At 43.7% G+C, this 288,358-nt stretch overlaps 9 protein-coding genes across 14 annotated transcripts; 4 read left to right on the top strand and 5 right to left on the bottom strand.

Moving 5' to 3' along the window:
• Nucleotides 1-4,027: 4,027 nt before the first annotated feature.
• On the top strand, nucleotides 4,028-77,432 carry myo16 (myosin XVI). The gene is made up of 35 exons (XM_041950764.1): nucleotides 4,028-4,055; nucleotides 9,100-9,366; nucleotides 18,547-18,617; nucleotides 19,240-19,383; nucleotides 24,322-24,430; nucleotides 26,315-26,439; nucleotides 26,923-27,048; nucleotides 30,332-30,407; nucleotides 31,925-32,075; nucleotides 32,251-32,401; nucleotides 32,969-33,079; nucleotides 35,206-35,271; nucleotides 37,179-37,306; nucleotides 39,324-39,429; nucleotides 40,745-40,862; nucleotides 41,351-41,498; nucleotides 42,284-42,401; nucleotides 44,509-44,626; nucleotides 45,352-45,423; nucleotides 45,642-45,783; nucleotides 46,441-46,513; nucleotides 49,391-49,543; nucleotides 50,120-50,320; nucleotides 51,314-51,389; nucleotides 52,401-52,597; nucleotides 53,699-53,779; nucleotides 55,197-55,402; nucleotides 61,972-62,074; nucleotides 62,736-62,832; nucleotides 62,937-63,210; nucleotides 64,920-65,302; nucleotides 65,422-66,675; nucleotides 69,246-69,398; nucleotides 70,126-70,211; nucleotides 77,228-77,432. The coding sequence occupies exons 1-35, from the start codon at nucleotides 4,028-4,030 to the stop codon at nucleotides 77,396-77,398; spliced, it is 5,883 nt and encodes a 1,960-aa protein (XP_041806698.1). The 3' UTR covers nucleotides 77,399-77,432.
• Nucleotides 77,433-106,428: 28,996 nt separating this feature from the next.
• Nucleotides 106,429-119,107, bottom strand: irs2b (insulin receptor substrate 2b). Its single transcript, XM_041950867.1, has 2 exons — nucleotides 115,550-119,107; nucleotides 106,429-108,482 (listed from the first exon to the last, which is right to left on the bottom strand). The coding sequence occupies exons 1-2, from the start codon at nucleotides 118,923-118,925 to the stop codon at nucleotides 108,478-108,480; spliced, it is 3,381 nt and encodes a 1,126-aa protein (XP_041806801.1). The 5' UTR covers nucleotides 118,926-119,107; the 3' UTR covers nucleotides 106,429-108,477.
• Nucleotides 119,108-144,431: 25,324 nt separating this feature from the next.
• col4a1 (collagen, type IV, alpha 1) lies at nucleotides 144,432-180,375 on the bottom strand. The gene is made up of 52 exons (XM_041950440.1): nucleotides 180,161-180,375; nucleotides 162,168-162,221; nucleotides 160,155-160,244; nucleotides 160,027-160,071; nucleotides 159,858-159,902; nucleotides 159,680-159,742; nucleotides 159,497-159,550; nucleotides 159,134-159,160; nucleotides 158,941-159,015; nucleotides 158,718-158,780; nucleotides 158,474-158,509; nucleotides 158,344-158,382; nucleotides 158,010-158,102; nucleotides 157,867-157,902; nucleotides 157,692-157,751; nucleotides 157,431-157,466; nucleotides 157,287-157,331; nucleotides 157,137-157,169; nucleotides 156,228-156,288; nucleotides 156,048-156,083; nucleotides 155,798-155,944; nucleotides 155,566-155,649; nucleotides 155,313-155,396; nucleotides 155,031-155,101; nucleotides 154,733-154,924; nucleotides 154,403-154,571; nucleotides 154,188-154,280; nucleotides 153,826-153,930; nucleotides 153,602-153,699; nucleotides 153,213-153,363; nucleotides 152,980-153,093; nucleotides 152,598-152,765; nucleotides 152,220-152,309; nucleotides 151,982-152,134; nucleotides 151,750-151,848; nucleotides 151,498-151,587; nucleotides 151,238-151,377; nucleotides 150,430-150,556; nucleotides 150,236-150,316; nucleotides 149,950-150,048; nucleotides 149,532-149,582; nucleotides 149,255-149,440; nucleotides 149,008-149,141; nucleotides 148,728-148,800; nucleotides 148,458-148,529; nucleotides 148,151-148,279; nucleotides 147,939-148,037; nucleotides 147,641-147,853; nucleotides 147,341-147,518; nucleotides 147,123-147,237; nucleotides 146,821-146,993; nucleotides 144,432-146,074 (listed from the first exon to the last, which is right to left on the bottom strand). Exons 1-52 carry the CDS (start codon nucleotides 180,230-180,232, stop codon nucleotides 145,993-145,995), a joined length of 4,923 nt encoding a protein of 1,640 aa, XP_041806374.1. The 5' UTR covers nucleotides 180,233-180,375; the 3' UTR covers nucleotides 144,432-145,992.
• Nucleotides 180,230-240,265, top strand: col4a2 (collagen, type IV, alpha 2). 2 transcript variants are annotated; one of them, XM_041950438.1, is made up of 48 exons: nucleotides 180,231-180,687; nucleotides 180,942-181,057; nucleotides 181,150-181,201; nucleotides 202,028-202,108; nucleotides 221,751-221,885; nucleotides 221,973-222,017; nucleotides 222,107-222,223; nucleotides 222,318-222,386; nucleotides 222,480-222,515; nucleotides 222,677-222,730; nucleotides 222,958-222,993; nucleotides 223,133-223,174; nucleotides 224,018-224,089; nucleotides 224,236-224,280; nucleotides 224,393-224,440; nucleotides 224,530-224,565; nucleotides 224,662-224,706; nucleotides 226,350-226,413; nucleotides 226,540-226,653; nucleotides 228,030-228,179; nucleotides 228,304-228,375; nucleotides 228,519-228,670; nucleotides 228,753-228,825; nucleotides 228,977-229,083; nucleotides 229,234-229,417; nucleotides 229,824-229,868; nucleotides 230,135-230,209; nucleotides 230,300-230,398; nucleotides 230,488-230,709; nucleotides 230,880-231,041; nucleotides 231,139-231,309; nucleotides 231,428-231,571; nucleotides 231,660-231,785; nucleotides 231,887-232,068; nucleotides 232,780-232,843; nucleotides 232,952-233,026; nucleotides 233,129-233,236; nucleotides 233,357-233,464; nucleotides 233,563-233,634; nucleotides 233,825-233,950; nucleotides 234,085-234,201; nucleotides 234,957-235,118; nucleotides 235,398-235,496; nucleotides 235,601-235,747; nucleotides 236,366-236,482; nucleotides 236,834-237,025; nucleotides 238,295-238,581; nucleotides 238,990-240,265. In XM_041950438.1, the coding sequence occupies exons 2-48, from the start codon at nucleotides 181,008-181,010 to the stop codon at nucleotides 239,242-239,244; spliced, it is 5,034 nt and encodes a 1,677-aa protein (XP_041806372.1). In that variant the 5' UTR covers nucleotides 180,231-180,687; nucleotides 180,942-181,007; the 3' UTR covers nucleotides 239,245-240,265. The 2 variants fall into 2 exon arrangements, with proteins under 2 accessions (XP_041806373.1, XP_041806372.1); XM_041950439.1 differs by lacking the exon at nucleotides 229,824-229,868 and having other exon boundaries at nucleotides 180,230-180,687.
• A 56-nt stretch (nucleotides 240,266-240,321) lies between these two features.
• rab20 (RAB20, member RAS oncogene family) lies at nucleotides 240,322-245,257 on the bottom strand. The gene is made up of 2 exons (XM_041950444.1): nucleotides 244,856-245,257; nucleotides 240,322-241,527 (listed from the first exon to the last, which is right to left on the bottom strand). Exons 1-2 carry the CDS (start codon nucleotides 245,043-245,045, stop codon nucleotides 240,926-240,928), a joined length of 792 nt encoding a protein of 263 aa, XP_041806378.1. The 5' UTR covers nucleotides 245,046-245,257; the 3' UTR covers nucleotides 240,322-240,925.
• Nucleotides 245,258-247,087: 1,830 nt separating this feature from the next.
• On the top strand, nucleotides 247,088-253,569 carry naxd (NAD(P)HX dehydratase). 3 transcript variants are annotated; one of them, XM_041950441.1, is made up of 11 exons: nucleotides 247,462-248,591; nucleotides 248,723-249,169; nucleotides 249,466-249,616; nucleotides 249,734-249,779; nucleotides 249,867-249,955; nucleotides 251,404-251,512; nucleotides 252,062-252,112; nucleotides 252,228-252,332; nucleotides 252,436-252,556; nucleotides 252,714-252,837; nucleotides 253,380-253,569. In XM_041950441.1, exons 1-11 carry the CDS (start codon nucleotides 248,078-248,080, stop codon nucleotides 253,528-253,530), a joined length of 1,908 nt encoding a protein of 635 aa, XP_041806375.1. In that variant the 5' UTR covers nucleotides 247,462-248,077; the 3' UTR covers nucleotides 253,531-253,569. The 3 variants fall into 3 exon arrangements, with proteins under 3 accessions (XP_041806377.1, XP_041806376.1, XP_041806375.1); XM_041950443.1 differs by lacking the exons at nucleotides 247,462-248,591; nucleotides 248,723-249,169 and adding an exon at nucleotides 247,088-247,269; XM_041950442.1 differs by lacking the exons at nucleotides 247,462-248,591; nucleotides 248,723-249,169 and adding an exon at nucleotides 247,276-247,450.
• A 451-nt stretch (nucleotides 253,570-254,020) lies between these two features.
• Nucleotides 254,021-258,754, top strand: ing1 (inhibitor of growth family, member 1). 2 transcript variants are annotated; one of them, XM_041950869.1, is made up of 4 exons: nucleotides 254,021-254,086; nucleotides 255,498-255,677; nucleotides 256,457-256,605; nucleotides 257,471-258,754. In XM_041950869.1, the coding sequence occupies exons 2-4, from the start codon at nucleotides 255,539-255,541 to the stop codon at nucleotides 258,107-258,109; spliced, it is 927 nt and encodes a 308-aa protein (XP_041806803.1). In that variant the 5' UTR covers nucleotides 254,021-254,086; nucleotides 255,498-255,538; the 3' UTR covers nucleotides 258,110-258,754. The 2 variants fall into 2 exon arrangements, with proteins under 2 accessions (XP_041806803.1, XP_041806802.1); XM_041950868.1 differs by having other exon boundaries at nucleotides 254,027-254,373; nucleotides 257,471-258,752.
• A 770-nt stretch (nucleotides 258,755-259,524) lies between these two features.
• ube2al (ubiquitin conjugating enzyme E2 A, like) lies at nucleotides 259,525-264,134 on the bottom strand. The gene is made up of 6 exons (XM_041950514.1): nucleotides 263,942-264,134; nucleotides 262,527-262,607; nucleotides 262,376-262,401; nucleotides 261,128-261,217; nucleotides 260,965-261,053; nucleotides 259,525-260,331 (listed from the first exon to the last, which is right to left on the bottom strand). Exons 1-6 carry the CDS (start codon nucleotides 263,983-263,985, stop codon nucleotides 260,203-260,205), a joined length of 459 nt encoding a protein of 152 aa, XP_041806448.1. The 5' UTR covers nucleotides 263,986-264,134; the 3' UTR covers nucleotides 259,525-260,202.
• Nucleotides 264,135-265,076: 942 nt separating this feature from the next.
• ankrd10b (ankyrin repeat domain 10b) lies at nucleotides 265,077-280,244 on the bottom strand. Of its 2 annotated transcripts, none has more exons than XM_041950376.1 (6): nucleotides 279,887-280,244; nucleotides 278,604-278,756; nucleotides 277,452-277,543; nucleotides 268,678-268,943; nucleotides 267,936-268,043; nucleotides 265,077-265,671 (listed from the first exon to the last, which is right to left on the bottom strand). In XM_041950376.1, exons 1-6 carry the CDS (start codon nucleotides 280,082-280,084, stop codon nucleotides 265,445-265,447), a joined length of 1,044 nt encoding a protein of 347 aa, XP_041806310.1. In that variant the 5' UTR covers nucleotides 280,085-280,244; the 3' UTR covers nucleotides 265,077-265,444. The 2 variants fall into 2 exon arrangements, with proteins under 2 accessions (XP_041806310.1, XP_041806311.1); XM_041950377.1 differs by having other exon boundaries at nucleotides 265,077-265,665.
• Between the last annotated feature and the right edge of the window lie 8,114 nt (nucleotides 280,245-288,358).

The following is a 288,358-nucleotide window of genomic DNA, read 5'->3' as shown; positions in this document are numbered from 1 at the left end:
ATATTCTGACATATGTTTGAACTAATCCTGCAAAACAACCATCATGTGGATGAAAATGTCGTAAAACAAATGCTGACAATGCTTATTTGTTTATTAAGGTAGGCTTACAGAAGGAACAGGCCATAATAACAATTGAAAATACTCAGCTCAGGTGTCAAAAATAATCTGAAATGACTCAGAACATTCAGTTTGATACCATCTGTGATGGCAGAGTTATGCAGTGCATTGCCTGTAGAGGTCCAGTTAGTGAAAACCTAATAAATATTGTATATCTCACATAAAGCTTCATACAGGAGCACTTAAAAATAAACCATAAACCATTTCAGAGTGTTGCATCAGTAGCATAATTAACAAAAGCAAGAGTTCTTGGCCATGTAACAATGAAATCCGATGTAGTGACGAAAACACAAGCTGTCACCTTAGCTTAACAACCATATCACTGTCTATTGCAGCAGATTTTTAACAATACACATAGTAAATTATCAAATTCGCCTTAGGACCCTGTGGGGAACAACATGATACAATAGACGGTGGTGTTGTGCCCCTTAAATCAACAAACTAATTTTAAATGCTGCTGGGAAATAGCTGCAGGACAATCAAGTTACTTTGACCATGCAGGTATAAAGGGGAGGGGTTAAGATAAAAAGGGGCAAGGCAGATAGGCAATCTAGTGTATAGAGAGGTGCTGGATTAAGATGAAAGGTGGTTTGTGTGTGTGTGTGGGAGAGAGAGAGTAGAGGAGAGAAAGTTTTCCATTGTAATCACATAGTCTAGTGGTCCATCGGGGCTTGAGGGATTCTTGTTCCTGGTAAAAGCACTATTGCTTCCTGAGAAAGCTTTATTGTGTGTGTGTGCCAGCCAGTACGCAAGGTCTTTATCTGAAGGCAACATTAAGCTATCCATAGTAGCTGCAAAAATATATTCAGGATTTTCATTTTGGCTGCTAAAATAAATATTTATTTGTGTAAATATATCATATATGCTGAATAATTAATCCAAAGAGATCTCTTTTCATATATAATGCATCACCCCCAAACTCACCGAGTGCCTTTGGCTTTGCCGTAATTGGAAACATTTCCTGCATCAGACATCCTGCATTATTAGTGTCAGATCGCATGCAGACATATGCACACACTCCAGGGTGGGAACATGGTGGGAAAACACTGATAGTATTGATTGACACCTGAGGGTGATGATGGCAGAATGACAGCCATGTCAAGGAGAATGAAATTTGTCAGCTCCTGTGGGAGAAAAGCCGTTATAATGAGAATTTGTCATCGTTGTCATTATTTTGACCAAACCAGAGTTGATTGTGATTGTTGGAACAGTGAAAGATGAACCAAGAAGGTTTTGGTGAGTTTTGTTTTGTTTCTGTTGCATTTGACTGTGATTTGTAACAAAAAGGTCTATTTCAGTACAGATCCTTTCCATAATGTTGTCAGACATCTAGAATAACAATCTGAGCCTCAGAGTCAGTGGAAAGAACAAGTGGACGTACAGTGATGGTTTGCGAACACCTGGAGGGATTACATTGTAGCCTGTTTCACAGCTGGCGACTGCAGCACTCTAAAACTTCCAAACATATTGTCTTCATTAGTCATTTGGACAAAAAAAACATGGGAAAATAGGGTCCATAATCACATAGTATGTGACCGCAATTTCTGTCCTTTGTCCTCTTGTCATTTGTCAAATGTCATTTTCGCCCAGTTTTGTCAGTCCTACTACATCTGTGTTCTCCCTGTACCTTGCTGCTCAGGTGCTTGACCTAATTGCCGCTGTAGCGAGGCAGAAACTATTACGATGCGACTCCACCAGTGATGAGTTGACTTGCCTTCTACCAGGATGTCTCATATTGAGACCTCGTGTTACCTTTTCTCCCAATGTTCCAGTTCACCACCGCTGTCTGATGCGACATGCTTCGTGTCTATCGCTGCGGGCGCAGATTGCAGGATTTTGCACGAGCCATTAAGGCTTCGTGGCATTCTGATGGAAAAACATGACATTTTCCTGTCACATCTACTGGTGTGAGGTCTGCATGTCGTGGGTGAAGTGTTACTAGGGTTGTCATTGTGTTGTCCTCGACCAAAAATACGACACTGCCCAGCTAGCGAGGGCAGCAGAGGTGTGAAAGTGCCTGTTGTCTGTGTGTGCGTGTGACTTATTTAGTAGACCGTGTAGTTCATCAATATAGCATGCATACGCACACACGCATGCAAACCTGGCGTCTTGTTTTACTCAGGTGGATGTTGGAGTAGTTGCTCTGGCAGTGTGTTGAAGAAGATGCAGTTCCTTCTGTGACCTGATTTCCTATGACAGGAATTACTCGAGCATTCAGTCTGGCACACACACACACACACATGCACACATCCGTCTCCCAGTCTCTGCCTTCCTCTCGTTCTCTTTCAAGCTCGCTCCGCTGCGCCTCTCTGTTCAGCGCCCTCACAGAACGAACCTCACCTGCTTCTCACGTTCTTTTATCCCACCTACAGATGCCCATGTTTGACAGCAATGCGAGAGAACGGCTCTAAACCCCCCACAGGAAATGCAGCACGCTATATAACCTGCAGAAGTGGGAGCACCGTGGCACAGATTTTGAAAATGTGTGTCACAATCCTGCTTTAGTCATACACTACAGTACGCACCCCGCTAAGCTGTTCTTCACCCATCCATATTTTGTGGTCTGTATGTGCACTTTTTCCCCTCCTCTTTACTCTGCTGTTTTTTTTCCCCGCTTCTCTCTGGCATCTCTTTCTTTCCCTCTCCCCCTCTCTCACTCATCCACACATTCTCACCCCCCTCGTGTAAAATCCTCTTTTTAATGCAAAGCTCAGGTATTCACACAATATGCAAATCAGCCCTGAAGCACAAAGTCACAGAGACTGCCCCACAGACACACTGACACTGCAAGCACATAGGGCATGTTGCGTCACTTAACACTCTGCGTGTGTGTTGCAGCATGATAAACACATCATAGAGTGTGCATTAATGTACTAGTCTGAAGCCCTACCATTCTAGTAAACTGTACTTATCTGTTGTTAATTTGTGGCCAGCTTAAGACCCTTGATGAGCATTTAACCTGTCACCGAACCAAAAGCCGCACTGCAGCAGCTTCTCTTTTCCTTTCTCTCTCTCTCTCGCTCTTTAGCTGTCCTTCTCTCCAATTTATGCTCCCCCTCATGCCATCTCTTGCTTATTTTTCTTTCTCTTGCTCCCCCTGCTGTATATTCACTTCCTCCATTTTCCATTCCTATCTACATCCTTCTGTTTTATCCAATGACCTCCCTTGCTCTCTCTCTTTATCTCTCTCTCACCATGTTATATCTATATTATAGGGAGGCGCAATTAATCCCCCCCACCACCACCCCCGTTTCTTTTTTCTTCATTTGGCTTAGAAGGTAGAGGATAGTCCACAGAGGTGTGCATCCTTATGAGTCACTGCGTGTGTGTGTGTGTGTTTGTGATAGAAGGAGACCGGGAGGGGAGTGTGTAAGGAGGTGAAGAGCATTGCGTCATCGGGGGTGTGTTGAACGGGAGGTGGGCTGAGCCGGCTGTCAGTCAGTGACGCGAGTGGAGCACGTGCGTCGGTCATGGCTGAGAAGACGTTGTGCGGCGGTTATCTGGCTGAAGGCGAGGAGAGCTAGAAACAGCCGCAGCTCCCCTTGCAAAGGGGTTGATCGAGGGAGTGAATGTCTTGTGTGTGTGTGTGTGTGTGTGTGAGTGTGTGTGTGCGAGTGTGTGAGGGTACGCGAGCCTGCGCCTGTGTGCATGTAGATGCTGCATGGGCTGCAACCGGAGCTGCTGCTGCTGGTGAATAATGCAGACAGGGGAACAGAGTTTAGATAGCATGCAGGGAGCCAGATTAATAATGCACCCTGCCAGGTTACGAGCTCTGCATTAGTTAGTTTTGCTGGAACCTGTAGCTGCCTGCTGTCTGCCTGCCTGCCTGACTCGCTGACTCCCTGCCTACATCTCTGACTGCCTGCCAGCCGTTCTATCTGATTGACGGACTGTCTGACTTACTTAGAAAATGTCTCACTACCATTTCATCAAATGCTGTAAGTAGCCATTCATCATCTCTTTATGTCTGCATGCAAGTGTGTGTGCAAGTGTATATGTGTATGCCTCATACATGGGTGTGTGCCTGTTGTATTAGCACTTGTTATTAATGCAGGGTGTCATATACTGTATGAGTTTCCATGCTTAAGAATTCTGGTCCCCAGCTGGATACAGCAGCACAATCTAAACTTCAAATGGGTCTTTTTGTCCCTGTGTGTGTGTGTGTGTGCGTGCAGTAAGTGGGTGTGTGAGCTTGCTGCAGAGAGCTGCTGCAGATGTGTGAAGTTGACCGGTGAATGCGGCAGGTATAGCGGCAGAGGGAAAGAAAAGCTGAAGTAGAGCCACAAAGATGCAGATCCCATGAGCGTCTGGCATATTCATAACACAGAGACAGACTGACAGAGAGAGGAAGTCATTTCAGAGAGAGAAGGACAGATGGAGAGAAACTGAGGGTGATTTGGAGGAGTGTTGGGAGAGAGGGAGGGAATGGCAGGACTGAGGAATGGAAAGGAGGTGAGGACGGGATGAGTGACATATGAAAAATGCGGCCAAGTGCTGCGAAGAATGATGAGCAGACGTGGGGAGGAATGAGGGAGAGTGATGCTGGTATTTGAGAGGTAATGACAAGGACAGAAGGAAAGAGGAATGAAAGAGGAGAACCAAGTGAATTCTGTGATAGTGTGGAGGTGATGCAGGCGGTCGTAAAGTCTCTCCTTGATTCTGAGAACCCTACCTGTCTCACCCTCAGATCTCTCCCTATATATCTATCTACATCCTGTACATTTATGGTGTCTGCAGTTTGCAGCCTGTATATGTATGTGTGTGTGTGTTTGTGTGCTATTTTCTAATTTACAAGCTCCTGCAGTGCTGTCAGTGTTATTAGCTGGAGCCTGCATGGGATATTCCACAGTCAATCAATAACTGATAGCCTGGAGATGGGATGGCAGGAGAAGAAAGCTCCTGCTTTTTATCCTCATCTCTCTCTTCCTGTCTCTGACTCCACCGACTCCATCGCTCTCAGATTCATTCAGCCCTGTTTACCATTAGACTCCAGTGTTTCTCACAGGATTTTGGGAGACTGTGGCGGGCAGTCCCCGGACCCTCTAGGGGGGTCCGGGGCTATGCTCGCCTGGGAGAAAATTTTGAGTTAAATGCATTGATCTGGTGCACTTTGCACTTTGTGTGTATATGAACGGTAATGAGACAACAAAAAGGTCGTACTCACAAAGCCTGACAAACAAGTTTCCATGACTTACTTACTATGCTGACAATAGATTCATTGTGAGAACCAATGATGATAGATAATTACCTAATATTAGCTTGCTGGACATGACATTACATATGTTATACATCGGGAGTAGCTGTCAGATATATCAGTCGACATAACGTTGTTAGCTAAGGTTAATATTACCTAACTTAGCTAACATTAGAATAAATCAATGATAACTAACGCAAGGTTTGTGTATGTGTGAGAGCAGTGGTGGTGGTGGTGGTGGTGGTGGTGGGGGGGTGCTGACTGACTGAGAATGAGAAATGCTTTGCAGTGGCAATGCTGCAAAGCTCAGCGCTGTTTGTTATGAGAAGTGGAAAAATATTTTCCGTTCATTATGAAACTGTGGTGGGACGAGTTAAACTGTGGCGGGTCACCGCAGTGTAGATAAGTAATGGTAAACATTGGACTCCCACTCTCACTCACATTCTGTCAGACTGTTCAGAGCCATTCGTCACACAGCAGCTAACGCCTGTTATTTTTCTTTTACTGTTCAGAACAGATCAGTATTTCAAAAGTTTTCATCTATTAATAAAAACAGCGGTGCACATCAGTATTAATATTAATTTGCATCCTGTTTTCCTGTGAAAATGGAATTTATTGATCAAGGTAGAATTCTTATTGATCTTTGCTGTCAGTGCTGACCATATTTGATTTTTTCATTTAAAAACAAGACAAAGAAATGCTCCTGGGGATGTTCTGATACACCAATAATGACATAATAAGACATTCAGCCACATTACATACAGCAACATACAGCAGGTTATGCCAAGTCATGAGGTTCAGATTTTAGAGTCGAACATGTCACAACACATAGAGCCCTGTGTGAACTGCTGTGCTGATTAAAGTGAACCTTTTAGCTCACTGAAAATGTACATCATTATTTATTTAGAGGAACATTTGTATCATTTTATGTAAATATCCACGAGAAAATGTTATTTTACTTGACATATTCAGCTGAATCTAATGGATATCCATCTACTCCCAAATGTATATACCTCAGGACGAGTGTATGTGTACGTTATGTGATATTGAGCTTGTGTGCTGGGAGTGCATGGGCTGATGTGACTGTAGCCTGGAATCGCCTGGAATGTTCAATAGACGATATGTGAGGATGACTCAGAATGTGAAACATATGGCCAAACCAAGGCGGAGATGGAGACAGCGTTCACCACACACACAAACTGACTGCCAGTGTGCTTTATGATCTCCGCTTGCTGTTGCTCATACTACTGTCAAAGTATTATCGAATAAGAAGACAGAAAAAAGAATCAAATCTGCAGTCTCAGTGATTTTTCGTGGTGTGGCAAATCTGTCTCCCATCCTCGTCCTCTCACAGTTTACCACGAAACCTTCAACCAAGACAAATCTGAAAAAAAATGTGTGACAATTTCTCATCCCTGTGCTAGGAGCCCTTCCAGTGCCAGTTTTCCCTTCATTAAGGCTTCTGTTTAGACCAAAAATAATTAGTTGATATAATTAATTACTCAGTCATAGAAATATAATCACCTGCTATTATTTTGATGATCACTTTATCATTTTATAAGCCAAAATGTGAGCTTTGGCACATTTTAAGTTTTTAGACTCTTAGACAAAACAAGCAACATGAACATATGACATAGAAAAGAAAATCTGATGAGAATTTTCTGACATTTTTGGACTGAAAGTAATCAGTAGTTCCAGCCCCAGTTCCACCTACTGAGCCTTGCACTCAAAATATATTCACCTCTGGCTGTTAGACCAGTCGTCTGGGGCGGATGTGTATTACTCATGTTGTGGGGACATTAATCTATTTACACGCGTGGAGACAAGTTCGGCTCTCGATGCTCCATATTTTTTTGGTCCTGCAGTGAACTGTGTCAGCATAGATCAGGGCCACTAACTGTATATCAGTGCAGTCCAGTCTTATAGGCGTCTGCTACGGACACAGACCGAGCACACGCCGCAACTACTGCTGCAGCAAGTCACGTCAGTAAGTCACATATCAAAATGTGCTGGGCAGAGGAGAAGCTGAGGGGGAGAAATATGTGAGAGGAGAAGAAATATGGAGGCAGTAACATAGGACTGAGGAAGTAAGACTGTGGAGAGATGGAGTGGCATGGTATTTGAAAAGGCAGTAGGTTTGGGTGTGTTTTGTTTGTGTGTGTGTGTGTGTGTGTGTGTGTGTGTGTGTGTGTGTGTGTGTGTGTGTTTGCTCGACCTGCAGCCAAGTTCCTAAAAGAAATACAGTTGAAGCAGACACCTGGCATGAACAGTATAATAATGACCCCCCTTGTCTGAGACCTGAATACAAAAGAACTGTTTTTACATCAAACCAGAGCAGATGGCACTGGTGTATTGTGCAGGAGGTGTGTGTGTGTGTGTGTGTGTATGTGTGTGTTGGCAAATGGGGGTGGAGGGGGCAGGTGTTGAAATAAATGTGTAGATGTATATCAAACAAAAAAAAAAGCACATAGAGATGCTGCAGCTCCATTTGTCCGCCAGGACGCCTTTGTCTCGACACGATAAAGATCTAGTCCAAACACACCTCGGCCCCTACAGATGAGAGGCAGCTCTTTACTGTATGAAGTAGACACAAAGTAGCAACAGTCCACTCATGGACGCCTGTCTAGGCCATCTTTTATTTTTGTTGCTTTTCCCTCCTGGATTTTGGTGCTGTTCAAAGAATAGTGCATGTCACTCTGTGGATATGATGAGGGATGATAAGGCAGTGAGGAAGAGAGACAGGGTTGTGCGAAACACGGGGACAACATGTAGTACATCAAAGGTGTCCCACTAGCAATACTTTCCACCTCACGAACAGACTGATGTGTGCTCTGTCACCCAAAAAGAGGATGGAAATGTGGAAATCAATGGAGAGACAACGTTGCTCCAAGGAGGGGATACTGAAAACAAAATGGGCACGAAAGGACGAGAATAACAAAGGCACAGCTGAGTTGAGTTTGACAAAAGGAGGAATGAGATAAAGAGACAGCAGGGGCCAAAGAGGGATGAGTTGGTGAGTCAGACAGAAAGCCGCACACTATTTCTGCAAAGACATTTGCCTCTTCATATTTTACTTGTCCTCTGGGGTGGCTATGACCTGAATTTGTCGAATTATCAATGCTATCACTGCCAGATTGATGTACATACTTGTACTTGAAACCTAAACCGTGTGTGTCCCTTGATTTTCACCTGAGCACACTGAGTGAATCTCGTTGTGAGCCCACCCACTGTACCGACGCTGTACATCCTAATCAGCCAAGCGGACCTTAATAAGTTTAGCAGCTGCCTCGTGACGAGATCTGTTTGGCTAAGTTCCACCAAGAGGCAGCGAGATTATGCAGAGTGGGGAGAATCACAGCACAGCGTTGGGACGGGAGAGACAGATCACAAAATGCTGCAACACCGCTCCCAACTAACCCCGCGGCTAAACAGATGTGGCAAATATCCTTTACAATAGAAGTGCTAAATGATTTCCCACATACGAGTTGGAAAACTGCAGACATGAAAGCAAACATGCATGCACATAAAACAATAACAGATTTAAACACAGCTCTGCCTGGAGATGAAAGCGTCTGTGTTGGTGTGGTTTATAGCCTGAGCCTTGTCTCATTAGCTCATAATCGAACTGTATCAGAGTAAAGACTATGGACTGCAGTGTTTTCACTGATTCGCCAGGCTGTCGTCCTCACTGTTAGCGGAGACAGCTTGCTATCAGAGCTGAATGAAAACAAATAATGCATACATAAATGACATTTGCATTAAACACCCCCATTCTTTTTTCTCACCAGGTTGTTTCCAGCTATGTAATGTCTTTCGTCAGAACATGGAGATAGACCAGTGTCTGCTGGAGTCTCTCCCCATTGGCCAGCGCCAGCGGCTGGTCAGGAGGATGCGCTGTGACCAAATCAGGGCGTACTACGAGAGGGAAAAGAGCCTTCAGCGCCAGCAAGGCGCCAAGGTTCGAGCTCCGCCCGCCCACCGCAAGAAGCACCGCGTCCACTTCGGCCTGGCCGATGTCATACAGGATGCCATCATTCGCCATGACGACAAAGAGGGTATGTGTGTGGGTGCACGTAGTGTGTGTGAATGTGTTCACAGTAAACTTTTAAGGGTGAGGACTGGCTACTGGATTTGCAGTGTTGGGTCGCTTATATTGATCTGTCACAAAACACCAAAGTGGGCCAAAACAGTGCCGCTGACTGCGAGTTACATGATTTGTTGAGCTGGAAGCTGTCCACTTGAGCGAGGAGAGCAGAGCGATGCTTTTATCCTGATCCAAACAGCTCTCAAGGACAAAAACACCTCAGCTGAGATGATGATGTCTGCTGTCGAGAGCAAACTAATTCCACACAGTGGCAATGTCACTTTTTCTGAACTCTGGCTAAAAGAAACCCATTCGCTTTTGCTGTCCATCGCCTGCACTGCCCAGTGGCGAGAGGGTTTGAAATATTCTCCCAAGATAACAAAAATGGCAAGAGTAACAAGGGAGCGAATGACACAGCCTCGTGCCTGGTTGCTACCTGAATAGTAGGTAGTTTGCAGCTTTGACATTGCATTGTTTGGGACTTATGTGCGTTGTCACATTAGGAACAATACAATACTGGGCATTGTTTCAACCATTAAGTCATTTGTTTCAAACAAAGGGGAGCTTGCTAACACTGCGTGTACTTGAATAATTCTATCAATTCAGATAAAATTAAAGATAATGATAAAAAAAAATCCAAGAATTAAAGAGATAAAGATTTGCTGAACCTTCCGTATGACTTTGTTGCGCCTCTCTGTGTGTCTGAGAATGTTTGCTTGTGTCTGTCAGTGTGTGCATGTGCAGCGTGGGTTTGTGCATTTTTTCACACAGTAAATCACACCCAGCCTGGGGTCCGAGCAGGACTGCAGTCTGTGTGACTCCCAGTGAAGAGACAAGCAGGTACTCAGACAGTTTTTGTGAGAGGTCCTCGCGCTGTCCTCTAAAGGACGAGTTGGGAACACGGACATCTATTTTTTTTTTGTCCAGCCTCGTCGTTCTTCTTTTTGTCGATGCCAGTCATTTGCCAGTTCTTTACTCAGCTGTCCGGGGGTATCTGTGTCAGACCTACAAGCAGTCTTTGCAGGTCACTGTGTTAATCTCTGCTCTCTGGCTGCCAATCAGGTTCAGCTGGGGTCTGTGGGAGCAGCTGGTGTACTATTGCAAACAGCCAGACTGAAACCAGGGTTCCTTGGCTTGGCATGAATCAGATCTGTTACCCCTCTGCCTAATGCCTACCTACCACCGTGGTTGTGCCTACCGTGGCACTCAGCCGGTCCCAGACTACCTTTTGTTTTGCTATGAGAAGGCCCCCTGGCCCTCTAATGGTCTTAATGGCATGAAACTGGACCTAGATTAAACAAAATAGTAGACTCACGTGCAGCAGTCCCCACATGAGAATCAGATTAGCTTCTAACAGTAGCACCTCTGTTAATCTGTGTTGGCCTGTCTTGTTCTCATGTCTGTATTGCTTTGACTGTCTCTTTGGGGTGACACTTGGTTGGGTGGATCAGCACTTGCTTCATAAGTATTTTACGAGAAGAAGGATAGTTTAAACACACTCATTAGAATGAAAGCCCAGGGGTTCACCTAGTGGATAAGTTAATGAATAAAGGATTTGACTCACTGACGATGCCAAGATAGCCTAGTATTTGCCTGGAAAACAGAACTCAACATCAAAATGAAATATCAAACGCGATATGTGAGTGCTGACTTCCTCTTGATGATGCAAGTAGTTCATCATATCTACATCCGATATGCCTACCAGAAAAAATATGACAATTTCTTGATTATTTTATGCTCTCAGTATTATCGTTAAAGGGATCCACGAGATGAAGGTTGAAGTGTGAAATGAGACTGATGGACTGTGTCAAAACTTCATAAGACGCCAACCAAAACGATCAGCTGTTAGCTGATAGACAATGATATTGTTAACATAATCTTAAACGAACTGTGTGTGTCTCAACCTCAGTTTTCAAGCACTTTGTCCCCCAGATGGCGATGATTAATGAGAAAAGTGGCTCTAAGATGTTTTGATGGCTCGTTGTTTTTAAGAACTTAAAAAAGCGAGGGTGCAAGAGAGAAGGAGAACAGTTAGTCAGAGACTCAGAGAAGTAACGGTGAAAGAAACGCTGAGGCTGAGAGGGAAATGAGAGACACAGGCAAGGACATAACCCTTGTTATGTCCTAATTAAAACCTCTTTTTCAGTGAGCTGGCTTGAGAATTATATTCATAGATGTTAGATGCTCATAGATGGATGTGAAACTCTGCTGACAAGGCAGCCAGGTAACCAGAGATATCACACACGCACACACACACACACACACACACACACACACACACACTGTCACACAAGGATTTATTTTCTTATCCTTTGTCTTGTGTGGGAAATAAGATAAAGGGGGATAAGATAAAGAGAAGCAGGGTGGAGAAAAGATGAAAGGGTGGGAAAATGGAAAATTGGAAAGCAAAAGAAATTGAAAGGCAGCAGGAAAGAAGCATGGGCTTTGGGAGGATGTCGTAGGGTTAAGGTGCAAGAAAAGGTTGGATAGGAGCAAACTCTAGCTCATCTCCATTCTCCATTCCCATCTGTCATATGCAAACATCTTGCTAACCTGCGATTTGACATTTGGTGAAATTGCTTTTCCCAAACCAATCTCTGAACTTTATCAAAGCAAGACACGAGTGGAGCTGCAGCAGCTGTTACCCTTGTTGCCATGGAACCTCCGATCATTTTTTATAATGTCTCTCTCTTTCAACACAATCATGATATCAAAGATGAGATTTTAATGTCTGTGGTTATTACTGATGACTGTTCCTGGCAAAAAAACAATGTGAGAGATGTTCAGAGTTTATATACATTTTTCCTAAATTTTAAAAATGTGAGCAGCAGTTCAGGTTATTTGATTTGATTTAAACAGCTGTTAGTAAAAGTCAAAAGGGGACCGTACATCAAATCATCTGGGAATTTGCTGTGATGCCTCTATGGTTAAAAACATTGAAACCTCATGTGCTCTGGTGTTGCAGCCAGCTTGAATTTGCACATTTTAGATGGACTGACATGTCTGTTATATCACCTGACATTCTCAAGCTTGTTTAGTTTAAGTGTCACAGTGGTGAACTTGCTGTGTTGTCGTGTATGCATATGTGATTTGCATTTTCTTTAAACTACACTTGGCGATTTGGCTCTAGAGCATCTGTCACATCTATAATACAACACTTAATAAAAAAAATGCCTGGTCCCCAAAAGAATGAATCCTCATGTCTTTGTTGGTCCCCTGACTTTTTATCTCATACAGTCCTCAGGTCCAACGCCAAATCCTTCCCCACTGGTGCTTAAGATCATCTCATCTCATGTCCCACCTGCAAACACTTCCAATTGTTTTTAGTGGGGATGGCAAACCAAGCCAGAAGCAGTGCTGGAGTGCGCCCAGTTCTCTGCTTTAATGGACCAGTGCTTGTCCCCCGTGCCAGTGTTGTGTGTCTTTCGTTTGTCTTTGTGTGTGAAAGCGTGTGCGCATCAAGAGGTTGAGATACTTAACTGTACACGTGGTACATTTGCTGCATGTGCGCATACACATACACAGAGTCGCCTGAATAGCTGTGACCGTTATTGATTGTGTGATTGTGCGTATGGATCCACCCGGCAGCCGCGGCACAGGGGCTCGCAGACTCCAGTCAGTTCTCGACAGCGAGGAAGTGAAGCGGGCGGAGGAAACAGTAATAGCTTTCGGTCTTGTGTGGGGTTTTGGAGCACTGCTATGTGCCGGTGTTATACAACGTTCAGCCATTTGTGTTGATGCAGTCCCCGCCTCCAGATCAGTGCAGCAAAGCTTCTTAACAAACAGAGCAGCCAATTTTCTGGAAGTTTAAACAGGCCTTTGTCCCGGTGATTACAATGCTTATAGACCATCTTACTGTCGTCCTACTATTGAACCCGGGTCAATATTGAAATGATCATGCATCTCCAGACAGCTGTTGTAGGTTTAATGGATGTGCTGTATGGCACTGCAGCTGAAGTTGAAAATCAATGTACCACTCAGTATTAGTGATGTCCTGTGCTATGGTGGGTGGTGGGTATCTCCAGACATGAAGCCTTCTAGTCTTTTATTTATCAGTCAGCTCTCCATCACCACCTCACATCGATCCAAAACTCTGGTGTCTATATATATATATATATATATATATATATATATATATATATATATATATATATATATATGTGTGTGTGTGTGTGTGTGTGTGTGCATGTGTATCCCAGAGAGGGAGATGGAGGAATAGGTGAATATGAATGTTTGAGGAATACATTGATATTTCTCAGCAATGGAGCATGCCTGGATTAAAGGCATGTCAAACACATGTCATGTTTTTGACAGAACGGGGCCTGGGCCCACAGAGAAGAGAAAAAATGTCATGATATCTTTTACTGGAATCCAATTTAAAACCTCCTGACTCTCGCTCTGATATAGCAGGGATCCCTTTAATGCCAACTGCATCACCAGGCAGCATATTGAAACTTTTCACTGGCAGTGGTGTTTATCTGGGCTTCTAATATTAAACCTTTGGTTCACTTGATGACTCATCAGTTTTCCTTTAGAGGTTTGGCAGCGCAGATTAATATGAGACGTAGCAAGGGATGTAAGAGAGCACGAAAAAATACAAGCATTTCTGAACTAATTTTCTCACTCTAGCCTGCACTGTTCTGTCTGAAGCTCAAATTCAATTTAGATAGTTTTCCTTCTACGTTTGAGCATTTCAATTAACGTTAAAACCAAGAGGGAAGAAGAGAAGTGTGTAATTACACGTATTTTCCAAATATGGCCAGCACAGAAAATGGATTAAAACACATTCACTTATTTGCAATCCCTGGAGTGTTTTCTACTGCTCACAAACAAGCAATGGATTTTCCCACTCACTCTGCACGCCAGATTTCCTGAGGAGACTTGACAAGTAAAAAAAAAAAAGTGTGTGTCATTCCAGCAATGAGATATCCACCTGGATACACAATGATTGTTAGCCTGAGATACCAGCTCCATCTTACAGAACTCATCATACGATAATCTACATTTAGAGTCAGCCATTATTGGAAAAACGGTGCAGTACGTCTTATCATTGGGATCGAAACAGAGGGAAAATGTCAAAGCTCATTTCAGAAACATAGGGCAGCAAGGTGAGACGCTGCCTCCCGCGATTCTGACTGCGTGATAAGGAGCGAAGAGGCCGAAGCATTTACAAGAGTGAGGGATTTGAACAGAATCTCATATGGGGCTGCCAAGGAATGATGCTGTGCATGGGGAGAATACGTTAGATGAAGAAAAATTGGCAATACTGCCGTAAGTGGTATATTATGGAGGATGCATTACAGGGATTTTATGAAATTCATGGAATATCATGGTCCAGTAAGATAAGAGCCAGAGAACCAAATGCAGTGCTGAAGAGAAGTACTTTTAATCTTGTATCAGCAGAACATGCGCGTTCAGCATTTGCATTGTATCTGCCTCGACAAAGAATAATATGGTTATCACTCACATCGATTACTGTGGAGGTCTGTGATATTATTTGTGTAGGTGAAAAGCATATCTAAATGCCCTTTTCAGGAGCGGAGAAGTGCTGATTTTTTTTTTTAACTGTCAAGTGTACTTACTCAGTGATTTTCTGTGTAGGCAAGAGTTCCTGAAGAGCCTGTATTCAGGTCTCACACAAACCCAAAGACAGGTTAAGGACAGAGTCTCTGTCAGGCTGAATGACAGCACAGGTTTCGAGGCGAGCAGGTGAGTCGTCGAAGTCGTCGGAGCACCAATTAACTTGTTGTCCGCGGTCTTAGCAGCGCTTCGGCTGCAGTTCCTGACGCGCGCCGTTTCGTCGATCTATACCTTATTTCGGTTTCTCCCTCTCGTCCGCTCCTCCTCTCTCTCTTTCTCTCTCTTTTCTGCTTTTGCTACCAGTTCCTATCTGGTTGCCATGGAAACTCCACATATGTCTCAAACAGCTGTTTTGCAGTTTTCCACAAAATGACAGCCAGCTTTGCTTCATGCCCACTCTCCATTACTGTATCAGCAGCACACACACACACACACACACACACACACACACGTATAGCTGTTCTACTGTATGTAAATCACAGATATAAATCTCTTTGATGAACAGTGTTCATTTTCTCTTTCGGCTCCATCACAGCGGAGAGGAACATTGTTGTTCTTTACTGTGAACCTGCAAGACCTCCGAAATAATTAGATCGGTGCTATTTGTGGGTGTTCTTGCGTAATGTTACCTTTTCTAGATTATCACTGAATAAAAATTAAACTGTATCATATGACGAGACATTTTTAAGTATAGAGATGCCGCAGCAGCTGATTCTTTCTTGGTAGTATTTATTAGCCACAGCTGGATTTTACCTTAAGCCAGTACGATTGGTTTCCTTTTCCAGCAGCTTTAGAGCTTTAAGACAAGAAAGTCACTAGTTTCCACCCTGGTGTTGGCTTGACACAATGGCTTTCTCTCTCTGTCCCTTTGCCTAACACACTTTCTGCAGAGTTCTGGATTTATTGAGAACTGATTTGCACTGTCGGCCCATGAGTTAAGTGGTAGATTTACATCTTTTCCGTCCTCTCTTTAAACAATACTCACATGTCCATGAGTACAAGTGTTTCTGCTGTAATCATTACTCCTGTTCTCAGTGGCCTTTAAGAGATGGAGGACAAATTGATTTGTCTAACTCAGACTGCTGAAGCCTCATATTAGCTTCGGATGAATTTAGGAATATATTTTTCAGAAGAAGCACCATGGATTTCGTCCTCCATCTCTTCCAGTGGAAGTGCTTTAGGAAGCGATCCCATGACAGCCAGCGTTAATAGAAGAAAACCTGTTGGTCATCGGCACCTGACTATTGCTTTAAGACAGACATGGAAAATATGTGAGCCAACCCTTCACGTTACAGTAATCTTTTGTGAAAGATTCAGATGTTTACCTGATGTTGCCTCCACTGTCAGTGGATGTGTGGTCTTGTTGTACCATCGATTCCTAATTGCCATAATGCCAGACAAACACTTTCCCTCTTTAACTGCCTGGGGGTCAATATGTAGCTCGTCACCTTCGACCTCTCTTTAGACACATTCAATAATGTGCCATAAATCTCTGGCAGGCTCTTGTATCAAAGACAACACCAAGTTCCTCTAACAGATGGGAAGTTTTACAGACCAGAGTTTATTTTCATAAAAGAAGAAAATCGTGTGATACCTCGCATGCTTACAAATCGCTGCTCCACATTCCCTAATTAACAGACCTGTGATCTACTGTTTGATAGACAGGAAGGCAAGAACATTATCTATTCCCTAGTAACGACTCAAGCGCTAGATGAGCTTTAATTGGTGGTTTGCTGTCTTGAGCCCCTACAATATGTTGAGGAGGCGGGAGATAATTGTGCTGATTGACTCTATGGCTGTTTCTCATCAACCATTTGAAGTCCGTCAAGCTCTGAAGGCCATTAGAAGAGTGGGAAAATGTCTGTGGACGGTATGTGTCCGGCCTGTTTAGTATGTGTAAATGTGCCTCTGAAATGATGTTTCAGCTGGCAGAAAATCAGATGATGTCATTATTGATTATTGACGTGATTTCTCATATTAAAATCCTAATCCTAAAATCTTTCATAGGATTTTCACGATACTTAATATTGTTAATGAGGTTTCTTCTTAAAATTAAGCAATTAACTGTGTCATCTATAAAATGTCAGGAAATAGTAATAAATCATCACAGTTTCCCAGAGCCCAAGCTGTAAGATTAGGTTCAAACCCAAACCCATTATACAATGACTACCATGTAAAAGAGAAAACCATGTCCTCACATTTGAGAAACTTAAATCAGCAAATATGTGGAATGTTGTCTTGCTTAATAACTTAAACAAATAATTGATTATCAAAATTTGTCTATACTAGTGTAAAAATAAGTAATTTGTAGACCACATTTGTCTCTGCTAACTGATGATGAATATTTATTTTTGATATTTCTCTGAAGTGTCAATAATTCACTTGAAAAAAAAAGCATAAATTAATCTATAATATATATACATGTATATATATATATCTGTAAATCAGACAGAAGCAGATACTTTGGTGTTTGATCTGTAGGGAGAACAGCTGTACGGTAGCGTGTTAATGAAGGTCAACGAGTCAAATAGAGATGCACATGTTCAGATATTATTCAGACCGTGTCTAACGAGTGTTGGTTTAAATATATGCTGGTTTATGGGAAAGTATGGCAACACTCACGATGAAAATGAACGGTCTTCCACTACACCTATTTATTAGTCGTGGGATTATGCTCTGATAAGCAGATTATTTCCCTAAATGGACTGCATGCTCGCTGTATGTGTGTGTGTTATTTAAACATGACTGTCAAGACTGTGACCCTTTAAGTGAAATGACCTCAAGGCGGGCATCAACAGGGTTCATTAGTTGGAATCATCACCACCATAACTAACAGGGTAACTGCTCTCTGAGCCACTGGCTTTGGTGAAAGACGAGTGTTTGCGTGTGTGTTGTGTGTGTTTGGGCAGGATTGCGTGACAGTGGTGGTTGTTTTGCTGGTATAAGGTCTTTCAGGGTTTCGGCAGCATCCATCTAGTGTTGTCAGTGTCAGTGAAATCACGTATGTCCAAACCACAGCAACCTCTACCTCTCTCTCCTGTTTCTCCTGCTCTATTTATCTGTCACACAGTCCAGCTCTCCCTCCCTCCCTCTCTCTCTCTCTCTCTCTCTCTCTCTCTCTGTTGAATAAAAGATGTATCAGTACTACAGTAAAATCACTATGACCTTGTTTTGCTTACTACTGTCTGCTCATTTGTTCACGGCTGGCTGCGTGAACTTGTTAGCCGTGGTTTGTGTTTTCCTTCAGTAGATCTGTGTCAGTGTGTGAGCGCTGACGGCTCACTGGAGCTCACAGTGTGTGATGTGAATGTGTGTAACCCAGAGGCTCTCTGACCTGCTGCTGCGACAGGGAGCCACCGAACACGCATGCAGGAGAAACACACACTGACGTGTCGGGGACAGTCAGAGGACACTTGACACATATTGGTTTTGGTAGTGAGTGGCGGGGATGTGTGTGTGTGTGTGTGTGTGTGTGTGTGTGTGTGTGTGTGTTTGTGTCTGTCATGCCCTAAGCACCCTGTCTGTCTTCACACGTGCAGGTGTTAACACAAGGATGTTTGCTGTGTTACAGTGTTGCGTCTCCTGAAGGAGGGAGCAGACCCCAATACTCCTATTTCTTCTGGGGGGTCCTTGCTACATCTGGTAAGATCCAAGCACGCACGCACACACACACACACACACACACACGCACACACACACTCACAGGTTTTTGACCTACCACTGTTGTACGTTACCAACTGTCTGTGCAAGCAACCCTATAGATCCTGGGCTGTTTGTTCTGAATCTTCCTCCCTCTGATTGATCAAAACTGCAAAAGGTTGAACTAGAAAATACCAATTTCTAAGAGGGAACGATGCTGCAAAAACTCTGGGCTGATTACAGATGATGATCATTGAATTTAAGGAAGTAGCTCTAGTTCGTGTGTGTGTGCGCATGTGTGAGTGAGTGTGTCAAAACAAAATGAAGTAAACACCTATTATTTTGCTCTGGCATGTTATGCTACAGATGATTTAGACATATCAGAAAGGAGGAGGTGAAGGTGAGGTTCTCCATTGTCCATGCCTTCATCATTAACATTGTACAAATTCTTGCACACAAGTTAGCCCTGTAGCAGGACAAGAATGGCTCTACTGTACATTTTCACATACATGAATCATGATGCAGTGAACCGATTATGCGTAGCGTTTATAGTCAGCAGTGCTTCAGGAAATATACATTTCTCCAAGCGAATAATGACGAAATGTGCTGTCCTTGCACTCTGCAGTGCGCTCGGCAAGACAACGTGTTTGCGGCGGAACTTCTCATTGAGCGAGGCCTGAATGTCAACCTGCAGGATGAAGACCTGTGGACAGCCCTGCATGTAGCGTGCGTGTGCGACCATGCAGATGTGGTGCTGCTGCTGCTGCTGGTAAGAAGCACACACACACACACACACACACACACACAGATATGCATGGACACGCATTTTGGCTGTAGCTTTAGTAATTTTCCTGTTGATCCCTGCAATTCCAAGCGTGTCAAGTACAAATTAGATTAGTGTTTTGGAATGGGACGGCATACTGGCTCCATGTTACGAATTAGCTTTGAACCAGTGGCTGTATTCACATTAGTTATCCCAAATTTTTCTCACCAACTGAAGCGTCTTCCATTGATGAGGGGTTTTGGGTTACCGAGGGTCTGAAACACGACTTTCCTTTCTCTGAAAAATCCAGCTGAATCACTGAGAGTAAGAATATTTAGAAATTGGGCATGAGCATGATATCAAAGAGAGAGCCTGTTTTGTGGGGGATGTTTCTAGCTCTTGTACTGATTAGGTCCATGACGAGAGCAGGGCCAGCTGCAGGGGAGGGCATGCACATCCAGCCCAGTCACTCAGTGGGCTGGGTCTGATCTGCTGGTGTTGATTAGACCCGGGGAGGGTTAACTGCAGTCTGGAGCTCAGTAGAATCCAGTACAGCCGGGTTCTGCTGATTGGGTCCTGAGTGATTGCCGACTGCCTGTGAGCGGGGCAGGAAAGAGACGTTCCTGAGAGGCGTGGATATGTTTGAAGAGGTGCCAGGCAATGGGAGTGCAGAGTGGATCTGTCAGCCGGTAGCGACTGCATGACTGTTGGTTCCTGTGTTTGTGTATTTGCATGCTTTTAATTTCCCTCAAGACAGAGGTTCACAGCGGGGTGTGATATAGACAGACCAAATGCAATTTATGCAGTGAATTATGCTTTCATGATAGGCAATAGCATGAGAGAGAGGGAGACAGAGAGACTGACAGAGAGAGATTTACAGCTCCCTGAGAGGCAGTAACTAAATGCCTCCCATTCACTACCAGGACAGAGCGAGTTTCTCGTAAATGAGGTCATATTTACAGAGAAGTCAGCCGTCTTGGTGGAGAGCAGGGGCCAAAGAAAGAAACAGGAAGAAAATTCAGATTCGACAGTGTGAAAAGTTCAAACCTTTCTCCAGCTTACTCTAGCACCACCACAACATTTTTCAGCTTTCACAGCCTGAATGTCCTTTGACACTCAGTGCTTATTTGTTTGACTGTATCTTCTGCAGCTCACGGGGGGTGCATTGTCACTCTCTGTCCGGATTGGCAGCAATGTTAATTCTCTTATCTCCTGCCTCCAAACAGCAGGAGAGGGAGTAAGCCATTTCTTAACTATGTCGTTCCCAACCCATTTCCAAATACATTCCTAAACCTATTCCCAGCTCCAGCTCTGGCTAATGTTCGTCACTGAGACCCTGGCAGGATTGTCTGGCAGTTCAGTGTCACAGTGGATTGTCTCTTAGCAAACGAAAACATGACAAGGTGTGTAGTTTTAATGAGTGATTCCACAAAAAAACATTACAGTGTTAGTGTAATATTCAATGGTGAAAACAGTCTGATTATTGAACCAGACTAAAGTCCTATCGTTTCTTTGTAGTTCAACACAGTCCAGTTCTTAATCAGACTCGGCTCACATGCATCAGAATCTGTTGGCTGACCTTCTCTTCCAAGCCACAGCCCACAAGATACTTATCAAATCTTCTTCTAGTGGTTCAATTATGTCTTCCTAATTTCATTTTTTTTATGAAACTCTGAACAGAAAAGTGACTGAACTCTGGCTGAGAAGATGTGGTAAGTGATTAGAGTTAATTGCAGACTTGCCCTAATTCTGCCTCGCTGTCTCCCTGAGAGAAAGCTGTGTTGAAAGTATGGAATCTGGAAGAACATAGAAATGAGTTTGACTGTCTGCTCTTCAGCTGATTTAAGAAATAGAATTTGCCTTGATCTGCCTGACCGTAATTCTCTGTGAGACGTTGGCTTTCAGTCTCTAAACGTAGCAGGGGGAGATGTAGCGATGCAATCATGTGATCCATGGCAGAGAGGTTCTGTTCCAAAATGCTACATCTCACAGCTCAAAACCCAGCAGGGCTACAGTTGTAGGATTGACCCACTTTTCCGTGCTTGTAAATGATGAATTTGAAACTTCTGAACTCTGAGTCGCTTGAAGTCAAACGATTAACAGCAAGCCCCTAGCTGCACCGAACTCCGTTTAACACCAGTTGAATTTTTTGATGGTTTTCTGATAGTGTAGCCTTGCCTCCTCTAAACATGATTCGGTTCATCAAGCAATTGTTGCACATGTCTATGGTTGATGTAGTGCTTTTAATCGAAGTCCAAATCCTTCAGAGTCTGGAAATTTTATGAAAATAATGGACATTTTTTGTTGATTTTTTTTTTTACATTTTTACATATTTGAGCTCTTTGTTGATTTTAATGCACATGTGAGTAAATATGTCGTGTTATGGTGAAAATTATCCTATCTGCACATGCTTTACAGTGATTGAGAACGATTGGGTCATTGCTCAGATGCCTCTGGTGCATTTTCACAACTCTTCTATTATTTAAGAGACTAAGAAAAGATAAATTATGATTATCTTTGTATTTTATTGGGATTTTTTTTTTTTGCGAAAATCATGCGATTTTAGAGAGGTGAGTTAAATAATCCACCTTGAATCAAAAAACAAAAGAGTGTGGAAACTCTCTGCTTTGGCTGATCGCTGAGCTGTGACAGTCCTGCTCAGCCCCGGGGACAGCTTTCAGCACACAGTGGTTATTGATTCTCTGGCGGTCGCTGCATGCAACAACTTCCATTATGAACCTCAGCCAGCGTGGTATTAACACACTTCCATCTCCGTGACGTCCGGGGCGGATTCATCGTACTGCGGCGGGGAGCGTGTCGGGGGTTAGGAGTCAACTTGTTAACCCCTCGCGGCCCGCGAGACTGCCAGCCTGCGCCAACTCGTTTATATCTGTCAGGATCATGTGAGCTCAGGCTCCAGATCGATGGCCCACGCGTCATGCTTCCTTCGCCATAATCTGCGTCTGGTGATCTTCGAGCTTTTTGTTCCATAACAGGAACATAAATTATTTCTGTAGTGACTATTGTCAGCTTGTTTACAACTACTGTAGGCTCAGAAGGGCAAGTATCACATTTTTCCCATTAATTTCTCACAGTGAACAATGTTATGTTGTTTACTGTGTTGTGAACAGTTTCACTCTCGGATGATGTCAGTCTGTCGCAGGATAAAGTCTCGGTGTGGAAGTGTTCAGCTGTCTTCTCAAAGCACCCCGTACACTTCAAGGGTTTTCCAGCTGTTTTTGTCGTACAGCTGTGAGTGAAGATGGCCACAGTGACCTCCTGACACATACAGTAAGATGTATCTGTCTATCAGCTAATAACTTCTTTCAGCCAGACCCCTCTTGACTTTAACTGGACCTTGAAGTGAATTGTCTTGGTTAGCACACCGCTTTAGTACCCTCTGTGCAGTACACAGACTCACACATGCGCACAAACAATAACACACACATACACTCACTCGTTAGCGGAGGCACCCTGAGTGGTGCTGTCAGGTTTATTAGGAAGTTGATCAATGGTTGGGAGCAAAGCAGGAATCCAAGGAATATTGACGGAGCAGTCCAAATTTGACGTCAGAGGGCAAGGGAGGGGTGGGGGATGGGGGGTGTGTGTCTCTCCGACTCACTCATTATTTCATCTGGTGCCCTTCAAGCTGTGCTTCACGTTGCGATAAGGTTTCGTGTTTTCTCATGAATAGTCAGCAGCTGATAGTTGTTAATGTTAATTAATTCCCTTTGTCAACCCCTAACTAACCCTCATAAGAGAGCGAAAACAGCTCCCACTAGACAACACAGATGGGTGCACAATAAAACCGCAAAGCTCACCAGAACAGTTTCTCTGATAGCTGGAATCGACAGCATTGTGCTGCCTTTATCGCACTGTAATTGCTTGGCATTTCTTGGATGAAGAACCTTTCCTCGGAATATCTGCAAAACCTTTTTCATAATTGATAACAGAAAACTGTTGTCTGATTTTAAAATCAATTAAGAAGTGCATGGTTGCTCAGTCTCCTTGTGGTTTTGGCTTTGCGGTTTCCAGAGCACTAAGGTTAACAGCTCTTGTGTTGCTCTGTCAGCTGCCTCGCTCCCTCAGCCCTGTTCCTCCCATTTTTCGTTTCCCACCCCTTTCTCTCTCTGCCTGCCTAAGGACTAGGTCGTAAATCTCTTTGCCGCACTGCAACTGGGTCGTTAGAATTCTATTAGCTGTAAATATTCAATAAGGATCCTCACTTATAGTCCCATGTCCGCGTTATCAGACCTGGTCCAGCCAGGATCGTTACACCGGCTTGTCTTTTATGGTTTAGTCAAACAACAGGAAGCGTTTTTATGGCTGGATGCTGACAATCACCACTAGAAAGGATGTATGTTACTTTTAGTACCTAACCCCAAAGACGGGATGATAAAATGAAAAGGACAGAAGTAAAAGTCCACATAAATGCATTTTGCCTGGCTTGCAAGCCTTTCTGCTCTCCTGGTTAAGCTACGTTTTCACAAATAATGAGTGCAGTTGAGTTCCTCCAAAGAGAAGCAATCAATCATAACCATATTGTGACCAACGACTGTGCTGTCGTCAGAGTAACAGTCATTAACGCCGCCCGAGGGAAGGTCTCCTATGTTATCTCATGCTATAACAGAAGACTGCTCTGGCAGGGTCCTTGTTGAGTAAACACACATTAATCTTGTCGAACGCACTCACATGCTCACCACAGTGATCCCAGGTAACGGTAACCAACGCCCTCCCTCTTCACTGCCCCACCCCCACAAGCCAGCTTTTTAATGAGTTCTTTAATTCACTGTATTGTCTGTTAATGTCTCCATGGTTCTTCTCAGGTACACGCCTCTGGGAAGCTAAGATAATGGGGCCCAATTTATCATCAGTTCAAGTCTGATTAATGGCACCGGCTAAAACTCAGTTTGTTTGTGTCTCCTCTGCTTTCTCGCCTGGAAGGCCGGGGTGAACGTTCTGCTGCAAGATGTCAACGGAAACATCCCTCTGGACTACGCCTCCGAGGGGACTGAGACCAGCTATATCCTCCGAAAACACTTGGAGGAAAATGGTAAAGCTCTGCACACCTCTTGTTTGTTTTGCCCAGCAAAGGGAGAGACAGACGGAGAGGTAACTCCACCACTTCACATTTCACTCATCATAAGCTCTATTACTACCATTACTAATGTTTCCTTCATTTAGGAACTATTGGGGTCATGTGAAATGTTAAATACGGCATACCTGCAGTTAAACAGGAGGTGTGGGTGTGTGTGTGTGTGAGAGAGAGAGAGAGAGAGAGGGAGAGAGAGAAGGTGAAGCACACCCTCAGGCCTGATGATGGTGAAGTTTGATTGGGGGACCCGTCTCCTGCAGAGAGAGGGGAAGGTCAACACAGGAGCTGTGAATAACAGAGATAAAGGCAGCGGAGTGCTGGAGCAGAAGTGCCAGAGAAATACAGAGAGACACGCAGATCGAGGGGGACGGGAGTCGTGCTGACAAAGCTAGACAGAAACAGATATAGACAGTGATGGGGGGTCTCCCCTGATCCATCTGTTATTGGCCATGGGATCACATGACAAATGTACACGTCTGACTGCAGACAGCTAACTCATCAAAGCCCAGACACACACACACATACACTGGCTTGCTCTCCAACTTTACTTTGCTTCTCTCTGCCAGCCCCCATAGTGATCTCTTCCCTCCTGCCTACCTTCAGCTCCCCTGATACTCCCCCATCGCGCTGGGCTCTGCCACCATGAAACACACTCTCACTCATACAGGCTCACTCTGCCTCTGTTGCTATAGCAACTTGCCTGCATGCTCTCCATCCCCATCAACTTTGTGTGGTTGTGGGAAAAAGACAGACTGTCCATGTGTCTCTGCATCAGGGAGAAACAGAAATTCTGTTTCTCTTCGCATTGTCCGAGCTGAGTCGCTTGTGTTTCGTGTATTGGTGGATTCCCACAAGCACTGCAGTGAATAAGAATTCTTTTCTGTTAAGTTAATGTTCCTATGAGCTCATCTCAAAAAGATACACACCCTGTTTCTCTCATTTGCTTGCAAACAAACTTATCGATTAGCTAATCCAACCAGTCTACTTGGAAAAGTCCCATTAGTTAGTGGCCTAGAGCTTGTCCGAGTGGAGTATAGATTAATTGATAATCAATTCACACTATTACAGCAAGGACCACCGTGTGTATATGATTATGGAGCAGTGCACTAGTCTTCATTGGGTTTGGGTTAGGTGCCCTTGTAGACCTCTGTCAGGAGACGAGCTACAGTGGACCTGAATCGTTCAGGTCAGGGACTGGAGCTCTGTGTGATTATTGGATGTTTGTCATCAACTTTAGGATCACTTTTGGGCATCGATAAAGCTGCCAGGCTGTATTTTTAGCACAGGAGGGTTTCCTTTTGTCCTCAGTTTGTGGGAGTTATCACTGTCAGTGCTGCACACAGCCTGTATCATAAAATTGCATATTGTAGCTGTGGTGTAGCTCAGCACTGACACTGCACAGTGTGCGGTGTATCAGAAAACACTGTGCTGAAGAAAAAAAAATGTAATTTAACTCAAATCCTTTTGAGAAATTGAGTTGTGCAAAAGCTGTGGACCCTTTAAATACACAACATGTCAGAACCCTGTACTTGAATACAACTCATCCCTACCTGTTGCAGAAGACAGTTAACCACCTAATTTGTTCTAAAGAGTTGAATCTAAGGTTTAAAGGGATAGTTCTGCATTATAAGACATTGTTGTGCTTTCTCACTGCAGTTATAATAAGAAGGCTGATACCAGGAAGTCGCTGCTTGATTTTTAATGCACAGATATGTGACTGATACCAGTATTCTTATATAATTCTTGGCAAGAATGTGAATAAGTGTAGCTATTACTTGTGTGATAGTGTGTGATAACTAAAGCCAATGCAAGGTGTGTCTTAATCATGATTGTGTTCTTTAGGTGTGGATGTGTCGTCCATGCATAGCATGAAGACGCAGAGACCCAACACGATGTTGTCTGATGTTAGACAGCTTGTAGCCACGGGGGGAGGCCTCAACCAGCCCAACGGTGATGGGGTCACTCTGGTAAGTAAGGTCATGTGTTCTCAGCGTAGTAACACTGCATGAACAGGGACTTTTTATTTCTCTACTATGACAGCAAACACAATATACAGCCTTTCAGTTACGATTGTGCTTATCTAGCCACATAACCGCTGACTAACGTGACCTAACTACCCCTCACAGCATGCCCTTTTCTCTGTCACTTTGCACAGCAAACCTGCTAGTCTTCGTCAGTCACATATTAGGGTCAGGTTACCCTCAAGATCACCTTCCTTAGATGGGGGCTGGTGGCTGTTGTTGTAAAGTACACTTTTGCCATCTAGTGTCTCTTGGACCATATAGCCTAAATGTAAATGGCGGCTTTCAGTACAACTTGTCACAAATCAAGACCCAATTGTCTAAAAATGTACAAATCGGGTCGAATGACGTTAAAATCGATGGCTCATGGATTTGGAGAATTGTGACATCCTTAATCATGACTGTACCTTTGCTTCTCTCTCTCTGAAGCTCCACATAGCGGCTGCCAGTGGTTATAGAGAGGTGGTATCTGTGTTATTGGAGAGTGGCGCAGACCCTCATCCTGCTGACAACAACTTTTGGACCCCTCTCCACCTGGCTGCTAAATATGGACAGGTAATTTACAGCTGCTCGACAAAATTTCCGACTGCTCTTGACTTTAATGAAGTAGTCTTAATGTGAACTCAGCTGGCTGCATTGAGCCGATGTGATTGGAGTCATTCATGAACTGAATGGAAAAATCAGCGAGTCATTGATGGATTGTTGCTCTGAGGAAGCTGCCTCCGGGTCCTCTGCACACACTCTGATAAACTGCTCATTTTTGGCCAATTGATCAGAAACAGTCAAACCGCTGGCACAGAACGGAAAACATTTCAGGTTAGCAGTCTAACGGTCTCTCTTAGAGTAAAGGAGATTGATTTCCAAATGGGGAGGAGGTGAGCTGTTAGAGTGATGAGATCTGGTGGCTTGGAAGGGCTCCAACGATGAAGGAAGGGACGTGATCACTTCCAGATCTTGCTGACCCAACTAGATATTTAATTACATTTCTGGGCTGTGTGCTCGGCTGCTGACAAAGAGAATTTATTCAGTCGGTATTTAGAGTCGCTCTCCACATCTTTGGTTCATCTACCCACGAGGCATGTTTTTTTTGTGAGTGTGTTTTAAAAATCTTTTCTTCCTCACTGTTAACTCGCACCCTTTCTCTATTTCATTCATGAAGATCTTCTGCCTTTCTTTTCTTCCTGTTTTCTTCATTCTGTGTGTGTGTGTGTGTGTGTGTGTGTGTGTGTGTGTGTGTGCGTGTGTGTGATGCATACAGTAAGTGCATCTGACTTAAGAGTGGCAGTCTAGAGGATTGAAGAATTGATTAGGCTGCCCTCACAGCGCTAAATCACCTCAGCCATCGGCTCTTTACTGGTGCCAGTGCTTTGCCTCCTGCATACCAACTACGAGCCTTCTTAACACTCACTTCCTGTCGCCATTCCCTTATAGCTGGTCTGACAGTGATGTGTCAGTGCTGCGGGACATTATGGGTTCAAGATGCGTGTTTGTATCGGGCAAAGTAAATCACTGGTCCCACTAAGAGGTTTTTTCAGATATGAGGCACAAGCAAACAGTTGCCTGGTAACACTTGCTGGCAACTGTAACTCTAGCTGGTACATTGAAGCCAAAGATCCCTTCTGCAGTGTCCCATACATACTAGAATGACCCTTTAAGGAGATGTATGACCCTATTACCGCAGCTAATTAAGCTTCCCTCTCTCACTCTTGTGATAAGTTAGACTCTGGATCTTGGCTTCCTTGGTTAGAGTCAAGGCTTTTCAGGTTGTGCTCTCCTGAGGAAAGAATTTTAAATAGTTTAGTGTTGGAGTTCCAAACAAAGATAATGGACCGTTAAAATACAACCCCACTGGGATTGGATTTATTCATTTGCTGTTATAATAAAGGCAATACAGCCACTACCTGATTTACACCGAAGTGCTTTAATGTTAATCTCAAGGTTAATTCTCAAGACTGACAAAAATTATTACAGGGACATTTGGGCCCGAACCAAAAACTGTTCTGTTTATCTGAATCTGCATGAGGTTGCTTTCCCTGCACTGATCTCCATGTACTGGTGACCTTTTCCTGGTTTGACTTGCTGAAGAGTTCAGATCCTGTGGTGCCACTGACGTGTTGTCAGTATTTATAGGGTGTGAGTGCAGCTGACAGGGTCTGTGGGCAGGAGAGATGCTGTAGACTCACAGCCGACAGCTGTTGACATTGGTCATAGCCAGTCTGCTGAATGTGCTGAGTCACTCTCGTCCATACTGCACACAATGTCGTACGACCCTGCAATGGCACAAAGACTTCTGCTACTGAAAGAGCTGTGCCTCAAAATTTGGTTGACTCACAGGAGTCATATTGAAAAGACAATGTTAGTAGAATTGCAGCTAAATGTATGAGCCTGTAACAACTGAACATTAGGAGGGGATGTACTGGGTTCATCATCGTGCCTCCATGCCGCTGACAGCGTGGCCAGAGACAGTATGTTTTCAGGTTGTCCATCTGTCCGTCCATCAGTCTGCTTGTATGTCCGACCCATTCTCGTGAACACAATATCTCACCTTGAGGGACACAGAACACATTTTTGGCCAAATATTATTATATTATTTCACACTAATGTCTCATAGGATAAAATGAAGAAGTGATGACATTTTAGATCCAAAAGGTCAAAGGTCAACTTCACTGTGACATCATAATGTTCTGCAGAAACACTTTTCTGTCCATTTTTCACCGCCATAACTCAGGAGCAGAAGGGCAGATGGTGGCAGGGTTGAAGGTGTGTGTGAGGCATCCATGTTTTACAATCTGTAGCTTCTTTGCAGCAACATCCATATTTGAAGCACTGAAGTCCACCACAAGCTCATTGATTCTGCTGATACTGAGCTTCAGGTGGTTGTGGTTGCACCATGTGATGAAGCTCTCTGTCAGTCATCTGTACTCCTCTATAAAAACAGTCCCTAGGTGAAGACGCCATGTTTTTCACTGGAAATTATTCACCTGAATCATACATGACAATATAGTGATAACCTCCATTTCACCAAAAAATACACTAAATGCCTTTTATGAAATTCCCCCAAAGTCTTCACTACATATATGTTATATAAGTCTGGACAGACATGGATGTAAACTGCAACTTGACTGATTGGCATAGAACCACAAGGTGGTAATTTTAGTTCTCCTAGAATGTCTTCCTAAAATGTGCTCTGGTTGAGTATTTAATTATCAGCCGTTCTCATTTTGATTTTGAAACGCTGCTTTTGATATTTATCAAACTGCTGACAGTTTCTGGGTCATGCCATCTTTCCTTCAGTACCACGAAATGATGAAGAAGATCCTTGTCTGTTATCACTAAATTGAGTCACGCTGCAGATACTTGGTATCTCTGTGAGCTTTGTCTCAAAGAAAAACCCAGACAGAATAGAGGACGGAGGTGACAGCCATCACATGTCACTGTGTGTAGAAATGGCGGTAGGCGACTATGGGGTTCTTCCATTGTGACATTTGATGGAAGACTCATTATTAAAGGATCTCCTCAGTCAGGTCACGCAAGAACAGACCTGACATGAGTGACATACACTGTATATATCATCTGCTCAGTGTTTGAATTCTAGATATCTGTCACAGTATGTCCTACATTTACATATCTGCATCTACGCTGTAGCAATAAATGTGGGAATAACCACCACGTCTCCTATGACCTTAACAGGAGGATCTTCAATAAACATTAGAAATGTGCTATGAAACTGTTGTTGCATTGATGGTTTGAAAGAAGATGCAGTTAACCGTGCCCTAGAAATGATTTTTTTCTAGGATCTAATGAAAATGGATGCGGGTGCTTCTCCCATCTCTTACAGACAAGCATCGTTAGCCAGCTCCTGAGGCACGGAGCCAACCCCACTCTGTTGAACTGCAACCAAGACAAACCCTCAGGTAAGCATTCACACAAATATTCACATTTTGCTGCTGAAAATGGGTGAACGTGTTTTAGCAAACAAGAGATAATGAAGCAAAGAAGCGGAGGGATGAATTTTGAATTATTCAGCTGAGCCTGTTCAAATGCAATGACGATCACTGTTATCATATAAAACACAGGGTCATACGCAGGAACACGGTGTCTGTACACACCTGAGTGCATCTGCATGAGGGAACCCATTTATTAATGAAAGAAAACATTAACACCTGACTCATGCGTGCTGCACACTCACACACATGCACTGATTACATTAGGACGTTGGCAGTAATCATGAGGGGCTGGTGTGATTAATTTGCTAATGGGCATAAAGGTGTCATATCATTATCCAGGGACATATAGTGCTTTTTCAAATCGTACAAGATCAGCAGAGGAGGTCTTCAAAGCGGTCTTGCAGAGCAATGTTTTGCTCTTACTGTATGAAGGGTGATGGGAACCGAGGGTGGGGCGATGCAGACTCATTTCATCTACTCTCAGCTGCTTTGTGAAGTGCTCTGTCTCTCTGTTGGTGTCACAGTTTAATTTACATATTTATTTTAGTTTCAATGGTGTTAATGTTGGAGCTTAAAGCCATTATTGGCTGATGATCCCGATCAGTCTTGCAAATCCCCTCCGACACACACACACACATGCATGCACACGCACACACACACACTGCTGGGGTAGAACTCCCTGCATCTCAAACCTGAACAGATCCATTATAAAACCGTCCATTGAACCAGGCTGCTGATGAATGTGAAGTCATTATACATGTAAGCGTCTCTTGTGTGATCGTGATGAAGTGTGTCACACTGAGGGGCTTTGGGCTGCTAACCTCTCCATTGTGAGATAGACTATCATGGTTGCCTCTAACCATTTACCCCCATGGCTTCATCACACCTCCGACCGCCTCACTCCAGCCTTAATCAATAGCCCCTTCCAGCGTGTAGGCTTAGAAAAGATGTGAGGCAAGCCCTCTGAGACTGAGACGATCCCCTTCTTTTTCACTTGAAGCCCCCACACCCCTCCCTCGGCAGCCACATGACGAAAGACAGCCAGAGCAAGAGATGGGAGTGTAGGGGGGTTGTCACTCACACAGAAATAAAAAGACAGGATGAAGTCATCCCCTTCCCCTGTGCCCTGTTAGACCTCATTACAGACAGGGGGGATCTTAACTCCCCCTCCCTCTTAAGCACAGTTGGATTGATTCACAGTGGGGTTTTCATTCTGCACCAGTGCACGCCCATCCACATGGATTGTGAAGGAGGGTTGGCATGGTGAAAGACAAGAGAACAGAAAGGTGTACCTGGTTGTTTAAGAGCATAGAGTATTATGGTCTTTAGCTAACAATATCACCACACTCTCAGCTTCTTATCACCAGTGGCACAGAATGGTGACGAAACCCATTCTGAAGCTTATAAATATGACATTTTGAGCTTTTCAAGTTTCACAATAAATAGCTGTGCTGATTAGCCTGTCTTGCGTGTCATGTCACCAGACATTGGTGCGTCACAGCCCATCGTTGACATGCTGCTGAATGCAGAGGAGAGCTGGCTGCAGAGACTGTCGGACCCCCGTGTTCCTCTGCCCTCCACTGACCAACGCTATGATGGCGGTTCACACGACCTCAACACTCCGGTCAAGAACTTGTAGGTTAACATTTTCATTAGCACGATTGTTGTCTTATGGTTACCCCACAGATTGTAAGTCATGTTGGGTTTGTCCCCTTTTTTCTCCACTTTGCCCCAAAACTGCTTCCTGCCCCTCTATCTGCTGTATCTACTGTGTCTTTTCCAACTCCTTCACTATCCACCTATCACGCAGGAACCCCCTTGGTATCCCTATCTCTAAGCGGGACAGTCTGCTGGAGAAGTGTGCCATGTTCAGAGAGGCAGGTGGGGCGCTGAGCCGACAGCCCTCCCAGGACAATGGCCTCGATGGCCCCTTTAGCTCTGGACCTGGCAAACTGGAGCAGGTACCTTGTCCTCAGCTAAAGAAACTTTTTTTTTTCTATTCTAAATGAAACGTGTCTGTGAATTTCAGAAAAAATCACTCTGCTGATTAGCCCATCTTGTGTGTCATGCTATCAGATGGTTATTTAAACATTTTATGCGAGTGAGAGATTGCATATCACATCTGCTTCGTCATCATCAGTCTCACTTGTCCTTGTTTTTACCTTGAGCATCGCACACTGTGTAATTACTTCGGATTGGTTCTCATAGACGTTCCTCCACAGGCAGAGAGGCAGGGAATCTGACAAAAGAAATCAAATTGGAATCATAAACTTGTAATTCAGCAACGATGACTGATAAATAATCAGGTATATACAGTACTTGTTAAGCAATATGTGCTGTAGATCTCTCCAATAAAGCATTAGAGACCCAAGAGAACTGCAGATGCTCACAGTGTAGTGTCCCTGTCTCAAATGGAAGTGTGATAGGAACAAAATCCTGGTTGTCCCAGACTGAAGATTTATCATGTGAAAGCTGCAGATCTCAGTGCCTGTATGTTAATTTTGAGTCTCACCTCGCATTTTCCTCAGGTCAAGCTGATGCCTCCGGCTCCCAATGACGACCTGGCATCCCTCAGTGAGCTGACCGACAGCAGCCTGCTCTACGAGATGCAGAAGCGCTTTGGCAACGACCAAATCTACGTAAGGCTGTCCCCGCACCACTAAACAAGGAATCCCACTCAACATTAAACATGCACTAAACCCTAAAGCACACACACACAGCACAGAGAAATGCAAACACACACACGCTCTCTCGGGCATAACTGGGTCACCATGGTTGTTTATTTGTAGTGGAGTGCTGGGCTGTTTGCGGTCTGGGAATTTCAGATTGCGATGTTTGGATCACATCACATGTTCTTTACACATACGAGCACTGCGGTGTGTTTCCCTCCAGTGTGTGTATGTACGTGTAGTGTTTCTCAAGTATAAACATCACTGTGCCTCCTCTCCTGATTACGATTGTGCAGATGATATTTGCTGTGTAATTGTCACCTGACTGCCAAAGACTGTTGGTCTTTATCAGTCTCAGTAGTCTGTACACCAGGTTGTGTTCATGAGCTGAATCCCTTCCCCCTCTCTGTTTCGGCCTCTTGACCTGTGTAAGTATAGTACCTCATTTTAATACACACACGCACACCCACATACTTACTCTGGTGACAATTGCAAAATCAATACCATTTAGATCGACTGGAAAGATAAATCCTTAACTACATTCAGGAGTCAAATGCCTTCATCTCCAACAATTGGTCCATTTTATATTCCTGTCATTTTCTCCTTCCCTTTAAAACTGTAGCCTGGCCCATACTTCTCCACGGGGACTGAGCTATAAAGACTGGAACCAGATCAATGTGGAGCTATCCTGTGCACCCTCTTCTCTGTGAAGAGGCAGTAATAGTGTGTTATTAACCCAGATGGGCGACAGACAGTAGGGTTAGCCACAGCAGGGGACACAGATAAGGGGATGACAATAAACGGCTGTAGATTGGTGGATGAAGAAGAGAGAAATTGTTAGAACTCAGAATAATGAGGGCTGGATCGGAGGTAAAGTCCATTTGGAAGAAGACGTGGTGAAAAGAAAGGACAGTTAGTGGACAAAGAGCTATCATGGGGACATCTAAGCATGTCTGATCTGACATAACTCCTCTGTAATGGATTTACTCATGGTACAGTCACACTCCATTCTGTTTGTAACAAAGATATTCCAAAATAATAAGCAAATAATCGCTTCACATGTAACAACAAAGTTAATATCCATCTTCTTTAAAAGACCAAAAACAGCTCACACTTCTCATTTCAGCAAATAAATTAATTTATTGGCATTTCTGCCCTTCTTCACATTCTTGTTTCTTCACTTACGGTACCTGACCTTATGTATATAACAGAGGGTGTTTCAAGAAAGTGGTGAACAGAGCAGAGATGTGGCGAAGGACAGGAAAAGGGGGGAGGACAAAGGCAGCGAATGCTCCATATGTTCCCAGCAGGGTGGTCAGAGATGGGGCTTTGATGAGTGGTCCGCTGCCTTCTGCCAGGATAGAAGGAGGAGAGGAACTGAGGAAGGACGCCGATGAAGGCTGGATTATTGACAAGCATGTCACGAGATTGTCGGGAAGTCCGCACCGTTCTCAAGACAAGTTTTACTTAAAAATGCGAAACTTGTAGTGCGAATTTTGCTGGTAGCAATTTGTTCAAGCCATTAACCTTGAGCCAGGGTCTAAGGACGGAGCAGCATGTTACAGAGTGTTAGCGATGTCTGCACCCCCCCCCAGGGGACGGAGCGCCGGCTTTCAAACAGCCTCCGGGACGCTTTGTGAGAAACAGAGGGTTCGCAGTTTAGTGGAGGGGGTCAGAAATTGGAAGTTGGTTATTTTTATCTAAACAGCCTTGGGGGTTTGTGTGTACTCTGCGTAGGAGGGCAGATTTGTTTTTATTGGAGAAAGGAGAAATTACTGAGGTTATCATTGGAGGCCCCTTCCTGACCTTTCTCTGCCATGAGATTACCATAATCTTATGGTAATAGAAATTGTCACCACCATGAATACTGATGCTAAGGAGCAAAGAGTGGGACAGCACTTCGATTCGCTTTGGCTTTAGGCGGTCTGTAAGTAATTAGAACCCAACTTCACCCTGTTCATGTGCCAATCGAAGCAGAGCTGTGCGACTTCACACCCAAAAGATAAATGTTTTACATTACTGGTTTCACTTCTTGTTCTCACCAGAGTTACAAAGTAAAAGATCAGTCATGTTGTTTTTTTTCTCTTCTTTTGTAGACTTACATTGGACACATCCTTCTGCTGGTCAATCCAAACAAAGAGCTGCCCATCTACTCCACTTTGGTGAGCAGGCATTTAAGTTACCTCTATTTCACACAAGCTTACAGAACACACCGTGCTTAGCCCTCTTGAATTTGCAGATCTCTGGACTATGATCCATGCTCGTGCCAGATATGCATTTTACATGCAAAATCATAATGTAAGAAGGCATGACGTGAACATGGGAAATGGATCTTGTGGTTGATAAATAATGCAGTCTTCCTGTTAGTGATACACAGCGCAAGGCTGACTCTACATCGGCTAGAGGAGAGGGATCCTGTTTAGCTCACACTCACAACACACCATGGAAAGCCATCGCTGGACACATAGACTTACATTCATTTCCTGAGGACTTACCGTAACCACTGCTTGCCTTACCCTCACCTTAGTCTTCACCCTAAAATATAATTCTTTAAGTTATGGGGACTTGCATTTTGTCCCTGTAAATGTGACACACACACACACACACACACACACACACACACACACACACACACAGTCCACTAAAAATTCATTTTAAAAATACTATCTCTATTGGTGAATAACGACATATTTAAGGTATGCAACAGCAAGAGGAGAATGACTCAGTGTATGACTAACAGGTGTGTGTGTGTGTGTGTGTGTGTGTGTGTGTGCGTCACCTTATTTTAAAATAGTGGATAACTCATTTTGAAATAGCTGAATTAATTCCAGCTTAGCACTTGCCCGTGTGGACCCAGGAGGGGTTGGGCGGAGGAGGAGACATCCTCTCCTGCCATGACAGAACGAAGCCAAGCCCCCTCTGGCTGTCCCATTCCTGCCTGCGTCTGGAATCACTCCAGGCATCTGCGCCCAACTGAGAGAGTGTGTGGAGGAGCAGGGAGGAGCCAGTGTGTGAAGGACATATGTCACAACATGTGTGATCTGCTGGCCGTCTGTCACCCCCACTGTCCTGGTGGGCCACAGCCCATCATCCCTCCCTGTTCCAAAACCGCTAATACAGCACTGGCACACATCTGCTGGGAGGGTTACAGATAGGGGTTCAGTATGTTAGACAATTGAGGGTTCACTGTCTGATACACATGTTTTTAACAAATTTGCAGCTGTGACCATTCAAAATTCACTATTTATTCCTCCTCAGGCATACGTTGTGCAGCTACAACTACTATTGACCTTTTTTATAAGGAGATCTTTATCTCTCTGAGACATAAAAATGTCTAGATAAGAATCTGCTTACAAATAAAAAGAATGAATATCTGAACTTTGTAAGAGTAACATTCACCAAACACCTCAGTTGGTCAAATTACACAAATGGATTTGAGGTCTGGGCTGAAAGCTTGTCAACATTTTCAGGCCGCTGCTGCGAGCTCTAACTGTTCAAAGTTATGATGGATATTTGGAAATGTGGGTCCCCAGATATAATTCAGCTTTTCAATACAAGAAGTACAGAGTGTCTCACTAAACAAGCATGATATTTTATGTGTGCACACAAAAACTGTAACACTTTTTAGCTCTGTGTTTGTGTTTCACACTTTTGTGCTGCGGTACATTATGCCACAATATAGCAAGTGAGCAACATGACAGTAACATGGCCTGGAACTGAACTCTTGTGCTTTTGCTTGCTAGTCGGTTGTTATTTTAAAGTGAACTAGTCAGAATGAGCGTCAGCTTAAGCATGCGTGTTTAAATTGATGACAGCTTTCATTCAACACCTCGTTGATATCTTAGCTACTTTGGGTTGGATTACATGTTTAGGCTGAGTGGTAAACCACACCTTCTCAGTGAGGCGGACACATACAAACTCACACAGGCATGGAAAGTAATACCCTGCATGGTTTCACTGTTTTGCTGAAACCTTATCCTCTGTGTTGCTCGGCCCGCGTGCGCGCATCCACGTTACATAAGGTTGTGGTCCAGTGTCGTGACGGACTCCATCTATTTTTCTCTCTCAGGTGAGTCAGCTGTATCTGAGCTCCACGGGTCGCCTGTGCTCGTCTCTGCCACCTCACATCTTCTCTTCAGCGGAGAGAGCGTACCACATGATGCTGCAGGAGAAGCGCCCGCAGTGTTTCATCTTGAGGTATGCACTCCTCCTCAACGCAGCCCTGAACTCTGTGCCTCCACATCATGAGACAAAGATGTCAGCAGAGGTGGCTCATAGCGGGATGGCGGAAGTCATTGTGAAGTTCACCTGGTCACCTGGTTTGTCTGCACCTCTCCACCACACACCTGGTAAACACTCCCTGAGAGGTGAAGAGCTCTCAGCCTGGGTTGAGCTGTAGAGCTCTTCGGTGCTCACACAGAGCTCGAAGTTTGCTGCGCCTTGTCCTCGGCTGGATGGAGGCAGCTCCCCGATTGCAATTAAATCCTGTTCCGGCTCTCCAGCGACATTCCCGCTGAGTTGTAACCAATCTGGCAGAGAGTTAATGCGCCCTGGCCACAGGCTATCCATCTAACTCGCTCACACACACACAAACACACTCACATGCAAGGACATCGTACTGTTCGCTGTCACGTACGCGCGCTCCCTCGCGTTTCCTTCATTTTTCTTTCTCACCTGTCCAAGCTTCCTGTTTCGCTCACACGTGCACGAAAGCACGCGCACACTCTCCTACATGTTTACAGGCAATCAGCGGCCATGATCCCCCCGAGGCCAGTGCTCTAACAAAATGCCCTTGAAATCTAATAAAATCTGGTAAATGAAAAGACAGTGGAAAGGCCTTTGGACTTCACACTCAGCAGGGCCATTAGGAGGAAATATAGCAACACACATACACCAACGAACAGCACACCACAGCACACTGCGGTCGTTAGTAAGGGCTTCTGACCTTCTGAAGCCATCTGTTTGGTGTTGCTACGCCGGTCTCAACTCTCTGCATGTTGGTGAGTGTCGGAGCATGTACTGTAGAGGTACCTTATGTCAGATTTAATATCCACTAAACTCCAAATTAAAAACAGGCCTCCAGTGCCAGATAAGTTTTAACAGCGCATGGAAAGTGTTGATCAATGGAGCAACGGTATTTGTGTTAGAGAGAAGGAATAGATTGTGAATTGATTGGGAGGGGTTCCCTGAGGGGGTGGTGTCAAGTGGGTGGAGGCGTGTAACTGTGGTGACAGATGTGGGAAACCCCCCCGATGACAAATGCTTAACACACGTTCTTCCTAGACACGTTTGGAGAAGTGAAACACACACACTGTTATGTTTGGCTTCTACTGTAGATGTCTAGCTTTCATTAATAGCATTTTAATTTGTATTGTTTTTGCATGCATCTATTCACTTCTTAAATGTTTCTAAAATCATGTTGAAAAGACAATTTAAAACATGCTTATTGTGATTATGTCAGAAAATGCTAAAGCATGACAGTTACAGAAATCTAATAACAATTTAAATAAATGTGTAGTGATGAGTATTACTTGGGTAACAATAGTGTTATCTGCATAATGTCTGTAAGATTCAGCCATCCAGGTCATTGTTACTCAAGGAGGCTAACCATGATTCAAGCCTCTACAGATATCTGCATAATGCAAGGTTATTGTGTCCTCTGCTGATATCTAATCATATGCAACCAGGAGAGTGCACTCAGTAGAGTTCAGGTCTCCAGCAGGTGTGTCAGGGGGCAAACTGAAGCAGTTGTTGATCGCTTGTGGCCCCTACCGACCGGCTAAGAGGAGTGAGTGAGAATCAAATGCACGGCCTGGAGGGCATAGCAACGCAGAAACTCCCTTCACAAAACAACACGCCACAGCACATGTTTATTGTTCGTCATAGTGGAAAATGTGTGACTACATCTCAGCAATATAAGACACTGCAACATTAAAGGATAAGTTCAAAATGTTTCAAGTCTGTCTTAGAACAATTGTCAGGTGCCCGTATGAACGTTGCAAAAAGGTTTTGCTCTCTATAATCAACCTTGAGTGAGACAAAATCTTCCAAAGGTTAGCAAAACCTCTTCCAGTCTTCATATGAGCTGTTGTTGTTAAACTCATGAGCCTGTCCATTAAGACATGAAACATTAGAGACAATTACAACATGTAAAACAATAATAACATCAATTAAGGCTTGACTGACATCATATCTGCATTTTCTGTCTCTCTAGTGGTGAAAGTGGTTCTGGGAAAACGGAGGCCTGCAAGCACATAGTGAGACACCTGACAGCACGTTCCAGCCCCAAAGGCTTTGCACTGGAGCCCAGAATGAAACACGTAAGTCTTGGCAGTCATCGCTGCAGGCCCGTATTGTTAAGGATCATGTCATGTCCCGGGCATGAGTCTTGAATCCTTTGTAGCTGTCATGACCTTATTTCTTCACTTTGAGTTTGCAAAAAAAAAAAAGCGAAACGCTAAAAACAATCTTATCGTAGACATCTGTGCCGTTCTCCATTTCAGTTCCCATGCTCTGCACAACCAGTGAATATTTGTGTGTTCTTCAAAGCAGGGCAATGACTGAAACTTACATCCTGTCTCCCAGTGCTTATGTCTTACTGTTCCTTCACCCATGTCATCTCTGCGATCAAAAATCAGGTAGCACGCAGCGTAGGGAGGCAGTGTTCATCGCTCTGTAAATGTACCCCACTGTTCCTCTGTTGCCGCGATGGGAGAGAGAATACATGTTCAGATTAGTGTATCAGAGTACGAGCTTATTGCTAGTCTTCCCTGCTTGGTAGTTGCTCATTTGTCAAAGATTTGAGGCACTCAGACACTGGTGTTTGATTGTATCATCGAAATTCCCATTAGGATGGCTTTATCTCATATGGAACTGTTTCTTTAGGACAGAACTATTTGCAAAAGAGAAAAATGTTTGGCCGTTATTCATATGAGCATTTTCTTATACTTTACAGCCTAATGAGGAAGAATCGATAGCAGAGTACAATAGAACAACATATACCCATTTCCTTTCTATGGCACATGTTCCATTAAATCAGGAGAGGTATCAGTCATAGGATAGATAATTAGAAAATTTGTGTAGATACATGCTGTATATGGACAAATGTTGATTTTAAAAAATGTAGTAAGTATCCTCCCTTGTTTTGTGTACTGTATGAAAAAACAGAAAAATCTGTCATTTCGGTCAACACTTGCATGACTGCTTCTGGTCGTTTTCCCTGTTGTGTAGTTGTGGTTCAGATTACGACATGTTCACGGTGTTTAACACGATTCACATGCTCTGCGCTCAGTCTGCCAGTTGGGTAACACAGCCGTGTGTAGCCTGGGAGTGTGTTCTGAAATCATGAAGTCATCGTTATGTAGTCGATAACTGGGTCAGCTCGCTCTCTGATCATCGTGGGACATGAAAAATGTCGAGTGTCCACATACTGGATGCATATTGACACCTAGTGGTTGAAAATGGAATGGCAGCAGAATAGTTTTTGTGTCGAAATCTGTGTGAGAGAGTTGCTGTGCAAGTTGATTTTATTATTATGGAGAGGAAAGGTACACATACTCTGCAGTGAAAGCCATTTTAAAGGATAATGCAGATCATTAGTAACAAATCCTTCCTTTGGTTCCGTCAAACATGCAGGTTAACTGTATTCTGGAGGCCTTCGGTCATGCAAAGACTCTGAGGAACAACAACTCAACCCGCTTCATCAAGCTGTTGACCATCCAATACTGTGACAAGAGGAGGACACTGCTCAGAGGTAGCTTACGTTTCTGTCAATGTCGCACTCAATGTGAAATGATTGTTAGTTACTATGCTGTACTGTCATTTTCTCAAAGTGTTGTCTTCATTTCACTTGAGTCTATATAAAATGTCTATAGTCTGGAATAATATTCATGAAAAGAAATCGTTGGATTTGAGTATTCATTATTTTCACGCCTGGATCACAAAGTTTATGAGACCATAGAGACCATACAAGATTCTCAATATGAGATTTCACCACAAGATCAGGTGCACAGTCTTGAAGCACCAGCAGGGGGCAGTAAAAGCCTGTTAATGTTGTTTCTGCGTGTGCTCCATCTGTGCAGCTGTGCTCACCTTATTTTACCCCAGTTAATTTGATGACTGAGCACTGGCCGTTGAACGCTGGCCACAGATCGAATTTTCACTTTTTTTAGTAGCATCAGCACTGTTGAAATGTAATTTACACACATGTTATTGAAGTATAAAATGCATCTGATGTTTAAGCCCGTGTGTACGCCTACATGCTGGAGAAGTCTCGTCTGGTCCACCTTCGTCCTCACCAACACAGCTTCAGCATCTTCTATCTGATGGCTGAAGGCCTGTCGCCTGAGGAGAACAGCGCACTTTACCTCAACAATGTCCTGGCTCACAGGTACGTGGCTGTCAGCTGATGTGTGTATGATATTATATGTAGAGTGGTAGATTATAAAATCACTGGTGAAAGTTGATTACAGATGTGTACATGCTGCTAGAAAGCTGCAGATCTTACAATATACAGTTCAATCCAACACTGACAATATAATGCATGCATACAGTATGCATTCAACACAGCCTTACAGTATGTGTTTCTGTGTGCATGGCTTTATGTGCACATTTTTCTGAACATGCATTTCTTACTTTTATCAGATTTTTGTTTGTGTTGAACATCTGTACTCATGCGTGTTCTTGCTTGTAATGTGACAGTGTGATTGTGAGTTACACTAACTCCACTGTTATCCACTGTAGGCCATCAGCGTGATAACCGCTGACCTGAATCGCTTTGTTTTGGAGCTTGAGAGGCACACTAGTCCTTCTGGCATCACACCAACCCGTTGTGCTTGTGTGTGCGCCTCTGCTGGGTGTGTGTGATCCAGTTCTGCAGATTTAATATCCTGTTTGCCTGCTCTCCTCTCTCCCAAGCACAACTCTCTCCATAGTGTGACAGGGACTATATGTAAATCAACACAGAACTACCTCGTAAATCTTTTGCTTCTAGGTCTCTCTCATCTGAAAATATGCACATAAATTCCTGCCGAGCACACGGGTGCATGTTCGGAACAAGTGCACCTGTCGTTGTACACTGATCGCAGGACTCACCTTGTCCTCTGTGGTTATGTTGTTTTTATGGTTGTTCAAAATCTTGGTCCACATTGCTTTGTCTTTCCGTCTTTGCTGCAGGTATCTTAGTGGATGCCTTCCAGGGGAGAACCCTCCAGTAGCTACAGCCTCTGCACAGAGCAGGGAACGACTCGCCGCAGTCAAACAGGCCCTGCGAGCCCTGGGCTTCAACAAGCAGGTATTGATGGCCACTTCTGTCGGGCCTGTTTATTCAAAGGCTATTGATAGCAGGGATCATTTAAAGTGTTGATGTCACAGACCCTTAAATAGCCACTTATGGGGTCATTAATGGGATTTATTTTTGCTAGCCAGGGTCTTTAAGTGTGTAAGAGTCCAGGAGCTGGATCGTCGATAGGATGCTGCACAAAGAAATGTCTCTTTTAAAGACTACAAGCTGAACCTTCCCCTTGTCCAAACTCTAACCTCACAGAGGGCACTTTGGAAAGTCAAATATTTCAAATTGTGGCACCAGAATGCTGTCCCAGTGTTACCTGGTAAATAACAACACAGTCACATCATGTAGCAAGTAAGTAGATACTGAAGGCTGCAAAGGACACAGTAATTAAGGCACAAGAAGCGAGAAGGGCATCATCAGCCTGTTATGACATATTCCAACTAGATGTGTGGATTTGATTGTCTATTTAAAGACTGTATGGAATGTGTGACCAAACTCAGAAGACAAGACTTTGATATGCATACTGCGTGCATGTACATAGTGTGCCTCAGTGTGTGGTACAGTCCGTCCCGAGCACCACCCGCCGTGTTCCCGGCCCATTATCGGTTCTATTCTTAGATTCCCAGTCAGCATCTGTCAGCAGTGAGTGACCACCATCTCACCTTTTAATCCAGCAGCAGTCAGTACACGCAGGCAAGGCCTAAGGGACAGAGAAGTAGCACGATAGATAGTGGTATTATCAGAGGGGACCAGTGTCCACTGCAGAAGAGAGAGCGAGTCCAAGGGACAGAAGAAGGAGTGGGGGAGCAGGAGTGGAAGTGATAGACCACCCATTGGTCTCTGTCTAAGTATAATCAGGATAATCGGGGGACGACTCCCAGTCCAGACCCAAAGGTCAATCGTCATTAACACTCCCTTCTCTCCCTCGCTCCCTTTCTTCTCCTTCCCAAGCGGGGGGGTGGAGTCCAACTGTGTATAGAGTGTCAGACAGAGACTAATGCTCGTGTTTATCTCCCAGATATCGTCTCCAATATCCTGCCTTTAGAGAGTGCACACGCAGACATATTCACACACACAAGCGCACACCTTCAGTCTCAAACGTCCCCCTCTCAGAGATCCAGAGCAGTGGGTAAGGGGGTATTCCATTAAGTGTCCTCTGTTCAAGGGCAGAGAGGAAGTGAGGGTAGGATGGAGGAAGAGGAGCGTGTGAATGAAGAAAGGAGGATGACACGTCGACATTCTTTGCATTTTGCAGTACATTTAGTTTTAAGGCTGGTTATTCTATTTTTATTTTATTGTCACGAAATTCCATGAAATTTCTAAAACCAGCAGTGCATAAGTCCGTCTCTCTCAGTGTGTCAGTGTGTTATCAAATGCTACGAAAACAGAAGTAGCTAGAGTATTTGTGGGGGACTGTTTGGAGCTGGGGATTGATGCACATTTGATGTGGCAGTGAGTGTTTTTGCCAACAGCACACTGAAAAAACTCTAGGGGCGTGGTAATAAAAGAACTTGCCACTTGTGTAAAAGCGTGCCTCATTTATGTGTTTTTGAATCAATGATGGCACAGAGGGATGAGCGATATCAAGCTTTGTCCACACAGGCAATACTTGTTAGTCGAATAAGTTGGTCAGTAATGGGATTCGTTTTTGGTAACATTAAGAAATATAGGTTATCAATAGTCTTGTCCTTTAAATGTGGTTTCATGAATAATGTGAAAAATGTGCTCAGCATTTCATGTAGTGCAAGTCTGAAATGGAAAAGAAAAATGGAAATCCAGGTTTGAGATTTTTTGCCTCTCTGACTCCCCGTCTGTCTCTCTCTACCTCTCTGACTCCCCCTCTCTCTCTCTCTACCTCTCTGACTCCCCCCTCTCTCTCTCTACCTCTCTGACTCCCCCTCTCTCTCTCTCCCACTCTCTCTCTCTCTCTATTTCTCTCTCTCTCTCACTCCCTCTCTCCCTCTCTGACTCCCCCTCTCCCTCTCTCTCCCTCTGTCTCTCTCTCACTCCCTCTCTCTCCCTCTCTCTCCACCTCTCCCTCTCTCTCCCCCCCTCTCCCCCTCTCCCTCTCTCTCTCCCTCTCCCTCTCTCTCCTCTCTCTCTCTTCTAGGAGGTTGACTCAGTGTTTACGCTGCTATCCGCTGTGCTCCATATTGGGGACCTGCGTTTTACGGCATTGACAGATGCCGATACAGCCTTCCCTTCTGACCTGCAGCTGCTGGAGAGAGGTCAGTGCCCCCGTCACATGACCTCTGTCACATGTGTGGAGGTGGGATGGGATGAGGAGGAGGAGGAGTGCAAAACAACCACTCATCTTGTTTACCTCGTCGTCATCGCTCCTCCCTATCTCTCCCCCTTGGAGTTCTGCTTGGCAGCTCGCCAGAGCAAACTAAAGGCCAGACAGTCACCTGTGTGGTGGCCAAAACGTAACCATGGTGAGGAGAGATCGCTGTTATACACACACTTCCCTGCTATTGGGGTCGGTGTTTTCTCCCCTTCTCTGCCTCGCTCCCTCATTATGCAACCGCTCCATGTGCTCCTGTGACCCCTGACCTCAGCTAGACGGTAAACAAATGACATCAGCGCCGGAACGGGAAAGAGCAAAGTCGTTGTCAGGGAGATGTGATGTCATGGCTTGTGATGTCAGCAAAGGGATTCTGGGTCGCTGTCACCTGTTTCTGCTGCTTGTTTGTGGGTTCTGCTCAGAAATCCACTGATGACTAATTGCTGCGCGCTCCACCGATGCTGTAAGTGGGAATGAGCAGTAGCAGGAGCTCATCTTGTTGCGCTGGCAGCGTGATATCATCATCAGAGCAGGTTCTGGAACGCCGTCAGTGCTGACATCCTCACAGTAATGTTCAATGCTGTTATTCTGTTATGTCTTTCATCCTGTCATCATGTCACTGTCATTTATTCCGCCTCCTTCTCTCTCTCGCCGTTTTCCTCTGCACAGTTTCTGGAATGTTGCAGGTGTGCTCCAGTGACTTAAGCACTGCCCTCACCTCTGACGTCCAGTACTTCAAAGGTATCCGCTCATCAGCCTTCACCATCACTTGGCCCTAACTGCTCCTCACACATAAGCAGAAAAACTCTGACACAAAGCTTATCGATTGATTAAATGTTACTCCAAAGACAAGTTAGAATTACAGATTTTAATCAGGTGCACTAGCTTACCTAAAATCTCAGTGAAATTAGTTCCTTTTGAAGAAATCTGAGTATCTTTTGATGATGATTTTGTGTCAGGTGATGTGATCACTCGGTGCCACACAGTGGAGATGTCAGAGCAGTACAGAGATCAGCTCGCGAAGGCCATCTATGGACGCCTCTTCAGCTATCTGGTCAACAGCAGCAACGACTACCTACAGGGACAGGATGACAGCATCGGGTATAGCAGTGTGTGTGTGTGTGTGTGTGTGTGTGTGTGTGTTTATGTGGTTTTTTGCAGTGTAAACCACCAGAACAATTCCTTTGGATAACTGTTGTCACGAACACCACCAATGTAGTGTATCTGTCATCGCACAACAGCAATCACTCATTCATGGCCTCCGTAGTGACAACACTGATATTCTAACTTGACGCATAGTTTAGAGTGGAGGTTTGGAATTGTTTCCATTGCATGAAATGCACAAATGGGCTTGTGTACTGAAAGGGAAAATAGTGACAAACAGGGTAGAAATGAGGGCACACCCAAGGTTCATGTGGAGGTCTCACAAAGCACACACACTTAGGTGGAGGCCATAGCATCCTTGGTGTTGTTGATGTTGTGAAGTCTTATCACACCGATAACCAAATAACCCGGGTTCCAACTTCTGGAATGTGTTTGTGCTTTGCCTTGTTTACACACCAACCACAGACTGCAATAAATTTGTCAACAGCACTGCTCACGGCACACACCCTGCAGATGCGTGTATGTGACACAAACACACACACACACATAAACATGATAACTCTTGCCAAAGTGATGCAATCCTGATCCTTGAGTTAAAGTCTTGCAGTATAATCAATGTAATAGATATGCTCTATATTTGTTCATGTGTTTCAGTGATCCTGCATTGGAAATTGGGATCTTGGACGTCTTTGGGTTTGAAGAATTCCAGAGGAATGGATTTGAGCAGGTGGGACAATTCTTACACAAGGCTTACTACCCCCATCCCCCAATAAATAAAAAAAAAAACATAAATAAAAATGCATCTGTTTTGTCTTCTTCCTTCCTTTCCCCAATTCATTTGATCTTAATCAAATTGCCGAAATATTTCGTTATCTATTTCCCAGCCCGGACATTTTAGTCTGTAATTGTAATGAATGAGGTGAGGTCTGCGGCTGACTGTGGCGTGATTTTCAGCTGTCCTCAGATGAACTGGCCGCTGACACAATGGCTGCCTGTGTGTGAGATGTCAGAGTAACAGGCAGCTTCAAACCAGCGTGTCTCTGCTCGTGTGTGCGTGTTCTTGCATGAAGAAATGTGAACGTCCGTCTCAAGGCTGCATTGTTCACATTATTGAATAGAATGACCAGCAGCAATAGCAGTTACCTAAATGATTTCACATTTTTAAAAAGAAAGTTGATTCCTTAAAATGTTCTTTGTCGGTGTTGTGGTCATACAGTAAGCTCAGCCTCCGGTTGTGTTTAGCATTCAGCAGTCTGGCTAAAAATATGAATAAATCCTTCCTGTACTAGCGCTCTGTGCACAATAGTGGGAGCCTGAAAATAGCACAGCGATAGCTCCTTTTTCTTAGAGAGGTTATTAAATCCTGCATCCAGTGAACATCAGAGAGGTTGACGTAGTTGTTCCTTCTCTGTGGCAGCATATGACTGCAGTAGTACTAGTAGTGTTTAGACAGGAAGTAATGGCACTTTAAACATACAAGAATAGATTTTTCAAATGTGGGGATTTAAATTGATTCACAAAGAATAGGAATCTTATTTTTTTTGTCAGTTGGCTTTTCCCTCCTTATGTGTAACTGTTCATGTGCTTTACTGAGTGTGTGCTTTTGCGTGTGCTCTGTACACGGGTGGATCAGCATGTCTGCGATGCTCGGCTGTTTGGTTGTTTTCAGTATGGCCGAGATTACATTGCACAGTGTGCAGAGTACAACGTGTGCAGCTTTAAACAGCTCACCTGTTATGGGCTGTAAATCTGTCATGTGCTCATCAAGAATGCACTGTTAATAGACTACCCCATAGTAAGAGCAGCAGGGAGCAGGCAGACAAGTCTGTATATCACAATCTGTGTGTGTGTGTGTGCGAGGTGTCTTAGGGTGTAATTCATAGTGCTCAAGAGGCTCAAGTGCTTATTCGTGTTACTCAGAGTTTACGTTCCCTCCCTGTGGAACTCCCAGTCTCCCACTCTTTTATTAAATCCGCTGTGTGTGTTTGGATTTGCTCTTGTACATGCGTGTGGCAGGTTTTCGTGTACATGTGTGGCACTAAGATGTCAGTGGCCTTCCTCCTCCTCTGGATGATCTCTAATCCAAGTGGAAGCGAGGGATTGCGTGACCTTTCCTCTTAAGGTCATGGAGAGAGCAAGAGCCAGAAGGGAAGAGAGGGGAGGAGGCTAACAAAACAAGAGAGCTAGGAAAAAAAAAACAACAGACTGTGCTGTACCTCTGACAGACAGCGCCGTTGCCCGCCTCTTTCCCTCAGACATCTTCTCCATTGTTGCCGCTGAGCTGCATATTAATATCAGCTTTCTTCAAATCGCAGAGTCAAGTCTGGATTCACAAGCACGATCATCTCTTCCAATAGATGTGGCACATCAGTGACAATCAAGCCCTCACACTCTGACGTGTTTGTACACACGCACACACACCCGTGCAGACACATACGCAGGCGGGCTTCACACGCGCAGCATGATCAGGGTCATTAGTGCTCGTTAATTAGAGCTGTGTTTGTCAGGGGTGTGTTGTACCTGCTCAGCACTTTGCTAATGAGCTAACTCAATCAACCACCTGCTGGGACTAAGCCTTTAATGTACTCGACTAGCTTGTAGACAAACAAGGATGAAAGAAAAACAGCACCGCAGCTGCCTGCACCGCAGAACAACACACCTCCAGATCAGCACTTTTCAACCCGCGGGCCACGACACAAAATTTGGGTCACGGCAGTCGCATAATGACACCCGAAAAAGAAACAATCAGACCTCTTTATTGATGATTTTCACACTTTTAGCAAGTGAACAGTCAGTGTGGCAGTGACTGGATAAATACGCAGCAGGGATTTTGTTGAGCACCAAATAAAATATCAATATATTCATTTTGCTTCATTTTTTAACTGCTCATAATCCCCACTCAGCCACTCATTGCTTGCATGCCTTGCTCGCTCTGGCATCTATTTTCACGGTGGATGCAAAATCTGAATTTAGAGTAAAAGGGATAGACGCATCAGATCTTGGGTTGAAAAGAGGGACACCTCACTCAAGTACAAGTGTGACAAATCAAGATACTAGACTACAGCAGCGTAAGAACTATTTTGCGCCCGCTTTGTGACACATTTGGGTTCAGGAGAAGTTTAAATGGGCCTGCTGCTGCAGTCTGCCGTTCCACTTCATGTTCCACGTTCCCTCTCATTACATCAATGTGACAAGTCACACTTCAGCCTGCCCTCCAGTGCTCCACACACTCACGCCAGACAAACGTTTGCCTCCTCGTGCTGTGATTGGCCAACTGCTGGGTTAGGAAGAGTTCACGTGTCCCAGCAGGAACACTTAATCCATATTATACTGGCATAGAAAAAAGGCCCGACATCGGGACATCCATTACTGTGTGCATTATGCATGTGGTGTCCCTGTAAACAGTTCAGTGTGTTAAACGAGTAATCAGTTAATTTATGAACCATTGACTTCCCTGTTGGTGTCACAGCAAGTTCAAGTGTTTGAGCTGCTATTGGTGCATTTGTGTGTCTTAAAAACAAACACACACCACCGTGTCGCTGAGGAGGAACTTCATGCCGTGCGCAAAAGTGTGTGTTTACTGTGTGTGTTGTGTGCGTTCCAGCTGTGCGTGAACATGACCAACGAGCGGCTGAGGCACTACGTCTCCGAGGTGCTGTTCCAGCAGGAGCAGGCGGAGTGTCTGCAGGAGGGCATCGCCATGGAGACCCCATGCTCCCCCGGCAACCGGCCAGCCGTTCTGGACTTCTTTCTTCAGGTATTGTATGTTACTGGTTGAGACCAGTCCAGTCCAGTTTGGTGTCTCATGGTGTGATTCAACATCAGAGGCCTACGCAGAGACTTTGAAAAAAGCTTTAAACTCACACAGCTGAAGTCAAATGCATCACTTTAGAAAGTTGATTTTAGATTTTCTCTTTTTTTCCTTATTGAAGTTTCATTTCAAAGTGGGACATCGAACAGAAATGTGACATGTACTGGTTGGTTGTAAAAAAACTGGAATATGTTTGTAGGACTGGTGATAGCCCAGTGTTTTCAGATGCCAAGACCATTTAATTGAAATCCTTAGAATTCTTGATTTATTACCCTTTCACCTCATGTTTCCGATCTGTCTTTACTATCTGTAATATTAATGGCCGAAATGCCCCAAAAATCTAAAGCAAGGGCAAATAACTGAAGTTATTTGATTATGGTCACTGATCATAGGGACAACGCTACCCTCTGGCATCAATAAAAGTGTCATAATGAACGTAATTTATTAGTACTACCATCAAGGGTGCTTTGTAAACATGACTGACATGAGTAACATGTGAGCATCTGTTTGTTCCTCCTCCAGAGGCCTCAGGGACTGCTGTGCGTGTTAGATGAGGAGAGCCAGAGCCTGAGGCCAGCAGAGCAGACCCTGTACAAGAGGCTGTCGACCCAGCTGGACTCCAATCCGACTCACGGCCTGTCTCTCACAACCAAGGACGGCAACGGAAACCCCCCGCCCAAAGACCAGGGCCCAGCCTTCACTGTCAGCCACTATGCTGCACAGGTCTGTCTGTATTTTAGAAAAATGTATTTAGAGGTGGTAAGGCTGGGGAGCATACCATGTCATCTATCATGACTACGTATCATTGCAGTAGACCTCTCAACTCCTTGCGCTGAATGAGGAAAATATTATATTAACTATAGGTAGCATCTATTTAACATATTTCTCTCCTAGTCTTTGGTTGCTAAAGCAAAAACTCCAGTGAGATAAGCTCTGTTTCACAACTCCGGCAACTATCAAAATGATATTATGGATGGATTTGAATAACATGTTGATGCCTCATGTTATCTCATTCCATCTGTAGCAAACACCAGACTGCTGTATCTGGAAATACTCTTGTCATTTTTCTGTTTTCAAAGGTCAACTTCACTGTGACACCGCAATGTTCTACAAAAACATTTTTCTGGCCATTATTCAACATCATAACTCAGAAACACAGACGGGGAGATTGTGACCATTTTTCTCATTCACATACTAAACCGTGTGCTCTGCTTCAGCCTCCTATCTGCCGGTTAACTGCAATATCATAAAATATATTCACTCCAGTAATACAATCAAAACTTACCTGAAATCATGCAGTCCTTTGGCTCAGGCAGTGCAGCGGTGTTTGCAGAAGCGTGGGCTGCACATGTGATCGGGGAAGGCATTGTGCATGCAGAGGGTTGCAATTTTACTGAATTCCTATTTAATGGCATGCTGGCAAATTATCAGTACATGTGACGGAGGAGTGCACTGCTGAATGCTGCACATGGTTACCTTTCAGTTATTGGTGAATGGGAATACATTTGACCAAAATATGCCATAAGACCTAGTGTTGCTCTTTTATGTTTGCACTCCCTTGGAGGCATGTGTCTCTGCATTGTCAACGTCTTCAATTTAAAGCCAATTCTGTTTCAGCTTCCAGTGGTGCTTTTACAAAGATGTAAATTGCTATAGTGTATTCAAGCTATTTATTTTGCATGAGAATGAACGTACTGTGTATGTGAATGTCCGCAGATTTCATACGACCTCACGGGATCACTCACAAGAAACAAGGACTCCCTTCCTCAGAATCTCTTGCTTACGATGAAGTGTAAGTACCCAATGAAAAACACGCATATGAGCACAGTGTGGCGTCAGAGCACGCTTGATGACAAAGATGCACTCTTGTCTAAATCAACAGCACACAAAACCGCTCTCTGTCTAAGTGTGGTTGTGTTTGTGTGTGTGTTTCATCACATATGCAGCAGACAGCACAGTCTGTGTGTATATTGTCTATAGAAGGTGCCAGATGTGGGGTGTTGTGGTTAGAGGGACACAGGCAGTCGTTGTGTAACTGCCAGGCTGGCCTTACGTCCAGCAGCCTAATTGCTATAATTCCCATGATGAGGCTAATCTTCTAAAGGCTAGCCTTTAACTCACACTTGGCTGTTGTCCCTCCGTCTGACCGAGTCGATGCATCACTGCCATTCATTTGCACACACTGACATACGTACGTTATGTGGTTTCTGCTTATGGACGTCATCCCCTCTCCACTTCAAGTTAATCCTTAAAGCCAAGAGGACAGCAGAGTAAGTCTATGTTCAGGTGGTGGTAATGATTGCTTTAAATTAAAAGACAATTACCCTTGTAGCTGGGTGTAATTAAGTCCTCAAATGAGACCAGGACTCATGTTTGTTTTTCTTTGCTTAGTACGCCTACCTGCCATCATCCTGCCCCCCCCCCTCTCTCTCAGCCTTTCAGATGAGAGCCACACGCCCACGTTCACACACATGTTGTTTGGCTTTCTGAATGAGCTCATTGTTGTTGTGGACCGCTCCACGTATTGTCGAGTGGCACGGTCCACCCCCTCTTGTTGCCTGACTGATTGTTTACATGGAGCCCAACTTTATGCCTCCTCCCTACCCTCACTCCTCCTCCGATGCTTCCTTCCTTCCTTGTTTACATCCTCCTCACTATTCCCTCTTTTCTCTCCTTCTGTCTGTTCATCCCACCTCTCCTCATTCTCCTCCACCCCCTTATTTCCACCAATGCTGTTGCTTCTTTTCATCCTTATTTTCCTCCCTCTCTGTCTCTCCCTGTGTATGTGCTTTGTGCCCGGCAGCCAGTGAGAGTGTGTTACTGCAGCAGCTCTTCCAGTCCAAGCTGACTCAGACTGGTTCTCTGGTGCCAGCAGCCCAGGGCCGTGCAGGGCTGAGAGGGCCTAAAGCTGCCCTGTTGCTCCACAGGATGCCGTCAGCTTCCCTTGTTACTGCCAACACTGTCCCCCAACAGCCCCGGAGGTACCATGACCTTACCAAGGTACAGTACACTGTTCACAGAGTGGTGAGTGCAGGACTTCACATAAATCATGCATGCAGCAAATCTGTTGTTGCACTGAAGCTACAGTCATCTATAAAATGCACTGGAGCATCAAAGTTGTTGAAGGCCTCATTAGTTTTGTATATTTTTGGAAATCAGATTTGAGGTAAACATTGATTTAAAAGGTGCATCGCTCGTATTACCTTTTGAAAGTAGTTAATGAAATATAGGAATTGTTGAAGTTGAAGGAACACAGTCAGAGACAGAGTAAGCCAGAAACTCTGCTGCAGTGCAGATCAATGGAAAAACAGGCGTAGTATTTTTGGAAAAAAAACACAACACTCTAATTTAAGCTACTTCCCACCACGGGGCTATATATAAACCTCTGGGAATTGGATTTGTTTGAGATAGAAACTCCACAAGCATGCATAAACATGCACACACAGTCATGTGACTTTACACTTTTCTCATGACATACAATCATAAAAACACAAATCAAGTGCCTCGTAAATATATTCTCAATATTCCAAGTCTCTTTTTTTTCAGTCCACCCTCCCGCTCTCTGCATCTCTGTCTCCATTTTGATCTTTTTGAATGTTTTGGAAAGTATATTGTACTGGTGCACGTGTGTGACTGAAAAGTCTCGCTGGTTGTGTAACCTCTGCCTGCTGTCTCTGTGGCTCATTAGCCATCTAGAGAACAGGCTTACATAAGACTTCTTTCACCTCCCTGATCTGTCCCAGCAGCCTTATACGGTAACATTAGGTAATATTGTACTACACTGGGTGCAAGACGATAAATAAGACAATAAATGCCATGGGCCAAACTGGACGGTAAAGCGATTAAAAACAGAATAATTGGGACTGACAGAAACGTGGTCTAACAGAGCTGTTTGGTTTGCATTGCAAACATCCTGCACAGCACCAAAGAAAGGATTTTTAGGTGACATGTTCTGATCTCTAGTCCAAGCCACGCAGCCTAACATGATGTTAATATGTGATGATTATGTTGTAATGAATCCATATTCCTCAGTGGCCACTTGATGTGAGAAGCATCGCTATCTCACTTTTTTTTCTCTCGATTATCTCTTTCCATTGTCAGATGTTGAAGAAGAAAGGCTCGAGCTCCTTCCTGCAACGGCTCGAGCGCTGTGGGCCCATCACAGTGGCTGTCCAGCTGAGGGTAAGAACCGTTCCCCTCCACCCACCTCACATTTGTAGTTTTTATAAGACAAGACAAGGCCAGGCCTAATTCAAAAGGAGGTCTCTGAGTCATAAACCATGATGCTGGGCTTCTATTCCATAATGGCCGTTAATGAGCGTGCTGACTCACTGGTTAGCACATATGCCTCACAGCAAGAAGGTCAGAGTTTGCATGTACTCTGCATGGGTTTTCTCGCGCGCTAGTTTCCTCCTGCAGTCCAAAGGCGTGCAAGTCAGGTGACTGATTAGGTGACTCTCTATTGTGCAGGGATAACAACATGTTTGTCTGTACGTGTTAGCATCCAGCCCACAGTGTTCTACCTTTTTTTTTTTTTACCTTTGATTTATTTTAGTACTCAGATCTCAAATTATTGCATTCATTTATGAAACATGAGGTTTTGGGTGAATCTAGTCCTATTCTCAAGAAACATCTGTAGTTTATGCATCCTTGTCGTCGCACACCCAGTCCTCAAAACACTGAACATTATTCTCACTTGCATATCATATCACATATCATTTGCAACAGTGCAGCCCTGAGACCTATCCCGAGAAGGATACTGTGATTTCACAGTGCTATATATAAAACTATATATAAAGCAAGAGCAATATTCAGTTAGAGGGACACAGTTCAGTGTCTGCTGATGACGCAAGCAGGCTGAAATGTGGCCCAGAGAAGCAGTACCTTTGGTTTGAATGAAGCCAGTGTGTTGCACAATCAGAGTTGTGGGCTTGTGGTCGATGAGTCCCTCAGGGAATGGCAGGGAAGGAGAGAGTGGGCTGAAGAATGATGCTGTACCAAGCCAAGCATGAAGCCCTCCACATGAATGAATGAACAATGAACAACCACCACTGTGTGCCGTGCGCATGCATTTCGCGCGTGTTCCGAGGGACGACGACAATGCGAGCGCTGGTAGTGACGTTCAAAGATGAGGGGAGAGGTGCTGATCATTGTGCTGAAAGGTATGCGGAGCGCGGACTGACGTCGGCCCGAGGAGTGGCAACGGCGCAGATGTGAGTATTTACGCGCGTTTGGATGCGCGCGCATTCGCGTGACCTTGGACGCAGCATCTGTGAATACAGGGCTTGAAGCAAAGCTCTCGCACACCCTCAGAAAGAGAAAAGAGCTCTTTGTGTTTTTGCTTCCTCCTGAAGCAAAACACACCCCCAGAAATCAGGCCACTTTGTCTCACACCAGTCGCTGTGGCTTGGAAATCAAGTTACAACATCAAAGGAAGAGGACAGAGGGCCCTTCCTTCCCTTCCATAGCACTTACTGTACAAGAGAACCAAAACACAAATAAATCTGCTCATTCAGACCACATTTTGCTCATTCTGTTATGATTGTAAATCACCGGCGAGTGCCTTCGTCTGTATCTCCTCTCCTTTGCTTTCTTTCAGAACTCGCTGTCAGAGGTGATAAGTAAGCTGCAGGCTTGCACTCCTCACTTCGTGGAGTGCGTGCGTCCCAACGCCAGCGGTCAGCCGGACAGTTTTGACAGCTTCCATGTATCTACCCAGCTGCAGTACATCGGGGTGCTTGAGATGGTGCGCATGATCCGTTATGGATACCCTGTCCGCCTGTCCTTTCCAGGCTTCCTCAGCAGGTCAGTGCCAGAGCATGTTGTGTAATAGTGCTGCGACTGTCATAACTCTGAAGCCATTGTCCGATTTCTGTCTGCTGATTTGTTCACCTCGCAGCCTCCTCTTCAGCTCCTTATTAAAAGGAAAGCTCGTAAAGATGGTGGATTGCGCTTCTTCTTCTCTGTATCTGCCTCACTGATCTCAGTTGTTCAGATACATTACGCTCCCTGCAGGTCACTGTGATCTCTGCCTGTTTATATTCGACAGGGCAAGCAGTTCAAAGTAAACCGAAAGTTTGACAGCATATGGCTTCACTGCACCTGCTGTACGGGATCTCGTGCTCACATGCAGCCTGTCACATTAGCACTGACGAGTCAGAGCAACCTTTACTGTTGGAAGCACAAAATGACCTTGAATGGCGTTTTTAGAGGAGTCTGTTGCAGCTGATGAATGCCACTATCACATTTCCCATGTCAGCCTGACACACGCACACATTAACCAGTCAGTTGTGTGTAAAGGTCTCCGTGTCCCACACTTGAATTTTTGTCAGTATGTCCCCCCATTACCTCTTTTCTTAGCTCTTTCACTATATTCCCAGCTTTCCTTTTCTCTCACTTTAGCGGTTTCTCTCAATCTTTCTCTTCCTGTTCCTCTGATTCTGAGAACCGATGGAATACTGAGAGGATTTAGCTCTAAGTCTGTCTTTCTTTCTCTCTCTCTCCCTCCCATCCTCAGTCTGTCTCCCAGCCTCTCTCTCTCCCCCCCTCTCTCTTTTTTTTTGAGGATAAAGGGATTAACATGAACATTCCTGCCAGATAATAAGAGAGGACAAAGCTGGTCACATGACCCCCCCAAAAGTTTCCACTACCCTGCTGTAAACATCATCACATTGCCACACGCGCACACACACACACACACACACACACACGTGCGCACACACACACACACTGTAGGTGCCTGTCTCAAACTTTAAACTTTAATTAAGAGAACATTAAATGACTCAAGATCTGGTTTATTATTGTTATTCATATCATAATTCCATTAGGCCATGGCTCACACTCTTATTTGGTAAACTTAAGGATTTCTGGTCGGATTTCTTATCCTGACTTAATTTTGTAGACGACTGGTAAAAAGCACTTAACCAGCAAAGGGATGCATGATAAAGAACAGAGACAGCAGTTCCCAGGCCTGTGCAGTATTGTGCAAATGGACGAAGTGTGCTGCATTTATTCTAGGTGCAGTCTGACATTTAATATTTCTGGTCAAACATGCACCAAGTGAAATGGATAAGTGAAACTCACATAATAGGTTTTCATGTGGGAAAGCCGGAACCGGGAATTGAATCTGGAGAACCACGCCTGTGTAAAGATGATGAAGTGAATCCAATATAGATTTCTCCCCCAGCTCCTTTGTGTTTTTGATGGATATACCTTAGAGAGCCAACATTGTCATCGTTCAAGCTGTAATTGAAAGATTCCTGATGAGGGCTTCCTGAAAGCTGTTTGTGAAGCCATATGCGTGTGTGAGAGCATGCGAGTGAGCGTCCTATAGTGTTAGGCAGCCATGTGTTGTATGATAACACTGTGTTAGCAATGGATGTGACCAGCAGATAACTGAGCATCACAAGGGCCAGCTGGTCGCCAGAAAAGGAGGAACATAATCGTAGCAGGGCTGGGTATAAACCAAAGTGTGTGAGGGAAATAGTGTGTTTAAGATTGCAGCCTGGTTTCTAAGACTTTTGTTGTAGGTTCGCATTGTACAGTTTAAGCTGTTTGCGATTGCATCAGCGTGGCCGTCGCTACCTGTCGGCAGCGCCAGTGCATGTATGGATGTATGGATAGAGCTTATTGTCAGTGGAGGATGTGACACATCCACTTTCAGGATAAAAGGGTGAGAAGTGTCCGGATGAGTTTAAAACCCAAGCAACAGTGTGGCATCGCCTCTGTTATTTTTTCAAAGCTGGGTTCACCTCAGCTTAACCAGCAGAAGCAGGAGGATGGGGAGAAATTCACACTTTTCAGGCTTGGGAAACATATTATTTTGGGAGACAGATGTGCCACTGATTTTTTTTTCCTCTTTTTATTTTTAAGGTAGTTTGTTGCCATTTTCACCTTTATTGGAGAGAGCATTATAGAGGCAGGCAGGAAAGACAGAGAGGAGATGACATGCGACACAGGTTGAACCATGGGCACTGTAGTTAGGACACATAGTAACCATTCAGCTATAAAGACACCCCACAAAGATGTGATTTTGCAGAGCAAGACACAGTTTTGTCAAGACTAAAGGAAACACCAAATCAGTCATCAAGAGCATGAATAATTATTTACTTTTGAGTCACCTGAATTCCAAGCATTTCATGTCATGGGAATGGTAACCTGCCAGTATAAATGCAGGAAAGCAGAATACTGGTGCATGTGAATCACATGCAGTTTTAGAATGGGATACAGGTGAGGTAAATGGGGGAAAGTGGACTCCTAAACAACTGGGCAATCTTCATAGGCTCACCCACATCTAAGAGACTTATGGGGAAGGAGAGCAGGCCAGTATCTGAGGGTAGAATAGTGAATTAAGTCTTTGTCTGTCAGGAAGTTAATTGTTGATATTTATGAGCAAACACTCCAACTCCTCCAGATCTGGACTGGATGGTCTGGTTGGAATGATGTCACTGTATATGAATATAGGTGACATCTGTAAGGAAACAAGAGAGACCACACCAGTAAACAGAGATAAACTTGGTGATCTGTTGGTTGACTTACAGAGAGATCTGGAACATTGTACAGTGTATTCATGTGAGCAAATGATAATAATGGCCTAAAGAAGTAAGATAAACTATTGGCCATCAGGTCAACTCTAGCGGGAGTCTGACTCAGGACCAGGATCGGCACTCTAGAGATATTTACTGACCATCAACAGCTAGCTGTTAATAGCTTCAGTTAATAGTTCTTGCTCTGGTCCCTGTGTTGAACTAACATGGCCCAAGACCAGTCTGCTCACTGAATGCACAGAGAGGAAACCAGTATAACACTCCCATCCACTTACTGGTAAAACAACACACAAGCTGAATCCTAAAAACGATGAGGTAACCTAACATACTGGGATTAAAAACTGGGGTTTACGTACTGAATTTCAAACTGAAATCCTCCTCGTCGCAGGAAAAGGAATGAAGGTACCGTTGTTCTTCGCACAGTATTGCGTTACTGCCCGCCACTGCTTTGTGTGCGCTGTGTATGAGTGTTTTTTTGTGTTCTGCGTTCATACAAATGGATCTTTTGAATGCGCCTTTGTCTGATGTTTGTCCCCGTTCTGCTGTTTATACATTAAGGCTGTGGTTAATTTAAGTGGCTGCCACTCACAAAGACACCAGTCAGCGCAGCCCAAGTGCCATTCATATCTCTCTCTCTGTCTCTCGCTCTCCCCCTGCCTCCCTCCTCCACTGGGTTCAGACAGAGCCAATGAATGAACACAGCCTTGGCCAAGGAGGGAGCTGCTGCAGAGTGGGGGTGGACTACACTGCTGTCTTCACAGAGCTCTTTCTCACACTATTCCTCATCCTTCCCTCACATTCTCTCTCATCTGAAGCACCATTTTCTTTTTTTTTTTATTTCATCTTCCCGCCTCTTCTTTCTTCCTGATCCCGACACGTTTTGTTTCTTTCTTCCTCTCCGTTCAGTCTTGATCTCTCCTTTGTTCTCTGCCTGTTTCTCTCATGTGCACACACACACACACACACACTATCTCAATTTTATCCAGTTTCTTACTCATTTTTCTCTTTCTATTTGTCACTCTTTCAAAACAGACCTCTACCCTTGACTAATCAAAATGACAAGCCAATGAATCAGCCATTAATCTTCAGGTTGCTTGTGAACAAACACATTAGTGTGTGCACACGAACACACACTTGCACAGTGGAACCACGCAGACCACTTCACTAAGTCATAGTGGCCGCCCGAAGCAAATGACATTAGCTTCCTGGTAACCAGAGTGATTTATGAGGAAATCTATTTTACTGTTGCTTTTATTTGTCTTTTATGATACGCTATGCGTTTTGTGGCCAGGTTTATTTTCTGCCAATGTGTAAGGTCAAATGCTGCCACTTGAACCTTGTTTCTGTAAGTCCCAGACCTCCATTTGTGTTGGTTTCCTCAGTTCCACATTATTAAAAAACGGATGAGAAAGAAACATCAGTATTCATCAAGCATGTGACAAATGCGGCTCACAAACACAGCGGTCCTGTTTTCCTCCAAGTGGGTCCTCATTATCTCCCACTGATGGATAAATGCACACATTTGTTGGTTATTAAATTACCTACAAAAGAGTATGTATCATTCAGACTGACCACTGGGGTGAAAGTCCATGACTAAACAAAGCCGATAGGCTTTGAGGATGTGACAACTGACGGTTTGTCTGAGGGAAATCAGCTTCCGAGAGGAAGCGAGTGGTTTAAATTGCAGCTGCGTAGCCTTTACCACCGTAGTGATGCTCAGTAATAGTATTCACTGATGGCCCTTTGGTCATGGAAGCACATTAGTGCCTTGTAGCCCCCCATTTAAACTCTTATCAAAGGGGTTATCTCACTTCTGTGACTCCACATGAAGTCCCCTTGGGTCTTGTAAAAGTGGGGACCATCGATGGGTTTCATATGCTCATAGGAGAGGTCATGGGTTTGCAGAGTTCCTTTGTGTTTTATGGGCCCAGTGGGACAGCGTGTGCTGTCTGTAGGACTGGTATTACCATGCAGAGAGAGGGTTAGGGAGAGTTCAGACAGACCCCACTCCTCCAAATGAAACACATCCCGCATTCACATGCCCTCACTTACTCACTATTGACAACACAAGTGGTTTATGCTTCCAGCCATCTGCTTCTTATATTTTCCTCATCAGATATGTGACATCATCAGTTGGCTCTGCCTCTCATTGATAACAGAAGATTTGCTTGGCTGGCCCATTTCATTCTGTAAATATCAGATTTAATGATTTGTTTGTGCACATACAGTATACACTCCTACATACCCCTTAATACATTTCAAGACATGTCTGACAGATTATACTCTAGTTACAATGCAGTGTGGTAAAGATAAAAAGTGGAGCTACCTAAAACGATTGATCTGTGTGGGTCACCCCTCTACTAACCATGTCAGCTACTGAAATCATGAGCCTCCTCACAGTTTAATATAGCTTTGTCTGTGATTTATAAAATGTTAGGGTGAGATCCATCAGTTTCCAGATAAACAAATCATATATACCTGCAGCTCCTGGACAGAAATACAAGGGTAAACTCTCAATCTGTTGTCCTCAAAATAAGGAATTGCGTCTCCTGCGCTGTTAACCAAGAATTCATATCTACAACCCAGATTCCAAGAAAGTTGGGATGCTGTAAAAACTTAAAATAAAAACAGAATGCAGTCATTTACAAAATAACTGTGTTTACGGACAATGGTTTTCTGAAGTGTTCCTGAGTACATGTATTACATTTTTCTTACTTTTATACAATCATGTGTTCACAAAGTGTTGAACCTCACTCCATCCCTGCTTGTAACGACTGAGCCTTTCCAGGATCCTTCTTTCATACCCAATCATGATACTATCACCTGTCACCAATCAACCTGTTTACCTGTGGAATGATCCAAACAGGTGTTTTTGGAGCGTTCCACAACTTTCCCAGTCTGTTGTTGCTCCTGTCCCAACTTGTTTGAAACGTGTTGCTGCATCAAATTCAGAATAAACAGATATTTACAAAAACCAATGAAGATGATGAGCTAAAACATTAAATATATATATTATATAATATAATTGCCAGTTGTCTGTCACAGGTGATAATGCTCTGTTCAAAGCTGAACAGTTCAGATGGAATGAGGGAACACCCTCATCATTAGCACCACACCCAGCGTGGGCAAGTGGAAGATTTAGCAAGAATTAGCAGTCACTGTTGTACATTTGGCAGCCATTTACACCAAAATGTAATAAAGATTTACAACATTTTCACTTCATCTTCAGTACAGTTATCTTTATACCTCCAAACTGTGTTGCGGCTGACTCCTCCTGCAGCAGGTGAAGAGAGATTCTGAAGGGCCCCTCAGAAGAAACTGCCCACTGAAGTGGAGGCTGTTTTGTTTTTATTCCAGTCACATTTTTTCTGTCTGTCCAGGCATTCAAACTGGCAAGCCTGCCTTCATAAGCCGTTTTTCTGTCCCTCACACTCTCAGTCATTCATTCATTCACATCCACACATTCAGAATTCACACCACATATAAAAACATCCACAGCTATTTACTAAAGAGGAGATATAGATTTTATGTTACTGAATTCTCTGTCAACGTTCCTCCTGCTCACTTTCCCTTTCACCCCCACCGTCCCAGGCACAAACAAACCACTGTCTCCATCCAGCTGACCATTCATAGCAACGGTTGCCCGGGGCAACACCAATAGGAACAGATGCTGTTTGGCTGTTCTGCTGTATGACCCCGCTGACATTTGAACCGATTGTTTTTGAAAAGAAGGGGTGCCACTATTCTCTTCTAAATGTTTAAGTTCAGCACTTCTCCTCTTTTGTCTCTGCAGCTCTGATGTTTCCTGTTTTCATTTGTGTGTCTCAGATATAAAGACCTCGTCATCCCAACTTTGGGAGACAAGAAGAAATTGTCACCAGAGGAGAGATGTCGCTCAGTTCTGCAGCAGTCCAAACTCCAGGGATGGCAGGTGTGTGTGTGTGTGTGTGTGCATGTGCGTGTGTGTGTCTTGCCTCTTTTTCTCCGTCTCCATCAGTAACAAAAGATTTGCCAAATGACTTAATCCCTGACCCTCTATGTGAAAGATCCCATGGAATCTTTGACAACTCGTTCCAGCTGTCCCACCTCATCATCAGTCTTCTCACACACACACACACGCACACACACACAGCAGCAGCATGGACCACTCCACCCCCCTCTCTGTCCTGTCTGCCAGACTGCTGTTGTGTCTGAGCGTGTGACCCTACAGGTCACATCAGCTCCCGCCTCGCACACGCATACACACTCCTCCACAATGGCCAGCAGACACCTTTTCATACAGCCCTGCTTTACTCACACACACACATACACACACACACACACAAACACTACTCCTACAAGTAGCGTGTGTTGGAATGAATAGTGTCTGTCACTGGAAGTATGTCAGCCCCGTAGTTCTGTGCACCTGGTATAGAGTGACCTCTGTCACCCTCCCAAATGCCCCCTAAGCCCAGGAAATGAATGCAGTGTTAACATGCAAACCCCATCCCCACACTCCACACCCACCTATTATCATACATCATTGCTACATCACTGCTCTCCCATCTCTCAACTAGCAAGTCACACTCTTTTGATTGCTGTTGTGTGTGTAGATGGGCAGCAGTAAAGTGTTTCTGAGGTACTGGCAGGCAGACCAGCTCAACGACCGCTGCTACCAGATTTATAAAAAGATCATCACCTGTCAGAAAGGTAACGCACCAACAACCCATGTTGTTCTTTTCAGGTTCATCGGTCTTTCTGTCACTGACAGCTCTGATCTCTTTGTCTTCCTCCTCCTCTTCTTCATGTCTCAGTGGTACGTGGCTGGCTGGCCAGGCAGAGCATTCATCGCAGGCTGTCATTACAGCAGAAAGAGGAGTGCAGTGTGCAGCGTTTCCTGCAGGGGGCAGAGGACATGGGGCTGCGAACCTACGACCAGCTGGTCATCCAAAATGCGTCCGACATCGCTCGAGAGAGCGACCGCCTGCGCTGCCAAGGCAACAGCCTTGTCAACACCCTTGGCAGCAGCCCGCCGCTTGGTGAGAGGCCTGAGCCGGTGGGCAAGGAGGAGGATCAGCCCACCAGGAGGTAAAGGAGCAAACACCTTCACAACTCACATGCCTTCATTCAGATCTTAAGACAAAGAGATGGAAATATTCCAGAAAAGCAGAAGTGCAGTTATTCATTTCGATGTTATATTATCCCCATTCTCACCAAATATTCATTTCATCAAAAAGTTATATAATATAAACTATAGTATAGTATAATTTTACTGATTACTTCACACCAATGTAACCAAGACTATATATGAGGCTGTTATTACTTATGATATAGGTCATAATACTACATGTGATGGCCTCATATTGACTGTAGAATTATTTAGCCTGGAAAATAAACAGTCTGCAGTTACTGTCATTCACAGGATTAATGACCGTATGAAGGAATCATTTGCTTTTAGAAATGTGTGTGTGTGTGTTTCTGAATGTGTGTCTGTGCCGCGTGTGTTTTGTGATTAATGATGTCATTGTATCCCTGTGCGCTGTAGGCTTTTAATTGTATGTTTCATGATGGATCGTCAGATAATGAGCTGTGTTATCAGATTGTGTTAGTATTGTGTTGCGCCTGCAGAACGTTATCCTTATCTCCACATCACCTTATTCTAACATATAACATATCATGCCTGAAGAAACGGGAATAACCCTGGAGGACTGAGATAGAAAGGGTTTAAAAAAAAAAGGTAATGAGAAGCTTTTTAGAGCCCCGTTAAATGAACGACCTTTTGATTGACCCAATTTGATTAGTCACTTCCCTAATCTTTGAATAACGCCAGCCTTGTTTATGGTACTACCTTATGCTAATAAGGCTATTTGACAAAATGACAAAATATGTGTGTTTATGTAAATTTTATGGAAATTTGTTGCATAAATTTGCTTTGCTTCCAAACTTAATCTTAGATTAACGTAAAGCTTTAAAGCGCCTGAAAGAGTAAAGTCAGTAGAGTGTAAAATGACCCACTATAAGACATTATTTTCATGCAAAATGGCCGCAATTGAAACACAAAAATTGAAAAAATCAGCAAAATGAACTGACTGCCAGCAATTTTTAATACTTTTTGATATATTTTAATGATTTAATGGATTTAATGGAGTTTTAACATTAGGTTAAAGTAATACATACTGAAATATGAAAAGAAACATACACATACATGATTTCCGTGTCCTCAGTTTGTCCTTGTGCCTGTAACATTTCGCGGCGAGGACAGGAGCACCGGGAGGCTTCGAACAGGAGGAGGGGTGTCAGTAGGCGGGATTGTAGAGGGGATTAACAGGAACATACACACTTCTGCACACTTACACACAAATACACTGACATGCACACAGTTACCCAATCTCACCTAATTTCTCTGCAGGCTTTTAAAATGCGTCCCCCCACCCATCACCTACACACATGCACCCTAACCCCCCCCCCCCCCCCCCCCCCCCCCATGCCTCACACAGATTAGCAAAGGAAATATCAAACTGGATGTTATCAAATTACTGCAAGGAGATTAGGTTTATAATCTCTTTGGTCTTTATCCTCCAATTGGCCTCCTTAGCTCATATTTGTGGCGTGACAGTTGAAGCAGTCATACATTGAGTTTGAGTTTACAGATGATCTAAATGACATAATTAACTCAATCTGGATCAGAAAATTATCGGATGGGAAAAAGTTGTGCCTGTAGCTAAGGCTTGAATCAAGCACAGGTGATGACAGTACAAATGCTCTGAATAAAATTTGGTTATTCCTCCCATTTTTAGGGCTCTGGAGAAAAGTGGGAAAGCCTATGAGGGCTCTGTCAGCGGGGGCAGTCGAGTTATTCGCCACTTTCGATCTAGCTCAGTGCCCACCCCCCTTGCCATGGAGAACTTGGTCCATTGCTCTGCCAGTCCACCCATCAAACCGGCCCTGCAGCAGATAGTTCATACCAATGAGGACGGAGCAGGTGGGGGAGGTCTTTCCTCTCCGCGTAAGCAACCTCCTCCCAAACCAAAGAGGGACCCCAACACTCGTCTGAGTGCATCTTATGAAGCAGTTAGTGCAGGGTTGATGATGGCAGCCAAAGAGAGCCCCACTCCAGAGGGATATGGTTCACCAGCTGGAAGCCCTCCTAAGTCCCAGCTGTCACCCACAGACCCTGCAGGTACATCACCTCCACTGGTCTTTAGTAGATACAACAGATGGTGTTTTTTGTGCCTCAGTGCTGTTACCTAATGCCTTGACTTTCATTGGATTTAATTGCTTCTTTTATAATTTCCTCAGCTTTGTCCAAGCCCCGTCCCCACAGTGATGACTACACGACCATGAGGAAAGTGCCACCTCCCAAACCTAAGCGCAGTCCGAACACTAAACTGACAGGCTCATATGAGGAGATCAACGCTGTAGCACCCTACATCCACCAGCTGCGGCCTGCTGATGTAAAGCTGGCCTTGTTGTCCCGTGCTGGGGGATTTGGAGGGTTTGGTGGTTTGATGCAGAAAGCGGCCTCTTTAGATGCGCCACAAGGGGTAGGACTGAGTCTGTACCAGGGCCAAGATGAGGAAGATGTGTACATAGAGATGTTGGGTTCCCAGCCACGTGCTAGGAGCCTCCAGGAGCCCCCTGACAGCCCAGAGCAGGCTGACTCAGAGGCCGTCTACGAGGAGATGAAGTATTTCCCCCCAGAAGAAGGTGGAACTCCTGCCACTGTGGTTACCAAGGCAGCCAAACTGGAGGCTCTAGGCCTGGGCCTGGTTGGATTAGGGACATCTCCTCCTCAGAGTGGGGACAACAAACGGGGGGCAGGGGTGACGGCTGCCATGGACATCACTCACTCACAGAGCACGTTCAACAGTGCAACTCCCAAAACTCCACATGGCAAAGATGGCAGCTGTGACATCCCTCCTCCCTTCCCCAACTTGCTTCCCCACCGTCCACCTCTCCTGGTGTTCCCCCCCTCCCCTGTCACCTGCTCTCCAGCTTCAGATGAGTCGCCCCTCACCCCACTGGAGGTAAAGAAGCTGCCTGTGTTTGAGACGAACCTGAACTATGCCACTGGCCCAGACAGCCCCCTGTCCCCACAGTATGCCCGCCAGAGGGCTGACTCCTCCCCTAGCCTCACTGTCCTCATGCCCGAAAAGAAGTCCACACCCCCACTCACCCCTCCACCTCCACCTCCTCCCCCCAATGTCCCACCTCCCCCATACAGACCTCCTTCACACTTTCCCTTCCCTCCTGAGGCCAACTTCCTGGCTCTGACACGGGCAGCATCTGTCACGGGGAGCACGGACTCCCCCAAAACATCTTCCTCTCAAAGGGCAAATGGGGAACCACTGGGGAAGCCACCTCCCTACTCCCCGGTGAAGATGTCTCGCCCTGAGCCTCGGAGAGCACACTCGTGCTCCTCCTCTCCCCTGCTGTTCAACCCAGCCAATGGCAGACCCTTGACCAGCCCCCTGGATGAGCTCAACACTCTGTTCAGCTCTGGGCGCAGCCTGCTGAGGAAGTCCACATCTGGACGCAAGATGAGAGATGGAGGTTTGTCAGTAATGCTCACACACACATGCGCACCCACACTCACAGTTATACAAATCTAAAACATGAGCAAAGTCAAGATCACCCCCCGGGTTTTTAAATAGATTTAGATTCAAGGTTGAATGGTCCATTTGCAGTTGGGAGGATTTAGGTCAGGTTAGGCCAATCCACCTATGTATGAACCTGTTGTGTGGGTGCATGTGTAGGAGGTAGGGAGTTAACCTTTGCTTTTTTACACTGCGTCCAATTTACCCCATCTGAATGTGGATGTGTTGTGTGTGTGTGTGTGTCTGTGTGTGTGTGTGTGTGTGTGTGTGTGTGTGTGTGTGTGTGTACGCACGAATGCATTTGTGCAGGAGTGCACGTGTCCATTATGTGTTCTATCTGCGATGATGAGTTCATGATCAAAGTGTTAGCCTGCTCAGTGCCACATGATTTATGGGGTACTGGGTGATTACCCTCTATACGGCAGGAGTAGTGTGGGGTTGTAGGTAAGTAATAACCTCCTGTGTCTGTGTGTGGTTAGGCGTCTGTGTGCAAGTGGGCGTACACACATGCTCTGTGGTAGGGCGGTGAGATGCACCAGCACCCAACAGCCTTTCTCATAAATCCCCCTACTCTACATTTAGAAACTCCTCACATTGATTCAGGTGTTGTAGCCAGCCACCCTCTTTGGCCCACTTGAGGCAGCCCATTTGTTACAGTCTCCAGTGCAGTGCCCTTTGGCTGCAGCAGCTGCCTTATAACATGTTACCTAATGAGCTAGCTGGTGCAGCACACTTAGCATCACTGCACTTTAACTATGATCTAGCTGGGTTGGCGTTTGTTCAGTTCACTACATGCAGAGCACATATAGGCTCTGTGACACTGATGCAAGGGTTGACCTTTGCAAAATGAGGCCAAACGTATTTGTCACACCTGGTGAATAAAAAGGGAGGGTCCTCAGGTCAGAGGTTTCAAATCCACAAAGAGATTACTTTGTGGTGCTTTGATGAAAGTGAATTTTTCCCATCAGTGTGAGAAAGCACAGGCATACGAGAGAAGGTAGAAGCCGTTCTGTCCCACTGTGCTTTTATCTGAGTCTCTCTTCCCTCCAAGTGTATTAGTTGTGGCTGATTTAATAATACATGAGCAGTAGAATGATGAGGATGGGTATCAAATATTTAACAGCTCACTCATGTTCTACTGAAGGCAGTCTAACTGCCCAGCAGCAGCGAACAGGACATTCAGAAAAGTTAGAAAAATTACAATCAAATCAAAGTATTAGCTGCTGGTGGGTCATCTCGCTAGAGGCGCATATTATTCTGGAGTTGCTTTATTTGTTTAAGACCCAGTTGTGTCATACTTCTATAACTGTTACTAGTTCAAGGGTTAGGAAGCTGAAGTCCTTATAAGAGACGGTATGAGAGCAAGTGCACAGGGTGACGCATATGCCTCACATGACGTCTTGCACTTGACTCTTCGTCAGCAGCTGGACCTGCGCAGGAAAAGCGCTGGCGTCATGGAAACAGTGTCGGTGTGTGCGACAGGGGGGAACCTGGCACTGGGGTTCACAACCTTGCTGTTATTTTGAGTAGGCAAAGCAAGGCGGGCCGCTTAGATCAGAGCGTGGAGGGATGCCGATGGGCTTAACAGGATGGCCTACTTCCGTTCCCTCTCGGCTGTTAAATGACAGAGTGTGATACCTGACGCTGTGGGAGTGGCCAGGGGTTACAGCTGCTATCCCAGACATCTCTGTGAAGAGCAGCTGCCCCTTTTTTCCTCCAACTCCTCCCCCTCCCCTTCTTCATCCTCAGGGAATGAGAAAACCACAGGAATGCCAGGGGAAGAGGGCAGGTGGTCTTGGCAGGCTTCAGGAAATCACTGTCATAAGACACCTAGCGCCTTAAAAGCAACATACAGATTTCTCAAAATTGGATAAAAGTCCAATTCTGCCTCATTATAGTTTTCATTGTACAAATCCAAATATTCACAGTGACTCATCTCTTTACAAGCATGCAGCCCTCACATGGACTCCCTCCCTCTACCTGGCCTTTTGTCCCTCAGAAGCATGCACCTTCCCCATGGGACCTATAGTAGAGTTTGCTAAGTTTATATTTAGGCATCTTGTGACCACCATGGGGGGACCACAAGGCACGCATTCTCAGTGTGGGACGGCAGCTGACGAATTCCCATTCACACTCCCATACGCATATCTAGCCACAGCGGCTTGCTCATTCAGTGTGTGAGAGCATGTGAGCCCAGAGGAGCAGCAGCAGGGGCAGGGGCAGGTCATGTGGAGTCACCTTCCTAGCAGAAAGAGCGGATGAATATGACTGGGGGACTGATTGGAGAAAAGATCCTGGAATTTAACACATGATTAATTGAATATTAAAATTGTAAAAAATCAGCAAAATTCTTGAGCAGAATTTTTCAACATTACCGGTTAAAACATCAGACTCCCTGCACTGTCTTGGAGTTTGCTGTACACCACGAATACTTTGATGATATTATGCATCTATGTTTTTACTGTATCTACTGTCGACTCTTTATGACATGCAAAGTGTGTTTTCCTTTGGCTATGTTCTTCCCAGGATTCAATTCTAATATCAATCTGCCAGGGAGAGAAGAATGTGGCTCCGCCCCCACCTCACCATCTCTGCAGCTTCAGGACAAGAACGCCAACAACCACTCTCCTCACTCCCCGAGCCCTGCCCCCGTAGAGAACGGCAACCAGATCGCCAATGGTAGCGTTAACGTCGATAATTGAAATCACATCATTTCTCATATACCTCTTTCATCGGGTTGTCCTGTTGGATAGACGAAGAGGTAGAAACAGATAAACAAGCCGATTCACCCTGTGGAGGGAAAAAAGAGAAACAGTAAAAAAAAAAAAAATATAGAATAGGAAATCCAAGAATGCACACATGTACAGATGTGAAAAAAATGTCAAGTGCAGGTGCACCTGATTGATATCACGCTACTTATACTTTTGCATTTGCCAGAAAGCTGCTAAGCGGCCTAAATAAAGACTATTCCTGTGCAACAAAGAGGCTAACCCCACCGACTCAGCCTGTGGAGTGAAGAAAGTAATCTGGCAGGCCACACTAAGCTGTAACTCTCCTTTTACCCCTTTGCCCACGTCACGGGAGATGCCTGGAATAAAAGCACTGCACAGGCACTGAAGGAGCGGAGGGCAATTACATGACATAATGAGCAAATTAAAGAAAGGAGACCGCAGACCTCATAAAAGAGGACCCCAATTTTTTAGTTGCAGCCAGAGCGTGATTACAGTATTCCTTAAATGCTCAGAGAGGTTGACAGCCACACAGTCTTTCTGCATGACAAACACTTTTTCAGCCCCTATGCATTTGAACGATGAGGTATCCTTCAGTCTGTACCTGTCGGCGTGTGGGTTGACTTCCAGTCAGATGTTTCATGCTTTCTAATGTGCCTCTGATATTGTGCGTCCAGGGTCGCTGGAGGATGAGAGCCACGGCAAGTCAAACTCCTCCAGCTCCACCTCTCTACACAGACACATGGACAGCCATCATACTCAGGTACACACAGACAGCTGCACATGCCAACATACATTATGTGAGTTATTGTCAGATGCATCACTGATGGCACCAGGTGTTGTTTCTTTCTGTCGTTTTGTTACTTTAAAACGCCTTACGTAACACACGGACCTGTACACGCATGTACATATGCATACACACTTACACCCACGGCAACACACACACAACAACTACACAACTCTATCAGGCCCGTGTTTTGTTTTGGGTTTGTTGACATTTTGAGTGGACAGGAAAGTGGCCTCCTTTGAACAACACGTATCACTCATGACATGTGAGCTTTCTCTCGCTCTGTAGACAGGTGTACAGTTACAGGATTGAATTTAACGTCCTGCATGCTTGCACGCAAGCTCGTATACACATGCTCTCATGCAGAAATGCACACACACACACACACACACACACGCAGCCTCTGATATATGCAATTGATAAAACTCTGATGATAAAGTGGAAACCATCTGTGAGTGAAAGGACCTTTTAAAAGCTCAGACACGCCACAAACTAACCAACACTTGATCACTGTCACGTGAACAATGCAGCACGCAAGACCTCCATGGGGACAGCCAGTCACAACGCGGCGGCACAAAGCTCTCGTGACGGGCATCCTGTACCGGAGCAGCTTGCATCTCTGAAACATGAAATTCGCTCGTAAATGTCCATAAATGTACCCTGTAACGGGCAATTCACTCAAATGGATTTTTAATGACGCCTCTGTCATCTGTTCTTGACTTTGTCGGCACACGTATGCATCAACGCTAGTTTTTCATGTTTTTCATTCAGGAGTCATTTTCTGTTCCTGCTGTCAGACAGCATTCATACCAAGCTGCTGATAAACAGCATCAGACAAAATAAACAGGAGTTCAGGTTAACGACAGCAACTTCTGCGTCACTGCATTGTGTATTCTGGGATGCAGCTGTTTCCTCCCGGTCCGCACTCATACAGACAGTTTCACCACTCGGAGACTGATTCAGATTCATCACAGACGGCGTCAGACGGTGATTGAGTGTCACTGTCAGTGGTGCATGAAGCACAAGAATGAGGAAGCGCGGCCGCCTTTCAGAGAAGCTGAGGACACACCATTCATAAGACACTTGAGATGTGAAGGCCCGCCGTGTGCTCACTTCATAATCCTCAGACTGACTAAATGTTAGGGCTGAACTCTTCCTGTTACTTTCACTCCCTCCTTTATCTTCCAGAGGGGTCATCTCAACTTTTCTCCGTTCGGTGCGGGGGCCGCCCTCTAAAACAGCAGGGGGGGGGCAGGGGGCTCACTGGAAGCCCTGTACACATGTAGGGATGTGGTGAGTGTATGTCATTCCTCGCTGCTCTCCACCCTTTATAGCAGTGTTTTTCATAGATCCAGTGTGGGAACAGGACAATAACAATTCTTATTTTGTGAAAAAAAAAAAACAACCTCGAGTTTGAATAGTAAGTTGTAGTAATACTCCACCCCAAGTCTATTTTTGGAGTATGAATGACTCCTGTAGACATGAAAGGTGGCTTTAAATCATTTTTAGTTTCCTCCTTCATGGAGAACAGAGGCTGTGTTCATCTTGAATTCATTGCAGTTACAATGGATTACAAGAATAACCAGTGCATGTGGCAGCAAACAACAAAGTTTTGATCAAAAATTCTGGTAGTTTTGATTCACATATTCAATCTTCTGTAAATGTGGGGGGAAAATCTTGAAAACCACTGCTTTTTCAGGCCATCATTTCGCTTTACCTGCTCCCGTTTTTTACCGTGCTCTTTGTCCTTTCAACACTGGTCTGGAATCAGATTAGCTCTCTGCCCTTTCTCCTGTCAGGGGGAAAAGTCTGATCCTAGAATCGGTGAAACTGCTGCTCGTTTTTCCCCTTCTTTTTTTTATCCCGCATTGCTGAAAGGAAACTGCAGCTCTTGAATTCAGGTAGACTCTCTGCATCTGCATACCTGCACACTATCACTGTCAAAACTAAATATATTCTAATCACACTGTAAGATATTATAATGACGCTGTTCACATTTGAGGCTAACAGCATTGTCTGTTGTTCAGTGAGATGATTTGTAAGATGCTAAATTCAGAAAGTCTATATGGTCAGTTTAGCTCTATTCAGGGATTTTCTTGTTTAAGTGTGCTTTCATGTATTTTAACTACAATTTAGTAACAGTGACAGCAGCTATTCAATTTAGAGGAAGTTAAGACCTCCTTTTCGGTGAATTTGTATGGACCTCTGCTTGCGAGGGAGCAGATTTCTCCTATTTGATTCATTTTGCATGAAATATTTTTCAGTTGAGGCAGCAGCGTGTCAGTCAGCATCTTACAGGAAACATTTCAAGGTTGCACATGCTGTTGGAAAAAAATGCAGGAAACAACACAGGAGTTTTGAAAATGTTCCACCAATATTTTTTTTACATTTGAGTTGAAGTTGCCTCTGTTAAAATGAAATGACTGTGGAAAATATAGTTTATTGGATATTGGTAAAAAAAAAAAAAAAAAAAAAAGTCAATATTGTGCATCTCTAACCACGAGAGGTGATCAGTGTTGATCAGTGTTAATGTAAATGTAAAGTGTAATGTAAAGTCCAAGTAAATGTATCTTGTAGTGGAAAATAGCATCTTTGCTTTCTTTGACACCACCCTTGGATTATTATAGGCAAATGAGCAAGCACACCAACACTGATATACAAGACTTTTACTGCTAACAGACACTTAAACTTCGAATATGTCTGTTCACCAAATGAGAGCTGCAGTTTTTATTGCTGTTTATTCATCTGCTGGATTTTATGTTGAATTCATCACATGACCCCTTTTCGTAAAATCTTTCTCCGGATTCTCTGCTGTCACTGGTTTTACATCTAACTCATCATACTTGTTGTGTAACCTTTGAAGTGATTGCAGATCTTCATCCTCGTGTGTCTGATATTTTCTCTTTGTGACGACTGGTCAGTGAAAATGTGACTACTCATCGTTACCACTGAAAGGTGGAAAAAGAGACACTTTCTTTGTTTCTTACTTCACTAATCTGGCGTGTTGTCTGGAACAGGTTCATTATCATGAGTTCATTCAAGAGATGGGAACAACGCTGCGACCCAGAATGCCTTTCAATTAGCTGAATTCCAGACTGTGTTTGTATAGGATTAGCAGATCTAATGGGATAAATGAAAGGGAAAGGATGAAGGAAGAACAGGGGGGTGGATAACTGAGTTAGGCATGAATGGACTGGCTTGTTTTGGTTCCTGTAGTTAGTAGTCAACAGCAGTCTAGACTAATTATATCAAAAATAAATGGACTGTCTGTTGTGTCAGCTATACTTTTGGATGGTACAGAGATTCATATTTTTTGTTTTTTCCTTTAGACAAAGTCTAGGCAGGAGTAATGACATTCAAAGTGGAAGAGTGACTCTGCCACATGTTTGGTATTCAGAATAGCAACACGTTGAGGATGAGAGTGACAGACAGAAACAGAGCGCCTTGGTGTCTCTGTATGAATCCCCTGTTGCCAGCGTTAAAGCGCACAGTATGTGCGAGTAAAAGTATCATGCTATTTTCCCTGAAATCCCCCCGTCACCTAACTTATCCAGCGCAGCTTCCAGGAAAGAGCTCGCACACAGGCCATCAGCGACCACTAACATCTTCCCCTCAAATCAGTCCCTCTTGTTTTCCACCCGTTGTGCTCTCTCCTCCCATCAGCCAGTCTGGGGAAAATGGTTCTAGCTATTTAGTGACCTCTCTGCTTCAGCGTCTTCGAAAAAAGTCTAGAACAAGCATTGATTTTTCTTCCTTGTGTCAGTGCTACCGTGAAAACTGTAGCACTTTGTTTATCAGAGGCACCAATATGTTGCAGTTTATATATATTCTGTGCCGAGGTTGTGTATGCAGTGTACACACAGTATTGAACAGGATCAAGCAGAAAACAGGGTTTTGCCCACCGGACATGTATCAGTCTGTGTGTACGTGTGTGCACAGAGTAGCTTGCGTAGCTGTTTGGCAGTAAAATGTGTGTGTTTTATGAGGAGAAGCTCAGAGGCTATTATCACACTCTGTGGCCTCAGGACAGTCTGTCAGAGTTCGGAATGACGACTAGTCCTCCTCACCGTAACATGACCGACCCATTGACATATTGGTTTGGACATTGGCTCTCTCCTCCCTGCCCTTGTGAGGGAATAGATGTAACATGCAAGGGGCTGCATTAGTAGGAATGAGTATTTTCAGGTACTGGTGAGACATATAAATGAAATCAAGGACAGATTCTGGAGTTTTTCTTCTTATCAGACAAGAAAATACAACAAATAACGTATGAGGAATGTGCCCTTGCACATTTTTGACTGGCCAACGCAGCGACTTGCAGAATGACGTTGCATTGCATTCCATGGAGAGTTGAGCCAGTATCAACTTGTTTTGCCGGACGACCTTGCATTGTTTTTCCTGGAGCCCTGTGCATTGGCACCCCCACACTGTCAACATAGTGGTCCCTTTCAAATAAATAAGGGGGCTTCATTTTTTTATGCAGTGCTGTTCTCTCTTTGAACATGACGCTATTCTGCCAACTCAACCCAAACTGTGATGGCTTTCTCTCCAGAAGCTACAGAAACATTCACACAGAGACCCTTTGTGAATTGTAAACTAGCTCCTGTCCTGCTTTAACATGAAAATCCCCCCATGCAGAAAGTGAGGTCCATAAAGAAATGTTGTTGTTATTCTTACTTGACTGGCCTGATTCAAGCTCTTGCGGCTGAATGAGAGCAAAATATCCTGCAGCCAGGTTCCAAAAGAGTGAAAGTTGTTTTAGCAGCACATTATTGCCCGTGGGTTTGTAATAAGATGTTCAACAGTCACACATAAGTGCAATGTTCGAGTGTCCACATACTTGAGAGAAGAGAGAGTTTTAAGCATGAGGTAAATTCAGTACAGCAAACCCGTCTTACCCTCATGCTGTGCTGACACTTTAAAGATGACTATTAACATGATTTATATTTTCAGGCATCATGGCCAAAAACTATGAATCTCTCAGAAAGTTCTTCTCTTAGAATTACTGGATTGTCAGAACTGCGTCTGATGTTCATTGCATTCAGTTTTGTGTGCGTGTGTCCATGTACAGTCATGCATTGCAGGAGGACACGGTGTTCCTACTTGTCTACTGTTCCAGTAGCTGGTGTTCCTGGCTGGCGCCAATGCAGAGAATAGCCTGGCAAGGAGGTGTAAATTATGGATTAGGTCACTGAGTATTGTGCTTGTGCAGGCAATCAATCTGTGTGTGTGTGTGTGTGTGTGTGTGTGTGTGTGTGTGTTTGTGTGCATGTACATATGGACACTCACAGGTGTGTGGTTCTCCAGAAATGTGCACATGATCCTGGTAATGTATGTATGTCAACGTGTGTAATGTATGCAATGTACATTTATTTGCGTGTGTGTGTGCATGCCTGTGACTATGTGGCAGTGTCTGTGTGTAATGCATCACTGAATGCAGCTTGGCAGTATGCAGAGAAAATGTTGCATTAAAAGAGCTGATGATTGATTGATTTAGCTCACAGCTCCAACTCAAGCAGAGATTAATAACAGTGAGGTTGAGGGAACAACTGTTGCAGGAAACAGATTCTGAGAGAGACTGCGATTACATCTGAAAATCAAGTTTGACTCTCTAATTATGAGAATGTTGGGCTGTCAACATATTTTCTAATGTTTTCTTATTGCCAATAAATGCCATGAAAGGACCAAAACCAACAACGAAACAAGAATATGAACGAGTCTTGCCTGTCCAGCTAAAGCCTGATACAGCCATAGAGGAGTTGATCAAAAACCATTAAGAAACACAACATTGAACCATACTCTGTGAACTGCACTTGGCCACCAAATGTATATAAATCCACAGTAGAAACTAGTCCCCAGCAGATGCACTTTCTCATCCTGTTCGAGTGGCACTTTCCATGTGTTTTTGGTCTTTTTTATATTGAAACTAAGAGTGTATTTGCTGTTTTTAAAGATGGACGTCTTCAGCAGGAACCAGTAGGCTCCCTGCTGAGTGCTATGGCAGGGCAGGAAAGTCAGAAAACACTGTGACACAGAATAACACGTTTCTGTTTTGGTGTTTTCATGGGATTTTGTTGACCGTATAGAAAAAAATAACTGTGTATAGTTATGCCAGCCTCATCCTTTAAATGTCATCTCTGACCACGAGGAAACATTTTTCTGCCCTTTAACAGAACTGCGTCATTATAACCTCCAGTTCCTAATCTGGTCTGGATCACCAGGGCTCCATCCTGCAGCTGGTATTACCGACTGAGGGAGATTGGAGTTCCTATCTGATTGATTTACCCGGGTATTGACCGGCAGATGACTGATGATGTGCTCCATACAGAATGATGCGTGCGCGTGTGCACTTTTGTGCATTTGACCCGAGTGTCTGTGTGAAAGAACAAGGGGTGCCCCAACTGTAATTCACAAGATCTGCTTTAAGGTGATGTATGGAGGGTCCAGAGACAGAATATGGAAATGAGTCGAGCTGTTGAAGCCGTCGGTCGGAGAAGGGATCGCCCCCACCGCTTCCCTCACTATCAGCTGTCTCATGAGATGGCTCAGTTCCAGCCGCAGATTCATCTCTGTGTTGTTTATTTGAATGATTCATGAGAGAAACCTCTAAGAAACTTACTTTTCGAGGAGAAACCAGCCTGATGATCACTGGTGATTCCTCTCAAGATGCTGGATCAGACAAAACTGTCGTGTTTTTCTCGCTCTCTAGGTGGTAATCTCTATGGAGTCCTGATTAGAAGATGATATTTGAATTGCTTCTGGCCATTGTAGGGCGCTTTTACGATGCCAGTGTGATACAGTAGATGTTTTGTTTTATTTTTTCCTTTTCATAAAAGCCCTGCTTGTCATTCACACTCCCCTCTCCCTTTCACCTCCACCAGCCTGGTCATTTCAGCTTCCTGTCGCCTCCGTGTCGATCCGTTCAGGAGAAGGTCATTATTCAGAGTGTGATTTGAATGTAAACGTGCTCTCCTCCTCCCTCTCTGCTCCAGGTGTTCCAGCGGTTACGTCTGTCCAACGGGGATGAGAGTGTCGCCCTTGGGGAGCTCCTGCGATGGAGGCGAGCGCAGTGTGAGGGGAGGGGTGACTGGAAGCACCGTCCACCTCAGTCCCCACCCTTGCCCCCCACACTGCTCTGGACCAACAGGAAGGCCTCTCCGTGACGGAGGTTGTGTGATGCAGTCACATGTATCGGCTATCTCTTTCTCCCCCTCCACACTCACACATGCTTTTTTTTTTCATGTCAACCAAGTAAGCTCAGTGCCCAGGGGCTAGGTCAAAGCTCCCAGCCCCGGAGCGTGAGCCTCGTCCCTGGGCTGAAGGTCTTGCCTCAGCACCTCGACTGTGGAGGATTCCCCAATTTACATGCTCTTTTGTTTTTTGTGATCAATTGATTGTTATTTATTTTCAGTTTCTGCTGCAACATATACAGCGTCCATCAACGGGAGGCTGGTTTAAAGAGCAGACTAGCAGTGTTTTCATAGTCAGATATTCAATGCCCCCCTTTAGTCCACCTGTATCCTAGCCTAAAATGTTGTTCTGCAACACACAAAGGAGCTCCACCGCAAACATGGTGCTGATTATACTTGACGTGCTGCCCTGTGATGTTCCCATGAACGCTTGTGTGTGAACCCCCAGAGTGTCAGACCTTTCTGAAGTTTACAAGTCAGCCAACGCCTTTGGACACCTCCAGTTTTTAGCACTGTACTGGCTTAGAAATGGGACCTTTTCAGGTACACAGCTCTCACTTAGCCTCTCACGTTTGAGCTCTAAGTGCTACTGCAGCCCTGGCAACGAGCGACCAGGGGTCAGGGTAACCTCACTATATAATCTCCCAAGGTGCACTTCTCTTCCCCATTGTTACCACCAGCCTTTGAGGAACAAAAACCTCCGGCCAAAATGCAAACTGCTGCACTTACCTTTACAGGGAAAAGGGGATCCAACGAGAAACCTGCTTTGGTGTAAGGTATAAAGGTAAAGCTATAATAACTTTAGCTGACAGGTATGTAGTTCATGTTGTGAACATGACACTCTGTGCCAAAGTGACACAACTTGTGAAACATATGTCTAAACAAACAAGTATAGCTCTAAAAACTGTACGCTGTAGTTCCACATACTCTGACATGAATGACCAAATCAAAGCTGTTAGTGCGGTTCAGTGGTGACTCAGTGGACTGTTTCCAACACGTCAAATGGAGGAAAAACAAACCAACAGCCTAAACTTGAAAAGTAGCGACTTCACTCTCATTGTGTCTCATCAGCACGTGGACAGTTTGACGTGTTCAGTGTTGTCCAGGAGACTGTGCAGAGCTCAGGAACTCGCACAGATGAACTCGACTCTTGTACAGATTCCTCCAGCGTGGATGTGTCCACACGGGCGGCCATTACCTTCCCCGCCTCCTCCCCTCATCTCCTCTCCTCACTTGACCCAAACAAACAGACCCGTTTCCCCCACTTGGTCTCTGACCCTACCCTCACCCTCCTAATGGATCAAACCGGCTCTACGGGTGTCTCCATGGTAACCGCTCTGTAAATAGTGACCAGTGTTGTATGTTCTAGCTTTTACTCCAGCAGAGAAGCACACAGATTGAACTGAAAGATGAGAAAGAGATGAGATAATACTGTCTATGATGGTAAAACTGAGATTTAAGAATGTCTTGGGTTAGATGCAATGAGGTAAAGAGAAGAGGTTTATTTTAAAATGTGAATATGTTTTTTTCAGAATGATTGTCTATGGCTATGAAATTCTTTATACTCTATTTAATATTGTTTGTTTTTTTCCCCCTCTTGATCCTGTTGTTCTTTTCCTATGATGCAAGGCAGATGTTTTCATTGTATATGGATGTTTTATTGCACAATATTTATGTGGTGTCGTGTTGACTTCTGTAATGGGCTGGGTGTGTCTCGACGAGCTGTTTGATCTTTGACGATCGGTCTGAATTGTTAGAGCCGTGAAGTATCAATAGCTCTAATTGAGTTCTCATTCCCACTGATCACCCACAATGTGTCTGATTGATTCGGCCTTACGAATTAGCAGCGCCATCACAGGATCGATCTCAGCTGCTGTCGGTGTGTGGATGTGCACGATTATCCAAGAGGAATTAGAGGAGGCCACTTGATATTCACAACAGAGCTGGCCAATCAGCTGAGCTGCATTTTTGACTGACTGGCTGAATGTATAAATGCAAAATTTTCTTTCGCTGCCTGTGCACATCAATGAAACCCTGCGTATCTTATTACTGGAACACGCACCTGTATCTAAACAGTGTACCTGACTGCTTAATGTGATTTTTGTCGTCAGAAGTTATGTAAGCGGTCCACTTTTTTGATGCAAATGAATAACGCCGCAGCATTTCTGCTAAGGTATTGATTTGCTCCGTGGTTCACACCTGCTGTGATTGAGGTTGCATGAGTAACGCTGCACTGCAGAACTATGTCAGACATTTTCATCATAGTATGATTCAGCTTGTTCAAACGAGGATTTCAACGTATCTGTGATCAAAGAAATAGAGAGGAACCAAGATCAAGCTATAGTCAGCCATGCCAATGCCAATGAAAGAGAGTTTATAGGCTCTGTATTGGTCCTTCATTATGATCAGGGTTGTGGTTAGTCCTGTGCGTTATGGTTTTGTGTAATACCATGTTTACTGGAATTATGAAAAGAGGAGATTCTGTTGTTTTTTATTGTCTTTTAAAGCATATCAGTGCTTTTTACCTTGCATGACCACATGTTGGGCCTGGCCCCCTATAACGTGCTCATGCTGAAAAGATAAAAATGGCTGTCTAATGTGAAGAACTGCTTCCCACTGCACTGTGAATCACTGCACTGTCCCCCTGTCACTCATCTAAACACTCACCACACATTTACATCCACCTTCAAGCGGACCGACCCGCGCACATCCATCAGCTCCGTCAGACGCAATCCCTGATGACCTAGCTCCGTCTGTCGTAAGCGTTACCAAGCTCTGGCGGCCAGGCTACTGCCAGTCATCGTTGTTAGTCAGGAATCTAAAAATCATCTGCTCTGAGATCAGCTCTCTGGTGCTACAGCCAGTGCAGAATGGCCATTTTACTGTCCCCAGTCCATGTATAGTTGTCCAGAGAGACACAATATTTTAGCACCCGAACAGGGGTATCTCACTGCCTTTCATAGTGCTGTTTTTTTATCGTAGTCTTTCTTTTGTACATGACATACAGTATATTTTAACCTGCATACATATGTGTTTGTGGAAAGAAAAAAGATTGTATGTGATATTTCATAAGTATTACCTTCCCAATGTTTTATAAGTACTGTACCTGTACAGCAATAAAGCACAATTGTGTCAATGCCAGTCTGTGTGTGTGTGTGTGTGTGTGTGTGTGTGTGTGTGTGTGTGTGTGTGCGTGTGCATGCACATATGTGAATAGTACATGGCACTTCCAGGACTCGCATGCCGTAACTGAAGTGTGGCTCCCTGTTAGTGGTGTATATCATATTATCTTAGCAGCATTTTGATGATGTAGCTGACAAAGGTGACATGTTATTGGGTAGCTTATATCAATGCATCACATTCAGAAAATTATCATAAAACACAATATAATATAATAATAATGAGTAAGTAAGTAGTCATGTAAATATAGTGCAGTAAGTGCAACATTTTCTACTGATATGCAGTGGAGTAAAAGTATAAAGTGGCATAAAATGTAAATACTCAAGAAAAAAACCTCAGAATTACAATACCTGAGTTGCAAACCACCACTGGCTTGATGTAAGTGTGTGTGTCACTTTTAAATGTGTCTGTATTTGCACAGCACAAAGCAGCCACACAGTCATAGCCATGAATGTTTCATGACAGTGAGAGGCAGATCATCATGGCAGAACACAGTAACACAGGTGCTGTGTGTAAATCCTCGCTGCCTTGATAGATTGTTCTCATTTCATTTGTTCAGCCTTTGGATGCCTGTCTATTAGATTTCTCCAGTGCAGTGGAGGTGAATTCAATTTCTCCATTCCCCGAGAAGTAAGTGAGAAAATATGTTTTGATGTCATTTCGGTGAACCAACCCTTTAAGAGGTTTAATTTGTTTGCAATGCCCAATATAATGCCAATGTGAAGTGACATTTCCCAGGATGAGAGGCTGCCCTTGCAGGTATTTACTAACCTGCGGCGGTTTCTGTTCAGAATCAGGTCAAGACAAGCACAAGTCATGTCAGCTGGAACAACTGAACATTGTCTTCCCACATTAATAATCTGCTATAGTAACTTGGAGGAATGTTTCCCCAAGCAGTAGCCCTCACCTCGGTGTGGGAGCGTGTGCTTGAAGTCAGTGTGTGTCACAGTAAACAGCTTCTACCAGAGCGTGCTGACTCATACGCAGCCAGGTGTGAACAGTATTAACTCTGAGATTGCAAAAACAAACTACGACAGAATTTAGCTGGAAAGGCAGTTTGCTAAACCATCAAGTTAACTGATGACGGAGACTGATGGACGTGTTTATTTTACAAAGAGAGATGAGAAGATTGCTAATTCCAGCTTTCAATACATTTCTCATGACAAGACTCGAATCAAGAGGTCACAAACAGTCTTGGAAACCAAAAGCGGCACAACATGAGAGTGCCAGGAGGATGTTTTTTAGATTTTTAGAGTCACTTTGTTAAGGGCACCCAGCAGGAATGAAGCCTGTCACAATTCACTTGAAGCAAGGTTGCACATTCTTCAAGAAGACACCTGATTCACATAGAAAATTTGGCACATTGACTATAATAACAAAACTTGATGGTTTGAATAAGGTTTAGGGAGATATTTATTTTCCTATGATTCAATTTGCATTAAATTTAAACAACATGTGCAACTCATGTGCTACACAGTTGTAATTTTAAAAGGTGACAGACTCTCATTTACCTTTATATAATTATAATATAATATTATAGTACCTTTACATCTTCTAGTATCTTTGGGGATTGTTGTTGATGTGCCAGTGTTTAATGGCCTGTTTTCATGCAAAAGATACTTTGAGAATTTATTGAAATGTGCACCTGCCATGGTCCTGATAAACCATGTTATTACAGATGATCTATATGTAGCTTTTCTATTTTTTTTTCATACAACATCATCGCAATGACTAGTAATCTACCAGGATATCAAATGTTCTACATTCATTCATATTCATTCATTCATACACACACTGATTTTTTTTTTATCAAATGTAGTGTGTGACATATCGGGACACCAAAAATAAAAGAGGGAAAGAAAACTGCCATCCCTTTTGACCATACTGTTTCCTTTTCACTGTTAGCATGATTCTGCAGTGTGAGCTGGGGGTGGTTGTGGGGAGGCCTCTCCTCCTTGGAGTCGGGGTTGTAATGAAATAACCTTGGTTAAGGTGTTTGAGTATTTCAGCCCTTTTACTACTTTTTTTTCCCACTGTACCGTGCTACCGTGTCGCGTTAAAGCTCAGACACTGATGGTTTTGCCTCACATTTGTTGACCTTCCAAACCACCACTGCAGGACCACCAGAAGTGGCGACAGGGCCATTCTGTCATTTATTCTGGGTTGAAAAGGTCCACCATTGCACAGGAGGGGGTAAATGGCCAAGAGGTAATTTGGACCAAGCTGCCCCCTGACGCTACAGCAATAAGCCCTGCATCAAACACGCAGACCTTTCCTCTCAGTCTTCCATTTAGGGCACCGGCTGTGGTCACCTTTGTCATATATCCTCAGTTTCTCCTGATTCTCTTTGGTCTCCAACGCTCCCTCAGGGCTACTTTAGGGAGCAGTTTGGACCCAGGTGTGTACCGTGTCTATAAATAGCATTTTATATGTTTTAAGGTTGGATGGTCAAGAACATAGCTATTAAAAGCTGAAGAAGATGGTGCAGAAGGTGGCCGGGCCGACAACCTGACACCTTTCAGTACAGCGGCAGCAGGGAACATAAAGCACCATTCTTTAAACTGACCATGCACTAAACCCTTGGCAAGCCTATGAGCTGGAAACGTCTTTTCACATTGTCTCCAAACAGGAAACAGGTCACGTAGCTTTAGCCTAGCACGCTACATTATCACGTCCGGTGCATATTTAAGACTGCTTTGCAGGATTCTTGGATTAAAATGAGTCAGCCAGAGACAACTTTTTCAAAGTTGAGTTAAAGCTAAGATGGCTTGAGCTGATAAAATCTGCTAGCAGATGTTATCTTAGTCAGCAAATTCGACCGTTGCTGGTGAGAAGTCACAAGCTTGCTTTTGTCTACTTCTTTCCGAAATGAAAGACCGACTGTTTAAATCAATGACTGTGAATTTTGAGCAGCGTCGCTGTGAGCTGCACATGCACCGTGCTAACAGCAACTAAGAGGAGTGAGGCTTCGTTAAAAGTCAATATGTCGATAATGTTCTCTGCTGTCTTTTACCATTAGACGGGTGTTTCTTTTAGCCGCAACAAACATGTGCCAAACACAAAGTTCCCATTCAAAGAGTCGAATGAATGCTCCCACTCTGACAGACAAAAAACTGATGTATTCACTCGGTATTTGCATAAAATGTTTTCACCATCTCGTGCCAGATCAAACCCGATTGTTATTGTTCCTAAGAAGAATGGTTGCTCAACAGGGTGGGTGGGGGTGTTGGGAAAGAGAGAAGCACTGTATGTGGCTTGCACAATGAGAAGGAAGAGGCCAGGTATTGATCATGTGTGCTTGTTGTGGCCTACAAACCACCTTTACAAACTCACCAGAGACAGACTGACATACAGCGCCTGGGTCTATATGTTTGTTTGTGACAAAGAGAGAACAGCGAGAGAGAGAGAGCGAGCGAGGAAGCAGATGAGAGATTTCAAAGGCCATGAAACAGAGGAGTAAACACGGTTCCTACCTCTATTGATTATTTGAGCGCTGGTTGGAGGGTTTGTAGGTTTATGTTGACTTATAAACAGTCTGGGGACTGGCTTGCTCCAGTCTGATCGATGCTGCAAAGAAAAGGCACAGGTTAGAAGGGTTGTTCCCTTTGCTGTGAGCCTCCGCCGGTTTTATGATAGCCTAAGGTTTAGGGTTATGCTTCTAACATATATGAAGCTGCAAAAGATGGTGGCTGTAGCTCTTTAAAGGCCCCATAATGTTCATCTTTCAACCCCACTTTACTGCCTACCCTAACCTCGCGATCCCCCTCTGCCCTCTCTGCTCTTCCTCCCCCATCCCGTCTTCTCTATCCTCCTTTGACCCCACGGCTCTTCCCCGCCTCACCTCTCCACCCGTCTCTCGCGATGGCACGAACTTGCGTATACCGCACGCTGAGAGTGTGAAAATCAATAACAGCATCTCAACACTGCCTCAATTTTCAATTAACGACGATGAGGCCCGTCTCCCCAGACGCATCCATCACATCAGATCGGCCTTCATCAAGCATCAGATTACACACAAGCTCTCAGGAACACAGACTGTTGCACTCATTCACCCAACACCTATGTGCTAAACCGGTGGGATAAAAACACTCGAATCTTGTTCTTAGACTATGAATATTTTATATACAAACGCTGGGTCGAGACTATTGTAATACGAAATGGGTTGCTAGTAGTGGCTAAAAGAGAATCCAACTCTGCAGAGCCTCCCGGCCTCTCTAAGTGTCCTTATCAGTTCGGTTTTGTTCTCATCATCCTCGTTTCCAGCCACAGCCGGCCCATGTTTTCAGCGGAAAAAGCCGTGATAAAACCAAGCGAGCGCTACCTGCCCAGCGGACCGCAGCAGGCAAAGTTAGCAACAAACTGGTAAACATAGTGGAGCAATTAGCAGCTAAACAGCCAGCTATTTTTCTCGGGAGTTATTAGAGAGATGTGCCAGGTGGCCACAAACAACTCCAAATAAATGCTAATGTTGTCTGCTGGATGCACAAACAGGCGAGCGCTTTTGTCGTAAAAATGTTATAAGGTGGTAATATGACGCAGCTGTGTTTTCGGCTTGCTCCGCTGCCTTCGAGCTGCCAAAAACCAAAGAAAACAAACAAAAGAGCAATTAATGCAGCTTTAAGTGGAAAGTGATAATCTAATCGAAATGCTCAATGAAAAGTGTTGCATTCAAGTGTACTTGAAAAAGCAATTAAAGTAAGCATCAGTAGATAGATAGATAGATAGATAGATAGATAGATAGATAGATAGATAGATAGATAGATTTTGCCTTACAAAATCGTAAATATAATCCAATTTTATCGTAATGACTCTTTCCTTAAGTGGTATTTCACTACGTAAACTTTCCATGCACTATCAACACTCATCAGGCCCCACGCAGAGGGAAGCATTGTGTTAATAGCTCCACAAACATATGCACTCTCAGCATACCCTGTCTGGAAATTCTTTCCCCCATCTGAACTTGATAAACAACCAGTAGACTCTGGAGCTATCAGCGTCTTGATGTAGAACCACAATGGTCCCATGCTCATATGTTTTAGAAAAGGAAAACAAAGTGATAAATCATTGACAGCAGATCAGTAACAGAGGATGAATCCTGTCTGCTCCACCCTCCCTGAATCCAGACGGCAGCCACTGAAATCGTCCTCCATCCATTCCCCTTTTACCCAGCAGTCAGCAGATCGGCAGACGCAGAGGCGGTCTGTAATGGTAAAGCTAATTAACATGGCAATTAACAAGGCTCTATATTGCTGACGAGGTCAGACGGACTGAAGCACACTTTTGTGCTCATTTAGACAGGGGGACATGCACATGTACACATAATATCTGTCAGGTGAGGTACTCATAGGGACTCAAGGGGAAACAGTAATTAGGTGTAATTGTGTCTGTAAGGTGGGTGCAGACCTGTGCAGTGCAGATAAAAGATAAAAGAAAAAACGTGCCTCTGCAGCCAAGACGATGCCTCACATACTCTATGTTATCATGTTAAAAGGGGATGAATGTAGCATCAGGTGCTCTTTCTGCCGGTCCCTCTACAATAGAGGCATCAAGGAAATGGACGAAATTATGTAAATGCAGGATTCCTGGGAATCTGGGAAAATTCAATAGCCACTGTATCGTTTCCATGGCAACGGGAGGCCTTGTCAGTGCAGCGTAACCATTGTGCTCCCTCGGGCCGCCTCTCCAAGGATCTCTCTTTGCTGCATGTCATGTTTACGTTAACAAACCACGCCACTCCCAAAAGCAAACATATGGCACTCCATGCCGTGGTCCATGCCCCCGTGTAGAGGGCTGGAGGAGGAAATTCCACCGGCCACTCTGGCTCGCACGTGTGCTCAGTGGGGGTTTGTGAAAAAGGCGATCGACTCAATGGATCTGTGCGTTTGAACATGAGATTAATGTTGCATCCGATGAACTCGGAAGAGAGGCGCTTATGCAGGTAGAAACTAAGGAACGAGCAACTGCTCTGCAAGCAACGCAGCTTGGTCAAGAGGGAAAATGTCAGATGTTTCTGGGCTGCGTCCCGTGGGCCTCGCCTTTGTGTGGTGGCCAAGCTTTCTTCCTCCATTTATCTCCGCTGTCAGCAGTAAAATGAAAGATTAGAGAAAACCCCAGACAATTTATACACTTAACATCTGAGGGAGACACAGTGACAAATGCAGAGGGGAAAACGCCCGACCATTTTCTTTTGATCCTACGTATATACATAGACCTGTGTTTATTTTAAAAGCTCTGACTTCCCCCCATGCCTACCCTCCCCCAAGTGTGAATGACAATCAGCACTGCATAGTGCTGCAGCACTTTTTTAATCAAGCATTGGTTAACTATCTAATCAACCATTCGCCAACCAATTAAATCTCATAATTGCCCTACTTAAGAGGTGTAAGTAATTTAATTAGCATGGCTGACTCCTCTTTGTGGGTGAAAGAGGAGGTGCTACAATGGGCGGCTTAGTCCATCCTAATTTTCTCTTGAGTCACCTACAGGACATCTGCATTTATTATCTGTCGGGAAAATTGAGGTTTAAGACCTGAAAAGCACACAATGACACACCTGTACACACCCACACATAGACATAAATCAGTAGTGTTTGGAGTGCTGTGCAGCTCTCAACAAGCTGCACAAATATGGAACATTTCGGTGACATGGTTCAGATAATAGAGCATTAGGATTACACATGCGTGCTGGATTTGCTGTATTATCAACATATAACAACTGTTACAAAACACAACGCAAAGGGGGCTGAATCCACTGGTGCTGAGCATTAATCAGTGTGCACTCTCCACAGAGGTCCGACCCATCTGGTAGGGATACAAGATGGGAGGCTGGGGGAGGAATAAAGCACATTTCAGATCTACAGTAAATGTGCATCATTTTACGACCTTTGAGACGCTTGAGACTCCAGTTGATTTGGAAATTTTCATATCTGCAGCCTAGAGGCTCATGTGTGAAATAGCTCAGAAAGCGACAATAAAATAACTGTTAAACATCACAGTTGGCAGTTGTGTGCATCCTCACTTACAATGGAAATTAGCATGAGTGTCTCTTTGTTTCTAGCTATTGAAAGCCAGACATTTTGACAACTTCATCAGTGCACAAGAGAGCATATCAAACAAGATTTCTAATCCAACTAAGGACTCAATCAACTGCTATGACTTGCCTACTTGTGCTTTGCCGTAGTCAAGTGTTGAGTGGCGAGAACAGCACCGCCCTTGGGCGTCAGGGAGCCTAAACTGTGCAAGTAGCAGATGGCCACAATTTCACTTTATGCTGTTCCTCTTTTCAACATGGAGGCACAATCAGTCCTACAAAATAAATGGCAGAATAACCAAAACAACCTATATGAGCATTTTCTGATTTTACATCACTATCGTTGGGACAACATCGTCTGTGTGCCTAAAAAAAAAAAAATGAAAAAGAAAAAGTTTTCTGATCTGCTGTAGATAAGGTTTAGTTCAGGTTCAGTTCAGGTTCAGGCACAAAATCTCTTTGGTTCATGTTATTAATGAGCATCCAAATAGAATATTTGGATTTATATATAGAATATATTAATATTGAGGACATTTTTGATCATGCTGATATTGACTGATATTAGGGCCTGTGACACCACACTTATCCCAGGGCTAAAAGCCTTCTTAGAAGCTTTCACACTGACACAATCCTGGCACATTCCAGATTGGGCTAACGCAGACTTTAGCCTCTGGCTCACAGGCCCTGCTCTGAAGCTTGGTTAGCCCTGAGTTTGATGTATTATCCCCTAGAAATCAGCCAAACACAGGCTAACAGCTCCCTTAGCCTGGGGCTAAAAATGTCCTAAATATGCTTTCAGCCCTGGGCTAAGAGAGCATCAAACATCATTCTGGGTGTAAACATTAGACGCATGTTCCAGTGGACATTTAATCCAGGTAGTCGTACTGGTAGAAGTGCAGTGTGAATCACACAGCCCTGATCTTAAGTTAATGTTGGGTTAACAATCAATTGACAATGGATCAATAGCTACGAGCTAAGAGGGCTCTGAAAAGCCCAACTCGGAAAAAGTCGTGTGCATTAGAATTTTTGCTGTTTGCGTTGCTGCAGAATGTGCGTCCAAACACCACATAGCTGATATGAGGAAAGGGTTTAAAGAGGAAACCCACACTTTTTTTATTTTTTCGTGCCACACAACTAAAAAACACAAAATATTAACTGCTTCTCAGTTCAGCTGGTCACCATTCGGTTCTGTTGCTCCTCTCAAACTGGGACAGAAAAGGTGAAACTTCAAGCTCTGTTTCACATGCGAGCTGCTGCACCAACGCTGGCTAACCTTAGCCGCAGCGTGTCACGCATAGCTGCTGGTTGTGCTAGCAAGCCTGATAAGCACCAGCAGAGAAACACTTGTAATGAATGAGATTTATTCCTCTGCAGTGACAGTAAACGCAACACATGGGCCCTCGGATAATGCTACATTCAGACTTTAACAAGAAGATGAACAACAAGGTTAGCTATGGTGCGCAGCTTCTATCTACTGACACTCTCCCACACACACAAACACCAGTGAGCCTCTTGTTGCAGGACCAGCACTCGAGCTACAACACAGGTCCCCCACACAGCGGCTGTAAAAGGGCCATAAAAAGAGAAGAGTTCAAGCTGAATTTGAGGGTCTAGTTATCCTTTAACGAGTAGCACGCATGTGAACACACATGAAAAGAAATCTCATGGGTTCGGAGGACTTCTGTGTGATACTGACTTTTTGTAAGGTTTGTTTCCTTGGTTTGCATAATGTGCATTCAGGACTGTAAGGCTTGCAGAGTACAGCCTGTCTTCTCTTGGTTGCCAGGTTTTCCTTCAGTCCTTCATCAAGGGTCGGCTGTTTTGACTTGAGTCTGTAAATCGTCAAGGTTTTCCAGACAGACGAAAGTTTTCCATCCAGCTTTCAATTAGCTGTGGTGGTGAGAAAGGGTGATGTTGGGTAGGGGTGTTTTATGTCCAAATTATAGTATGTTTCTATTGTGTCTGTCACACACATACACACACACACACACACCTGATGGTCTTCTCTGTGTTTTTCTTGCAGTCATCGCCACTTTTCTGCTCGTCAAACCCGCAGGCTACAGCACATGCTGCCTTAATTTGGATGTCCATATTCTTGCTAATGTCAAACAGATTGCAAGTCCAACATGCTCAAGTGATCACCTGTTGCCTATGAAACTGTTTACCTGTGGAATGCTCCAAACAGGTGTTTTTGGAGGGATTCACAACTTTCCCAGTCTCTAGTTGCTCCTGTCCCAACTTGTTTCAAACGTGTTGCTGTCATCAAATTCAGAATTAGCAGAAATTTACAAAAATCAATGAAGCTGATGAGGTCAAACTTTAAATATATTGTCTTTGTGTTGTTTTAAATTGAGTATATGTCAGAAAGGATTAGCAACTTATCTCATTTAACTTTTTGACCTCGTAAATTCCTTCCCCATTGGTTGGACTGTCATCTCCAGACCCCCTCCAGTCAGGTCTCGTCTCGTCCTCTCGTCTATCCCACGTCTCCAGCCTAGTTCACCACTTCAGAGTCACACAGGAGTGGTAAGGGTCATCCAGATCCGACAGCATGTGCATATTTGTTCACATTAACTACTTTGCTGTATAGTTGACCTTGTTGTTCGCTTCGACTTTGAATGTGTTTAAAGGTTTGAAACATGTAGAGGCACTTATTTAGCGGCTTTGGGATGGGGCAGGGCTGAGTTTGTACACCCACACTTAGTCACTGGTTGTCTAACATCACAAAGTGAATGGATGTTTTTAACTAAACCACTGAAGCCTCTACATCCACAGCCACATGTCTGCATTAATAGCATCTGCAAACAAACACGTGCTTCAGAGACGTGTGGTTTTATTGTCCAGTTACAAGAAATGAGTGGACACCTGCCCGTCATTCGGCATTGAGAAGCCTTAGTGGTCGTATCAAATCACTTCCTGTCCCGGAGGCTTCAAGGTGAGCATGGAGAGAGAATGACAGGCGGACAGCGTGGTGTTGAGCTCAGTGTTTGCTGGCTCCTGACTGACTCCAGTGCAGTGTGTGCACAGCGCTAATAGCAGAGCGCCGCCACTCATTCAGCAGCTCCTCCACCTTCGACTGCATAACCCTCAAGTTCATAACAGGCTGAACTGCCATGTGCTCTGAAAACATCATTTCTGGGCCCATGGCCACATTCCTAAAAGCATTAAGATGTTTGCTGTGTCTGCATGCAGGACACTGTTTATGTATAGCCCCTCTCAGACATGCACTTCATTACGTAAATGTGCTGGCAATTGTTCAGGCCCGTCTCGTGTTTGAATAAACGTCTGAGTAACTTCTCCATAAATGTCACAATGGCAGTCAGCTCGGACATAATGAAAACTCACTTTCAGAACAGGTGGAGCCCAAACTGAATGCCATCACATAAAGGAACAGTTTTATATGCTTTCCTTTCTCAGAGTTAGCTGAGTAGATTGATGCCTCTCTCATGACCAAGCAGCTAGCCTGGCTCTGCAAAGTTCAGCTTTACATGGGCCGGCTAGTAATCAGCAAAAGGCGAGCGTCAGTCTGAAATAATATCTGAATCCTGCAATCAGGATGTGAGAAGGACTTAAAAAAACGTGTGTTTGCTCATCACCGACAGATAATTGAATTCAGTATCTTCATGAGCCACAAACCATAGAAATAAATAACACGTCCCAGGTGTGTCGGGCGTGCTCCTCACTTCTTAGTGTCCCCTGGATACCTCCCTTGTTTCCCGGTTGTGTTATGCATGACACACATTTTTTTGGTTTTGCAGCATGTTTCTGTATTTTATTGTGTTTTCTGGTTTTGCTGCATGTTTCTGTATTTGCTCATGTTTTCTCAGTTTGCAGTGACAGTGTTATGTTTGCATAAAGCTATTACAGAACATTTACATAACAGACACGTTTGAAAGCCGCAAAGACATTATTTTAACAGACAGAGGAATCCGGCAGTGTTGCACATTCCTGAGAATGGCTTGCTTTTCTCTGTTTGTTTCTCCATCTCTGTATCTGCGTCTGCATCCTCCAGGTGAGTAGCAACAGTCTTAGCATTCACAAGGAGGAAGTCATTCTCTCAGTTCTTCTCGCTGCACACGCGGCTGACATGAAACTAGCAGGTCACCTTGCTCTGCTTGGATTAGGTGTTGAGAAGCACTCAGTCTTGTGTTTGCCACTGTGCCAGGGGGCTCATCGTTCCCGGGCTGGGAACAGAACGCTGCGCAGCTGAAGGCGGGTTTAATTTGGACTGCTTAGCACCCTGCGTTCCCCAGAGCTGTCACAGCAGCATAGAGAACACACCTTTCTCTCAGTCAGCCGAAGTGCATGGAGTGCAAAGCATTAGCCACACACACACACACACACACACACACACACACACACACACACACACACAGAGAGAGAGAGAGAAAGATTAAACATAAAGGAAGACAGAGTGTTCCTCCTTCAGAGAAAATGCCGGTTCATGATTGACAGGAAAGTTTCTGCTGATAATTGACGAGATTTTTCTTACACACACACTGACTGATGACTTTTTCGAGTCGACTGTGAGCTCAGCGATAAGTCCAGCAAGTGTGCGTCTGCATCAATGCCCTCTTTTTTTTTCTTTCTCCTCTTCAAGAATTCTCCTCATGCAGCGGGTGACGCTGCCGCTGTGTACACATACACACACAAACCAGCCGCGCTACGATACTTGGTCATGCGCTTTCCAGAGTGATAACGCACAACCTTATCTGTAACCATGACAACACGCTGGATCCACTGTGGGCCCTCTGACGCCTGTTCTGAATCTGCAAAGTGTTGTGAATGGTGTTCAGATAGGAGCGAAAGCCTGCTGCTGTGGGAAAACTGCGAGATAGCAGGGCCTTTGATAATTCAGGAGATAACGCGGTGAAATACAGAGGGATTCTGGGTGCACTTTATGTTCTGATGACCTTGGATTGGATTGTTCCTACTGACCTCAACAGCTTCTACTCAGTTGAAAGCCAAAAATAATGATTGCCGATTGACGACTGATGCCGAGATGCAGGGCTGTTTGAGATCTAGAGTAACGTGCTGTCCAGGATGAAGTAGAACCAACTGTGGCTGACTGATATTGCTGGTAGTTTTTCATCCAGCAGTCGATGTTTGGACCCAAAACAGGCTGTTCTTTACTCGAGTTAGCCATAACAGCACCCAACCCCCTACTGTCTGCCGTCCTCGACAGACAGAAAGGTCAGCCGGAGAGCACCATAAAGAGGAGCAGAGCGTGGTCATTGAGTTCCTCTAAAGTTCAATCAGATTCAGTGGAGGCCCACCTCTCTCCCTCTGCTCTGCCTCTCCTCTTGTGTGTGAGTGAGTGAGGGGGGGGGCAAAAGACACTGAGATTTTAAGATGGTGTTTAATAAGCAAAGGGGGAACTACACTGACCCTGAGGCGGACTGAACCCAGGGTCAAAACAACAGGAAGGAAGTCATGTGACCCATTCAGACTCACAGAGAGTAGGGGGTCGAGGACAAACACAGAGGGAGACGCAGAGAGAGTGAGGGAGTAGAGGGTTGAAAGGGCGGGATCTGTTCTTTTCACTCTTGTTTTTCCTCCGTCGGTCTGACGCAGGTGTCTGCAGACATGCCTGGCGCCCGTCCAGGTGTGGATTACAACATCAAGACCACTGCAGGGAAAACAAGAAGAAGCGTGAGACAGAAGGGGAGCGAGCGAGAGAGACAGACGCAGAAAGAGACAGAAAGAGAAAGACACGATTTACTACCTTCTGCGTAACGCGGCATATTCTGTGGTCGTCGCTATGAAGTATGTGATACAGAGACAAGCATCAGTACAAATGAAGAGATGAAGCTGCCTAGCAACATGTAGTCTACTGTCAACTAACGTGTGTGTGTGTGTGAGAGGGTTGAAGGTTGGTCATTGGCTTGAACAGTAAAGAAAGGGGGCAAACGGATGGGGCTCTCTTTTTTTTCCTCCTCTTTTACGAGAGCTGTCCAGGTCAAGGGGCGGGATAAGCAGCGGTCATTAATGACAGAAGTTATTGGTCCCTCACGTCCTAACAGAGTGGTCGTGTGATACTGGGTCATATGAAAGTGGGCTGTAAGAACTGCTTGTTTATTGGTGGGTTGTTAAACTTTGGCCTTTCGATGTTTCCTGTGTGGGATATCTCTGTGAGATCACTGACAATTGGACGAGGGTAGTGGTCTTGCTTTTCTTACACTGAAGTCTTTATCATAAACAAATAGGTCACAGGCTGCAGTGGAAGTGAGGAGTTACACTGACTCTTCTTACTGACACAGAACATGCTTTTCTGTGTATGTTTTACTTTTAAGCAGCAGTAAATTTACTTTAAGTGGCTCTTTAATTTGTAAATTGCTACATTTCAAGTCATGATAATCCTGTTGAGAATGAAGCAAAGGAGTCATCAAGCCAGCAGGCGCAGCAGAGAAGAAGCTGCTGGAGCGTCTGCAGCCGCAGGAGGGCAGAGCTCCACGAGGAGGCTCGAAGTGTTTACGTCCACTGGTGGGGGATCAAACAGGACCGAGCAGCTCGTACAGCAGAGCGACAGAATCAGGACTCAGGTCACTGTGGGTGAAGTCTGCAGTGACGGAGAAAGTTACCTCTTCTTTTATTAGTCACTGATTTAACGACCCATCAAGAGGGCGCAAGAGGGACTGGTTATAGTGGGACAGAGGGACTGAGTGGACTGGTTATACTGGGACAGAGAGGCTGGGTGGACTGGTTATAGTGGGACAGAGGGACTGAGTGGACTGGTTATAGTGGGACAGAGAGGATGAGTGGACTGGTTATAGTGGGACAGAGGAGCTGAGTGGACTGGTTGTAGTGGGACAGAGACTCTGGGTGGACTGGTTGTAGTGGGACAGAGAGTCTGGGTGGACTGGTTGTAGTTAGACACAGTGTCTGGATGGACTGGTTATAGTGGGACAGAGAGTCTGGGTGGACTGGTTATGTTATGTTTAGAGGATGAATGAACAGAGAAGTAGAATGTAAAAGTCATGGAGGACTTTGCAGTTCACGAGGTTCACAGATTGATGTTCATGTGACAGTAAACTCACTGACAGATATAACTCAGTCTGCAGAGGAGGACGTCAACAATCACGGTGTTGCCTGGCAACATAGGATCGTGCGTGTGTGCGTTGCACGTTGTGCAAAAACCGTTCAGCTCTGCTTCTGCTTTAATATGTGTGTTTGCAGGGTGAAGCCATTTTGGAATTTGTGGTTTTTATGGATGTTTTATTCTGCTGTTAACTTGGATGCACTGATTCACTTTCTTTCAGTTCCATACGTCTATCTGCCAATACTGAACACCTGTCCGATAATGGTGTTTATTAAATAAGCTGTATCCCTGTGATGGAGAGACTGGGATCAGGCTTGACTTAAACATTTGCATAACAAAATGTTACAAATAAAAACATATATATAGATTTACTGAATTCTTATTTATTATTAAAATAATAATATTTTTTTACCAAAAAAATCTTTCAAATTAAAATTCTAGTATAAAAAAATTAAATTGCATCAAAGGAGAAGTCACAAAGTAGTGCAAACCTGATTAATTTAATCAAACATGTAACTTTCAAGCATTCAAAATAAAGAGAAATCAAAAATCTTGCTTTTATTTCCTATCTTTTTTTTTTTTAATCGCCTGAGTTTTGTCGTCCTTTCTGGTTAATTCTTGTAAGGCTACACTGAGGGAGACGTTTACATATTCCTAACTGATCATGAGTTGTGCGCTCAAGTTGCAGAGCACCGTCTATATAGAGATTTATTGTTGGTTTGGAGATAAGGGCTCTGTGGTGTCACGTGGGCTCCATTACAGACATGCACACACACACACCAACACACACATGTTAATGCATTTCATTTTGTATTCTAAATGTAGTCATTAATCTAAATGATCTATCATTTCATTTAACATCATCATCATGCACATATTTTTTCTTTACCCTCCGCCCACCGTCCCCTCTTTAATAATGTAATGCAGTGATGTTTACCCCGAGAACTTTTTTAATGACCTGCTCTTTGCTTTTCTCCAAATACATTTTTACACACGTTTTACTTTTATTTGAGTAAAATATTCTAGAAGTCTGGTCTCAACTGCAGATTGAAGAAGTCTACGAAATCTCCTAAAGCTGCCGGGGGCAAGCTGCATAAAAACCATGCAAAATCCCATTTCCCACACATAAACTGGTATTTATAATAAAACATGTTCACTGACGATGGAGTGTGTACTTCAGACGTGGTGCAGGAACAGTTTTCTAAAGCAGCTCAGGAGCGATATGAAAAGGTGGAGAGGCAAACGTAAGTCAAGTGGTGGACTCAAGTCATAAAACATTGTTGTTTGAGGTTGCTGGGCAGTTTCACTTTGAGGTTTTCTGCTTTTGCTTTTGTTTTGGTTTTGCAGCCTAGTGTGCATGTATACACTCATGCACGTGCTCACACACATACACCGTCTTCACGCATGGACCCCCCCGGCTGCCACGGCCCGTGTCAAATACAGGAAGGAAATTATTAGCTTCCTGAGGAGCTGATGGGACCGGCGAGGACAGGGTGAGGTCAGCAGTGCTATGGATCGGCCGGGCAGAAGCTCTCAGTATCAAATACCGCACGACCTCGAGACGTTTAGAAATTGAGAGTTTGGGGGGGGGGGGTGGCGGCAAAAGTAGTGGACTGGATGGATTAAATGACAAAAATAGGAATGAGTGATGGGAAACGTCAACACAGAGGCTTTTGCACCAAAATCAGTCACAGTCACGCTTGGAGAGTGATGGGTGGCTTCGAGGATGAGGAGTGAAAGTGATATTGTTCCAGGCAGGATGTAGAGGTCAAGAGCCTCTCCGACCAAGGATACACCACGGCCAAAACACTCCATTAAAACTGGCCTGACCTTCAACCTGCCGCCGCTCTTAGAGGCTGAGACTCGGACAGCGCCAACATGTCCAGAGCTCCTCTTATCAGCTGTCCGATGATAATTATTGTGTGTACAGCCAAATAAGTGCATGTGTCTGTCCCTCTTTGTGTGCCGTTGTCCGCTGCGTATGTTTGAACAGCAGATACCTGAGAGTGCAGGTTGCCCGGACAAGGTCGCTGTGTACCTGGGGATTTTTCTGTGACCTGGAGAAATGACACAAGTCGGACAAAATGGCAGTGACTGCAGGCAGAGGAGAGGAATGGTACGAATGAAAGCACATAATGTGCTGACGGGCTGTACAACTGGAGATATGAGCCGATCAGTGTGTCTGCCTTCTTTTTCCACACGTATTTCAGGTCTTGTGGCTGGACGGAGGCCGTGCGGCATATTGTCGGTGGCGGAGGGGTGAGCTCATAACGCTGTCACTACCGCAGAGAAAAACAGAAAACACACATGCACACAGAGTCCTGTAAACACAAACACGTCGCTCTCACTGTCTCTTTCTCGTATGCGCAAACACATTTGCCCAATCCTGCCCTCAGTCAGCTTTGTTCCAGTGAGCAAGTGGGTTTAAAAACAAATGACGTGCTTGGCCTTTTATTATGTTCCGGACACTGTTTTTCCTGAGGCTGGAATGTGGACAGGAATGTGTTGTTGCTCTGCTAGCGCTCAGAGGGAGAAAAACCTACCATGCTATCATGCTCGAGGAAAAAGAGGAGAGAGGTGTGGAAAGACAGGGGAGAGAAAAACAGAGTGAAGCAGGGGCTTAAAGAGCAGTAGGGGGAAAAAGATATAAAAAGAGAGGAAAGTGGTTCTGGCCAAAAGTCCATTACTTTTAAGGGCAACCCGGGGGTGGGGGTGGGGTGGGGGGAAGTGAATTCCCCTCAGTGTGGTTGGAGTAGTGATGGGAGCTTCGCTGCTTTTCACTCTCTGTCTGTGTCTCTGGTTTTCATTACAGCTGTTATGATGCTCCGTGCTCAGGCCAGGCCAGCACTTGCATAACAGCCCGCCTGTTATTGGCCTGCTAGTCTAAACTGAGCTGCTGCCAGCCTCTCTGTTTTGTTAATGCACAGTTTTAATGTACTTGCATGGTAGTCAGCTGGAACAGCCGTGCTCAAAGAGGCGTTAATCATTGCAATATGGGAGTTAAGGCCTTTACACGCCGAGGACGTGATGAATAAATGACACAAAAATGCTAAATACGCATGTATTTAGCATTTTTGTGTCTTAGCCTGTGAATAATTTAGATCTTTTGCTCTATTGTAGATCAAATTGGAAAAAAAAACAAGGACATACCTACTTCTTGGTGTAATTTTTGCATTCTGTGTGTAAGTGCTCTGCAAAAATAACAGCTTGAAAAGATATACTTATGTGCAAATTAATAACAAAAAAAAAACAGACCTGGTGTTAAGACTTTGGAGGTGCACACACTTTCAGACAGCTGCTCTTCAGAAGCATTCATGGTTTCACAATTTGTATCAAAGTCTTAAAGGAGTGGCGGGATGCTGATGCTGCTTGACCAGCCGACAAGCGCTTTGGTTGAAGCTCACTGACGGCGTAAAGCGCACCGCTCCTCCCAGTCCACTCCACGGGTGAGAGACAAGCGGCGTCTCGCGTGGTCGACTATTGCTTCTGTTTTGTTCAGCACGTCGAGTCTCGTTGGCTTAAGTCGACCCTCTGTAGCTGCAGATTCACGTTGAATAGGTCCCGTTTGCCTCTGCTTCTTAGTCTTCCATGAGTAAAAGTCACAAGATGAAATTTCCAGTGCAAAGTAAAGAAAAGACAAACAGAATGTGACAAGACTTCAACTCAGAGCCGCTGTGGTGCCGCTTTGTTCTGTTCACCTCTTCATGATGTTTTTTAGCACAAAAACAGACTTTTCACTTGTTATTTCTTTCTGTGCGGGTGAAGACCACACGTGTATGCACGCAGTCATGTGTTTCACAAATATATAGATACAATATAGAATATCTCCAGCCTCATGAGGCAGCATGAGGTGACGTGACGTGAAGCCAGCTCTGTGGACCAGGGCCCTCCACAGGTTAGTGCTTCCTGCACCAGATGAATGGCTCCATGCAGGGTCTTACTCTGTCTTTGTTCACCATAACGGACAGCGTTCGCTGAGATCAAGAAGCCGTGAAGACAAATTCCACAATATGTTTCTCCCAGGATTGTGATACGCCTTCAATTTGGTGTGATACCAGTCGAGACACACGGGGTCATGTCACGTGTCACATATCCTGCTTTGTAAAGTAAACAGCAAATACCGTGACGGCTGAAACAATTCCAACGGTTTGTTTTGCCACAGAAAAACTACCTTTTGTGGGTGAGATGGATTGCGGAGTCCACGTATTACACAAACACATGCATATGTATAGAAAATGGGAGCTGAGTTTGATGTATCTGAACGTGTGAGTGCATGCGTGAGAGAGCAGGACGCAGGAATTAGCAAATGAAAAAAGTGGCTGTGTGTGTAACAGGCTCATCCTTCACCGGGGGCGCTCAGGGACCTATTTGTCCCAGCCGGGAGAGGCGGGTGAGGGATGAGGTCTAGAGCCCCTCGGCCCGTCTGGAGCTCGGAGCGGGACAGGAACACCCAAGATGGATGTGAGGGGGGCTAAACGAGAAAAGGTGGATCAAAGAGCGGCAGAGAATGGGAGCGGAGCAGAGGATAGCTGGGAGGACGGGGGAAGAGAAGATGAGCGATGGCTGACCGGCCTTTCTTTTGATCCATCATTGAGTGATGCTCCATTCAATGTGTTGACTGAGACCACCTGGGGGACTCCGAGGGAGGCTGTGTTTGTTTATTAGCGCTCGAGGGGGAGGGGTATCGCTCGGCTATAGATGTCTGTCTGCTTGCAGCCCTCCACATTAGGGTGATTGAAGGAAACTGATGGCCCACTTCCACACAGTGTCAATGTCTTTGGAGGGCTCAGTAAACCTGCTGTGCCATCTCAATGACAAAAAACAGCTTTCGTTACACTGATAGAGGAGAAGCCAAACAAGGAAATCTTTTGTATCTCGATTCCCATTTTCTTATTGCCGTCAATGAAATGAATAGTCAAGTGAGGAAATCAATCCATGCCTCGGTTTTTTCCTTGGCTTCTCTGTTTTTCTTATTTTGCCTTGAAAAAAAAGAAGAAGAAGAAGCCTTGTGTTCAATCATGTGTTTCCCTAATTATTTATTTATCCCTTCACCACTACCGGCCTCCATCATTCATATAATAATGTGGTAATTCCCAAATGAGACTCCCATCCCCCCCCCTCACTTCTCCTCCCACTCTCCACGCCACGCTCTCTGCTCTCCACGCCCATCCACCTATCCTGTTTATCACCTGCTTGTATTTTTGTATGAGACTCACACACACACACACACACACACACACACACACACACACACATAAATGACCTCACATAGGGGTCAACGTGCAGGCTGAATTTGTCTTTTGTGACCAGAGGCATTATAACTCAAAATGTGAATGTAAGCAATGGCGGCATTGTCCTTCACAGCTCTCACTTCTCATTCTCTCTGTCCTCCTCCTATCTCCCCCCTCAAATATAGAAACATTTGAAAAGAGTCTTAGGCCGGTGAATTCGGTGAATTCGCCGCAGCATAGAAACTGCATGTCCTTGCTCGGCTCCGTGCGTCATACGGAGAGTGGCCGAGATAAGACATGAGCCCGGAGAATTCAGAACATTATCTGAGATAAAGAAAAATGGAGACACAGAGATTAGAGGAGAAACATTTGTGGTCATCAGTTAAGATGACAAATACAAGACCAGGTTAGGTACAGAGAGGGCTGAACGTTATACAGACCAATACAATGAATGTATCTGAGTCTCTGAAATTCATTTGGGTAAGTAGCTAAATATTCCACTGCAGCACCGTCAGCTCTGCCGCCTGGTCGGCCGTGCAGCTGACAAACCCCAGACGACAATGGCAATTACTCCGCCGCTGCTTCCTCGACCGGCTGACAGCGTGAACAGCACCCGACTCTTAATTGTAACTTGACGAACACTAAACATCCACATGTGGAGGCAGGAGGCTCATTAGTGGGTCTACAGAGTATTTGCCATGGCACTGAAACGGTAGAACCATAAATGGGCTTCTTGTTTCTCAATGACGGGTCAACACCAAGTTACTACTCTGCCTTACTGCAGGTTTTACACTGATTAGTTGACACTTAGAAAATAACAAATTCTGTCTCCTACAAATGAAAAATTACATTAATGAGCTAAAAAACACACACTTGCTTCATGCAATGAGGAATTCTGCAGCTGCAACCGTAGCAGATTTAAGGTTTATTCATTGTTTTCTAAAGCTCCTTATTATGTTCTAGTTGTAAGCTTTACATCATTTACTTTTCATTTTGTTGAATATCACCTTTAACTGTCGATGTGATTTTTCCTGCAGGTAGGAATCACCTGACTGTTTTATCTCAGCCCTTCATTAATGTTTCTGATCATGTTACTTGTAACATAGCGGCGAACAACCCGCCTCTTCTGCTCGTAGCTGGAAATCCCACACAGGTGATAACCAGCTTCATGAGACCGATTATCCAGGATCACTCATGTTAGTGATGCCAGTAACCCAAAGAGAGACCTCAGACCAGCAGCTAATGATATGGAGGTTCTACAAACTTTGCTCTTTTACCCGGGGACAAACTCTGAAATCATGAACCTCAATGGAACACGCTACATGCTGCCAATATGTATACACACATACGCAAGTGTACTGTTATGGGGGTGTCACACACTCATGTAACCTTGGAACAAATGGAAATAAATTTAAAAGCAACAAATCCGTCGATAGGGCTCAAAAAAGAGGACTACAATGTCTATATATTGAGGGAGACAGATTGAAAACTTTCATATAACTTTCTAGCATTATTTAATACACAATACAAGTATTTATACACGCACTTTGCATATTGATTCAAATTACACAAAGTGAGTTTTAGGTGACAAACCTGTTTCTCCATATGAGTTTGACTGTGAGCGTTTCTGCTGTTTTTTAATGAGATTCATTAGCTCAGTCCCCTCACTGCTGTCCAAACCTCAGTGAGATCCAAACACTGAAAGAGCCAGACCACAATGAGAATCCACTCTTGGGTAAGACCGAGTCATGTTGTGTGTACACTTGACCTTTTGTTCTCCGCATTATAAGACAAGAAAGATAACAAACAACAAAGAGAACAACAGGACAGACATTCAGAGTGAAGTTCTTAAGAAACTTGTAAAAGCTGGTGTTACCACAATGTCTGTCAGCTGGAATTTCACCAAGGTTGACCTCGTGCTGAGAGAGTGAATTGTTGGCAGGGTGGGATGTCCATGACAGTGTACTTTTTAAAAAACTATTTAGAAGCAAGTTGACTTGCATGCGCCAAAACAAAATGAGTTTTTTTTCACCCATCAGCTGAACCAACACGAGCGATGCATTTGTATTTTCCACAGGTGACGTCTGAGCTCCAGCTCGTTTTCTGAAAGTCCACTTCCCTCACCAACTTGAACGCATCGCACACATAATCCCAAAATGAAATACGCACATGCAGCTCATTGACACTCTGCAGCCGAAGGAGCAGATGGCGCTTCCTTCTAAGGAGCCGGTGGCTGTCTGCAGGTCGTGTGCCGTCTCCACCAACCACATCCATCACTTTGAGGCAAAAGCAGGGGCCCGCTCCTAAAAAATCTCCCTCATACCGTGCTCTTAAGGAGGATGTGGTTACTTTCAAGGGACTGCTCGCTCAAGGGTTTCCAAATTTGTATCCTTGCATCATGCACTCTGCGGGTCAACTGTTTTCCTAATTCATGTTACAGATGATTTGTTTTTAAAAGCCTCTCTTGCTGTTGTCACTTTGATTAGGCCGAGCAGTGTGGTGATAAAGGAGCTGTTGTGTGTGAAACACTGGTGTGATGAATAGCTCTACCTGTGCTTGAGGAAACATGTTCCCCGGCAGTGCAATGAGGACACACCCTGAGCTGACCTGCAGCTGTAAACACACATGCAGACGCACCTGCCAAGCATGAGTCACGCACGGTGGGCAGGGCCAGGACAGAGCATGAGCTCATCCTGCTGCTTCCCGCACATTCCCACATCTCCACCTCCCCCGTTCTCTCTTTGTCTTTGTCTTCCCGTCCCTCTTACCTGCCTCTTCCCATTTCTCCCTCTTCACCTCTTGCTCGTCACGTTGCTGCTTCCATTGTGTGTGTGTGTGTTTGTTTGTGACTGTGCTTATTTTCCCGTGCCCTCTCTGTCATCAGATGCAGGAAGGGGTGTGTGCATTAGAGTGTGAGGTGGGTTTTAGTTCACCCAGTGGCCAGGTAAAGAGGTGGGGCAGTGTTTGTGTGTGTGTGTGTGTGTGTGTGTCTTGGTGGGGATTACAGTCAAAGCAGCCAGTGTGAGAAACAGGAGATGCACAAGAAGCGTGAGAACACTACCTGGAAAACAGCTGGGAATGTCTGCTGAACAGGCTGACCAAACACACATGCATATACTTAGAAACGCACATACACGCACTAATACATGCAAGTGAGCAACAGGCCCTCCCACACACACATTCCTGTAAAATACATGTTGGGTCAGACCCAACTGGGACATGCATAATGACTAATTTCTCAAGAATCATAGTTTTGGGATCTGAGAACTCTTAAGACCAGCACTTACTTACTTTTAATCAAACATGTAACTATCTGAACATGACTTCACTCCTACACACAGTGCACCAGCCTTCTACCCTCAGTCTTTTCTCTTTCATTCCTTCTTTTAATGCAGACCTTGTTGCCTCAGTTAATTTGAATACAGCCAGGCTTTGCTCACAAATGTTCAGTACATTTATACAGTACAGTATGCACATAGTGTGTGTGTATAAAAGTGGATGGGAAGAACAAGTATTTGCATCCTCATACTTCACTGGAAAGCAGAAGTTAGCTCTTGTTTACTGCACTTTTTCTGGCAGATTATGCAACACTGAAAATATAACACAAGGTGTGTTCCAGCGCTCCACGTGCACAGAGTGTGTATGTGTGGGAGAGAGACAGAGAGAGAGAGAGAGAAATCACTGGCCATGGAGGAAACCCATGCACATAGGAAGTGCTATTTGAATAGGTGCTCAAAGTTAAAGAAGGATCTGTTACACACACACACACACACACACACACACACACACACACACGTACACACACAGTAAAATGGGTTTGCCCCGGGGTGTGTGTTCTCTCTCTCTCTCTCTTGAACCTGTCTTTCATTCTCTCCGATGCAGTATATACACAAATATGGTGAAAACATTCCTGTACGCAGAAGTGTTTGCATTCCCGTTCGTTGGGTCTGTGGGAAATATCTGGGAACCTGAGCGTAGATGGATCTGCACACCAGCATAACACATCTGCAGGTAGGCGTCACCGGGTTTGATGAAATCCAAATATTTGGCTTGTGATCAGAGGAGGAACGCTTTTCACCTGCGTGGATCTCAGCCAATCCCAGTTCTTCTTTCGAAAGACAAACCTGAGCACAGAATCATCACCTGCAGGCGACCCCGCCCCCCACATCATCAGCACCACAAACAGGAAACCAAGGCAAGACGCCGCCATATGTTGTGATTTTATCCAATCAGTCGTAAGACAATTCAGGCAGCATCAGAAACGTATAGATATATTTTCTTCATAATGTGTCTCAGCTTTTTTCTTGTTTCTATTGAAGCATTCATACAATTCACACAATCCAGCACACCTCACAACTGACATTGTAAGGTTTGCCATTGAAAGTGGAACATTCAATGAAATTGTAAGAATTTCTGCTATACAGAAAAAAACCCATGTAGGTTTGTGTGTGTTTACTGTATTTTATCTGTTTGTGTTCAAGGTAACGTCTCTCTCTCTCTAATGCACTCAGCCTGCCACGTGCACGCTATAATGCAGAAAACATGTTGCAGGTTGGCCAAGGCTGGAAACACAAACCAACTGAAGACCGATTGTCGTGGGGGACACCCACAATTGCCCACAGAGCGTACAACATTTTAAAAGCATGCACACACACACACACACACACACACACACACACACAAACACACACACACACACACACAGACACACACACACAGTCACTAATGTAGTGGCAGTGTCCCAGACAGCTTGCCGGAAGCATGCCATTTCCTGTGGAGCTACTGCAGGTCTCTGTCCATAAGGCTGATGACTCCCCGGGGCATCAAGCTACTTTACGCTGCTCATATGAACCTACAGTATCTACTGATGCACAACCAACCCCCTCACACACACACACACAATGACATGCACTCAAAAGCACACACATTCACACACCAGCTGACACAGAGGCGATACTCACAGGCAAGATAGTTCATTGACTTTGCATGATCTCACTGTAATAGTGATTTGCATGGTTTTATCCTGAATGCATGTCAGTGTCCAGCCTGTGTTCGAGTATTATCATCTGTGTTTCACTCTTTGGACACACAGTAACAGAAGTATTACAGTTTCCTCTCCTCCTGGTAAGTCTTTTGACAGCAAGCAGCAGAGGCTCCAGGAGATAGGCTGAGACTAAATGGCCTGCAGCTCTCCATCCCTTCTTTACAATTTAATGAGATAAATTAGTCTTTAATTAAACTTTAGGAGGAAGTCGAGCAAGAGGGAGAATAGGAGTGATGGAGAGAACGGTGATGGATGGGATTTGGTTTACAGTTAATATGTCACACTTTGCTCTCCAGGATTTTTGTTCTCTCATTAGCTTCCATGTATGCTGCAGGGACAAATTTGCCTAATGGAAGAGATGTACCTTCAGGCTATCATTCCACCCATCAGTCAACCTGTATAGTCCTCTGCAACCCGCCCCCTCTTTCCAGCTGTTCTCCTCCACCCCCTTTTTCTGACTTGCTCCATCTTCTTCACTCACATACTTAAGATTTCAGTACAAATCTCCCTCAACCGGCATGTGCACACAAACCTGAAAGCCAACCCTGTCCAAACACATACGTACCACTAGCCACAATAGACAATTAGAACTATTTCCCCGCATTAATTACCATTTTAATTAGCAAGGCTGTGAGAATGAATAATCTGACAGCATATGGCTAAGGGTGCAAAATCATAATCCTATCACAGTGTTATTTATTCCCTCCCAGTTTCAAGGGCTGTTTCAACATGCTGGTCTAATTACTGTTGCTGGGGGTGGGGACTGGAAGCCAAGCGTAGAAAAACAATAACAATGCTAATGCTGGAGGCAACACTAGGTTAGACCTACACCCAATTCTTGATGCGCTCTTTCTCAATAGGGAGCAGCGCTTTAAAAACAAGGAGGGACATGGGAAATGAAAGAGAATCAAGATATGTCGTCTCTTCTAATGAGGGTTTTCTTAATGAAAGAGGCAGGAAACTGAATTGAAACATCTGCTCTGGCGAGTGGCCATTCACATGAGAGATGAAAAGCTGGTGCTTGTTTGTGATGTGAAAGGGAGGAGAATGGAAACATGGAGGCCAGCGGTTTTCTTAAATAACATCATTATTTATTGCATGTGTCTATAAAGAATCAATACAATCTAAAGCAATGAACTAAGTTTAAATTATCATCTCTTAGTAGCATCACAATATGCAAGATATGAAATATTTACAATGAAAGACACAGCAAGATAAGCCAGGGCCCATATCGTAACCGTTAGATGCTGAATAAAAACTTGAAACATTATCCAAATGCAAAACACTGCTCAAAACATCAAGAGGCTCGATTAGCAAAAAACACACAGAAAAAGGTTCTCATTTCAAATTTGGAGGAAAAAAAACATACAAACAGCAGAAATCTGATTTTAAGTTTTAACAAACAGTATTAACAGTATTTATACATTTGGTATGCCTTTGTAAACTAATTTTCAAAAGTGTAAATATTGCATATATGCCATTTGTGTTGTACCTAAGTAACAAGAATTAAGTATGTCAAGTATTAATGATTTCTCTTAAAATCTTTTTTTTTTTTTTTCAGAATTACAGCAATAGAAAATGTCCTCATAGTGGCATCCATTTCACAAGACTATCCCATGACAGTTTAAAAAAAGAAAAGGAAATCAAAGCCAAACCATACTGGTTAGCATATAACTTAATTAGTGCTTTTGTTGTATCAGAAAGTTCACTCAAACACATATTATGTACAGTACAAACAACATAAGTTATTTAACTTAACATCTCTCAAAGTCTCTCAGCGTTGCTTTAATGTAATTCTCTGTAACGTCGCACTATTTACAGTATATAGGCAAAGGTTAAGTACCAGTGAATTCAGATAAATAAAGAGATACTTCCCCTGGTTTGTATCTGTGTCGTAGTTTCCATTCAGTACCTCTGCATGTTTCATTGTTGAAGCTGTCGTGGTGTTTGTTGGGTTGTGTGTTCCCACACTCGGAACACAGCATGTACTACATTCAACGTGTCTTGTGTTACAATCTAGAAAGTTTGTAAGTGCAAGACCATGCATTGGCTCCGGCGTGTCTCGTCTGCTGTCGAGCGGCTCGTTGAGCAGCCGGTCGAGGCTGCGTCATGCATTCGCCACATTGCTCAGCGCTGCCCGCGCCGGCCGCCCGGGCGTGTGGCGTGACAGAGCTCCGCAATGAGGCATCGGGTGAGAAAATGCACGATTCTGGGCTGTCCAGTTACTCTGTATAAATAACTTCAAACATTCGTGTTCCCGTCCCTTGTTGCGACAGGTCATAACTTCCTGCAGGCGGTGTGGATGTGCAGGATATCACAGGTGAAAAGCGGGTGTCTGGGTGAAGTGTATAAAGGTGCTGAGGCTTGGGCTCAGACAGGCCACAGATCTGGTGGTCAGGTCCAGTTGGTTCATGCTGCAGGGTCTGGATGGGTGACTCCAGCATGCATGATGCAATGCAATGTCAAGTATTCCTCTCAAGTCCTCTGGGTATTCTTTTAGTGTGTATGAATCCTCCATCTCAGGCATATTAATAAATATATTACTCTGGATATTTGATACATAATCTTGTCATAAATGTAACGTGGGGAGAGAAGGAACTTAATCTCAGAGAGGCTGTCTCTCACTCTGCTCTGATCAACATTCGGTCTATAAGATGATTGGTTAAATCTTTGATATTCTGCATGTTTATAGGTCCAAACTAAAAAGGTCCATCAGACGGGGGCTGACGGCTAGAGTAAGGCTTTGGATTGGTGATTTAAAAAAACATTCACCTCTGAAAATAAATATTCTATATATATTTCTGCTGTGTGAATTGGTACCAACCTGGTTTTTGCTGAGGTAGGTTTTTTTTTAAGCAAATGTTAACTTTGATTTTTAAATATGTTTATAAATGCCACCTCTTTTTTTGCAGTACAATCTGTATACAAATTCACACACACACACTTCATTAAATGCATACATACATGATAAATAAATAAATATATGTAATCTGTATGCATCAAAGGTTTTTTTGCGTGTATGCGTGTGTGTGTGTGTGTGTGTGTGTGAGTGCACACACTATGCTGTCCAGGTTTGGTTCACAGGTTTTCAGGTGAGAGTATCTGGCAACTGTCGGCTGAAGCCAAAAGAAAACCAGCTGAAAGTGTATGAATGGCGAGAACAACAATAATAATAATTAACATAACAATATACTGCAGGATAATTTTGCAGGCCTACGCACAGAGATAAATAGTTACCTATCTATAGTTAGAGTTAATAGTCTGTTTAAGTTTTTAAGTAATCTAGTACAGCAGCAGTGATGGCGCCTGAATGTTTTGGTGCCGAGAAAAGCGGAGGGAAGATTTGGGGTAAGGGTCAAGTGTCCGTGTTGCCATGGTGATGGCCGTCCCCGTGACCCTCGAAGGCGGCAAAGAGGTCAAAGGACGTCGACTGCAGCTCATGGTCCAGCTGTCGTCACTTGGCTGCAGCGAAATCCTATGTTCACAGGAAAAGGAGGGAGAGGAGGGGAGGAGGGAGACCCATCGGCCTTCATTCTGGAAGAAGAAGAAGAAGAAGAAAAACATGAGTGAGTTTCTTGTCATTTGATTTACAGGCGTGAGGTTGAAGCTAACTGGATGAGATTTCAGAAACTTAATATGTGTGTGTTTACATACAGTGTACGTGATTTATGACGCAGGACAGAGGAGAACAGAGGAGAGGGGGAGGTCAAACGGATACCCCCACTCTGTTACCAAGTAAGGAATAAGTGCTCTTCAAGCAGCCTGTCTTTGCGTGTTTGTGTGTGTGTGTGTGTGCGTGCGTGTATTCCTCAGCTGGTAGACACTGAAGTGGCAGGTGCTTTCACGGCAGGGGAAAAACAGAGTGGCATTTAGCACTGTGCAGCTGACACAGGGCAGTCTCCGATGACGGCAACACTCCCACACACCAGCAAACACACACGCAGGTATTCTTGATTGCACACCTACTGAAGTCAAATAAACACACACGCACGCACACACACAAAAACACACACACACCACAGCTGTTTTGTTCACATACTATAAACTATAAAAAGAGTCTTCAGAGTGTCGCTTTTCTCCCAGTGGAAAGCCGCGCTGACCCCTGCCCCGGTGTACTTGTTTGTGTGGTTTCATTTGCATGCAGAGCTATCAAATGGGAGCGGAAGTCTTGGCTGACACACACACACACACACGCACACACACAGAGCCCCTGCATTTCTTCCCCACTCGCTCACTGTCTCCTCTCCCTCTTCCCCAGCCGCGAACAAGAGCCGTTTTCACAAAGCTGGATGTGGTCGTCATTCTCCAAAACAAACCTTTCATTCAGAGTCCTCACAGTTACCCCTTCCTCAACTACTCCCACCGTAAACACACACACGTCTGTTCTCTCTCTCTCTCTCTCTCTCTCTCTCTCTCTCTCTCTTTGCCCTGCACACACTCGCTGTAAAAGAAAATGTGATGTCAAATCTAAAGCTTTATAGACACTTGACACAACACTAATGACCCAAACATTAGGGAAGGAGAAAAAAAACACACACTGAAGAGGCTGAGGCATGTCCGCAGATGCTCTGGGATGCCTGAGATGCAAAAACGTGGAACTATTTGAAAAACAGAATCACTGATGAGGCCACCTGTGCTGGCTGAGCTCCGCCTCTTCATTGCCATGGATGTCAGAGGCAGAAGAAAATAGAAACACCAGGGTGAGAAGTGGTGGAAAAACCACAGTAACAGAATCAACCTGACAGAGAGGAACGGGAATGCAGTGAGGTCATGGGACTGACGGTCCATAACAATCTGTGTGTGTGTGTGTGTGTGTGTGTGTGTGTGTGTTTCTGCAGGGGCTGGGCCAGCCAGTGGCCTGTAGAGGCAGACACTTGGGTGAGAATGACTGAGATCTGCCGGGAAGGAGAGCTGAATCACTAACAGCTCTGATTAGCAACCAGGTGTAGCCTTGTACATACGGTAAACACTCAGAAAAAAATTATGGTTGCATGAATAATGGTGCGATGGGACAATGTGGTGTAAAGGGAGACACACACACTGCTATTCAAACACATGCTGATTGGAGAAAAGCGTGGGTGGGCAGGGAGATTTGGGGAGAGCGGGGGGGGGTTATTGAGAGAAGGGGACAGAGGTCCAGCGAGGGAATGAACCCAATGGCCCCGACCACTCCTCTTTTTCAAGCACACACACACACTCACACACCCCTCAGCCCCCCTCAACAGCCCACGTCTGTGCCCCCTGTCCCAACCCACACACACACACCCAAGCTCTGTTCATTATTTATTTAGTTCTCACAGGCTAAATTTAGCCTGTGAGAACTAAATAAATTTAGCCTGCGCGCGCATACACACACACACACACACATACACACAGGCATGTATTAGCCGGCTCCTCTCTGGTGCTTCAGAAGCAGAGTAAACATGTCCCCATGTCTGTCGATGCTTCGCCTGCTCGAGTGGCTCCGTGCTGCTGCAGAGCTGAGTGAACGGGCTTTCACCGTACTACTCCAACCATGTTTCTGTACGGCGAGGGAGGAAAAGGATCAGCTACACCTGAGCTTCTGCAAACGGCCGAAGCCGATGTTAAGAGCGGGTTTCCTCCTGCAGACAGGTCGAGATCAGCAGGCTCAGATCTGCGCTGTTTACATTCCTGCCCTGCTGGCTCCTGCCTGATCCACCACAGCGCTCCAGCGAGCAAACACTGACTGACTCTTCACCTCTGACCTCCCACATCTCCGTCTGACAAAACAACAACAACCACTATTAGCTCTGCTGTCCTGCCGACTCACTACTACATATAGTCCAGATAACACACGTAATTATCCACTTTAATCTTATCCAGTTTTTGCATCTTTTCACAACGACTGTGCTGCTTTTCACTCAAAACAAAACTGCTAATGCATCAGAGGCTGCAGCTAATGATTGTTTTCCAATGATCGGCCTTTAACATGTCAGAAATCCGTTGTGAAAGAAGCCAATTAAAGTTTCTCGGACATCACATGACAAAGAAAAGAAGATAATCCTACGTAACATAGGTAACATAGGCGAAAATTACATAGGTAATTTAAGAAGAAGCCAATAATACATATCCATCACTGCCTCCCTTACACCCACTGCTTAAGCCTATGTTTGACTATATAATACACCTCTATGGAGAAGCAGTGTGGTCCAGAGAAAAGTGTCTGAAGAGCTGGACTGTTTATGAATGAAGTGAGTACCATACAGCATGTGGACTCATGTCACACTCAGAGGATCTCTCTCTTCTTCTGCCTCTAGACAAAACAAGCTACTCAACAATGTCTAATTCTGAAGTGAATGTAATCCTTCTTACCTCCAAGCTAAATTGAGGATGTGGTAGGCTGACTTTGTTTTATCTAGCGCTGGAACATCCCGCCCTAGTTTGCTCAAAGAGTTATGTATCGGACGGCCAGGAGCGCTGCGTATGTGTGTCCGGAGGGGAGGGGCGCGCGGGACAGGTGAGGACAAAGACTGTGTGTTCCTCAAAATACTGTATGGCATCAAATCACCAGATCAATGTTTGAGTGCACTTTCATACTGTAAATACTGCCTGGATGATGACATTTGCACAAAGCCAGCACATTCATGAGCTCTGCTGTTGCAAAATATCAAACCTGAAAGACAAACATGGATTGTGAGTTAACTCTTGTATTAAAAAGGCCATTGTTTCGCAGCCAGCTCTTGATTCTCAGATGTTGGACTTTCCTATCCGCTCATGAACACACCATAGAAAGAGACATTTCTAGGGCCACAAATATGATTATGATTGTCCCACAATCTGTGAAAAATGTCCAATTAACCAGAACCAAATTGGCATTTTCAAATGTCAGACCAACAGTCCAAAACCATACAATGCTATAAACCAGCAACAAGAAACACATCTTCAAATTTCTGCAGCTGGAACCAGAGAAAGTGAATTGATCATCAAAACAGCTGATTAATTTTCTGTCAGTCGACTAATCCGTTAATCGTTGCAGCTCTAGCCATTTCAGATCAATCCAACAAGCCACTTGGCCATTAGTTGTCTGTTGTTGTTTGCAGTGTGAGATAAATCAAGCAGCCAGAGGAGCGAGAGTCTTGTTAGTGGCTCTGATCAGATATGATTAGCTAATTGTTTAATGCATCGTTAGACAATCCTCTATGGCTTCTGGTGTGAAAAGCCAATCAGAGACAGTCCACTGAGGTCAGATAAGAACAGGAAAAACACACCGGTGAGGAGAAGGTGTGTGTGTGTGTGTGTGTGTGTGTGTGTGTGTGTGTGTGTGTGTGTGTGTGTGTAGGGGGGGTTGAATCACATGATTTCTGAAAAACAAGAAACCAATGCCTGCAGAGAGGAGGAGGAGAAACAGGGGAGGAGGATGCAGAGGAGCAGGAGGAGGGGGAAGGGTTTCGGGTTGGTGTATGGCTTCTCCTTGTTGTTGTTGTGGCAGATGGTGGCCAGTCATTAGCGTATTGTCACTCTCCTCTGACGGGCCAGATAACCAGTGAGCACTGCTTGGCGGGGCAGGTGCAAAACCCCTGACCCCCCACACCCCCCCACCTCCACCCCTCCACCATCTGCTGATGGCTGTGTATATGCATGCACACAGGACAGGAAGACACACACACAAAGTGGAAATGAAAGACATGGAGAGTGTGAGTCAGTCTTCTCCCCTGTCTGCACGCAAGACTGGATGCCAGAAAGAGAAACATTAGACAAATGAGGACAGAAGTGGGAAAAGCAGATGACAGGAGGGTGATAAAAGAAGCTTTCATGGAGAAAAGTGAAGTGGTAGGACAGATGTACAGTAAAAGGAGAGGTAAGACGGGGACAAGCAAAAAAAAAAAAAAAAACAAAAGAAAACACTAGCACGCAGAGATGGAGGTGTGTGGATTTCTGGAAATGCCCCAGTGGCAATATCTCCCCCCTCTCTCTCACAGTCTCTCACACAGAGAGGGAGAGAGTTCAAAGGTCGAGAAACTGACATTGTTGGCAGGGCCAGAAGGCGTGCACTGAAAGCTAAACAGCCCCCTCCTCTGCCCCGTCGCCTCCCCTCTGCCTGCACGTCACGTCAGGGCCAAAAAAACCAAACAACAACAGCGTAACCTATCTGCTAACGGACTCCGCAGCTCCTCGCTGAGTCTGCCGAGCTGGGGGGCAACGTCTCTCTCTGACTCTCACCTTTACCCCGCGAGCACTTCACATGCCGAATCAGGACAGCTGACTTCATTTCCCAATATACCTGTTTTCAGATTGATGCACTGCGGGGAATGCATGCTATGGTTCGCTCTGTGATAACAAGGGAATGTGGTAGAGCCTGTCATCTCATAGTAAACGGTCATGCCCTCTTTTTCGCTGTCACACACACAAGCGACGGAAGTGTTTTTTGAATTTTGATGTGAGCATCAAAGACTTGCCACACTGGTCACATCCCCGATCAGAGCTGAGTCATTCACTGTTATGTACAAGGACATTTGTTTGTCAGGAAGCGCTTACATAACAAAGATGCAGTAGCAAAGGCAAACTCTTACCGGAACGACTCTGATCTCTATCTCTTTCTGCATTTCTTTTCTTCCTCTCCTTGTCACTCCTCCATTCCTCCCCCTCACTCTCACTCTCTCGCCCTCCCTTCACTTAACAGCTCAATTGTCTGTTTTGCTGTACATGAAAAACAAAACAAGTCATCCATCCTTCACCATTGTTCCTCCACCTCTCACCTGAGACAAACGTCTGCACCGGAGGGACAATATTCAACATTTGCGCCCTGTCTGAAGCTGGAAAGCACCGGGGCGCAGTGAATGATGGGGCAATAAGGTGGAGGTTCAGAGCAGGTGCGAGGGTGCGCATGCAGTGTGCGCCTGGTAAAAGTCAGATGTGTGTAAAACTGTTTCATTGCCGTGTTTGTGAAGAATCCTCCACCCCTCCTCCTCCTCCCACTCTATTCCACCAGGTTAGAAAAACAAGTGAGCATTCACCCCTCCCAGAAACCTTTGCACACTGACCACATTCCAGTCCTGAAACCCAGTACCTGACAATTGATAAACAACTGACTCACTTGTTTTTCTGGGGAACCCGATGACTTGCACCAAGTCCCACGCTGGCAGCGCTCACAGCAGAGCCAGCAGAGGCAGAGACAAAGAGAGACAACTTGGTTGTGAAACCACAAACAGCAATTAAACTCTTGTATTTCACCATCAGGAACACTGACTCCTGACTCACAGCGATCCTCACGCTGCGTATTTTCTTTTCAAACAACAGCAACTTCTGACATGCCCCTGCCAGGTCATCTATCCCTATAAATAATCCCTGCCATTTAGAGGCGCATGAAAAGCCACTGATGCAACACTGAACAAAATGAGGTGAAAGGTAATATTGTGATGCCGACTCTTCCTCCCCACAAAGACACGCAGTCAGAAGGATTTCACGGCATATCCGCACAAATACCAGCCTCACAGCACACCGTGTTATAAAGATGACCCACAAACGTGGATTTTTCGAGCTGCTTCCACGTGCGCATCATGTGTGGCGCCGCGTGCGTCACCGGATCAGACTTAATGTTTGAAATACTGACGTGGTATAAAACTGCGTCACTGAGGGGAGACCAGAGCAGACCATTCACACAAACACACAACAGCAGCGTCAAGTTGGCCAGGGTGACATGGAACAAGGCCGGTTGTAGTTTTCAAAATAAAATGGCTGCAAAATAAAACCTATTTAAGCCAAGTGGAATATAGCTGTCGGTTCCCTTTAAGGAGATCTACAATAAAAGAGAGCAGAAGCAGCTTGCTTTGGAGAACACGGATATTTTCGGTTGTTTTGAACACTTCTTCTTCCTAAGCTTTTATTTGGGAGGAAACGCTCGTTTTTCCGGTGCTGCTGCTCTCATGCGTGTCTGCAGCTCAACGCGGATCAGAGATCTTGGGAACAGCCCTCCGCAGCATCGAACAGCCTCGGGGTTTGTCGATGTGTCATGGGTGTGACGAGTAGGTGACTAATCCTATCTAAACATGACAGCCTACACCCAACAGCAAAGTTCACAACAACTTCACTTCCCTCGGCTGCCGTAGCCTGTGTTTACAGACCGAAAGCTGTTATTCTGACACACACATGTATCGGTATGTGACCGCTGTTTATGTAGAGCAGACTCAATTGATCACAGCGGTTTGCTACATTTGATTGCACAACACTATATGTTGTTATTTGGGACATAGCGAGGAGTGGCTTTACTGACAAGGAAAGACATAAACGACAATCAAACAGTGTGATATTTAGGTTTATAACATCCAACAAATAACACACACTGTGTTGTCAGCGAGTGGGTTAAAGCCACAATACAGGCTCTGCTGCAGACACAGAAATGAAGACACAGAATGAATGGAGCTGTTTGTTTCCGGCATGTTCTCTGAAAGATCATCATTATTCTCAACTTTGGAATGAAAATGAGCTCAGAAGTGCTGCTTAGCAACGAGTGGCCTATCTCTGCAGAGTGTACAGTAGCACTGAGGCGGATCTCTATCCTACTCAAGGCCTGGCACCACTCCCTTCATGAATGAAAACATACTGCATGAATGAGTGTGTGTGACATGTGTGAAAACACTCACCTTTCACAGCAGCAGCAGTCTCCTTGAATCCCAGGCTGGCGTAGGGGCTGGTGTTGAAACCATTCATGCCCCCCTTGCAGCCACAGGCTGTCTTGAACCTCAGGAGTCCATCACAGTCCCCTAACCTGCATCCTCCGAGGTTTCCCTCCATCAAGTTTAAGGCAATGTAGTTAAGTCCGTTTTGATAACCAGCTGACATCTCCCGGCACATGGGGCTGTTGCTGCCATAGTCCTCCTCAGGTCCCTCAGTGCTGCACACGGTGCGGGATACATTCTCCACAGAGGCGGAGCTGTGCCGTTTGGTGTCGTGGGCGAAGGATGGGCACACTGGTGTGACAGTGGTGGTGGAGGAGAAGGTTTCAGAACTGTGCCGCCGCCGGCCCTGAGGGTCGGCCCGGATCACTTTGGCCCCCCTGTGTGGATCCACGAGGGTGACGGATAATGAAGGACCCCCCAGGAGAAAAGAGTCCAATGGCACAGGGGGCACAGCATCCACAATGGAGCTCTCGAGGCTGAGTCTCTTGACGCAGGCGGTGGGGCTGGTGGGGAGGGGAGCAGCATCAGTGGTGCAGAGAGCAGGTAGACTGGCAGGAGGAACGAAAGTCATCTCAGTGTAGTCATCCTTGACTAGAGCAGGCTGACACACCAGGCCCACCTGCTGTTGGAGAGGATAACCCTCTACCATCCCCCTCTCCTCTGCCCCTCCCTCAACGCCTTTTTCCTCTTCTTCCTCCTCGCCTCTCTGCATGTTCTGCTGGGTGTTCACCAGAGTAGGGCAGGTCAAGACTTCAGGCATGCGGTTTAGGCAGCCTGTGGTGGGGGGACCCCTGGCTTGGTGTGGGCCAAGGTGACCCAGGGAGCTGACGTCAACATTAGCATAGTCTGAGCACTGCAGGGATCCCTTCTCTGCACACACTCCACTCACAGAAGACGCAGAGCTCTCTGACACTGTGGATGCCAGCGGGTCGTGGGTAGCACTACTAAAGTCTATATTGATGTACTCTCCAGGGCTACGTGGTTCTGAGGGGAGGGGGTGTTCGCTCATACATGGTAGCGTTCTGAGGGATTCCAGAGCCAGGCGGGTGGGCCGACACACCCTGCTCCGGTGTACCAGACCTCCATCTATCCGAGCCACTCTGAAAGGAGATGCGGCAGAGGAAGGGGTGCCTGGTGTCCCGGGAGAGCTGCTGGCCACAGAGTCTCCTGGAGAGACGGGACAATAGCTGGACTCCTCTTCTATTCGCTGTCTCCGTAAACTCATCACCACATACTGGTCTGTGTCTGTGGACCCATTGCGCTGCAACTGGCCTTTAAGTGAGCGTGGTAGAGAGCTGTAAGAATAAGGCTGTCTGTGATGTTGCTGGGGGTGGGGATCTCCTCCTACGGGACTGAGAATGTAGTCTGGGGGTGTGAGAGACACCAGGGGGTCAACAGGAGACATGTTCAGGTACTCTCCATTGGTGAGCTTTCCATCCGCGCTCTCCACTGACATCTTGGTTCCGCACCACATCCGCATATAACCACTATCCTCCAGAGAAACACTCCCGGGGGAGTCTGTGCGTGGGGCCAGCCCCACTGAAGAGGAGTGTGAGCGGGGGTTGATTATCTGCTTTGGAGCAGAGACACACATGGGACTCATGGGCATGTAGGGGTCATCCTTGGACCCCGGTGTCTGAGGTGCCACACCTGGCATCATGGGCATATAGCCACTGTCACCTTGGAGACTGCTAACACTGCCCTGAACATCCCTGTAATCCTCAGGATAGGTTCCTTTAGGCGAGGCAGTGTGACACCTGCGAGAAGACTGGCTTCCACTGGTGTAAGTAGCCCTCATGAGAGTATATTCGTCCAGGGAGGCTGAAGATACTTGGGGGGGACCCCTCTGCTGGCGGGGAGTAGTGAGGGAGTATGTGCGCTTCCGATAAGCCTTGTCCAGCTCTGGTAACCGACGGTAACCATTCTGCCGCTCCATCACCATGTAGCCATCCAGCTCACTGCCGTCTCGGGAGGGGGGAGTATCAGCTTTGAGAGACTCGGGAGTGTTGCTACGGAGGGTGAGTGGCAGCCTCAGGTCCCGAGCGTCCGCCGGGCTCGAGCCATACTCCTCACATGAAATAAAACCAGCATCACTGGGGGAGCCTGAAAAGGAGGCACTGCAGCTGGAGGGGCGAGGAGCACTGCTGTCGGGGCAGGAGGACAGAGCCCCTGGGCTGGGGGTGGCCATGGGCGGGGAACGAGACAGGGGCATGGACATGGACTTACTGTGCTGGAGGGAAGAAGATTCAAACGTCCGACAAGGGCGCGCTGTGATGGTGTGAGATCTGCTCAGCAGGGTCCTGTGGACCCCCGGGCTCAGGGGGCTGCCAGTCACTGACATGGGGCGTGTCATGGTGCCATCGCCCTCGCTGGCCGTGCGTATGCGACAGGAGGAAAATTTGCTCACCGGAGAGGTCGCGGCCATGCTGTCAGTGCGCGACCGCCTGGGAAGCCCGGTCTGGCTGGGGGGGAGATTGTTCAAGTGCCGCCTTGTGGGCACAGAGATGGGGTTCGTACCAGATGACTGGCTTTTGCTGCGCGGACGGAATTCCGACAGCTCCTTCATGGCTTTCATAGCCTCCAAGATAGTTTCGTGGATATTTTGCGCCACCACAGAGTCGTCGGCCTGCATCCATAACTCCCCCGGACCCGTGGCCGCAGATCGGCCGACCTCAATGAAGAAAAAGCTGTCAGAGTGGCCGCACCTCCGGATATTCATCAGCTGTAAAACGACGGAGGCAGCCTCTGTGTTCAGCTTGACGAAGCTGATATTCCGACTGGAGAGACAGAGCCTGTACACTCCGGTCAAATTCCTGCTTTGCCCCAAGCCTTTGGATTTCAGATTGACTTGCCAAACCTCCTTGTAGGCGGCGGAAACCGGCGTTATCACACCGTAGCTCGCCTCGTCGAAGCCAACCAGCGAGGACGCAGAGTTGGACGCTGAGCCGTCGTACACTTTCCCCTCTGCCATTAAATCCGTCAGCACCCGGTACCAGCTCTCCTGCTCCTGCTCGTTTTCCGCCGCCACGGCGAAATACTCGTCCTTGGTGTACAGAGCAATCAGATATTTGTGTTTTGCGTCCGCTCTCTTGTTGATATTCAGACAGCAGTCCAGAGGAATAACTCTCTTCGCGGCCGATTTGTTTTTCCATTTCTTCTCGCTCTCGTAGTACTCCAGCCGGGCAGGGAAGCCTTCGCTCGGCTCCTTTAAAACGAAAAAGCGCTTGTGTCCGTGTTTCTGCTTCTTCAGGTATCCGCACTTCTTGACGCCGCTGCTCACATTCGTGGTGCTGGGCAACAACGGCTGATCTCCCGTGACTGGCGGACTCGCCATTCTCATGTCCTTCGCGATCAGACACAATGCTTCCTCTCACCTCGAGCTGCTGAAGAGACGCCGCGCGTTATTTTAATCCTCTGTTTCCAGAGCCGGCTGTGCGCGCGTTCGTCTTCTCCCAAAGCTGAGCAATAAATAACACATGTCTGCTAGTGTCCGGACTGAGGAGGGGGGGACAACATGTGACGATCTACACATCCAGCTCTGGTTTAAAAAAAAAAAACGAGGGTAAAGGAGAAGAAAAAAATACACACACCGACAGTGGGCGGTGCGCACTCAGCTCATTGGGCTTATTGGTGGAAACGGGATGAATGCTGGAGTGAGGTGGCCCCGTTCAAAGGAGAGAGAGAGAGAGAGAGAGAGAGAGAGAAGGAGAAAGCCCTCCTACTATCACTCTGCCCTCTTCCGACTCATTTGAGCGTAGTCAGTCAGGACTGGTGCTTTATTTATAGCAGCTCTGCTCCTGTGGTCCAATATTTGACGACTGTGAAGATTTTTCATCAGGCTAAATATACCAAACTTGATGATCCTGACCTATAAAGCCTACGTGTGCGTCACTTAAGGAGCTGAGGTGGATTATAAAACATATTAGAATAAATAGCGCCCAGAATAGATGGTTATCACATGCGCAGAGAAAAGGAAACGTTCATTTCCCCCTTCATTCTGACGGTGGTATTTTATTCCCAGCCTGTTCTTATGCCAGTGATGTTTTTACCACAGCCCCCTGACCATATTTTAGCGCGTCTGTAGAGGGAGTCCTTCCAGTCCCCCTCACCAGCTGGTAAACAAGCATCACCTAGTCGAGTCTGCAGCTCTTGTCACAGGAATTTAAAATTCCCTCTGCGTCGCCCGGCCAGAATACATTGACGTTTTTTAAGCGGGATAATGTGCCCCCCTTTTTCCTTTTTCGGTGTTCGGAGAAAGCGTCGGGGCGCTCCTGATAAACAACGAGCGCAGGAGCCGAGGAGGAGCAGATATAGTGCAGTGTGCTTTGTTGCGTAACGCGGTCGCCTTCTGCTTGTTTCATGTTTGCCTGGGGCTCGCAGGATAGCTGCTCAGTTACAGCCCGTTTCCGGCTGCTTTATTTGTCTTCCCATTCAGAAAGTCTGCGGCGGCGCCACAGTTATAATCCAGGGCGACAATGTGCCAAAAATGTTTGAGATCAAGCCTTATCAAGAAAAAGTAAAGCTCACCCCCGTCAACGAAACACAAGAATGACCTATATATATATATGTGTGTGTGTGTGTGTGTGTGTGTGTGTGTGTGTGTGTGAAAACATCTGATATCATGATGACGCAAAACATTCTCCTTCTGGATGCGTCAATGGCCGGTAATGTGCGTAATGATGAAATGCGGGAGCCAGCTGGGTACCGCGGTGGTGAGAGTGTGTATCTGACAGCCAATGGCCTGCCTCTCACTTCCTGAGAGATTGAGCTTCACCTCCCTCTGCCCAGCGGAGGGATGGTGCTGTTTCACTGATGGAAGCAGGCTGCTCAGTGCTTCCTCACGGTTACGTATCGGAGTCAAATGTAGGAACAGTAAACAGTCATATCAAACCTGAACTGTAATCAAGTTTGGATTAATCTGCATTCCCAGTGCTGCTCACAGTGCAGTATCTGTCAATAATTAGCCACATGCCCCATGATTATAACATGATCAAAAAAAAAAAAAAAAAAAAAACTCCCACACACACAGACACCACACCCCCACCTTATATCTCCATTTTCCTTCACATCCCACAGTGCTGGCTCAGCACCAAACCACCCTGTCCTCAGCGGCAAGGTCAATTACCATGCCCCGTGCAGGTCAATTATCCCACCAGAAGCAATGATTTGACTACTACCATGGAAAACGAATCAAATCAGGCAACGGCCTCTTTGGTCTGTCCCTCAAATAACCTTTAGCTCACGGATTTGGGCCACGAGCAGCGACAAGCAGATTTTGTCTTCTGTGCAGTTGCTTTCATTATTTGAGCTACCGTGTTTACCTCAGCCTTGCCTGAAGTGCGATGAAGGCACATTGATATAAATAGATGTAGCAGAGCTGGCTGCCTAAACCTCTCAGGCTCACACAGCTCCCTGTAGGATAAGGAGGGTTCCCTGTCTGCTGATATTAGGTTTCCCACATGACAGACACAGGCTTGGATCAGAACTTTCACACACTCTGATAACAAGCAACTACTGCAGAATGGCCACATTGTGAATGTGCTGCTTTATGCCACATTGAGCGTATCTACACCTGCTCAAACCTGTGATGAATTACTGAATAAACTGTACCTGTGCAAAGCATTTGAAGTCCACAGCAGCTCGCCTTGTGTAATACCATGACCTGACACGGGCAAGATAAACAGAAAGTGAGTGGGGGTGGTGTGGTGTGAAAGCAGGGGCAGAAGGAGTGACTCTTTTCCTTTTGCGTGACTGACGAAGCATGAGAAATGCAAATCAGCTGTCTATAAAATACCAATAAGGTGGGCGATTGTCCCATAAACTGCTGCTTGCAAGCCCAATCTGGTTGTGTCTGTGATACGTCCTTGCACTTTTCTTAGGTAACTACATGAATATTTATCACCCTCCAATTTACACAGCATGGTGCATTAATTTACAAGTTAATTAAACGGCCAGCCGAAGCTGAGTTACAAGGCTTTAAATGCTGCCTCTCAACATCCACTGGTATGAAACCATTAGGTCTTTACAGGGTTATTTATTCAGGGAAGGACAGAGGTGTGACTTTAAGGATGCATCCTCTCACAACAGATCCTCCTCACTCTCTGGATTTATTTCCTTTTCTTCGGTGATAAAGCTAGAAGGCAAGCAAACAATCATGTAGGGTTGAAGAAACAAAGCGTAATAGATTGTCCAAGTTCACCCAGTAGCCTGTAGCTTTGAACGCCTAATCTCATTTAGGCTCTTAAGGCCGGCCTTCATATACAAACAGCCTCGCTTGCCCCATTTGCTGAGTCACAAGCACATAATGTCTCAGTCACCTACTGCTCTGTCACTGTGTGTGACGATTAGTTTCATGAGATTTCATAAAGCAGATTAGAATCGCCAATCTGATGAGATAAGATTAAGGACAAGCAGGATGGGGGGTAAAGATTACGCTCAGTCATACTCCACTCGCTGCCACATAAGGCCCCATCAAATGAACAGCACAGACGTGTAGCGCCGGTGCTCGTCACCCACCTCGTCTAATTAGTCAAAAAACAGATTACAGCCGGAGCCCGGGGTGTCTGATTTGCATTGTTGTAGCCGCGCTGTCGTGATGTTTTGGGTCTGAATATCATCCTGTTGTTATGCACTGTCTGAGCAGGGGATATTTTGCTGTTATTTTCTTCCAGACTGTTGTGTCAGAGACTGAATTGGATAAATCAACCTCTGTTGCATTGTTAACTTATTGAGTTAACCCTAATGTTCTGTTCCCGGGCCCTCTTCAGCGGCTCAGACAACATACTTAACATTGTTTCATTGCTCAGAAACATCATCTTTCACCGTTGGCGTGTTTCAGGGACTGACAGACTCCAGCTGCAAAACATGGTTATGTAATAAATTAATGGATTTCTATAAATTCATTATCAATCATAATTAATTAATATTAATACAAATATTATCAACACTTTAGCACATGCGTACAGTGGTAGGGTCTGTGTGTGTAAAGTTAAGAGTTAAAACTGCACAATGCAGAAAATATGGCTGCATATACAAGAATCGGTGACGTCGCTCTGTGATATCTGTCAGGCTTTTCTTTGCTCTGACATGAGGAAACATTAAAGGACACAATTTAAGCTTGTCCCATTTCTTTCTCTTTGAGCATTGTCACCAACAAACCCTGCAATTTCTTAAACTCAATATTGTAACCAGGTAATGATAATGGCGGCTGTTTTCTGTGCTCTTGAGCACATACAATATGGATCGCTCCGTTCAATCTCGCGTTGTCACCCATAATTGACTCGATTCTCTAATCAATACAGCAAATGCGAAATTGAAATTTCTCTTCTAGTTAATTTTTGTGCCGATTGATCGCTGACCTGCAGGAGAGACAGCATGTGCCGATGGAGATCTTTGTATTATTGGACACGACTGCGCGCCTGTATTGAGCCACAGCACAAGTGATTACAGTTTTGATTACTTCACTTAACCAACTCAGTGGAATGGACTTAATCTATTTTTGATTAATCTGTAAATTGGACACAGGGTATGCACGGTTGTGTTGAATGCCACAAGTCAATTGTAATTGTTGGATTGAACACCACCGACATGGCGTAATAATGGCTGCGCACGTTTGATGAGGAACTGTGCAGCTGCAGAGATGTTTGTGTTTTAAGTGTTTACCTATGACATTTTCTAACCCTCTTTATTGTTGTCTCCACCTTGTCTCCTCACCTCTTTTTAACCATTTCTCATACAGATATCAAAAACCACTTGGGTTTTCTCATTTCACAGGTCACAGAGACAGATATTTATTTGATATGCTCATTAGAAGGGACATCAGGCAGACGCAGCCTTAGCATGCTTACTTGACCAGAAGAGAAACCGGTGATAATGCGTGTAGGCTGAAGACAAACCCAGACAGCAGATCTTCCCCCAACAAATGCCCCTCCTGACCACACAGAGAGACGGAACAGCAGCCCGCCATCTGAAATCTTAGCTCTCTGTAGCTGTGATTAAACAGATATGAATGCATATGATATTCACGCTCCATAATACCGTCATCAGTCATTTGTCATAATTATGCATTATCTGGAGTCACGTGGTTTGATTTAAATGACAATGATACATTACCCCCCTCTCTGCCTCAGTCAGAGGCAGAGAGGGGGGAAATCTTATGAGTGAAACAGGAAGAGTGCATGAAATACGTGCGGATGTCAAGTGTGTCTGTGTTGGAATAGAGCGAACAACACTTCTGAGGCTGTCACAGGACTCACAGTGCATGTGCATGCTTGGATGATGGCAGTGATAGCTGTGTTTTTGTCCACGGCAGTGGAGTCGTAATCAGTGTGTAGATGTTGTTTCCTTAGAGTTAATCACATAGTCCACAGTTAGAGCAGCGGAAAGACGATTAAAGGAAGGTAGGTGGCATCAACAGTATTAAAATTGGAACTGATCTAAGAAGTAGTGTGTAGGAGGTTTTCCTGTTCCTGCTTCTGTGTGTGTGTGTGTGTGTGTGTGTGTGTGAGTGTGTGTGAGTGTGTGTAGTTTAAGCGTGCATTGATTTTTTTCTGACTTAGCCTCAACTGACCCGCTGATCTAATATTAATTTCCTTCTCCGAAGTGCACACATTCTGTCTCTTGTTCTCTCACGCAGACCCGTGCGCACACACACACACACACAAATGAATGAAATAGTACTCACCACTGTTTTGTGCTTTTGAAAGTCTGGCATTGATAAGTGAATCAAAATGAAGCCAGTGGAGGGTAAATGAGGTAAATACACACAATAGATACTCGTCCCTTTTAAAGAACCTCATGTTCTCATGTGATATGTCTCATTCCTTCCTGTGTCTCCTTTAAAATCCAGCATTTCTTAAAAAATCCTTCAACTGGGTGGAAATAGCCACCACAGATTAACCAACAATATAACTCAAAGTAGAGGCAAAATGACAAACTTTGGGATGTATTTCACAGGCTAAACCCCATCGAGACGGAGATTTCAGTTTCAGGGGATGCCTGATTAAAAATATATTATATAAAAATCTGGAGGAAAATAACATGCAAGACAGCAAGTAATAAAAAAACTAAACATAATGAATAAATTACAGGGTATAAAGTTGTTTTGAAAAAAAGGGAAAATGACAAAGGATGGACACTAAAATCCAACCTAAAAGTGAACAGTGACATGTTCAAGGGTCTGTCTCAATAAGGGTCTGAGGTGGCTCCAGCCCTCACATTCATCTTGAAGCTGACTGGTTCAGGAGCTGCGGTGAAATTGGTGAAATCTCAGCCAACATGTGAACAGTCAAGTCAGGCATGAGTTAAGGATGTGCTTTTTAAGAAAAACCCCACTGTGAATATCTTGGTTTGTGCGTTGTTAGCCAACGTTCACAAACTAGTGGAGTGGGAATAAATTACACTTTAACTCTTCCCTGTCGCAATATGTGACCATATCCAAGTATAACGTCAAAGTAAATCAACTTATAGGTGTGGTAAAACCTGAAAAAACGATATATACAGTTGATATTGCCTGTGCAGAGCAACTCGGTGTTGCTGTTTTTGAGGTCCATACCAAAGATGAGGAAACCACCATCAGGTCTCGCTGGTGTAAAGAACACATTCGACGGTATGTCGTGCATCCTCCCTCTACTTCTGAACCACATGTTACCATAAATTAGGCAAACATGTACAGACGCAACAATGTAAAGAAATGAGGAACATTGCACCGTATTGTCCAACATGGATTACACGCTTTAGCAGCTGCTTTGTGTGACAGCCACAAGTTCAGCACAGAGTGAACGACAGTCTCCGCTTGTTGCCCATTTTTCTTCAGCTTGCTTTAAAAGACACACCAACAACCTGTAAAGAGAAACAAAACACTGGCGACGGATGATCTCAGTTTTTGGATCATGTGATGTCAAAGCCTCGCTGACACATGCTTCAGAATGAATGTCTGCTCTTAATATCACAGTCTCATCAAAGGCAGGATGATTAATGCAGAAGATGAATAAAGATGGCCCACACAAACACACAAAGGAGACAGTCACTGCAGTCATCACCACACCAAGTGTATTATTCCTCTGGTAGAGTTTACCTCAGGATCTTTTCAATTGATGTACAGACAACTATTACTGGATTACTTCCATGCTGAAGAAAATTTGGTGATTTTCAGGTTTTTGGGTGCGGCAGCATCTTTCTTCTTCGATTTTTAAGCAGATTTATCGATAACATCGGCAAGTGTAGGTCACACTGAATCTAAAAATATGTTGTATTATATCATAGCTGTGTCTGCAGGTTAGGGATACAATCATCTTTTTTCAGTTCCGATCTGATTCCAGTACCAGGATTTGGATATCTGCCAATACCAAATATTGATTCAATATCTATATACATTATATAACATGTATATATATACATATATATATACATATGTGTATATATATATATGCATGTTATATAATGCATATATATGTATATATGTATATGTACATGTATATACGTATATACATGTATGTATATACGTATATACATGTATATACGTATGATATGATATATGATGGTGTTTTTTTATGGTGCAATAAATTCCAGCGTACATGTGTGCAGGTGTGTGCGCAGCACTAATCGCAATGGAGACAGAAAAGCGAGCGAGAGAGGTCACAAAGTTAAATTATGCATGTAGTGTAATTAGCTAATCAAGTGGTTAAATTAGATGCTGATGACTCTTTGCCACAAGTGAGAAGATGACACTCAGGTCAAAGAGGGCTTTCCCCGACGAAACGAGGATCAGCGATGACAAGGACCACAATTATGGGTCCTTAGTGTAAATCATGTAAATTCCCACTCTAACAAGGGCCGGTTCACTGTGATTATGATGTACAGTGGTTTTTGTATTTACAGCTTTTTTTATTTATTCATTTTCTAATGGTGTCATTAGTAGGTTATTAGCTTATATCTGATATATGGCTTTAATTATATCTTAAGGTTCAATTGTACTGTACATGTCTGGCAATTTAGAGCTCATCCGCTAATGTCCCCAGTCAGGTTGTATTGATTTTACCTCACACAAAAACAACACATAGGGCATCCCCATTGCCTAGTGGTCTACAATGCATGCCATGTATGCAGTTGCAATGTGTATGGTTTGAGTCTTCATTTTGAACTATTAAAATAAAGTAAAAATTACAACTGGAATCACCAGAAGTAGTGTAAGAAGCTAATGATGCTCAATCTTGCTGATTCAAGCTTCAAGATCAACCTATTGTATTTGACAAAAATGCGTCAATGAATTTTTGTTTGTTGCTTACTGATCTTTTATTTGCAAGTATTTGGCTAATGCATTTTTTTATTGCTTGCCTGCTGTTGAGTCCGTCAAGCCTGCTTCCACCATCTGATGTTTCTGAGCTGGTGTGATGGTAGTTCGAACACTACATTTGTTCCCTGCCAACAACTTGCTGAAAGTGTACATTATGCATTTGCTCATACCCCAATCAAAACAGTTAAATGATTTATTATGAGCTCATATTAAAAGTTGATTAGCGCTCATTTGACACATGCACCTTGTCACATTTACCAGCTGGATAAAGCAGAGGTGCAGGTGAATTTCCATCACTCTTGAATTTCTGGTCTGGTGCAGTCACAAAAGCAAAATGTGATCATAGTCTCCTGTTTATTTCTTTTTCATCTGATTTACTGTGTTTTCTCATTCTTCACCACCGAACGCAACATACTGAAAGAAGGTGCTACGTGCTGGCTGCCCCTACAGTTATTATTGTTGTTCTTAAATTAATCTTTCTTGTTTTGTGATGGTAAATTCTATTAGTCAGGGTACATAAACTTCAAATAACATCAATAATTTGTTGAATGCCCCTCACACACACACACACAACAGCACCTTAATTGGATTTAGCTGAAGTGCAATATGCTACTAGTTGAGACATGATATCTAATAAATTGGACGTTGATAGGGGTTGTAATGAAAATCTATATGGAGACAGAGGGACACACGTGATCGTGCACACAGACACACACACACATACAGGCAAGACCACGCATGCACACAGGCTCTGCTAATGAAAGAATCAGTCATAATAGCAGACACACTTACATCCGTAAATACATTCATCACTCCAGAACACTCCAGAGAGAGCGTTCAAGCAAATAATTTGAAAAACGAGAATATTTGCTTTTATGTATTATTAGAATTATTGATAGGAGCCCACCCACTCCTGGCCGCGTGCAATTAAAGTGAAAGTGATAGGTAATATGTATGATTACTGGCTGCACACACATACACCTAATGGTTGCACCATCACATGAATATGTAATGAAGTCTACACTGAAATTAGAGGGATGGAGTTTTATATCGTTCTACCCTCTCCTTCCTCATTTTTCTCACTTTCAGCCCTCCTCCCCCATCCTCTCCGCCTTCTATTGGTCCCAGGCTTGCAGCTCTGAAATATTTAACATTTCAGAATGATCTGCCTCCACCTTTATCTTTTGAAGTGAATCAGACAGCTTTGCTTCAACCCAGACTCTGTACGCAAAGAAAAAAAAAAGCTGTTCTCGTCTTCATATAGATTCGGTGTGTATTTCTCTCAGCATGTTTGAGCTGGTGGTGGGTGGAGATCACAGAAGTAGTATGTAGTAGAGTAAAATATTCTGTCTGCTTGCACATTCATCAGTCAGAGGCTGGCTGTGTGGGTAGTGGCTAGAGGAGTAGTGGAGTGGTTTTGGCAACCACGGGGGTGGGAGGACGTGAGGAGGTGGACTGATTGCCAGAGAACACAGGAAACGTCCTCCTCAGGCACTGGACACCCCCTGTGGGACAGACAACAACGAGTGTCTGCATCCTGAATCAACAACACTGGCACAAAACATCTCCACACACCAAGCCTTCATCAGCTGTAGCAAAATATAAATTTAAGGTTTAGAGAGAAGTCTGTTCATTCTTCTTTCCTTGAAATCTGTACAGAGTTCAGATTCTTTACCTTCCTACCAATAAATTATATTTTTTTTTGAAGTGCATCTTTTTATTTCCAAAATCTGAATGAGTCCACCTACAGACTCAAAAAACTACATTATATGATAAATGTGGCAAAATTCAACCTTTTCCCTACTGACAACAAATTCAGAGAAGAGTCCAAAACCAGCAATAATGTAAAGTAATATTTGTGCAGCTGAAGCCTGATAGATCTTGTTTCTCTGTGCCATAGACCTCCATTATTGTCCAAAAACCTCTACGAACATATAAAAGAGCCACAACATTGCCCTGGGTGACAAGCTCCACTGTTATTATGAACATGGGAACCGTAGTTTATTTTGAATCAATCTCATGTAAACATGTACACACAGTATTGCTGTTGCAAATACTCACCAGAGCACTAAATGTGTATTAATCTGCAAATATAGTCCCAGCAGATGCTTTATTTGCTCTTGTAAAATTTACTAAAGAAACTTAACCTTTAAAAAATCACACTATATATGTGGCCCTTCATTAGCAGTGAACGGGCTTTAGGTTGAGAACCACAGAGTCGGGAAATATATAAAGATGGATGAAGGCATTGTTGGTTCATGTCTTTTCAGTGGATTTGCCGACAATTACAACAATACAGACTACTGCCAGCTTTATCCTTATAGACACTTTCTTTAACACGCCAGACTTTACTTTTTAAACACATTATACATTCAGTAGTGTGGCAAATAGGAACTGGGTATATAGGAGCATCAAGATCCTGATCATTAACTCAATAATGAATCCTTGCTTTAATTTAGATGACCATAATTGATTGAGTCAGGTCCTAATTGTGCATATATTAAGCACAATTCCAGGTTTCAGATATAATGATTTTGTTAGAGAATTAAGAGAGGAGTGCACTGAACAATGAATTCCCCGTCTGAGGGTTTGACTTGAGGGGGCAGGGAGCCCAGCACTGTGGGTTTCTTCCTGTAGCTACTGCAGTGGAGACAATGTCTGTCACCGTTCAGTGTGACTGACGCTGCAGCAGAGCTCTTCATTTCCATACATTTCCATACCAACGTGTGACTCCTTCCAATCTCTGTTTAATGGGGTTTCAAGATGCTAACAGTGGGGACTGGTTAATGAATATAGCTACAAACATTGTGTTCATGTGCATGACTACATGAGTATTTGTGTATGTTTGCATAGTATATGTCCATGTGTATATGGGTGCTGGAAAGTATATTTGCACATTATGCATGAGATTAGTAGGCCTAGGGGAAAAAAAATGGGTTCATTCTGCTTGAATTTGCTAAAGATGTTCTGGTGAGACAAACATTCCACATTAAACTCCAACAAGAATAATCAAAAGACCAATAGCAGCAGAAATGCTATGTATGAAAGAAGGTTATAAAGCAAAAGCATGGTAAAGAAGAGTGGCATTTGCTTAACGCATGGCTGCCCAGAATAAATTATATATTGAAAGGATATACTATAGGGGAGAGTAATTAGATATACATTTGCATTTTGAGGCCTTTGGGATCTGAGAAATAGTGGTCATGCAGGTTGTGGCCTCATGAGATGGGCCCTGACAGTGATAGTGAGTGGGAGGAGCTTTGATATGCAGGAAATTGGGCGTTGGATGATTTGAGCTTTCATGTGTGACGGCACTGAAATAGAAGGATTTACCACTGCCTTCGCTGGTTACACTTGTCTTCATCAGCAGCAATGCCTTTTCCTCAGTTACACGCTGTCAACCTTTAATAAATACAGACTAGACACAGCGTGGGTCTGTCAGCATCAATTCAGATCATTTGGGAACTTTCAGTCGGTAAAGGCTCACAGCTAATAATCAGGCCTCACATGCACTGGCATCAACAAAGCTGAGCAGGAGTCTTTCCTCATAAATTAATATGATCCTCTAATATAGATTAAAGATTCAGACATCTCTTCCACACCTCCATTTGCACCAGAGAAAAATTAGGAAATGATTATGATGATAAGCCTGACCTCTTAATACAATACAATCGGTGCTATCAATCATGGAAGACCTGTTGACTGAGACTGTGGCAAAAGACGTAAGTGGACGAGAGGAGATAACCAGGCAGACTAACAGAGACAAAAAAAAATCTGTGGACACAAACATACTCAAAAAAGTATAAAGCAGCAGCATTTAATGAATCATCCGCTTACAGTAGCCTAGCATTAAAAACAATATGATGCAGCACACTGTGCCATTAGCTAACTTCATTATTTTGCTGCTCTGCAGTCTGGTGATACAGCAGTGAATACTTCTGTATCGCTTGCCAGACATCAGCAGGGTGAACAGGCTGTGCCCCTCACCTCACTGATATCCTGCTGCTCACTAGATGGACCATCTACAGAGTTTAGCTTCAGTTTTGTTTTCTAACAAGGTTTAGGTTGTTTTAGCAGATGTGTCCCAGTCTTTATTTGGTTTGGGGACACTTACGCTTCAGCAGCTGCAGCCAGACTTGTTACTTGAAGATAGCTTTACACTTCCCTAAGGCGCTGGTTAGTCCTAATCCTCAACGTCTTTTCTCTTGTAAAAGTGAAATATGCTTTTTGATACGAACAATAACACATAAGTCTGATCACTGGGTTGCATGACCCAGTATGTCTTTCTACTGTGTGGTATCTACACATCAAATTCACTTATATTAAAATGAATAACATTACACTTTTGTTTCTAATACTCTGCTATAGCATGACAGAAAACCAGCGATAACACCCGGCCCTACTCTGCCTCTGACTGGCTGTGACTGTGACTTTTTTTTTCTGACCCTGACCATCTAAGCAACCATCTAACCCCTACACCACTAGCAACACCAGCAAATCATTGGGACAGGTTTTTTTCTGACATACTTTCAGAATAATGGGATGTGGGAACAATGGGCAGTCCCCATCTAGCATTACCTTCCAATAGAGGAACAATACTGGCCTTTATTTACATAAATCAGCTGGTAAGGAGGCTAACTTTTGCCCTAGGTCAGCTTTAGTCTCAATATTTAGCATCAAATCACGTATGTAGCCATCAGCTCAGCCTGCATTTGTATGTGGGGCACATGTGGACAGTAAATGGACTGAAAAATGGGCCGTGTGTGGGATTGTCCACAGGTTCCATAATGGCCCCATGCCAATTGCCCATTTATAGATTTCATGCCAGATACACTGGATGTTAGGTGAGGCACAACTGGGCAACATACACGAGACCTACAGCCTACTGGCTGATCTTCAAGCTCAGTGTGGGTAGCATGCACAAGACCCATCTGGGTCCCATCTGCAAGCTTTGTCTGATATCTTGGCTGGTAAGTGGGTTTGTCCACAGGGTTCAAGACTCTGCTGCAGTGTCCTCATTTAAAAATGAAGCAGCTGGTAACAATGACATCCATCCATCGGTGGGAAACAGCTTTTAGCCAACTCATGCAATAAGTGTTCATGCAGTGTGCAAAACTGTATTTCGGAAGTCATCGTTTTCTTGCATTGCTATGACCCAATGGAATTCTCTGCCGGCAGACATCATTTCATGTAAAAGTACCCACGTTTTTTCACATCGTGCCAAGCGTTGGCTACTGTATGTGCATTACAATGGAAAGCTTGGATGATGTGGCAACAGTAACCAAGGGGGGTGGGGCTAAGCAAGAGGTCAGTTTAATGAATTTTGAAGAAGCGCTTCACTGACTTTCAGTTAGAAAGTGATGTGTTGTGTTTGTATGAACGTGCATGTTATTGTTAGCAAAAAGCCAACATAACCCATACAAACCTGCTGCCGCTGGCACGGCTAAGGAACAATGGTCTTCTTTAAGAGGAGGTGTGTGTGTGTGAGAGAGAGAGGGAGAGAGAGAGACAGAGAGAGAGAAATGATAAGGGTGACTGGGTCAGCGAGTAAGTCAAATACTGGCAAGCCTTGTTGTTACCACTATGTTGCTTTACGTAACAGTTTGCCACCTGATAGAGGAGCAGAGCAGTCATTGATGGAGACTGTAAACATGGAAGTTTCCAGAGCGCGAGCAAAAGGCCAAAGGCGTCCCTTATCTCCCTGGAGGGGCTCACAGTTACAGTTCACTCATTTATAGCTTTCCCCTCATTGCCCATGATGACGGAAAAGACTCACGGCACACAGATATGAAAGGTAACCAAGAAAGGCAAAGTCTTTAGGGCTCTGTTACATCCTTCACACATGCTGTCGCCACAGGGCTCCATGTATGTGACTGTGTGTTTAATCTGGAGTCTCCTGAGACACTGAAGGACAGCCACGCTCTGTAATACTGTTGAGCCAGCATGTGTTGCCATGGTGTAAGCACATTTTCTGACGTGTTCAGACCACTGCTGAAAAACAACGAACTCCCATGAGGGCCCCCCCCCCCAACAACAACTGTGTGACAGCATTCGTGTCTGCGAGCGTGTGTGTACATGTGCGTGTGTTTTTGTTGATGCAGGTGTTACCCTGGCCTTCACACAAAGGCTAATGGAAGGGCCCATTAACACCACAACAACCCTAATAGTACTGTAAATACGTGGTCTGCTGGTGCGATGATAGCTTTGTTCAATAATTCAGCAGCAGCTGAGAAAATCAACAATCCCGTTTTCTAGAAGAGCAAACAACATTCTGGACAATGTCATCAGATAAGCAGGGGCACAACTCGCACAGGGCACAGCAGGCTGTGTGCAGTATGCATAGCTCTACTCAGAAGTTCACCGCAGCCTGCAATGCACCGTACAAAATTAGTTAATTTAAACACAAGATACTTGTGCTCAAAAAGAGGATTCATTCTCAGTGAAGAACCTTGGAGCTCTAATCTGCCTCTATACCTGCCAAAGAGCAGTGATTCCTAACACGTCTCTGGGGGTCATCAGGTGGAAACCTCCCTTCAACAGTGTTTCGCCTACTTAGTCCCACTACACCTCCAGGAGGCTAGGCAGTGAACTCCGGCGTCCCAGAGTCACCCCCCCTAGTGCCAGTTCACACTGCTCCTACACAATCCAAACAGCACCGCCACGTTCAACTGACCCAGAGATGCTCCAGGTAGTGGCCAGTACCGATGCTACCATTTAACTATTGCTAATGCTAATGCTAACCACTAGGAAGAACAGAAGAAGACAATACAGTTCCGATGCTACCATTTAGCTAATGTTACGTGCTAACCGCTACCTGCTAAGAGGAACAGAAGAAGACAATAAAGCTAGATTCACCTATACTGTTAATGTTAATTGCTAGCTACCAATACTAACTGCTAAGATACTATCATACTCTCACCGCTTTAGCTATTGTTAGCTGCTACAATGCTACCACAGGCCTAGATGCCACATGTAACTGCCGATTGCCACACTACCATCATCTACCCCTGCCTCTCACCAACTGCACCAAGAAAAAGCGTCCCCTACCCCTGGTTCGGGTAGGGGATAGAAAATAAAGAGGTAGAGTCAAAAGATGAAAGTAGGGATTGGATACAGACCCTTGTTCGGGTAGGGGGTGGAAAATTTAGAAGGTGCTGAAGGTGGAGGCCTAAACCACAGACTAGATTTAACAGCCTCTTCTAACATTTCCTTCAAGAAGCAGCAAACCCTACCATTTCCTTCAAAAAGCAAACAGAGCAGGAAAATAAGTGAAACAGTTTGATTTTACCCACGTTTTTGTTCTTTTTTTTCCATTGACAACCTCACCATCCACTTAGTTGCTGAGTATCCTCGGCATTAGCAGGCGTAGCTGGCTAGCTTCATCATGCGTGGCCCCTTCATCTGTTGTTATCAGGCTCCTTTTAGTGCGAGCACATTTGTTAATGGCATTTGAGGTAAGTGATGACTTCACTCAGCATGTAAATGAAGTAGCCAAGTCGGCGAGAGATTCCTGCATGCAGCTTGTAATATTAACTGAGGTAATTTAGCATGAAACATGGTAAAAGGTTATTTACTAAGTATGATGTGCTTTTATAGATTCGTCTGCAGTACAAATTAGAATTTAGGTTATGGTGTAGTCTCTTAAACACAGCCAGTGCATGCTGCGCAGTGAGCCAAGAGCTCTCCCCCAACCTTTTACATGATGAAGTGACATTAAGACAGATGGCGGTGTCACGCATAATCAATTGTGCATTTTTTTTCTCAACATATAGTTTAGCAATCATCAAGAAAGTGCTGCCATCAGTTTGGTTCATCGTGACGGAAATAGCCGGTCACGGGTGAGATGTTTCAGTCCTCCACATTTGTGCTTACGCTACAATACAGCTCATTTTCAACCAATCAAGTCTGTTCTTTATTGACATATCTGGTTAATTACAAGAAGAGAAAGTTGCGTTGGACTGAAAATGTAATTCTAAGTATGAGTCTTCACACCCTCAGCTGCTAATGTTCACACAACACCCACAATCCTCCTCTCGCCCTCCGAAAGAACAGTACCTAATCACTATTCCTCGCTGGCGTGAAGAGTGGACGGCGCGTACCTTTTCTCTCTGCGGTTTACCACCGCAAACATCAACTGCATGTTGACGTATGTATCAGGCTGCATACGTCCAGACTCCTGTGCTGCTCTCCCTGTCTGAGAGGCGGTTGTCAAAGAGCAGCTGCTCCGTGCAGATAAATGAATTCATGGCACAATAGATTTACACACACACACACATAAAAAATAAAAAAAATGACGCATGCGCTGCTTTCTCCACATAGTATTTGATTTCTGCATGTGTAGTTGTGACAGGCAAATGTCAAAGCCAGGTTGCAATGATTTCATGACCTGTTCGCCCTCTCTGTTCCGTCTGGCAGCTACGCCTCCTCTTCTATGGACGGTTTCTATGGTTCCCTTTTCTGTCTGACTTCCACACACACCATGTCCCATCTTCATTCTCAGTTTCCAGTACTAGACATGGACGGCCCATGAATGCCAACCATCTGATCGTACTAACGGTCCAGAAGGGCCGGGCAGACCCTCTTGTTCTGACTGCCAGTCATTTTACCACAATAGTTGTCCTAAAAGCTACGCTTCTTCCTGCTACATCTTAGAATCTGAGCTACACTTCAGCCGCTTCTTCAATATACAAAACAATAGTTCCACATGCTAGTTATTTGCTTTTATGCCAAGAGTTAGATGAGGAGATCAATGCTGCTTCAGTATCTGGCTGCAACATACGAAGCTAAAGCCAGCAGCCGGTTAGCTTATCTAAGGAGGGGAAAATGGCTAGCAGATTGTGTTCCGGTTGCCTGGCAACCTGGAAATGAGAAAGACTTCAGGATGTAAAACCCACATAAAACCACAACAGTTTTACATTTTAGCTTTTGCACAGATTATACAAACAAGATAAACACTTTGTTAGTGAGCTTTAAAGGTGCTGGTCGGTGGATTTTTTTTTTTTTACCTCTGGACAGAATGAGGCTAGCTGTTTCCCCCTGTTTCCAGTCTTTATGCTAAGCTAAACTGACTGTCACATGACTATAGCCTTATATTTAATGGACAAACATGAGAGCCATTTCGATATTCTCAGCTATCCCTCAGTTGGAAAGCAAGTTTTATTAGTAATAGAGAAGTTTCGAAACCCTGGTTTCTCAAAGATTCATGTCCAATGCAGCGAGCTAAAGCTAGCAAGATGATTGATGTAAGGTAAGAGCAGTTCAAGTGTCCACACAGAATATCAAACACATGACACGAGAGAAAGGCTCCTGTGGAAAACCGTTAGGAAGCGATATGATTCGGTGTCTACAACACGACATCCCAGTCGCAGCAATTCCCATCACTTTTGTAGATAGCGTGCAGAATGCCTGCTGGCCCGCTAAGGCGTTGTGGAAATTAAACAAAACAGAGTATATCATCACTTAAACTCGCCCGAGGAAGCATCAGAGTGCAGTGCACTGAGTGCAGTGCATAAAAAGTGAGGCAATAAATGCTGCTGGCCTCTTTTCTGTATTAAATAAAGGTAAATTGTATTGGTGCAAGTTTGCTAAACCTGGTAATATTTTATTTCTGCTATGTATTCTGCTTATTTCACTCTCTGGTATGAGCACAGTGTCAGGTAGGAGGTGTTATAGATAGGAAGTGCTGGCTTTGGATGACCTTTCAGCTCTTCCGGTTTTAGTGGGTTGGTGTCTTTGTTTTTGTTTTCTGGTCCCAGCTCTCGTTTAGCTTGATTTAGCTTGGTGTGCTCTCTCGTGTCGTCAGTGTTTATGTTTGTTACGACCTGTTCACTGTCACACTGGATCATTCCTTTAATAGTTTATACTGTAAGTATAAAACATACATGATGTATGACTTCTTACTTGTGTTGTGAATAATATTGCAGATTTGAAACTTGCTGGAACGTTAAGGTAGTTGATTTTGACAGGTCCTGAATCATCTAGCTTTTGTTCAAGAGACACATTTAAACAGAAAAGAGACACATTTAAACAGAAAATCCATATGGACGAGTCCGTCTTTATTCCATCGCTATAATTCTGACCATTGGTTGACTGGTCAATTTATAATACCTTGCATTGTCAGCCTTATGTTTGCATTTTAACAAATGGCCTCTTATCTGATTGTTCCAGTTCCACAGACCTACATTTTGTTGACCCCCAAAAGGTATCAAATACCTGGGCATTCAAATTACACCTGATTACAAAGCTATGGTTGGGGAAAAATATTAAGCCACTACTTCAGAAAATAAAAGCTGAGGGTTAGGGTTAGGGTTTTGGTAGATGGGCCAACATCCAATTTTTGCTTCAGGGTAAAATACACTCTATTAAAATTGGTGACTGCATGTGTGATTTATTACATCCTACAACCCTATCTTCCTTCCAGTATTCCTGATTCCAAGAGATTTGGGGCAACTCAGATCATCATCAAGAAACCACAACCTTCTATAAAGGGGGTGGGGGTGGGGGTTCTCTCTTTCAGATTTTATATGGTACTACTGGGCTACCAATGTTAAGTATTTAAGAACATGGGACTTTTTCAGAACCTTTCAACTACCTCTGTGAACAATAATAGAATTTTAATTGGAGATCAAACAGTTCTCTGGACACTATGATGAAAGGTTGGGACTACCTGTTTTCAAATTATGGATAAATATAAACTACCATGTAACCAATGTCCAGATACAAGGTATCTTGGCTAAATGTTAAGGAAGGTGTCTTACATGTCCCTTGGGCAGCCCTATTTAAGAACTGCTCATTAGATCATTATCATGTGGGGTCACTTTTCCAAAGATTCACAGTATCACCTTCTGCAGAAACAACTGGGTGATCCTTTAATCAAGTCAAAAAGCAACGAGTTAAGACATATAGCAGCTCCTGAGAACAGGAAATCATATTTGAGTATCAGTACAATGCACAAAGAAATGCATAACAGGTTCATCCAAGTGAAAATAACACACAGATGGCATCACACCACAACATACGTGGGAACTGGTACCACTAGACTCTCGCTAGAGATGTGAACAGAATGGTGCTTCTATCCTACATACACTCTGGACATGTCCAGCACTTAAACACTGGTGGAATAATATTCAAAAGGTTATTTTTGAAGTTCCAAGTCTCTGCAAAACTGTTTATTTCAGGCTCAACCTCCGCCTTCAGCACCTGTCCTCCTTTGAGAAGAGGTGGATTATCTTTGTCTTACAACAGCTAAACAGATACAAGTGAGCCATTAGAGGAAACGCGCCCACCCCCTTTTGAAGAATTAGGCTGCTGGTGAAAGGCTGGCATACTTTGCATTGAACGAGCTTCATCCGTATGTGTTATGTATATGTTGCATGGGGCCCTTTCATTGGCTGTCTATATGTAACTTAGAGGTCAATTTAGTAATCCAGTGTAAACAAAGAACTGATCTGCTTAACCCTGTGAGGATGCCAGTGTGTGTGTGTGTGTGTGTGTGTGTGTGTGTGTTATTTAACCCCCTAGTTTGTACTTGGATATATTTGTAAACGGAAATCTATATGGCTCTTGTTTAAACTTTAAATAAGGAAAGGAGGAAAAATGTGAATTTAAAAAAGAAGAAGAAGAAGTATGACTGTTTGGGCAGTTGTTTGCTGTCAGCTTTGATTTGATGAGACTGACTCACTTTTGTTTTGGTGTTTCTCCCTGCTGGAGATAAACCAGTGCCTCTTTATTAAGCTCTTCTTCCTGTCGAGGTCTCACCAGAGTTTGGAGAACTCACCGAAAAACAAGAGGCTGGATGAGAGGAAACTGGCTGGTACTAACAGTGTTAATTGCAAAGCACCATTTAATGTACAGATAGTAGTGTAGGGGACCAGGACAGCACTGATCTGCCTACAAATCAAGAGGAATGTAGTGAGAGAACTGGGAAAAATGTTATTTTAAAGACAGAGTGATATAGTTGTGAAGGATAAAGAGAAAAGACAGATTGAGAGTTACACTGGAAATCCTCCCACAAAATAACTCCCACTCTTCCTCTTGTGCCCACGCACTCTCTGTTACTGTGACGTCCACTCTTCCTTTTTACTCCTCCGCTCGGCTGTGGAGGCGTTCTGTTCTCCTCTCATTCATACGCTGCCACACTATTTCCACCTTTGTGAGTGGACGCCGTGCACTGAGTTGAAATCTCTGTGCGGGAAGAGGAGACGGAGGAGGAGGGGGCGGAGGAAGCGCCATGTTTGGCTTCATCCGAGCACATCAGATTTCCGATCCTGCTGAGATCGTGATCAGACCTCACACGAGAGCCAAGCTCTGCAGATGGAATTATGTCATCTTTCTACATGGGAAATTGAGGCAAACGCGTGACAGTCATACTCTCCAAGCACAGCAACAGTCTCTCTAATTACAAAAATAGTACAATTCTATTATTTAACTGAAAAAACACTAAACATTATGAGTTGTAAACTTAGTTCCTCCCTCTCAGGTCCCTGTTATCCAACCCAGAACAGTCAACAGTCATCAGTGATCACTCTGACAAACAGGTGCGTGTGCTGTGCCACACAATGCTGCCGATCCTGCTACTCACTGTGAGATCAGCACATCATCAAACAGCCGTTTTCGTATTGTGTATGTATCACACCGCCATGAGTGTGTGTGCCCACAGACAGATTTAAAACAGGGCAGTGAATTTTATTTTCATCTTCAAGTTGAGGCAGGACACTGTCCAATCTACTACAAGTATAGGCCTCACCAATCAGAGCTTACCTGAACAGTGCGTTCAGAGAGTGTCACGTTAAGTCTGATGCTGACTTACACAGTAACGTCTTATTAAACTGATCATCTGTGTGTCTGATTTAGGGGATCTATCGGCAGAAACGGAATATAACATTCAGAATGTTTTCATTAGAGTATAATCAGCTAAAAAAATGAGAATCGTTGTGTTTTTGTTTCCTTGGAATGAGCTCTTCATAGCTACAGAGGGGGTCCTCCCCAACGGGTTTCCATGGTGTCCTAAGCTCATAGCAGACAAACCAAACACTGGCGCCTTTCGCATTTTTTTCGCCACTGTGCTTCCTCCTAAGGCGAGGGATGTTCAGTCTGTTGCAATCTGTAACCTCACTGCTAGATGCCACTGAGTCCTACATACTGGCCCATTCAAAAAAAAAAAAGTCATTTCGACACTGATGACTGATGCACATGATTTAAATGCTAATGATTCTTCATGAACCCCATTTTTTATTGAACATGTGAATGTGCTTCACACTCAAAACCAACTTTTTTTTTCTAGTATGCTGTTAGGCATTTCTGACATTTTGTCAAAGTTGCATTTTGTCATCCTGAAGGTGAGTTATGTGCTGATTGTTGCTTCCCTCTGTCCCTTTTTTAGATGTTTGGCACACTTGAAGAGTTTATGGTACAACGAAGAAAGACAGTTTGTTAGAATGGTGAGAGAACAGAAAAACCTTAAAACGGAAAAAGAAGTGCAAGAGAATAAATATTAAACTAACAGTGATCTGAGCATTATTCTCTTCCTAGTCCTCAAGCCTTAAGTGTGAGGCCTTGAGCACAGGGTCAAGCTCCTCAACATCCCAAAACTGACAGACTAATGAAATAACTGCACAGACAGCACTGCAGTCACCATTCAAGGCCATATTATCACAAACTATTCCTTCAACTGAACTGAACTGTGTCTCCACTCACCTCCACTTACTTTTTTGTGATTCGGGTAAAACAGATGAGGTGTTAAGATGTTGAAGATGCTTGATAGAGTTGTTGGGGGCAACAGATGCTGTGGATAAAATATCTGGGGGTGGCACGTCTCCACATAAACCTCTACCTATGCCTGTTACTCAGTTCCACAGAGAGGGAGACGTAGAAGATTAAAGGTCCCAGGATGGGGAGGAGCCCATGTCTGAGGTGCTGCTATGGTCTTTGTGTCAGGGCTAATTATGGAGCAGCAGAAGGATGGAAACAGCAATCAGGAAGTAATGGAAGAGGTAAAATGAAGGTCAGCTACATATTACCATCCATTTTCTGTGGTTTGTTTGTTTCTGCCTCTTTATCAGCTGATGTAGCAATGCACAATAACAAAAGAAATGAAAATGCTAAACATTAAGCATGATCATTAAGCATGATAATCAGGCAATACAATAAACTAGTATATAATTAGTGGTATAATTAGCTTGAATCCTGTCTAACATAATGTAAAAGCAGCAGTATGTCACCACATGCTGAGACTGAATGCATTTGTGAAAACAATTGGAGCATTGTTTTCAAGACAGCAGCAGGACAAGAGGCTGTTTCCTGTTTATCGTATGGTGATGGAAGAAAAAGTGAAATTACGCTGGTATTATTCTTAAGGGTTGGATGTGTTGTTCTAATTGATCTAAGTCATGGTACCAGACAATATGTGCGAGCAGTAGTGAGGAAGGTGTCAAAGGAACATGTGTCCCAGCATGTGCAGCATGTGCAGGGACCATCAAAGCATCCATTATTACGCTGTATCTTTTATAACCATTTACTTAAAACCTTGAATCTGTAATGTTGTAAAGTCAAAAAAAAACTAATTTAAACCAGGGAAATTTTAAAAAAGCATGAAGAAGAAAAGGTTGTCTGTCTGATGAGACCCGTGGCACATCTACACCTTCGATAGGTCAACTTATATTCACACAACAATGTAACAATAGCTTCACTCTAACGTTATTCATTTATCTTTTCCAGACTGTTGAAAACACACATGTTCAAGACTTTACATCAGTGTATATTCCCCAAATACAAGGCAATCTGTCACTTCTTCATCTCTTTCCTCCCTTCTACTGAACTTAAGTCGAGCACCAGGCCTGATCAATAGCTGTTAATGATATGGACATTCATCCTGACTCACGGAAACCCTTTTAACTACATGCATATTGTCAGCTGGTCTGAGCGCCTGTTAAAATATTTGCCTGTCCACTCACGCAGGTATTTTCACATGAGTTACTTGATTAGACCCCTTCGAAAGGTGCAGCCACACCAGATTTCACTCTGCATTGGACTCAGTGTGGAACAGCCCTTACTTTCACTCTCAATCACAAACTGAACCCAGTTTGCCCATTTTGCACCGAATTCAATCAGATTTAACTTTTCTTCACTTTCCAGAGCCATCCGCTTCCTTCATACAGTCTATGGTTGGTAGCCATGCTAGTTTCTGTTTACAACCCTACCCACGCTACTCGCTGTGCCGCCTGCTTTCCGCCACAACATGACGAAATGTCGTCTGATTGCACCTTCAGGACTGCGTGGACGTGAGGCAACCGCCATCATCAAACATGATTGACATCTCCCGTTTGCTCACCATTTCGCTGTCCTTTCATTAAAGGGGAGAATGAAACAATGGGTACAAATTGCTTGTCATCCTGTGTGTAAGAAAGGAAATCTTTTCCACTAAAGCTTTCACTGTATTAACTTCTGATTGCAGCTGTTTGTGTAATCACAGACAAAAACAGTCCCTCTGTTACAGTTGTGCGTGCGTATGTTTGTGGGTGTTTGCCTTCTGTTATGTTTTGTGTTGCGTGCTATGTTGCAGGCTAATCTGTATTTGGCCCAGCTGAGGTCAAGGGGGTGTGGCAAAGGTTGTGGTCTCTGAGCTTGATCCACTCAGGAGAAAGGTCAGGGTCAGACTAACCTCCTGACACATTCCTGCACTATATTGTAAACACATTCTGGAAAACATGGTGTATTAAGTTACACAAACAGTCAGGCACTCGTTATCGCTTTGACATATACTATTGAACTCCTTCAGCAAATTTCAGCAATGGTCAAGGCCAGTTATTAATTAAATGCAATTTGGTCATCGCAACCTTGTATGAGTAAAACCACACAAATTGCTTATGATATGATCAATCTGCAGTTGTCAGTTACTCTTAACAACGTTATGGACGGATTATTAGACTGAAGTTTTACCAGCATAATCCCCAGTTTACTGAAGGTGATTGTAACTCTTAAGTCGGCTGTCAACTTAGCAGTGTTAGCAAACAACCAATAGGATTAAAACCCTTTAAGTGGTTAAAGTTTTGAACTCAAAAGCCCCTGAGCCGAGCCGAGCGTTGACCCCAGCCACACGGCATTGATGTTGGGTGTGTATTTTTTGAAATACAGTGATTTATGTGCTTCATTTCTTAAATTTAAAACCATATTTATCTATCTATTTTTCTATCTATATGTTGTCACTATGAATGTGACAAATTTCTCAAGGCGAGTTCGATCACTTCCTGTATGATGTCATATATATTGAGCCTACTTTCCAGTAATGATCGTGTGGTGTCATAACATTGTTTTCTGCAGATGCTACAGTGCTCACAGCAATAATCACTGTGATATTAATGTTCACAGAGGAAAAGTTGATGGTCTTATTATATCCTACACTCTGAATGGGACTTCTCTTTGTTTTCAGGGTATGAACCAGCTGTGAGTTACTTTTTCACTACTGGAATTTGTAAGTCCAGCTGAATACAGAACTCGCCACAGTCGAAGTTTTGTATGAATATGAATAAGTTTTATGTGAATATGTCCAAAACTCGACGCGATTCTTGATTCTTGACCTTGAAAGTAATTTGAGACATAACCTACTATAAAATTGACTGGCACATTTGTTAGAAAGCACTAACAGCGGACAACAACTGAATGCAAGTTTTGCATCATGAATTGGTAGAAATGCAGCTCTGAGCTAGGCTTACATTTTCAATCACTGCTTGAGGAAAACAGAACAGAACAAATACTGATTGAGCTCTTTAAGTAGATGTGCCAACTGCCTGTTTTGTTGCAGGTCGACCTTTATATAAGCAGGAACTGTTTTTAATTGTCTGTGAATGTAGCCTTCGCCCTGACTGCAGGTATCTCAGCCTTGTAGCGAGCGATCTCGATCATGGTCATTAGGCCTTTGCTCTCAGTTGTACCTGTAATTTGACCATTTGGCCTTTTGGTGTCGTATGGCCATTCAGCGTGACTCCCACCTGAGTGACCTTGCATTCGCCGGTCAGAGGTCAAGGCTTTGTTAGACATGTTTATGAAGATAGTCGGGGGTCAAGGCCTCTGTTTGTCTGTCTGGCGACAAGAGAGGAAACGAGGGATAGGATTCCGGTAATAGATGAAAGACGAGAGTGGAGATGAAAGGAGGGGTTATCTGGTTCTCTGCGGAGCGTATCGATCTGTTTGTGTTTTCATGGGGTGAACGGGTTTGTTGGCCGTGGTCCCAGCAGAAGTGCTGAGGTACTGGCTGCATCGCACCGTGGAAGTGTTGGCGCAGAGGCTGCACTCAAGTCAGGGTTCAAGATGGATTTGAGGTCAGCTTTTTCTGCCTCTCGGTGGACATAGCCAGTGGCAGTAAAAACTAAAAACACTGAGTGCTTGTGAATCACCTGAGTGGAGAGCTCTGAGATCATGAATCATCAGCAACTTACCCACGAAGTGTGCAGGTGCTTCCCTCTTGTGGCCTTTTCAACGTACTGCATCAGAAATCTTCACATCACATTTGACACATATAAACCATAAATAAAAATAACACCTATTATAAATGAGTAAGAATATTCTACAAATAACTTTATTGCAGGAATTACACAGTTTGTGATCTGGAAAATATAAAATACTGAAATGTTTCTGTTTGTTAATTAGTTAAGATCATTCCTCACGTAATCAAGTTTGTTTTATGATGGCAAACACTGCTAATACTCTATATGCCTCATGGAGCACAATATCACAACACACAAAGAAAAACAGGTTACAGTCAGTGTAGAGTAACTGCTATAACTTTAACAGTAGAAAACTTTGAATCTTTCAATAGATCTGAAAGGGACACGTGTCTGAGGTCGAAGAGGTCTTCCTCCTACTGACCGAGACACTTGTAATTGCAGTCCTCCTCATCTGCCTGTGTCTGACTCGGATGGACAATGATGACGACCCTTGGCTCTTAATGAAAAATCAGTTTTGGTTTAAATCGACAGGGATGATAACAGTATTTCACAATGGGAAAAGTCAAGTACATGAGCACAATAGCAAGTACATGTTATGTCTAAGTATATATACATGTGCATTTCTTTGGGATCACAAGATCAGAAACATCTGGTTCATGTAGTGTGAGACGAGTAAATCCTTTAACAACACAGCTGTTACACACAATGTTCTGACGTGGTAAAGGCACAGGGAAGGTGATGTGTTTGTCTATTTCTTTTTGTGGTTGTGCAACAATATATATGCAGACTTCACAAAACATGCACCGCTTCCAAACAGCTACAATCCATTCATATATGTACACTCACACACATGCATTCACACACTCACACACACACACACACACACACACACCAGCCAATGCTATTTCAGTGCTGTTTTGTATGTTACTAAGGCGTCAGACGTTGAAACACTGTTTTTGGATCAATGGAATCTCAGATACACTCAAGTCCAACATATTCTCATAAATCTTATAAATAAAAATGGACTTAATGACACACAAAGTAATTCAATAATAACCTGAGGAGAGTATGTTGAACTGTGTTAGAGAGGAATGCATTATATTTACAACAGAGTGATTGTTATATATCTGCGTCTCCGACATTTTGGTGATTTAGCCAATGACAAGCGTCTGCAACCAGTGGTAAGTCCCATCCTTTACATTAGTACATTTAAACAAGCTAAAAGGTGTGAAAATCTATAATAATATGTGGCTATATCTTTGAATGCTGTGGCGCTGGCAGGGAAGGGGAATATAAAGAGAAACAAAATGGAATAAGGCAGATAAATAAGAATAGCACCTGACTTACACAACAACCCTTTCAAAATGAACCCCAGTTTACCAGTTTAGGGGGCGTGTGCTCAGTGCAGTGGTAAACTGGGTGCAATTCTTTAGAGACGCATTGTGATTGTGTTGGTTAAGTGTTCTGCATGAAGCAAAAGGCCGCTTGGTCTCTGGTCCTGGTTTGCAATGTTCGATCTCTGGTTGTTCTGCAAACCACATCTCTGTCCCTCTCCTCTCACACATGCAGGGAAATAGCACCATCCTTTGAAAACAGGAAGTAAAGGCAAGTCGAGGATGTCAGCGCACGTGGTGATGCTCTCAGGTTGGGAGGGAGGACCCTGGCGTCGGGGTTTATGTCCTCTTCATGCACACCTGACAGCGGCTTATGTGTGTTCGGAGGTTGCCTGCTTTTAGCGTTGTCGGGACAGGTTTTCTGGAAAAGAAGGCAGAGAGGAAAGCATGAAACGCCCAAGAATGTTACCAAACACATAACGTTAACGTGGAGGGTGATTGTGGTAAAATATGACAGAGTAAAGCAAAAAATTATCATTGTATTGTTTAATTTTTTCAATTTCTTACAAAGAAATGTTATTTTTATTAGCTTATATCAGAGTGAACAACTCCTTTAAAAAAATGGAAAATTCATAATAATAACTAGATACTAGTAAATGCATTTCAACTAGCCATGAATTCATTCACAGAATTCTCTGATTGGCTGGTTGGGGAACATGCGATTTAACCCTTTGCGTGACACACAATGCTTTTGACATGGCAATTCTTCCCTTTATGCACATAAGAGACTTTTTAAAACAACTTCTTACATATGTATATATATTTATTTAAATTATTTAGTAATTTTAATGAATTATTTCCATCAACAGTTTTAGAAGTTTTCAATTGACTTACCTATTCATTTCAAAATAAAATGAACTGTTCAAGGGATGATTATTATGCTAAGAGGCATGGTTTTAGATTTTATATTATTACATTCGAGCCTGGGCTACATGTAGTCAAATTGTGCACCTGTAACCACACCCATACAGGGTGTCCTGTACATCACTCTGACAAGGTGAAAAGTTAGACCACCAGAGGTCAGCAACAACAACATCTGCTAGGGTTGTTGAGTTATGTTAAACGGGGAATCTGGAACCACAATGTCTGAGTGTGAGCGTTTCTTACGTAAACATCTCAGTGTCTTCAATGGTGGCGAGCCAAAAGCTGTAGGAGTTGGCGTAGTAGTTGCAGGTTCCACGGCCGTGACACTCGATGAATGGGGCGCTGCGGAACTCCTCCAGGCAGGAACCAGGAGAGGCCAAAGCCTGTCCTGAACCCTCAGCTCCGGCGCTGGTGTGCTACGCAAACACACGCAATGAAAACAGCTCATTACTGGAGAACGGTGCAAAGATTTGACTGAATCGCAGTTGACATACGTGAACGCAGACTGTGTATTTGCACTGAGATCCGATCCTGTTTTGTCTTACCATGACAAAGGAGTAGCCGATCCACAGAGAATCCCAGCCGTTAGGGCATGGTGGGATCATGATGGTCTGACTGTGAACAGCTATCACCATGGCTGGGGCTTCACACACCGCACACCTGCAGACACACACACACACATATGAGAGGAGCACAGTACGTGAGGGTCAAATGAGCCTCAAATATACCTAAAAGTGAAGCGTGCATAGAAATGCTACCACACCTGCTGATGAAGGGTTTGATGCTTTCACCGGTGATAGGTGCCATGCTCATGGGCATGGGCTCAGGAGAGGTGAGCCAGTAGGAGTAGTCATTACGGGAGGCAAAGTTGCACACGTTGTTGATGTTACAGAACAGGAAGGGCATGGGGCTGAACTTCCTCAGACAGCTGCCTGCCGTACCTGAAACACAGATCCAGGAGAAATGTAATTCACCCCACAAGTCCTCCTCCATGTGCATTCCTCCATCTTCTCTTCCTCCATCTTTCTGTTTCTTTCCTTCTTTCTCATATTGTGTCCCTCACCTAAGTCCTGTCCATGAGAGCGTTCGTTGCCCTGTACGTAGAGCAAGGAGTAGCCGTCATATATGAGCGAGGTTCCCTCAGGACAGTTTGGAACCTCCACCATTTGGCTGTGGCGGGTTACCAGGAACCCGTGATCCATGGAAGAGGGGCCGGGTGGACCCACCTGACCTGGAACGCCGTCAGGTCCCGGGGGGCCGGGGTGTCCTATGGGCCCTAAAGACATGGAGCAGATAAGAAGTTACGACAGTGTCAGCACAGCGGCTCCTACCCACGCCTTCCATCCCTGTGAGCCTCTCACCCTGTGGCCCCGGGAGGCCAGGCTCTCCTTTGCCTCCAGGCTGACCGTGATATCCAGGAAGGCCATCTTCACCTTTTGGCCCTGGAATACCTGTCACACCTGAGAAAAAGTGACAAAACCAATAAGGAATTAGAAAAATGGATGCGGGGGACAGGTGAGCAGGAGAAGGTTGTTGACGAATTGTTGGGGCACATTTTTAAGCAAAACGTCACCTTGTTGTCCTTTCTGTCCAAGGAGCCCAGGTGGCCCCTGGGGTCCCGGTAAGCCTTGAGTCCCTGGGAACCCAATGTCTCCTTTGATGAAGATTTGGGGGCCGGGGGGACCAGGGGGGCCGTCACTGCCTGCAATATACAGCATCTTTAGAAGACATTTTCCAGTTGCTTTGATCTTTAGCAGTCTGTGGAGGTCAAGTTCTAAGATTACCAGAGACAGCCAGCACTGACCGATTCCAGTCAATGAGAAAAGAACAATATTTTTGTAAATAAAAACACTTTGAAGGGTTTCCCCTCCTTTTTTTACCCTTTTCTCCAGGGAATCCTCTGTCTCCAAATTCTCCTTTTAATCCAATGTCCCCGAAATTACCCTTTGTACCTAGAGATTGTATTCAAAAGCAGTGTGTTTTAACTGTCAGTTACATGGAAAAACACATCTTTCCTCTCATATTTACATAAAAACACATGCTGTCCTTCACACCTCGATGATCAATGCACACACACACACACACACACACACACACACACACACACACACACACACATTGTCATGGACTATCACACCGTATGTACTCACCTGGGAAGCCAGGGACACCTTGCAACCCCCTCTCTCCCTTCTGTCCATCGATACCTGGAAGGCCAGATTGTCCCTGTAACACACACACACACAAAGACACACTTACACGAGGGGCTGGAGAGGAGAAGACTGAACTAGAGGCACGTTAGTAGGTTTGTCTCTATAAACTTGCTCATGCTCGGTTCATGCTCAGATAGCATTTTTTGCAGCATTAAAACCGCACTGATATGCATCAGCTGTCTCTCATCAGAATGCTACTAGTGTACAGTTCATGACGTACAGGAAGTCCAGGGGCTCCGGGGTCACCCTTATGTCCCGACTCTCCCTGGAAACCAGGGTTGCCGTGGTCTCCTTTCTCTCCCTTCTGACCATGCCTGCCTGGCACACCAGTGGCTCCTGGCTGTCCCGTGGTTCCTGTTTGATAAAGACAAAAAGAACACATATTACACACACAATGTATTTCTAAAAAAAATACTGTGGCTCTACACTGTACTACATTTTGGCAACAGGTCCTGTACTTGGCATACCTGTTTCTCCGGGTGGTCCTGTTTCTCCCCTCTCTCCTTTAGGGCCCTCCAGAGAGATACCTGGGACACCCCTCTCTCCTGGCTCACCCAGGGGTCCCTGAGAGCCTGGAAGTCCCTTGTCACCTTTGATACCAGGGACACCCGGATGACCTGGAGTGCCAGGGAAGCCAGGACTACCTTTGTCACCTGCAGAGGGAAAGAGAAGGTCCCATGATGAAGCTCTGCTTGTCTCTATTGATTGAGGGATAATTTGAACCAACGATGGAAGGGCTCTAACCTTTGCTGCCAAGCTCTCCAACTGGCCCAGGGAAACCTCGGCCAGGTAAACCTGCAGAGGAGAGAACAGATTACAGTTTCTAATGTTTGGATTGTTGATGAGGGGCCTGCATAAGGATGCTGCCCTGACAGTTTTCAGTTGTCCCTGCATTTGGAAAAGGCAGTTGATGGCTGGTGTCTGACGACTCAGGAGTTTTTGGCTTTCAGTATTATGTTCCAAAAACCCAAAACATAAATACAAGTATAAAAATGTGTGTGGTGGTTGAGAGGGTTTAGATGAAGGTTAATTTAATGGTCCGACCCCGGAGTGACCCTGCAGGATATATACCAGGCTGAGACTCGTACTACACGCTAACATCTTATCAACAAACAAGTAAATCCTTGCAGTGTAGTCTCCTCCTCACTCCTCTGACACTGACCTGGGTCTCCTCTCTCCCCCGAGGATCCAGGGATGCCATCCACTCCAGGCTCTCCCTTTTCTCCAGAAGGACCAGGAGGTCCCTGCAAGCCACCTTCACCTGGAAGAGAAGACATTGACACTCTATGAGCCTGTTTGCACCTGGACTAAATTTGGAAGTGGTCTGTGCCTCATATGGCTACGTTCTTTTCGCAGTGTGTATGGTAATATGTGCTGGCCTACACTGAAGGACCACCTGCTCAACTGACGTCCTGTGAAACTTCTATATAGCTGATCCTGTTACTTACCAGGCCGACCGTCAAGACCAGCTTCTCCTGCAGGCCCTGGCAGTCCAGGGGTACCCTTCTCTCCTGGTCTACCTGGCTGACCTGTACAACACACACCACAATAAGAGCTCACATGGAAAACCAACATGAATGAGTACTAAACCTAGTGTTGTAGACTACAAGGATAAATGCAATAACGCAGACTGAAATCTGACCTGAATACCCGATGCTTCCTTTTTCTCCCTTGGGTCCTTGCAGTCCTGGTTTGCCAGGCATGCCCTCCTGACCCCTCAGACCCTTCTCTCCTTGTAATCCTGGGAATCCTGACTGGCCTTTCGCACCCTGTGAGAGTCAAGAAATGAGAACGCTAAGTCAAGAAGAAGAAGGTAGGTACTGATGATTATTGAAAGGAACATATCAGGGAAGAGGATGACGAAGGTTCAAAGATAATATATGCGAGCGCTCCATAGCAACTGCTCTTTCAGCTCTATATAGCATTTATTCCACCAGGGCCAAGCACCCTATTTTACAATGTTAACGAAAGTGAAAAATGATTTTTGTGTATCTGCCTCGTCATTTGGACCACATACAAAACTGAATGAGTTCTTGGCACTTGTCGCACCTTTCCACCTGTGAAAATTGGATCAGTAGATTTTCTGTAATCCTGCTGACAAACAACCCAATTGGAGCGCAAACATAACCTCTCTGGCAGAGGTATGAATATTGTCATCGCAAGCTCCACTGAAAGAGAGTTGACTTCTCGCCTGACGTTAACGTGCACACACTTGCACTTTTGACTCTTTGTGAAGGAACCAGTTTTTTTCCAGGATATCTTAGCACTTAGAATTAAATAATAACTAAACTGGGAGGTTCATGGCCATTCAAGCCTTGCAGGTGCTTGAACAGCCAATTTTCAGTGCACACAAGATGCGCAGTCAAGCTTGTAGAGCCACAAGAAGTCTCTGCCTATGTTCATTGGACTAGGGTTATAAATCAGGACCGTGGTTACAGCTAGTGGATTACCTTTTCTCCTGGATGTCCTGGAATCCCAATACCTGGGTCACCAGCTTGTCCCTTGTCTCCTTTCAGCCCATCTGTGCCTCTGAATCCAGGATGTCCCGGCGTACCTATATCTCCTTTAGTACCCTTTGGACCAACTGGACCTGCACGAACACACACACGCAGACAAGATTCAGATAATTAGAAGAGTGTTTCTCAGACACACACACGCACACACACAGTGGTTGGCATTTTCACAACACACACTGTGTATGTATTCTTACCTGGTATTCCCATCTCTCCCACACTGCCTTTCTGTCCAGGTGGTCCCATACTGCCACTCTCTCCAGGAAGACCGGGGTCTCCTTTCTCACCTGAGACACATCAGTGACATCGAAAAATTAATATGTTTTATTTACCTTCTGATTTCGTCGGGTGACCAAGCAATAGAGAATTTACCTAAATAAGAGTTAAATTAAACGGGACAAACAGAGACGATAACCACATGAAATCTGCATGTTTGAGTGGGCGGTCACCTGCTTGTCCAGGCAATCCGGGTTCTCCATCTTTGCCTGGCATCCCAGGGTCTCCAGTAAGTCCACGGAAGCCCTTCTGTCCAGCGAAGCCAGGTCTACCTGGAGAATTAAAAACACAATGAGATATTTGCAATGAGCCACAAGAGAGAATCAACTATGGAGCTGTTTGTAGCAAACCTCTATGTGATTCATATACTCTTACTGAGCCAAAGGCCAGTATGTTGTTTTATACCTATCTCTCCGATGTCTCCCTTCTCCCCCTTCATATGCTCCATGTCAACTTCACTCATGTTCCCAGGAGGTCCCTGGAGACCCGTATCTCCCCTCTCTCCTTTAAGTCCAGTGTCTCCAGTATTACCTCTTGGTCCAGGAATACCAGGATTACCTGAGTGAGATGGTGGGAAAGAGTAATTATCATTGCTGTGAATGAGAGTGTACAAGATGGGCTGAAGAAAGCTGAAACTCCTCACCTCTCAGACCAGGAGATCCAGATATACCAGGTGATCCAGGAGGGCCTGGTACTCCCGGCGTCCCCATAACCCCCATTTCACCTTTAAGACCTGGAAAACAAACACACACACAGTGAGAATACTGTGAATAAAAAAAGTGATAAAATTACAAAAATAATGTTATTTGAAAAGCAAAAATCAATACAGACAACTGTATCATGCTGTAGAAATCTATATTATGTAGGTTATATGAGGGACTGTCTTTACTTACATATACTTTATATAAACAAGAAACAAAACAAGATAAAAATACAAGAAACACCCACAGACCCAAAGACAGAGAAGAACCCCACATCACTGAAAAGCTTTTCAGTTTTATCTTTACTCTTGTTTTCTCACCTTGGTGTCCAATCTGTCCGTCCCTGCCTGGTAAGCCCGGTGGCCCTGGCAGTCCTTTGGAACCTTGGACTCCTGGGAACCCGGGCGATCCCTTCTCTCCCTTAGGCCCTGGCATGTCCAGACCAGGAGGACCTGGGTAGCCCTTGTCTCCCTTTACACCTTCCCTCCCTAAATGGAATTCAGTCTCCATTAATCATATTTTTGACATCTGTGCTTTTCTTTCCGGTCATGCGAGATTTATGGATGCCAACCACCATAAAACTCAACAGAAGAAGAAGAAGAAGACAGGGCAAGGCCGGATGTACATGTATGCTGCATTGAACATTTCAGGGATAGAAGGGGGTGAAGGGGTATTTAGTTTGGATGCTGAGTTTGTGCTCACCGAACGGTCCGGGTTCTCCAGGTGGTCCTTGTGGTCCGGGAACTCCGGTCGAGCCTTTTCCTGGAGCACCAGGTAAGCCAACCAGTCCAGGAGGTCCTGGGGCTCCCACGTCACCTAATTTTAAAGATCAGAGAAAAACAGTGTTGTGCTTGGTGCAGGAGATGGGCCTGAGTGGCATGGACTACATCAAGCCAAGCTTCACTACAGAGTTGTTGTTAAGTGTCGTGCTGTACCTTTGACTCCCTGAGGCCCTGGTGGTCCTGTCTGGCCTTCGCGTCCAGGGACACCAGGTAGTCCACCGCTACCCTTCTCTCCCTGGAAGCCAGTAATTCCTGGGGAACCCTGTGAACCTTTTGGGCCTGGAAGACCCCGTCCTGGCTCACCCTGCAAAGCACAGAAATAAGCAATAACAATATCACTGTGGGACTAATGCAATCTCACTCTAATGTACTCTGGTGTTACTAAACAAAGTCCTCTCAACTACACATTTGAATGCAGCATCCAAAGAAAGAGGCATAATCCACGTTAAAACTTAAGAATTGGACAGAGCACTAAAATCCTATCATCAAAACTGGTTTGTTGCAGCGTATCTATCTATCATTATTATTGAACGGGAACACACTTTTTGTCCAGGTGGACCAGTTTGTCCAGTCAAGCCATCGTTTCCTGGTCTTCCTGGTTCTCCTGGCAATCCTGGAGCTCCTGGAATTCCACTTATTCCTACAAACATGTACGTACATTATATAATGGATAGTTTGTTGACATTTTTTTCCAGGGATTCATGTATCCACTCAGTGTTGATGCATCCATAGAGGGGAGGAATGTGGTCAACATGGAGTAACTCACCTTTTGGCCCAGTTGGGCCTGGAAGTCCAATTCCTGGGAGTCCGTGTTCACCCTTCGGTCCAGGGAAACCTGGCAACCCTGTGTCTCCTGGCAGGCCTCTATCACCTGCAGCAAACAACATGTTGCGTGGTAAACAGGACCAATCGGCAACAATCTTCATACCCATGTGAATATTCACAATACATTGTTGTTTTTTTGCAATACCATGATCATAACCTGCTCCTCCGACCTGGTTTTAATATTCTTTTATATATCAAGGACAACATTAAATTCACAAATTAATCTTCGAGAGACAAATTTCAAGTCAGTCTTTACAGTGTACAGAGTACAAATGAAAAGCTGCTGACTGTGGTGTTGCTCACCTTGAATTCCAGGTCTGCCAGTTTCTCCTAAAGCCCCAGGTGCTCCCGGTGGTCCAGGAGCGCTCACACCTTGACCTGGCTCACCTTTCGCGCCTGTTGGATGCAAGTTTTACTGTATGTTATCAATGAAAGAATGTACAGTAGGTGTGTGTGAGTTTTCAGATGTGCTGTGTTTTTTGACAGTGTCTACAGGTCTGTGCAGAGCTCATGCCTACCAGGTGGTCCAGGAGTTCCAGGAATGCCCGGTCTCCCCTGACTGCCCTTCTCTCCAACCTCTCCTGCACGACCGAAGCCTGGCAGACCAGGTGGACCCCTCTCTCCCGGAGGCCCAATAAGACCAGGGTCCCCATTTAGCCCACGCTCGCCCTTGATGCCCTCTTTGGCCTGAGAGCGAGATTAGAGAAAGGGGATGTCCAATCTACTTTGTTCACAATACATGAAAGACACTGAATACTTAAGATTAATGAGTGAGGTATTTCTTTACAGTCCTTTCAAAGCCAGCCATCCTGATAGTTTGCCTCATCCAACAGACCACACACACTTACTGGTTCTCCTTTGATGCCAGGTAGACCAGGGGAGCCATCTCTCCCTGGCTGTCCATCTAACCCTGGCCGCCCAGGTGATCCAGGAAGACCAGGCAGACCTTTGTCCCCCTTCAGACCAGGAGCTATGAAAATGTCCCCTGGCTCACCAACAGCACCAGGGGCTCCCATCAGCCCAGGAGTGCCTTGAAGACCCTGCACATGGGTCAAATAACGTATCAATGACGTATTCTGATACGTGTCTCTTGTTCCATTTGGCTCAATTAAAAAAGGGATTAGGTGTTTAAAAGACTCTACTCACAGGTCTTCCAGGCTGTCCAGAAGCACCAGATTGACCCTTTTCTCCCTTGCCACCTACTGGCCCAGGAGGTCCTGCCAGGTGAAAATTGAAAATTGTACATGCTTAGTTCATGCAATATTCAGACAGCCAGAATAAATTATGGAATAAGATAATATCCAAGTACTGAGCTCATTTAAGTTTCAGTCAATGTAATAGCGTTATTCAATTGGAAAAAGTTATTTGTTACATTTCTAGTTACCACCAAAATTAGTGTAGTTACTCCTAACGCTTCTGTTCACTCACCTCGCTCTCCTTTATTACCCGAGGGGCCAGGTAATCCAGGTGGGCCGAAACCCTCGCATTGAACACAGGTATCTCCCTTGTCACCTGAAAATCAGTGCAGAAACGTCAATTAAGAAAACACGATGCACGTCAATGTCCTTAGCGTGTAGTCGAGACGTACCACTGAAGGCACTACACCTCAAGGACAGACATACAATTTGAATGAATGAGTTCACTGATGTCTCACATTGATCAGCATTAATTGTAGACGTACCTTTCTGTCCCAGTTCCCCTTGTAACCCTGGAGGTCCAGGTGGGCCAGGAGCCCCTTTTGCAATGTTGCATTCATTAGGGTCAACTGTGCAGCCATGTCATTGAATGCACACACACACACACACACACACACACAAACATTAGGTTGTTGTTACATGTGGATACACACTTTGTGTAAGTGTCCCTTGTAATCATCTTTCCAAATTATTGTGATATTCAAATAGAAGGCATACTCGGTTGTCCGGGTGGTCCAGGGAGTCCTGCGATCCCTGGCTGTCCTGGAGGTCCAACAAGAGACTCTCCTTCCATACCCTTGTCTCCTTTCTCACCCAGGTCTCCCTTCTGACCCCTCTCTCCACGGGGCCCTTCAATGTGCCGGCCTGGAGTGCAGGACAGGAAAGCCAGTTAGTGCGTTAAGAGGTGAGCATGTGTCTGACTGACATATGAGCCTTAATGCAGTGGTGAAATATTGTGTGATTTTACCTGGTGGACCTGCTTCTCCCGGAGGACCAGGAAAACCTGATTAAGAAGAAACCAAAAAGGAAAAACATGGTTATCAGTGGAACTGATCCAAGGTAGGTGTGTGTGTGTGTGTGTGTGTGTGTGTGTGTGTGTGTGTGTGTGTGCCACAACATTTGTTGGCATACCATGGTCTAACTTTACCTCTTTCTCCTTGTAAACCTGGGAAACCAGGAGGACCAGGAGGACCAGGGGCCCCAGTACCCTAAAATGATATCATTACGAAGATTAATGACTCATGTCCATTTTTAAGATTAGGTTTAGCTTATATGTTTTATTATACTAATCGACCTAAACACAGATCAGCTGAGTGCTGAACTCCACTAATGCAGCCAACTAGTTTCTTTTGTTAAAGCCTCTCTGTCTGGCCATCTTTAGTGGAAACAGACCTTTTACCCCCCGCCATCGTTTCCAGTTGGGATTACTGTTGGCCCAACTAATGCAAGGACAAGCTCATCGCTTTCTGTTTTCCTCAGAGCCCAGCAACTACCAAAAACATAAGCTACACAAAATTTGTCTGCAAATTTCTGTGAAAAAAGTTAATTCATTCATTTAGTCTCTAATGAAGACATGTCAATCAGACTGGATCAACAGTCAGCCCTCATTTTCCTGGGAGAGCTCCTTAAATGATGCTCTTAATACATCACAAAGCCTTCCTCAGACTGCCATGGTATGAAAATACAGTATCCTCTGTTATGTTAATGCATGACTTCTGGCCTATAAAATGTCAAACTTAAAGATTTTTAGTGTAGAAACTATATTATTTGGAACTTTCTTTTTTTGCTAAAAGTAATTTGTATGCATCCTCCTCCTCAGGTTGTTAATCCCCATATTTACCAGAGACAAGAACATGACCTCAATGGAAGCTACAGGCAGGAATCTGATGTGTTTTTTCAGACCACTCACAGAAGATATTATACACAGTGCTAAAACCACCAGATTGCCCCTTTAACATGCTCTCACATTTTAACTGAACGGATATGTGGTGACATCTGCTGGCAGTTGTTTGAACTCATGATCTTTGCAGCAGTCATAGAAGAAATGGAGACTTACATAACCTGGAGGTCCTCTTTCTCCCTTTTCACCCTGAAACGAGACAGAAAATTCAGTCTGTCTGACCACAAAACCTCCGAAATAGTAATAAAAGTTTCAGATTAAAGATTAAAGAGCATGTGCAGAGTAAATAAAAGGCGCAGTAGTTACCTGGGAACCTGTGTACCCGGAAGCTCCAGGAAAGCCTTTTTCTCCCTGTGTGAAGCGTGTATGTGCTTTAGTGATAAATATTTCATAATGTAAAACCAGCAGTTGGACAGCAGAGCACAGCAGCCAGATAATACATTTAGTTACCTTTGGCCCGTCCTCTCCATCCTTTCCAGGTTTACCCTAAAATAAAAGACAGAGACGCTCACTTTGATTAGTTTTGATGTCTCTTGGAATGACAATAAAGAGATTGCTGCATAGAACTAAATCTGTATGAGCCTGAAAGGGGTACACAAAGAAACCTAGGAAACAAGTTACTAATCTTACCAATGACAACTAATTATTATCTTCTATCTTTGTTTATTATACCATTATACCGTCCCAAAGAGACGTACTGTCGCCACTTACTCTTTGTCCAGGTGGGCCGGGATCACCTTTAACACCAGCCTGATATGGGATGCAATAGCCCTGCAAAGGAAAACAGCTGTCTCAAAAAGTACAGTGTTGGACAAAAAGACAACAAACAGCTTGTGTGCTCAGTAAAGTAAGTCATATACCAAACGTCTGACAGCAAAATACTAACTTTTTCTCCTTTGTCTCCTGGAAGTCCTCGGTCACCCTTTAGGCATAAAAATCAGTTCAGAAAAAGTCAGCTTTTTCATAAAAACGGGCACTGACCAATTGTGATTTATTTATACATGAGTTGGTAAAGGACTGAGTGGGTACCGGTGGTCCAGGTACGTGCAGCGTGGTGTGTCCTTCCACTCCCAGTGATGGAGGTCCAGGAGGGCCGGGTGGGCCACGAAATCCCCGTTCACCCTGCACAGAGACGGCAACAATCACGAAAAAAACATGAATGAACAAGCAAATCAACCAGTCAAATGCAAGAAACTCTAAATTTGGTGATCTAGTTTTTTCTCTTGCAAATGCAAAAAATGCAATTAATAATTTCTCAACTGGAAACACACACACAAGACGCTCCCCAGCAGTGAAAGCATCATATGAGAATTGCGGCTTTTTTCAAAATTACAGACAACTTTTAAAAACCAAAGATTCTCACCTTATCTCCTTTCTCACTCACAAAGGCCAGCCTGTCACCCTGCAGGGGAGTTTAAAAAGAAGTTCCTATCACATCTCAGCCGGGTGCCCAAGTCAGAGGATGGTGAAACCTTCTATAAGATCAGTCTTACCTTCTCTCCAGGAGGGCCAGGGGGGCCAGGATCTCCCTGTCAAACAGAAACAAAGTGATAAACCAGAGCTCTATCTAACTGGTGCACACTGACATGTCACCCATCAGGTTTACAAATCTGCACTTAGTAATTTGTGCTCTCTCTAATAGCTGTTATATCAAATGATAATCATGTGACTCAATATCAATATTCCTTGGTTCATTAAGTTTATTAGTGACTCTGTATCACTGTAAGACTAACTCACTTGTGGTCCTCGATAGCCACGAGGTCCTGGAGGTCCAGTAGGTCCAGGAAGTCCATTTGGTCCCTGGGAGAGAAAGATAGAAAAATTCAGATTTCACTGTCATTGCATGTTTTTCTTTCGACATACATGCATGTTCACACACACACACACACACACACACACACACACACACACACACACACACACACACACACACACACACACACACACACACACAACGTACAGGTGATCCAGGTGTTCCCGGGAATCCTTTGTCTCCTTTCAGTGGAACAATCCCAATCACACCACCAGGGTCACCCTGCAGGAGGCAAATCAGAAATAAATGTGTCTCATCCTCCTGGACGACTGGGCATGCTTGTATTGTTTGACAAACTTATTACACTTAAGATGTTATCACTTCAGAAACTTCAGCTGACCTTCATTCCAGGAAGTCCCGGGATGCCCTGAGAAGAGAGGACAGTAGTGAGACAGCTACACATGCAGTGTATTCTGGAAGGAGGAATACTTCCAGTTTGAACGTATTGCTCTGCCATGTAGAAATCTGATCATTCCAGTGTTACAATTATGTTTTAATGTCAGTTGTTTACTGCAACATGTTCCTATACAGGCTGAGGGGACCTGTTCAAAACCAGCTGGACCACTCCCACAAAGGTGTGCCACTCAGTGCAAAAACAAGGCCACTTTTCTGGAACATGTGAGGGTTTTCTAGTGTTTCTATACGACATGACAGTATCTGAAGTGTGTGCTGGTCAGTGGGGAGGTGGCTGATTGTTGCTTACAGGAGGTCCTTGAAGACCAGCAATACCAGGAATGCCATCCCTTCCCCTCTCTCCCTGAAACACACACACACACACACACACAGAGTTAAGGTTATGAGACAAAAGAAAATATCAGATGTGGACACAAAACCTGGTTGAATAAATCTGCTTCAAAACGCAACAGAACTTTTAGAAGAGGCTTACTTTAGTCCCATTGCATCCTGGGATACCTGGCAGACCTTGCGGGCCATCGTTTCCATTGATGCCCTACGAGAACGAGTGTACAAATACACACATTTGAGACATCTGCTGTGACACAGTGACAAATCGTCCCCAGCTTCTTGACTCGATCAAGACATGAAAGCAGGTCAAAAAAACTTACTGGTAGTCCTGGATTTCCTGGGAAACCTGGTAGACCAGGAGGACCCTGCAAGATCACAACCATATCAGCATTACTGTCTCATGACAATACCAAAACTATGCTTTGTGGAAGAGAAGTCTGTCTCATACCATTCATATCACACTGCATCATCATTTTGATGATGACTTACCCGCACTCCTTTCATTCCAGAAGCCCCCGGTTCACCCAGATCTCCCTAAGAGAAATAAATGACCACAATTAGGCCAGCCCAAAGATATTCAATTACTCATTCTGATGTGTGTGTGAGTGCCTACTGACCTTGAGGCCCATCGGCCCCGGAGGCCCTTCAGGTCCCTGCATCCCTGGAAATCCCATATTGCCTTGAAGACCTGGAAACCCACGCTCACCCTGTGAAGCACAGGCTGTCAGGTTGATGCGCAAGAGAGCAAACATCTTTACATTTACTGAGATTAGAAGGTGCAAATTTTAGAAGGATTTCAAGACATTTTATGATTTGATAAATTCATCAGACAAGAGTTTGGCTCCCAAAGAAAATGCACACAGAGTATTGAATGGAAATGTGACTGAAATATGATTTGATCAAACTTCAAAATGCATTTCAGATTCATTCCTTCTTTCTTCTGCTCTTCAAGTTACATGCAGCAGATGTGGGTCAAGCCACACATTTCTATTTGAAAAATTGACTCGATCGCATTTTAATTCTTGGTGAAGACTCATTGTCTATTATTTTCAATGTTGCTTATATGCAATGTTCTAAAAGCAATAAAAACAAAAAAATTGTTACAACAAATCCTCATCTGTGTCCTCCACAGTGACCTTAAACTAACCCAGAATGATTCATATATGTTGTTCCTACTGTATGCCACTAGATGGCAGCATCGTTTTGCAGAGGGGAGTCGTACCCCAGTTCATCTCCACAACCCTTTCTGAGTTGCCATGCATAAAACACAGCAGTAAATTTTAAAAAAGCCACCATATTGAAACTTTCTGGATCGATTTCGTGACCACAACACACCTGGCTCCCATCAGTCGCGAGAAACATTGCATTTTGAGCCATGGGTGTCATTACGGGTTTAGCAGAAAGTGATATCATTGGATATAAACCTCACAGGAGATTTTTAGGACGGCTGTTTGGGGCCTTTTAGCAGCTTTCAAAACACAGAGGTGCTTTGAGTCCACAGTGGATTGGCCGGGCTCCACTGAACACAGTCAGTACATCTGTTGTTGTCGGGTGAGCTGAATGTTTGGCTACTGTTGCTGTAAGAATGAGCCATAAAAGGCCAGACTGTTGCACTGAGAGGCCAGATAACACTCTGCAGTTGTCTGATATAGCTGAGCCAGTAACACACAAGCACACTCAAACAGCAGGAGCTGCAGTGAAAAATAAATCCACTTCAAAGTAATGGCTCCCAGCTTTTTTTGTTTTTTGCTTGTGACAACATAAAACAACGGCGCTTCCGCGTATGACCTCTCGTTACTGGTTGCATATTTCTTCTGGTTGAGATCAGTTCAACCAAAGAATTTTTTTTTTTAATCTTGATCTTAAAGTGGAGGTAAAAACAAAACAAAACCATAATTCGCTTATAAAAAGTATAAAAATGTTAAAAATTGTAGGAAAGCCTGAAAAAATATTTTATTTTGTGTGGCTGAAATATGTATTTTTCTGGTTCCTGTCCTGGTAATCATTTCGCAGGCCCTCACGTTTATCTTGCAGGGCGAAGGTGTGTAAGAGTGTAAGTTTTTTATTTATTTTTGGCAGATGCATCAGGCTTTGGCTATGAAGGCAATACATGTTAGCAGGATGAATTCATTGCTATTTTGGCTCCTTTAAAGTGATTTCTTGACAATAGGAATAATAAATATCAATGAATGCAATGCAATGTTTCATGTTTCAGGTCAGTGATTAGCACTCATGCTACAGTGCTGACAGCTCATACCCAGCTCATGGCTAGTGCCCCCACCACTTGTACATCTGTGTCTGAGAGCTTCCCTCAGTCTGATGGGAATAAGGCCTTCAGCCCAGCTGTGTGTCCGGACACGCTCTAATTCAAACTGATCTTTGTTCCCGTCCTGGTCTCCGCTCCGTGACTGAGCCCCATCCACTGCTTTTCCACCCAGGCCCACTTCCAGTCTGTCCCCCTGAGCTGACCCATAAGTCAGAACATAGGAAGCACTATCATGGCTGCTCTGGCCTGCTACGAACTTAAAAAGACTTTCAAACCACAAACTAACGTGAGAGCAAATAAGTGAGAAAATGCGTGAGGACTGACTGACGGTGACAAATGAAATGAATGCAAATGAAAATCTCACCTTTGCTCCTTTCACACCACTGCAGTCACATTTTCCACATGATGACCCACAACCCTGAGGAAGAAGAGAAACATTAGAATAAATTATCCATCACTTTGGAAGACAAAACAGTGAGAAAGAGCGTATGTTTGTGTGTGACAAAGAGAGAAAACAAACACGGGGAGAAGAGCAAAAATGAATTGAGAGCTGCCAGCTGGACAGTATAACAGACACCTGCTGGGGGTCACCTGATGTCCTCCATCAGATGTACAACATGTGCTGCAAACTCCTCATTCTTTTATAGCATGTTAGTGTCCTGCCTCTGCCAGATGGCTCATAGATATCCCACTGACACTGTAAATCACCACGCTGTGAGCGCCGGACAGACGTCTGCAGTGTTTCATGCAGGCCTGCTGATCTACCCCACAGATGAGCAGTGACAAATCAAACATTGTGAATTCTGATTTAAAAACAGAGGCGAGCCAAAGGAGGAATCAACAATTCACCACCTTAAACATGCATCATCTGATTTTTTTTGGCCACCTGTGGGCAGTGCAAACAAGCTGTAAACACAACATTTAGATTAGCAAACTTTATTTAAACGTCCAGCGGACACGGAGCAACATTCATCTGAAGTCGTGTCTCTGGTGAAAAGTCCAATATTTACTCTGCTTTTAGCTCTGTTTTGGTCTCCACCAACTCCTGAGGGAAATATGCTCTTTAGCTGCTAAATGCTTCACTTTGCTCACCAGCTAGTTGCTAGCTTTTAACATTTGGTGTAGGACAGGTACCGTACAGTTGGTTTTTAGCACTTTCTGTTGAGAACAGCTGATTTTTGCGAGTGAACCAAGAACGAAACCAAAACAAAGAGCCAAAAGACGCTAACCAGCTGTGTAAAGCTAAAGAAAACTGCCATCAGGTGGTAATTCTCTGTGAGTTTGTCACTACAAGCAACCCATTTCAAATACACAAAGTCATTTGTTTCATTGTTGATAAAAATAATTAACTGTTAATTCAGTTTCTGATTTTTATTAATAATGATGAAATGCTTTATTTTGTGTAATCAGATTACTTTTAAACCACATGTAGTGTCACTGATTGGCTTTATAGAACTACTTGCAGAGAGAAAGAACATCAATGCAGCTGTTCTCTGCCTTTTCAGCCCCCCACCCCCGACCCCACCCTGCTTCCTCTTCCCTGGGGTCTCTAGAGGCTGGAGCCTGGGAACTGGCCTGCACTGCCTTGGCTCCCTCTTCCATTACTCCTCTCCTCCTCTTCCCTCCACCGTCCAGCTGCTGCGAGACTCACGTGAAAGGCGTCCAGCCAAAAGCCTGTCAGGGCTCAGCGGGCCCGGGCAGAGGGTGCACGGCTACGCTACCCGCAAACATTTTTCCCCGTCTGTCTCTCATTCTCACACACACAGCGAATAAATGGCTCCATCATCTGTCATCTTGATCCGTTCCCAACGATCTAAACCTGGCAACTCACACACCAGTCCTTCTAAATTCTACATTTTCTATAACTCAATATCCTGTCCAAGTCTTCAACATATTCCCTGTCTTCCCTCTGACATGCAATCCTCTCCCAGAACTGAATCAATATGTGGCTCTAAAAGCATGGGAAAGCACTGGAAATAGACTTCACTCTCAGGACCTTCAGCTCTGATGGCCCCCGCTCTAGCCAAGTGCACTTGCTCTCCTCTGTTCGCAGTGTGTAACACATGTGTGGCCTGCTACGGTGTCATTTCACCAACACCTCTCCATCTCACCTCTCCACTTCTGGTTCCTAAAGTGTTTTTTTTGTTTGTTTTTTTCCACAGCATGAATGTCTGTAACGCCACATTTAAACCTGAGGAACACCTGCTTCAGATCAGATTAGTGTCATAAGACAAACAGAGGAAAAGGAATACTGACTCTCAGATGGGAGCACATGTGTGTTTCATTATTGCAAACCTGCAGGCTCAGAGCAATAAGAGCTCCTGCTGCTGGATTAACATGATTTTTTTTTTTTTGACAAGTCTCCAAGGGAGTTAAGGCACGCTAATGCAATGAGGGAACACACTCGTATGTTGTCAGCACCCCTCAACTGAATCACAGCTGCGTGGAAGTTCCCTCATTCACCTGTTGCTCTCTGTCTCAGATTTGCTTTCTTTGTCTGCAGTTTTCTCCCGTCCTCTTTAAGGCACAGCCGAGCCGAGCAGACATTCCTGCGTGTTGGAGGGCATGACCGGAGAGCCCGAGCCTCAAACCGCCACGCACGCCGAGGACGCTGAAAAAGCCACCACCCTGTGATGTCTACGGCTGGATCAGCAAACACAGTGCGGTAATCTGCAGGTAGATCAAAGCAGCGTTCCTCTGATTTCTCCTGTTTGTTTTCCTTCCACGTCCGTTGTGCACCGTCACAAACCCAAACACCAGATGGGAGAGAACGCACAAAGACCCAACTGACATCTGCACAAAAAGAGCATCTTGCCGATGAGTCTTGCTGCCATGGAGTGGGTGACTGTCTGATTTGGTATCGGAGTTCTGCAGGAAAACGTGATTTTTAGACGACCTTATCATCACAGATCCTGGGTGTATCGGACGATGAGGGCTCTGATTTATCTATACCACAAGCCGGGGAAGCTTTTCTAACATAAATACCATTTCTATAGGCGTACGTCATGAGGGCGAAAGGTGAACAAGAGCCTCACCAGTTCACACACAAGCCCAGCGTGACAAGAACGTGGTGGAACATAAAGTACATTTACTTAAGTACTGTAACAGCTTGAGGTGCTTTTGCTTTGGTACTCCATTTTATCCTCTTTCCACTTCTTCTTCACTACATTTCAGATGACAATTTTGCAGTTTTTACAGTGGGTGGAAAGCTACTATTAATACTCATCACTTCCTGCATGTACTTTACAATAAATGCATTCACCTGAAGCAGTGTGCACAATGCTATTCATGGTTTTTGATGCAGGATTAAAAACACAACTGTGTAGGACAATACATGAATATGAATAAGCCTAAAAAGAAAGATGGTGTATATTTGTTTCTAATTATGCATAAAAAATTGCATGTTATGCTCACAGTTTCATATTACTTTACATTAAATGATGCCCATCAGTTAACTTTCACTTCACTTCAAAAATACTTTTACCTGAGTCATGTCTCTTTACATGTGATGGAGTATTTATATAGAGAGCGCGCACGTGTGAGACTCTTCTGGAATGTCAGATTGTGAGAAAATGAGGAGGTGGAGATGGTGTTACTCTGCTCAGATAGCATGATCTTCCACAGAACAAACACGCTGAGCAGAAGCCTGCCGCTCGCTGCAGTGATGAGTGTTAACGTCCACTGTGAATATACAGAGGCTGGAGGGTTGCTGAGCTCTGGAGAAACTGTCTCAGATCCAGTAAACCTCTGCACCAGACAGCCTCACGTGTCTCTGGACGAGTGTTTATGTCATTCCTGAGTCTGGATGGCAGGCCTGGATGTCTCCAAACTGTGAAGAATCAATATGACGTGTTCTGGCAGAGTGTTTACATTCGCTGGGCGCTGCGCAAAACAGTGCCTTATCATAATTGTGTGTGTATGACAGTGTGTTTGTGATTGTTTACTGAGGCCGGAGCTGACGGGGAAGCACAGGCCTGAGAGTTTGCTTTGACAGAATTAGAGATAAATGCATCAAATGCCAACAGAGGAGGAGGATGGGGTGGGTGCAGTTTGCGACACGGCACCCTGAGGCACGTTCACAGGCCTTCCGGTGTGGCTCGGTGCTTTGCGTCAGAGGGGCTGGAGGTTACACCAGTTCAAGGCTACACTTCAGCAACACTTGCTTGATATGTCTGACATCATTAGACGGAGCACTGAAATGAGCCCAGGAGAGAGGAAGCGATGAGTAATGTTTACTCTGGAGATTACAGGCTTCGGCCAGCAAGAGATTGGTTTGCAGAGATCCTGACATTAACACAAACACTCCTGATGTAAGCAAAGGGCGAATGTAAAGAGCAGTTGCATAGCTAGATCCTAATAAGAATTCTACTGAAGATTCCCGGATTGCAATTTATAGTCATGACCGAACCTCACTGGGCAGACATAAAGAGCATGCAATACTCTGACTCGCCACAAGGTCCATCTTCTGGAGCTCTTCTGCAGCTTCCAATCATATCACACAGTCTTCATCACTGAATTGTGGATGTTCAAATTTCCATATTTTGTGAGCACTTTTACAAAGGTTGAACATTAACACTTGGAAGGTTTGACCCTAGGAACCAACTGACAAGGTCTGTTGTCTTGTCACAGTTGTATAGAGATTTACATATGAGCATTTACAGTTTCAGGAAAACTGGGCAAATTCCTTCTGCTAAGGAAGATCATCTGATATGATCAAAAACTCCAGAACTACTTCTAAATGGACCTTGAGTTGAAACTGTTTTGTCAGCTACTGTTTCCAGGGTCAAGAATGCACTTTCACTTCCACTCTAACTGCTTAATTTGCAGCATTTGCTAGTCTCTATTGCAGTTGTTACATTGATCCTGGTACTTATAATAACTTTCTGTGCTCTATTAAGGTTAAAACCTTAACTCTATCTCAGAGGCCTTCTGGGAAAAGTATTTCCCAACTTAACCACACAGAACCAAACTGCATTCCTGGCCTCACGGTTCTCATGAAACATCCTGCTACGGGCTTGAGGCATCTTAACTACATTTTGTACAAAGGATAAACAATAGATTGAAAAGGCAACTGGATCCAAATAGGGTCACTTAGTTGGCAGCCTGTATTGTGTAGTCATACAGTTTGTCCTTCGGCTTACTGTGGCTGCATGACTCACTGCCTCTGTGCTTCTTGGCTAAGTGGGCAAATCATGTGTCGCAGCCAACTTCCAAACATGGCATGTGTGCTTAAAGGTTTCCTAAAATGTTCCACTCTTTCATCTTGCGTGAAACAATTACAATAGTTTCATAAATTTTAGCCTGCTGCTGCATACATTTTGTACACAGGATTCATGAACAGTACTGCAGCAGTACCGATGTTAACCACGTGGGGGCAGAAACGTTCCCATCACTGGAGTGCTCAACACTGAGTGTTCGCAAAAGCTGAAGGTGTTTCACTGCCTCTTTCCTACCATGTTAAGGGAAGATCACACAAACATCTGGTCAGTATCATCTACACACTTTTCTCACGACGACTTGATATTCCCAGCAAACTCCTGCCACAGCCTCCCACTACTGATGAAGTATTCCACAATCCCTCGGGGGAATCCTGGAGGTGCTGAGGACTGAAGTGTGGAGGATTTGTCATTTTACATCCCTGCCTTTTCTTGTTGTGTGTGTGCTCATATTCAGACAAATACAACACAAATAAAGCCTGACATTTGGATGACCTTCTATCGAAATCAGGCAGGCATCATGAGATTCATCTAAGACAATTATGGTACTTATTACTGTATGAATTGAATGAAATGAATACGTATCACTCAAGATACCCCCCCCACACACACACACACACACACCCACACACACACACAGCCAGCAGCGCTTTGTTCACATGACCAAACGTAAAGATACAAGGCTGACATGCTCAGCCAGAGTCGTGCACCAAAGTCCTGGCTGCTCTTTGCAGGAAACGAGTGCTGCAGAAGTCTGCTGTTTTTGTTATTGTTTTCAGAAAACAAAACACAAGTCTTCCTGGCCCAGTAATGTGAAAATCTAAGTGCTGTAGCCAGAGACAACGATTTGACTGGAGCGTTGCCTGTCGGTTTATCTCCTTGGCTGTGAGAGGAGCCTTCCTTCCACTCTGATATGGATTTAACTGAGGAAGGAAGCTTCGGACCTCGGTGCTGGGCACTCAGTCTCTCCTGCATTCAGAGCGTTGCACTCTGTGGTTCACATGAAAAGTGAAATCTGACGTCAGATCTCAGCTTGACAAGAGTGTAACAAGAGGGCGCTGATGTTCATAAAAGAAAACTGATAAACCCACTGAACGCTACCTGCCCCGGCAGAGGAAGCCAGCTAGCGAACACAGCCAGCCATAAGGAGAACTACAGTATGTGAGTTCTGCCTCCAACTGACCAAAAAAAGGATTATTAATGCAGGTTTAACTTTCAAAAATTCAGGGTTTCATGCCCCCATCGGTGCAACCATGCTTTCAATCACAGAGCTACTTCCATGGAGGTATCTAAAGGGCACCTAAGTGGTTGTGCTGCCTGGATTTCTCACATGGGTTAGTACCAGCAAAGACCCCTAAATCTCTGAGGTTTAGACTGCAACTACCCCTCTGACTCAGTTTTTTTTTTTTTTTTTGCCTTGAAACTGTCTCCCTGGCTTCTCCACCACGTGTACTCCACCACCAGCTTCCCCATGTGAGGAGAAGTACACAAGTTAGCCATACTGTTGCATCACTTAGCGCTGCGTTTACATTTTGTTCAATGTTGTGGGCATTCGGCTGTTTGGGTTGATTTCAAGCTGGCTGAGCTAATTGCTCTTAATGACATCCGATGAGATTTTGGCTTTGTGTCCCACCAGTAAATATTGTGCAGCTTTGTTAAATTGAACGTATCCATGAACTTTCACATAAACATCTGGGTCCTCGGCGAGTCCTGCTGAAACAACAAGTGGACTCATGGCACGGTCATTCCTTTCAGTGTGTTAAGGTGAATTTTACAAGCCCCCGTGTCCCTTTACTGCAGTGGCATAGTTGGTATAATATGCTTAACCTTTGTATGTCACGGGCTCATGGCGTTAAACCACAGATCATGGCTTCCATATGGAGACAATCAGGATAGTTTTACTCCATAAATGTCAGAAAGATCTCGCTTGGCAGCAGGGATCATTAAGCAACACCAAATGAGACAGTTATGGAACGCACTGTGATACAGGAAATACAAGCCCATGTAATAAATAAGCAGAAACAATATATACACAAGCACATGTGCACAAAACGAAAAAAAACACACCTACACTAGACACCATTCAGCTGATTCTGATGTCATGTAAACTATGACATCAGCGTCTGAGCACTGTTGACTCAGTCCAGCTTTGTGGTGGCTCTGAGTGTTTATTTGTGTTTTTTCTTCACGGTCAATAAGATCACAGGTGCTGCTGACCACAACCACACTGTTCCCACAATAGTCCTCAGCTACGCACACTGAAGCAGCAGAGAGAGATAAGCAGGGGAAAAAAAAACCCTATAAAATAATAAAAGATGAGCGGAGGAGGACGTTTTTTCAGACTGTGCTGGGTTGAACCATGCTACTCTGACATTCCTGGCCTTCTCTGGTACTGACAGGCTGGGGTGAGAGAATAGAGGTGGAGGAGGGGAATTTTCTGACTGCCATACTTGGAAGACAAGGCTCCTGGTGCAACTCGCTCTGTAAACAGCCTGGGTGTGTGTATGCGCGAGGGTGAGCTGCATGTGCACACGCTGGAGCGGTGCGATGTGAAACAGCACAGATATCAAGCTAAGCTAAAGCAGTCTTCACGTATAAGTTAGATTCTCTGAACGTGGAGTGGATGTATGATGGCGGCATCCACAGAAATTAACTTTGATTAACTTTTATGAATTTTGCTGGATGTACTTTAAAACCTTAAATGAATAGTTTGACATTTTGGGAAGTACTTATAACACTTCTCAAGCTCAATAATTAGCTCATTGTTTAATTCACACAAAAAAAGTGTAAAGTGTTCCCCCTGTCTCCACTCTTTGTGCTAAGCTAACGTAGCCAGCTACGGGCTGGCTTTATATTTAGTATACAGACGTGAGAACAGTATTGATCCTCTAATTTAGCGCTTGGTAAGAAAGCAAATAAGTGTATTTCCCAAAAAGTCAAGCTTTTCCTTTACCAAATGCCCACTTTACGGCTCAAAATGTCTAAAACAGTCTTATTTCATTTAGCGTTACAAACTACAGACACACACAATACAGGAGGACCCAAGGCCAAGCTGAGAGTCCAGCTCCTACAGACGAAACAGGGCAATGTTTTCTGTTTCCTTTATTTAAGGAGTCCTGTAGGGCATATTTGCTGAGACCAGCTTGATGTAAAACATGTCCTGCTCTGGCTTCAGCCAGCAGGTTTTCATCTACACGACAGAAATAATTCAAGGCTTCTGTAACCAAAAGCAGATGCATCTGCAGAGAGCTGTTCACACACACACACACACACACACACCCAAATAATGCCTGCACAAAAATGCATATGGAGGAACATTGCGTGTGTGTGTGCAGAAACACACACGTGTAATGGATGTAAACACAAAAAGAAAAATGAAAACCATACAACCTCTGCAAGCATGGAGAGATTGAAACTTTATCCCGTGGGAAAAGATAATATTGCAAGAAAATGCTTGGAAATGACTGAGCAAATGTCAAGTGACACACATAGGAATGTGCAGTACATATGCACACACACACACACACAGAAAAGTTAATGAACAAGGTAACAAACACAACAGTCAGTCGCCAGTCTGCTCATGCATGACCAAGCGTGACCAGGTTAATGTCGCCCGTCATCAACTTTGGGGTCAGGCGAGCAGATCAGCTGTAAGTGGCTGTGAAAACTGCATCTCTACCAAAAGACATAAGTGCATCGCTCACTTATCAAGGTCAAACAGTTCCACGCTTAACTTCAGAATCTCAGCAAACGGAGAAAACTAACATGAGCACAAGTCTACTATAATTCAGTGAAGCCAACTGTGGACAGATCTGCAAACAAAGCTCATCCTCTGGGGCCGCAGACGTTGTTGAACATGTCAGCGGACATGCGAAATGAAGCAGGAACGCTGCACAGTCCTCTTCAGCAGAGCAGCAGCGGCCATGTCAACAGTCCACGCAGGAATTCTCACGTGAAAAATTAACTCAGCAAATGGGAAAATCGTTTTGGATTACTTCTCAGGCCTCGCTGTGTGTGTGTGTGTGTGTGTGTGTGTGTGTGTGTGTGTGTGTGTGTGTGTGTGTGTACACTGGCACTGTATGTGTGCATGGTAATATGAAAAGCCTGGAATTGGCTGATCTTCAAGTACTGGTGGAATAACTCCAGCTGTTGCATAGAGGGAGAAGAAAACTCTACTGATAACTCACTGTGCATGCTGAGGAAAACTAGAGGTGGGAAAATCCTGATACTGTTGCACAGATTAAACCAAAGCCAAAGAGCCCAAAAAGGTCCACTGAGTCAATCGAACAGTATCATTTTATCACCAACACCAAAGACATTTAGCCACCGTTCACTCTGCCTTAGATTACACGGGTCCCTGACCTCTCCTAATCAGCTGCACCCCATCTTGACCAGTCACATGACCCTCGCAGGCTCATCCTGTTGACCTCTAACCTCTGGCCAGGCCATTAGAGGGGATTTAGAGATTCAAACAGAGCTTTCAATATAAGGGTCATCTTGATAACTCGTCTCTTCACCGGTGTCTTGAGTGTTCCTGTGTGGAAGGACGTGCTTGTGAATGCAATGTTACCTTGTTAACAAATTAAGGAAGACTCCCACTAATCTTTTGGCCTTAGAGGGGACTTTCCGGCTCTGACTACTGCACACACGCACACACACATACTAGCACTCGACCCAATAACAGTCTTGACCTGAAGCTGGTTATATATCGACGATAAAGGAAAGCTTTCGGTACTCAGAAGCAGGAGATGCTGCGTCTCACTCACACTGAAGTCTGAGAAGGCAGAAATCTGGTGATCTGAGTGTGAACTTTATCTTCTTACAGTGTTGTCTCAGCCAGTGGGAGTGATGGGTTCGCCGGTTTGTGTGCAGGGCTCTGTTCACGTGCCCACGCATCACTGGTCTGAGCAATTATTGTTCCACACGGGAAAAAGAAACATTCCTCTACAATCCTACAGGAACAGGATCAGTTCAAGCACTGATACAAACAAGCGTTAAATCGAAAGCTCTCTGCCTCTGCGCTTCTTTTTCCTGCCTGCTTGTTTGCAGCTGTTTTGGATGCCTGTGCGTTCGAAATAAATAACCATTAATCCACAATAATCTGGAACAGAGTTCACACTTTTTTCCTCTGCTAACAAATCAGATATTGAGGCAGTGAGAGGTAGAAAATGGTCAGGGGTGGTGGGTTTGTTTTCTGAGAAAAGGCCAGTTCAGTTCATGTGAGCGGCTGATCTGCCCGCTGCTCCTCTGTGAATGTGCAGCACTGTGCCACAGGATGTGGGGTTTAGGAAGCCATTCTTTCTATAAGGAGGAAGGCCTCTTCCTTGCCTTTTATGCTCACAAAGACAAGAAGGGGTTGGGTCAGCCTCGAGTCTCTCTCAAGAGCGCTCTGGTATCTGGGAATAGCGTCAGCACGTGAGGACAAGGAATGACCTCGGTGACTTCGTACCAGCCAAATACATCCAACCTGGAAAATTCTCACACTGTTTTTTCCCCCCCCAGTTTGTTACACCCCTGCTAGGCACTAACACTGGCATGATAACTTGCCCATGATAGCTATATTTCCATCTAATCGGCAAGACAGTTTGAAGCAAACTGTCACAAAAAAGGGCGTGTGTCTCATGGGATACTTCTAAATGTGCATCAAAATACGTTGACAGAAACACGGCTAATGACAATGTTAACACGCTGGCGTTACGTAGGTATAACATTAATCATGTCTGCCTTTTAAATTTAGCATGCTAGCTTGCCGAAATGTGTTAGCACTAAACACAAAGTTCGGCTGAGGCCGATGAAAGTTGATTTGACAATTACAGTTTTGGCCTGTTGATGGCGCCAGATGGAAAGAGAGAGGAGATCAGAGTTATTACAGTATATTCTGAGGGGCCATTCATGTCTGTACCAAACTCCATGGCAGTCCATGCAATAGGCATTCATGTCAAAACCACAAATGTCAACCTCATGGTGGCGCTAGAGGAAAAGTCAGAAGATCACTTTCAAAAAACACACACGTGTCACACGGAAGCGTCTGGGGTTCGCGTTAGTAATTTATACAAAGAAGCATTTCCATCACCGTTCTACAGAGTGACACAATGCATCCATCAGGGAGTGAGCACATCCAGGAAGTGTGTGTGTGTGTGCATGGAAGCTCCATTTCCATTTCAACAAAGGCTTTTCCATTCTTGTGTGCTCACTTGCGTGATGTTGGTTCCCAACAAGGAAATCGCCCCGTTGTAAAACTGTCATTGACATCAGAGACACAGCAGGTTTTACATGATACATAACTGAGGCGGCATCGCAGGAGTGAGAATAAGTGTGAGAAAGAGAGGAAATCCCAAACTCCAGAGAGAGGCAGCCTTTATGCCTGCACTTCACTTCCCCGTCTGCAACAAACTAACGATAATGGAGCTCTTTAGCCCCATTAGCATACCATACACTTCAGATGATAGCTATCTAATAGGCAGAGCTGCTCTCTATTGTTCACTTGTTTCCATATCAAGCCTTATCTCCTACATCACCATGACATCACTGCCGGCTGAACATATAGAGACTGCAACTTCAAGAATTCAGCGCCCTGAGGCGTTAGAGATGCCGGAGGCTGACAACAGATCTGCTCTCGTATCACGTAAAAAAAGTCTTAATCTACCCCTAGACTCAACTATGCATTGGAAGATTAGCATATCTCTTCTGATGGGAACCACATCATGTGACCAGCTTAGTTTACTTCCTTCTCAAAGTTATCAGATTAAGCTTTTTCTTTTCTGGAATACTTTCGTACAATAACAGCAACACAAATGAGCGATTCCCATTGTGCAGAGAGTCGACAGAGCGCAACCGTCAGCAGCGACATAAAGGAGCAACACAGGAGGAGATGGATAAAGCATCTGTTCCTCCAGGAAAGAGCCTCAAAGCTGCAGGTATGGATGAACTATGGAGGCACTCCCAGGTCCTCCGAATTACAGTCGCAACGGACTCAGGGGCTGCTATTTCCATCAGTCCTCCTCTGCAACTTTAGAGCCATCACAGTCCAGTGCAACCATGTCTGGTAAACATACAGAGCAACTCCAGCTCAGCTCAGTGTGCAGGAACATGTGGGGTCTACCCTGAGAGGCGGAAGGCACAGACAGCGTTAAAACCCAGATTAAACCACTTCAGACATCTCCGTCATGTTCAGCTGACAGAAATAAAAAATGTCTCCATTCATCTAACGCTCAGACACGTTGAAAGGTGCCCCACACCACATACGCCTCATTCTGGCAAGAGCATCCATTGGTTAACTTTTAACGGGGCAAATATGAAGCATGTGCCTGTGTCATCTGCATCATCATGTGGTCTGAAGTGTCTCTGGCTTCATGCAGCTTCCCCCTGTTCATCCGGGCTCGTCACTGATTAGCTACAAACTCGACACACAAGCTAATGTCACGCTAACTCTCACCTGCACCCAAAACAACATGGTGTGGAGTGCGTGAGGCCCCATTATCTAATCGAATGTTATAATGCGGGCATGCTTCTAATTTGAGATACTCTGCAGAATATTGGAATTTGATGGCAACAGTTAGAATCATTAACAAGCTGCTGGGACTGGTTGTTCGTCTACCTGCTCGTGCAACCTGTCAACCTGTCCAGCTGGTTCATGTCACAGTCCGAGACCTCACTTTGTGTCCTCCTGACCAGAGTTCACGTTTTTGTCCCGAACACTTACAGCGTGCCTTTCGCTGTTTGATTGAACTCAGATGATGGTAGGCTGGATTAAAGTTAAATGAAAGATATTTCACGCTGTACAAGGTGAGAAAACCCCATAAAAATGGACAAACTTGAAGAAAAATGCAAGTCTGCTGAGCTAGAAACAAAGTGGACTCAACTTTCTGGCAATAAGAGATATAATTTAACCAACGTCCATAAACTATGTGTTCATTATGAATTAGCTTTTTACCAAAACCTGTTCTGTTCAGTCTGTTATGTGTGTGATCTTTTACTCTTTGCCAAACCACAATCACCCTGAGGAACACTCAGTCCTGCAGTGTATAAAGAACAGCTTTTCATTTTAGCCTCCTCACATTTTTTCTTTAATTCATCTGTATGGTTTTTATAAGAACAAACTGTCTTTTTCTTTCAGATACCCCGAGTCCTTTCTTGTGCAGGGTCAGATACAAAAATAAGACATGAGATACAAGGACCAAGTTTTGTTTTAAACATTTCTTTTTCTGCAGAGAGGCGAGTTAATGACTTAAGTAACTTAGTCATGTCGATAAGTCATGTTGACAGAGGGAGAAGGCATAAACTCCATGATGTTTATCTGAGAAGATCCATCTCTCTGTCTGTATTTATATTACAGCAACAAGAATAGACAATAGACAAAAATAGAAATAGTGCATGACCAATGGGTGTTTTGATTGTTGCAACTGGTACGTTGTTCCTGCAAAGCGAGAAAGGGTTTGTTGATTTTAGGTGTAAGATGTTTAGGAACCTTCAACGATCTTTCACTACAGCTCAGGTTGGAACAAAAGCAGAAACATTTGCAGCAAAAGGAAAACAAAATGACTTTTTTAGTTCCAGGCAGAAAGAACAAACCATCACTGACGAGAAGGTCGGACATCCGAGAACAGAGCGGGCTGAGGTCCACTCAACATCACTGCATGTGGTCGGATAATCAGGAGGGGATTATAATTACTGTAAACACGGATGTTGAGGAAATCAGTCGACTCTACCGCATTACAATGCAAGATGCTGCCATTTAGACAAAATTTAAACCAAGTATTGCACATCCAGACCTCCACCTTATCCAGATCGCTGAATCCTGCAATTTTGCAGGTTCCCTGTGCAAAACCTCCTCACACAGATCCATTCACAGACACGCCCAGACCCTGATCTGCACCGTCCTGTACTGCAAACACACAGAGTAACCACAGGCCTAAATGTTGTTGACTTGAGGGGTTATAATGTCGCAGCCAAACATTTACATTCTACAGAAACCCTGACTAGACGCTGTTCTTTACTCTTGCACCTGTCGTAAGATGGAAGCTTTTCAGGCCAAAAACTGACAAAGAGAACAGCTGAAGGAAGAGACAGCCCAAACTTTACACTTCACTTCATGTGGACCAATAGGAAAAAAAAGCCATAAATCTAATGAGACCGTCATCGCCATCTTTATTATCCTCCATCAGTTGTACAATTTGGCAGCAGCGGGTGGAAGTTCAGGTCAGGGACCAGAGAGCGAGACTAAAAGATTTGCTACGGGGTATCATCTCTGGCTCCGACCAACATTCCTCCTCTTCTAGGGCTCATAACCTCGTCGCCTCCCTCCCTCCCTCCTCTACCCGCCTTCTCCTCCATCCTTCCATCACTCTCCGCCTCCCTGTCAGACAGACGTATCTATTACATCTCCATCCAAGCCGCAGATGACATTTATGACTCATCAATTTCGCAGTTAAACGGCTAAATTGCCCTTTCACCAAAACAATACACCTCTGGGAAGTAAGCGATCTCGAGTAAAAGACAAGTCGATCTCGAGTTAGTTCATGTGCAGAAAATATTAGCGTGGGACAAGAGAAGTGGTTCATGTGAGGAAAGTAAAAAGCAGCTGTGATAAATTTAAATGAAATGCTTTCCCGGTGATGCTTGGACCACAGGGAAATGAAAAGGGCTTTGCCATGCTTACCCACTGTTTAATCCTCTCCTCACTTAGTGCAGACTGGGAACACACACAGAGACACACACACACACATAAGAAAGTGGGCCATACCTGCCACACTACTTGAGTATCAAGGTCAGGGGAGAATTATCTTTGCCACCCAGAGACGCCTGACAAAATACAGGGACGCAAACACAATCACAACTCTTCCAAATGTAGGCATTTTTACAAGGCTGGGGGTCAGGGGTCAGGCAGGTTGTGCCTTCCCAGGGTGCACAGCTCGGTTGGTGGCCAGTCACAGAAACGGGGTCAGCTGTTGTCTCCGTGGGGGGTGGTGGGGAGGAGGCCGGTGTGCAGGATCAGGCCTAGACCAAACTACAAGCAGCCCTGTCAGCACTCGGGGCGGCGTGACCGACAGATCAAGTCTTGATAATGATTCAAAGCTCTCGACAGACGATACACGCACATTCCTTGGGCTGCGCTGGGATTAGCGGCTCTCGCTGCTGCTTCCTCCGTGTTTGAGCGGTGCATTCATCCTGCCTGGGGGTCGCCCCGTCCTAGAACACCACGGCAAAGCTGCGAGTAGGAACCTGACCGCAGAAGCTTGTCGATCCCACCAGCTACTTCCCTTTCCCGATCCCTCCATCCAACATCCCACACACAAACTCTCACTCCAGGAATCTATTAATCTGCCCTTCCTCCTCCTCCTCCTCCTCCCTCTCCCCCTTCTCTTGGAATTACCAATGACTCATTCCGACCAGATTAAATGACCGCCAAGGGGGACAAACTCTATTCTGTTGATATTATGTTTAAAAAATCACTCAGGATCAGATGATGCAGTGAAACAAATAGTGAGCAAAGGTCTTCATAGATGGAAATATCAGGTGGTTGCTTCATTATTAAACAGTCCAGAGGGTGAGGGCAAGGCAACCTTAGATTATCCCTTCATAACTGCCTTTCCAAAGTCAGCCTGACCCATTCTAGACTCAGGTTTATCACGTGTGTGTATGAATTGTTTTGTGTATATTCACTCCTGGCCTCAGTTTAGCCCCGCTGATTGTGAAGGAGCCCAAACAGAAGGCTCTGATCCTCAGTCAACTTTGCGTCCCTGTGTATGTGAAGACAAAGAGAAGGTAAACACCCTGAAGCGCCTCATGGACGTCGGCCAAACACTGATTTACATTAATGAAGGTGCTGCTTTACAGCCCAGAGGATCTGCGTCATTGCTCTGGATGTAGCCGATGAGGAAAGCCCCTTTCTGCTACATGACAGGATCACACACTTCCTGCTGCGGATGGGAAAATATGCAACTACTGACAGTAAATCCAGAATGTTGCATTACTCCGATTTCATTGGAGTCATCTGGTCAGCAACAAGATGTTCAGCCAGATACACACCTCCTCAGCCGTCACCTCCTCAGCCCAGATGTCCAAATCCAGACGGGCCGTGGATAAAAGTCGCCTCTGCAGCCTTGTTTAACCTGATATGTCATCGTACGCTTCTATCCTACGCAGCTCCCTGAGTCACAGCTCAGTACTGTGAATAATAAAGTGCACAATGATTATTTGGTGAATAAAACATCTGGTTAATGGGATGTCAAAGCCAGCACTACCAGGAAAATGGATGGACGGATATAAGTCAGCGTAGGTTTCACTGAGCTGACAGTGGAGATCTTTTTAACCCGTGGCTCACGTCATTATTCAGCTGACTCTTGTAATCAGTATTCTATTCTACATTTTTTGATACTTTATGACGACAGTTTGCAGCTACAATCCATCACAGCTGGAAATGCATATCCTTAAAAAAAAAAAAACACCCATGGAAAGATGGAGAAACTCCCCACATGACAACGCCAGGCTCCCAGGGGAGGTGTTAATTTTCTCTGAAACAACATGCATCGCTCCATTGTGCAATGACTCTGAGCGATTAACAGCCCGTCCTCGTCTTAACGCTTGACTCAGTCCACCAGTCCTCCCCCTCACCTGCATCCCTGGCGTGAGAGATGTTTCTGCTGCAGGCTCCACCCGCGCTTCAAAATAAAGCACCACGTCCGGCGAGCCTTTCAGCAGACGGCGACCGCTGGAGTTATGTGTATCTCAAAGCAGGTTTTCTCCCCCACTGCTAATTCTCATTAAACCTTTTCCTGGGTTACCTACTTCTGAATGATGAAAATCTGGAAAAGTTTCCAAAAATGGACAATTTCTTCCAGTGAAATTCCCATTTGTCTAACCTGATAAAGGTTTACTGACCAAAACGTTGAAAAGAGTGTCCTATATCACCATTTCAAAATGTTTATGATACAGCTCCCTAGATTCCTTAAAATGAGCTGTCTAAACATGTTTCATGTCAAACATTTCTCTTTTGTAAAGTGAGAGTTACAGGCTCCAGTTTTATCCACTAGAACGCTGAGATCAGATGACTCCTAATATCTCATATTCATTCATTTGTAATGGAAACGGGCCACTCTGCTACATGTTTGGCTTAAATCAGCAGCAACACAGGCGAACAGGGAGAGGGGACAGTCTGATGACTGGAAACAAACAGTGAAAAATCCTGCTGACATCATGGCGCTTCAGCTCGTGTATGACTTAGACGTAACAGAGCTTCACTGATGGTGTATTAAGTGTGAACTAATCACATGAAGGGACTAGATCGCATCTTAGTGGGAGCAACACCAAATCATGATACATCCCGCATTAATTCATGCATTCACGCATCAGGAGTGATGCATAAGATGACCATCACTTATACCCTGACTATAAACTGTTCCTAGAACAGTCACATCTCACCACCATGTCACCATGTGACCAACAGAGTACAACAAGTTTGTCTCTATTAGCTAATTAACTAAGCATACCAATGATTAACTGTCTCCCTAATTATACCTCTCTTTAATACACACATGCAGCTACTGTGGGCAGCCCACCCTCCCTCCCTCTCTTCCCCCTCTCTCCCCCTCTCTCCCCCCTCTCTCCCCCTCCCTGACTCTCCCTCCCTCCTCTCTGTCTCTCTCTCCTCTCTCTCTCTCTCCTCACTCTCCTCTGTCTCTCCCCCTCTCGCCCCCCCTCCCTTCTCTCTCTCTGTTAGTAGATTGGACTCAGAGTGTTCAGAGCAGCTTGACGGAGCTCGATCAAACAGACAGACATGTATGTCAAGACACAGAAACCACAACAGAGGCAGAAAATACAATAATGTGGACTGCAGCGCGTGCTGCTCTATGCCACTGAAACACTGTAATGTGTCTGTTTCAGTGAAGATGAACACAGTTAATGATTTGTTAAAATGTGCTGAATTCGTCTCAGAAAAACAGCTGGCAGCACACAGATTCAAGTCTTACATGTGCGCATGTTTTGCCTGAACACCCGAACAAAGTCTAAAATCACTGGCAGCTGCACTGTGTCTGAAAGTTGCGCGCAGAAACTGACGAACTTTCGGCTCTAGTTGGTGCTTTTCTGCAGAAAAATATGTTAAAGCTCCCCACAGTGTTGTATAGATGCTTCACCCGCTTACCTCAGCCCCAGTCAGGTCTACACTCGAGTAGAGAGCCGCCAGCAGCAGCAGCGTGCCGGGCGGTAACAGCATCGCGGCGGTGCGCAGTGGAAACTGAGCGCGCAATCAGTGCAGAGAGCCCGCAAACAGCCACCTGTTGACCGCTTCTCGTCCTCTTTCTTCGGGTAATTCGCCGCTTATCAGCAGAGCGCGGGCAGCACGTTTGGCTGCATCTTTGTCCGAGACGATCTGAGCTTCTGATCAATGCAAGTTGGTCTTGTTTCTGCCGCACCACACCCCCCTCCCAAAACGACCACCCTTACCCATGCAAACGGGCTCAACCCTTCTTCAACAAACACTTTGACTTTTCTCGGTAAGGAGAGGGACTACTCGGCTCACTTTGCTGGTTTTTCTCACAATATTGGAGGAGGTTTTTAGTTCCACAGGTACCTGTTCTGAAACTTTTCAGCTCGGGAACCTGCGCATCTCTTCCCCCCCGTGACAACTCTTTCCTTCATCTTACTATCGCGCGCAAGCCTGGGGTGACTGTAAGTAATGTGTTTTATCAAGTGATGACAAAAATAATGATATTTAGAAAATGAGAACATTTGATTAATCAGTGCAACTGTGCCATGAGAGCGGTTCATACGGGGCGACCCGCGAGGTTATTCTGTACAGCAAAAGCAGCGATGATGTTAAATGTATGTAAATGCATCTGTTTAAACAGTAACCAGGCGTGTGAAATGTGTGGACTCGTGGGTGGACGGTGATTGTTAACGTTTGGGGTGTCGCTGTGCCTCAGGTCAGGCAGTCATGCAGTAGAAGTGTCCCTACAAGAGAAACGGCGGACCTGAAGTTTGCGGTGCGCATGAGTGGGACCATGCCGGGACGACACAGCAGAGCACTTACAAATCTGAGGTGAGCTTAAGAATGGGCGCTTTCCACCGCAAAACGTGACCACATGGTCGCCTGATCAGCATTTTTACCGCTGTCACTTTCATTGACTACAGGCTGCTGCTTCTGTGCGTCTCCGTAGCCATCCTCGCATCAGGAGCGCACGCGGTAAGTTCTCTCCCACCTGTTGATGATTTTTGCTTGCAAGCTCTCGCTTTTAGACCGCAGCCTGTCTGCAGGTAAGGTGTAGGAATGGAGCGTCTTCAGGCTCGGTGTGTGTTTCTGCTCGGCAGACACACGCAGACAAACCGTGGGAGTGTCTGGTTTGGGGAGTTCCTCCAGTAGGAGGGTTCTTGGCTTTGCATGCTTGTAAATAGCAGCGAGGCTCAAAACAGTTTCTTGTGAAATGTTGAAATTTTACTGGCGGACACTCGCGCTGTTTTGCTTTTGCAAAGGGATGAACAGAAATGGGGTTTCATGTGGGCCTACAAGAAGTGGTGCCTTGCTCGACCCTTGACCCTGCAGGGGTTGAGGGGTGGGGTCATGACCTCTGCACCCATGATCGTAACTTTTTGAGCTTTTTTAGTATTACATTTGTCATGGTGTACTTATGTGTTGCAAAATAGCTTCAACCAGCAGTCTCCTCAACGAGAATGACACAATTGTTTATGTTTGTGTCAGTCTGACAGATCGCAATGTTTAAAGAAGAAGTCACATTATTACAAGACAATACATCAGACGTTTTTCGAACTGCACTCAAGTCTGCTTTATGGTTCTAAAGTTAATTTTGACCATGCATTTACTGTGATGGATTACCTGTCAGTTGAGACCTCTAATTTCTATTCATATTGTTTACAAAAGAATGGAAACCAACAGCTTCCTGACAGCCAAGAAGAAAATGACAAGAAGAATCAGAACCTCCACATACAAACATTTAAAAACTGTCAGAACTTTAAGTTTTGGGGGTTTTTTTTCTAAATCCATCTTAAAACAAATCTCACGTGTCTATATGTGCATTGAAAGAGTTACTGGTGCTGTGATCATTCATCCTGTCCATACTGGTCATGAAGTGATCCTTAAGTGACCCTTGTAAGAAATGGGGGTCAAAACCCACAATCCTAATTCTTGTTTCTGGACTCAAACTGAGGGAAAGATTCACCGTTACTGCCTCCTACTGACGAGAGTTGTGTTAATGACGGTTCAAAGGTGCAGCCTGATGTCCTGTCAGAATGTATTCGGGTGTGACGCTGAATCTCTCTGCTCACTTTTTTTCAGTATTTTCATTTCGAGCAAGCACATGCAGACAGGCCGTGGGAGTGTCTGGTTTGGGGATCCGGTTCGGGGAGATCCTCCAGTAGGAGGGTTCTTGGCTTTGCGTGCTGGTAAACAGCAGCGAAGCTCAAAAGAGTTTCTTGTGAAATGTTGGAATTTTACTGGCGGAGCTGGTTAAGATGAGGACACTCGCGCTGTTTTGCTTTTGCAGAAACGAAACAACAGAAGTGGGGCTTCATGTCGGGCTACAGTATTTCATGCTTTGCTTGACCCTGCAGGCTTGATGATAACTTGTTGAGCTTTTGAGTATTACATTTGTCATAGTGTGCTTGTATGTGCACTCGTCAAAATGCAAAATTAATCACGGCTGAAGAAAAGAATGTCGCAAAACGTGATGGATCAGCATTTTCTGTTTGTATCATGTACTCATTTGAGGAAGGGTACCGTCTCCTCATCACTCCACATAAATCTGAGGGCTTCAGTGGATGTTTAAGTCACATGCTTTGTGTATGTCATGATTCATACACCACACAGCGGCCATTTTCCTCTGGGTGGTGACTACAAGTCGTATAAATGTAGAGAATCTGTTAGAATTTCACAGCTTCCCGATTTGACTATAACGACAATGCATAGCCAAAAAGTGCAGGGACATCAGGCTATTTCTCACGGTAAAACAACACATTTGACAACCCATTACCTACCATTAGACAACAGCTAACATTAGTGTTCAGCATTGGGCAATTTCCACCTTTTCATCACATCATGTAAGACTAACAAACAGTAATGTTAGGAACTGGCTGAGTGCTCAAATATGTTGTTTGATACCTTGAAGTATGGCCCCACGTCCCTCTGGATTGCAACCTGAAACACAGCAGCGCAACATCCTCGATGATAACAGCATTTGAGCTTTTGATAGACAAACCAACTTTTCCGTTCCGTCAAGCATAAAAACTTTCTTTTTTCGATATTTCGATATCTCAGGAACGTCTGGAGGGAGTCTCTCCACCTGGGCTCATCAGTGACCTGATTAAATTTTGGTGGTCAAAGATCGCTGTGACCACTCAAAACACATTTTGGCCACAACTCAATAATTCGTGCCCACAGGATGAAACAAAGATGTTTTATATCCAAAAAGTCAAAGGGCCTCAGGTCCCAATCAGTCCTCTGAGTGAGGCCAGTGTGTTTCTCACTGGGAATAATTCACATGCATGTCAATACAATGATAACTTCCATTTTACCAAAAAAACGACACTTAATACCTTTTATTAAAATCTTTCACACATATATGAGTGTGGACAGACATGGATGTGAACTGTAATTCCACTGATTGGCAGAGGCAAACAGCCACAAGGCAGTTATTCCAGTCTCTTATTTATTGTGTTGCCACTCAACACTCAGACAGCTGGATGGAAACGCGCTGTTTGTTTGGCTGCGCATGTTTGTTGACATCGCAGTTTACCGTTACCGCTTTGGAAAGCAACCCTCCTGTTCACGTAAATGCTTTTATTGTTTTTCTCACACACCCACATGCGTAAACACCCGTACTTAAATTTCACCTTACTCGTTACACTTTACAAATTGTCATAAAAGTTCCAGTGGAAGACAGAATGCAGATGTTTCATTAAGCGATTGTAATGTTCGACTTGGCCAAAGTAGTAGCCCATAAAAATGATCCTTCATGAGTTACTTTCTATCCTCTCTCTCTCCAGGCCTCCTCGCTTTGCATGGCCTACTTTATTTTCAGCTGTACTTCATCAAGCTCACAAATGTGGACTTGGTGAAAGGAAGGAAAAGCGCACACATGATGCTGACTCCATGTGTGTTTGTGTACGTGCAGCACGTGAGCGTGTTTTGCCTTTCTGTTTGCTGCAGTTTGTGCTGGATGTCAGATGGTCAGACGCTCCGTCGGACGTTTAATATCATACTCAAGGCTCTCAGATGAAAAGTTATTTTCTCGGGTGCGATGAAAAGGCCCGTTGTCTCTTGCTTTTATCAGATTAGGTCAGGCCTCGATTAAAAGCGTGTGACACAGCTCAGCTCCTCTGTGTATTGTGCGGCTTCGCTCCAAGGCGGCGATACTGCAAGACAGCAGCCTAATTTTAGTTTGGCTCCGTCCGTGTGCTCTGTGCAGGCATGTGAGCTGTCAAATGAAGAAACGGCTCACATTGATTATACAAATAGCTTGAGTTTCTGGGTGTGACGCACAGCCAGCATCAGACTTTTTGGTATATCCATCTGTGCACATAAAAGGAGCTGTTGAAAGGATAATAAAGGAGCAGTTATGAGCTGTAGGTAATGAGGCAGCAGAAGAGCTGATTTAACGTGTAAAAACGGTGAAGGAAGCCATAACCAATCAAACATCACTCTCTGAGGTTTCCCATCAGACGCAGAGTTTCTCAACTGCATGTTAGAAAATATGTTTCTGTTTAATATCAACTCCAAATCTGACCCACGGGACTGTTTCAGTTCTTTGAACCAGACCCCAGCCTCTGTGCCGTACAGCTGTTTCCCACCATCCGTCTCCACGTGACGCTTTACATTTGGAATTCCCCCACCTTTTGAAAGAATAATTCTCAAGATATTTTGCACGTGACATTTAATTTGTTATTTTCTGAATTCTTTGTAAACAAGCGAGCGTCCACGGGGGTGAGATGTGACTCACTGACCCTCTGCGTTCAAGGCTAAGGGTTACGCTAGAAGAGTATTGCATGTTGTCTAACCACATCGGAAAGGAAATGTGTTTGTGTTTGTTCAGAGCAGCCATATTTGATGGCAGGATGAAAAGCTAACTTTGTCGAGGGGGGAGACACAGTAATCCTTTGAACACAGGCAGAGCAGAGCAAGTTTTCAGACAGCGTCTCCTGGAAAGACACCTCGCTCCAACCTTGCTTGTGAACAACTGAGCCTTTCCAGCCCTGATGCACTTCCTTATTTGATGTGTAAAGCCATGAGAGGAGCCCTGGCTGATCTCAAAGACAGTCTGGATGAAACACTTGAGAGAGAATTCAGCAGGATCTCTGATAAGGCAATTTCCCTGAAGGCAACCAGCAATCAAGTTACCTCTGAAAAGACTAAAGCAAAGGACAGTGACATACCGTACCCTAACCCTAACTCAGAGCAGAAGACAAAAGCTGATTTTCTACAATATTACAATGATATAACCTGGACCCAAACACAGCTAACCCTTATCTAAGCTTCTCTGATGGTGGAAGAGGGGCGATTACACGCTTGGAGCCACAGCCCTACCCGAACCACCTGTTTCACTTCTCCAGCTGAGCTCAGGTGCTGTGCAGAGCTGGGATGGCTGGACGCTGCTACTGGGAGGTAGAGTGGGCTGGTGCTGGATGGGTCTCCAGCTGTGTCTGCTACAAAAACATGAACAGGAATGGAGGAGGGAGCAACTGCAAGCTTGCACACAACTCCAAATCCTGGAGCCTGGACTGCTCTTACTCCGACAGAAGGGTATCTGGACTTCAGGGGTGGGACTTTGTCTTTCTATGATGTTTCTGATTAAGTGGTTTTAATCCATAAAGTCAAGACTACATTCAGCCAGCCCATACATCCTGGGTTTTGGGTGGGGTTGGGTTTTTCTTTGAAGCTGTGCTCTCTTTAAGCTGACTGCACTCCCATTAAGGATGGGGTTAAAAATGAAACTGAGACGCCATTCATACTCAATCCTAATACTATCACCTGTTACCAATCAACCTGTTTACCTGTGGAATGTTCCCAACAGGTGTTTTTGGATCATTGCACAACTTTCCCAGTCTTTTGTTGCTCCTGCCCCAACTTGTTTGAAATGCGTTGCTTCATCAGATTCAGAACAAGCAGATATTTATAAAAAAAAAAGAAGTTGATGCAGCGTCCAAACTGTTTTGGAATCGGGGTTGTTGTTGTGTGTCAGATGAAAACAGAAAGCTTGAGAGAGAAACTAAAACCCTGGCTCTTTTGTCACCTCTGCACAGCTGGAAAATCACATCTCAATCAATCGCATTTTCAGTTTCGAAAAGTTACAGAAAATGTTGGACACGAATCCCCCATTTCCAACAACAGAAAGGTGTGTAAGGAGAGGATTTATGAAACTGGTCGACCATCTGACCAGCAGTTCTAACTGCTATCGCCATAAAGGCCCCACTGGGCGTCAGCCAAGTGCTTGATGGATCGTTAAACAGCATCTGAAACCCCCTCCCAACAATTTGACATTCACACCCACTTCGTGCAGTGATTGGCCAGATGTGTGTAAGAAAGCAGAATTTAAACTCCCTCTCAAACACGGGTTTTTGTTCTTCACACAGTTTTTCCAAAAGTGTGCACACCTTTTTATCCCCATTTGAACTACATGTATGCACCTCCACCTTTCATTCCATTTTCAGAACAGGTAAAAACACAAACTAGCTCATTTCAAACATGCCCTTACCTTAAAGGCATCAGTACCTTTGAAACAAAGTATTTGCAGATATGTGAAAGAGCATCTTAAATCTCCTCCGTCCACATCTTTTTGATGTTGTAATTGGGGGCAGGACATGTAGTTATACCCACCTTCGCCTTTAGTGTTTTAACACTTTGTACGAGCTCGTTTGTTTGAAGCATACTGAACCCTGAAAGTCAGTTTCGTCGGTCATACCTGCACTGACTCTAAGGTGCCTTGGGGACAGTTCATGGTACATGAGAGGATGCTGTTTTTTGGATTTCCTGCTCTGCACTCCACATGGAGATGCCAGACTCAAGTGGGAAAATGTAACCACTGGGTTCATGAGTGCAAAAATGTGATACTATGGATGCATACACGCCCCCTCTTTGCCATGCACACAAATACCATTTATCAGTGTCCGCTGGCGGAGGAAGGAAGGCTCTTGAGGCAGTAATGTTAACAGGATGTTTTGTATATGACCGTTTGAGAGGCTTTGATTCTCATGTGTTTGAGAATATATTTCAAGATGTGTTTGAGCACTTTGGAATTGAGGGGATGATGCTGGCAGAGGATGTCTGAGTTGTGGGAGTTTGGTTTGTGACCATGGAAGTTATGTTTTTTGCTGCAGATTCCTACAGTACCTGAAAGCCCAGCAGCAACATCTGCTTTTGCAATTACCCCCCCCCCCCCTTTCAGCTAAGTGGATGATTGTGATAAATGTTGTTTCTGCATGTGCCTCTTTGGCACGGCTCACTTTGCAACTCCGCTGTCAAACTAAATCAAACTCAAAAGTACGTTGTGAATATCTGTAAGAGGATGGGAAAAAGATGCAAATTACACAGCTGTGCAGTTCACCTGGGAGAGTTTAAAAGCTGAATGTTAATGAGTGATGCGTGATGGGGTCACCCGATGGAAAGCAGACACGTGACTGACCTCTCAAATGTGATTGTTTTATGGGGGAGGAAGGCGTGTGTCCGGGGCGAGGGGAAGATGTCTGCCTGTGATAAGGGTAGAAAAATGGCCAGCACATCCCCTGCCAAAATAGTGGCTGTGATATAGAGAGTGCCTGGCCGCAACAATCAAGGGAAGAGCCCATTGTGCCGTGCTGCAGGAAGCCGCAGCCTCGGATGAGAAGCCCATGTGTGGGGCTTCCCTGTCACTGGTGTTCAAGCATGAGTGTGCGGGTGTGTGTGTGTGTGTGTGTTGCGTGGGATTGTAGCAGAGCTGACATTTTCCACTGAAGTGTTGCCCTCACCTCGGCTACAGACCTCTGTGGCCTCTCTGCGTTTGTACTGCCTAACGCTTGTGCAGATGGCTGGCCACGTGCACGCACGCTCACATGCGAATGGATGCACAGTGTGTGTGTCATGTTTGCTTAAGCATTGTTAAGTCACGAACACCAGTTTTTCATGCGGTGGTGATTATTTGATTAGTCTCTGAGGTTCGGCATTGTGTCGGCGAGGAAAGGCCTGGCGAGCTTGGCTGTTTGCCCCCATCGGTGTACAAACGGCCTCCTTAAACAGGCAACGTACAGTTATGAAGACTGTTGAGAGCAGAGTATTGTGAGAGAGGCTTAAAAGGTCAGCAAATCTGCGTCAGATTTGTTTGCAGTTTCTAGTGGGGCAGCGAAACATGTCTTGAATTAGTGGGCCAATTTGCGCTCCCTCACTGGCAGGATGTGTGTCTAATTTTCTTTCTCGCACGTGCAGCGAGTGTGGGCTGTGTTTATCTGTGGGCTCAGTGAAGTTCAGCTTTATGGGAAACATCCTGAGAGCAGAATTGTGTGAAGAGAAAATAGATTATCCAGAGAAGCTTTCTAAACAGGAAAGGGAAGCGGGGTGGAGTCATATGTGTCAGAGTTTCTTTACAACCCTGCCGGACCCCACATAGTTGGAGTGCTCCGCAGAGTGTTTAGTGAGTTGTATATTCACAATGTAAACTCGGTCTGGTTCTTACTGTACGTGAAGCAACATGAGAAAGAGAGAAGGGAATGTATACGCGATGGGTGTGATGGCAGCCTTGTTTGTTTTATTTGAGTCCTGATGATGATTTTTTAGTGCTTTAGATGTTTTGTCAAATAAATGAATCGACTAAATGTAAAACTGATGAACTTCTGTGTTTGAGGATCTGTTCTGAATTTGGACTCACTGGGTGTTCACACGCTTTATATACAATCTGTGGGATAAACATGTCCTTTACCTGTGTCTGCTAATCTACAAACAGACATGAATTATACATGTGCATTCACTTTTCTGTGGCTTGTATACAGTCAGCTTGTACTCAGTCTGTCTCCATCAGTCCTTTGTTGGTATAAACTTGTTTAAACTTCTAATTATTTTATTATTTCAATGTTGCAGTGATGTGAAAATATGTCAAAGGAAAAGAGGTTCAGTCCCCGAGGGAGCAGGGAGGAAGGAATACCAGCCGTTTCATTGTGCATAATCTCTGTTCATGCTTCATTTTCAATCCCAGTCATGTGTGACAGCCAGCAGTCACACAGCACACATGTACCACTGCAGTACAGAGCATACTATGTCCGCACGCATGCACACACATACACACACACACACACACACACAAACTCTCACTTTTTTATTCTCTCTTCCTCACACAAAGACAGCACTAGAAAAACAGATCTGTGCATACCTACCAATGTACTTTCATCTTGAATGTATATTCTAGGCTTGGACGGTGTGACCATACTGTCTACTGTCCAATATGATGCCACACAGTTTGTGTCTCTCATGTCAGGCTGCAACTAACAACTTTGATTACTGATAAATCTGCCATTTATTTCCTCATGACACTCAGCATTATATATATCCAAACCATATATAATTAACTGTGAAAGGCAGTTTGTGAAAGTTTGAATAAGAGAATGGTTGATATTTTTGCTTCAAAACTGACTTAATAGATTAATCAAATAGTTGCAATTCATTTTTCTTTTTGATGGGCTGATTGATTGACTAATCATTTCTACCACTTACTACTATTTGGTAGCCATTCTCTGAATATCTGTAGGTGCATTATGCTGTTGTGGAAAATCAGCCCATCATTGATTGGAGTATTGGATTTTTACATGATTTCAGTTTGATGATGAATAAATATAATATGGATTTACTGGCTTCAGCAGAAACATTCTCATCTGGTTATTTTATCTACAAACTGTTTCTGTTTTGGTTTTTAGAAAATGTACATCGTCACAATATATATTGATACTGTGGTACAAAATGACATATACAGAGATGAAGGATTTTATCCACATTGCCCACTCCTACAGTATACTCCGACATACCTACACATTTACCTCTGTCTAGGACGTTCTTGCAATACTTCCTTATGTGTCTCCATCTTTGAAGCCCCTCTGCCTTCTGTTGGAAGTGTACAGTATGTATACATTCACTGCCTGTTGAATTGAGTGTTTATATATGCAGATTTGTTTGATACCTCTCTGTGGTCTCCCCTCACAGTAAATCAGTGGTTTGTGTCAATGTGATTTACGGCAGTAAACTCCAGCCTTTGAACTGACTTTTATTTGACTTGGAATGAAGTTCGGAAATAAATTCATTGTGGATGTTGCCTCCGGAAAGCCCCTGTATACCCTACCGTATACAGTACACCCGCCCCTGTCCTTTGCCCTCACTCCTTCTCGCAGTGATTAATGGAGGGACGCAGGGGTCCCATCAGGCTGTACTGAAGGAATTCCAAAGCCTCTGTCCTCCCAGTCCTCCCAGTCCTTCCAGGCTTCAGTCTCTCTGTGCAGCTCCGTCCCTCACTTCCTTTTATAGCCTTGTTCTTCTCCTGGTCTCTATCTCCCCCGTCTTCTGTCCCCTGACTCTCTGTCTATCTTCTCCTGAAAGGGACACTTGGCAGATGGTCTGTCCTCCCTCTCTTGTGCTCATCCTCTCTCTGCTTGTCTCCATCACGTTTCAGCCGCCTCCCCTCATGCCCTCCTCTCACACATGCGTCTCTGGTCGTCTGTCTGTCCTCAGTAGAGGTGAGCTCAGACGGAAGGATTGTTTCAGCTGTGTTTACACAAAGACCGTACGTCCTCCTTTCTCACAAAATTACCCTGGGCCTGTTAAATTATGTGCTGTTTGCTTCAACAGGTGCCCACACATGATTGGATTTCTGCAGTCATTTGTTTGAATATGATTCTGTTCTGTTCTGTTTTTGGTGATTCACTGATGTGGAGACTGGAACAAGTCAGATCCTGTGGTATGTAGGCCGTTCATAATATCACAACTGTGATATCTCATCAAGTAGGATTACAGCCATGATCTCACTGTCGTGCTTTACACATTCTTCTGGACCGGAGACGCAGACCATCCATTTCCATCCCAGCTGTGGTCTAATTGATTAGACAAAGAATGTTAACAAAGTTAAATGCACACTTTGTGATAGCATGGCCTTGTCCAATTTCTCCCCCTCTCTCCCCGTCTCTCTCTCATCCCGTCTGTTCTTTTTTCTCTTTCTTTTTTTCTCATTTAGAAGAGGGTTGGCAATGCCAGCCTATCGGCTTGCCTCCACTTTGGTCCCGGAAATATCTCAGCAACTATTGGCTGGATTGGCAAGAAATTTGGTCCTGACGTCTTTGGTACTCAGAGGATGAATCCTAATGGCTTTGGTGATCCTCAAGCTTTCCATCCAGCACCACCAGGATGCTGACATTTGTGGTTTTGAATGAAATGCACGGCTCATGCTATTAAGCTAATTGTTCAGTTAAATATCCATTACTTGAACAACTAAATCTATGCTGACTATAAAGATCATCCTTAACCCCTAACACCTCATATTGGAGGATTTTGCTCATTTGGATTCCTTGTGAGAACATTGTCTACAGATAAGTAGGAATAAAACAACGAGCATGACCGTTCTCAGGCCTCTCAGGTGTCCAGGTTCTCATTGAATGGATCCTCCCATCTGGATGTCATTGATCATCTGATTAGAGGGGTGAGCAGCAGGTCTGTCAACATAACAAGGTCTGACAGGTTGGACCGACTAAGAACAGAAATGGTTCTAATCCCACCTCCATTTAGCTCAGTCTGGGGCAGGAAGCATTGATTAGCAGTGTGGCCCGCTGGGAAATAGAGTTGAGACTCTGTGTGACTTGAGGCCAGTTAAGGAGAGGGAAGGTCCAGCTGTGTCAGGCCCCGGGCAGAAACCAGAGCTGTGTTTATGCTGGAGCTCAGCCAGAGGAGCACGGTGGGAGTTTGGGCTGCTTCTTTCAGGTCCCTCCGCTCTATTTCATGTTCAGCTTCAGAGTCGTGTCCCGGTCCCTCTGTCTCTGCACTTCCTTTCCACTGCTCTCCCTCTTCCCTCGTACAAAATCAGTCAATGCTTTAAAAGAGCAGTTTCTTCATGACAAAATACTAAATGCACCAAGCACCACATTAAGATGCTATAATGTGTATACAGCTCAATAATTTTGAGGCAACAGTCACCTTGTGCATTCAGCCAACAAAGAGGAGGCTCTGCAAGCATTTGTGTGGGCCAGAAGTTGGGATACTGCACAATGGAAGACTGAGATTTCCACCTTTCATTCACACTGCAAAATGTAAAAATAGTTTCTTAACGAGCCATCTAGTTATACATTTGGAAGACAAGAACATTATGAGACGATAAGCAAGATAACTCACTTTCACCGAGTTGATATGCAGTTGATATAAAGTAGAATAAAAGGTGAAATAACTTGTTGAGATGCTGACGTTTTGCAGCAGCCTCCAAATGCGCCGTTCACTGGGCTGCCAGCGATCCTTCTGTTTAAACAGAGAACATGGCAACATTTAGGACATGTTGCTAGCCAGTGAAGGCCAAACCTGCTCCGAGTTCTGTATTTTTTTTGCATGCAGCCAGAGACTGCAGCACTCAAGCTCCGACAGGAAGTTGATGGCGGTGTGGGAGGAAGCAGAATTAGCTGTGAAGAAGCAATGGTGCAGACAAACTGCGCTTTATATCAAGGAAGGAATCTGTGGGATCCATTATAGCCGACACGAGAATTTCCTTTATCACCATAATCAAGGCTCTTGAGACATCTGATGTTATAGCAAGACATGCCTCAGTAATACAAACCATGCCAACACAAACATGGTTATGTTTGATGTTTTGCTTTTCCAGCTTCTGTATGTACAGTATACGTGTGTGTGTGCGCGCGCGTGCGCATGCGTGCGTGTTTCAGACTGTTTTGTGAGTGTGTTTGTTTTACAGTTAGAATCTGATTATTTGATTCAATTCTATGTCGGACTATTCCCGGAAGCCGAAGCTGCACAGAACGTATAAACTCTAACTTTTGACATGCTGGCCTACTTTTTAAGCCAGTTTGGGTTCGGCGTTTTTAAAGAGTTTATATTATAGTGCTGTGCTGAAAAATAAATACTAGCCCGAAAAATAAAATGCAAGAGGAAACCCCGTGTAGAAGGTGCATAAAATAAATTAATAGGTGATTAATTGTTGGCACAGTATAATTGTGAACGAGCATTTCCATGTATTCTGCTTTATCAGCCACAATTTTCCTGACTTTTATTGTGAGGGAAACATTTCTTACGGCCCACATGTGAGTCACACAGCCAGACAGCAACAATGACTAGCAGGATTCGGTCACCGACTCTTGTGTGTCCGCTCACACACACACAGACGCTTGCGGTTTGATGTTTATACCTTCCCACTCACAGTCACAGGGGTCATTTAGACATGCTTCTTTCCTCGTTTTGTCCAGCGGAACAAGAACGTCCTCACACAAATTCCTCCGTGTGTTGTCCTGGATTCACTGAGCCGTAAACTGTGTGGTGAAATCACTCAGATATTGTTCAAGATCTTTACGTTAAACTGGCCTTGAACTGCGGCATCATTTACATCTTAGCAATCATTTACATCTTGAGACTACAGAAGAGCCTACAGGCATGCTACAGCTCTGCAAGGCTTTATGTGCAATGGTGTTTTGAGCTAAATGCTAACATGAGCATGCATAGCAACAATGCCAACATGCTGATGTTTAGCAGGTTTCATGTTTACCATGTTCATGATCTTAGTTTAATGTGTTAGCATGCTAACCTGTGCTAATTGGCGCTGAGAATGGAAACTGATCATGGAAATCCATCCAATAGTTGTCAGACATATCACTAGAAAATAAAAATGGGGCTCGTCCTCTGGGGACCATCACTGTCTGTATTAGACTTCATGTTAATCCATCCAACAGATAGCTGTTGAGGTATTTCAGTCTGGGTACCTCTTGACGTTAACTTGCATGCTTACAGTGAATCCTTCACGGAGATGGTTTCCAGCTGCCAAAGGGAGGATAACACGCCCAGTACACAATCAGTCTCACTCTGACATTGAGATATATTGCAGATATGCGTCAAGACATATCATACTGCATGTTTCCGTCACAGATGTGTGTTATGCGCACTGTAAGCCTTCTCAGAGCTTCTCCTTGACAGCGGCCAGGTGTTTCAAATTTGGGCCTGCGCTTTCTCGCCGACGTCCACATCATTAGTGTGAAGAAGGGCAGCTGTTACCTTGGCACGTGATAACAGCGGAAGATGGTCCGACATACAGTTTATGAATGTACACACACACACACACACACACACATACACATACAAATAGCCAAATAGTTCCCTTTCCTGGATAAAGTCTTCCATCACATTTCACCTCAATTCTGTGCTCACAATGTAAAGAAGTATTGGTCTAAACCACGGGGGGCGCTATGGAGCATTGTTTCTACAAGCACGTCCACAATTGTTTTTTTTACTTTTTTATCCATAGCTGGATTTTTTCTTTCATGCTGCTCCGCTGATCCACAGAAATGTCGCGATGCAGCAGAAAAGGGCAGGAGAGGGGAACACTGGCGAAGTGTGTGTGATGAAATGCAGGTTTTAAAATATTCAGACACGCTTTGGAAATGTTTTATGAGGAGGGAAATGCCTTCAGCATGTCTGTTGTGTCTCGAGAATACACACGGGGCGGTTGCTTTGTCACTAGTTTAGCTGTGGTTTAAGATTTAAGACGAGTTTAAACCTGCGATGTCTTGAACTGTGGCTGTGTCCTTAGAAGCTGGAGTTTAAGATGCAAAATGAACGATTAAACTCTGTATGTCGTCAGCTTTTACAGTTAGCTGTTATCTCCTAAGGTTCCATTTTCTGACAATAATGAACGTATTTGTGAATCATTTCTATAGAGTGGACTTTATGAGTCTGCAGTATGGAGCCTTTCTCATGATAAGACTTATATGAAAAGGTGAGATGCGCACTGTAGCATCATCAATTGTTCCTTTTTAGCACGCTGATGGATCGAACATAGAAACCTGAAACTACAACAGAACATCGACACCTGTTTGCAGCATCAGTTTTCCTGTCCCTCCACAGTCCAGAGGTTAAGAGCCTCTTCATGTTCCTTTATTCGTGTCTTTTGAAGTTAGGTGGCGATGGCAGCAGCCCTCTGAGGGTTTACTCTAACAGAAGAGCGGTTGTAGAAGCGAATGGACATCTGCATATTTGAATAGCTGGATCAGATTCCTCCTGGCCAGGGTCAAAGTTGAAAGAGCGCAGGTTAGGTCCTTTGTTAAGGATGAGCCACAGCCACTGCCAGACAGCCCACAGATCAACCAACAGAGATTTCCTTGTAGTGGGATTTGGTTTCTGTTGACTCTGGTAGCTTTAAGAGTCTTCATTACCGTTATCACAAAGCCGTATTTTACATCTCTCTGCTTGGTTTCGTCTGCGTTGTCCTCCCCGCAGCGTGAGTTAGTGAAGGGTACAAACCGCCAATCCCAGATCAAACGCTCATCCTGACCTGCAATAGAGTGTGATCCCCGTTCATCTGATACCTCAAACCCGGGGGGGGGGGGGGGGGGGGGGGTTCTCTCACAACCACTGTTTATGCTTCGCTGCATCGTTTCATGTGCGAAAACTGAGAAAGCATTTTAAAGAGGCAGTTTGTCATTTCCATCACCTGAGGTTCAGAGCCGTGGATGTTTCCAGGCCTTTCTGTGGCTGATCTGTTAACGCCTGCATGTTTAAACAACAGCAGCTGAGAAATGGAAGCCTTTCATTTCGCGATGTGGTGCGTTAAATAAGAGTGCTAAGATCTGTGAGCAAAAGGTGACGGTTTTATGGGGAAAATTACTTAGAAATGCAGGAATTTTACTGACTTCGCCTGAAATGTTCACGATAACAAAAGCTCCTTTAAATCAAGGTCGTCCATCAGCCTGTTCATCACGAACATTTCTGCAGTGTGTTTTGTAGTGTGTTAATAATCTGGCAGGATTGAGGAGGATTTAAATGGTGATTTGCTAGGGGAGATATGGAATGTGCAGCTGTGTGTCAAAATCATGGACTCCCATTTGTCTCCTTCTGTTTTTCTCTCTGTGTTTTGTTCCCAGTTCAATATTTCATTTCATAGGGGAAAAGCTTTAGATGCATGTTCTGGATTCCACTGATGTGTGATGAGGTGGCATTTGCACTTGTTTTCAACCATGTAGGGATCATGTTTCCATTTTGTCTAATTGTTATAGTTATCATTTGGGTTCTGGTTGCTCTGGACTACCATAAATCCTGCCATGATCCTCATGTTTTTGGCCTCTGGAGTTTAGTGGACTGAAGGTCAAGGCTCCCTCTCAGAGTTATTCCTGTGCATCTGCATTTATAATTTGCCTTCAGCTTGTTCCGTCTGCATTTTTCTTCTTTTTGGTCTTTTCATCATCTTGTTCTCGTGACTGAGATGGTCGTGTTGATTTTGGCTCCTTTTGACCTTGACAGTGTTAGGAAGTGGCTATGTCTGTGGTTAACCTATTGTATACAGTACATGGATAAACCAAAGCCATGGTGACTCAGGCTGACCACAGACAATCTCACACAAACCATCATCAGGTCTGAATATGCTGGAGGACGGTGGTACAGTATAAACGGCTGCAAAATACTAGATGAGTTGATTATAGAGTGTAAATCAACAGCATGTTTGATAAGCAGAAATCAGTCACATGTTTCAACTTCTGTTCAGTCAATTTTCTGTTTTATATCATTGTGAATGGAATTCCTCTGGCTTTGGGCCAATGATTGACCAAACATGCTGTGTTAAAACGTCTCATTGAACACTGAGAAGGAGTGATGAGCTTTTTTCACTTTTTCTTAAATTTTATCAAGTGAACAATTACGCAAAAAAAAAAACAGAAGTCTGTAAGGCAAAAGGAAGGGAAATACTAACCTTTGATTACCTGACAGTTGTCCATTTAAATCACATGTTGTGACACAATACCACTCAGTAGTTTAATCCATATTCTACGTCTGTAGAAATCAGTTAAGTAGCGTTTGGTCAAGTATTGTTGCTGTGGTTCATATTTTGCCGTTTTGGGAAATTATTGGCAAATTATGACCACTGCCAGATGCTGTGACTTCCCGGAGGCATGTTGTCACTTTGAAGTTGCCAGGCAACCGTCTCCAGGAGGCGACTGCCCCCAGTCAAGGAAGAGTCTCTGTAAAACCACATGTTGTAGTTTTTACACTTCGGTTTTGTATTAAACAAATTGAATATAACATGTTAGTAAGTGAGCTGCAGAGGAGCTGGTAGGCGGATTCGTTACCTTTGGACTGACCCAGCTTAGTTGTTTCCCCCATTTCAAGTCTTAATGCTAAACTTAGCTAACTGGCTGCTGACAGTAGATTTCTATTTAATGCAGGGGTATGAGAGTGGTATCACTCATCTTCTCATCTAACTCTCAGCAAGAAAGCAATTAAGTCTATTTCCCAAACTGCAGAGCTATTGACTTAAATGGAGGTAACTGCGTTTATACTCATTCAGAGTAGTGATTTAACTTTTGACTGGTGTTATGTTTAAGTGTCTTAATTCTCTGTTATCCTCTATAATAGTGACCCAGATTACTTGCTGTAATTGAGATGTTTCTCAGTTCCTCAGAGGAAATGAGTGAGCTACATGCTAAAGAATTTTATTATTACCTGCAAGTAGTACCGCAAGGTAGTCTGGGGTTAAAGTACTTTACCAGTTAATACAGCACGATTTTTTTGGTGTGATGCCTTTGTAGAAGTGCGACAAGTACTCTGCTCTCGGTAGAGAAAGCTTGTCCATTATTGTCTCATTGTTGTCGCCTCACTGTGCATTATTGGATAATAACAGAGTATCGAAGAACTGCTGTCCAATAGCCATATAAACTCCTTTTCTCTATTAACATCAACAAAGGGAGAGCAAGAAAGAAAAGGTTAGCGTGAGAAAGAGTGTTGTTGACCCAGCTGGTTTTATTTCAGGTACTGTACAGTGTATCGAAGGAGAGGCATAGAGAGGCACTAATGCAGCCATAAAGACCAAGGAGGCAACAAAAACAACATTCCTCATTAGGAAAGGCATTAACCTGACCTGTTGTAGTGTTTCTTTAAGAGATGTGGTAGAATTACTCCTGATGAAACATCCCTTAATTGTTTTACACACTGACACTGACACTCGTGTTGCAGCTCTGCTTGCAGTGATGGATAAACTCATGTACACACACTTCAAAACCAAGGAACTTGGCAAGAGAAGAATAGGATTTGTTTTGGCCCAGAAGTCACCGTGTTGGCCCTTAGAGGAAAGCAGCATGTTGCTACTGGGACAGGCTGGGCCTATTTTTCTTATCTGTCTAATCTAAACTTTCTTCTTGCATGTGTGGTCTGAGTGGTTAACAGGTTAATTAATATACTGTGTGGGAGAGTAGGGTTTTTTGTGGAAAATCTTGTTTCCGTCTGTGTACACCACTGCAGTTTTGAAGTAGAGCAGATGAGCGCAGAGGAACCCCCGGATCACAGAAGGTAGGTCACAGGACATAAAGGATGATCAACAGTAGAGAGCCGTACTGTAAACCAGAAGCCACAGATGAACAATCGCAGCGCACCGGATCTGTGGAACTGACCTTCATGGCCATTGTTTCTTGTCATATACACTATTGTCTGACAGCTCTCATAACAAAGGCACAAGAATAACTTCTCATTCATGCTGTTAAGACCATTCTGGACTGTGGAGATATTATGAATGTGTTCTTTATATGAAAATGGGAGACGCTGCAGGATGACATCAGCTCATCTGTGCGTCTACAGTAGAAATTAATATCCAGCAGCCGACACCCAGCAATGTCTCCTCTGCCTCTTTACGAGTCTCTTTGGCTCACAGATGATATGTTGAGTCTGGTGTTGTGTTCGGACTGCATGTTAAGACTGTGCGACATGTCAGATTTATGGTGATAGTCTGCAGGACCCCACGCTGTGGTGTTTAGGTGGTCTGGATTCATCTGTTTCTCTTGTCGCATTATGCAGTTTGTTGGCAACCACTGGGTCTATAGATCTTGATTTAATATGGTGCACGGTTAAAAATCCTGTCTGAACATACCTTAAGGTGGCTGTTACACTTGTAGTTTTGTTCACTTGGTCCCGACCTTGTGCATGTGGGTCATTATTTCATCAGCGGATGGATTCGATAGTAGTTTAGCTTTTGAACTCATGATTAATCACAAAATCCCTTTGTGGGTCTGCTTTGTTTTCACACCACATAGAACCAGCTTGGTAGTGGACGGAAATCCACCTTTTCATGTGGTTTCAGTCCACTTGTTTGTTCCACCATTTCAATTATGAAGTCTGATAAATTGCCTCAAGTGACATCACTTGAGTCAGCGTTGAATGGGGCTGATGACTACCAGTCTGAAAATGAAATCTGTCTTAGCTGCTGCTTGCATAAATTCCAAACCAAACTGTCAGTGATGGAGTTGCATTGTGGGTAACGTAGTCCCAGACTTTGACAAGGAAGAAGAAGGCATGGACTAAAAAGGACAAGGTCTGCTGCGTCGACTTTTTTTAAACTGTCCATTGTGAGTCTGACTAGCAGAGCAAAGCTAACTAGGTGGAACTCTTTAATGATATAGTTGCAGTCTATACTGTTAATGCTGATGATTAATTATTTCCTTGTGAGCTCATCAGAAAAGATAAATAAACACATACAATTAAATAAAGTTTATTTCTAACAACAATCAAACCTCATCAGTTCCATCATTTGACCGTTTCTTCTTGATGCACTTTTGTTGTCCTCTTTACAGCTATGTTGCACTGATACAAGTGCGGCAACATATTATCATCCAGTTTGTTTTCAAGGTGTGCTGTACAGTAGCTGTGGAAAAGGTGAGCTTGACAGAGTTTGTTGGAAACATTGTGACAGTGGGCGGAGAAAAAAACAGGATGCTGCAGCACAGTCCTATTGTCCTCTGCTGAAACAGCCATCAGCTATTTTCAGCCTATAAACTGTGAAGCTGAACTGATCGTGCATTGCTCAGTAATGTGCAATTCCCTTTATGGGAGCCATTCCTTTGTGTGTCTGTACGGAGATGACGCAGTCTATTGTCTGTGTTTTGGACTTCCACCTTAATGTGGAGAAAGGTCATGCCGTGACTCTGTTATATCCTTATTGGGATGATGTGACCTTCTGTTTCCGTCCCCCGTCCCAAAACTAAAAATGTTGTAGAGGTATTCACCCCGCGGAGGAGGCTTGGTTCAGATATACTCCCTTTGGACTTTTCAGTTCAAAATTATCGTTAGAAGTAAAAAATCGTGTTAGTGAATGGAGTGAGTGTGCCACCATAGCGTGCAGGCTAGATTAAACCCATCACAGCATGTCTTAGCTTTATCACACAGTGGTTTGAAAGGAACCCCTCAGATCCACTGAGAGTTAACCAAGAAATTCAGCCTAGTGCATTCCATAAGGGAGGGGAAGAGGGTCTTTTGTGCTGTGGAGATAGGGGATCATTAAAGGACGGCGTCTCTGTAGTAAAAGAAGGTCTTTGTGTGTGAGGAGGGTCTCAATGTGGCCATTGTGAGGGAGAGAGACCGCTGGGATCTGCTGCCAAAGTGAGGAGGGAGAATTTCTGATTCTTGATCTGCGTTTTGTCGCAACTGTGGGCATAAAGTGGCCATTTTGATTTTTTTTTTTTTTTTTTTAACAACAGAGTGAGGAGGGTATTAAGGCATCTGCTGCCTAAGCAGGCTATGGTATGGCTGTGTAGGTGGAGGACGTAGGCAGACACAAAAGAGAGACGTCATAACCAGCTACATGGTGCCTCTCTGCCCGCCGGTCGACAGAGGTTTACTCATGTATGCTAATTAAAAGGCCACTGAAGGGGCTTTCTTAAACGTTGGAGACTTGGAGTTGAATAAACGCTATCTGCGGTATGCGTGTATGTGTGTGCTTCATTACTATTCAATGCCAGGCACCATTGTGAAAAGTTCAACTGAACAATGTAAGCTGTGCAAAAGCTTTGTTTCCACTCATGTATTTAAACATGCATGGAAACATTGCTGGAGGGTCCAAGCAGTCGCTGATTAACCCAGAGATCTATTAAAAAAGCATCTGGAACCTTAATTCCAGCAATGAATTTGACCTAATGCTGCAAAACAGACGCATATCCAGAATATGTGTCTGTTTTGCAGCATTGCGGGCCGAGGTGTGGCAGCCAATATGTTTTGTTGTGTCTACAGTTTTGTAAATGCTTCAAATTGTTTTGCTTCTGCTTCTGATGAGTAAGAAATGTGGTTGTGGCACAACATCTGAACGGCAAAGAGTTCAGCTTGGAGCTTTGCACGTGATTTTCATTGGAAACACCACATGAACACAAAAGTTCTCCAAGACTCCATCCTGTCTCAATTAATGTCTCCAGCTATCTCAGCTAGCTCCGGGTCTCGACACCTCTGACCTGTGGGTTGGGAAACCCTGTTTGTGTGCCTGCTGTCTTTGATCATGTCATGTCCACACTGACCCCTGACTGGCTGTGTGTGCTTGTGTCATGTCTAGCACAAGTCGGCCAGTGATGGTGGGTGGTTTTGTTGGTATGCAGACATCCAAAGACAAATTGTCCCTGTCAGTGGTCGGACCCAGCCTATCTGATGAATAGGATTTTCATGAACGCATGGGTATCCATTATGTGTCCATTATGAGTCATTCGAGCCACATCCAAAGCATCCTTTCTGCACACCAGACCGATATATACAACAGCGCAGACAACACAGCAGCAATCTCCCGCACTCATGCAACACAGAGCCGCAGGCATAAACAAGTGTGCTGAGAAACCACAGTGTACACAAACACAGCCGGTCACACCTACAGTGCACAACAATTTACCCCACGCTGTGTCCCATCCAGTGCACAAAGCAGGCAACAGCACATGGACACATATCTCGGTTGTGTTTATGCAAGTAAAAACGCAAAATGTTGCAGTTTCCTGTATCTAACATCTATACCCTGACCTCCAGTAGTCCAGCTCTAACCTTCACATTGTCTGTTGTTGTGTCTGACAGGGTGGGAAGAAGCACAGTGGCGAATGTGGAGGAAGAGACTGCAGCGGAGGATGTAAATGCTTTCCAGAGAAGGGTGCCAGGGTAAGTCCCTCACTGTCCCCAGCAGTAACTACTGTTCCAAACACCCGTCTCTGTCCCCTTCTTTAACCTCTATATTAATCAGCTCTACCTCCTAGTTTTCACTCTGAATACCAAATAAGGCCATGATCACATATGAGGCTTTCTGACAGTGCATACCTGCGTCCTAACTAGCTCACATTTTAGTGCTTCAGGTTTTATATATATATCAGCCTCACACAGTCCAGCGTGGTAATGGACAAATATTAGCAGAGCCTGGAGGAAATCTAATAATTCTTATGGTTTCCCTATGCTATATCACATAGTAAAAACGGCCCCTCATCCTCATCTTTAAAGGATAAGGGCAGTGTTATTCTATATTTTTCATACTGTCAACAAGTCTCATTAAGAGACCACAATCAATAATGAATTGATCCTTCTGCCAAGTATTGTCCGTTGCTGTAAATACTCAGAAGTGCACCGAATGTTTATTCATCCACGGCTGAAAATAGTTCCAAAATTCTCATTTTATTCCTGTTTGAGAAATGTTTGATTAAAAAAAAAACACCAGCGCCCAGCTGTTTTAGGAAATTACATAGCCTTTTTTTGAAAATTAAACATCTCTGTGACCCATTTTTAAACATTCACATCTTTCGTTGGAACAAATGGGCTTAAAGCCGAGAGCCACAGGCAGCGTTTGGAAGTCTCAGGGTATTTAGAGAGGGACTAATGCCTAGTTGGTTTTGGTTTTGTTTTGACAGTAACAAAATACAGAATATAGGAGAGCATCCATCCTGCTTTTATTGATTAAATTTTTACCCCGTGTTATCTCATGTTAACTTGCTAAAACTAAGCTCATAGCAGCGTCATGTGTGATCGGGGCCTGAAGCCTTTTCAAAGGACATTAAAGTATCACAACGATGCAATGTGAATGTGTCAGATCATGGGATTTATGAGGCCAACCTGGCCATATGGTAGACTGTGCTGCTGAAACTCATTAGTTAGAAGTACTTATCACACTTTCAGACAGTTTAAGCAATGAAATTCACACCGTTAACCTCTGTAAAAGAGGTCAGAGTGGAGGGAGTGTGTGAGACGCATTAGGGAGTGGAATAAAAGACAGAAAGAGGAAAGCGGGACCAGCGAGACAGACATAGACTAAACATATTGCGATAACAAGCTCAGAGTGAGTGACCGAGGTTCTGCATGACTAAAGGCTTTCTGCTTCAGACACGTGCTGCCTTGATCATCAAATAGCTTTCTGATCGTTGGACAGGGGGCTCCACATCCGTAAAGTTTTTTAGCTTTAAGCATCAGACAGCCAACGCATGCTTTCCACAACTCCTGGACACACGTGTTGAGGAGTCAAAATAAACAGATTTGAATGGGAACATACAGAAGTGGGTTTCTGGCGAATCTTAGCTTATGCAGGCTTGTAGAGGAGGTGGCATTAACGCCTCCTAATCAGACAGTAAGCATCGCTGCGTTACTCTACTGTGTCTGGTTCCAAGTCTCTGGGTGTTGTTGGGTGCTTAGATCCTTTTATACCTGCATGAAGGTCTAGTTTTTCATTTATTTTCATGTCATTTCATGTCCATTCTAGGTTGATGAATGCAACCGTTCCCTTTACTGAGCATCTAAATGTTATGTATGTTACTTTATATTTGCTAAAAACTCATTTTTGCAAATGTCTGCACATACTAAGCGCCCCAGGAGAAAATTAAAGACTTTATATCAAAAAACGTTTTCCCTGAACATAATCCAGCCAGGTTGCATTTTTCAGTACAATTTAAGTGGTCATTTCTACAGACAGGATGAGCACTTGCACAGAAAACAGTAGTAAAAATACTGAAGCAAAACAAAGAGATCTACAGAACATCGTAAATATTTTTAAACCATAGTTTCAAAGGCAAACTCTCCAGAACATAAGGTTTCCTTTGTTTCTCTTATCTCGTGAAGAGTGCTCATAGCAACTATAAATGTCTCAGCTCAGCTGTGTGATGTGGGGAACTCAAGGACTAAAATGAACTCTTATAAAACTCCCCACCTACCAATAAGAGTCGCTCCTGGGGGAGGCATTCTTAAGAAATACAGAGGTGAAGAAAGGAACAGTCTAGCAACTGTACTTTGGCATGCACTGGGAATTTATCGGACCAACTTTACAGTAGGCCTGACCTTTGGCCTGCACGCCCTCTGTGGATACAGGAAACCCTGTAGGAGGCGTAGAGAGGAAGTTCCACATTCCACATGTGAAGGATGCAAAAGTCTGATGACAGGGTCAGCAGACTACCTTTCTCCTCCTCCTCCCCCTCTCACTCTTCCTCTGCGTCAGTTGTAGGAAAGGATTCCGATCAGTCAGTGACGAAGTGATAATGACAGTGTCAAGAGAGGGAAGAGCTTTCATTAAGCAGTTAAACCTTGGTATCACTTACTCTCGTCTATGAAAACAAGAGAAAATAGAAGTACAAGCACACAAGCATACATGCATACGTCCTTCACACATCTGGCCTGCTAAAGACGAACACTTCTCACACACTCACTGATTTGGCTCATAAAAGTTTTGTTACTGAAAGATAAGACACTATTTTCTGAGAAGCCAGGCGTCACTTGTGGTCTATGAGTTACTGTGTGCATATTCAAGCTGTAAATTTTCCAAAACCTGAGAGTCTTGTACATAATTTGATCCAAGGAAATCTTTCCGTTATATGCATTACTCAACTGATGTATTTGTTTGTGAATACAATGGAAACCTAGATGGGTTCTCACAGATGTTTCCATCCCTCTGTCTCTCTTGCTTTACGTCCGTCTCCTTCCAAATCTTTCCCCTGAGGAGAGTCATGGTGATGAGTGCTTCACTGAATGGGTCAAACTGATCCTTCACAGCTGTCTGGATTGGCTAAGATGTGAGACAGCTGTGGTTTGTTGGTGATGGTTGTTAATGGGTAAGTGGTGGCTGTAGTTATGTCAACATCTTGGTGTGACTGCTCCGCCTCCAGCTCTTCAGTTTTCCCTGCATTGATCTGGAGGTAGTTCCTCTGGTACCAATCCACAAAGCCCTGGTTCAGTTCTCTGTACTCACTGTCATCCACCACTGTGATGAGCCCAATGATTGCAGCCATCAGAGAACTTTTACAGGTGGCAAGTAGTTATTTTTTTGCATGAAGTCTGCAGTGCAGCGTGTGAAGAGGAAGGGAACCAGGACTGTTCCCTGTGGAACGCCATTAAAAGGTGGCATTATGTTCATATTGTGTTTCCAGGTTGTTGTGCTGCCCCCAAGAGGCCAAAAAATCAGTTATGGCAGGTTTAAAGAACAAATACCAATTCAATTCTTAAGATAAAAAAACATAATAGAAGAACAAGCAAAAAAAGGGAACTGAATGCTAGAATTCTCATGCTCTCATGTCCTCGAACAGTGACCACGATAGAGAAAGTGAAATTTTGAATGTGGATATAAATCCAGACTAGAAAGAGAGAGAGAGAGAGAGAGAAATAATGAAGTGAATTGTTTGGTGGGAACTAAATATATGAATTTCATGGATTCTCTGTTAAAGGGGGGAGAGTAGGGATTTGGCAAGCTGAAGTCTTACCACCCACTCCCCTGGCTGAGAGTGTATGCAGGCCTGCAGAAAAATATCAAGCACAGCACACTTCCAAAAGTCTTCATTGTTCTTTTGCATCATTAGTGGACTGAACTCCTAAGATTGGTAATAAAAAGAAGGAAAAAAACACTCCACAAAATAAATTAGGCACACAAAGCATTTGAAGTAGTTCACAAGACGTGGGTTGGCGTCTCTACAAAGAAAGTAAAGTGTGGTCAAATGAAATGATAAGACTTTCAGCTCCTGTAAGCTAGGTGGTGTAAACCAGAGCAGTTTGTGGTCTCTTGAAGCATAAAAAACCAGGGCCGCATGAGAGACTGAACACAAGGCACCCTGCGTCCTCACCAGAAAACATGTTTAGCAGATCAATGCTGCCTTTTGTGCTCGGAGTATTTCCATCCTCAGTTCTCAGAAACCGGGAGTGGCGCCGGGTGTTATAGAGAAAAAGAAACTTTGCCTTTCTCTCCTCATCTTATACAGTGGACATGGAGAGAAAAAGGAAACACTGAGAGACAAACAGACAGACAGAGGACGTGGTTGGGAGACCCTGACAGACACTATGCAGATGGAGTGATGCTGTCCTTTCCACCATGGGAAAAGCCGCCACAGCTGATGTAGGACAGGAAATGACACACGTCTCAGGAAGCTGAGCACAATGACAGTCCACTGATCTTTTTTCAGTATAGACGCTCTCTGTGTTTGTGGGAACAAGATCGTCTGTGTGTTTGGATGTAGCTATAAATGGCAAAGATTTCCTTGTTCCATGAAAACAAGCCCATACCTACATTCAGAATCCAGTACCCACGACTATCACAGACTTTCCTGTCTGCTCAGGGACAGGATAACACCACAGAGAGGAATGCTGTAGATCCAGAAAAGATCAAAGGGAATATATTTCACTAAAGGGTGGATGCCCTTCACTGATGGTTCTCAGGTTCTGGCACTGAGGACAGTTTACAACCCCTCAGCATATAAAACCTTTTCAAAGCAAATCATAAAACTCAAAAATGTATAACATTCATGGTGAAGCAAAGATGTTTTTGTCTCTGCAAACTTCTCCAACTCAGAGATGCACAGACACCAGACAGTAGTGACGTCTTGGCTCCTGAACTTAAGTAGGGTTGAACTCACCAGAGCTGCATTTTCATCAGTAGTCGGTGATGTCAATCAATCATGATTCATCTCATCTGATGGAAACTAATTGTCTGTCAGAAAGTCAGAATACTGATTTACTGGCACTGACAGCATGCCATGCTAGTAATAAAGCCCTGTTGTAGCTTCACATATCAGCAGAAGACATAATGTGAAATGGCAGTTTTACTCTGCCCCTCAAACCAACCCTGCAATCAGGAACCTCATCCAGTCCTGCAGCCCCTCTCCCCTGACCCTGACCTTGACACGGCTTGTTAGGGAAGAACTACCAACTGTAGAGCATTGACGAAAAAATGGTGCATGTGTGAGTGGAGGACAGGGGAGGGAAGCAAAAACCTGCTGCTATCACTAAAACTGTAGGATGGGAGGAATATTTTGTTCCTAAGATTGTTGGAAAGAGGAATTCAGTGGGGATCACAGGCTGGCTTTGTCCTTTGTGGAAACTAAAGCTGAGGAGCTGTAGGAAACGTCTTGAGAGGAGCTTAAACAAACAGACGGCAACCAGCTGTTTGTATTGGCTAATACATGATGTACAAAAGTGGGTAAGGAACAGCACTGGTAGCTGTTGCTACGGGCCTAAAATTTTTAAAGATATTTCAGCCACTGTGTGAACTTGTTAAAAATTATTGAGACATGAAAGTGATGCCTAGAAGAAACCCAATGTTATTTATATTGAACACAGATCAATGAGTAAAACATGATGAACACAATGACTAACAACAAGACATTTATGGCGATGTTAAAAAAGTACTATAAAATGAAAAAAAAGTTCAGCACTTACATACAATCACTATGTGAAGACGTTATGGTCAACGTGTTAGCAACAGTTGCCTATTTTCACATCCAGCAGATACAGATCAACAGTATCATTCATTTGAAACAAACATTCACTCGTCTTTTAGCTCTGCTTTGGTCCCCACCACCGTATGCTGTTTGGTGCTGTGCTGGGCAGTGTTGGGTTTATCAGAACTTTTTTTTTGCCTCCTGCATCTAGAAACACCATTGATGAAAGTGGTAAAAAATTTATCAACGCAGTCATGTGCAATAAAACCAAAACGATGGGCTGAAAGATGCTAAAATGATCCATAGGCCCGAGGAGATCTGCAGAGTGACAAATCACTAATGATGATCATTCATCATGATGAAAGAGGTTCATGCATGTTCTTTAGATCCATTGTTATTAGGAACAAAAAGAATGAAACCATCTTTAAATGTGCATGTTTGTGTGTTTGCTACCTTGATACATTGCAGAAAGAAAAACCTCACATAAAGGCAACAAGTAAGGAGACAGACATTTAACAACACAGCTCTCAGACACAAAAATGTTCCCATAATTTCTAAAATGAACATCACAAGATCACATCATATTTCTGTAATGACATCTTCGTCCGCCGCTACAATCAAAAGAAATTCTTTCCCCTGTCTCTTTTTTTCTTTTACTGTGAAAGCCCAGTTTGACCTGCCGTCCTGCACCCAGCTGTGGTCCGGCTTTAAGAGCCTATAAAAGGCTCGCATTTTAAGATGATGGGTGCTGTTTAGGAACAAGAGGACTATTGTTGGTGCGGACAAAGGAGCATCTCTTTTTAAAAGACCCACACACGACATGCATATGTACACAAACCTAAAGGAGCACACACAAACGTGCATATACTATTACTGAAGATGGAGTAATTATAAAGAACGTCAGTGGTAGAAGAGAGTATCAACTCTTCTCTGAACCCTCCTCCAAACAACAGTTGTCCAATCATAGCTTAGCAACTGTAACTAGGCACAAAAGACTTGTCCAGTTTCGAATGGACGGTTTTGAATGTCGTCTCTTTTAATATAGAGACGACATTCAAAACCAACAGCACAAGAGAAGAGTGTATGAACTAAACAGTATTTGTCTGCTCAAGTTAAGCTTCAAACGTTAGCATGGCCATCTTACTAGCATACTTTAGTAATTTAACCCAGCATTACCTCCAAAGCCAATAAGCATTTCATTAGCTAACTACATTTTGTGGGGTTACGGGTTACTTTAAACACTGTGCAGTACTTCCCCGCTGCGTTTAAAGCTAACGCTAGCTGCTCTGTTTCGCTCTTTATTGGATTTGGGGAAGTTTACACTCCAGCAATCCTGTTACCCAAGATAGCATGTTAGGGCTCATTGTAAAAGCCTCTTCTTGTTAAATTTGAAACATACTGTGTGAAAATAAGAAGAATAAGGCATAAATCCAGCTGTCTTCCAAGCATTTAAGCAAGCCAAACAGCATTATGTTAGAATTAAATGAGATTATCATGTTTAATGATACCAGGACTAAGTAGCTCCGCCAGTGCTTCTTCTTTTTTCATTTTAGTGAGAATGCTAACTCTTTTTGCCGGAGACATTAGCCTCAGTCTAGCATGATATTATGAATGTAGCCATCACGTCACGTCAGCCATCATATCAAAGACTCTTTGTTCCAGTCAGAGACTGCATTTTTACCCAACTGAAAGATTTCATGTTAGCTATTAGCTAGCTAGTTACAGCTGATAAGATTTGCTAGCAACAGTTGGCATTTCAGGCTGCGAAATAGGCCGTGAGAAATGAGAAGTTGCTTTCTGTCTACCATTGTCTGAACTCAAGGACTCATTGTTTTGAAAATGAAAAAGAAGTTTGAGTGGTAAGTAAACCGTGTGAGAGCGGAAAGCTTGACAGGTGTAGCAGCATTAAGAGCTTAGCAAACTGTCATTTATTGGGCAGATGCACGTATGTGGGTGGAAAGATGCAAACAGCGTATGAAAGAACATTTTGATTTTGTCCTAGAATTTCAGTCATTGACCTTGATTTTGTCACCACCAGAATTAGTTAGACTTTATGTGTATTTCGGCAGTAGACACTGGCCTTGTGTGACCATCTGTAGCATGACTGTGTTATCATCAGCCAGAGCACACGGTGTGAGTGTAGCCGAGGACAAACGGTGAACAAAGATCAAGATGACTACAATAAGCCTGAGATATTCTGTTTCATGTTGCGGCTGGGATTGTGGATTGGCGCCTCGTGGGACCCTGAAATACACATGCTTTCGCCCTGATCACTGAGAAATATGGCAATGTCTCATAACAAGCCTCCCCCCAACTGTTTCCTCATTATTCTCCTGTGGAACACCTTCTGTTACCAGTTCATTCCATCTCCCCCTCTGTCCCATTGAAAAACACATACAGATACACACCATGTGTTCAATCAAATCCGTCAACTCTGTTCTCACGATTAGGAAGTTGGGTAAATAAGGTGTTAATGCTGTACATGTTTTAGGATGTATGCATTTGATGTGTAGACAGCAGTCAGGAAGCGTTATGATCGACAAAAAGGGCTGTAGGAAAAATGTGAACAGAGTTGTGGGTCACCACAGCAACACCATGTGTTCCCCATCAGGCCTTGTGAAACCTCCATCGGGGGCCGGCTGCAGAGGAAACGATTAGATCTCCACTAAGTCCTCTCATATTTATTCCACTTTTCTGAGAAAGACATGTTTTCAGCGCTGACCTTTTTTCTCCAGGGCAGGGATCAGGCCTCACATTGTGCTCAGCACTCTGTCATTTTGTCATTTTGGAATTGTTGTGTAATATGTGACTGAAGTTTTTTTTTTTCTGGTGGCAAAGTGTCTAAGTAAAACAATGCCCTCTGCATCTTCCTCGAATTACAAATGTCAGTGTGAGGTAATTTACATTTATACTCAAGATAGTCACCTGAGAAGCCGCCAATTCAGTCAGTCAAGCACATACATGCACAGACCTTTGCCCTGATTCGCTCCTTTGCAAACTATCCAGGAATGTGTACTGCAGCTGGAATGGCAGTGGGTGTTGCATCCCCATGTGGGAAATGGGAAAAACTTTTCCGGGCTGGCAAAATTGGACTGTGGGCTGAGCCAGCTGGATGGGTAGGTGGGTGCAGAAAGAGATGGTGAGAATTACATGGGTATCCCTGACACTAATGTTAATGGCTGCAGGCCATGTCAGTCAGGGCCAAGATCACAGCTGGGTATTCGACTATAAATCTCATTTTCCATACTTGGTTTTTTCCCAGTGCTGTGTGTTGTTGTAGGCCCATTTGTAAATCACTATGATGTTTTGAAAAGCGCTATACACATAAAGCTATTCATGGCTAACCCTAACCCAAACTCACAATTATTTTCACTATTGATTCTATTGATAATTGATATTCAGCCATGCTACCTGTGTGGGTTTAGGAAATCCCCGGATGATGAATTGTAATGATTTAAGTCATCTGATTTTCCTCTAGCGCCACCAAGAGGTTGTCATTTTTGGTTTCTAGGGAAATATTGCAACAACTATAGGATGCATTGCCATTAAATATGTTACAGACATTCATGTCCTGCTCTGGATTATTGTGCATTCATCAGGTCAATATTTCAATCTGTCCAGTCCTTCGATTTATTACAAAAGACCTGAAAATCTAATGACGTTGCCACCAGTCTCAGCAGTGCTTTATGTTAATGCTAATTAGCAAATCTTAGCATGCTAACAAGCAAAACTAAGATGGTGAACATGATAAACATTTGGCTACCTGCTAAATATCAGCATGTTAGATGTCATTGAAGATTCTCAGTCATCCAGGTCACATTTATCCAAGCTGAAAACCAAGTCCTGGTGCCCTTGATTCAGCCCTCCTTGGATATCAGCATGTTAGCATTGCTACATGAGTGTGTTAGCATGCTGGCGCAAATTATAGCCTCACAGAGCCAGAAAATAACCTTAGTCTGTCGTGTTTCAATTAATCAACTCATTGTTTAGTCTGTAAAATAGCAAAAAAAAGATACTGAAAAATAACCATTACAAGAGGCTATGTGGTGTTTCTGTTTGATTAGTAGTCCACAATAAATCAATTATCAATAAAAGTTGCCTTTTTTTGTATTTCAGCCTGTATACTCAATCAAAAGATCAATAGTTTTTTTCACCGTTACACCTGTAAGTGGTCATGCTTTTACTGTAAAGTAATTTGGGTAAAAAATAACAAAACCCAATGAAAAATCCTTAAAAGAAAATAAATAAAACACAGCTTTCTCACACTTCATCATCAGTCCTGTGGCCTCCCAGACTGTAACACTCCACATATTGTAAAACAATATACAGTACATACCTTCATGCCCTAGGGTGCGATGCTCAACGTCAGAGAACAACTTCACTGAGGAAATTGAATTTTCCTTGGTGGACTTTTATAAACAGGAGGTCACTGTGTGCTGGGCGCTCCGCTGTATGGAAGCTGTAATGGCATCACAATCACAGTGATAAATGTAACAGTGGGATTCTAGAGGCAACACACCCATGATGGACTTCATTACCGGCCGACGCTCAGGCACTTGTGGACACACGATACAGGCACACAGGTGGTTGATCTCTGAAGTGAGGGCAACACCTCATTTAAGAGTGTGCGCCGTATTCGCTGTGTCTCACATGCACACACATATACGCACAGGCTGCAGCTGTGTCCTGTTTAGACACACATGTGCTTGGACCACAGACATGAGACGTCTCATTCCTCTAACGTGAGGCAATAGCACAGGTGTCGGGTCCCAGAGACCCCTGGGATAGCCAGAGGTCCAAGCTGTTCTGTTCTCAGGCTGGGATCCCCCCCTCGAGTCTTGATCTTCAACACACACCCTCAACACAAAAGCAGACTCACACACACACACACACACACACACACAGACACTTCAGTCCAACCATTGGTCATTAGCAGCCCTCTCTGGTCTGGATGCTCTCAGATCGCTGGCACATGCCTGTGCACGTGTTCTGTCGAAATGACCCATGCAGAAATTAGTCTAAACACATTAATTCAAATGTAAACTGGTCCCAAAGCAGCTGAATGGCTCTGTGCTGAATGACTAAACAAAGAGCGGCAGAGAAACGAAGCAATTGACAAGAAATGACTTATGATTGTCCGAACGTCGTCTGTTTTTATGCCTCTACTTCATCTTTCGCTCTTTGCACATGAGAGTTTTAGAGCGGATGAGTCAGAAGAACTTGTTGTTGAAACAGAGGTGATCGTGAAGGTCTGGCTGAAGGTTTGTCTGCATGTCAACAAATAATTTCAACTTTCTCACAGGCAATTCTAATCAGATTCCGTTACTGATATGCCGCTGTCCCACCTGCAGCCTGCATGGCCTTGCTGCTTTTTCTGCAACTGTCAGCGTATCATTTTATATCTGCTCTGATCCACCATGTGTCATCTAGAAGGACGGTTTCCTCCAGCCGGGGATTGGGAAAGCTGACCTCCCTGACTTCAGCCAGGAGATCTAAACACACTCTAATAGATATCTAAACATCATCCACAGATGTTTATTTATTCTGCCTGAGTCCTCCTTGGGGCATCCAGTTGAGGACCCTCTTTGTCCTCTGAGCGGAGCCCCTCGAGCTTCTCCCCTAACCCCTGATCTCCCCAAACCCTCCAGGGGAGCTGAGTCCCCCCCGAGCATCATGTAAAGGGGATGCAGATCTTCAGGAAATGAGTCCAAGAAAAATGTATCCAAGAAAAACATATGAGCTGGGTCGTACAGCAGTGGGACCGAATCCACCACATAGTCTAAGCCCAATTGTGGGAGTCTGAGAGAAAGGGCAGACATTTACTGTGCTGTAATTCACCTTCTTGGCCTCTTTTCCTCCTTCCTTGTTTCCTTTCTTCCTCTCCTCTCTTCTTCTTTGATAAAGCTTTCTCTCCTTGTGTTCCTTCTTCTTCTTCCTTCCCTTTTTCTTCCTTCTTCTTTCTTTAATTCATTCCTTCCTGTCTTAAATCAATCTTTAACATCTCCGCTCCTGCCCTTTCCACCTCCCTTTTTTTCACGCCACCTTTCCTTCCTTCATTTGTTCTTTTCAACTTTACTTCCTTCATTCCTTCCCTTCGTTCTTCTCTCATTCTCTTGATTAATTCTTTCTCTAATATGCAGGAAGCAGATCATTTCTGCTGCTAAACCACTGATGATGTTCAGCGAATGAAGACGTTAGTGTGCTTTGAGCAAAGTGCTTGTCGGGTGGATGAAACCACCTCTCTCCACACTTGAGGAAAGAAAGTCCAAAACCATTTGTTCGAATCACACGTCTCATCCATTTCTATGGCAACACATTGGGTTGTGAGCATTCAGAACACTTTTGACTTGTTCGGATGCAGACTAGTTGGTCTCAAGCACACCTCAGCCTTCGTTTGTCCACCTTCCTCTACCTCACACAGACTCGCCTCGACTGCAGCTTCACTAAGAGGAGTTTACACGAGCGAGTGTTGTGTGAATGCAAGTGCGCTCGCTGTGGTCTGTAGATGTTTCTGTGGATGCATGAGGCTGTCGGCGGCCTGTCCCACACTGACGACATCACAGAATAATGTCCTCGCTGCGCAGCATCAGTCTTCCCTCACCACAACCCTTTCTGTTTAGATTCCAGTGTTATTTCTAATGAGGTACAGCATATACAAGCCCCGGGAGGGCAAGCACAAGGAGATTTTAGGTATTAGCATTGTTTGTGACCGAGTAAACGTACAGTTGAATATCCCCGACGAAGAGGTATGGAAGCACAGTTTATATGTGAGTGACAGCCAACACGTGCATGCATGTGACTGAGGATGGAGGTGTTAAGTATCGTCCTCTGGCTGGACAACAAGTAGAAGACAGAACATTTTTAATTCTAGCTGGTACATTCGCAGCATCTTGGAAATATTTAATGTTTAATTAAATATTAAATATTAATATATAAATCTTGTTTGCCTACGAGACATATCATTGATGTTTCCCAGATCTCCTATCTCTAGTGACCCAGTTTATCAGTTGTTCTTTCCTTTTCTTTTGATTAATTCTTCATATTAAAGCCATTAATTGTTGTAATATTTATAAAATGTCCTCTGTAGTTCCCAGTTTTTCCAGACAGACAGATGGAATAACAGAGGGAGCTTCCGGCCATTTGTTTATTGATTTATTTTATTCCTCTCTGAGGTCAGAGGTTTGTGCTGTGGACTGTGTGTTCCCATCCTGTTCTTACTGGGTCGTTCCCAAACCGTCCACCCCAGGGGACGTACTGGGTCCAGATGAAATTTATGGTGTCAGACGGAGGAACTTTTAATAGATCTGTGATTTAGGAACGAGAAATGCAAACACGCCCACATACACGCAGGGGGAGGACAGAGTGAGATTAAGGTTACTGCATTTTATACAATGTGAGGAGGAGGAGTTTTCTCAGAGGTTTCTTGATATGGGTCACACGTCATGAAGCTACTCGCTTGCTTAGGTTTGCAGGAGTACTGCAGTGAAGTGGAAATCTATCTGTACTTAAAAAGTAGGAAATCGCTCACACTTCCAGACAGTGTGTTGCACTGTGAAAAAAAATGGCTTGGGTTTAAATTTATTCTATATATCTGAACATTTAAAAGTAACATAACACAGTACCAGGTTGAAAAGCAGGGCGTTACTGCCGTCTGTGGTTGAAAGTTTTAGGTCTTGTGCATCACTGATGAGTGTCGTTGGGTGTGGTCAGAAGAGAGCTCTCTTGCACCTGTAACCCCACCCAGCACTGATGTCATGGTGTACTGACACACCCTGTGGTACGCTAAGACATACAAGGTGAGATGTTGAACCACTGGAGGTCAGCAAAAACAAGATTTGTATCTCACTTCCTTGTAATCCATGCAGGCAGCTTTTGATTCATTTTAGGGACATTTCTGTTTTCACAGACAGTTTTTTTGGATCTTCTCTCTGCGAATGAAAGTGCAAACCCTGAAGACAAACTCAGAGCATGTTTGTTGTGTGTTTCCCAGATAAGCAGAGACATTGTTTCTGGAGACATCTGGCAACAGAAGAGCAAAACAAATTAGAGCAAATCCTCGTGGTTTGATACCATGAGGAGTATAGTACGTGAGAGAATATGCTTTTTGTGTCAACCACATTTTTTAGTTGAGATGTTTGCTTCAAATCATCTGTGAAGCTCTGCTATGCAGCGGGCACCAGCTCCGTATATCAGGACTCGCACATGTCGGGTTTAACTGGAGGAGACTGTCCAAAATCCTCCCCACACATTCCAACAGCTGCAAAAGATGGAGCTGGTACATGTCGCTGTCAGGGACACATACGATTTATGAAAGAATATATATATACATGTATATACATGTATATATGTGTGTGTGTGTGTGTGTGTGTGTGTGTGCAATATATATTTTGTCTGTTATTCTTTCTGCCTTGTTGCAGAAACAGAAAGAGATTTTTTTTCACTATCAACATCCCATCATCCCACATTTAAGTCTCAGTCACTTAAGTCGCTTACCCACGCTGTGTGTGTGTGTGCGTGTGCGTGTGCGTGTGTGCATGCGTGTTTGTGTGTGTGGTCGTTTATACTCCTCAAATGAGGTGAGAAGTGATTGGATAAAAAGCAGACACCAGTTGGCAGACTGGCGTGGGAAGGGCTGGTGTTTAATTTTATTGCTCTTTTACAGCCGCTCCTCTAGTCAGTCCTGATTTCTTGTGTATATTCAGAGTCGCGCTTTGTTCTATCAATTGTGTCATTCCAGTCTGTTCTCATCTCCTCCTGTCACACACCTCTAGTTCTGTCTGTCTTTCTTTCAGTCCTTCTTATTTATCTAGTCTAGGCTCAGACCTTAAATGCATGTTCTAAAGGGACATGACTACAGCCGTTTACTCTGAAGACATTCATGAAGGCCATTCAAATTCCAGAACTGTATAATTTGGAGAAACTCACTGTCATCTGTCTAAAAATGAGTTTACACATACTTCTTTATGGCCTAATTACACCCAGATCCGACCTTACTCCCTCACATTAACACACATCACACATCACGCATCACACACACACACATGCACACATACACAAATCTAGAGTCATATTTTGTGTGTGTGTGTGTGTGTGTATGTGTGTGTGGTGCTGTAACACATGGACCGTTTATAGGCATGATTGGATGTTTCCTCTTGATGTTTTGTTGTTGATTCAGCAATAGTAATAGTGATAAAAATTATTTCAAAGCAGGCTGCGTAGATGAAGAAGTTTGGGTAATGCTCGGATAGAAAACATGCAGCAGGGGTGTTTTTGGGTGGGTGGGTAGCACAGAGGCAGGTTAAAGTGAAAAATAAAACTCAGTTCATATAATTGTCTGAAAGTCTTTAACTCACTACACTTAATATGAGGTCTGCAGCTGACAGTTATTTCATTGTCATACACGCTGCCATATATCTTCTCTTGGTCTATGAAATGTCAGAAAATAATGAAAAACGCCTGATACAGGTAACTTGTTTCATCAAACAACAGTCCAAATCCCAAAAATTCCCATTTAACTATGACATAAGACAAAGAAAAGCAACAGATCCTCACCCTCACGAATGGCCGAGGATGTCATATGTTGTGCAGCCCTCTGAAACAAATTAGCCGTATACAGTGCAGTTAATAAACTGGACTGGACTTCACTATCTACAAATACAACTCGACTCCAATCAGAGGTTAAACGTCGGGTCAGCTGTGATCTACCCTCTGCATGCCTCATTTCCTTCTCTTCCCCCGGTGACTCCAGTAGATCGGACAGCTGATTGATGGCTCATCGTATCCCGTTATGAAGCTCACGAGACAGGAGGCTGAAGGTATGAGGTGAGCCGTCTGTGACAGAAAGGATAAATAACAGAGCACAGACGGCTGCAGGTACAGGAAGGAGCCAGAGGGCAGCACATGTCTCCTGAGCTTCAAAATCTGGTGAAGTCATGACCCGTCTTCAAAGACCTAAATAGACCCGAATCCAAGAGCCCTCGACTTCCTCTGTTCTAGATTTCAGGCTCCCTCTTTACACAGGTTCAGAATTTTACAACACCATCACTTTTCTGGCCAGTCTTTTAGTTTAAGTTTTTATCATCCATCCATCCACTCATCTCAGCGTTTTTCATTTTGTGTTGTTGCTACCGCTGACCATTTCAGTGCCTTTCATGTTTGCCCCCATTGCCCTTTTCGCCGTCTTTTATGTTATTTTCTCATATCGTGTGTGACTGGCTGGTTTGTAGGCTTACATGTGTTCACTAACAGCCCAGCAGAGACAGGAAGAGAAGGAACACAGGCAGGGTCGGAAGAGATGCAAAGGGATGTGAGAGCACTCCAGAGTTTGGACAGGAGGGGAGGAAATGCTCGGTGGAAGTAGTGTGAGAAGATAAGAATGGGGTATGGAGGTATGAAGGAAGTGAAGCCGTGGAGGACTTTAATGAAAGAGTGGGCAGGACTGGAGAGAGATTCAGGCCAGGAGAAGATGCAGAGGGGTAACAATGAAGCCCACAGAGCTACAGTATGCCATATGTGGTCTGCTTCATTTAGACTTGAGCGCAATAGGATAGTCCTAATATTATTGTTATCCTTTTGCACACAGTGGCCACTTTATCCGATACAAATGCTCAGCCATAGATTTTATCTCTACAAAGATAACAATGTTGAGTTATGATTGACACTGCAGAGAGATGTTAATTTAACATGTGTTGTTTAACTGGACCTGCATCATACTGACAGCAGCTGCTTTTAATGTTTTACCCAGCTCATTCAAAGAGGAAATAATGATTTAAAAAAAAGTAATTAGAAGAATATTAGTAACACATTTGAATATAATCAGTACAACATGACCTCAATGATAACCTGCCCCTTAAAACCAAGTCTGAACCCTCAAACAGCCCTTTGAGGGTCGGCCTCAAAGTGTCCTCTCTCCCAAGGTCTAAAACTCAAATTGGTTCTCACAAAGATAGCTGTACAATTATACACACACACACACACACACACACACACACACACACACACTCACACACACAAGTATGCACTTAGAAACTTCTCCCTCGTTATCAGAAAGGAGACTGGTATTTATCAGCACTCTGTTTAAGCCATGCAGAAAGATACAGACCAGTGCACATAGTGTTCCATGCAAGTGCTCTAGACAAGGATCTCTTATGCACGTAGATGCTTGTACACACACACACACACACACACACACACACACACGCAGTTTGTGTCAGAAACAAGCCATTTTTGGGACACTCTGGTTCACTTCACCGCTCCCGTCCGTCACTGAATATTTGACTTTTCCCTCTATGTGAATTATAGCAAAATTAGAACATGTGTCAGCATCCTTTTTATGAGGACGGTGATTTACATCTGTAGGGGTGTGTTGATAGAGTTCACTTTACTTCATTTGCCAGAGGGTCGTTTTTCCACCATATCAATGGTGAACATGAGGTTTCAGAGCAAAGGAAAACTTCAGTTTGCTTCCAAATGTAAACTTCATCTTTAATCCTGACTAGAAGGAGCAAATGACTTATTCTGTGTTTTATTATTATTGAAAGGAAAACCAAAGAAACCACATCGAATGACAAAGAGGACTGGGAGTCACTGTTGTGTTCTGCTGAGATGTACACACACGCACGCACACACACACTAAACAGACATCAGTGTTAGTGCTGGAATAATCTCAGTAATATCGTGATGTACTGTGATTTAGTCTGTGTCAGTAACAGTTCTTGTCAGGCATCATGATGATTTCTTGCAGACTTTTGAACTCTGAACTGCTGTTTTCTGACTGTTTGTGATTCTGCCTGTTTTTATGGCTGTTTTTGACATGTTAATGATTGTTAGGCACACTAGGCAAACCTCAGCATGTTAGCCAGCTGACGTTAGCATGTAGCTCAAAGCTGTTCTCCGGACGCCCCCAGCAGTCTGGCATCACGCTGTTTCATTTGAGTTGTCTTTAAAACTCTGTGGTACCAAAAGCTCTTAATCATGCAGCAAATCATGTTGTGATTCCTTCTTTTTGTCATTCTAGGTTGTGTTTTTCCCATCTGTGATGATGATAAGATTAAAAGTTAAACAGAATGATTTATCATAAATGATCCTGAGTATTACAGAAGCGCCACTTTAGTGGTTTCATTGCCACACCGGTAAAGATGTGTTGATGTTATCACACTGGGACTGAGCGTCTGACTGCTCAGTCCTCAACACATGATAGTCACATGGAGTTTGAGTTGTTTTGACAGGACTGACAGGAGCAGCTTCATAGTCGAGACTGAAGCAAAGACCAAACACACACCTCCTCTTCCAAAAAGCCGCTTGTGGGAATATCTAAAACACACATGCGCAGACGAGCGTGTACGAGTCCACACACATCCAGCCATCGGTTATAAACAAGCTCGGCCGGGGCTTTATCTCACACTATCTGCATCTGATTTGTCTGTGAGCTTGTTTGAATTGTTGTCTGACACTGTTTAGGCTCCCTGCAGTTTTATTAATTCCTTCAAGACCCTTGGCTCCAGCCTCATATGACAAGGCCCAGAGCAATTTCTGTCCGGCGACAAACGCCATCTCTGTGTTTGTTGGTTCTCAAAGGAGCCCCCCCAGACCCCCGAGGTCACCGCTCACTGACCCCCTGAACTCCTCGACCACACAAACACGCCCAATTCCCAGAGTGTCGTGGCCCTCACGTGTTTTTCGACCCTTGTAAAAGTTCGTGGTATTATTCTGTTTCCATCCCGCCAACCCTTGTCGACTCTCTGCCCTCACTGTACAGTCCCCCGACCATCCTGAGATACACGTGTGTGTGTGTGTGTGTGTGTGTGTGTGTGTGTGTGTGTGTGTGTGTGTGTGTGTGTGTGTGTGTGTGTGTGTGTGTGTGTGTGTGAAGCTCCTTGCCTTCACACCGGCACCGATCAGCACCCCAGCGCTCCCGGCCCTTTGCTGAAGCGTGTTTCTCTCTGCTGGCGTTCTCCTCGTCGACACAAAGCAGCGATCCTGGTGAAGAGAGGCCACGTCCTCCGCTGCCAAGCCTGCAGACACATCGCAAATCTATCTCTCTATTAGGAGATAAAGATGAGATGTTTCAAAATGCAGCAGAGGGTTGGAGGCCAGAAACTTCCTTCTGCCACTGCCAGACTCACATTTTCCCCCCAGATAGGCCTGCCTGTCCTCTATCTTTCATCGCTCTGAGTATCATAATCAAACTGTTATATTTAGCTTGCGGATAAGGAGGATGTCTGCACTTTGAAACAGAAGGCAATTAAAGGTCCTCTTTGAACGGCCGTTTACTCTGATGTTAAACTTTGACTCTCTTTTTTCAATAACGCCACATTTGACAGCAGAGTCTGGATTTATCTACCTTAGCTTCACCTCCTCACGGCTCTTTATGGCATGTCTTGTAATAACATTGTGTGTGTGTGCATCTGTGTGTGTGTGCATCTGTGTGTGTGTGTGTGTGTTTTGTGTGTGTGGATCTAAGAGGGATAAAGAGCAAAAAGATATGTCAGCACGCAGGTTTAAATCTGTATCCGGGCAGAAAAGAAGAATATAGGAAGTCACTTATGTACGTTCCCATGTATTTGGTTGCTTCTGTGGCTTCTCTGACTCTGAGTCAGTTTTATCTGCCAGCTGATCTCAGACAGTGGACATGTGTGAGCACACTGTTTGGCCACTGGATGGGTGTAGAGAGCTGAAGAGCGAGAGCTTTGTCCCCTGGACGAAGGAAAAGGTGTTTGTCTCCCCCTTGTGAGCCAATCAGAAAATGCAAGCAGTTTCCAAGTGAGAGTGTGGGAAAGGTTTTTATGCTTTGACAGTTGTGGTTTGTCGTGTTTGTCGTTGCATTGTTGTGATGCTTTGGTTCTAAACTGTTTGTAACACATGTCCTATTCTCTTCTAAATCCTCTCTTCTCTGTTTTGAACAGGTAAGTTTGATTTTGTTGTTACCCCAGAAATCACCAGTGTGAGCTCAGTTTGTTAAACTCCTGACACTCATGACATAAACTGATAAATAGAAATTAAGTTATATTTGATTCTGATAAATGATGCTCCAAACTGTGAGCTAACATGAAGCAGCTGGCAGTTTATTTAGTCTATTCCACCTTGACTTCAAGTGGATCAACTCTTTTTTTTTTCTATCTCTCCAATCTCAGGGTTCCCCTGGGCCTCTTGGTCATCAGGGCTCTCAGGGGCCTCCGGGGAGACCAGGTGATTCAGGCATCCAAGGACCAAAGGGGCAGAAAGGTGACCGTGGCCGTGGCGGCATCATCGGTCCTAAAGGACATGTGGTAAAATACTCTTGTCTTTTGGTTAGAAGTCACAGTCGCAGTCTTGTGTGTCTTCTTATTTAATGTGTGACTCTTGTGGCTCCACAGGGAATGACCGGCGTTCCTGGCTTTTCTGGAAACGATGGCATCCCTGTAAGTCCATCCATCAGTCCGGGTGAATGCAATGGAAGTTCACTGTATGCTGTGTTGAGCTCTGACTGCTGTGATTTTGACGTTTGTAGGGCCACCCAGGACAAGCTGGGCCCAGGGGGAAGCCAGGTGCAGACGGCTGCAACGGGACACAGGGAGAAGCAGGCTTCTCAGGGCAACCCGGCTTTAATGGCGCACCTGGATTTCCTGTAGGTGCAACTCCAAGTCTGCATGAATAGTGAAACAGAATTAGATTTCCCGTTACTGACCATTACTCTTCATGTTTTTGTTGCCATCTCTCAGGGGCAGCCAGGCAGGAAGGGAGCAAAGGGAGACTCTCTGGAGCTGAGTGTGTACATGGAGCGCTTCAGGGTGAGGAATGACTCCAGTTCTGAAGAAGTCCTGAGTCATAAAACAAAGTCTTGTCGATTTTAGCTTCACAAGTCTTTGACCATCTCTCCACAGGGAGATCCAGGCACACCAGGGATCAACGGGATATTTGTAAGTCACATTATTCAGATTATGGATGCTGATCCCAGAGGAATGATCAGATCATGATAGCTACACATGATATTCATATCATGTTTGCAACACATCATCTGAATCTTTCTTTTACTTAATTTTCTGTTCTCATTTTCTCTCGTTCATTTGATTTTTGTCAGGGGCCTCCAGGAAAGGAAGGGTGGCCAGGTAACAGTGGCTTCCAAGGACCAAAGGTGGGTGTGTGTGTGTGTGTGTGTGTGTGTGTGTGTGTGTGTGTGTGTGAGTGTGTGAGAGTGAACAATGTCCCAATGATCCCCTCCACTCAAAAATGTGTAACACAAAGTATTAATCATAGCAGAGTATTTTGACATACTTGTGTAATGTGTCAGGAGAAGACTAGTTTGTGAAGTCTATTATGATGCAAAGTGCTTATTAGGACCTTGTTTGCATCTTCTTTCAGGGTCCCCCAGGGCCTCCAGGTCCCCCTGGACCAAAGGTAAGGCGGCAGCAGTATTTATCTAATATTATATTAAAGAGAATTCATGTATGACTGTGTAAATACTGCATGCAGTGTTATCAAATAGGAATGTGAATTTACGAATGCGGCATCAGGTTTTGTTTGTTCTTCTGGGCAGGGCACTATGACCAAAGTGCTTAAAGGACTCAGAGGAGACCAAGTGAGTGACTGTGTTTGCCATGCTAACATATATTTGTATTAGTATAAGTCATTGCTGTAAGGCAGATACTATGGAAACAAAACTGTTTGCTGCTGCTGCACATTTCCTCATACTTAAGTACAGCTTTGAGATACTTGTACTTTACTAGAGTATTTCCATTTAATGCTACTTCAACTCCACTGCATTTATGTGGCAGCTGTAGTTTCTCTTTACTTTTCAGATTAAGGTTTTAAGATTAAAAAAAAAAACACATGATAATCTTATAAAACACATACATGCATACATTCTTAAGGATAAAATCATTGGTTTCCAACAAACTAGGCAGTCCTACTAAAGATTTTTCTTTAAACTTCACTTTCATTTCAACTGACTGATTTACCAGAATATTGTTTTTAATCTACTCATGACCCCTCAGATTGAGTTTGTGGCCTTGTAGAGGGGGCTGACCCCTGAGTTGGGAACCAGTAGCCTACGCTACCTAACTGTAAATAAGGAGTAAACACTAGCTCCACTCGACCAGCTACAGCAGTAAAGATCTGATCACACATTCCAGCATCAGTCATAATAATCTAGTCATGTGATGTTTGATAACATTTCAGTCACAGTGGCAATTTTGCTGCATAACAAGGACTTTTACTTTGAAACTTGAAGTAGCTTTTGCCGCTAATACTTCTGTACTTTTACTTCAGTTGGATTTTGATTGCAGGACTTTTACTTGTAATGGAGTATTTTGAAGCTGTTGGTTTTGTACTTTAATTTAAGCAAAGGAACTGCGTACTTGATGATGATTTTATTTCTCTCTCAGCCGGCTGACTTTTGTTGCACCTCCTTCTTAAACCACAGGGGGACATCGGACCACCAGGCCTTCCAGGAAACTCCACTCATCCACATACTCTGCCCCCCTATGGACCCCCGGTCTGTACATCAGCAAAACCTGCTCATCATTATTCACTAACCTACTGTAATGACATTCAAGGATGGTCTCTAAAGCATGAAATATAAACAGGAGTGTTATGGATGCTGGCACATGCACAAATAATCCTCCTCATTCATTATTTCAGGGACCTCCCGGACAGAAAGGTCTTAAAGGAGAAACAGGAGCTCAGGTATGCGATCACTTATGAACGGTCACACATTGCTATGTTGGACACATGCAGACATTTATACCTCAGCATGTCATTTCCTCTGCTCATCTTCCCTTTTGTTCGGTTATTTCAGGCCGACAACAAAGGAGAAACTGGTGTAATGGGATTCCCTGGACCACGGGTGAGCACACATCTGCACAATTCAACCAGAAGCTGTCCTCCGTCCATGTGTTCACTCTGTATGATGTGTTGTTTCGGATGCTGTTCTAGGGTGCACCTGGTGCAGATGGGCGTCCTGGACCAAAGGTATGTTTGTGCCAGAGATGAAAGATGTTGTATCAAATGACTGTCTGAGCAAGTTAAATGTCATTTTATGACTTTGCGATGGCGACTCTTTCTCAGGGGGATCTCGGTGAACCAGGACCAAAAGGCAGAGATGGTCTCAAGGTGAGAATGGACTTACTGTGATCACTGATTACGCAGCTAAACCCATATCTGACTGACAAAACCATGCACACTCACCATGTGCAATTCACAGTTTTCTTTCTTCTTATACACCATTATCAGCAGTAGTAGAATGTAACTAAGTACATTTAATCAAGTACTGCTCTTAATCTTTAAGTTGAGGTACGTATACTTTTCATTTCATGTTACTTTACTCATCTACTCCACTACAATAAAAGGGAAATATTATACTTTTTACCCCTTTACATTTATTTGCTAAAGTTAGTTACTTTACATAATAAGCTTAATCATTCAAAACATATGATGAGGAAATAAATTCTGATGCAGTGTTATAGATCAAACCTACACAACAGGATGTAAAGTAGTTCAAGTTACCTCCACCTCAAACACAGGTACTCACAGGATGCTCACAGGTGCCATGTTTCTCCTTTTTTCTGACTTTTACTCATAAAACATGAAGTACATTTTGCTTGTCAATACAGAGCTTCTAGTAGTTATGGAATATTTTTATATTGCAGTACATAAGAAGGATCTGAATACTTCTTCTAACACTGATTAGCAGTGTGATGCCACACCGGGACTCATTGCAGGATGCACAAAGCAAGACTTTGTTGGAGCCAATCATTAACTGGAGTTGGACCAGGAAACGTATTATCTCGTTTAGTCTCGTCCTTCTTCTTGCAAAAACAACTTTTTTAAAAAAGGAACGTGTCCTCTTAAACTCTGGTGGGACAACTGACTGTTATAACAAGCTCATGTTACTCATTTTACCATGTTCAAACCCACAGAAGTTTCTTTTAAACTCTCAGATCGCAAAATTTCCAGTGCTGAATTTTTGGAAAATGTGTAAATTTATGTACAAGACATCATGCAGAATATTTCCATGTGTTGAAACAGTACTGCCATGAAAATACTGAATATTTCACTCAGTGTGAACATCATACTCGGGCTGCACCGACTAGTTTGAAGCTCCTAAACTTCACTCATAATGTTGCGCATCTATTATTTACCTGTGTGATCCAATTTTCAATAACTCCGGGGCACTGTTAAGTCCTGAAGTCAGCAGCAACATGTATTTATGTTGACACAACTGACAAGTTATATAAAACATTTGATTTACAATCCAACAAATGACTTAATTCAAACTGTGGATTTGTTTGGGGAGACATCATAAAATATGACAATCGAAGCTTCATTCAAAAACCTCAATAGAAGCTTTGAATCTAAAAAAATGACATCTGGTTCAGGCTGACATCACACAGCTTCAGACAGTTTGGAATAAAGTGAATTTAGCAGCTTTCAGGCTACGTAAGAGTTGTGCTTGCAGTTTGGTAATATCCAATATGTATTATCATGTTACTTAACTCCACAATAACAGCATTTTGCTCATGTTATCAACTGGTTTTCAAATTCTGACTTGAACCTCGTCAGTGTGAATCCAGCCACAGGACACTGCAAGACCAACACAGATTACAACAACAGGATGTGTGTCATTTTCAAGACATGTGTGCACATCCAGCATGTAATCTCACCCAGTCACACCTGATCTTCATCCTCAGACTGAAATGACAGGTGAAGCTGCAGCCACTGAACGCTGAAAGACTGACATTAAGTTTGTGTTTCAGGGAGTCAGAGGTGATCCAGGAGAGCTGATTTCATCAGGATCCTTTTGGCCTTGGTCTTCAGGGGGTACGTTTATTAATACAGTCAATCAGCCAGTTTGATGAGTGTTAACGTGCACTCTGACACAACTGTTTTAACCTGTTGCTTAGGTGCTAATAACTGTTTCTTTTCATCATGCTTGAACTTGATAAGGTGGTCCTCCCGGTCCTCCTGGTGAGCAGGGTCCACAAGGCGAGAGTGGCCCGATCGGAGACCAAGGCTTCCCTGGTCCCGCAGGACGCCCCGCCTCTGAATCACAGCAACTAGGTCTGTAAACTGAAGCTGTACAGTGAGATTCATCCACAGACTCTGCTGTTACAGCACTAACACGAGTAAAGAACCATCATATCAAGTGTTGAAGTCAGTTTCATCCCAGAATCACAAAACTCAACACAAAAACACTCAAGATGAAGAACAGATGAGGGATTCCTCTTCACAGACAGACAGGCAGGCGTGCAGTACATGTCATACATATAGTATCTGATACTGTCGTAACATTAATAGAATCGCAATCTGAAGTGACATAATGACCATATTAACTAAAGTACATATTATATGATATGAGATAAATCTTTAAAGAGTTCAGTGCAATGTTCTGCAAGACCTGGGAAGAGGACAGACTGAAAGTAACTAAGTACATTTACTCCAGTGTGGTACTGAAGTACAAATTTGAGGTGCTTGTACTTGTCCTTTTTACTCCATGACACTTGTGTGACAGCTACAGCTACTGGCATGTTGAATAGAACAATAAAATGATAAGCTGATGACATGATAAATGTGTTTTATTGATACACTAATAAAACCCTGATGATGATTTAATTTAAATCCCCGTCAGAGGCCCAGAGAGATTAAATTATTTTCACAAAACCCACAGATTAGTGAAAAGTCCCAAAAATCTGCTGAGTTTTGGAGCAGAACTTTTTTTCTTCTTCTTTCCTACCCTGCCAATCATCTCATGACCCCTCAGATTTATGCTGTCACCCATTGGAGGAAGCCTGACCCCTGACCCCTAGATTGGGAAACACTTTACTGCCTAACTGTATGTAGAATACTAACAATCTATGATGTGAAATATAGTGTGGTGTTCTAGTCGAGGGCCATTTTCCTGATTATTTTTACTTTGTGGTATTGATACTTTTACTTACATATAAAGTTTCCTCTGTAGCACCACAGATGATGACTGTCAGACGCAGAGCTGGTCTCCAGTGACAGTTAGTGAAACTCTGTGTGTACGACTGTGTGTGTTGTGTTTGCAGAGAATGTGATCGGCCATTTTATTATAATGTAGAATCTCCCTAAAATCTAGTACAACCCTTTTACAGATTTAGGTTTCTAGTTTATCAAGATGAAACAAGTCACATACGCTCCAGCTACCTTGACTCTATCAGGTGGCACAGATTCTTTCCTGATTATTTATATACAAAACATACGAGACAGCATTACAAAATATCTTGATTTTTTTGTTGACATAACACATTTTTCATCATACAGTAGCTGCTTCAGCAGGCGTGAACAAAGTAAAGTCAGTTATCACAGCAGTGCTCAGCAAGAGAAGTGAAACCTCTGATGAACTGAGCAGTCGAGAGTTTTGGCCCGACGCCAGAAATAAAAATCTCCTTTTCATCTCTTTTTGTGTCTGTCAGTGCTGGACTTCATGGGGCCATTTGGTATGAAGGGGGAGGCAGGAGACAAGGGCCCACAAGGAGAGCCAGGACATCCTGCAGTCAGTCCAGGACCCCCAGGATCCAGAGGGCGCCCGGGGGCCATTGGTCCTCCGGGACCGAAAGGAACATGTGAGTGAGTGAGAGAGTGAGAGAGTTTGTATCTGTGAGGTTTTAAATATTTAATCTTCCTCTCTTTTCTTCTCTTTTTAGTTTTAAATGTCTGCTCCTTTACTGTATTTCCATCTGTCTCTAGGGGCTGAGTTCTTCAAGGGGGCTCCCGGTGGGAGAGGACGACCCGGCAACGCAGGCGCTAAAGGAGTGAAAGGTGCTGTGGTGTTACTGTTCATGCAAAAGAGGATTGTTGGAATCATGATGGATCATTGGTTCACAACACAAACAGATGAAAGTCGGTTAAATTCATGATATACTACATATATACTATGCTGCTGACCTGTGGGTGTAATTTAGGTGATCATGGGGAATGTGAATGCGCCCATGTAACCTCTGTCATGGGGCCACCTGGCCCTGCTGGTGAGCCGGGCGATGCTGGGATGACCGGAGAGTTTGGTCAGGAGGGTGATGTAGGAGTCCCAGGTCCCCCAGGAGAGGACGGATTCCACGTAAGAATAGTCGAGTCATTCGTTCTTCAGTCATTCTTTGCTTTTTGTCCGTCCCCTCAGACTTTTCTGTGTTGTCTTGCAGGGATCTCCTGGACTCAGTGGTGTGCCAGGCCCAAAGGGTAGAAAAGGGGACACGAGCGTGGCCACGCAGAAAGGTGCAGTGGACCTTTTACTCCATCTCTTTTCAGATCAGCACCAGCTGTACATGTCTGCTGTTGATGATGATGATGATGCATGTTGATGTGTATGTGTGTGTTGGTGCATGATTTTATGTGTGTGTCTATGCATGTATGTGTGTCACTACAGGCAATTCTGGAGAGGTAGGGGTCCCTGGGCATTATGGTGAGCCGGGAGCACCGGGTGCTCCAGGCCGAGCTGGTCTGCCTGGTTTCCCTGGGACCCGAGGTTTTCCAGTGAGTCCACTGCTCATCTACACGATGACAGTTTCATATTCTGCACACTCATCATATCATTCCAGTGTTAATATGTGCATTAGGGTGCATTAGACCCTCTTTAGCTGAGGGTCTCAGCTAAACTGACATCATCTCTCATGATGTCCACAGGGAGATGCTGCCAGCGGAGAGCGTGGGGACAAAGGTTTCCCAGGCCTGCCTGGTCGCCCCGGTGCAGCCGGGCTGAGTGGAGAACCAGGTGCAGACCTCCAGGGCATCAAAGGCCAACGTGGTTTACCTGGTGATGACGGCCTCGCAGGCTATCATGGATTTCCAGGAACACCTGGCAGCCCAGGTGAGGGCGAGGCAGCTGACTACCTCCTTTGTTCAATCTCAATATGGTGTTCTGTATTTCTCCTTCAAGGCTTTATCTCCTTACAGCGGTTTTACCTGTTTTCACTCTACTAAGTATTTAATTTTTACCTCGCCTCTCTTAAAACACTCTCTTTTGTAATTTAATGCAAAGCAGTGAATGAACATTAATAGCTTGTGATTAAAAAAGGAGAGAAAAACAGCATGAGACGTATGTATTTGCCGTTTTGTGTATTTTTCTGTCTTCGCCTCCTGTTGTCAGCTTGATGCACAGGCTGCATCCCTCAAACCAGCTGCAGCGAAGCTTGTTTGAGATAATGCTTGTGCTTGTGAGTAACTCTTGTTCCGAATGCCTCTCTCTTTCATTCTCTCTCATTTGCAACTGAAAGGCGGCTGTAGTCCGACAGGAGATGGAGGACAGGTGGATGTAACAGGTAGCTGGTATAATGACGTTTTCAACTTATTGCTCCCTTCATAACAACTCCGTTGTGCTTTGCATCTGGATTATTGGACTCGTGTGCATGATGAATTGTTTACAGTGTGAACTGAGAGATCAGCTAATGTAACGATAAATCCATTTTCTGAAAAACACGCTGGGCAGCAGAGAGAAAGCACTCAAAGCATCAAAATAGTCAGTTCCAAGTAAACAGCTTTATATACAACCATGATGTTGCCCTGACGACTGTTATTTCGTTCTCAGGTCCTTGCAATGCTATTCCAGGACCCCCTGGACTGCCTGGACCTCCAGGACTGACTGGACAACCCGGTTTCCCAGGTAACAAAAGGAACTAGTGCTGAATGTTGCCTGTTGGATACTTGGTCTGAGTCATTTTTGATGCCTTGTTTCTAATTTGTGAACCAACAGGTCTTCCAGGTCAAAAAGGACCACAGGGTCCTCTTGGAGCACAGGGTGAGAAAGGAGAAGCAGGAGAACAAGGCATAGGTGGCCGTCCTGGACCACCAGGTAAGAACTGACGAACTAATCTTTGATTTAAATATTGTCTGTGGCCCTGATTGATTTTCCTTATTAACATTTATGGTTTTCCAATACAGGTTTTCCTGGCTCCCGTGGAGACTTGGGGGTTCCTGGCAGCACAGGGTCAGTAGGAATCCCTGGACTGCCCGGTGTGCCCGGCCGGTACGGGGTGCAAGGTGAAAAGGGTGTTCATGGAGAGATCTTAGGAGCGTCTCCAGGGCCCCCTGGTGACCAAGGGTTGCCTGGACTTCAAGGGAATAAAGGGCAGAGTGGTGAACAAGGACCGCCAGGCTTTCCAGGTTAGCTATGTCTTCATCTTGTCACTTCCTTATATTCAAACCCAACAGTTTATTTAACCTACCAGTCACTTCGTCCTGCTTTGCCTTGTTGCCTTAGTTTCAGTATTAGTGGGATCATTTGACAGGATAAAGGATTTCAGAGCTATTTGCTTTTTCCTTCATTCCTCCAGGAGTGGCCGGCATGCCCGGTATGATTGGCTTCAAGGGTGAGAGTGGCCCTTCAGGCCTGCAGGGGGAGGAAGGAAGACCCGGGCCAGCGGGTAAATATGGCTATCCCGGTGATCCTGGGAGCCCGGGTCCGCCTGGGTTGCGTGGTAGTACTGGACAGCCAGGTTAGACAAACATACACACAGACACACTGCTTCTCAGAAACATCCCTGTTCGTGTCTGACATGTTTTTTCCTTCTGGTACGCCATCCTGCTCACCAGGTTTCTCTGGAGAGAGGGGTACTGAAGGAGACCCGGGCCCTCCCGGCCCAATAGGATTAAAAGGCACCGCAGGGGAGTACGGCGCTGATGGCGTCACTGGAGAGTATGGCCCAGCAGGTAACCCAGGACAGTCTGGTGGAGATGGACGCCCAGGACTTCCAGGAATGAAGGGTTTGTTCCTCTGATACTTACTTTGATCATCTACTCTAGGTCATTTGTACTTTATTCAAGTAGTTCTGGTCAGAAAAGTTCGCATTGTGTGACTTTTGATGGCCCTTCTCTTTCCCAGGATACAAAGGGTCTTCCGGCATGGCAGGCTTTCAGGGGATCAGGGGAAATCAAGGGTTGAAGGGCTTTAGCGGGCAGGTAGGAGAACCTGGACTGCTAGGCCAAGTTGGCCTGAAAGGAGAAACAGGTCCAAAAGGAGCGAAAGGTGAGACTGTTCAGTTCCAATATGGGTCCTTATGTGTGCTGTGGTCTGCTGAGACCACAAATCTCTCATAAGCATGACTGTCTGCCAGGTGATCGTGGTCTGAGAGGACGGCCAGGGGAGAAGCCACACATCCCAGCCCAGATGATCGTTGACATGAAGGGAGCCAAGGGAGACCTCGGACCTCCAGGAACTCAGGGTTTCACTGGGCCGAGAGGTGTGCATCCGCAACCTGACATCAGTCACTCTTTCCTTTCCTTTACATCCCTCCTCTGGCCTCTCAGACTTCGCTTCCTCACATCCGACCCTTTTCTACAGGCACGAAAGGTTTCCCTGGTGTGCCGGGCTACGAGGGAGCTCATGGTCTTCCTGGAGACCCCAGCAATGACAAAGGTTCCTCTGGAGATCCAGGTGCACAGGGGCTGCCAGGGATGAAAGGAATGCCAGGCATAACTGGAAATCGAGGAATTACTGGTTTTGAGGGAATGTCTGGGACCAAGGTGAGCAGAGTCAAACTGGTTGTTTGTGGTGAGGAAGCGCCAGAGAATTATTACTCAGTTTCCCTCAGCTCTGCAGGTTTGTTGTTGTGGTTTTACTGCCCACAAACTTACTGTTTTGATTCACTCGCATCACTCTCGTCGCATTTCCAGCTGCGGCAGACGTACTGTACACACAGTTAGCAACTACCTGGTGAACATGGCGGAGTTAGCAGAGACCAAAACTGAGCCAAAAGAAGTGTCCAGGCACAAAACTCTGCATGAACACTAATGTTGCTTCATATCTACTGGATTTCAAAGGTGGTAACAACGTGTCAGTACTGAGTTCATAGCTTGTTTCCGCTGCCTCCAAGTAGCCAAAAATTCAGTTATTGCAGGTTCAGTTCTACTGCAAACTGGTCAGGAGTTAGTTTGAAAGCAGTGAAGGTCTAGTAAAGATGTAATAGAGAACACAGGGTATCTCAGCCTCTGCAGTTTGACCATTCTTTTTGCAACCTGTCTCACTTCGTGTCCCTTTACTACTGTACTAAATCTATTAATTTCAGTTATTGCACTCACTCTGCCACTATGTCATCATTTGTGTCATTTCACTATTGCTTTATAGCTACAAAAACATGTTCAATACATTTCTTACCTTGATCATCCCATGCAACAATGCTAGATTCTATATGAATGTTTAATATGTCTGTTAATTGTTAATTTGTTACTTTTAAGGGACTGAAAGGAAGCCCTGGTGCGTATGGTGCATCAGGAGAGAAAGGAAAGAAGGGAATCAGAGGTACAACTTCAAATTTAAACTCCAGACAGATGGGCGTCAAAGCGCTAGTTATAAAGTGACTGTGATGAGAATATTTTAATTGATAGTAAATTCTGTATATTGTCATAGGTGAGAAAGGCTCTCGTACAGACCTTCCAGGAGTGACCGGATTGAGAGGAGAGCAAGGCTTTTCAGGAGATCCAGGTACAAACTGTAGCTCATACAGCTTTCGTGTCTTCTCTGGTGGTGAACGGGGCCACTTCAAAATTCTTGGCTGATATGATATGTTTGATACACCCTTTACAGGCCAGAAAGGAGTACTTGGACAACCTGGGGACAGGGGTTCACCTGGTTTTGATGGTATTGAAGGGAAAAAAGGAGGAACAGGTGACTCAGGAATATTAGGATACGCAGGTAAGAGACTCCCATTAACCCCCCGTCACACGCTGTATTATTTTAAATGTTATACTGAACATTGCAGCAGAACTACATTGCAGTTCACAATCTTATCAACAACATTTTTGTTTGCTGCAGGTCCAGATGGGCAGCAGGGAACTCCTGGTAACCAAGGTCAAAAAGGCTTTCCTGGAATTCCTGGAAAAGAAGGACCTCCAGGCTTCCCTGGCTTCCCAGGAAACAGGGGTAAGGTGATCAGGCCTGTGCCCTCTCTTTCTTTCTCTTTAGCTACATACTGTGCTGTCGACCGTATTCCTCCATCTAATCTATGCAAATGTGCGCAGGTTTCCCTGGACTGAAGGGTCTTTACGGATTGCATGGACTGAAGGGACAAAAGGGTGTCCCCGGAACACCAGGTATTCAACCACCTCTGTGTGTGCCTTTCACTGCTAGAATATACTCTACCATAATGGTGCAAGTGAAAAAATTAGCCAGATACTACATTCAGAGTAACGGCGTCCAACATGAACATACAATCTGACCGTCAAAGTGTCTCACTTTTTCTGCTAGGCTAAGACACGTGTTTCCTGTTTGTGTTTTTATCAGGTCTGGATATCACTGGACCAGCTGGGGAGCCGGGGGCCAAAGGGGAGAAGGGAGAGGGCGGTGACCCCAACAACCAGCCAGGTTTTCCTGGTACAGCGGGTTTGAAAGGCCTCCAGGGACCTCTAGGTAAACCATACCTCTTCTGCATTAATGGAGCGATTTAGGCCGTCTAACAAACCTGCTGAGCTCTCAGTAAAGTGATGCACTGTACCAGATAACTTATGCTGCAACCATCTCAAGATCGTGTTTCACTTGTTCAGGTGACCAAGGTCAACCCGGACCACCAGGACTCCGTGGCCCCGTAGGACCAAACGGGACCCCAGACAGACCAGGATCCAGAGGGGACCTTGGCTTTGCAGGGCCTAACGGGTATCAAGGTGAGAAGATATATTTTGATCAAAAGCCCTTTTTAAAACAGAATACTGTCATAAAGAAGACCTGTCAACTTTGCTCGTATGTTTTATATACGCTGCAGCGAGGCTGAATAAAAGGTCGCGTAAAAGGAGCTAAAAGTTTTTTCTCTCATTCACTGCTCCTCATATCATGGACTCTCAATTCATTTCAGACACTTATTGCATCCTTTTGCATCATCACTGACAGCTGTTTAGTCAGTTGCATTGTTGGGTTGTCAGCAGAAAGTAGTGTACATCCAATGGAAATGAAATTTACAACCTCAGAATTCAAATGTAGCAGACAGTAAATGATGGTTTCAGATACAGCCTGTATCTCATAAAAGTCTAAAATAAGGTGGTCTCAGTGATACTTCCTTGGATAAATGTTTCACCATTATAATTATTATTCTCATACTTAACATTTTTATTTTTTATTTTGTCTTTATTGAATAGTGATACAGACAGGAAACATGGCACATGATAGAAGGTTGGCATGTAATAAAGGCTTCTGGCTGGAATGAAACATTATGGTTGTATGATCTGCATCTTAACCACTAAGCTCCCAGGACACCCCATCACATTTTTGCTGTGTGTTTGTTGATGTTGTCCTCGGCTGATAACTCTCAGTTACAGTAGTTGTAGTTGTGACCGTGGCAACAGTAGCTGTCTCGTTTGGACGCTGAGTAATTCTTGTTCGCCTTTCAACTATATGCATTTACAATGAATGATTTGTCTCTTAGGCTTCCCCGGAGCCAGAGGATTTCCGGGTGTGGATGGTCCCCCTGGAGAAAAGGGCGTATCAGGACCCAATGGGTACCCTGGACTCCCTGGTAGGAAAGGATTCAAAGGAGATCAAGGTCCATTTGGATACAGGGGGCCAAATGGTGTTTCTGGGAAGAAGGGTAAGCAGTACAGGAGCTTGTCCAGGATAAGACTCTGACAGTAGCAGTAGCTGGCAGTTTAGTTTATGGAAATTTTGGCTGAGTGAACTTTATTGACTTTATAAACAAACCCTATTGGGATCTTGCCTTGGTGAGCTCGTAGTACAGGACAAGAGGCATCATGGCATACTAATAAAACCATATGAATAAACTCTGAATGCACCTGTCTGCAGGCCCACTCAGCTTGACAATATGATCACCAGCTACTATCTGTGTGATATGCCTTTTTTCCTCTTACAGGAGTGAAAGGAGAGCAAGGACTGATGGGAGTCCCTGGTGTGGCCGGTGTGAAGGGAGAAAGAGGGCCAGCTGGTCCAAAAGGAAACACTGGACCCCCAGGTAGATTCTGCACTTTGACAAAATACACCAGCCACTTACTAGTTACCAGATATGTGCTTCTGTGTTTTTGGTCTTTGTCGTTACATAATTTTTCCGTGCTGCAGGTTTTCGTGGGCTGCCAGGCAACCAGGGTTCTCCTCCACTTCCCATCAAAATTCCAGGAGAGAGGGGCCTTCCAGGACCACGGGGTATCCAAGGACCAAATGGGTTTAGAGGGAGACAAGGGCCACAGGGTCCACATGGGGATGCAGGTCAGTTATTCTAATAATGCATTTGTTGTTGAGCATCCATAACACCCCCTTTACTGCTGCTGCTGAAATCTGTAAGTGGTACAGATGGAAAATGAAAGATAAACAGTAAGAAATAATTGCATGTGCAATGGTGTGCGTTGCACTCCTCTGAGCAGCTGATCTGCTGTTAACAAAGCGTGTAATTCATTTAGTCACACATTAGCCTACACCACAGAGCGAACTGAAACTGTTTTATACAAAGAAAGGAATAACTTTATGTATGACAGTGGCCGAATTTCCAAGGGGGAACAAATAATTAAGAATTCATCGTAGCAGTGTTTCAGTTCAAGTTTAACTCAACAACTCACAAAACTCTGTGTTTTTTTAAGGGAGTCTGGTTTGCCACCACTTCAAATTACTCACATGCAGGTTTTGCTGTGGAGGGCAAAGATCTGATCTCAGTGATGCTAACAACAACACATTAAAAATATCAGGTGCAAATGCAAAGGCAAGATCAGATGGTTCATTATCCGGATAATGATAATTAAAACGGAGATCCCGTTTTAATATCAGGAGTAAATGGGGCATATTTTTAACATCCAACTCAGCAGCATACATGTATCCTCTAATCTTGTACAGGTTTGATGGGACCCATTGGACAGAAGGGTATGCCTGGGATTAGTGGTAGACCAGGGGTGCCTGGATTCCGTGGAGATGTCGGACAAATGGGCCACCCCGGTCTGCAAGGCATGGAAGGTGCGTCTGACACTGTGGGGCACTTCAGGATTAGGTTAATAAGCCTGGATTAAAGGATTTAAAGTATGTGGAGTTTTAAGCAGGGAACCAGTAAGCAAGAAGTTTTTGATGAAAGTTGGTTTCGAGAATAAATAAGCATCAATCTGAAAATTACTCACATTGAGCCAGGGTTAGAGGTCTGTTTTTGGGTTTTTTTTGTGTAATTATCTTAGCAGAGATAGTTGACAGGGTTTGAGAGATGTTATGAAAGCATTATGATGCATCAGTTGTGAACAGTATGTTTACGTTTGGATAAATAATTGAAAATGGTTGATTTTGCACAACACGGATCTGAACTCATCGTCCCTCCAGGTCGCCGTGGCAACCCTGGTATCCCTGGGCTACCCGGCATGCCTGGCCGCAGCGTCAGCGTGGGTTACTTGCTGGTGAAACACAGTCAGTCACAACAGACACCCATGTGTCCGGTGGGCATGTCTAAACTGTGGGACGGCTACAGTCTTCTGTACTTCGAGGGTCAGGAAAAGGCCCACAACCAGGATCTGGGTAAGTCAGGGTCAACTATGAAACCGTATGTGGTGTTCTCAGTGACATGTCTGTGTTCTGTGGGGTATATGAATCAAGTACATCTGTGTAATAGGAATTTGATCTTTATCAGTGCGCTGTCTCGACATATGCCCGTGTGAGTGTGTTACAGTACAGTCCTGTCTGTCCCGTCTGAATGCGTTGATGGTCTGGCCGACATTCCCACATTAAATTGCAAAATTGACATTGTAATCCAATGAACCAGAAGACATTCCACAGTGGCCGGCCTCATCAGATCTCACTGCTGGCAGAGTCTGATTTGGGGGCATTTAATCCAGTGTTTCACATTCCCTGTAGTGCTACACTGGCATGATGGGGCTGAAAAAAGAAAGAGAATAGTCTCGGCCATCTCTTGTGTACTGAGGCAGTGCTGTCGGTGTGCTCAGCTGGGATTTAATCCTTCCCACGGCTTGTTTTCCATCCTCAAAGTCTAATTTCATTGGGCACACCAGTTCGTAACATCGAGTGACTTACAAGCAATGTGCTTGCTCAAAATTTAACCACCTTTAAAATGAGATTATGTAACTTTTGAAAGAGGAAGCAACACGTGTTTCCATTTCAAAATAGTTGAATTCAGACGTTATGTAATGCATACTTGCTCAGCTCAACATATTCAGGAGTTTTACCAGCAGCTTATGCTGACTAATGTTAGCAGAATTAAGGTAGATATATTATTCCTCTATATGTTTAGCATTCACCATTATCCCATAACAGTGGCAGCCAAGTTCACTTTAAAGGTTAAAAATGTTTAGCACTCCACTACATGTTCAAGGTATGCTGTGCTGGAACTGTTGTTTCTGGTGCTGTGTCCGCTGTCTTTGTAGTTTCCTCATGCATGCGTGCTGCTGCGTCCTTTTTTCCCTTCTTACAAAGTCCTGACCTCACCTGTGCACTGTAATTGGCTGGGGGCTACACACAGGGTGTGTAGCAAAATAAGAAGAAATAATAAAATACAGGCAGGGTTTCTGTAGATAGATACACCACCACACACCTCTAGTGGGTCATAAGTGAAGATCGACAAGGATTATTTTTGCATGAGTCTATGATAACCCAATCATCTTTTCTGTTTTCATCTTTTAAAATTCTGTTTTAAATGTGTAAGCATGTATCTGTTGTGTAATATAATTTATTTGTTGTGTAAAAATACTTTAGTTTGTGTATGAAATGTGGCATATAAATTAGCATGTCTTCCTTTTTTCAAAGTTTCATTTGTTTATTTGTCTTTTTCAGGTCTGGCCGGCTCCTGCCTCCCCCGGTTCAACACCATGCCCTTCCTGTACTGCAATCCTGGAGACATTTGTTACTACGCCAGCAGGAATGATAAGTCCTTCTGGCTGTCCACCACTGCTCCTCTTCCTATGATGCCTGTAGAAGAGGGAGACATCAAACCATACATCAGCCGCTGCTCAGTATGCGAAGCTCCATCAGTCGCCATCGCAGTCCACAGCCAGGACATCACCATCCCAAAGTGTCCTGCGGGCTGGCGCAGCCTGTGGATCGGCTACTCCTTTCTCATGGTGGGTTTTGGTCCAAGCAAGTATGTTTAAATGAAAAGATCAGGAGCCATAACATCAAAGCTGCTACATTATCTGCCATGGCAAAAACAAAACAAAAAGCCAAAGAACATCTTCCTGCTCATTAAGTTCTGCGGGTTGCTGGTTTCCAAACAGGAGTAAATTGTGTATTTGTTTGGAACTAGTTTTTAGTCACTATTTCTGGCAGCAGGAGGTTAAATTATTCAAAGTTAACTGAGGTTCTCGTGTTCAGTGGAAAACGTGCACACTGATGTGTTTTTGGTTTTTTGGAGCTGTAAGCCACAGAGGAGTAGGCGATGGCAGGCTTTGGCTACAGACACAATACTTGTTAGTAAATCAATTGCTGGCTGGCTTTGGTGACTTCCTTCCCTCTCACCTTTGTCTCCACAGCATACAGCCGCAGGAAATGAAGGCGGGGGTCAGTCCTTGTCATCGCCTGGCTCCTGCCTGGAGGACTTCCGCACAACACCATTCATCGAGTGTAACGGGGCCAAAGGCACATGTCACTACTTTGCTAACAAGCACAGCTTCTGGCTGACCACCGTACTTCAGTCGTTCCACAGTGATCCGGCATCAGAGACGCTCAAAGCGGGCCAGCTCCTGTCTCGCATCAGCCGCTGCCAGGTCTGCATGAAGAACTTGTAAAAGACTCTGCAGCGGCGCTGACGCCAAGAAGCTGTTCGGTCGACAGCGGCCGAGCGTCGTCTCTCCATCCGTGTAGTAAACCAGACCAAGGGGAAATACTGATTTAGCCACAGAGCCACAGAGATATGCAATGACTGTGCAACGCCTTGAGCTTTTAGTGAAATGTCCCACTGTAGATGAAACAGGAGAAGCCCCAGAATGAACCCGGCAGCATTATGGGAAAACAGGTATTTTTGTGTTAAATGTGGATTGGTGCTTACTGTTTAACTTATTACCTCAGCTACTCTGACACATCGTTAACCGAACACTACAGCTGAACCAAAGATGCCCGTGTGTATGCACTGCTTCAGTCACTCTGGTGCTTTTATTGTTTAAGGTGTACAGCCCACAGCCACTAACACTGCGTCTCCGCCAACAGAAGAATGTCTCATTAGAGGTCTTGAACAATTATTGATACTCTTGACAGTATTATCCTGCTCCTTTTATCCAATGCTCTTACAAAATCTATTTTTATGACTTAATATACTATAATATGACTTTTCAAGCTGTTAATCTGTTTTATGCATTTATCAACTATTGCAAAAAACTCTTTACCTTTCATACATCATACGTTCACACAATGCACTGATTCTCTTTGTATTTATATCAGCTGAATGAACTTGACCTCCCCTCCTCCCTAAGAGTTTAAATATATATCTAATCTAACACTGCTCGTGTCACAAATCTACTAATTATTGAACCGCCCCAAGCTGCCAACAGGACAGAATATAAACACTTTGGATCAAAGGTCTCACTGTAGCAGATCCTTGCTGCGGTCACAGGTCCTGGGTTACATTCCAGTATTTTACAGTTTAGAGAGCAGTTCAAATGCTCCACTTCACCTAGATTCATTTATTTGAAAATAAACCATTTGATTAGACCAGAAATATACTGACATTTGTTTTCATTGTAATATAAATATGGTAATTTTCCTAACATGAACATTTGGTGGGATCGTAAAGATTAAATGTTGTTTGTTATACTTCTGACTGTGTCGTTTTACTCTCACAATTTTATCTTAAACTGACGGACCAGACAGACGGCAAAATAAAACTCTTTATTATGACAGCGTACTTAAAAATTCAACAGGGGTTATTTACTATTTACACTCATTGACAGGTTCCAAATGTGCCAGTAAAATATACAATGCTAGTAACAGAGCATAAAAGAAAAGAAAAGAAGTGTGATTCATGAAACTGAAATACGGCTATATTAAACACAGTGCAGTGAGCCACACGGCTGACAATTAGTGCTGTTAGATTTGTGACATTCTCGTTAACATGAACAACTCGCAGTGATTGACTTCTTAGGTGCGGTATTTGCCCACAGACACATCTTTGGGATACAAGTGCAGATTCAGTCTTCGGAATGGAAGGTTCGCATTTATTTCCCTTCCATGCAAAGAAATACTTAAAATGTCACTGGACACAGGTTGCTTTTTCTGACTGTCTTCACAGAATCAAGAGTGTATATTTAGTGTGTGTGTGTTACCAGGAGGACATTATTGCTACTAAGTCTCAGTCGAGGCGAGTGAGTAATACCATCACAGTATGTATTTGGTGCACAGACCAACCTGTTGATTGTCCTTAGCTAAAATCCAGTCTCAGCGTCTGGCAGCCTCGCCGCCCTCCTTTGCCAGATCCTAGCAGCATGAGGATCTGGCCCGCTTGCCGCTGCCCCCCCTGCACTCCTCCAAGTCCACCGTAGGAGACTCCTGGTTCTCGTTTCTCTTTCTCAGGATGGAAGGCAGCACCAGATCAAACAAAGCCTCGAACAGAGTGTCCACATTGTAGCCTGTCTTGGCACTCGTCTCGAAGCACATCTTCTCTGCGGGCAGGCTGCTCTTTTCGTCCAGGCCCTTGTAGCGCAGTATTCTCCCATAAAAGGCCGCTGCGTCCTCGGGGGACACCTGTTTGTGCAGCATCATCCCGGAGAGGGACGCGGGGGAGGCGGGCGGCGTGGGGCAAGCGGACAGCACCTGTGGCTCTGCCCTCTCCTCCTCATGCTCAGTTCGCTCCTCAGACACCACTCCGGGGTCCTGGGACAGCTGGGCTTTAGCGTCTGTGAGATCGGCCTTGTTGCCCACGACGGCGTAAATGCAGTCATGGTTCGCAGTATCAGTCAGGGACAGGAAGCGCTCCTCCAGCTCAGCAAGGCTCTGCCAGTTGGTGACGTCGTAAGTGAGGATGACAGCGGCCGCACCCCGACAGTACATGGAGCCCAGTCCGTGGAACTGTTCACGTCCTGAGGAGACAGAGACGGTCAGTCTGCAGCAGGAACCCCAAAACACACGGCCTGAAAACAGGCATTCTGTAGAAACAGCGCCGCAGGACACACAGCACAGAGAGAAGCTGTGCAAGCGGTGAGGAAACAGAAACAACCTTTGTTGTTGAAATATGCAGGATTCTTCAAAGGGCACATTGTGTGTGAAGACTTTGCCTCTGGGGGCATCGCTTGAATAATACTCAGCTGTCACTTTATTTGTGATACGAAGAACTGATTAGCTGTTCTGTGGGTTTGTAGGCACCTTCAGATTTACGGTTTTATCAAACCAACAGTCCAAAACCACATAAATCGAATTTACTGTTTACTAAGAAACAACTGAATGCTCACATTTGACGAACCGTAACAAGAGAATGTTTTGCTTTTCTGCTTGTAATATAACTCCGCCTGTCACGATTACTCCATCATCATCAGGTTGCAGTTGTTCGAGCTATATGATCATGTATGCATGATCATGAGATTTGTTTCCATTCATCCATATGCAGTAAAAACATCAAACCATCATTATTTTCACGCCATTTTCCATCGTTTGAGATATGACTGGTGCTCTTTCAGTGATGTCATCGAGTTGCGCTCCCTTCTTCTGCTACACTTTAATGCCGCCTGAGTGGAGAATTAGCGCCACCAACTGTTCATCTCAAAACATTTAACTTCTCGTGTTCGCACAATGGTATTGGATGGAAACGGACATTATTTTGCATTTTCTTTTGCAGATTTTCTTTCAACTTTTGCTCCAAATTTATGCCACATGTGGATGGAAACCTGGCTAATGTGAGAAATGCTGCAGCAGATTGAAAGTGAATGAGCTTCCATCAGCTGGTTGAGGCAAATAAACGAAAATCAAAAGATTTTGTGATGGATTTTCTGACGATCTGCTAATCGATTAATTGACAAGGACACTCAGAGGCCAATTTATCAGATATCTTATAATCAAACAGTCCTGGAATGAACCCTACTTTCAAGGAGATTATAATCAGTTTTTCCAGAAACTATTCGTGTTGATTGAACTATAGGTCGTCTTAGAGACTTTATATTAAAAACATCTCTCAGTATAACATAAATCCAATGAACTGATTAATCAGCTGATGGCTTCAGCTATAAAGCCATTCACTAGTGTATATTACATTAATTCATCAGAAATACCTCCTGGAATACATCAGAATACACTGAAGATATTGGCTGAAAACAGAAAAACAGAAAAAGCCTAACTGAGTCCTCTTTGTGCTTCTGGAAAGTACTACTGTATGCAAGTTTGGAAAAGTGCAGTTGAAGCATGAGGAGTCAGGTCTTCCTGTCATGGCCCTGTCATGTGACTATTAAGAGGAAGAGGGCAGGCAGCTTTGAAACTGAAGTGTCCATCTGAAAAGGGCACTATCTGTGGGAAAATAAGCAGCAGCCAGCCTGTTTTCAGTGACCTGAGCCAAACATCCGACAGATTTCAGGTCAAGCCTAGGAACTGCCTCTCTTCCAAAGGTTTATGGTCTACGCTGATAGGTCTGCAGCAGCGGCCTTGAAATGACTCCGAGCTGATCCGGCATTTCTCTCCACCACAATGACCAAATAAAACGAATGCAACAGCCTCCCGTCAGAAGTCACGGAGTTCGGGAGCACACAGGAAATGGCTAACTGGTGACACAGCCTGCCTTTCCTTATCTCTGTGGTTCACCAACGCTACTTTTGTGAAGTGTGTGTTTGCCTAAGAGGGTTTACTGTAATTCAAGTTTACACAATACTGGAATGTAGCGCAGTTATATAAGCTGATTCATCAGCAGTGAGAGGAAATTGTTCCTGTTATACCCAAATTAGCAGAGTATCAGGTCAAGTCATTGGGGCATCCTGTGTCTTGTGGGGGTTAATAAGAGACAGACTTTCTAGAAAAGCACGAGTTTGCGTGTGTAAAGTGAATTCAATATTACAGTTGAATTACAGACTATAAATAACAAATCTCCTGTGACAGTATTCTCTGTTTTGTACTACTGAGGTGTAACTGCTCAGGGCAACATGGAACTAAATAAACGACATTAATCCAGTTCCTATGTGCAGATGTACCCCAAACAACTGAGCGCCCGGTCACACTCCTCTTCACCGCTGAAGAGGTTTCACACTCGCTAGCAGAATCTGCAGTCCTACACTTGATTTACTACAACACAGGCGTAACCACGTGCAGAGCATAAGGACAGCTCTTCATGTTACTGCACCAAATGAGGGTCTCATGTCACGCTGAAACAATAAGTCAGTGATCAAGTTGCTACAGTAGCTTGGTCCATCTTTTGGCAAAATGTTATCAGCGGTTGTTTTTTTTTTCTGTTTTGGTCTCCACCTCAGGCCGCAGCTCATTGATTTCAAAACTAACAGTACTGCATATGTGTGAGCGTTACTGCAGAAGCACTCTGATGACAATGGTTTCGATTAGCTCACATTCGTCCAATATTGAGCAATGAAGCACAAGACAAAGCACACGGTGATTTTTGAGCAGTGGGTTCTGTTAGCACACTAAAAATCTGTACTTTAACAGCCCAACCCACTAGGAGTGGAACAATTAGTAACTTCATTAATTATATCTATCATTTACTCCAGTGAAGGAATTTATACTTTATTCTACATAAAGCTAAAATGTCTGACAAATATTTTTTTTCATGAATGTCTTTAAAATTATTTTCTGACCTCCCGGAAATAAATGTATTCAGTTTTTTTAATATATGGAAGTTGTTTGATTTTTCCTTGTTTTATCTTTTCATTTATGTTTTTACAATTACATGTAACTGTTAAACTCCTTAAACTCGTATTTTAAGGTTAAAGTTCAGGATACTGTACATTAGGTAGACTGAATGTTTATTTGAGAGTCATGTCCCCTAAAATGAAATGAGAAATGAAATCAAGCAGCTTCAGTGAGCCTGGTGTTATTTTAAAAGGTGTGTGACTGCGCTTGGATTCAGAGATTTGTTGTCAAGTTGTTTTAATGCTTGCTTTCCTCCAGTGTGTTGGATCTGTGGGTTTTTCTTTTTATCCTCTTCTGATCTGAAAGCGTTTAACTGTGCCGGGCTTCATATGACATGTTATTGTTGTCGGTCTCTGCGCTGGAACTGAACTTAATCTGTTGTTTTTCCATGTGAGAGAAGCACAACACAAGCAGGGGCAGGTTTGCACCCTGTACACACTGAGCGGTCACATGCCAGTGATTGCCTCAGGTGGTGGGATCACACGTTATCAGGTAAACACAGTCGATGAGAGTCGAGCTGAGAATAAACAGAGGGAAAAGTCTTAAGAAACCACATGAAGGGGGTATTACCGGCAGTGTCCCATATTGAGATGTTGTAAGGTCCCCACTGTTTGAGGAAAAACGCGCCTCCAACGGTGCTGATGGTGTCTTTGAACTTCCTCTCCGTGTACCTGTGGAGCAGCGACGTCTTCCCCACGTTCATGTCTCCCAGCAGGACTACCTTCACGTCGGGTTTCTTCATCTTCGACATCTCGGGCATGATGCTGCGTCGGGTCCCGCCACAGGGGAGCTTTTTTCCCCCTTTGCCGTTGAATAGAAACGCGGTCTAGCTCGTGAAGTTACTTTCAGGTTGGTCGCGAGCTCCTCTGACAAACGTCATTTTATCAACGAAAGTTAATTTGTAACAACGTGACCGTCCGCCGTCTGGTTCATCCCCGATCTGATGCCTGGATCTGAACTTCACAAAGTAACTGAGGTGAAACAGGAAGTAGGTGAGGAGCTAAACATTCATGGAGCTTTTTTACCCTGAGCGACACCTCTCAGGTTCATCTACTCGAAGGCTGTGTGTACAGCCAACAGTCTGCCATGCTTCTGTTTATTATTACTTGTTTATTGTTACAAAAATATTAGATGTCATAAAATTTTATAATAAGTGCTTGTATATTCATGCAAAAAATGTAGAACAAAAAAGGGGAAACAAGATCCAGAAATTAGGCACAGGATAAGAGCATATAACGAAAAGGGAGAAAAAAGCACATTAGAGAAAGGCAAAAATGATCATTTTTTTGGTTTTGTTTTCCTTTTCACCTCAGACTTAAGTTTGGAAAGGACTTTCTGGTTGTCTACTTGCCTAATGTACATATGATAGACATCCAGTAAAATGGTCAGGTTAATAAGAGTCGCACTGATCTGCACAGACTGCATATGTAATATAAAACCGTCGCGTCCTCAACACATTTCAGTTAAGTTAAAGCTTTTAGTCTGTTGTGCCATGGTTGATATTTGGGTCTGCCAATGATCTTTTTCCTACAAGGTTAAACTCCGGGCAAAGAATATACACGCCATATTCCGCCCGATTTGTCATACTGGATCGCGCCGGTGGGCGGTTGGTAGTTTTTGAACTCGAGTTTGACCATGATATGATCGATTTCTCGATCGAAAAAAGAAAACGTGATGAACAGGAATTAGGTCTCTCGACAAAGTGTGTTCCTCAGACTGTGGAAATAGCTCTTTAAGGGAAGGCAACCACTAAGAAAATTAAGCATATAGTGCCTCAAACAATAACGTGTTAGTCGTATCAGTTTATCACAGTAGGCTACATTTTACTCTTTACTCTCTTTTTACTCTTTGGCTCTTTAGTTTACCTTTAAGATTTGAAACAAATCCTAGTTTCATTAATTCCTGTGCCGCGTTCAGGTACTGTCGTAATTGAGGGAATATTTTTCACAATCAGGTCGCCAAGACATCAGAACCCCTTGCTGGGTCAGACAGTGAAATACTCACTCCCTCTCTGTCAAGCAGAGGACAACAAATGTAACAGCAATACATTGAATGATGAGTTTGCTGTAAATTTGAATTATATGTGTTACCATTTATTCTGCATTTTAGCATTAAATGTTACTGTATAGTCTGTACTTTTTTGTTATCAAATTTTCTTACTTTTTGTTAAAAGTGACTTTTAGTTGTGACACCTGGAAATAACTAACACAAAACAAGAACAACAGTCTGGTACACTGTTCATATTTGTTATCATCTTCAAGAACATGGATGATTTGAGGTTGGAGCATTTCTACATCTAATATAAAGGCCAATGTACATGAATTGTACATGTACAGCTACAGAGGAGTTCACATAGGTGTTTGCAAGCATGCTTGACCAGATTAAGGGTAATGTGGACTCTCTATAAGGAGTGTCACAAACAAAATACTCCACAGGGTGCATAATTACATTTACCAAACTAAGGTACAGGAGATCTAGAGGGAACTTTGAAACCTAGAAAAAATTAAAGTAATAAAGTAGATTATAGAGCACTGTATACTGAAATCAAAGGAACTGCCCATGTCCTTACATTATAGAATAGTTATTATTATTATTACTATTATTATTATTAGTATTATTAATATTAGTATTAATTATTATACTAATATATTATACTTATACTTATTATTATTATTATTAATAATAATATTAATAATAATATTAATAATATGTAAAGGTGCATTTTAATGTGTTTTTCTCTCCTGTTCCAACCAGCATCTAGCGGTCATTAGAAGAAGTGCACCTTTAAGGTACTTCCGGTTTGGCTGCCCAGCTGCTCCTTGACTGTTGACAAATTTCAACCTACTGGGATTTCGGCGTGTCCGAGGAGCTTTAAATGCATCATAACCGCTTTTCTTCCTGATCTACTCCGGCGGTTTCAGGACGCCTCATGACCAGGATCGTTTGTGCGCGGTTGTCAGCGTTGAAGCGCGGTTCCATTCTAGGTAAGAGGGACCGCGTACGCCGCGGGGGGCTTCCGCTCGGACAGCAGCTTCGCGTGTCGGTGGCTGCAGTCAGAGCAAAGAGAGAATGACAACATGCCGCAACACGCTCAGATGTTCGCGTTCTGCTCTGTCACAGTTGCGCTGTCGCTTGTCGCGACGTGGCTCTGTTTGAGTGAGAAAGGTAAAGTGAAGGAAATGTGATATTTTATTTCGGTGCAGCGGTCTGTTGGTGTGCCTTTAGCTGGGCTATACGCCTTTATAGACGCTCAAGCTGTTTGCTGCCTTTCCACGTTGGTCGAGGAGTTGACAGGTTTAAGGTCTCTAGGACCCCGCAGACACCTAGCATGGGCGGAGGAGCAGGCGGAGAAAGGTGAAGGTACCCTCGGAGGACTGATCAGAGGTCAGTTTTGAAATTTCCCCAATGAAATATAAGGCAGCGAAGAGGACTCGAGACACCGATCCCCAGTCAGTTTATTTCAAAGTAATACGCTACGCATTTTGCTAACGACGAAAAGGATAAACATAGACGGCTATTCTTTGGCTAGCATACAAAGAGTTGATCTATACAACCTTTTGTAATGGTTCCCATGTTGAAAACTATAATTAATACCCCCACAAGTCCTTCTAAGATACCTTAATGGCCGGTTGTCGTTGTTGACGCTGTTTGGGATAGCGGCGCCCCGCGGCTTTGATGCAGCTAGGAGCAAAGATCCAGACCAGACGTCCATCATAATCCGCAGTGTCAACATCTCCATTCAGCGCCTGGTGGTGGAGGTTACTCCGCTGAGCCAGCCTGTTTGGACCCGCTATGCAAGCGAACACAACGCGGGGCTTCTTGTGGTCGGACGTAGAGACGAGGACCTTGTTGAACATCTGGGGCGAGCAGGACATCCAGGCGGCGCTGGATGGAAACTTCCGAAACAGCTTCGTGTACCGCGACGTTTCCCGGAGGCTGGGGGCGATGGGGTTTGAAAGGACGCCGGAGCAATGTAGGGTGCGGATCAAAAGCCTCAAGAGACAGTACTTGTTAGCGAAGGAAGGTAATCTCCGGAACAACGGGCAGTATCACAAGATTTGTAAGTTTTACGACACCATGGAGAGGATTTTGAGCAACCGGCCTGCTCTTGACCCTCAGGAGTTTACGGACAGTGGGGCGGGAGGAGAGGAGGCCGTGGATGGCCTGGAGGAGGATGGAGATGATGCTCAGGATGTATACTCTGAGAGCACAGGGGAGTGTCCTTACCCTGCAGAGACTGAAGTCAAGCTGGAATACCCAACTGTTCCCATCCCTATCCCAGTTAAAGTGACAGTGGGTAATAACAGTAAGTGCTCCCTCCTTGTCTCCATGAGTTGGATGAATGTAGTGTGTTTTCTATCATTTCCAATACCACGGTTATTTGATTGTATATGCTCAAAGCAGCATCACATAACATCTCACCCCTCTCCACTTCAGGCACTTCAATGAGACCACATAACAGCAGCCAGTCGGCAAGCAATTTATCAGCCAGAACGCCTAAACGGCCGAGGAAGCGGCGCGCTAACTTCCCCATGGAGAAGCTAATGGAGCAGTTCCTGGAGCAGAGCGCCCAGGCCGAGGACAACTTCTACCGCGTGGAGGAGCAGCGCTTGCAGGCGGAGGACCGCCGCAGAGAGGCCGAGCACGCCCGAGAGCTGCACATGCTTCAGATGCTCGGCCAGATGTTCTCCAGCATCTCCTCCTCCACAGCTGGCTCAGTGGCCACTCCCTCCAAAACAGCTCCCCCTGCCCGCGCTCCGGTGTTCTCCAGCGCCTCCCCGTCATGTACACGTGGCCAGCCCAGTCACCTCAGACGCCCTTCACCCCAGACAGACTGTTTCGCCCAAAAGAGTCAACTGTTGAGCCCAGATCCCCAGGCATTAGGTATTAGTTTCGGTGTCATGTGTGCAACCTCGAGGTGGAATGTGTGAAGAGAAAACTAAATTAAAGGCGCCTCAGCTGTAATGTGACGGCTCAGTGGCTCCAGTGTCCACTCCAAACACTGGTTTGTTTAGTTAGGTGGTTAATTCATCTTCATCCACAGCATATTTTTGTTTTATTTGTGTATTTGCTTGCAAACTTTTGCTATCTTATGTCTGTGGAAGGTACAAAATGTGAACTAGACATTGACTCAGGCTAAAGAAGCATTCCACACTTTAACACTTTGTTTATTTCCTCAGTATTTGAACGCTACTACAATTTGGGGTCTGCATCACACAGAGGCATGGATGATGATGTCATCTCACTGATAAAGTCCATAGTCCCTCCGCTGACATCCAAAAAGCACAAGGGACAAGATGGACGTATTGGGATCATTGGAGGATGCCAAGAGTATGTCTCACAAAGACCAACTCATCATCCATAAAAGCACCATTCACCATGCAAGAGCTTTTAATCTGTTTTAATCTGCAACAAGTGCCCTAATTCTTTCACATTTACCCTCTAAAGGTATACAGGAGCTCCGTACTTTGCTGCCATCTCAGCACTGAAAGTGGTAAGCAGTAATTCTGACCGTGCTCCTGACAGATTTATCTCTAATGTTACCCAGTCTGAAGTGACGGTGCCTTTTTCTTGTCTCCAGGGGGCCGACCTGTCTCATGTGTTCTGCACCAAAGATGCTGCAACTGTAATCAAATCATACAGCCCTGAGCTCATAGTTCATCCTGTTCTGTAAGTACAGATTCTCCTCCATCAAGAAGAACTGTTCTTTCATTGGATTTTCATTGCAGACAACAATCCGATCATTTGTAGAGGAATGCTGTGTGTTTGTTGACATTAAGTATGGGTGTTTTATGTGCTAACAAATCACAAATACAAGGCTATAAGGAAATTCACACTGTAGTGGAAAAAAGTAGTGTTGTTTAGGCATATTTTAACACTTATGCATTATAAGAGTTGTTGTAAACCTTCATAAACAGTCATTAGGCATGTAAGCAGATTTATAATACTGTATCTGGTCAGATTTGGGAAATGCTTTAAATTTGTTTGCCACTTCTGTATGAAAGTTGATCTGATCAGCATTGTGCTTTCTCACAGTAATTAAATGAGTGGATAATTGCTTTATGGCTTGTCGTATTACCTACAGGCTCTTTGTTTTTTGTATGTAAGCAAGCAACGATCTTAGCTTATGCTGTAGGTAAACTGGAAGCTTCCACTATGAATTCCTGTCATGCCCTCTCAGTGTGGGTTCTGGGGTCAGAATCAACAAAGCGTCTTCAGTGAAAAATCAATATGTTTGTGGAGTCCTCGGTCAGTGCACTCACTGCGCCTGCCACTGACAAAAAGCCAAGATGTTTTGGCAGAGATATTTTGACAAGCCATCAGCCCACTGCTCATCCATTATGCTACCAGAGAGCACTGTGATGATCATAACACCTCTTTTGCAGAATCACAGTAATGCACAGTTATGCTGATGCTAGCTTAATTGCTAAGTAAGTTCATGGTAGCTTTTTCTGCTCTGGATTGTTCCCACCACCCACAACCACAATTACAGGTCAGTATCTCCAGATGTGACGGAGTAGGTCTTTAGGACATTTTGGCCTCTCATAGCAAGAGAAGCAGCTCATACAAACTGCATTCCATTTGGGTGAACTAGTTCCAGGGTCCTTTTACTGAGCCATTGTTGATCTGCCATAGCAGGAAAAGCATGGAGGAAACAAATTTGGTTGACAATGGCTCAGTTCTTTTAAGTTTCTCACTGAACCATGCCAGTGAGCCAGCGTGCTCGTTACTAGAACCCTGCAACAGTGTAGTGAGAATGCCATATCCCACCACCTGTAACCCACACAAGCTCTCTTCCAGGTGTGACAAATGGTGTACAAGGGCCATACAATTAATATGATCTACAGAGGCATGTGCACACCATCCCTTTCAACTACTGGTCTTCACCGTATGTGTGTGTATGTGCATGTGTGTGTGTGTGTGTGCACTGTTACAATGGTAAAATTGGATAGTCATAAGACTTTTTTGTTGATGAAAACCACAAATCTTTATGTGCAAGGCATGAAAGAGCAAAAAGCTTTTAGAAATAATAGCATGACAATTTGAACACATCTAACACTTATGTATCTTTGTGTGTGTGTGTGTGTGTGTGTGTGTGTGTGTGTGTGTGTGTGAAGGGACAGTCCTAATGCAGTGGAAGAAATAGAAAAATGGCTCCCAAGACTGCACGGCCTTGTGGTGGGACCAGGTCTAGGGAGAGAAGACTTGTTACTGAAAGCAGCGAAGGCACGTGGAATATACTCACTCTCCCTTACACTCAGAACAGTCTCTTAGGCCAGCTGCTTGCGCAGAGCCACAGAACTGAGCTAAAGTCATGTTTTAACAGTTGTCGGTTAGAATACAAGCTGCTCCCTTGTGGCTCCCTGTGACTAATATCTGTGAAAATGTAATTTTATGTCCCAGAAAACATGGCTTGTAGACTCGTGAGACTGTCAAAGAAATGAAAGATCTCTTACTGGTGATTCCAGCTTTCTCTAAAGGAAGAACATGTACGCTGCTGCTTAGGTGACTCCTTAATCCACTGGTCCCTTGTGGGTAAAGAAATGGAAACACCTGGAACTAGAATAACTTTTAGATAAACAGGGCAGTTTTACTGTGCAGTTTAAACTGCAGCCCAACGTGGATTAGACTGATGAATCGGTTATATGTGTACATAAAGATTCTGTTTGGTGCAGCCTAAAGAGAGCATTACAGTGGCTAAAAACACTTAGCTTTTTTTAAAAATGCCATTTGATTAAACATTTTCTCTGAATAACACTTTGCTCTCCCTTTTAGGAGGTGATCGAGAAGTCTAAAGCAAGAGATATCCCTATAGTCATTGATGCAGTAAGTCTCAAGTTCCAGCTGTTGAACAGATGGGATTTTATTAGCGAAGCTATGCACAATCACTGAGTGTGTCTGTGTGTGTGTGTGCGCTCTTGTGTGTGTTTGTTTTCAACAGGACGGATTATGGCTAGTTACACAGCAACCATCTGTCATTCAAGGGTACCAGAAGGGCATCCTTACACCCAACTTCATGGAGTTCACCCGACTGTACGAGTCACTGGTGGGTCTCTCGACAGGGTCCAGTCAGTCACAAATTGGTGAAATATACAACAAATAATTGTGCTTGTTAATGTGATTGTTTCGTCTGTGTGCTTCTGTCTCAGCACCATGAGCCCATGGATAGCAGCGATCATCAGCGCAACGTCATGCAGCTCAGTGTAGCCATGGGCAACCTCACCGTGGTGCTAAAAGGAGAGCAGGATCTCATTACAGATGGCAGCAAGGGTTAGTGTCAAGCCCAAAAACAATATTTATGAGACCTCTCCCGTCCATCTTTGACTATTTCTGTTTGTGTAAATTGTTACCCAGATATGAACTGAAAAACGTTGGAGCTCTTTTTCTTTTGTGACTGTGGTCTCATGTTGTGTCTTCTTATTTTCAGTCATCTCATGCAGCATTGAGGGCAGTGGGAGGAGGTGTGGCGGACAGGGTGATCTCCTATCTGGATCTATGGGAGTTTTGGCACACTGGGCCCATGCTGCCTCTGCAGCTGGAATGTTGAGAAGGTGAAGACATGATTGGCTGTTAGTGTAAATCACGTTTAAAGGACCATACCAGTGCTTTGTTATGTTTTAGCACATTATTCTCAAATGTAGAAATGTTATCTGAACCAGGATGGATTTTCTAGTTTCACAGCACCCATTGGATGCTTGAGTTACAGTATGTAATCTTGTGAATATTTAGTCACTTTTTTAATGTTTTAATCTGTTGTTGATCTGAAACAATAAGCTGATTAAACAATTAATTTACATTTTTAAAGCAGAAAATAAAATTCAACAAAAAGTGTCAGACATTGCGCAGTTTCAGGCTTTCTTTTATGAGGATTTGCTGCTTTGTCCAATATGGTGGTAAACTGAATATCTGGATTTTGGACTGATGGTCCAAAAAAACAATACATTTGAAGATGTCACCTTGGGCTCTGGGAAACTGGTGGGGTTTTAATAATTTTTTGCTATTTTATAGATAAAATGATTAATCGAGAAAATAATCGACAGATTAATTGATAACAATTATATGTTCCTAACCTGTCGTTTTTGTCCTCTTCCAGTGTGAATCCATCAGTGGTTGCAGCATTTGGGGCCTGTTCTCTTACAAGACAGTGTAACAGTCAAGCGTTCCAGCGACATGGCAGGTCCACCACCACGTCGGACATGATCCAGGAGATTGGGTCAGCTTTCAAAAAGCTATTTGAAAGCTGAAAAAGGCAGACTGAAATAAAAGCTGTTGTTTTAAAGGCTCTTCATGCATACTCAAACTGGCATTCTTACAACCTGTTGATGTAGCCTGAGGGTGGGCTAGTAAATGTTCTCATCACGCTGAATTTGAATGAAGGCTAGAGAGGTGTGGGCTGTCCTTGCAGAGATGGCACTGATTTGTTCGAGGTGTATTAAATTAACCATATAAAAAAAACAACAAACATCTCAAGTAGTTTTATGAACTCATTCACCAAACATGTTGAGGTAGCTCCGTATTTCAGGGCCACCAGAGAGTCTGTGAGGTGGTACGACAAATGGACCACAGTAAAATAGGAATCAGTTTGAATCTTAAATAAATATTTTTTGTGTGACTTTTTGAACATGTCCTTGAAAGCAGTCTCCATCATGGCAGCGTGCCTTTGTTGCCACTGGGTGGCAATATTGACCTGGAACATGGAAACAACACAGTCGTTTCTTATGACACAATCAATGAGCGGAGAAGGATACCGAACGTGCCAAAGCAATGGAAATTCTGCTGTCGCTAGTGGATCACAGAGTGGTAATATATACTGTAAAAATAGAGTCTGAAATCAAACGTCAAAGCGGTGGAGCAGTTTTTTTATTCGACTAGCTAATTTATTCAACCTGTATCTGGTTGCTATATCCTCTTCGTATCGCAGTACTTGCGCGCAGCTAAAAAGATTTGTTCAGGCGTTGAAGCTAGCGGCTAATATTAGCCGCTGTTGGGCTAGTAGTAGTAAGACAGTTACAGTGGTCCACTTCATACACGACCTAGCGTTAGCAACTAAAGCATTTGCCACAGGAAAAACTACCATTATCCACACGGTAAGTTCCTCTGCAAGCCGCCTAGCTACCAACTAGCTGAGTTCGGTGAAGTTTTGTTGAGTGCTTGTTTTTACAGTTAATAATTTGGCTGGCCAGTATCGTTATGCGTGAAAAGCTAACAGAAGCTAATTCGGCTAACAGTTACACCAAAGCAAACATGCTAGAAATAAGCGTAAAGTGCCAAAGATTGGAACCGGGTGATGTGTATGTCTAACGTTAGCTAACTGATTTAAATGTTCTGTGATTGTTTACATCGTGGTTAAATGAAGTCGCTGTTAAACGTTTCTCACAGCGTTGGTCGACGTTGATCTCGGTGTTTGTCATATTAGGGTATCGTCTGCTTAAACCTTCAGCGTTGTCGGCCAGCGATTTAAGATAAAATCCTGTTTGATTGTGTTTATTTCTTAGAGTAATTGTTAAATCTCAAACTTGCGAAGAGTGGAAAGTTGATTAACGTTACTTGACGTGAACCTAAACTCGCCAGCGGGGTATGTTAGCCGTAGCTGGTGTTAGCTAACGTTAGTAATTGCGGCTAACAGTAAACACTGGAACTCAAATACATTTCGCGGAGTGAGCTTGTGTGTGGACGGTTTCACATCAGTGTGTCGTTCATCCACCATCGACACCCCTCGTAGGGCTCCCCAGTGTTCGCGTTGGCTCATCGGACAATCTCGCAAGCTAACATTAATGTTACTGTTGAGCTTTGTTGTCTTCTCTGACCGCACATAATACACTGACGTTCATTCAATAACATATTCAAGTATGTTATTATCTATCTGAAGTCACCCGGCAGTGGGTTTAGTCACAGTCGTCCTGAGCTGAGTTATTTTAATTCAGCCTCAAACTAGTTCGCTCTCTGCTGGCAGATTCACAGTACACGTAGGAGTTTTCAGGATGGCTGACTCCAGATTAGTTGCCCCCTCCCCCTTCCGTAGTTTGACCATCACAGTCTATTTTTCCTAACTGGTTTCCCATAATTTATACTGGCAAATGCAGAATGATACTTGTCGCAGTAGTTGCCAAAAGGCAAACCCTTTTGCACTCTTGAGCATTAAATGCTGCAGGAGCAGAAACTTGTGGCTTTCCAGAATGCTTAATAATTAATAATGATTTGTTGTTAACAGGTGCAGGAGCTGCTGTGTCCTGAGGTAAAGACGGATCCACAATGTTGAACCCGACTAATGGAGACCCAAGTCACGTTGTTGTGAATTATGTTGAGGAGTACTTGGACCTGGTAGAATCACTGCCTTTTGATTTGCAGAGGAGTGTGTCCCTTATGAAGGAGATTGATGCCAAGTATCAAGGTAAAGTACGTTAAATGATTTACAGATCGCTTCAGTGAAAATGTCAGACACTGTAAAAGGAAATAACATTTCCTTGAAAGTACGATGGAGTTATAGGGAAAATGCTTGCAGTGTTTATTTGGCAGACTTACGACATTTTGCAAAGGAACTTAAGAGCTTACAGTGTATGCACAGTGGTCAACAGGTGAAGTCAGCCTTATTTCAAACATTTTTTTCCCTGTGTTATTTTGCATTATATGTAGGCATACAATTCAGCAAATATGGAGTGTAAACTTTTCATTTATACGTGAATGTTTTTTCAACAGCAGCTTCCAAAGTCCAAACAACTGCACTCCTGTACAATCTAAATTATTTCCTCTTTTTTCTTACTGATCCAGGTAAATTAGCAGGTGTAGGTACCTGCTAATTTGTACGTTCAAGTGTACGAACTGAACACCCTACAAATTACATAGTACATTGCAGACATGTAGACAATAATGTACAATTACCCATGACTTTGTAGCGACATGTGTGACTCCACCAACTCTTAACCTCTCTCACTTGAGCCTAATAGCAACCGCTTTGCACTCTCTGTGCAGCCTCGTTACCATCCCCCAAAGTAGACAGTCTCACCTCTCGTATTACGCTTGATCAACACACTGGATGTTATTGTTGTGTTATTTACCAAAGCTTCAGAAAACACACAGTCAACAAAATGATCTGTGACAAGTCATTTTCTTTTGTGCGCACTTTAGAGAATATGTTGAATTGCAGTATTTCCTCAATTTCTTCTTTGGCAGATGTTCTGAAGGAGCTCGATGATGCTTATGAACGTTATCGCCGGGAGTCTGACTCACTGCAGAGAAGAAAGCTTCAGTTATCCATTCAGAGGGCGCTGATTCGCAGTCAAGAGCTCGGAGATGAGAAGATCCAGATTGCCGGTCAAATGGTACGTAAAGAACACCCAGCAGCTGCTCCGGTGGAGCTGTTCGTTGGCAAACGTCCAGGTGTGAGTGTGTTTGTGTAACAGTGTGAGCATAGAGAAGTGCCTTCCTGGAACATTTGTGCACAGAAAATCTACCCAGAGTAAATAAAAAGAAAAAAAAAGGTTTTATAAGCCTGCTAAAAGGCCTTTTTGTATTGGAGTGTATTAGCTTTTCCATTTTGCACACATTTAAATTTCACTGAAATTGGCACCAGGAAAAACATCTTTGCAGCACTCGTGCAGTACAACACACTGAATCTTCTTATTATAGTTTGACACTAGAGGGTTACCAGAAACATAACACCATATTTAACCTTCCCCTTTGACATATGCTCGATCTGTCAAAGCTGAACGAAGATGCATCTCTTATATCACGGATTAGGTGTACACTGAATTTAAATATAAGCATTCACCTTTATTTTTAACTGCCAGAGAAGTGGTTGAAGTATTGTAAAGCTATGGTTAGTTGTGTTGCTGCACCTCTGTTTATCAGCAACATGCTAAACACGTAATTGTGTAAACATGGATCCCCTTTTCTGTTTTGTTTGTATTTAGCAATGAAGAATGATGTGTATAAAGAAACAAAATTATTTCTTATTTAAGTTTGTTTCCTGCAGAGATGAATGTATTTTCACATAAAACAATTGTCAAAACATATAATTTTTCCAAGGGAGGCCAGCTTACCACTTAAAAAGTTCTAACTAAACAAGTTGTGGTCTTAATTCTAGTTTTAACTTTACAAATGTTTCATCATGCACACATACTCCAAACCACAGCTGACAGAGCCTTACAGTAAAATATGAGCGTTCTTTGTTCTTCATCTTTGCAGGTAGAGTTGGTGGAGAACCGAACACGACAAATAGACTGGCACTCTGAACTTCTCCTTTCCTCTCAAGAAGTCCCAGAGAGCCACGTTCCCACAACAACATCCATGACAACCACTGCAGCATCCATGATGTCATCATCATCATCATCATCCATCATCACTCCAGGCAAAACTGGCCAACATGACAAGAAGCGTGATGAGGTTACCCCAGGCTCAGGTGGTGGAGATAAGGCTGGAGGGAAACGCTCAAGACGTCAGAAGAATGGAGAAAATCGGGAAAGTTACGGGGCTCTGGACCACACTGAGGAAGTGGGCCTCGGGGCATCCCGGGAAAAGAGAGCCAAAACGTCTTCAAAGAAGAAGAAGCGGTCAAAAGGAAAGTCTGAGAGGGAAGTGTCACCACCGGACCTGCCCATCGATCCAGATGAGCCAACATACTGCCTGTGTGAGCAGGTGTCCTACGGCGAGATGATTGGCTGCGATAACGATGAATGTCCCATCGAGTGGTTTCATTTCTCCTGTGTTGGGCTCCATCACAAGCCCAAAGGAAAGTGGTACTGCCCCAAGTGTAGGGGTGAAAATGAGAAGACCATGGACAAGGCCTTAGAGAGGGCCAAGAAGGAGAGGGCATACAACAGGTAGCTTGCCATGTGTGGCCCGATGAACACTGTTGAGTGAAAATGTAATTTTATGTCTCGTCTTTGTTGCCATTTACTGTCAACACTGTTTAAAAAAAGGTTTGGAATTGACGAGAGGGCTCTTGTAAATAGTTATTTTTGTAACAACGGCATAGCTGAGAAACAAGCTCGCTCCCGCCTGGTTGGAATCAGCTGTGAAGAATGGACTTAGTAGAGCGCAACCTGTATGTAACCAGCTGCCCTGCACTTACATCCCCATTGTTTTCATAATGCATGCAACATCACCCACTCCATCACATATGCTCAATGAACAAATAAAATGTTTGTAAACAAAGCAGAGTTTTATTATGTTATTGCGTAATGGTGATATAATAATAACGATAATAATAGTGATATATTAATAATGCAGTATTCTGTCTGAAGGAAACCAGGGTTGTGTCCATAATCACTCACCCATTCACTCTCTCATTACTCCCGATTCTCGCAATTTACTCTATAGTGAGCAGTAAGTAGAGATTGTGGAAAATTGTGAGACATTATTTAGTGTCATCATTGATTGGTGAAAGGTTGCACGACATGATATATTTTATCTAATATGTGACACGCTGGTGAATGTAGTGGAGCATTTAGCAGCTATAGAGGGAGGCTTCAGCAGTCTAAATTACTCAATACAGTTAATTTACATTCAAAACTGTCTTGAGTGCAGAATATTTCCTTGCTGAGCCGCAGCAGACAGTTACACAAGGAGGAACTTTCTAAACTGACTAACTTCAGAAGATACTCTTTAGATTTGTCTTGCTCAGGCTGCAGAAGTTTCATGTTCACTTTTGCTGAACTTCAGAGGGCATTTTTACACAGAATGAATCACTTCACAGTGAAATTGCTTTAAGAAGGCATCTCTTCCTGGTCAGTAGGGTCAAATATTTCATTATGCATTTGGGCCTGCAAGTGTTGTATTAAGATACACCTAGAAATGTGAACCTAACCTGTCAGGGCACATTATAGTGAATACATTTCATATTCTAAACTCAAGTGGTGTAAATATACTGCATTATATAGTAAATATGTGATTTCTTACAGCCTACATTCAAGAAATGGTGTAATGAGTTCTAAACAGGCCATGAAGGAATTGCATCTGAAAGTTTCCCTGCAACTCAAGTCGTATATTGTTGTTGCTCCGCAAGATTTCAAACTATACAACCATAACAGTGGCCTTTCTGGCTTTTATATGAGGTTACCTATTCTTATGTCGATATAGCAAGGACTCCCATGTTGGTGGATAGATTATTACCTTATTATAAACAACACTTTGGTTTACCTCAGGTGCATAAGTATTAACTTCTGTAAGTAAGCATAGGTACCAAAAGGTCAAATACAACATAATTTGTAGTTACAATAAAAAAAAATCCAACATAAGGATGAATTTGCCTTTTTTTTTTATTTACAAGTGCTGAAAAAATGACATGGGGAACAACCAGTGCAAAATCTGTACATAAATTCAGTTGCAGGTTTCTTATATACATGATTACTGAACAGGAACGTGAATACACTCTTTCCGTCATGCATGTAACAGAGTTCACAACACAGCAAAAGACTTGGTGTAAAGACATCTGATTTAATTGTAGTCCGTGATGCTCAGGGCCGCTCATTCTCCCAAGGAAAGGTAGGATGATCACATTGGAGCCCAGACGAACTGCCATATGAAAACAAACTGACAAAAGATGAGGAGCAAAACAGAAGAGGACCCATGACTTTTACACCCCCAAGACATTTAACATAATTAGTCACGGTGAGTTATTACAGCAAGTTAGAACACACCAGAATTTTGGGGTAATGGCCCGAAAGTCCATACTGACAAAACATCAAGGCAAGATTCAGCACGTTTCCCCTGATGGACTGGAAAAGGGGGATAGAACAGATAAAAATAAATCCCTCTTGGTGGGCAGAAAAAAAAAATCTATGAAGGGAAGTTGGAGGTAAAGTGCATAAAAGCTTAAAATCAAAAAGGTGGGGGGCCCAGAAATTAAGAGGTACTCCACTAAAACTTGCAGCACACACAGCTTAACAATGGAGAGAGCAGCCATCGGTATTGTCAGGTCAACTGTCTCTCCAGCTTTGTTCTACAATGGCAGACACACGCTTCTCGTACTCCCGCTTGTTCTCCTGGTACAGCTGAGCTGCCTGGCTGTTGGCTGGACTGTTGGGGTTTGGTTCATCAAGCAGGGACTGGGGAGCGGAAGGTAAACACAGAAGGTGAGAACGGTTCAGCGGAAAATTAACCAACTGGCATCTACCCATTCATCTACTGTTTGGTTTTAAGAACATCTATTTTAAACAGGGCTTCAGGCACGTATTTTTGTTGTGCAGTAAATGATTTTTACTGTATCACCACCATTGTTACCCCTAAATTAATGAACAATATTAGCAAATTAACCTGTATTGGAAATAATTGTGAGTTGCAGCCCTACCCCATAGCATCAAATTCTAAATCTCACTGTATTTACAAACGTTGCATGAACATAAGTCTACATATTTAACCTGCAGTTTTCCCTTTCCCTGAAGAAAAGGTCCATTTTATACTATTTTATATAGGTCTTACTTAACCGATCTGCAGTGTAAGAACAGAAAAAAGTAATACAATTCTGATAAACAATGAATGATTTCAGTCTTTTATCTAGTAAGAACACCAAATATGTGGTTACAGCTTCTCAGAGTTGAAGATAGGGTTTGCCTTCTCTGTTTTATATCACTGTATGAACTAGATACCTTTGGGGTTTTGCGCTTTTGGTAAAAAGTAAGATAAAGCATGTCTACATTTGGAACATATTTTATTGTATTGTTGTTTTTTAAACTTCTCACCTGGATAGATGTAAGGATAGAGGACACATCATAAGTGGGACTCCAGCGATTCTGTAGGATGTCCAAACATATACTGCCATCTGCATAGACTGTGGATACAAACACAGTTATACTCTGCCCACAGACAACAACTTTATAACGTGCCAGAAGACAATATTCCTACCATTTGGATGAAACATCTTTGACACAAATCGTACTGTGGGGGGTTTGTTGGGGTATTCTTCTGTGAACTCTACAATGAGTTTAAATGTACCTGGAACGAAGACAAGACACACACAGAGAAATATTTATTAGCCATTAAACCTGACTGTGTGTTCGAGAGGAAGAAGGGTTCAAGGCAGAAAGAGTGTGTTGGACCAGTGAAATGTCCCAACCTGAACAAAACACCCTCTACCAATATGAAAAGTTGTCTACTACAGGTTTAACAACCACAGGACAACTAATGAGGAATAGTCTTCAAAAAGTAGAAAGAAAATACAGTTTGTCAAAAAATATTTACTAATTTTAGTAAATATTTTTCCATTTCACTTTAAATGTATTTTCTATCCATATTTTCTGTTCATTCCATGTTTCATCTATATGAAGTACTTGGTGCATGGGATTTCTTTGTTAGTGGGTTTACTTTTCTATCTTATGTTATTCATTCTCTTCATAAAAGACTATGGCGTTTTTTAACCCCGACAGCACCACAGCAGGGTGGTTTTTCGAGCAGCTTTGGGCTGTGCCTGACACAGATAATACCCACAGTGAAGTTTAAGCTGTGGGAAGACATTCTGGCGCAGGCTGAAATAGGCTTATTTCAGTTAATCAAGACCAGTGTTGAATCTGTGCCCAAAGGGAAACTGCTTCAGAGGCAAGTGTACACACAAGGAGAAATACTTTGGGTTCTCGCCTAATCAAATTTCAAATTAAAGGAATAAAAAAGTTTGGAGACCTTTGATGCTTCTGTTTTAATCCTTATTTTGATCTTATTCTTATTATTATCATCAAGTGCGTTTTAGTCTCCATCTTATTTTACATTAATTTTCTGTCCTTGTATTTATGTGCATTCTGTCTTTTGAAGCATGTGGAACATATGATTTCTGTGTTGTAAAGCACTTTGAGCTGCAGAAAGGTGTACAAATTATGTTTATTTTTAATTGATTAATTATTAATAATTAATTCTTTCTACATTTGCAACACTGACTGGATAACATAAGGTATAACAATGTGTTTCATAATATTTTAGTTTCATAATGAGTCTTACATAATGATGACTCTTAAATTGCGATTTTGGTTGGAGTATCACCTTAAGGCAAAGGGTGTGATAAAGTTACTATGTTGTTTGTTTGTTGTTGATATGTTTTAAATGCAATACAGTGACAATACGCCCTACTAAACAAAACAGTGACGGACTCAGTGAGATACTCACCATCCTCAAAGGGAGTTCCTTCAGGGCTGTAAGGTTAGAGAAAAAACAGGTATTTTGTCATTCATTTCACACTTATCACACAAATTTACAATATCTGTAGATGGGAAAAATGTGTGTCCATATAAATGATCGCTGTGTATCAGCGTCTTACCCAAATATGACTGCATTCCACACCATGATGTTGTTTTCAGAAGGGGCACCACTAACACCAGCTGGAGGGTCCTCTTGTAGCCTTCATAACAAAAAATAAACAGAAAGAAAGAATGTTATGGCAGGTCCTATAGACTATACTCTATAGTAGAATAGGTAGGTATAGTAGAATTTATTGAGGCATCTTTCCTCTTTCAGCATTAAGCCACAGCCAAATGTAATATTTCAATATTTGTTTTTTTTGTATTTATATTTTTTAATATTGACCCTAGCAAAATATGAACACTGTAGTTAAGAGGCCAAAAAGAAAATGTCGATCTCTTACACCCTCTGCAACAAAAGTAAGGAAACATATCTAATACTGTCAGTTGCACAATCTCATCTGGATAACAGAGGCTTGTGAAAGGTTTCAATGGCTTACATGGAAACATTTATCATGACCCCAAAACTTAGTTTCCTACCCTCCACGCCATTCTCAATGCCTGGGGAAACCTCTCCAAATTCCTGTAGAATCCAGTCAAAACAACTAAAACAAAAGCTAATGCTCGGTGCGATCAGAGGATCTGGCCCTGCTGAAATGTCTGAGGACCCAATCCCTTTAGAGATTTATTCATTCAAACTGGCACACGGCGCAGCTTGCTAATAAGTTAACAACAACAATCCCTTTATCATGGAAAAAAGTGTTCAGTTGCTGTTCATGCTGACTTCGCAGCTCGAGTAACGTATACATTGTGGCTTCCGCTATGGTTTAATGTTCTTTTCGCGTTCAAACCAATGTATTCGTCTGGGATTTCAGGATAATACTTAGTGGACTGAGATCTCGATTCACAATTAAACACCTAACATAACCAAACTTTAATGAACTGATCTACTTGTGTAAGAATCGTATGGTTTTATCATAGCTAACATTAATGTCGGTTAGCAACGTACACTGACACTAATGTCAGAGACAGACTTAAATTGATAAAGCGCTAGCGTTAGACACCGTATAACGTCAGTAAATGTCTTTTGCCCAAGAAAAAAAGGGCCAAGCGGTCATTTGCTACAGACATTTAAATGCTTACTAGTTTAAAGAGTTGGCTCGCAGCCGTGAACTGTGACACCAACCCTAGTCGACTAACCTGTTAGCATTTTCGAGCTAGCACTCCTAGCTTCTAGCTAAGAGCGAAGCGTTTCTACAAAATTGACGTTTATACACAGTTCGTAAAAACACGGATAAACTACAGAGTATTTGTCTTACGACAGCATTTTACTGTAGATATTGGTGAATCAATAGGTTTAACGCTATTTAAAAAATGTGGCTACTTATGGCAAGCTAACGAAAGCTAGGCTAATGTTAGCTGTTTTTGACAAATCATAGCGAACTGAACTAGCAAACATTATCTGTTTCGGCATTATTTCAGACCATCAACTCACCGTTTAAAATCTCTCATAAGTCTCCTTCTGGCTGGGGTTGACATGTCTTAACTTGTGGAACGTCTACTGACAATCGCGATACGTGATACGTGATAAGCTTATTTTATAAAAACGTTATATCGTATTTAGTGGTTACTTGACACCTTCACAACACCCGTTCCTGCCTGCGCGTCGCTCTCTCGATAATCCTGACTCTCTGGTTAACCCAGCTAGGTTTACAGGACGATACCACGTCATAGGAGGAGCAGGGGACAATTTTGAGTGCCAAGTTAAACAGAAAATCTGGCAGTGGAAAATCGATACTGGCACCCGGCGCCGTTAACAAAATGTGTTTTAAGAAGTAAATTATGCTATATAACAGGAACATGCATCTGCTAAGTTGTTTTATTTAACAGCATGTTTTGTCTCCCCAATTTCTCATTGAGATCGTCATGCGTCACAGGGCGTGGTCATAATGACGTGCTGTTTGTGTATCGTAGCGATGATGAAGGTCGCTCCTGGTGACAGGTGACTGTTGGCAGAAGACGAGGGGAGAAGAGGAAGGCCACTACACACATTGTAAAATAGAGTGTGTATTAAGAGAAACGGGAGGAAATAGAAACGAGAAGCTAGTAACAACCGCACTAACAATAGGAGTTACAAGATTCAACGGGACTATTAACGTAAGGAAGGGGCCAACTGGACTTGGTGAACATTTTCAAGTACCAGAAACCAGTACAACGCATACTTGTTAACAGCATTAAATCCACCTCAGAAAGACACGATATGATGGAGATAGTAAAAAGATCAGTGCTAACAAGAGCTCCATACTGGAGTGTGGCAGAGGTGGACAAGGCAGGAAGCATCTGGTCAGCTTTTAAGAGGACAGGATAGATAGATAGATTGATAGGAAATATCTGACAATCCAGACACTGTAGGAGTTAACTCACTCCACAAGACGACAGTAATGCAACACCAGGGATGCAAGCTGTCCTTAAACTCAAAAGACCGTGGTGACTGTGGGCAGAGTGGATAGCCCTGTCCTCTCCATTTACAGCAGTATTGTGGATAAATAATTATAAATATAAAATACATTATAAATGCAAAAAAGCTTTGGCTTTTCTTTTGTAAATTATGGCGTAACATAGGATGTACTTTGCATTGTTTATTATTAACATCAAATAGGAGGCAACACCCCACCTCTAGATGAGACAAACAAAATTTAAGTATTGGCAGTGGTTCAGTACATATGCTTTAGTGTATTAGAACAAGGCTATGTACAGCTTAATCAAACTTGAATAATAAGCTAAACAATCACTTTCTTTAACAACAGAAACAAACAATCAACTTTATCAGTTACAAATTTCAATCCATCCTCAACAATGGGCCTGCCCTTTTAAACAACAAATAATCATTTCAATGAATAACAGGACCACTCAATGGCTTTAAGGCAAATTAATGCTTGCTTAGGCTTATATGAGATTCAGGCAAAAAGGACGGCCTGACAACTAGATCCTTTCTACTTTAGGATCCATGGTAAAGAAGCATGGTGTTGAAGAAGGCATGGTCATACAACTGCTCTGCTTTCACAGACTTCAGGTGCTCCACCTGGCTGCCTGCAGTGCTGTTGTTCTCAGGTGAGTCGCTGTAGATGAGCTGGCTGACTTCTGCCGCTGGGTCACACCCAAATGGAAGATGTGGTTGATCATGACCATTTGAGGAAAATTCCTCACAGTGTCTCTCACCTGCCACTGGAAATGAGACAAATAGTCAAAGGGCACACACATAATTCATTTAGTCACAATTTTCCTGCATTTATAAATACAACAAGAGAGGCAGAATACTGAATTATTTTGTTTTGCACAACTATTAAAAAGGGGGCTGGAGATGAGGGGCAAACTAAAAAGTTTAGAAGGCTTTACATGACCGCATTTCAACACACGCATTACTCACAAAAAGTGGATCAATAAATTGCAAAATACATTCTAGAGCCTTGTGTAATCCCACAAGTTTGACCCGAGGCCCTGTTAAGTGGATCAAATACTGAACTGTGGTTGCTGTAACTTACAGTTCGTGCAGTTTGACACACTGACCCAGTTTCTGACTCCACCGTGGTATTTAAGCTAATGCGTCAAGTCAAGCAAATCTTAAATCTTCCAGACGTGATGGCATGCCATAATGCAAAAACCTACATAACATGCAGAGGTGATTTATATAAGGGAAATTTAATCCAGTAAAATTCTTTACAACCGTTCAACTAAAATTTAGTTCAAAGGCCAACAAAAATGCCATAGGGATGGGATTTAACAGATGCATGGCAATACATCAAGAAAACAAGAAGTCCACCACAATCACATTTATAAAATTTATCAACATTTAATGATTTCACACAATCAAGTACAAAGCTAAACCTGCTCAGTACCAAGCATTGCACGCTCCAAGTTGAATGACTATACACTCTGACCTTCTGGCATGTAAAGCAAAATACAAACAAACCACCTGTAACATGAAATAGTACTACAAAATACAGAAAGAAAAAAAATTCCCTTACTGGTATCTATAAAAGTTGAAAATAATGTACATCGAGTAATTGTTCAGCTCTCAAGTAAAGCTCAAGAAATAAGGCTTTTTGCAAGTTCATGCAAACTTTCTTGAGCAAAACTGGTTACTCATAACTGATTGTAAAATGGCCAGTTACCAATTCCAAAATCAGACTGGGTATTATTATGTAACACACAGATGTGCAAGCCCAGCTAGTTGCCTAAAAAACTGCTAACATACACAGTAAACATTCACCATGCTTGAGAATCTATAAGCACACAGCCAAATGAACGCAAGGGAAAAAACAGGAATAACCAAATTCCAAGCCCATGAACCACTACGTCCTAGTACATGACATCTGCAAACTAGAAAAAGGCTGCACACCTTAATCATCTATACTTTAGGAGCTACATTCATGTTGGGATATACTTTGGCATGAGGTCAGTCTTGAATGCAAAACAGCATCAGCAAATATGTGGTAGCATTTAATTCTGGGAGCTATTTCCTGACTGTACATTAAAGAATCATTTTTACGTGTCATCATCAAACATTATTTAAAATCAAAGAATATTTGATTTAATTTCTGAAACTCATCTGGGAGAAAAACATGTGCCTCAAAAAAACATTGAACTGTAAAGGAATATCACACTTTTCCTAACCTGTTTGGGATGAGCATGTATCAGCTTTACCCATTCTATACTGAAATACACTGATGTTCCCAGCACAAGGCCAATAGTTACATCTTTATGTGGCCAATGCATTTGCCCATTTTCCTATTATGCAACGAAGCATTATTTGACAAGCAATAATTAAGAATAATGTTAGACGTCATCAAGACTTATTTTTCCAATCAACCAATATGACCTACATTTGCAGTGGCGGCCCCACAATGTCAAGGGAATGCCAATCATTTTGCCTTATCTAGGATGTTGCTGTATAATTGTGCAAAACAAAACTTATCCTTTTCTCATAAACATAAGAAATTCAGAATTACGCAACGATTATCTGTATAATTGGACGGATGCATTAAATATAACTATATAACAAAGAAATTGCAATACTTTTATCCATCCGAGGATAATCAGGTACATGGAAAAGTAGAAAAGCGCACACACTACTATTCATCTCTCAAGTGTAGCTTACCATCAGACCAAAACAGATCTATTCCTTTAAGCATGTATTATGCCAAAAAAAAAAAAAATTCAACAACAAAAAACATAGCCAGATGATACCAAAAAGACACAAATGAGAACATTAGCGTTTGCCACCACACGCACACAAGCCCTCTACAGGTAGGCATAGGAGTTGGTGCAACGACAAGGGGTCTGCATTGACGCCACAGTGATGACCTCCAGCTCTTTAGTTGCAGGGCTCGACCTGCCCTGTCCCCCTTGGTCCTCACACTGATCCATGGGCCCTGGCCCTTGTGGTGGTGCAAACCCATTCAGCTCAAATGCAAAGGGTCCTGGCCCACCTGAGGTTACAGTCGCTGCCAACTCCATGTTCATGCTTTCCATCTGGGCCTCTCCAGCACCACCCAGTGGCCCATTCCCGTTCAGCAATTCTGGTGACATGCCCAAACCTAAGAGAAAGACATGCATCCAAAAATAAAACTGGGAATGGCATTTAAAAATAAATTTATTTTTAACTTCAAACATGACAGGAACATTAGGCCATCATGTAAAGCTCCAATTGGATCTCTTGCTGCTCCTGCAGCGATTTTGAAGGCATTTCTACCTTTTTCCCACTGGCTGAAAAAAAAAAAAGATTTTTTTAACACCATTTTAAGTCCAAGCTCCAAAAATCCCATTTCCAAGTTTCTTGTCATCCACTCTTGGGTAACTATGGTTCTGAACTCCACACTACACAGTTAAATGGATACTTTGTTTTAATAAAGCTCTTACAGTTGATGTCTGATGCTAAAATAAAATACAGTGTGTGAAGTTTGGTTTTATTAGTACAGACTGGATTTTGTTTGAAGTCTACATTTTATATCTGCCTACTTTCATCATATGAGGTCACACACACAGATCCCACATGGGGCAGTCTTGTCTGTGCTCAAAAATGCAGCGAATTTGGCTTATTGTTGCATAATTTTGTCCAGAATATCTGCAGTCTAAGATAATATTAAACGTTCAAGCTGGAAGGAACCTGGAAAAGAAAAAAGGTATACCTAAAAATAACTCAAGGCAGGTTTGATCAGCTCAGTGTCCTACCGTTAGGTCTAGCCTTCTTCACTGGGTTTGCTTCCATGCCATCGAACGACCTCTTTCTGTTGGGCACGCCATTCAAGAAGCTGCGTCCCTGGATGGTGGGGTGAGCGTGGCCCCCATTCTGGGTCACGCCATTCAGAAAAACCCCGTTATGGGACTGAGCCATGTTTTGCTGGAAGTTCTGGGCATTGGAGAGAATCTCAGCGCACTCCTGGAATCCCTGGGCGTGGGCCAGGTCAGCAGCAGTCAGCCCACTGGCATTCCTCATACTGCACAACGGGAAGAAGCAGTGTTAGAGACACTCACTGTACGTTTGAGTTACACAAACAAAGAACAAACAAAAACAAGACAAGCCCAAGCGCTCACACACAGGCACACACACACACACAGACTCATTAAGCAAGTATTCGCACACACAGACAGACATACAGATGTATAGAAATAGCCTGTACTGCTCTACCCTCTCACATCCTCTTCGTCATCCTCATGAGAGATGACGACTGATCCTTTTGGATCATTTGCATTTTCCATAGAACTTAAATCTTGACAGTTTCCAAATAATTAAGGAAACATGTATGCTGCAAAAGGACATGATTAGGACAGCTGAAGGTATGCACTGGTGTATTTAAATGAGAACCTGAAATGATGAGTAAGATATTTCGATAAATGATCCGCTGAATTCAAAAGAGACTTGCAGGTGATGTGAAGAGCTTCGTCTTGTCTGCAGGACAAATGCGACATCAAGGAGGATTTTGGAAAGAAAGAAAGGCTGCCATCATCTCACATTTCCATCAGTGATACTGCTCAAAGATTTCTGCAATGCCTGCATCCAGATTGCAGCCAATGATGTAGCCATGTGACAAATTTAAGCAAAGAGAAAACCTGGACTGGTGCACTGTATGTGTGTTAAGTGGGAAGCTAAAATGGAAAATATTAGATTGTAAAATTATTCTCAAGACGATCCAGAAGTTCATCATCCAAAGGAAGCCAGGATGTGGGAGAGTGTTATCTTCAGGCAGATTCAGTAGTCGCAAAGAAGAATGAAACAAGGACAAACTGCAACCTTCAAACGATGGAAATCCACACATCTTCATCTAGTCTTCGTCTTGTTTTCAAGAAAGATCAACAAGAGAATGAAAGAATGAGGAAACAGCTGTGCTACTCTAAGAGAAGTTTGTAGGGCCATTCTTTAATCAAAATCTTTGCACTACGTTCAGAGGTGTTACTCATATCCAGTTGCAGCAGGTATAACAGGACTTTTTGAGTGCAATAATGAATGAGCAAACAGCGCTGTCTCATAGCTTTTCAATTTTTAGACTTGCACATGGCACCTGAGTATGGAAGCAATTTCACTGGAAAAAATATCCATGACAGATAATCCCTCTTTTCAATGCAATTAATTAATACTATGTAAGAATACACTCTTATCTGTATGTTGCTGCTGCAGTTATTTAGTAAATAAATTGACAGATATAACACGGTCAATTTTCTCATGCCAAAGTGAAATTTACGTGCAGGAACACATATCTGACAGTCTACCTCTAACAAATAGGGGCCTTTTGGCTTAATGATGAGAATTTCTCTCCTTTCATTGGCCAGTTACAAAACAATACTGCACTTGTTCTGTGTCTAAATGTCATCTCACTGCAAAATGAGTTCTCGGAGCAAACAGCCACGTCTTTGTCAGAGAACTGGGACTCTGGCTCACATCCAAGCTTGTACTTACTAATAAAAAAGTGACAGGAAAAATGGAAACTTCACCATCTGCAGCCTATTTTATAGACATATCAACAAACCAGAGAATAGGTAATGTCCATTTTAAGATGGCATACTTGGTGGCTGCTTTAGGAGATGTTTGATTAAACAGTAGGTTTTGTTCTAGCTTACTTACTGCCGTTGCTTCTACTTAACAGTTTAGTTGAAACCAAGTGACATTGACTTCCACACAATGAGGCGGAATTTTAAGCAGACAGCTACTGTTTGGTCACTCATTTTGTTTAGAAACTGTTCTTTCTCTGCATTTTTATCTAAACAGTTGTGCAAAAAGAAACATTTCAAGAGCTAGTGCACATGAAAAACATTTTATAAAGAATTTAACATTGAAAAAAAAAAAATTAAATCACACAATAACTTGTTGCACATTACCCGTCCCCTTCAAAATTAACGCTTCCAAAGGATTATTCCAAGAAATTACATTTATATCAAAAACAATTTTGAGGTAAGGTAGATGGCTTGATCTCACTCTAAGGAACAGAGATTCTACCATTTAAAGGGTTTTAACTCAACAATTCATTACTCTTCAAAAACGTTCTCTCTGAACAGAATAAGTGAGCCAATTAGTATGGACTAGAGAGGCGCCAATGAATCGAAACATTCATTGGCGCCTCTCCAGTGCAAAATAAATTTAATGCATGCAAAATAAATTTCAAGGAATTGTCTTACCCTTTAAGCAATAATCAGATATTGTTAACTACACTTATTGTAAATATGTCCATTTTAAAAGCTACAAAAATTAGTTGTCGTACTTGTTGTCCAGAGAAGGTCCAGTGGTTAAGTCTGCAGTCTCTGGAGCCACATGTGTGCTGACCTCAGCTCAAATCCCAACAAATCTTCCCATCTCCTGAACTTTGGCTTCCACTCAGTTTTTCAACACTTAAAAAAAAAAACTCAATACTAAGAGTGGCTGCAAAGTCCACTTTCTCATTTTATGGAGTAAAAGATCTTGTTTTTATTGACAAAACAGTCAAGGAAACTCCCAGCCTTATTTTAAGGTTTGACCAAAAAGAATCCAGGTGGGTTTCAAGTGCTGTGGCATTACAACAGCATTCAGGAATGCACAAAAACACAATCTGATATAGATTTTTTTTTTTCGCAATACACTTAACCTCCATTATTTCTTCTTCCTTCTTGGACTATTGGATGACCTCCTTGATAACTGAAAAGCCTGTAATTCCTTTACAATATCCTAAAAACAGTATTCCTTTAGTGAGACCTGACATCTACAGTAAGCACTGATCCAAAAAATGGATAACAGAGTGCACTGGTTAACCCAGGTTTGACAAGGAATTTTAAAAAGGAAGCGTTAATTCTTTGTAAATGCCTGGTATGCTTTGCTTTTCCGTCCTAAGCACACAATATGTATCTTTTCTATCTATCGTCTAACCTTCCAGCCTATTATCATGCTACATGTTGACATGGGACTCACGTGATTAAACCTGTCCATATAAAGGGCTCCTATGGTTAGTTCACATAATCAAAAACAAATCATAAAATGAAAACAAAAGACTAGATACAGGAACAATTATGGATAATAAGCAAAGCATGCAGGTCTAAAACTTTAGTTTTGATTCATAGAAACCTAGCATTAAAACCAATCACCGCAAGAAATACCTCAACAGTTTGCCAGTGTGTAGATAGGAAGCGATAGTGAGAACACTCAATGCCACAACAGTGCGGCTATCCCAGGGAACGGGGCAGACTCAGCAGTGTCTATTCTCCCCCTTTCTAGGATTACTTGAAAAAACCAAGTCATTTCCAATTCAATGGCTGCAAAACATTAAGACGTACGGTTCTGTTTCTGTTAACAGTATAGAAAACTTTTTTTTGTAACTTATTGTCACTTTCATAAAGGAAAAGGTGACAAAGATTAGATGTCAAAACAGACTATGATATTGTATAGGGTTAATACTATGACATACAAAATGAAACATTTCTGTGTAGAAGATAAAATATTTGGTACAGTGAAATGACAGTGAATAACCATTGCAACAGGATGATTGTTAGCATTACACAGTTCAGTACATGATGCTATGCAAATCTAACCCATCTCACTCAGCTGCTCTAAGCCTCTGTCTCTGCACTACTCTCATCACTGGCAGCCTCTAAACACTTTCCTTCCTGCTGCTAGCTTGCTAATGGACCTCCTGAACACTTTGAGGCTCATGACAAATGATAAAAACCTCTTTTTAATGGTGAAACTTGGATTTTAGGGTGATAGAAATGCTCATTTATTTTTATCACATTTTTTAAATATCTCCGATTGTTTTAACCCATCTAAGATTATTTTTACAGTTGGACACAAGTTATCCTGTGAGGGAGCTGGAGATAGCACTTCACAAGAATCTTGCCACGCTTCAAATTATACGCTTGTGGCCAAACCACACTCCTATGAGGAACTACTTTAGGTGTGACGACAGCGAGTGAAGAGACTGTTCGTTTGATAACAACGATGGTAAAGAGGTTAGAGTAGATGCTGCTATAGCATTGGTTATGTCAGAACTGGAGAGTATTTATTCATTGAATGAGCAAAGAACTGCACTAAAGGTTTTTCACATTGGAAAAGATGTTTGTGTCCACCCTTTTTCCTAAATAGCTTTGGTTTAAAATGCACAAGGTAAAGTTAAGGAAATTTTGTCCCATTGAATTGCATGGATATTTAAAGTGTGTTTCATTTGAACTATGAACATTGTTTATTCACCGTATTTTGTCATATTAGGATTAAACGGAGAGATGATAAAAAGTAGGCAAAGGAGTCCAGTATCTTCATTAAGAGGAAGTCTTCTTCACAAGACTGTTCCGGTCTTAATGAACTAAAACCATTCAGATGTAGTAGTTTCCCAAAGGAAAATTCTTCTCACTTTGTAATTGGACAAAGATAAGCATCACACTTCCCTCTTCGGTCATTCAAATAGATTTATCCCTTCGTCTGGACCAAGGCTCTGCAGCGCAAGCAAGTGCAAGCAGAAATTCCTGTGTGTGAATATGTCAATATAAAATACAGATATCAGTGTGAGGGGTTGGTGGTTTGGGTCTCAGGAAATAGGAAAATGTACCTAACTGTGATACCGTGGTAGTTTCATCTGAACTCATACACAATTCTACGTAGCCAACGATTCATGAAAATGTATAAAAGCCTGTCTGAGGGAGAAAGCCTTAGTACATATTTTGGACTACGAAATGCATCGAAATACTTTTAACTCAAACCCAGTCAACCATCAGGAGCTGTTGGGTGATCCCTAATCTGTGGCTAATTCAGCAGCCGTTCAGCAAACTGAGTGTGTTCAAAGAGTGGTAGGGGCAGATGGTAAGAGAGGTCACTAAACTGCAGTTCCGCCTAATAAATCAGAGATGGATTCATTTAGTACAGTTTCTCCTCACATCTCTTGTTTTCTTCTCCAACAAGCAAAAAGGCTGACACCACTAGAGCAAAGAAGAGTGGGGAAAGTCACTGCTGCGAAGTGCAAACAGTTAGGCCATTTATGAATACAGACTGATTATTTCCTCTTGTGAAGGCACGGGCCAGCTGTTGCAATCAGATGCAATGCAGCCGGTTTTACTGTAGACTGTTCATTGTTGTCTTCATTTTGTTACAGACGGCAATGTGCAGGCACTTCTTAGAGCTGTGACAGTGGGGAGCTTAAAGCTGTCTTCAAACGCAAAAGAAACAAACTATCAGAGATTTTGGGGAGAAGATTGAGACCATGCAGGATTGAAGGAAATATTCATGACGGCTGTACTGGTTTATTACATACATTGCTGATTTGCTGAAATTGTATTGCACAGAAATTAAAAAATGCGTTATAGCTGAAAAGGTCATTTTACAGCCAATTGACTACCTACAAAATTTTCTGCATTTCTTTTGCACTTATGCTACTATTAAAAAAAAAAAAGAAAGTTACAACAAACTGCATGTCACACTACCAATAATATATTAACTTATTTTTATGCATATAAACGTAAATGTGTTCAATTCAGTGTCCTATGAGTGTCTACGGTATATTTATTGACTCTTTTATATGCACTCATAAAGATTATTTGGCTTTTGCCAGTTTTAGGCTTTGCATAATGCTTTTTCTTAGCTCGACCCTGCATTGTTATTATTAATAAGCAAATGTAAGAGAAAAGTTTTGACGTTATTTTGACAGACATCTGACATCAACTTAATTTTGGAGTTAGTGTAAAGTTATTTTGTCATGAGCCTCATTCCCCCCTAGTGTGCCTTAGTTCCCTCCCAGTTGTGTCCCACTACATTTCTGGGTCATAAGTAAAAAAACAAACAAAAACAAAACAAAACTTGATAATTAACTAAACTAAATGCAATATCTGTGATCTGCAGGGGGAAAAAAAATCACATATCATTTTCATCATAAACATTACTCATCGGCTGATAACCAAATGCACATTACAAGACTTGAGCAAAAAATGAAGCATTTATAAAACATATCTGCATGGATTTAATTTGTTGAAACAGCCAAATCAACCAGGGGTATAATATACCGTGGAAAACAAAGGATCAACTAAAGGTATAAAGCAAATCACTTTGGTTTACAGTCTCATTCATAAAAATCAATGTGTCGCAGCTGTTCTACCTTCATAAAATGTATAACATTTTGCTATTGCTTTAGTTTCTGTTTGCATTTTATGTCACTGGGGCCATGTAGTTAAAAAGAAACCTCCAAGACGAGAATATTAAATATTCTATGATATTATGATTTTGAAATCTGGGGCAACTGGAGGCCCAAATCAGCATAACTACTAATAAAATTTAATTCAATGATGTTAAATACAAATGCCTTCTCTCCTCATTCTAACGAGTGCCTCATATATAGTACCAATGTTTCACTTTGGTATATTTGATTAACTTCGTCCACTGCCATTTGCTGAGCTCAGTTGACCAGTTTTTCTGATGAAAGGATACAAACGTACAAAAGCTATACACAAACTCCTCATCTATAAACTCCCTGGTTGTTTTGGGGTCTCTGGACATCAATGGTATCAGAGGAAAAGGCATAGAGCTTGTTGCAAAAAATGAAACTGCAAGTAAAACAGTTAAGACGAGAAAGAAAAACTGGCAAATACATCATTCTAATAAGGGAATCTTTAATTTAAATATGCTCAAATGTTCAGTGTTAGCATCATAGATATTCAATATTCTGCTTCAAATGCCAATTAGTGTGCACATGTTTCTCTAGCCAAACATGAGCAGATTTATGAAACTATGATAAATTAAATAACAGCTTCAAAAAGCAAAGTTTGCATTCTTATAAAATAAGATTCTGACAGCAGGTAAATTAAGTGCCAAGCCCACTGGGCCAACTGGCTTATATGACCTTCAGGAAATAAATCTGTTGAGGTGTGCAAAGCAAAACAAAAAGAGTAGCACAGTCATCTGTAATTGTTTTATCTCCCAACAGGTTTTACATCTAAAGCTAAAAGACAGGAAAGATGGGTTGTGTCTCTTTTCCTTTTGTCCATGCTTCAGGTACAGCAACAGTAACAGAATGTAGTCTTAACAGCTGCTAAGTAAGAAGGTGTGACTAAGCCTTACCACAGTTCATTTATGCACTTCCAGAAATACCACTAAAAACAAGATGGTCTGGGCTGGTTTCATTCATAATGTAAAATGTATTATCTTACAATCTATTTTGTTATTGTTATCCAGTCAATATCAAGAGCATTATTTGTACCCCTTAAAACAAATGACACCAATCGAAATTATGTCAGCAAAAAGTGTCGTTAAAATTTGACCTTGCAGTTCTTACACAGTCTCCTAAAAATGTGAAGTATGCAACCACATATGTATGATCTATGTGTTTTCATTTTATGCAACAAAAAATATAGCCATTTCATACTGACAGTAAAAGGGCTCCAAAAAAGAGGTAATGTGCATTTGGTCATCTAGTCAAGCTGTGTATGTATGACACTAACCAAAACAAATGTTAACAAAGAAAACCACAGTCTAGACTTAACAAACATCATGCAATATGGCCTACTCGGCTAAGAACAGTTCATCAATCTTTACATTAAGTTGTCCTCCTGTGTGTGGAATAATTGTGGTGGATTTACAAAACTGTTAAAAACAATTATTAATGTACTAGATCTACTTTTACTGAAATGCAGCTCTTCCATAAATCACAAGGGTAATATAAAATTGTCTGCTGAATGTAAATGAAAGGTGCTTAGAAATAATTCTGTATGAACCCAATAGATCTTTGCGAAGATATTACACACAGAGGGCAACTTAATGCGAATTGTTGCAATGATAAACAACAATTTCAAGGATTAACAAAGTGTGTCACATTTTCAAGGGAGCACCACCAATTCTATTAATTTAACAACGCATCTCAGGATCAAACGATTCCTGAAGGGGTTAAAGACACATTGCGGATTTTGTCTTAGTTTCAAACTAGTAAAAATCAATTCTTTAGTTATAATTCCTTGACTTTTAATTAGCTGCGCAACCATTCGTTAATAGCAGCTGGAGTAAGAGATATAAATGTTTGACAATTCTTTGGCCTACAATTTTACACCAGAATTGAACACAAATTAGCAATACAAAGTGGTGTTTTATTGTTTGGATCTTTGAAATACGGTTTCTGTGCTTGGTTTGATCTACTCTGTGCTGTGCTCAAATTTTAAACAACGTGTCCAGCACTGTTTACAGTTAGACGTAGTATACAACCTAAAGTGATTTAGTGTTCAGTTGTCATTTTATAGAGCAGCTTCCTTCTGTGTTATGTGCAGGACAGCCATGATAAAAATAAAAGGTCCAAAATTACTTGAAAGGTCTTATATTTACATGTTTCAAAAATTTATATTTCCATATTCCAATGTTTAGACTGGTAAAGTAATGCTGGTAATGCATTGTGGAAATCGCTCTCAAATTGTATCACTGCTTCGCTTTGATTTTGGTGATGATCCCTTGCAAAGGTGTAACTGAGATGTTGAATAGTACTGAGGAAAAGAAATGCAGACACAGATCTGATCACAGGACTTACTCAGCTTTCGCTCCCTGAATCAAGAGAGCGTTGATGCACTCCAGACTGCCCGCACGAGCAGCCTTGTGGATGGGCGTCTCACCCACATAGTCCTGAGTGATGACAAAAGACTGCAGTTACACACAGAATAGCGTGATTGTTCGATAGAGGTTTCATATACTAAACTTTGAATCAAATACACCCTCTCTACTTTCCTCCTTCTACAACTCCAAGGTTAATAAACAGACAGTAGGAATGATAAATGAGGTGCAGCTCTGCAGGGCACAGCCTGAACTTTTCACCCAGACTTCACCACCGCCCACACACATTTACAGTTACACATTGAGAAGAACGCAGATTGGCGAGAGAGAGAGAGACAGAGAGAGAGAGGAGAAAAAAAACAGTGTCTTCAACCACAATGTAATGTGGGCTGTGCTCAAATACTGAGCTATTCTGCTGTCCAACACCAGTAGTGTAAAAATATTATGAAGATCAGGGAGGGAAGATCAAAAATCCTAGAGTACCCTCCAGCTGTTTATTTCAACATATGCTGGGCAAATTGAAAGGCAATTTTTAGAAATGTGTTTCATGATGACGACTATATGTTACGTCATTGTGACCTACTAATCTGACTTTTCCCAGCAGTGCAGCGGAGCATAAAATATAGCCCCAGTGCATGAAAATACACAAAGAGGAGAAGACGTGACAATTACATTATGAGAGGAAATGCACTAGCAGAAAATGTGATGGATAAACATAATCTGAATAGAAGCCAGGTCCTCTGCCTGATTTAGTACATAGCACACTGCAAGGGTCTTGACCTGATTTTAGAGTGATCCTCCTTGATGGGATCAGTCTGAGCTCAACCTCTCACACTGTTCCACTCTTTCCACTCACGCATGTGTACCTCTGCCCATATAGATTTTTTTTCTTATTAACATAAAAGTGATCTGTTAAATGTTCAGTCACATAATGTGCTGATTTCCTTGTAGCATAATTGATACACTTTATGAAAGATCACATTTTAATACGTCTCTCCAGGAAATGTCAACAAGGAAAATCACTGTAAACTTACTGAACAAGTTGTGTGATTTTCAAAGCGTTAAACTGAAGTGTTTAATTCCCTTTTGTACAGTGTGCAGGCATGCGCTGTGTGTCCATCTGATGTCGTACCTGTCTGTTAATATCTGCACCAGCTTGGAGTAGCCATAACAAGCACTCAGGGTGGCCCCCAAATGCAGCAATGTGAGTTGGCGTCTGTGCAAACCTGGAGGTCACTGCATTCACACCACAGCCCACCTGAACCAGACGCATCACACACTCCAACTGTGACGAGACAAGGGCAACACATAGAAGTCAGATTACAAAGGTGGGTGCAGTGATTCATTCATTGCTTTTTTTTTAAGGTAGGCACTGGGCAGGTATAAACAAGTATAGTACAGTAGCTGGTTAGAGGAAAAATGCTATACTTCTGCGCTCTGTCCTCATAGCTCTAGCTGTAGGCATGCATCCAATTCATGTGCAAACTACGTTGCTTTGGCTGTCCTTCTCCAAGTGTAACACAAGCACGTGTGAGTTTAGGAGAGGTCAACACACAGCTTTACAGCTGCTACCAACGGTTATGTTCATTTCTGATTGAACGACAGCTCATTTCCTCGATTAATCGATTAGTTGGTTGGCCTTTAAAACGACAGAAAAATGTGAAAAATGTCAACCCACACCCAAACCAACTACTCGCTTCTTTAAAAAGCTGGCAATGAATTTGATAGTAGTCAACTCATAAGGTGAATCGTTTTAGTTCTACACAGCTCGTCGAAAACGAGTCATTGACGTCGAAATTTGACTGAGAAGTTCTTTTTGAATCAGCCACACATTTTAAATATGGTGGTTTAACGTTAGAATAGCGTACAGAAGTAAATGAAAATTGCTGGGCATTACTAGTTTTGTGCCCATATATCGCACTCTTGTAAATTGTTTTAACGCGTGTCCGGCGATGTCAGAAAAGCCATGTTTGTCAAAGTTAAACGTCGGTTTAGCTAACTAACGTCAATGTTTCTCGTCACGTTTAAGCTTCTCTGTCAGCGTCTCATCTAACGGCCATTAAGTTAATGTGAGAATTGTTCCCGCTCAACGTAACGCTCGGTTTTTTTGTCACACAAAACCTCGTTTATACGCACAAGGCGCCGAAAATGTAATGGAGACTGGTACAGTTTACGAAAAAATCCGTTCGCTAGGAAGCAGTGTGAATTAAACGTTTACAGCCCATTGTCTGCCTCCAGTTAACGATGGCTGCGTTTGGGCTCATCATCCGCTAACGCTAACAGTTACGGCAAACATCAGGAAATGGCCGAGACGAGGCTAATGTCGGAGAGCGCTGGCGCTCGTCCTGGACACAGCTTTGCCAAAATTCTCACTGGCAGAAACCCGGTCCGTCAAACGCTCAGCAAGCGAGCTACCTTTCCGAAATGAGCGCCCCAGTGTATGGGCGTCCAGCCGTAAAAGGTGTCCTCCACCGTGAGGTCAGCCGGGCTTGAGGTGCACTGAAGAAGGGAGCACAAGGCACCGACATCTCCATCCCTGCATGCCCGATGGAGCGGGAAGCGGCTGTTTAAGACCTCCTCACTCGAGAATCCAGACTCCACTCCCACCGACATTGTAGCAAAACGGTGCAAAATGATAAATAATAGCCAACTAGTGAAGAAGACACAACGAAATGACGAGCTGTTGTTTTCTTGTGGTCGCTGATGGGGTGCCCGTGGATCAGGACACACGCCACCCGGACTGCTGTGTCTTTCTTTCTGCCTGACAACACAAAGCAGGCGTCGGAGAGCACGCGCCAGAGTGAAACTTGAGAAACGCGAGCACGCTGCAAACTGCGGACTGGAGTCCACGTTCCTGAACGTCGATCCTCTTCTTTGAGCTTTAACGACAGCCGGCATCCTCAGTGTCACACTGCTGCCACCTACTGGAGAGAGTGAACTCCTACAATGAATCCTGTCCTATACTAAACTAACCTCCTCTGTCTAGTCTTCTCCTACCACACCCCGAAATGCCCCATAATCCTGCTACTGTTAGCCTTAATCTTTTAATTTCTTACATCATGATGGTTCTCTCTAACAAGCTAACTAACAAGCACATGTTCTACAGTTTCTGGTGCCTGACAATGTTCACAAAGACCGGGTTTGTATAATGTGAAGAGTACCCGTGTGCTTTGAATTGAATGTTTTCCACTCACAGTGCTGTCTCCACTCTTTATTAATATTCATCCATACAATGCTCTTTCCCTTTGCTTTCTGACTCTTGTTGCCCGTCTGGTGAATTTTGTGGGTCGTAATAGCCTTTTTGCATGAAGTTTTAAAGATGCATTTAGGTTTTTTAAGGCCACCAGGGGGCAGAAGAGCTTCAAAAACAAGCTGGTGGACAGCATAGATAAGTTGGTTTACCAGCCAGGAACAGAAGACCACAGGGCCCCACAAGATTCGCAGGCCAGCTCCAGACATACTCTGTGTTCATTTCTTTGTGACAATTTTAGTAAAAATCCAAAGAAAAGCTGAAATGTGCTGACAAAAGGCTACATATTTTTTCAAGTGTAAAGCAATTTCATTGTAAGCACTAGGCGACAAAATTTTATTTGAGTTCAAAAATTAATTCCGAAGTTCAACCAACACTAATACAAGGATTTGGTAATCTGAGTTTGACAAATCAAGTGGATATGTTCCCAAATGAATCAAGTCACTGTCAGAATGTTAAGACAATATCATTTACAGCCCATAATCCGTCTACAGTTTCCCTCATACAGCCACATTCATCCAGCGACCCTGACAAAGAATATTTTACCATCATCGCTGCACAAGTGTAAGTCGTTTTTAAGTGTTATGCTTCTTCTTTACCACAAGATGGGAGTACACAACAAGAAACAGACTACCACAAGCCAGGGTCTGACCAGTGTCGACAAGAAAGAGATCACACAAATAGTGATACTACAATATCTACTTTTTTCATGTCATCATCATCATCATTACTGTTGTTATGGCGTTAGGTTTACTTATTGTATTGAAATAAACCCTAAGACTGGACATGAGCCATTTACAGCACATGACAAATCATTTTGGTAGCTATGACTGTTTTCATGGTGAAGTATTATGTCTGAACACTAGAGGACGATGTCGACCAGAGGAGGTCACCTTTAGTGCATGACGTAGTGTTGATTTTCCTCCTGAGCCATAAGAAATCAATTAGGCTATGTGTCAATATTAATCATCATTTCAGTTCAGACCAGCATCAGTTTAGATTTAGTTCTGACTCAATATATAAATTCATAATGTTTGGATTTTCCTGCTTTTAATGTCATCATTAATGAGTTGAAATTTTAAAGGACCAGTGTGTAAGATTTAAGGGGATGCATTGCCAGAAACGCAATATGGCACTCATAAATATGTTTTCATTAGTGTATAATCACCTGAAACTAAGAATGTTTTTGTTTTTGTTACCTTTGGAATGAGCTCTTCATATCTACAGAGTCCACCATGTTGCACCGCCATATTTCTACAGTAGCTCAGAATGGACAAAGTTTTCCAGCCACTGTTGGGTCTCCTACAACAGGCATGTCCAAACTATTCCATGCAGCACACCAGGCTGGACTCATTTCATCAGCTGAACTCAGTCTTCAGATGATAATTAGGTGACCTCTTCGGTGGTTGGAACAAAAACCTGCAGGCACACGGCCCTTTATGGAATAGTTTGGACATGTCTGTCCTACAATCTAAGAAAGGGAGGGTGAGGCGAGGAGTATTCAGTCGCACGCAATCTGCAGCCTCACTGCTAGATGCCACTAAAGGCTACATAACTGGTTCTTTAAGCAACGAGAAAGCAGTCATAATTATCATTATAACCATGTTATTATCATCATTATTATCAGCAGCCGAGGCGTTCTCATATGTCCACAGACACAGTTTCTTGGCCTGTTTTGCTCCTCCAAGGCGCCCATCCATTTTCTAAGCCTCTTATCCTGTGGGGGGTCGCGGTGGGCCGGAGTCTATCCCAGCATGCACTGGATGAGCTCCAGAGCTGTTTTGTTTCAGAAAGACTTTGGAATGAAGAGAATGTTAATGAACCTCAGTGACGTGCGTCATACTGATATCCCTGTGATGATGTCATCCTCCACTTCATTGGCCAGCCGTTTAACATGAGAGGCGCTTCGTTACCCAGTTTTTCTGAGTAACCTCCTTCTCCTCCCTTCAGACTGTGAATTTAGGTCAGTATTTATGGTTTTGGACACTCATGACAAAACCGACATGTTTTGAGGAGCATTACACTATGCTGCGCTGATGAGTGAGGCACACTTACCTGCAATGCTGCTTGACCCCCAGCAGTTCAGCTGGGGAGTCATCACTTGAGGCAATTGATCAGCAATATCAGGAATGGTATGCTCCAAAACCTGCATATCTTTAGGTTTGGTGTGCAGTGTTTCAAATCTGAACAGGATGAGCAGTTAAGAGAATCATAGATGCTATGTTCATATGAGAGGATACAACCAAACTGTGTACTGTTCAGTTCAGTTAGTGTGCAAACAAATCAACATACTTTACCATTTTATACTAACAGGAAATGATACAACGTGCATGACATCAGTTGTCAATCTTATTTCATCTCTAAAAAGTCGCTGCCAAATAAAGTTCACAGCTAGACATCAAAATGTTGTTTTTCCAAGATTTACAGCTGATTTCTGTTGTTTCTCATTATTCTTTTTTAGGTGTTTCACCACCACAGTTTATTAACATTTTTCCAGCAGAGAGCAGCTCCTTCAACAACAGGCTCAAAATCAGCCCTAATTAGACTGCACACTGTCTGCTCGAGTATGCTTTACTTTGCCTCCTTCCTAGTGTGAGCACACTGTTTAGAATCGGTACGGAGTTTGTCTCCGTATACGTCTTCTCTCTCCAATAAGAGGGCGCTTTAAAACACGTGAGGCCCATCACGAAGATTGATTTATGACGCTCCATCTACCTTAGTAAACCCCGGCAAACAGTTGAAATGATCACCACTGTATTAATGTAACGACAACCCCCACAGATGTCAGGGGAAGCTAAAAAGAAAGCTACAAACTCTTCTCTTCACTTTGGCCTTTAACTAGCTCTGACTTTCCTGTTCCAGGCCTGAAACTTTAACGCTTCGCCTCCCACTCCCACTGCTGCACTTCTTTTAAAATGCTCTATTTTACTTGACTTTACTGCTTTCTGTACATTTCTTGTATGAAAGGTGTCATAAATAAAGTTTATTGTTGTAATGGTTATTATTGTCATTGTTATTATTATTATAATAGCATTTAAACTCCTCAGTACGAGTGAAGTGCTTCCTGTAAGGCTGTCGTGTAACGTGGAGAGCATGTTTGAAATGTTTGCAGTCATTCAGTGGTTAGTTCAGGTTTGGGTAATGTCTTAAGGAGCCTCCTCAGTGACTGTGAGACTGTAGTATAAACAGAGCAGCTGGAGTGTCTTTAACGCATCACCTACGGCCTTATCGTACAATGTGGTCAATGTCAGACAGACTGAGAAAGTTTGGAGGCACAGTAAGTAAGCCGCTAAAATAAGCTGCGTAATCCAAAAAGACAACAGATTTGTAGCATAATACAATACCCCAGTGTAACTGAGCAACAATAACAAGAACACAGCGTTCGCAGTAACGTCACACACAGTTTCATGTATTATTCAGCCAGTGCGACACCAGTTGAGCCAAACCCACAAATATATTTGCTTGTGTCGAGTTTTTGCAGCTTGAGCCAAACATCAGAGAACAGAGTGAGAATCTCTGAGCGCAAAAATGAGGTCAAATTCACAAACAGAGCTTCCTGTAAGACATATTTTTACTTTCAGACGACCTTGTAATGTGACACAATATGGTCTATAGTGGTTATTAGAACGCCGTAAGCGGAAGTTAAAGCAGAATCACTGAAGCTTTTTTGTGGGTGAATCACGTTCAGCTCTGTTGAGTGTCAAGTCATCCTAGTGAGTTATCTTTCTGCCTCCTCATGCGTCACTCCAGCGTGAATTTATGGACCTGATGCCAGTTCAGTGTGTTTCGATCTCTGTCCCTGACCTTGATTGCACATCTACACAGGAATGTCCGCTGATAGCTTATCATGCAGGTTCAATATCCCAGCTGACCACTATCTGTTTGCTCAGACCAGAAAGACTGAGCTGCGACACCAGCTTTAAGTTCACCTGAGTCCACTCAGTCCTGCCTTTACATTCATACTGATCATCCCGCCTCAGCTCTGACAAAACTAGACCGTATGTGAGTAATTATAAGCTTGTCATCTAAAAGGAACAGTTTTTCCCTGTTGTCATGCATGCAGACATGGTCTTCCCATTCCTCCCGTTACACGTTTGTTCACCAGTGTCACAGGAGGACAACCGACTGTTTGCTGATGTCTGGTAATGCACCGCTGAGTCAACTCCACACAGATGACAGTGGAATGACGCAAAGGTGTTAAGTATCGCTCAGGTAAACAGCAAGGGCATTGGTGGGTTGAAGATGTCAGACTTAGATGGAAATGAGTGAGATCACTTACCTAAACCCTCGACACGCAACTCACAGGGTTCTGCCTTTCTCAATCTCAAAGTACTGTAGGGTACCCAGTGTTCCCACCCTGACGTGTGTTTATGTATTTGTCATCATGCTGCCATTGTATCAACAAAGGCAGTCATATGTGAAAATGTGGCCCCTGACTTTGACACAGACTCCAGGATCACCAGATGAGAATCTGTGAAATTCAGGACAGGTGAGTTGTCAGTGGGTATGGTCAAATGGCCCCAGGGGGCGGAGCCTCCAGTCAGTGTTAATGAAAAATAACACATGAAAGTCAAAACTTAACACTGAAATGAATTATTTTTGTTCATGAACTGTCTTTCATTAGGAAGACACACATTGTGTAAATCATTATGCTTTATATGAGATTAATTTTATTTCATTGTTTTCATCAGTGCTGAGCCCGTCACACCTGACGTGTGTGTCAGACCACTCCCACATGGCTGCCTGCCTGCAACACTACTGTACTAAAAAAACTACAATAGCCATAATTCATACAGACTTTTACATTTTAAAAAGCGACCCTGCAGTCGCAGTCCACCCTGTAGGCGGCACCAAACACTATCAGTGTTTCATGTTTTATAAAGCTACAACTAATCAAATCTTGGATTTAGTCAAATTTTCGGGACGAACAGGACAGGATTGAGATTCAGGACAACTTCTTATAATTTGGGACTGTTACAACTTTTTCAGGACGACCAGTCATCCTAACATATTCAGATTGAGACATATGCCTCTTCTTTCAGAATATCAGAGTATAAATACTTCACAACCTGATGTCTGATCTTTAGAATAATAAAAGTTCTGGTTCGGGGGGTTTCAATAGTTAAGATTTTTTTCAAAATTCAACTTAATTACTCTTAAAAATGACAAAACAAACTCAAAATACCTGTTATGTTTGAATCCTACTTACTTTCTCATCTCTGCACACCTGGCCAGTCACTGCATGATGTCAGCTTCAGAAAATCAAAAAATTTGTCTGATCCTAATTCTGACATTGAGAAGGTGTAGAGGGAGGGGTGTCTGACACTGTTTGACAATCCAACAAACACTTGGACTAAAGCAAACTGACACCTTTACACATGAAAATGGCACAGGCGGTGTAGACTGTCACTCATATAGACTTCTGGGCATGAATTTACTAATAATAGATAGAGAACACTTGACTGGGTGATGAAGGAAGTGTGTGAAATGAAAAAAAAACAGAAATCACAAAGATATTTATCAAACCCATTTATTGCATATATTTGTTAGGCCTGCAAGTGAATTGAAAAGCAGACAGTGTTTGCTGTGTGAAGTCATAATGCAGAGTCAGATAATGAGAACCGACTCTGTTTTTTTTTAATTCATTCACCTTCTGTTATCTATCTTCTCATTTTATTTGTCCCCCATTTGGAAGTTAGTTTGTGCAAATTTGTGTGCATAGTTGAAATAAAATAAACATTATGTATATCAAATAATCCCTTGCAAATATCAGTCATACCTTGTTTGTGAATATCAGCCACATTGCCTCTTGTCAGCAAATTTTTTAATTTCTCTAGTTTACAGATATTGTGTCGTCAAGCATGTGTATTTATATTTCTGACATACACTTTAAGAGAACCCCCGTCTTGTTCATTTCCTCACTTAAAACATTCATAAAGCATGCAGTATCACAGGATAATGTGCAGAACATGTGCTGCAACAAGCCTTTGCATTTCTCAAGTATTTTCCTTTTCCTGCCTTTCTTTATCTAGGTCAAAGGTAAGAATCCTTCCCCTTAGACTGCAGCTTCCCCTGTCGTTAATCTTTTCCCAGCCTCAGACCCGACCAGCATCGTGCGTGTCAGCACTACAGACAGTTGCGCCGCAGAGTGAACGAGTTAAACCTGTCATGTCATGGGTGAGATGGGAGATTAAGTTTAGGCCATATTTCAGCGGCATCTTATCCACACATTATTCACATCCGTGCTGTGAGAGCGGGGTTCAAACATGTCAGCGGCCACTGTTTGTCTCATTTGTACTTGCTCTTTGGTGGGCTGTTTCCTCTTGGGCTGAGTGCTCACACGAACTATGTGTCAAACTTGAACGTTTCGGAACAAGTCATGCCATTTCTAAGCTGGCCAAGTGAATAGTGTTATTATTATTCGATCATTAAAGTGATATCAGTCTCTGTCTACGGCTTGGAGGCTGGGAGGAGGACAGGAACGCCGTGAGGGCAGCATCGATGTGACGCAGATGATGGTCTTGTGTTGCATGTGAGGCTGAACATTATAGCGTGAAGATTTGACTGGTTCGCGTGTCTCAAGCTGCAAACAATTTGATTATTAGCCGCTAACACTGGTGTTTGTACGGGCGAACACTTTGCAAAACAACTAGACTGGCACAAATACACATGAATATAATAAATAAATCAGTAAATATGGATGTGTGGATCTTACAGTCACAATGTTCATTTGTTTTCTGAATACTTCAAATTTGTGAAGTACAGTATTCCTCGTGATACTTACATTGAGTACAGCAGTTTAAATGCAGTATGAATCAGTATAGTTACCTCAGAATCTGGAATGATAATTGGTCTCCTAATTTGAGTGAGTAAAGTTTATTCATGCAGCAGTTTTCTGGATCATTCTAGCTTAGATGTCACAAAAAGTTTCACAATAAAAGACAAAAGCAAAACATAAACTACAGAGTTTACAGTAGAGTGACAATAACTTGCTAGACTCCACTTAATGGCATGTTCCAGAGCTTTCTGTTGCAGCAAAGGGTCTTCCTCAGCAGATGGAGTCTGCAGAGTTCACAACAGCTGAAAATGAATGTTCCAGTAAACTTCGGTCACACTTTCATACTCTGTTCATCTGGTGTCGATGTAAACACGTCAAATGAAAGCTGGCTGTCACTGCTCTGCCCTCATTAACCTCACTGTTTGTTTTTCAGCGTCATGAGCTGGTTCTAAATCTTTCTGCCTGCACGGCTGATTGTTAAGTTGAAGAATCGTGGACAAATGTTGCTTTCCTGCATAGAAAAAAGAGCTGCTTCCCTGTTTTCCTTTAATTTGCTGAAGTCTTTGAGGGAACACTCTTCCACTTCATTAAAATGACACGTCTGTGTTTTCTTTATTTGTTTCTGTGCTCCACATACCTGGAAAAAACCACAAAGCACTTTAAACTGAAACTCACTGGTGCTGCTCATGAAGTTTAACAGCCTTAGTAAAGCGTAAACATCAGGATTTGGTAACATCGGTCTGTGTGTTGGTTAGTCCGCTCTGTGTCAAGAATATTTTCTGTTCATTTATGGTTTGTAAATGAAACTGAATGGTTTTATTTTCCTTTTCAAGCTTGATACACTGTTAATTTATATAAC

This window comes from Chelmon rostratus, chromosome 13 (genome assembly GCF_017976325.1).
Source record: "Chelmon rostratus isolate fCheRos1 chromosome 13, fCheRos1.pri, whole genome shotgun sequence".
Classification (NCBI taxonomy): domain Eukaryota; kingdom Metazoa; phylum Chordata; class Actinopteri; order Chaetodontiformes; family Chaetodontidae; genus Chelmon; species Chelmon rostratus.
The sequence above is the reverse complement of the archived record's forward strand: the minus strand, read 5'-3'. Positions and strand labels throughout refer to the sequence as shown.

Coding starts and splice junctions, on each gene's coding strand:
- myo16 (XM_041950764.1), top strand. CDS start 4,028: ATGTCTCACTACCATTTCATCAAATGCT. Junction 9,367..18,546: donor TCGCCATGACGACAAAGAGG/GTATGTGTGTGG, acceptor GCTGTGTTACAG/TGTTGCGTCTCCTGAAGGAG. Junction 45,784..46,440: donor GGACAGGATGACAGCATCGG/GTATAGCAGTGT, acceptor CATGTGTTTCAG/TGATCCTGCATTGGAAATTG.
- irs2b (XM_041950867.1), bottom strand. CDS start 118,925: ATGAGAATGGCGAGTCCGCCAGTCACGGGAGATCAGCCGTTGTTGCCC.
- col4a1 (XM_041950440.1), bottom strand. CDS start 180,232: ATGCTGTTACCGCCCGGCACGCTGCTGCTGCTGGCGGCTCTCTACTCG. Junction 153,364..153,601: donor CTGGTCCACCTGGACAAAAA/GTGTGTTCCCGT, acceptor TGTGCTTTGCAG/GGTGAGCCAGGACGGGGTCT. Junction 149,441..149,531: donor TGGAGAGCTTGGCAGCAAAG/GTTAGAGCCCTT, acceptor TTCCCTCTGCAG/GTGACAAAGGTAGTCCTGGC.
- col4a2 (XM_041950438.1), top strand. CDS start 181,008: ATGAGTGGGACCATGCCGGGACGACACAGCAGAGCACTTACAAATCTG. Junction 231,572..231,659: donor AGGTCCAAAAGGAGCGAAAG/GTGAGACTGTTC, acceptor ACTGTCTGCCAG/GTGATCGTGGTCTGAGAGGA. Junction 235,119..235,397: donor TGGTGTTTCTGGGAAGAAGG/GTAAGCAGTACA, acceptor TTCCTCTTACAG/GAGTGAAAGGAGAGCAAGGA.
- rab20 (XM_041950444.1), bottom strand. CDS start 245,045: ATGCCCGAGATGTCGAAGATGAAGAAACCCGACGTGAAGGTAGTCCTG. Junction 241,528..244,855: donor CTCAATATGGGACACTGCCG/GTAATACCCCCT, acceptor CTGTCTCCTCAG/GACGTGAACAGTTCCACGGA.
- naxd (XM_041950441.1), top strand. CDS start 248,078: ATGCAAGCGAACACAACGCGGGGCTTCTTGTGGTCGGACGTAGAGACG. Junction 252,113..252,227: donor TCCCTATAGTCATTGATGCA/GTAAGTCTCAAG, acceptor TGTTTTCAACAG/GACGGATTATGGCTAGTTAC. Junction 252,333..252,435: donor CCCGACTGTACGAGTCACTG/GTGGGTCTCTCG, acceptor CTTCTGTCTCAG/CACCATGAGCCCATGGATAG.
- ing1 (XM_041950869.1), top strand. CDS start 255,539: ATGTTGAACCCGACTAATGGAGACCCAAGTCACGTTGTTGTGAATTAT. Junction 255,678..256,456: donor GATTGATGCCAAGTATCAAG/GTAAAGTACGTT, acceptor CTTCTTTGGCAG/ATGTTCTGAAGGAGCTCGAT. Junction 256,606..257,470: donor TCCAGATTGCCGGTCAAATG/GTACGTAAAGAA, acceptor TCATCTTTGCAG/GTAGAGTTGGTGGAGAACCG.
- ube2al (XM_041950514.1), bottom strand. CDS start 263,985: ATGTCAACCCCAGCCAGAAGGAGACTTATGAGAGATTTTAAACG. Junction 262,608..263,941: donor CTTATGAGAGATTTTAAACG/GTGAGTTGATGG, acceptor TTTGTTATGAAG/GCTACAAGAGGACCCTCCAG. Junction 261,054..261,127: donor AAAGATGTTTCATCCAAATG/GTAGGAATATTG, acceptor TTGTATCCACAG/TCTATGCAGATGGCAGTATA.
- ankrd10b (XM_041950376.1), bottom strand. CDS start 280,084: ATGTCGGTGGGAGTGGAGTCTGGATTCTCGAGTGAGGAGGTCTTAAAC. Junction 278,757..279,886: donor GGGGCGCTCATTTCGGAAAG/GTAGCTCGCTTG, acceptor GTCTCGTCACAG/TTGGAGTGTGTGATGCGTCT. Junction 268,944..277,451: donor ATTCAGGGAGCGAAAGCTGA/GTAAGTCCTGTG, acceptor CCCGTTGTGCAG/TATGAGGAATGCCAGTGGGC.